The sequence below is a fragment of the Ornithodoros turicata genome, chromosome 2 (genome assembly GCF_037126465.1).
Source record: "Ornithodoros turicata isolate Travis chromosome 2, ASM3712646v1, whole genome shotgun sequence".
In the NCBI taxonomy this organism is placed as follows: domain Eukaryota; kingdom Metazoa; phylum Arthropoda; class Arachnida; order Ixodida; family Argasidae; genus Ornithodoros; species Ornithodoros turicata.
Window position 1 is genome coordinate 77132105 of NC_088202.1, and position 270759 is coordinate 77402863.

General features: G+C 46.4%; 1 protein-coding gene across 1 annotated transcript; it reads right to left on the minus strand.

Moving 5' to 3' along the window:
- Positions 1-101647: 101647 nt before the first annotated feature.
- LOC135385586 (connectin-like) lies at positions 101648-237615 on the minus strand. Its single transcript, XM_064614992.1, has 3 exons — positions 237510-237615; positions 155571-156559; positions 101648-102793 (listed from the first exon to the last, which is right to left on the minus strand). The coding sequence occupies exons 1-3, from the start codon at positions 237539-237541 to the stop codon at positions 102258-102260; spliced, it is 1557 nt and encodes a 518-aa protein (XP_064471062.1). The 5' UTR covers positions 237542-237615; the 3' UTR covers positions 101648-102257.
- Positions 237616-270759: the final 33144 nt, after the last annotated feature.

Below are 270759 nucleotides of genomic sequence, written 5' to 3' on the forward strand. Positions count from 1 at the left end.
AGAGTAGAAAAATAATAACGATGGTCACCTGACAACATAACAGGTTCTTGTTTGAGTGTTGCAAAAAAGTGCAGTTCGGCCTCCTTATTATGTGGGACGGGATAACATATGCTTTCTATTCTTTTTTTAGAAGAACTTCTGAAGCGTAAATTTTTACTCCAGATTTCGTTGTGTTGGATGCTGAGGTCTCAGTTATTTCAATCCAAACTTGAAAACGTGAAATTCGGTCGTGGAAAAGCTGAAGAACTGGACACCATGTGAGCTAAATTTACGCGTATTTTAAGAAAATCACTATTCTTGAAGGGCAACCCAGATGCAATTACAAAATTGGGGTTTCCAGAGATGAATATGAGCGCTAGTTGCCAAATGAAGGAATGATCACGGAGAAGTCGTTTCATATAATCAAAGCTCGGCCGAGATGCCGGATTTTCCTCGTCGGAAAAAAACGTCCCCAGGAAGAACCGTTCCCAGGGAAAGATGTCCCCCGGAGAAATCGTCTCCGCAAGAACGAAAGCCGTTTGATCGAACGCGGAACATTTGGTCGAAAGCCATTTGATTGAACACCGTTTGATCGAAACGGCAGCGGTCGTTTGATCGATTTTTTTATTGCTTCGTTTGGAGCAGATGCATACTCTATACAAGATTGAACTAGAGTTTTATATGTCTGTTAATACAATATCTGTATTTTATACTATAGTGAAATTTCCTTCTTAGCAATCAAACTTCGAGTGCCTTTTGTGCACATATCACTATCCGTATCACTTTCCGAATCCCGAAAATTACAGGAGCGCCGTTGTGAACAGCTGAGGAAACGGATCATAGCTGATCGAATGCTATCACATTATTTGTTTAAATTGGGAGACGGGATTTTTTAAATTAACATGCATGCTAATGCGCAGTAAAACCATTGAACAAGGAACATAAATGCGGTTACACGCACTGCGCCGCTTGCATTGTGGCGATTACATCTGTTCTTTCTGTTCCTCCCTCGCAAAGTTTGCTGCGTGCAGACAACGCGGTAAGATTAGGAAGCGATTCTCCAACAACAAATAAATCTTGACTATGACACGAGGTAATTCATCACTGGTGATTTTCCAAGGTCCTGCTACCTTCTACTTATTTCTGGCAGATATGTTAGCCGCGTTCTTTTATAAAGGGGAGTACTACAGAATACTGAGCGCAGTGACGCATTACCTTCTGTATTCGTATCAATGAAATGAAACGCAAATGCCCACTATCCTGAGGCTCTGACTTCACGCTCGTTGAACGTGGATATCGTCGGACGTAGTTCCCAACTCAACCGGAATACTAGTATTTTCATATATAGTTCTGTTTTGTTGGTGGTGGCGGTCAGACAATGATGTTGTAGTTGTTGTCTAATACTTTCTATGTTGATGAACGGTATTTTTAATGCAATGAAACCGCAATGAAACACCTGAATAAGTGGGTGTAGAGCTTTTAAAACCCATAAACATCGGCCCAGAAAAACATGTAAGGACAACTGTAACGCCTGTGTCTGACCGACAGTAGAGAAATACTAGCATCCAGCGAACGATATCGCTAGCGAACTAATACAGCGAACTACAGGGTGTTCAAACTTAAGCTTTCACGAGCGCTACGCAAACACAGCGATGACAGGAAACCGTGTGATAACTTTGCGCTACTTGTGTCAGAAACAGCTGCTGCTAATTATGTAGCACCTGTTTCTTACTCAAGGAACAGAAAAAATTGCACCAGTTTTCTTTTGTTCGCCTATTTATAAAGTGCCAGTGAAAGCTTAATTTTGAACACCCTGTATATCTATTTTATGTTGCTTGTTGAATGGAATGTAGATTTAACTACTCATTATTAACATATAAAAAAATAAAAAGAACCCTATGTCTCCCAATTTCAAGAAATCCGGAAAGTGAACGATAACACTCGGTCGGCTGTGATGTGCTTCATCGGCTGTCTCAATTTCAGTTCTTACTTGCATCTATATTTCACGGGCTTTTAGTGCACAATTATCCTCACTTTGAAATAAGGTTAAAATTTGGGCGGGTTGGTATGACATCTTTGTCTGTGTTTGTCTCGTCCCATTGTTTTACCTTCGCACTGGGGTATTTTATCCATTTTAAAAGATCCTCACTTTACCCACCACACACTTTCTTTTCGTAGTACACATGTTGTAGATTATTGTTTTTCATCTTCGCTGGCTAGTCTATTTGCGAGCACCAAATGCTATGCATTCCAGTTATTTGATTTGTAATCCAAGAGCCACAAAACTTTTTCATAATCTACACCACCCCATTCAGTGGCCATTCACTGGAGTGCTCACCCTGTGTCTCTTTGGCCTTTCCATTTTCAGCCTTCTGGCAGTTCGGCGTTTTGATTTTTTAGTCTTTTGATAGGCTCAATCAGCCGAAATAAATGCATTGCATTTAGCAACAGCTATTAAAAAAATGGAAAAAGAAAAAGGAGAAGGAGGAACCTCCTAAAACTCCTTGAACTCCATCTTTATGTATAAATGAACAAGATAAAATGAAAGGAACTTGACGCGCACGCGGTCTCGGAGCACGATTTCCGTCTCATAATTGCGCTGATTATTACCCGGAAACTTCAGTACTACATTTTTAGACACTTCACAGGGTACTTCACATTACACCAGACCTTTCGTTCAGCGTAGACACTAGTTCAGCGGGGAATCCCCAGTGACCCGGAGGTTTTCCTTATCTTCCTCAGAAGGCCTTCCTTTGTTCGCCGTCCAAAGACAGACGGGTACAGGTTTTGGGTCATCCAACGTGCAACTAGCAAGGATTGTCGAAAGATGGAAAATCCAGGGAACCGGTATCGAAAAATTGGCCGTATCTCAAAATAACGTGATCGAACTCCCCATAGGCCTGTTGCGCTGGGCCAGGTGGAGCTGCAAACCTTGTGTGTCAGCGCCGCTAGTGGCGACCTTTTCAACACACGGCCGCTCCCTAGCAGACGACACTCAGTCTATGCTGGCTAACTTGGTGTAGCGTTATCATTTATCATCTGTTTTAGGGATAGAAAAAAGTCAAAAAGATCGACAAATTCTTTCAAAAAAAATTGCTGAAACACGTGCACGATGTGCGGCACGATGTACATATGCAGAACGTGTGTATGTCGCGAATGACGCTGTTTGTTAGGGTGTTTAGTGTGCTTCTCTGGTGCACTGGCGGTGCCAAAGTATAAATTTCATTCTGAGAAAAATCAGGCTTAACGAGAACGAGGCAAAGATTAATTCGCAGGGTGCTTATCGAATTCTATGTGGACTTAACGAAACGTTCGTCGTTAGAATTGATGACAGTTGAACAATAATAAACGGACATCTAAAAGAAACGCAAACTGTTTTATGGTTCAACACACAAATAGTTGCTCTTTCGTGGAACCTTTGGTTGTGTTCTCCGCGTGCCGAATGTTCACGGCGCTACCATGAACACAGAATAAACAGCCATTGGGCAACGCAGTACCGGTGATTTCGAAGCATTTTCGGGAACAGCCATGCAGCGTGAGCGAACTTCTCGACTACTTATATTTGGAATCAGCTATCATATGTCCACCTCGTTCAAACAGACGTCTATAACTTTTTCTTAAATATACGTACGGAACCAAAGGTTGTGCACGTATACATGCACGAGGCTTTATTGTATATGTGTATATGGAGTTTCTGGTGACGATGGCCCAGTGAAAGAATTGCTAAAAACAAGTGAGCTGGTGAGTGTAATTCATGACAGTAAGACCCCGAGACGAGGGACGACGAAAACAGACACATACAGATGTCTCCAAACTCTGTCTCTCTGTTTCTGTTTCGTCGTCCCTAGACCCGAGATCTTACTGTCACACAGCGACAATTATCCGAGGCATCGGCTGCACAGTAGACTTTTAGTATAAAAAGCGGGAAAATGCAAAGCAAATACAAGAAAACGAAAAGTATATCTGGTAAAAGTTTTTGTGTTCTATTTCATTAGAACGGATGCCAATATTTGTTTACTGCAATAATTATACTTGGATATTACATAGCCACAATGCAAGTCTATGGCTGAAAACTGTAAACTGCGGCAGTAGTCAGGAATAATTATTTCAGGGCTTCATATTTCAGGAATTAGCTAGCTCAGGAGTACAACAAAAATACCGCCGTCTGCACATCGCCGGCAGCCAGAATAACGCTGCCAGTCGGGGACATTTCTTTCGGGGACACCTTTTCCGGGAGCTTTTCTTGGGCGGGCAAGTCATTGCCGGAGCCATCTTCTTGCTGCTATGCGTACGCAACACTAGTTCGCGATTTTTAGTAGAGTTCGGTTCCATTCGAGCAGAGTTCGATTTCGGAAAAAAGGGCGAACTCTGACGCATCCTACCCGTTGCTATCAGTTACGCATGCCAGGCGGGAGCAGCCACGTGTCGTAGCATTCCGACGGTAGGGGTCAGAGTGGCGCTTCAGTCGCTCTCCTCAAACTTTAGCGCAACAGCCCTATTGAAAAATAAACTACGGTAAATAAATGTTATCTGGCTATTTCTTATAAGTATCACATGCCTATCATTCTTATGAGCAGCGTAGGCCTATCGTGTGTAGTTGTACGAGCACGCACGTAGCCCACGATCCTCGAGGCTGCATAATGGCGAAAATACTGGAGATGTGCATGGTTCCCGTCGGTCTTGTTATGAGCCAGCTACGTTGCTAGGCTCTACACAACATAGTTAAGTGACAAAGGCACTTGTTCAGTTCGTGCGAGTCTGTGGCATTCTGGGTGAACCGTGACCAATTTCGTGTTTATTTTCCTTCTGTGTTTGTTATATTTCCTTTTTCTTCTTTTCGTTTGTTTCTTCCTTCTTATTTCATTGTTCCTTTGCCGGGAATAGCAAGGCGCCGTAGCGCAGGCTAACCTTTGAGAGAAGGGAGTCACTGGAAAGGTTAGTCAGCTCTAGGACCCGAACCCATATTTTCTGGATTATCGGTCCAGGGCTTTGTGTGTTTGTTCCTCATTCGGAGGCTAACATATCCGCTTTTTTCTTTGTTAGCGGACTGAGTTCGCGTAAAATCGAAAGACAATCGAAATTTTGTGCCGTATTGTGCATAGTAACCTGTTCCCAAGTTGGAAGATTAATTTCTAATCCAGAAGTGTGAATCGTAAAAGAAAGTGGGATCGTCAGTGGGGGTGCGGACGGTTGCTCATTGGACAATTCAACCAGTGGGTAAAAATAAGGGGATAAGACGACAATTGTAAAAAACAGTAAAATAATATACAGTAATAAAAGTATAGTTAACAGCAAGCTTTTGCGTATCAGGCATTGGAAAATGCTTATTAATTATGATTTCTCACAAGCGATATATCACATTGCTGCGCTACATACAACTAAGATACTGAGGTTAGATTCCGAACATCTTGCATAATGCACGCGTTTGATGGTTGGCTGGTTGGTTTTAAGGAAAAAATAAAATGGAGATTTTGGCCTCACTAATGTGAGGCCCGCTACTCCACATCACTTGCACCAGTTACTTTGGTGGAAAACCCCTTGAATGATGATGCCAATGAAGGTGAGCAGGAAGATGGCGATGATGATGCTGATGATGATGATTAGTGGTGGGGGTGATTGCGACAGAAAGAAAGTACACACACACTGAGATGTCACAGAACGCGCAAACACGCAACACGCAAACAGTCGAACAGCAAAACCCACAAAACACACATAGGCTCAAAACTTGCTGTCTGCATCAATATCCCGGAAAAATTTCACTATGGCGGAGAACGCCCGGTGTCTGACACTGTGATTCCAGGGCCCAAGTACTTTTGAAACGCTGAGCGGACGGCCGTCCACTGCTGCCAGCTCAGACTGTAGAAGGCGACGAGCTTCAGTGTATCGTACGCAGGACATCAAAATGTGCTCTACATCTTCCACATCACCGCACATGGAGCAGTTTGGGGAGGTTGCTTTCTCGATGATGTGTAGAAAGGTACGGCTGTATGGGACCTTCAGACGAAACCGGTGGATTAGGGTCTCCATGGACCGAGGAAGCGAGGGTGGGACCACGAACGAAAAGTCTGGGTCTATGTTGGTCAGTGGCGGCCTTCCGGAATCACTGTGCCACAGGTCTCTGCTTAGTCTCTTCGTCAAAGCAGACAACATTAAGCGGGTGTCAGAGGGAGTAAAATACACCTTACGAACCGGACCGGACTGATATGCCCGGGAAGCCGCTGCATCCGCCGCGTCATTCCCAGGTATGCAGGAATGGCCAGGGATCCACTGAAGGATGATGTCGTGTCCTTGTACTACACACGCGTTGTAAGTCTTAATGGCGTCGTGTACGATTGAAGGGTAACATCTCATTACGGCCCGAGTCTCATTACGGCCGAAGTCTCATTACGGCCGAAAGTCTCATTACGGCCGAAAATCCTTTAATCCCCAAGTGTCTCGTTACGGCCAAAGTCTCAATACGGCCGAAGGTAGTCTCATTACGGCCGAAGATGTCTCATAACGGCCAAAAAGAAAAAAGAAGCATCCACCATAGTAGCTCTGTATATACTGTGTTTTATGCTTCCCAAAATGTGTCCGAGGCGGTGTGCCCCCACGGCTTGTGTCACACACAATGGTTCATGCACACAATATTGCGACAGTGTCTCATGCATCCCTCGTGAAAAATGTTTTTATTGTCATATGTGTCACACGATATTTGTATGTGTTACGCCATTTTCTCTCAGTAGTCAAGCAACATCCTACTCGTTGGTTCTGTGAGCAAACTGTATGTGTGTGTGTTCTGAAAAGTACTCCACAAGGGAGCCCACTGGGAGCTCCAGGAGTCACATGACCTATGAACATGATCTTCTCCCCCACTAGCTTCCTTCTACAATTTACGTCCACCTGAAATTTACAAAAAAGTACATAAGCCACTGAACAAAATGACATATGCTCTTGTTTGATGATGACTATAAGACATATGCTGTCAAGCAGACTTTTTTTTTTTTCATATATTCAAAACATATTCAAGAATTATGGACAACAATGACAATTACGTCATAATAATGCAGCTGCATAGCCAGGAAACTATTTCAGGAGGTGTTTTATGAGGCTTGACATGGGGTGGAGGAGTCCCCCTCGTCAGTGCTTTATCCAGACCCCCCCTAACTTTTTTGCCTGTGCACCCCCTACAGGGGGTGCCCTTGCGATTTCAGCTTCAGATATGTCTGTAATGATATGTTAAGCTGTAATGACGTAACTATTCCAACAATTTTTTCCAACACCCTTCTCGTGCTTGGGATTCTGGATAAACCACTACCCCTTGTTCATTTTCGTGGGGCACTACATTAGAGCTTATGCCACTGCACTGATGTCACAATGTTAAAAGTGTGTGTCACTCTGGGCATTCGGAATTCCTCTAAGCGACAATATGTAAATTCAGAATATCCGAAGGGTAAACATCAGATGTTACCTGCAGGCTTCATGCTGAAACGCGTGTACGCAAAACACTTCCGCCGTGGTGGGCGACGCCGTTAGTGTAATCATACACGCAAGACAATTGCGGGCACATGGAGTAGTGGCAGCAACCTGAAAACGATACATTTTCTTGTTACATATGAGTAATCAAAAATATACATTCCCACATGTTTCGTTTTGTCGTTTGTAGGAAGCGCTAGTAAGGGAACAGCACTTGGTTGGTCACATGCAAGCCACAATGCGAGAGGTGCCGATATTTCGATTACGCGATCAAGAATTAAAAGTCTAGAACCATGCACACTTCCCCATGCAACTACTTCCCCAGCATCGTGAGACATGACACCCATGACATGACACCATGTATTCACGTATCGTGTAATGATATGCAGGAATGAAAAAGATGCCAACATACCTGTAATCCAGTGTCCCATAAGTTTGATTCGATTTTTTGGCAGCTACCATGAAGAGCAAATGCACGATTCACAAGTTTCGTTTCGCCATTTTCATTGTTGATTTCGCAATTTCGCAAGCGTCGAGCAATCCCACGTGACCTCCTTTGGATCAGTGAAAAGTGAAAATTACTCGCGTCATGAACATATATGTTCATCTCAGCGCAAATCACGTTTTGCATGCTATAGAAGGAGGGGGGATCAATACTCTTCCTTTCGTGTTTTGATATCTTGTTGTTTTGCTACTCTCACTTCGGAGTTTGGATGGTGTCTAGCAACGTTGGGTACCTCGTTTCTTGTGTGTGTGAGCGAGCGGTTGCTGTTTACGACGTGTTCATATATCGATTTGTAGTGCTGTAATGTGCAAATTAGCGGACTTTATAGCGGCTCTCTATTTTCCGTCGTTGTCTTTCGAGCAGCGCCTGTTGTTCCGGTAAAAATCGAGTTGAATGAATCGCCACAGCCCCAACGTATATCGCGCAGTGTTGACCAAGACCAAGTCAAGCAGGAATTCTGGTGAGTAATGCTTTCGTAGATTGCCTGTCTTAGTAGTGTGCTGTCCACACATAGTTGGATTCTCATAAGAGTAATTTAAATTAATCAAAACAGCTGAAGTGCCTGTAATAGATGTAACTCGGTATCCGTTCGTAGGTTTGCGCCGTTTCTAGTTGGTTGCGCGTTTAGGAACAACAAATTTATTCGAAGACGATAAGATACCGATAATGCATCACCGTACAGCAGCATTTACTAGTATCATTGTGAGCCATATTTCATTTGTTAAAATTTGTCATCGTATTTCTTCAAAAATAAAAGCGCAAGTCGGCGTACTTGAATTGATCTCCAAGAACTGCTTACGTCGAACGTCTGCAAATGTTGTACTTATGTGCCTTCGCGCACCATAGTAGGCACAAAGCATATCTGATTAGAATAAATACTTCAAGAGGAAGTCATTCAAATACATTGTTATTTATAGCTGGTTTTCCATTCCAGGCATGGTATGTGGCTGCACGAAGGATTCCGAAAAAGAAAAACAACAACATGGCTAATAGGATGTTGCTGCCCAGGGTGTCCTGGCGAAGAGGTGAGCTGTTAAGATCATCATAAGGTTCTGTTGTGAAGTGAGAAATTTTGTAGTAGTGCACGAATGTTAATTCGTGCACTACTTTTATAAAAAAGAAACCAGAAATGGAAAGTTATGCATGCATCATTTCATGAATTGTAATGTATTACTATTTGATATTCACATGTTTCCATTAAGGGAATGAACTACTGAACCTATATTCATATCATGGTCATGCTCTGTGTTTACCAGGAAGTCACATTTTTAAGGCTTGTCATTCTTTTGTCTAAATGAATATTTATGTTAACCTTGTATGAAATAGCAGACACGTATCAACACGTGTGCAGCTTGTGCACATTAAAACGAGCCATGTAGAGACAAATGCTTGTTGTTGTTGTTTTTAATATTCTTGCCTATTCATGGTTGCTCATCGCTTCTTGCAGGTTTACTCATTCCAGAAGCAAGAATTGTATCATTGTAAGGCGAATGGAAATAAACTGACATCGACTGAGATAGGTGCTCTGTCATGGCCAATGACTGTAGGATGGCTCCAAAAGCGTCACAACAAAGCCAATATTCATCTAGCTCTCTACAAGTAGCTAACTCCACATAGTAGCCTGCTTCACAGCCTACACTACCTTGTGGGAGTACACATTACACAATATGTTGCATTGTGCTGTGGTATGATAACATACCGTTTGTCTTGCAATATGTGTATATAAATATGATAAGGGCACAGTGCATGGCTTATACCCTGCTGAATATATATCCATACCTGGCTGCGACATTGCATATCAATGCAGGTTACAATACACATTTTGACATTTGGCCGTTATGAGACATCTTCGGCCGTAATGAGACTGCCTTCGGCCGTATTGAGACTTTGGCCGTAATGAGACACTTGGGGATTAAAGGATTATCGGCCGTATTGAGACTTTCGGCCGTATTGAGACATCGGCCGTAATGAGACTTCGGCCGTAATGAGATACAATCACGATTGAAGCAAGGCCTGCTGATCCGCCCGGTAATTGTAATGCTCGCAATCCGGTCTGTGAATCACTGTAAACAACCCATGATTTGGGGTCTTCATGTGCTTCTATAAATTGCACCGCCATGATCATCCCATGGAGCTCTGCGGCCGTGGACGAAGTGCGATAAGACAATCGTGCGCAGCCCTCAATGCAGAGCTCAGAGGCGACATAGGCACAGGTGGATCCTGACTCATTTGAAGACGCATCCGTGAAAATGCACACTCTGTCCCTTTGACTGTGCATTACCTGAAGAGTTTGCTGACGCACAACACTTGACGGCACGAGCTTTCTTCCCGTGAGACCCGGTACTTTCGCGAACACCCGAGGCTGTAGCAAAGTCCAGGGAGGGCTGGAGTGCAATGGCAATGGCTTATGCCGGGGGACATAAGTGCGGCACGGCATAATAGCTTGATGGAGCCTCGAAAAACTTCGTGTCGAAATAGCTCTTGGGAGCGGGTGCCGGCAAAATCTCGGTGTTAGTCGAACGTAATGGCGAAGCGATTCAACCATCCGTAGCACAGGAAGTGGGGGCTGTCTCGCCTCGGCTACAACAGCCGCATTGGACTCTGCTCTGGGAACTCCAAGGCAGATCTTGATGCTCTTTGCCAACGCACGTTCTAGAATCATTTCCGACGACGGCGCTAGATCATGAAGAACTGGGAGGTGGAACGTGAGGGGAGACCGTACCAACGCAGTATGTAGGGTAAGCATTGATGTACATGATGATCCCCATCGACACGCGTTTTTGGCACGCGTGATATTCGTGCCGATCGCTAGGTTTCGTGCGGCGTTTACTTCACGGGCCTTTTCCCCAGTGACCTTTTCTTTCCAGAGTAACTGGGTGTGGTTTCTTATTTGTTGTTTATCGTGAGTAAGGAAATGAACTTTGACACAGACACATAAAAAGAGAGAATGTAGTGGTGGAATATATGTGCTTCCAACATTGTTTTCGGCATTGTAATACACGCATGTAAACTAACAGATTGTAGCGTTAGATCTCAAATTCTGATTGCTATCTGCAGTTCTGTTATCTCTGACTTTACGTGAAAAAACTTGTGGCTTTGTGCGTGTGCTCGTAATTATGTGGAAATTGGTGAGTCTGTACGGCCTATAGGAATCTGTTCCATAGGAAATACACTGGGACGGAGAGCTGGTATGCCCTCTTAATACCTGGGAGCATGAAGCAACCCTGTCTGGCGCGCATTCTTCAGTCCTGATAGCAAGAGCTAAGTTTGAAACGTTGACCGTTGGGGCGGCGGTTGGGTGCTCACAGGAGCAGCCTCAGGCAATGGGAGGAAATGATGATGTCAAACAGCGCGATGTCTGGTGGACTAGTGCCTCATTCTCGCAGGGGAAGATAGGGCAGCGGTTGTGGTGTAGGTGCGTACCCGTCTGCATTTTGCTTTAATGCAAGATTTCCATAAACAGTGACATCATAATTGGTCAATGTATTTAATGAATAACAGTTACTCTTTTACAATACAACACTTCTTTGCTCGAGGAAAGTCAGTGAGTAAATGTAATCGAATAAAACTTTCGGCGGACGAAGTGCAATCCTTCTCGGGTCAGCGGAACGTGCAGCAGTGCACGTGCAGCAGCGGCAGCTATCATGCCGGCGAGCAGTCCCAAGCAGAGCAATGTACTAAAAGTCGGGTGCAATGGGGGTGCACGGGTAGGTGGAAGGCTCTGAACAGGCCCGTGAAACAAAAGAACATTAATAAGACACATACCGTCCACCCGCACGGGCCTGTTTCACGACGTTTGGGGCACTCCGAACCGTGTTGTGCTGCCTGGGGTGTGTCTGTAGCTGTGGAACAGCGATGCATAATCAAGTTCCTTGTGAAGGAGAACGTCAACCAGTTTAGTTTGCAAAGATTACAGGCACCAACGAACGATGTCAAGGGGAAGAGCGTACGAATGACGCACCATGATAGCGAAACCGAAGCGAGAGAAGCGGGGGAACCGTTTCCGGCACCGATTCCGGGTACAGAGGGAGTAAGCAGGCGGAGAAGGTAGAGAAAAAAGTGGAAAGAGCACGATGCTGTTCTCCTCTCCCAGGCGCTGTGAGCTTGCTGGATCGCTGGATGCGGCGCTGCAATATGCTGGCCCAGGAGCGCTGTCACGATACCTATCACCATCAGGGCCGGTGAGAACAACTACGGGCCCCGGGGATGGGTCATGACCTGACCCCCTCCTCACGTCTCGATAACATAGTTTAAGTATATTTCATATTTATATTATTACGACGGGCCTTGGGTCGTGCTGCCCCCCCCCCCTCTCGCCGGTCCCGATCACGATGAGTATAAGGTTCCTATTTCCAAGTAATTAAGTTACATATAGTGGATCTAAGTACCTCCAGAAACGAATATCTCTAACAAAATTGCATTCTGTGTGTAACGAGCGAGGAATTTAGCGTAGACGCTGGATAGGAAGTTTTCTTCCTGTCACCACCCCTAGTATTCCCTACGCTGTGATAATAAATCGTGTGTATGAGAGTTGGCAACACCACTATTAATGGGAGGCGTAATAATTTGCCACTTCATACAGATGCCTCAGTAACTCAGGAGTAACTAAATTGCATTGTATATGGAATCGTAAACGTAACAAAGTTGAATTTAACCGTCCCTGTAAAAGCTACATCAGTTCCACAACAACAACTACACGAATGACGATGGGATGAGGTGAATCACCGCACCAATTGCGGTACCATACCTCAGTACATGTGGGTTTGTGGCGGCCCGTGGACGACGATAACGACGTGCCTCTGCTGCCAAGCGCTACGGCGCTGTCACGGCAGTTCTACCGGCACCGTCCTAGTGTGAGGCCACGTCCATCTGCCCGCTGGGACATTCCATCATCGCCGGTCAGGACTCACTCACTCATGTAGAGGAACACCACCTCCTCTACAGGTTCATCAGTTCAAGTAACTTTGGAACGTGGCGTGTCTACTCTGGAGTAGGTCTAGGAACGCACCCTAAACACGTGGATACAGCGTCAAAATCAAAACACGGGATTTTAATGGATTGCGGAACCAGAAAGTGATAAGCATGCTACGCTGTAGTTGCCACGTTGTCGTCCGCGTGAAATATCAAGAGGCTATGACGCGCTCGAGTACACTCTAAAAACCGGTTCTCCGCATGAAATTTTGAGGCAAGCGTACTACGGCAATTTTCTCGCGCTGAGATACGTGCCATGCGGTACCAGCTATACTGTGCGTGAAATTTTACGCTGTGCGTGACGCGCAACGTGTTACGCGATGGAATACGCACCATGTGGGTCGGCCTGGACCCTGTTACCTGAATAGCCGCTTTGCTTAATGTGACGATGTTGCGCATTTGGGTTTCCACCATGTCTCATTGCCAGTTGTCCCGTTCAGAATATACAGGGTGTTTCACGAAAAACGAGCCAAGGTACGAGGGGTGGTCAAGTCAAACCGGGACTTTTCATTTTTCGCAAAAGTAAAATGAACTTACAGTCGAGAAATTAGTTTTATTTTTCAACGTAATCTCCAGCTGCACTAATGCACTTGTCCCAGCGTTTTACGAGGGCTTGGATGCCAGCAGCGTAGAAATCCTTACCGACGCGTAGCAGCCATGATTGGACCGCGTTCTTGACCTCATCGTCGTAGCTGAAGTGGCGGCCCCAAGGAACGCCTTCAGTGCCCCGAAGAGATAGAAATCGCTGGGGGCGAGGTCTGAACTGTAAGGGGGATGTGGCAGCAATTCCCAGCCAAGTTCCTGAAAGGTGCGTGTCGTGAGATGAGCGGTATGTTGCGTGCATTGTCCTATAGGAGGAGGACTGCTTGGTGATGAGGCCCGGCCGCTTATGCTTCAGCGCCTTATGCACATCTCTGAGAATCTGGCAGTAATATGCAGTATTGATGGTGGTACCACTGGGCAGAAAATCAACATGAACAACGCCAGCCTTGTCCCAGAAAACCGTGGCCATGACCTTACCCGCAGACGGGGTGCTTCGGAACTTCTTCGGAGCTGGCGAGCCCAGATGCTTCCACTGTTTTGATGCGCGTTTAGACTCAGGAGTGAAATGGTGCACCCACGTTTCATCGCACGTGATGATCCGATCAAGGAACGGCTGTCCATCAGTGTTGAAACGGTACCCTAGCTCTTGGGAGATTTCCTGTCTTCTCTGTCGGCCAAACACTGAGAGCTGCCTTGGGACCCAACGGGCACTAACTTTCCGAAACTGGAGGTGTTCATAAATGATAGTGTTCAACGTTCCCACAGAAAGGTCATTCTTTAGAGCCAGTTCGAGACATGTTATCCGTCGGTCCTTGAGGATCAGGCGCTCCCAACTTGGATGTTGTCAGGAACTCTGACAGTGGGCTCAGAGCCGCCCCGGCTGGGATCGGCCTGTACTGATGTACGGCCATCTAGGAACCGTTTGCACCACTCAAACGTTTTGCTGCGGCTAAGTTTATCGTGGCCATACTGAGCCTGAAGTCTTGTGTGAATTTCAGATGACTTTACGCCTTCATTCACGAGAAACGTCATGACAACTCGCTGTTCGATGTGCGCGCTCACCTCGTTGTCGGCCCTCTTGTCCAGCACGTGTCTTCTGTTTTGCACAAACTTTGGACCACCACGTGGTGAACGCGGAGGCCTGTCGCGTGTGAAAATGACGAAACAGAAGTAGCGGGAGCCATTTGTACACTCAGAAGACAGAAAGTCCTGATTTGATTTGAACACCCCTCGTAGATGTATAAATTGATAAGTAGTAGAATTAACAGTACAGCAGAACAGTGGTTTATCCAGAATACCGAGCACGGGGGTGTTGCAAAAAAGGGGGGGGCGATCATAATTACAGTTGCGTCATAACAGCTTAACGTATCGCTACCGGCATGTGGCTACGGCTAAAATAACAAGCCCCTCCCGTGTAGGGGAAAAGTTAAGGGGGCGTCTCCAAACATTTGGCGGTGTAGGGAGGTCTAGATAAATCACGACATTACTGAAAGCAAGATATTCGCAAATTGTGATAGAAAATGTGAAGTATACGTTAAATTACTGAAACAGGGACATAGTAGGTGTGTCTCATTTCAGTAGCCTTTGATCCAGTACGGCCCCGTGACTTCCAGTGCTCTCGTCTTTGTGCATATCTTTCTAGTGAGTTCAGTTTTAGTAAGTTATACTGTAATAATGGTATGAAACTCGCCATAATCAGTACCTCTATCGTAACGCGCGTACCGCGCTTTCTCAGATTGAAAAAGATACACCAATATTGCAGAGGTCATTCTCTAGCTTGCTTAGGCAGCGTTCACGCTGGGTACCAGCTCGCGGGGCTCAGTGGTTAGCGTGCTGGCCATGTCACGTCGAGACTGGGAGGTACCCAGGCTCGAATCCCGGTGCCGGCTGTGCTCTCTGGGGTTTTACCTGGCTTTTCCTCAGACGCTTTCAGACATATGTCGGCTCAGTTCCCTTAGAAGTCGGCCCAGGACGCACGTTTCCCCATGGCGTCAGTCGTGACGTTGCCCACCTATGTGAGGCCGACAACGGCGAGCCCTTTCACCAGCACCACCACGATCACCGTTCACACTGGGCAACTTTTCCTAGCAACTATGAACAATTTTCGAGTTGCTGGTAGTCGGCCGACACCGGCAACCTCCACCAACTCGAGTTGCTTGAAATCGCTCTCCGACCATAAGGTGGTGGTGGTGATGATGTTGACCATAAACTTGAGAAGTTGCTCGCGCACCGGCCAATCGGCGAGGGGAGCATTGCCCCGTGACTCTTGATGGGGGGGGGGGGATTTCCCGATGGCGTGGTCTATTTCGTTCGTGGATTCATGGGTGCAAATCCCGCAGGTGCAGCTGAGAAAGAACTTCTTTTTTTTCCGCCGCTATGTCATACCACTTTACCGTGTAGAGTTCCCGGAGACTCCTTCTCCAGCGCAAGCCTAGGTAGAGTGGGGAGCTGAGTTTCGCCACTTCACCACTTCACGCTTCACTCTGTGAAGTAGGTCAGACAGCTCTTCGGTGAGGAATATGGAGAACGAGCTTTTAATGCGAAGCATTCTTTAGCTACTAACACCGAAAACGTGGTGCGTGTTTTGGCCTCTTAACAAAACTAGGAGGTAGGTAAACACGCGCCACGTGTGAACGGGTGGCAGTACGCACTCCTACAATCTCACCCGATTGCCTGCGGCGCAAGGAACTTTACCCACGCCGCGAGCACACGAAGCGGTAGTACGCACTCGTTCACATTCGCACCCAGACCAATGCAAGCCCGATTTCTTAGTGGCGTGCTGCTGTGGCGCTGACGCCAATGACTGCGTCTAAACCGTTTATAATAGACCGTTTATAAAACCCGATCTTGAGGCACTCATTGTGTCAAATGAGATGGGGCCTCGCAAGCGGCCACCACCCACAGAAGAGGAGCTCCACGACCAGAAACGGCGCGGCGACGGGACAACACCAACTCTGTGTGTCGCTTTAATGCACCTTTCTGGCCCATGAGAGAAACTCGTATCCTCAACCCAATACTGAGACACGACGGTAACAAGGCGGGAAATAATGCAAAGACGTTCAAGAGCCTCGCATCGGTGGTGCAGGCGCAATTGCGTCCTTGTATTCATAGTGAGCTGCGTTGCGAGATGCGATGTGGCTATCTGGCATCGTAACAAAATATTGCCTCTTGTACGTGATGTCGTGAGTCTTCATACACGACGCTTCGCATATCGTAGAGAACCAGTGAAGTGGTTTCTGCAACATTTTTCTCATTGTTGCAGGAAATTCATCGATTTCACTTGCTTTCGACATCGATGTACCGCTATGTAAAGCCGCCAGGTTGCAGTGCCAGCACAACTGGCGGCGGCGCCGCCGCAGAAGAGGGTGGCGCGCCAGGCGTGGCGTGGCGCGTAACTCTACCTTGGCCCCAAGACCACGCGAGAAATGCCACTGGAAGAATTGGGTTCTGCTCCTAATCTGCCAACAGAACAGAATTGCTCCAGACAGAGCAACCAGTTTTGCTCCGGAAGCGCTCGTAATCCGCCATCGGGTTCAATATTACTGTTCCGCAAGTGTATGCAACATGGGTTCCCCGACACCGCACATCCATGGCAGTCTTTGAGCAGCTGCTGAACCGGTTTCAGTCCGAGGGGGACGAATTTTTGCAATCAATCATCATACGCGATGAAACCTGGACGCATCATTTCACCCCACAGACAAAAAGAAGAAGTAATGAATAACCACATAAGACTTGCCCGCCGCCAATGAAAAGCAGGATGCAGGCGTCTGCTGTGAAATCCATGAAAACTGTCTTCTGGGAAATGCGCGAGATGTCATCCATGTGGACTTTTTGGAGCAATGGGTCACGATTAATGCCCAGTATTACTCCACGTTGAGAAAGGGTGGCGTGCGTGCGAAACGCAATTCGCAGGGAAAGGCCTGGGATGTTGCCCAGAAGGGTCATTCGTCTTCTTCATGACAATGCCCGACCTCACACGATGAATTTCATGGTAGCAACCTTGGCCGAAATGTGGACGGAAAATGTGGAAATGGCTGGGATGTTTTACCCTATGCCCCGTACAGTCCAGATTCAGCCGCAAGCGATTACCATTTCTTTGGGCCCCTTAAATAGCACATTGGAGGAAAGACGTTCCGCACAGATGAAGCCCTCCAGAAAGATGCCCTGCAAGGGCTACGACAGCAGCTCACTTCTTTCTACGCCAAAGACATGAAAGAGTTGCTACAGCGATGGCCGCGGCTTCTAGATGCGGAGGTTAATAACTTGAAAAATTGACGTAGTTTGGTGCTTTCCGAATTTTCCATTGTAAAGAAATAAATGTCTCGGTCAACCATGAAGGACCCTTGTATAAGATGCACCTACGAAAAGACAAAGCCGCTGTTCAAAAAGCTGGATGTGTGGAATAGGGTGTGAAAGATATGTGCGATCTGGTACGGTGCATTAAGGACGCGAAATTCTCTGCACGTGCGCCGGTCCCCAGGCTACTTCTTAGGCTCCACGTGCAACGCCAAGGACAATGGACTGCTTGATCGTCACACGATACCCAGGACTAATGTATGGGCAATAGCCAAGCGTTTGGGTGGCAGACGCCGTGGCGAGACGTGGTCTCCTCGACCCTTGGTAATGATGTGGTAGGTAACAGAGTGGGTTTCCGCAGAAGGGTTCAGGACCAGTCAAAGCGTCGAGAATGATCAAGTTGTATTGGGCTTATCGCCTAACAAGAGGCCAAGATACCCTGGGCCCGGAGTCTGGCGGCGCCATCAACAAGGCGCTGGCGCTTCGCGTCAACTATCATGTTAATGCACTGCAGTAAATCTGCTCTCCAGATGGCATGCGAAATGTCAGCAATCACGAACACCCACTGAAATGTTCGTCCAAGGTTCAGGAATAGTGAGCGACCCCAGAAGCCCGGGGCGGATGAACAGTGTACCGCTTGGGAGGCTGTAAGTCGTATAAGGGCGCAAACAGTGCGAAGACTCTGGTCGCACAACGCTGACGTCCGCCCCGGTGTCGACTATGAAGCTTGTTTAGCAAATAGTGTCGATGAAGAAGAGACACTATTCTGCTACAACAGCTGATGCCGCCTTCAGCAGCTGGTGCACGGAGTGGGCATGTTGACCACTCGCATCGAGGTCGCACGAACAGAAGGGGCTAGTGTCGGGCAGGAGAAGATGCACGCCTGTGGATGCTAAAGTGCTGTAATAGCGATTAGACGATCTGTTTAGACTAGCAATACCGGCGACCATTCTATTGAAGTTTAGTTAGCTAGCAGTTTTCATGTTCTGTAGATTGGCTGTCATGGCAGCCATAGCTCCTGGAATGCTCGAGAAGTTCTGGTCAAACCTGTAAAGTAATTAATTGCAAATGATTAACCTTATGTAATTAACTGCAGGTAATTAATTCTTTGTAATTAGATGCATGTAATTAAATTTATGTAATTAAATGCAAGTAATTCAATTTCTGTAATTAATGGCATTCTTAGTAATTCAATGCTTCTAGCATTACATTCGGTGATGAAAGAACGAATAACCGAGAGACACGGGACACGCAGACAAACACGAAAATTTCTCTGAGAACTTTTCGTGTTTGTCTGCGTGTCCCGTGTCTCTCGCTGATTCGTTCTTTCATCATCATGCACCAGTTAGTCTGCGCCCTCTCCCTTTTGTCGATTACATTCGGTACGGTGTAATTCTAACTGTGAATGAGATAGTTTTGCAAGTAATTTGTAATGCATTAGAAATTACTTTTGGGGCTACCATTTTACTTCATATGAAATGCTGAATCACTTTCGTAATGTCCGCGATTTTCGCTCGTTCACGAAAGACTCGAAAGACAAAGATATCATGGCCACAACGGGGGTACACAAAGATACGTGCCATTCGGTATATGGCGTGCAACGGTCAAACCCAAGATCCTGGGCGTGTTTACTTACATTTCTTGCCGGTGTATGCCGGCTGACATGGCTCCTGCCGGCTGGCATGGCTACCAACCACAAAGCAAATATTAGCCAGGAATCTCGTACCAAGTTCTAAAGCGCATCCCAGGTTCAAGACAGACAGGATCCAAATGTACCAACTTAAAACGACTTAAACAACGTAACAACTTAAAAATGTGCAGTCGATGATTTTTTAATCCTTTATGAAGGCGGGCTTGATGATATGATGAAGGTTTTCACACCTAGCATGGGGGCATGCAGCTCACTGTAGAACATCCTAACAATGGTGCACTACAGTTCGTCGCTCTGCCTATTTAAGTCACAACGGCACCTTTGTTACACTTATTGCCCCAGAGCAAAGAAGGGACTTTCCCTTTTTCTTCTGCGCATTCAAAACCTGTAAAAAGAAGAGTGACATTTGCTGCGATGCGTTCAGCTATAATGCGTTCAGCTACAACGAGACCATGCCAGCACGCCGTACAGGAGAGTTTTGAGGCCCAATTAAGCAGGCTTTGGGCATCCGGAATCCTGCCTTGTGAGTGTGGCAGAGTCTTTGGTGAGGCAGCTAAAATTATAAAATTTTGAGTGCCAGCGCAGCCCATGAACCGGGAGACCTGTGTGTATACCATATATACACAGGATTTCCCATAACATCAAAAAGGTGGGAGCTAGTTATGGAGAGGTGTTGTTTTTTCAGCTCCCTTCAAACTATAGCTATACCTATACCTACGGTTTGTGGTTTTCACGATTTTCTTTCAAACTAATTCGGGGCTGTTTATTGGCATTTATACGGTTCAGTAAAAATCGGATTCTTTCGGCAGCTATTCTCCGCACCGAAAATAATTCAATCTATTCAATTCCCCACGAATGTCTTGCTGGCTTGACCGTGTTTTAACGTGCCTGATAAACGAAAACAAGGGTGAGTGTAAGTCGTTATTGGAGGGGTGTAGCCAGAAGAGCTCAAAGAGTACAAAGTCGAGCTAGAAGGCTAGGGAGTCAGTGATCGGCTTTTGGAACTGTTTGGGAATTCCGAACATTCCCTCGCGATAACAGACCTGACAACCAGGTCATCCTTCTATAAGTGCTGAAGCACAACGAAACACGGGCACTGTCCGAAGATAATAGTGAGTATTAGTGCATCGTACGCTATCATCTGAGCGCACGTAAGGAATAATGTGATGGTTCTGCGCACTGCGCGAAGCTCCCTTTGTTTTGCGCGTGCGCGGAACTTCCAACGTTATCCCTTACGTACGCAAAGGCGATAGTGTACGATGCACTAAAACTTTCTAATGCCAGGCTCGACCTACGGTCCACAAGTGGGGCATTCCAAAGGAGATTTCCCTTTCCCGTTCAAAGGATCGCCGCTGACATGGTACTGCGTATTCGGATTTTTCGGAATATTCTGAATTTGAAAAAAATCATTCGGGGGTTGTTTTTCGGCATTTTTCGGCAAATACCGAAAACAACAAACTCTACGCTATACCCAAATACGCATATTTCCCATTCGCTCTTTTGAATGTTTAGCCTAAAAATAAAAATAACCATAACGTCGTGTGTATCAATCAATCCCAAGCAGCACGCCAATATTGGTCCAATATTGGACCCATATGGGCTGCCAATATTGGACCAATATGGGGAGTGCAACCAGGCTCCATATTGAACCAATATGGGCTGCCCACATTGGCAAGCCCATCTTGCGTCAATAATGCCAATATTTCTGTGGTAATGCCAACGAGCAGTCCGTGTAATAATAAAGCATAATCCCGTTTAATATCCACCACTGATATTACTTCTCTCTTCTTTTTGCTTTTTCATTTCTGCAGATCTCATTGATCCACGTTGCATACAATTACAAAAACAACACTGCATCGGCCCAAAAACAAAGAACGGGTGGTACGCCCGTCTTGCTGGACGACAGAGGCAGTGCCATGGGACTGCCAACGCCAAACATCCCTCAGAAGCCTTCATGAGGATCGCAACACTGCATGAACCTAAAATTTCCAACCCGCTCCGAGAGTACAAAGGAGCAAAACACCTTCGCGACGGTGACGGACATACGCTAGAGCAACTCACACTGCTTGCAGTAACTTGAAAGCACCTAATTTTACAGAAGAGCCATCCCTTTGTATCAAACATTGTGTTTTTTACTTGACCTGCCGCAATTCCGTTATCGTTAGAGGAACCAGCGACATTTTAGCCCGTATGAAACGTCCGATCCGACTGTCGCGCATGCGCATTCATCGTAGGACGCATGATTTCGCTCAAACGACCACGCTCGCTCTCAGTCCGTTCGACCGAGTGGCATTGGCATCGCGAAGCAAGGTGGCGGCTGCTTCCAGAAAGTGGAAAGTTGAGTTGTCGAGTTCTAGTAAATGTTATAATGGGATTGCCACGTACGTTGACTGTTTCGAACAATGTGTATCATCTGCGGGAAGTTGTTGGATGTAACGACGTATTGAATTGAGCTGTTCACACGCTTCAACGTCCAATATTGCGTGCTGCTTGGGCATTTGTGCAACCCGGGTACGTACCATTTTCTGATTTTCAGTCAATATGGGGTGTACACGGGCAATATGGGGCCGATATTGCCAGGATTTTCCCAATGTTGGCTCAAACTGGGCAATATGGGGCCCATATTGCCCAGTTTCAGCCAATATGCTGGAAATCTTGGTGAAACGGGCCCCATATTGGACCCGTATCGCCAATGACCAGCCAATATATGGGCCCAATATTGTGTGCTGCTTGGGATTAGACGAAACTCAAATGGCTTGAACCGTTATGAACCGGTACTGTTTATGTTTAAAGTTGAATCACGAATGCGGAACGAGAGGCGCTATGGACCGGTATTATTTTAGATTCAAGTTGAACCACAATACGGAAGGAAAGGCGCTACAAGTTCGCCACCCTGATTTCTGGGTCTAGAAAGTGCAGCACAAAGAAAGGCCTCGTCTACATCCGAGTGAAATGGTATTTCGGGGCCAGATTCCCTCAGTTATTGATTCTGGTTAAATATTGCGAGTGGAAGAGCATTCCTTCTAAATGACTTTTCCAGCAGCGTATTTCTGGTCTGCATTCTTGCATTGGGTCCCCTCTCTTACACACACTCGATACCTCGCCTGCTGACAGTACGGTTCTTTATTTGCCGTCGGTGCGTGTGCACAGCGCTTCTACATTGATATGACATCGATTCAATTGTTGATGAGACGACTGATGAAAGACCGATATATTTAGTTTATATTTATTTAGTTAGTAGAAACCGGAAAGCAATATTAAAGAATTTCAACTTCTGGGTATATAGTAAATTGAAGAACGCCAGCAGGAAGCGCGCGAAAAAGTGACAGCTAATGCCATGACACCCCAAGATGCCACTGCGGTACATGCTATAAATGTGGTACACTATCAAATACACGATCACTGGAGGAAATAACAGGGAACAACATAGTGCATTTTTCAGACAACTGTCTCGGGAACGCTTCGACGACTGCTCTTCACCGAGAGTTTCTTTCACTCACGTGTTATCGGTGCTCTGATGTTTCATTGTACTCGGGTATACTCCTTCCTCTCTTGTGTTTTTGAACATCATCATCCTTTTCATGCTTATGCTTGCTGTCGCAGTCACCTCCCCTTGACCTGGGATACTGGAATGTGACCCGATCATGAGCTCTCACATACCAAGCGTTGTGCTTGTGTTTAAAGTTGGCGCGCTCCAAGCGTCACGCGGTCGCACGTGAGAACCGTTTCGGTAGGCCAGGACTCCAAATAAACGTTGCAATTGGCGTAGTATGCAATCGAAGTACGCAACTGGGCGTTGTGAGGCTTGTGTTGTGTTTGTCCATGAGTGTTTCTTGACCTCAACTACTACCACGTTACATGAGAAAGATGCCACGAGTGTGTTCCTCTGCGTGAATGTGGGAGTGACTGGCAACAATGTAAGAGAGAATGTGTTGAGGGTGAGTTTGTGTCCCCGTGTTTTCTAGCGTGGCTTGGTAAGTTGAAGACAGAGTATATAGGCATGGTGTATAATTGGTAGCATATCTGAGCGGCAATCAGAGGATGTGGGTTCGAATCCCGCTGCTGGTATCTATTCTTCAACTGCCACTATTCAACTGTCGTAATTTGCCCTCGCGAGAGCTCGCAGCGAATCACGGGCGAAGTGATGCATTTAACGCGCGTTACGGGATAACCAGCTCCCGTGGCCCCCACCACGCCATAACCCACGACGAGACTGGGAAGTGTCCCGGGTTCGAATCCAGGCGCCGGCTACGCTGTTTGGGTGTTTTCCTGTGTTTTCCTCAGACGGTTTAACGCAAAGGGCTACGGCAAGCAGTTCCATCACCACCACCACCACCGCGTTACGTGCTAACGACATGTTGAAGATCGGAGCCCAGGTTCGAATCGAGGCACCAGCTGTGCTGTCAGGTTTCCCCCCTGGGGTTTAGGCACCATGCGGTATGATCTGCATAACACGTAGCGGAACTTCTGCCCCGTGAGGAGTTCTTTGCTTTCTCTTCCGCTACAGTTTTCTGTGGGGACGTCGTACGTGTGAATACACGCAGAGTCATTGCAATTAGCTCTACGTGTTGCCAACGTGTTCCGCATATTTTTCTCAAGTCCTTAGACCTTTGGATGCTTTAAACTTGTCACAACTTACTTTATGTCATTGTCATGCGATGTGTTCTGGCTTCAGTCTTTAAATGCCTGCAGCGACTAACTTTTGACTTCCTCAATTTTTTTTTTTTTTTTCCATTGCTCGCACTTTCTTCTTTCTTTCAACTCAGTTACATGAACGAAACGAAGACCTCAACAAAGAAATCACATAGTGGCGAGTGTCATTCCGAACAAGAGATCCTCGGTGCATTATGCGGCACAACGCATTCAGCAAATGCCGGAGCTCATCTTGTATTCAGAATGCCTGTAATCTTCCTTGAGAACGCGCATACCCTCAAATGTCAGTCTATGTAGAATCCACCCACGGTTGCACACTTTCTCTTCTCTTCACGTCTACATTTCTTTCGCAACTGTTGAAGTCGTGTTGCCGTCCTTATTCTAAATTACGGTCTCTTAGCCCTAGCACGTAGCTATATGTAAATTGGCATAATGTCGTCCGCCCCAGGATTCCTTCGCGATGGAAACGAATTACAAAAGCCGTCCTCGCAGATCGCAAAGCTACGAAGCCCCCTGTTTGCATACCCATCTTCGCAGTTCAGCGAACAAAGTACACGACTGCGTTCGTTTCCTTGAAAGCGTTCCATATATTGTAACTTGTGCTCTTCCCTTCGTTCGAAGGCAGCGTATTTCTGTTGCACTTTCAGTCTGAATATATTTGAAAAATGGTGTCGACGATGTGCCGGCATAAAGATGCAGTCAGTTTCCGTATATGGCTTTAAAGATCTCTGACCAGAACCTGGTCAATGTCTTTGTTTGTATGGATAACGAACCTACATGGTGCCTCCAAGTTACAACTGAAACGTTTCGTCTCCGCGGAGCCGCGAACTATTTCAAACAAGGAGCCGAAAAGCGGTTTCGATTTCTGCCCTCAACTCGCGCGATCAGCGCAGAGCTCTAGCTATTATGCAGTGGTTTTCCCATGTGTATGACGTCAAACGCCCGCGACGTTTATTGGTGGAAAGTCCACACCGGAAGTTCGGGTGGTTTCCGCAACTTCCGTATTGCTGGGTGCTTTTTCAATAATGACGTGCATGGGAGCACAGCGGAGTCAACAAGTCAGCTTTTCAGCTACGTTTCAGCAGCTAAGAGTCATTTGCTACGTGCAGCAGAGTTTGGAGGCCTTGCTTTTGAAATGTTGAGCCGCGATCCGACTTCAGCATGAAGAGGAAGTTCCAATGGCAGACTGTTAGATGAGCTTTCAGCATCCATCATGATGAAGCACATGAACAGTTTTGTGTAAATTTCGTGTTTGACGGCACCGTGTAAAGGGATCGGAGTGGTTCATGCATAATAATGCCGAAAGAAGTCGAGTGCTTATGTTACAAGGAGCTGCTCTTAAAGTAGCATATTTAGAACTTCGAGGGCAGCACGAACCTAGCGCTCATATTCACAAGAAAGAAGCGTGTCTCATGCACAATCATGCTGGTTTGTTTCAGTACAAAATAGTTATTCTGAATTTTTCGTTATTGTTCGTCACTTATTCAGAAAGAGTGCGCCTGAATTAATACTCGGCGTCCTACTAGCTTTAGCTTTGTTCAAAGCTTGCGTGTCTCATACAGGAAATAGATACACTACATACAAACAGTTCGTGCGATGGGTGTTGCACAAACTTGAAAAAAAAACAAACAAGAGAATCGTTATACCAGTCTGCACGGTGAATGGGACACGCAAAGCATTTCCCATAGTAACTACTACATGCTTTAAATACCCAAGATACTAGGTGGAAGTACCCCCACAGGGGGTACCCTTGCAATTTCAGCTGTAGACACATGTCGCTAATGATATAACTATAATAATGACCCCTCTCCCCCCAACTTTTTTCAACACCTCTCCATGCTTGGGATTCTGGATAAACCACTGTGCTGGTCCCTGGCACAAAGCACCATCTCATCAGCCTGCTCCGCCTAGTAAGAATTACATTGGGCTCTCAATTCCACCAGAGACACAAATCCAATCCTGTTCTGACGCATCCTTTTGTCCACCCATTCAGTCAGGATGTCGTAAGTGTTGCTCGAAGTCTTACTGTCTGATAGCACATAAATAGTATTGTTTACGCACCTCAAGTATTTTAATGATCGTTATGTGGAAGTAAATCAGACTGTTATGCAGGTTACCCTGTGTGTGACCTCCGGTTCCTGCTCTCGGTCCTCCAGAAGTGCTCACTACACAAGTTGACTATCGAAAACCTCAATCTTCCATGCATGATGTAAAACCCCAGCTCGCTTGCTTCCTACCCATTTTTTTCTTTCTCAATCTTCCTTTTGTGTGCAAAGTGCACACCCAGATCGAGTAGGATGTAGACCTTGAGGAACCAAGCTTTGTATCTTGGGATGCTCAAATACTCAAATAGGCATGTTGTAGTCAAAGAAGAGGTAACATGAAATGTGGTTCATATAGTTTATTGTGGCACTCAGATAATATCTTCATAATATGTCTGCAGAGATTGTTCCAAAATAGCTTATGTGATGCAGCGTCATACATTATCGGGCTTCTGGGAAAAATCATGATTCACCTTATAGAGATGGCAGCGTTTGTAACGGTGTCTGACACACTTTTAGCAGCCACTGTTTTAAAATATGCATTAAAAATGCTCCAACTATGAAACTATCACGAAGTTCTTCATTTCATATGTTTACTTAAAAGACCCTTGTGAACGGATTTACATAAAGGGGGAGGTTTCTATCCAAAAAAAAAAAAAAAAACAAATACCAAAATGATGTACACAAAATTCGTTCACTCACCACAAAGAATTCATTCGATCTAAAAATGAGCATAGCACTTGGAAATAATAAATGACGATATATTTTGTTCTGATGCTATGTGAGCAGGAAGGTCATTCCAGTTTGACACCATCAGCTGGTGCGGAGAGTAGAGGAATGTTTTTTTGTTTGTGTAGGTGGAGCAAGTACTTTGTGCGGGTCATCAAGTCTTGGAAGTAACTTGTGAGGGAATTGACAGTAAGTGGGGTGTGGAGGGGAGGGTGACCGTAATATAGCTTACGAAAGAATGCCAGGCCTGATACTTTTCATCTGGTAATCAAAGGAGTAAGAAAGAGTTGGGCTTTAATGGCTGAGACGCTGGAAAAAGGATGATAATCACGAGCAACAACACGTGCGGTTCTGTACAAATTCTACTTTGTCGATTAAGAGATTCCAAGAGATTGTTGGGATGGGTTCCAGATTGCAGAGGCATATTCCAGTTCTTTTGAACATGGCAGTTGATGTTCTGAGACTGGAACACATAGAAAGGACAAATACATACAAAGCATCAAGTGCCTAAGAAATGAATGATGAAAGAAGGCAGTCACTGGAAAGGTTAGCCAGTAGTAGGACTTGAACCCACATCTTCTGTATTACCGATACAGGGCTCCTACCAATTGAGCTAAGCTAACACGCCTCTCCAGTGACTTCCAAGGGTGCGGATGTACCCTAGGAATAGGTTTTTGGGCAGGAGAACATTAGTCACTGTTATTATACAGGCATAGCTCTCTGTCCAGTATCATCACCGCAGAGCACATTTGCAGGAACTCACAGGCACAAAACTTGCATAATAAATATGTAATAGCCTCAAACAGCTATTATATATAATAACTAGGACATGGAACTCCAATAGCAGATGGTCTGGCAGTACAACACAGGTAATCTTGCCATCACAATATATTTCCCAAAATGCTGAAAATAAATCGATAGAATTACTGCAATGAACTGCTCAATTTTTCACCTCAGATATATTTTTAGCACTCTGTCTTTCACGTTTCAAAATATATACATGCATCGAACCTGCAGAAGCTTGTGTGTGTAAGTAGAGTCACACATCTCATGTGCAACAGGCAGGTCTAAGTTTGTATTGAGATATGTGAAGTCCTTACGCGTGCTCACCACCTGTAGATTTCTTTAAAGGGAACAAAAACCTTTTATCAGTAACAACTCCACGCTATATACCACATTTATAAAAGAAATTGGTCCCGTACCTGACGGACAACTGTCATGACCATTGCCAGATGTCTTTCTCTCCTGTTCCTTCCACTTCCATGGAGTCATCACCCTAACATTGTTAAAAAAAAAGCCATATAAATTTATGAGGATCTCATTTCATAGAAAATTAAATGAGGCTACCAGGCACGAAAGGCATCAGCCTGATGAGGTGCCTATCACCAATACAGTGTGCGATAACTGAGATATTACCACTACGAGCATACAGCAAATCACAACCACATAAATAAAATACACAATTGCACCGATCTGTGCACATGTTCACACACACACACACACACACACAAATACATAACAGAGTGGCCTGTCTGTAATAAGACCTCAACAAGTTTGTGTAACTCTGTTTTGAAACTGGACACAGGAAGGCCATTTCCAATCAGCTGAAAAAATTTGTTCGGAAAAGGAACGGTTTCTGCTGATTTCTGTAGTTGGTCCGTTGCAGCGGAACCTTGTAAGGTGGTACAGTGATGGGTTTCATACTGTAATGGCAAGTGTTTGGGATGGCGCTAAAAGATTCTGAATTTGCAAGGCAATTTTGTGTAAATGTCTGATTTCCAAGTGAACACTTCGTCTATTGTATTATATCTTGAAGGAGCTGAGCTTGTAGAGCTGAGCGGCTGGACGGATGAATTGTAGTGGCACCCCTGGTGGGCCTCTTTGCAACGAGGGTCCAACACATTGCACCTGTAGACATGGTTGTCGTACACCAGGCTTTATTTCTTTTTTTGTGCACTGCAATTTTATCGTAGTTGCCCTCTGTGGTGTTTCCCCAGACTAGACAACAATAGTGCAGCTTGGGGTAAACTAAGGATTTCAACTGCGGTGGTTTAGAATCCAGAGCCCTTCTGTACTATGTGCAGTATGCTGCATATTATAAGGAAAACAAATAGAAGAAAACTTGTACTTGATCCCTACTTTGTATTTCCAACATTTGGTTCCACATCTTGTCCCAGGAAATCATGAACTACATTGGTGCACACTGCTGTGACAATTAAAATGCTACACCTAGATGCGGAATACACAGCTTCATTTTATGTTCTGTGGATGTTGCTTACTGCATTGGCATGGCTACAGTCTGAACAACACTTGGAATTGTACAGTATATCTTTTGATTTAGTGCGTAAACTGCAATTTTCTTTAATCCTTATTTTTCTTTGTTGTGTAAATGGTCTCCTAACATCTGCATGCCACAACGTAATTCTCACAAGGATAGTATAATCACTGTATAAATTATACAGAAGAAGAACCTCGTCACGTCCAGAGGCAACAGTCTTGGAAGATAGATTCAAGGAAAGCACTGAGGACTGCTCTAGGCGGAGGTTCTTTGTACTCAAAACTGAGGGGTCCGTCTCATAGTCTGCATTCTTCAAATACGATTGGCAAAATCCGCTGCCAACCATACCTGCCGCTGCGGTTGAACGCGCAGCAAAGCACGGAACTGAATGCCCGCCGAGAAATCTCGCTTTGACGACACAACCGAGGCATGTCAAATGAAGTCTGTGTACCTCGATAAATTGGTCGTTGTTCCAAAAGATATCAATAAAGAAAATTTGGAAATACACACACTACACTAACGCTGTGAAACAGCGCGCTGGATCCCGAAAGTCGTCGTAGCTCGTAGCTAGTTCCTCTTTCCACGGAAGTCTAATTGGATTATCGCAGTTATAAAACGGGTCACAGATTTCGAAGTATATATACATACTGTTTATTTCCAGACATTGTGACAACAGTATATCGGCGTAAAAATGTTGGTTCTTGCTGAAAGTTGTCGTTGTAGTGCTCGGTCAGGTGACGGCATTCTGCGCGCTGATTGCATGGGCGATTGACGTCATCCCAGTGGGATGACCACATGAGTTTTCTATATATGCGTACGTTTTCTTGCTTTAACGCTAGGTGTGCCAGCCTCGGCGTGAACCGCGATGTTCAAAATTCGACTTTACAAAAACTACGAGGTGTTGAGGCATGCGTTTTCGTACGTGAAGTTGCTTTTGTGTATTTTATCGGTAGCCACTGCGGAAAAGTCTCTCCAGCTTCTGGTCAGAGACCGTTTAAGCGCAAGAGAAAATTTTTCGTCCGACGCATGAATACGTGCATGTAGCTTGTCTATGGTGTCTTAATGCGCATGCAAATTGTAGAAACAAAACGGAAATTATTAACACCTAGGACCTGTTTGTTGTTCCCATCCGAGCGCGGTAGCAATGTGGGGGAGGTAAACGTTGCTTCCAGCACCCTCTGTTGGAGATTTCCGGCACACGTCAAAGGAACCGGAAATGATCGAAATCAACCGCAGTCCTACCCTGCGGCACGTGTAGCATGTCGCCCACTATACTGACACCACCTTACGTGTAAATCTACTCCAATTTCCTTCATCATCAAGACAATCGTTCTTGAACCTTGGTGCAAAGACGACGGTTCAAGACAGATTGCGGTAATTCCTCACAAACGATGGAATAAAGTAAAGGTTGCACAACAAATTGCGTGAAGTAAGAAGGCAGAGGTACATCACCTTTTCCATATGTGGTACCAAAGGTGTAAGTATAGCAGCGTAGACCATTTGGTTTCGTTCGGTTTGGCTGGTTGGTCGGATTCTGAGTCGGGCGTGCGGCGTGGGGGGGTCCCGTTGTGAATCATGCTTTTCTGTAGCACGCTTGATTCGCTACAGCTTTTTTTCCCAGTGCTTTGCTAGGGCAAATACTTTTTTTCTATATATGTTAGTCCAAGCACGTCTCCTCCATTCATGCACTTTTTTTTAGGACGCTCTAACCCCTGCGTTCCTTGCTTGGCTGGTTGCGTTGCAGTAGGCCACCATTGATGTGTCAGAAAGCAGGCTTCTCAGGGCCCCTCAGCTACGACGTTCAAGCAAATGTCCCCAGGGGGCAAATAGGTCGTTTTTTGACGACAGCGACACCTAGTTCGAAACTAATCGAGTTCGGTACATGAAATAGTTTCATGACTTCCCCGCAATAACAATGCATTGAATCGATTGCGCTGCAGTCGCTGTTAAAACACGCAGAAAACATATGGCCCATATGGCGGCCATCTTGGTCGACGCAAGACTCTCGCGAGGGTTTCAGCAGCGATTCTTCTGGGTCGGCATGGCGTCTGCCGTGTCTGATTGGTGCGCGAAATGCCTGAAATGCTCTTCCAGGAAACCGCCCCCAGCCAAGCCCCGAGCACCCCTAGTGACGGAAATCAGCACTGCTCCGTAAGGAATTTATGTATTGAATGGAATGAATGTAAGGAATTTAACACCGTTCGGAACCGGCTCTTCCGGAAACACGTCCGGGCTTCTGGTCCCCGGCTCGTCTGTGCGGTGCATTTGTGTCTCGTTTGTGGAGTTTTTCTGTTTGCTGCTTATTCAAGTATTTGCGGAGCGTGGCGTGGAAGGCCATGGGACGTTACCGTGCCGCGAAGTGGTGCAACAACAGCAACAAAAGACCAAGAATTTCACTTTTCCACTTCCCAACCGACGGTGACGAGAGGTACGTGTGTTTCTCACACTGTCAAGCGCATTTGTCTGGCGCTGTTTGTGCACTTTTGAAGTTGGCTGTGATATAAATTCAAGGTGTTTGATGGGGAAACGTACACCAACTTGTTTGAAGCTGGAGAACATCGGCCAAAAGACCGTTGGCTATGCTGCGTACACTTCACCGAAGGCCATTTCGCAGGAGCACCAGAAAAGCGCTTACGCGTAAACGCTGGCCCATCTGTGCGAGTGACGGACCGCTGGCTCCGTTCTTTGGTAGGTATGCTGGTGCCTAAACTCAAATTTAGCCAGTCGCTGATTTTCGGAACATGTACGCATTCAATTGTATTGCTTTCAGCAGAATTCTTCAATTCCTTACAGGCGCTCCGTCCCACCAAGCCTTCTCTGTGTCAGTGATTTCTCCCTCAGAGCTATATAATGAAGGGAAACTATATGGACTTAACAACATACCGAAAGCCGAAGGCAGCCCAAACACAGGCTGGATGCCTCCTCGACTATAGCATAACGAAAATATAACAACACCGACAAACAATGCTATGTGAGAGAGAAAATGGGGATTCGTACACCTGTTTCTGCAAACCACATGCCTGACATCTTATATAGAGCCAAGGTTTGGATCATTTTTGTTATAGATTGTCCGCTTCCCAGTTGTTTATTCATTGCGTGTAGTGGGTACAGTGCTGTAGGTTATGTCACATTACATTTAATATTGCGACCAAATTGTTTCATAGACATACCTAGTGAGGAACACGAGACATCCGTGTCGGCCCCATCTACCTCAGGAATTGTTGCCAAAGTCTTGCCTCTAGGTAACATGTTTTGCATTATATTTCATGCTATGTGCTATAGCCCCCTGTTTTACTCATCATTCAGATACTCAATTGGCCATTCTGGGAAACCCACTTTGGATCAAGCCACGAACAGTTCGGTGAGTTTCAGATAGATAGATACATATAGGGGGGGGGGGGGGGGGGGAAACGTGGAAATGTAGATCTCACTGGTGCGACCAGCTCTTCTTTTTGTTGATGAGCTTCGATTTACTGTATTTTGCAGTTCTTGAGTGTAGTACAAGGAGCTGAATGCTACTGAGTGGCAATCAAAAACACATCTTACAAATATGAATTCCTGGTGATTTGAGGAGTCATTACGCTCATAATAAACATGAAACATGCCTTCCGATTTCCTAGCAGTGTACTATGCAGCCAAGTCCTATGCACCCCAAACTGTGCCACTGACCTGCCATCTGCTTCTGTGGCGGCTGTCCAGGATTGCTTTTTGTTCACCTCTGTCCCACAAATTTTGTGACATGCCACAATGTGCATATAGCTGTCTTTACCACACAAATGTTGTGCATGACATTGCTTTCTTGAGCCAGTGCAAGGAGCAGTAATTGTTATGGTTGCCGTTTAGGTTCCTCATGTGCCGTGTACTGCAATGAAGTGCATTTTTCCTTGTAGGTGGCACACAACCTTCGGGGCCTCAAAAGCTGCTGCATCATCCTGTGTCGTCGGTTGTGAACACTGACCATGAAGAACAGAGTAGGGACATGCTGAGTGACGTGGATTCAGACACTACAGAGTATTTCACCGATGAACACAGTCTCATACAAGACGGTGCTCACTACTACATAGCTGGCCGTCTTGTTCACTTTTTCCTGGAGGAATCATCATGTACACCTGTTCACGAGCACCGATTTCCGAAGACCACAGCCTTGTTTCGCACAACCAGTTTCTTGCCTTGTTTGTTGCTGATGATGTACCTGGGGAACTACACGGGGAACTGGGGGGGGGGGGGGGGTCACGTTACCTTCAGCAAACTGTCTCAAGTGTGTTTCAAGACTGGAGGTACTCTTTCTGCAGTCTGTGAAGGAAGTGCTACACGAAAAGGGTTTTCTCAGGCTGCTTTTTGCACGTTTGTGTGATCAGAGATTCGGCACACCATTTTGCAGTGACGCACGCAAAGGCCAGTTTGTGCTGATGTTCTGCCGTCTTCGTTTACTGTTGCACCTACAGCTTCAAAACCGGTAACTTCTAACGGTGTCCACTTGCAAGCGAACAGTTGCTGCAAGAAAGGCTCAGAAACTTTAGATATACCTCATGCAGGCTCAGAAACTTTAGATATACCTCATGCAGCAGTGACACCAAATGTGTGCTCCTTGAATACTTGTTCTGCTGCTTTAGACCCTTGTTGTGCTTCTCTGTTTTCTACCAGAGTCAACATTATGACGTGCTGCTTCTGTCTTATGATAGGGAGGATGGTAACCAAATGTAAGGGAATAATGCGAAGGTTCAAACTTCATACGAGTCCACAAACTTTGATATGCGACATCACGATACCACAAAACTAATTTGGAAGTGTTACGCATTAATTATAGAGTAACCAGTATTTGCACATACGCATTGTGTTTCGCTTACAAAAGTGTAAACTTGTTGCTCGCGCACTTTATATTTTCTAGTCTTTCCAGTGTTACAGAGAATTGTTGCTGTTTGCCACTTATATATTTTCGATTAATTTCATTGTTCTATTCCCTAGCACACTCTTCTACGATGATAGTTTTTGATTCGCAGTTTATATATGTGATATTCTTTGCTATGTGTTCGTGTACATGCGAAAATAAGCAAATCCTTTCGTGCAAGCAATTGTGATTGTGCTTTTGTTGTTGTATTTCACATGTACGTTGGTGATAAAAAATGTTTCTCACTCTACAAATGCATCTCGCATTTATTACATTTCATCGCGCAGGGAAAGCAAAATCAAGAAATCGCGGCGAGCGCCATGGCAGGAAATGGGAGAGGGGAAGGGAGTAACCGATTGGATCTTGCGTCAAATACTCAACCTTGGGGCGAGCGGTACCTTGCGCCACCTAGCCTGTGATATCGCATGTTTTTAAGCCCCATCTGCTGGGAGCAGCGGGCGAACCAACTGGTACATTTCCCAGAGTTCGAGGTAACTCGTTACTGTAACTAAGTTCATTTTTTTGGTAACTTGTAACTTACATCGGTACTTTTGCGCCGTGGTATCTTTCAGAGTAACTCGTTCACCTTTTTCATGAAAGTTTGCCAAAGTAACGTAAGTGAAGTTCCAAGTGACTTTTAACTCTCTTTTCAATCACGTCCACGTATTTTCTTGCTTTCTCACCGGTTCCTTCATTCCTTCATGGCATTGTTTGCCATAACACGCGATATTCAATCAATGACAGTATTTTATTCAGGAAGTAAGAACCGCTGCCATTGAAATGAAGCTGAACCATTGTGCGCCCACAGGGAGTAAGATGCAAAGCATTCGAATAGACCTCTACCAGAGAAACGTCATCATGACATTGGGAGGCAGACTGAAACCGAAACAAATCGGAAGGAGAGGGCTGGGTTCCATAAACGGGCACTTGTTCGCTGCCTCCCATTAAAAGCAAAGTAGGACCGAGGGTCGCGTCTCTTTAAGGGACCATATCGTAATCCCCACAAGACCGTGGCTTTCGTCCGCGAGTTTGTTCAGCTCTAGCCTCGAGCGTAGTTCAATTCTACCAAATTTTGGCGCTGTCGAACACTATGACGTCATTTGTTTCAAACAGGGAGGGGTCTATTGTTGGACATAAACGAAAACGATCTAAGCGTGTTGCACTCCTCCGCAGGCAACTCAAGGTCTAACTCAACTGCTCACGCGCGCTGCACCTGCGTATGCTATTTTGTGTCCGAAGTAACTCGAAAGTAACTCGTTCTTTTTTTAAGTAACGCAGTAACTGCGAGTTGCATTTCAGGCTGAAGAACTTTGTTATTAGCTTAGTTACATTTTGCACACGGTAACTTAACTTGTAACGAGTTCTTTTTGACGGGTAACTTCTCAACTGTGACATTTTCTTTCCACTTTTACAGTCCTCCTTGCCACGGAGCGCATTACCATTATGCCTATGGGATCTGTGGAGGCCTGGCCTTCCTCCCTTCCGCGTCAAGGCAGTTCGTTTATCTTGTCAGGCGCAATGGGCTACTGTACGGGTCGATCGACATGTTTTCTGGTACTCACACTGGAATCGTTAAATGTGTTGCCTAACGAGCAGTACGTGTGAAAAAAAGATAAAATGACGGAAAGCAAAAGCCCCCTCGCGTTTCCTTTCCGTCATTATATATATATATATATATATATACCTTTTTTTTTAACATTTGCTTCACTGGCGTCGCTTTCAGGAAGTCGTCGTCAGAGGAGAGTTTGTCCATTCTTTGATATTTTGCCGCCACGAAGCAGGAGCTTGTTCTGAACGTCAAACCCGTCATCTTCCGGCCCAAAAGCAGTTCACCATTCGTTTTATGAATCTAGATTTTAGTTGGCGTCTGGAAGAAAACGCGCCCAGGAAGTCGCACGTTGACATGGTATCAGGCTACGCAAGAAACTACAGGGTAGGCCCTGACTTCGGTCGTCACGCAGCCGTTCCCCGACATTCGTTTTTGCCAACTAATATACCCTCATGTAATGCCGACTTGAACCTTTGAGGTAACGTCATAAATAAAATTCCAGACCAGGCTTTCATAAATACAATGGTCGTCTATTGGCAAAGCAGTCCTGCCACCCCGTAGCCATGCGTATCTGCGTTCACCTCATGTTCTTAAGAGGTAAGACAACATTGAGGTACCCGTCCACCCGTGTGCACTGGAATTCTGAACACATTCTCCTATTGAGGCTGCGTGGCGGAGACCTTGTTATCAACTTTCGTGGGACAATCGTGTTCATGAACGTGGGTAATCTTATTCCGTGAGCAATTATCCCTAAGGGAGACCGGAAAAAGCGAGCAGGGACGCTATGTTCGTTAAGTATGGAGATGCTTGATGCGTCGAGAAAAGTAATCGGAAAGCGCCTATTGGACAGCGGGAAGCACGGCTTAATCGCTTTCACGTCTAACGAGCGAACGAGGGGCGGGGCACTCGTGGAGAATGGCACGTGATGAAACACGTGCACGGCACTCCTCGCACGATACGTGAAGGGCACAGCATATGGTCACGCGCAATGTCTCACGTGCCCGTTTTTTTTAATTTCCTGCCACTGGTTAGCTCGTTAGACGTGCACGCGATTAAGCCCTACAAGGGATTAATCGCGTGCACGTCTAAGGCTGCGTTCCAATACCTCGGTTAGTCGACTGCCTAGCGGTCTAACCGGAAGTGCCGCCATGCTAAGTCTCGTTCCAAATCTCGCCAAGTCCGCTATTCAGACGGCTACCGCCTAGTGCGCATCGATGCAGTCTAGTTATACGCCTGACCATCTGACAGCCGGGATGGAGACGCGCGTTGACGGTACCAGCGTGCCCGCTGTTTCTGCTGGCTTTAGATGTAAAGTTGCACATAGTGGTATGAAAACTGCGCAGGGAGTGGCAACACATGTTTAGTTGTGAAAGTGACACTTTATGCACGATGTCCTACAAACTTAGCGGATTAGAGTCCTGCTGCGCTTGCGCCGTACGCATTTCTTGCGTGAGCAACAAGTTGGCTTATAACAAGCCGAGGCGCCACAGGCGCCTCGGCTAGGCAAGCCTGTTCCAATAGTGAGAAGCAAAGGGGTCTACTCAGCTGCCTAGTCAGGCGGCTTCGCGGGCGCGAGGTATTGGAACGCAGCCTAAGTAAAGGTAGTGAAATGAAGCACGGAGTAAAATAGGGACGAATAACAGACGACACGTGTCATCGAACTCCTGTACATGTCTCGTTCTCAATCTCGGAAATGCTTGTGTACACAGAAGAAAAAGCAGGAAGCTACTTGGGCGAATAAGCATGGCACGATAGATTAGGTAAACCACATACAGATATACTCCTTCCACGGCGGCAGCGTCGCATTTCTTAGATGAGCATCTAGCGAGATTGCTTGCTCCACCACCCTGAGCACATCTCTTGCGAAGACGGTATTGATTTCCAGGGGGCCCAGTCGTTCGCCTCGACAAGTTAACAACAACGTACAGTGCACACAATTATTTATTTTTCTGCTGCCGGTGATATGAGCTGTGCAGTGCATTTAAGGAGGATTTAGGATGTGTTTCGCATTGCTTTTTCTTCTTTTTTTTTGTAGTCGTGACGATGACCCATTAATTACAATCATATCACTTAAAAATAAGGTTTTCCAAGCTTCCAAAAATTTGTCCTTCTCCGAATAGCTCTTGTGGAAACGACAGCGATATACTTCATCACCAATGGAGTCCTCCACCTACAGGACAATGCACGCCCGCATACCGCACATCTCACGACACGCACCTTACCGGAACTTGGCTGGGAGTTGCTGCCACATCCCCCTTACAGTCCAGACCTCGCCGCCAGCGATTTCCATCTCTTCGAGCCACTGAAAGCGTTCCCTTGGGGCCGCCACTTCAACTGCGACGACGGGGTCAAGAATGCGGTCGGATCATGGCTGCTACGCGCCGGTAAGGATTTCTACGCTGCTGGCATCTAAGCCCTCGTGAAACGCTGGGACAAGTGCATTAGTGCAGCTGGAGATTACGTTGAAAAATAAAAATAATTTCTCGCCTGTAAGTTTACTTTTGCGAAAAATGAAAAGTCCCGGTTTGACTTGACCACCCCTCGTACTTTGGCTCATTTTTCGTGAAACACCCTGTATATTCTGAACGGGAGAACTGGCAATGAGACACGGTGGAAACCCAAATGCGCAACCTCGTCACATTAAGCAAAGCGGCTATTCAGGTAACAGGGTGCAGGCCGACCCACATGGTGCGTATTCCAACCCGTAACACGTTGCGCGTCAGGCACAACGTAAAATTTCACGCACAGTATAGCTGGTACCGCATGGCACGTATCTCAGCGCGAGAAAAGCGCCGTAGTACGCTTGCCTCAAAATTTGATGCGGAGGGCCGGTTTTTAGCGCGTACTCGAGCGCGTCACAGCCTCTTGGTATTTCACGCGGACGACAACGTGGCAACTACAGCGTGGCATGCTTATCACTTCCCGGTTCCGCAAACCATTAAAATCCCGTGTTTTGAATTTGACGCTGTATCCACGTGTTTAGGGTGCGTTCCTAGACCTACTCTAGAGTAGATACGCCACGTTCCAAAACCTACCCCACTTACTCGATGACGTCATACCCTAGCGCCCAAAAATAACTCAGGTCAACTCGACGAGCTACTTAGACGACCCTCCCCTAGATGCGGGTAATGACGTCACGGGCGCTGTCCGCTGCTAATCTGGTTAAAGGGTCTCTGACCAGAACCTGGTCAATGCCTTTGTTTGTATGGATAACAAACCTACATGGTGCCTCCAAATTACAACTGAAACGGTTCGTCTCTGCGGAGCTGCCAACTGTTCCAAACAAGGATCTGAAAAGCGGTTTCGATTTCTGCCCTCAACTCGTGCGATCAGCGCAAAACTCTAGCTATTATGCAGTGGTTTTCCCATGTGTATGACGTCAAACGCCCGCGACGTTTATTGGTGGAAAGTCCACAGCGGAAGTTCGTGTGGTTTCCGCAACTTCCGTATTGCTGGGTGCTTTTTCAATATGGACGCGGAAGCACAGCGGAGTCGACAAGTCAGCTTTTCAGCTACCTTTCAGCAGCTGAGAGGCATTTGCTACGTGCAGCAGAGTTTGGAGGCCTTGCTTTTGAAATGTTGAGCCGCGAATCGACTTCAGCATGAAGAGGAAGTTCCAACGACAGACTGTTAGATGAGCTTTCAGCATCCATCACGATGAAGCACATGAACAGTTTGTGTAAATTTCATGTTTGACGGCGCCGTGTAAAGGGGCCGGAGTGGTTCATGCATAATAATGCCGAAAGAAGTCGAGTGCTTATGTTGCAAGGAGCTGCTCTTAAAGTAGCATATTTAGAACTTCGAGGGCAGCACGAACCTAGCGCTCATATTCACAAGTAAGAACCGTGTCTCATGCACAATCATGCTGGTTGGTTTCAATACATAATAGTTATTCTGAACTTTTCGTTATTGTTCGTCACTTATTCAGAAAGAGTGCAGCTGAATTAATACTCGGCGTCCTACCAGCTTTAGCTTTATTCAAAGCTTGCGTGTCTCATACAGGAAATAGATACACTACATACCAACAGTTCGTGAGATGGGTGCTGCACAAACTTGGAAAAAACAAGCGAATCGTTATACCAATCTGCGCGATGAACAGGATACGCAAAGCCTTTCCCATACTAACTACTACATGCTTTAAATACCCAAGATACTAGGTGGAAGTACCCCTACAGAGGGTGCCCTTGCAATTTCATCTGTAGACACATGTCGGTAATGATGTAACTATAATAATGCCCCCCCTCCCCCCCCAACTTTTTTCAACACCCCTCTATGCTTGGGATTCTGGATAAACCATTGTGCTGACCCCTGACACAAAGCACCATCTCATCAGCCTGCTCCGCCTGGTAAGAATTACATTGGGCTCTCAATTCCACCACAGACACAAATCCAATCCTGTTCTGACGCATGCTTTTGTCCACCCATTCAGTCAATATGTCATAAGTGTTGTTTGAACTCTTACTGTCTGATAGCACCCAAATAGTATTGTTTAAGCACCTCAAGTATTTTAATGACCGTTATGTGGAAGGTAATCAGACTGTTATGCAGGTTACCCTGTGTGTGACCTCCGGGTCCTGCTCGTAGTCCTCCAGAAGTGCTCACTACACAAGTTGACTATCGAAAACCTCAATCTTCCATGTATGATGTAAAACCCAAGTTCGCTTGCTTCCTAGCCATCTTTTCATTCTCAATGTTCCTTTTGTGTGCAAAGTGCACACCCAGTTCGAGTAGGATGTAGACCTTGAGGAACCAAGCTTTGTATCTTGGGCTGCTCAAATACTCAAATAGGCGTGTTGTAGTCAAAGATGATGTAACATGAAATGTGGTTCATATAGTTTATTGTGGCACTCAGATAATATGTCTGCAGAGATTGCTCCAAAATAGCATATGTGATGCAGCATCATACATTATTGGGCTTCTGGGAAAAATCATGATTCACTTGATACAGATGGCAGCCTTTGCAACGGTGTCTGACACATTTTTAGCAGCGACTGTTTTAAAACATGCAATAAAAATGCTCCAACTATGAAAGTATCACGAAGTTCTTCATTTCATTTGTCTACTTTAAAGACCCTTGTTAAGGGATTTACATAAAGGGGAGCTTTTTATCCAAAAAAGACAAATACCAAAATGATGTACACAAAATTCGTTCACTCACCACAAAGAAATTCATTCGATCTAAAACCGATCATAGCACTTGAAAATAAATGACGATACATTTTGTTCTGATGCTATGTGGGCAGGAAGATCATTCCACTTTGGCACCATCAGCTGGTGCGGAGAGTAGAGGAATGTTTTTTGTTTGTGTAGGTGGAGCAAGTACTTTGTGCGGGTCATCAAGTCTTGGAAGTAACTTGTGAGGGGATTGACAGTAAGTGGGTGGGGAGGAGTGTGACCGTAATATAACTTGAAAAGTGCCAGGCCTGACACCTTTCATCTGGTAATCAGAGGAGCAAGATAGAGTTTGGCTTTAATGGCTGATACGCTGGAAAAAGGATGATAATCACGAGCAACACACCGTGCGGTTCTGTACAGATTCTACTTTGTCGATTAACAGACGTTGGGATGGGTTCCAGATTGCAGAGGCATATTCCAGTTCTTTTGAACATGGCATCAGCCCCATCTCATCATCGTATCTCTATTTGTGTGTGTGTGTGTTTTTTGAACATGGCAGTTGATGTTCTGCGACTGGAACACATAGAAAAGACAAATACATACAAAGCATCAAGTGCCTAAGAAATGAATGATGAAAGAAGGCAGTCACTGGAAAGGTTAGCCAGTAGTAGGACTCCAAACCCACATCTTCTGTATTATCGATCCAGGGCCCTTACCAATTGAGCTAAGCTAACACGCCTCTCCAGTGACTTCCAAGGGTGCGGATGTACCCTAGGAATAGGTTTATGGGCAGGAGAACATTAGTCACTGTTATTATACAGGCATAGCTCTCTGTCCAGTATCATCACCGCAGAGCACATTTGCAGGAACTCACAGGCACAAAACTTGCATAATAAATATGTAATAGCCTCAAACAGCTATTATATATGATAACTGGGACATGGAACTCCAATAGCAGATGGTCTGGCAGTATAACACAGGTAATCTTGCCATCACTATATTTTTCCCAAAATGCTGGAAATAAATCGATAGAATTACTGCAATGAACTGCTGAATTTTTCACCTCAGATATATTTTTAGCACTCTGTCTTTCATTTTTCAAAATATACATGAATCGAACCTGCAGAAGCTTGTGTGTGTAAATAGAGTCACACATCTCATGTGCAACAGGCAGGTCTAAGTTGTATTGAGATATGTCAATTCCTTACGCGTGATCACCACCTGTAGATTCCTTTAAAGGGAACAAAAAAGTTTTTGTTAGTAACAACTTCACGCTATATACCACATTTATAAAAGAAATTGGTCCCGTACCTGACCGACAACTGTCATGACCATTGCCAGATGTCTTCCTCTCCTGTTCCTTCCACTTCCATGAAGTCATCACCCTAACATTGTTAAAAAAAAAGCCATATAAATAACTGAGATATTACCACTACGAGCATACAGGAAATCACAACCACATAAATAAAATACACAATTGCACCGAGCTGTGCACATTTTCACACACACGCACACACACAAAATACATAACAGAGCGGCCTGTCTCTAATAACACTTCAACAAGTTTGTGTAACTCTGTTTTGAAACTGGACACAGGAAGGCCATTTCCAATCAGCTGAAAAAATTTGTTCGGAAGAGGAACGGTTTCTGCTGATTTCTGTAGTTGGTCCGTAGCAGTGGAACCTTGTAAGGTGGTACAGTGATGGATTTCATACCGTAATGGCAAGTGTTCGGGATGGCGCTAAAAGATCCTGAATTTGCAAGGCAATTATGTGTAAATGTCTGATTTCCAAGTGAACACTTTGTCTACTGTATTTTGCATGCCTTGAAGGAGGTGAGGGGCTGGATGGATGGATTGTAGTTGCACCCCTGGTGGGCCTCTTTGCAACGAGGGTCCTGCACATTGCACCTGTAGACATGGTTGTCGTACACCAGGCTTTCTTCCTTTTTCTTTGTGCACTGCAATTTTATCGTAGTTGCCTTCTGTGGTGTTTCCCCAGATTAGACAACAACAGTACAGCTTGGGGTAAACTAACGATTTTAACTGCGTTGGTTTAGAATCCAGAGCCCTTCTTTACTATGTGCAATATGCTGCATATTATTAGGAAAACAAATAGAAGAAAACTTGTACCTGATCCCTGCCTTGTATTTCCAACATTTGGTTCCACATCTTGTCCAAGGAAGTCATGAACTACATTGGTGCACACTGCCGTGACAATTTAATGTTACACCTAGATGCGGAATACACAGCTTCATTTTACGTACTGTGGATGTTGCTTACTGATTGGCATGGCTGCATTCAACAACACTCCGAATTGATTGATTGATCGGAACCTTTTAATTTAGTGCGTAAACTTCAATTTTCTTTAATCCGTATTTTTCTTTGTTGCGTAAATGGTCTCCAAACATCTGCATGCCACAACGTAATTCTCATAAGGAGAGTAATCACTGATAAATTATACAGAAGACACTAACCTCGTCACGTCCAGATGCAACAGTCTTGAAAGATAGATTCAAGGAAAGCACTGCGGACTGCTCTAGGCGGAGGTTCTTTGTACTCAAACTGAGGAGTCCGTCTCATAGTCTGCATTCTTCAAATACGATCGGCAAAGTCCGCTGCCAACCATACCTGCCGCTGCGGTTGAACGCGCAGTATCGTACGGAACTGAATGCCCGCCGAGAAATCTCGCTTTGACGACACAACCGAGGCATGTCAAATGAAGTCTGTGTACCTCGATAAATTGGTCGTTGTTCCAAAAGATATAAATAAAGAAAACTTGGATATACACACACTACACTAACGCTGTGAAACAGCGCGCTGGATCCCGAAAGTCGTCGTAGCTCGTAGCTAGTTCCTCTTTCCACGGAAGTCGCTAATTGGATTATCGCAGTTATAAAACGGGTCGCAGATTTCGAAGTATATATACATACTGTTTATTTCCAGACATTGTGACAACAGTATATCGGCGTAAAAATGTTGGTTCTTGCTGAAAGTTGTCGTTGTAGTGCTCGGTCAGGTGACGGCATTCTGCGCGCTGATTGCATGGGCGATTGACGTCATCCCAGTGGGATGACCAGATGAGTTTTCTATATATGCGTACGTTTTCTTGCTTTAACGCTAGGTGTGCCAGCCTCGGCGTGAACCGCGATGTTCAAAATTCGACTTTACAAAAACTACGAGGTGTTGAGGCATGCGTTTTCGTACGTGAAGTTGCTTTTGTGTATTCTATCGGTAGCCACTGCGGAAAAGTCTCTCCAGCTTCTGGTGAGAGACCCCTTAAGCGCAAGAGAAAATTTTTCGTTGGACGCATGAATACGTGCATGTAGCTTGTCTATGGTGTCTTAATGCGCATGCAAATTGTAGAAACAAAACGGAAATTATTAACACCTAGGCCCTGTTTGTTGTTCCCAAACCATAATGCCTGCTTGAACAGGTTTGAAGCATTCATTTTGAGTTTCCTTTTTGATCTCCACAGCCGACATTAACCTTGCAAATACCTCAAGGAAGCACACAGCATCCTGATGTTTGTTCTCCTTGAAACTTCAGACTGGGCCTGTTGGTAAGGCATGGCGGAATAAAAGCGCTAAAAACACAAGGACGACGGACACACGGACGTCGTCCGACTTCGACACCAACGGACGGTTGGTGTCGAAAAATAAATGTTGTTAGTGCGCTAACTGTGTGTCCGTCGTCCTTGTGTTTTTAGCGCTTTTATTCCGCCGTCTCCTTGAAGTTGCTCAGGCCCGTTGAAACTGACCGTGATGACATAGGAGAAAACTACTTGTCCACCTGCTCCAAATACCAGGCAGTGGTCACGGCTTCCTTTTCGAGTTTCCCAAGCTGTACAGGAACCCTGATGGCAGCAGCTACAGCATGATTCAGAACAGCCACGGCAGATGACATATTCATTTTCTCATAGTGGCTCGGGTCCAGGTATTTTAGCTTGAGGTGGGGTGCAAGTTTAAGGTCGTGTTCAGCGTCAATTTCAGCAACTCTCCTGATGTGGCGCACTGACACCTGTAAATGAGAATCAAGACATAAGAGCAAATACACAGTATTATGTAACCATTACACTGCACATAATAACATCAAGCACAACATTTATTTATTAACTTGCAGAGTGTTATGCGACCTACCTCCTCAGATGGAAGATTCTCTGCTTTGACGACATTCGGTGGGATGTGAATGGATTGGCCCCTTACGAGGTGACCATGAAGGTTTTTCAGGATATGAGGAGGATCCGCGAGGAAGTACAACCTGCGCTCCGTGCTGCACGGGTGGCTGCAGGGAACACTTGCTTCAGACGTCCTCGTAGCCCCAATCCCGCGGAGTTTCCACAGGGCTTTGTTGCTGGGACCCATGTCGGAAATAATTGTATTGACTTGAGCGCCAACAGCCTCGCATTTCTTTATTACTTCAAGGACGAAATCCTTCAGGAAGCATCCGTCGATGGAGTCTCCTGTAAGATGTCAGAATGTCTCGTATTGAGCTTTTGCTTGTGAACTATGTGCTATGAAAAGAAAACATCACAGGTTAGAAACAAACCTGAAAAGTGGTATGCTATCACTTGCTTCCATCTGGACGACAAGCCGGCCAGCATGATGACAAGTCCGTGTGTTGCCAAGCCTGGTTCCTTGTTACTGCGGCACGAGAGTGGTGCTGTTGCTTGTCCTATTGCGACTTTCTGTGTGGGGTCGAAATCCAAGCCAGGTATCAATTGCATTTCATCGACTAGGATTGCGCAGTGCCGCTCTTCTGGTCGCATTTGCTCCAGCTTCACTCTAAGTGCAGCTAGGAGCTCTTCGAGAATACCTAGTGACATGAAAATGTTCACAATGTGTTCATTACTTTGAACTACCATTAAAATGTGTGTTGCTCATATCAACACGACATCTTCACCTGTGCATGTGGATAACATTAATTCTATACCTGGACTGAACTTGACATTTTAAATTTTTATTTGTAAGGTCCTTTCTGATGGTAGTGGCAGAAGTTCATCCTTGACGAAATCATATCCCCCACGGCCACACGCAGGTCTTGTCTTCAAGGCTTTGAGGACGGTTCGGTCATCCCACCTGAGAAGATGAAGGCTCTGTGAAAGTGTGTACACTACAGCAATTATATTGCACTTGCCGCGTCGTATTCTGGAGAAGTGAGAGGGAATAACTCCTACCTATTTGCTCGTGCATCGCTGTTCTCCATGCTTCTCAGCTGGTCGGGTGCCAGGCGCAGTCGTGGGTCTTCTGAAAATAAAGAGCCAGCATTAAGCAATGGCTTCACCATTTCCAAAAAGCACCTCTCACTTTCAAGGGCCTCCAGTTTCTGCTCCAGTTGACGAACTTTTTTTTGTGCAACGTTCAGCCGGCATCTCAGATCAGCAACCAAGAACTCATGCTGACACGGTTTACCACAACAGTACAGGCGGTCCTGATATGATGGTATGTCAACTGCGTTGTTGCAGCTGGGCAGAACATCTACTGAACGAAATGAGCTCTATGAGAGTGTTGCAAATTACCTTGGAAGTGTTTGCAGATACTCGATATCATTTTGTTGTTCATAATCCATTTCACGTCTACAAGAACTCTTACCAGTGTCAGCAATCAGAGAGCTGGACGGCAGTCCACTCACATCCAGGGAACGGTCTGATTCATAGTTTTCAACTGCAAAAATATTTGTCAATCATCAGTCACCAAGAAATAAAAATCATACTTGCTACTGGGAGTGGCACTTACAATGGGTCGCCGAAACTGATGAAGTCTTGGCCTCCCTTTCACCTTCATTGTCGAACAGTATGTGGTCTGTCGAGAAATGTGATATTGTCTCACAAGCCAAGTAACTAAAGTATTCATCGACACGCAGGCATATTTCATTTCACAAACCTCAACAACTACTGTGCGATCTAATACAAATGGCATTTTTATGTCATCTTCTCGGACGTATCATTTTTTAAACCTGTTCCAGCTACACCGAATCGAATCAAGGCACTTATGCAAAAACAAACTACCACATGTTCAACTTTCAGTTTTCTTACCAGGAAGGAGCACCGGTTGATCTGACCGGTTGAAAATGTACTCCTGTGTAGCGTCGAGGGGCCGAGCGAGAGAGCGGTAGCGAGAGCGTCGAAGGGTCGAGCTCAACAGTTTCATCTTCCAGTGGAATTTCTACGTAGAATTGAGAAAAAATAGCAACTAGCTGCTGTTTTTCTTTCCTTTTGTGTGCAATCAACAGCATCAAGATCAATCTGAATTTTCATTTCTTACACTTATTCATAATCGTTAATACATACCACTTGTACAGGCTGTCATATCTTCCATTTCTGCAGTCTCACCGACTGCTATATGACCTGTGAGCTGGGATAGAAAGTGAGATGTAGTACCAGTGTATGAGTGTGACGGGTCAATCACCATCAATTCATGTGCAACAGAGGGCTCAACACCCACACTGGTGAATTGTGGGACTTCTGCACGAAAGAATGACTCAGTTAGTTATGGAAGTGACTTTTCATCTTTGGATAACAGGCACTCGTTCTTGAATGCATGCACCCGCGATGCAGTATGCAGTTTTCTCACCAAGATGTGGTGCTGTGGGATCTGCGACAATGCACTCCTGTGCAGTAGAAGGCACGACAGGAACAATTTTATTCGGCCTTGCGATTTCTGTGTGTATGAATGGAGCGAATTATTCGTGGCCGATAATTTTTCTTTTTCGTCGAACGTCAAAATAACACATAACAGTCAGAATAACAGCCAAACCACATTTACACATCTCTGCCAGATTCGCGGCCTGACCGTTCCCGATTTATTAGCGCGTTAATCCAACCTTTATTACCTGGTTCTTGGATGTCTGTCACGACAGCCATTGGTAGCTTTTTGCCGGGTTTGCTTCCGCTCTTGTTGCTTCCCGGTATCGTGGGCACGGCATTCCATTTTAGAAGCCGTCTCCCGTCAGCCCTGTTTGGCTCAAACTGGCTGGGTTCAAAATGTTCCTGAAAAAGAAACAACTAAATCCTTTCCGCAACTTTCGCAGTCTTGCTTGAGCGATACCACGTACCTGGCACAGTCTTGAATGTTCTGTCATCGTGAACTCCTTGCGTATCACGATCCGCAACCAATCCTGGAGACGAAGCTCATCCTTCTTTCCGAGAGGAAATCTGTAGAGTTTGTGTCCTCCAGCGTTGCTGTTTTTACAACAAAGCGCCGCACAGCACGGCATATCGTAGCTTTCGGCACAAAACGCAACTTCCAAAGAGGCCGCGCACGCCCGAAAAACGAGAGCCCCAAGATGTAAGCGTCCAGTGAACAAGCTCCCGGCCACGTGACCCCCCCCCCCCCCGGAGCGAATGAACGCCCCTGGCGGCTTATTGAATGGGGGAAACGTGTGTCGATACTGTAAGCGTAGCTTATATAGTGACTGTACACATGGCCGAATAGCTGCATCACACACGCAGAACATGCGAAAGAGAACTAAGAAGATGCTTGAATTAAATGCCGTAAATGAAAGGTGACGTAATATTTTACAGCGGCAGCCGTTAACGGGAAGGCTTCGGGAAATCGCCGTGTCTGCGGAGCAAAAACCTCCTCGTCTCTTTGCGCCAGAGGAGGAAAACAGAGAGTGTCAGGTGCGCGCGCAGGTGATGAAAGGGAAAGCGGCCCGAGAGAGCGGCAGCTGCGTGCGGGGCAGGGGAATCAAAAGCAGGCACGCATTAGGGAGTTTTAGCACATCGGAAGCTTTCCAGGGAAACAAACCAAAAACAAAAAAGAAGCCTCCAAGTCCAAGATCAGCAAAGTGATACCAGTTAATTCAAAGGAACCAGGTGCTTGGCGCACCATATTTTGAGAACAGTTATCGTAAAGACCTTCCAATCTGTAAATGTCTTGTACTCCTTCCAATCCTTCTAAACCTCCCTACTGAACGAGTGCCCCGATAAGTAAACAAACGAGGGTGAGCACTGTGACGTCACAGGGATACCGACGCCCCAAAAGCGCATTTTTAGCATTAGCTTAACTCCTTGACGCTTGTACCACTACGATAATTAAAAGTTGAACGTGATAAGCTGCAGAAGTGTCGAAATGAGCGGAAACTACATGCGCGAACCGCAGAACACGATAAAAAATCAGCAGACCGAGGGAATATTACCGAAGGGTCTCGCAATCGCGAGACATAGCGGCAAGCTCTCCGTAGTGAGAACACGAAAAACGTGCTCTTTGCCAATGTCTCTCGAAGTCACCATTCGCGCCATGACTTCGCGTCGGCGTCATCAAGTGGGAACTAGGTATTAGAGAGCTCCTACCCGACGCCGACCTGACAACGTATAGTGTTTGCTCGAAGTGTCTACGTTCACTGCGCGCCGGCAAGTTTCCGGCATTCACAACGTGCCAAGGCTACGTGTATGTCTATCCGCCCATGTCGACCGATTTTCCGGAGCTCGACTTTGTGAGCGAACGACTGATCTCTCCGCGAATGCCGTTTATGCAGATCTGGCTCCTCGATCATGCCCTTGTGTACGGCAGAGGTCAATAGAGCATTAAGGGATCAGCTTCAATAACCTCGAAGGAGAGATACGATGCAGGTTAGCTGGTTGGTATATGATAGAAAGGAACTCCGAGGCAAGGAAAAGACGTACGAAGAGACGTGGTCGTGCTGTACGTCTCTTCCTTCGGAGATAATAACCTTTCTGCCATATCACAAACATTTTGCAAACAAATTTGCAGACTGTCACGGAAAGTGTTGCGACATTTAGCGGTGTGGCGGCCCGTGGACGACGATGAAAACGTGCCTCTGCTGCCGCGCGTCACTGCGCCTGGAAACCAGTTCTACCGGCACCGTCCTTGCGTGATGCCACGCACATCTGCCCGTTGGGACATTCCATCATTGCCGGTCAGGACTCATGTAGAGGAACACCATCTCCTCTACAGCGGCAATGCCAACCGTTTCATCAGCGTCAGCAATAGTCACTAACAGCTGCCGCTGAAAACCGCAACACCTTCCGTGATCGTCTGCACATTTTTTTTTCGTTTCCGTTACCGCCTCTGTTACCGGCCCATATTTGTTTGTTTCAGTTTCTGCTACCATCATTGTTGTTTTCCTTTCCATTTACGTTTCCGTTTAGGTTTTCGGTACCGCCCCACCCCCCCGCTTCTTGTTTTCCTTCTTTCTTTCGTTCTTTTTTTTTTTGTAAGCTTAGAGATCGTAACAAAACCTTTGTGTACATATTCTGAAGTCTATTTTGAGGACTTTAGGGATATATGCACGGAAGAGACAACATTTATTCAAAAATATACATACGTGTTTTCTTGGAACTGCTAATATAAACATGGTTCACGAATGTTACTCACGCTTGCAATCTACAAGTTACCATAAGCGTATAAGAACTATGCTTCTTCTAGTTACTATATACTATTTACTTACATACTCCATAGTTCCCCCGTAAATTTATGTACATCATGCGGTAAAGAATTGTAATGTTTCGGGTCCTGCAGTATCCGAATATTTACCATAAATTATTTTCGTTTCCGTTTCTGTTTCATGTATTCTGAGTGTGCGATATCCGTTTCTGTTTGTTACCGTTACTTGCTACAGTTCTGGTATAATACCGTTTCCGTTTCTCTTACCTTTTCCTGGCGGACACAGCTTCACAGCGGGTTCGTCACATCAACTTATTGGTGCTCATATCCGGAGGGAGCTACACGTCCTTCTGCGTGGATCCTTTCGAGCTCGTCTCTGCAAGTGGAATCAGTTCCACTCTCTGTTGCAATGAGTCACATGTATCTTACTGTTCATGAGGTTTTTCACAATACCGTGCAACACTCAGTCTCTCTTCAATATAGACTCACAACAACTCACTCTCTTCATAATAGAAGCTGAGGAGCACTGTTACGCTCACATCAGCGAATACTACCACCGAAATGGAACACAGAAGACACGCAGGCACTGCAACGTCGTCTCAGACATTTTACCACCTGCGCGATCCCATGTATTCCAGCTATGAAACAAGAAGAACGTGTTGGTTGTAGACATGCATTATTGTATGAACTACACGGAGGCAGCGTACCTGTACCCACATGTGGCAGAGATGTACGGAACCGCCTACGGGGGATTGCCGCACGCATGCATGCCGCCCCAGATATGCCCGCGACTTTCCACATGGAGATCTCGTCAAACGCGAGAGCTTCTGACAGCCCGCCTGACAACATGGCGAACGACAGCGATGTCGAGACAGTATTGACTCGTTCACACATCTGACCTTTCGCGAGATCAAAATCATAGACGCAAGAAACGCAGGCTTTGGTTTCACTCGATGGTGCGATAGCGTATTCTTTTCTTGTGAAGAATGTTTAGCTTCACCTTCCTGACAATTATGATAATCAATATTTACACTTTGCTTAGCTATACCCTCGAATTTTATTCCAATGTAGGACCAAATACAACGCTTTATAATGTAGGCAGTAATGACATTTTATATCCTGCATAAACTCGCCGGTTGCACAACTTGAGCCTCGCTGCGACATACCTTCCAGTCAACGCCGCTACCAAAACTCTCCGTGCGGGAGGCCGGAAGAAAACAAGAACAGGATGTACCTTCCGTTCACCTCTTGGTTGGTCGAGGCTGCAAGGCATGCCGCTAAAAATCGTGCACTGCGCGGTGAACGAAAAGCGGAAAGCGGATGCGGCTATTCCTGCCCCGAGGCAAGAGGTTACCGCGGACATTATCCGCATGTGGTACGCGGCTCAATTAACTTTTATTACATTTCGCACGGCCGAGGGCCTCTCCCGAATTCGCCCCTGAGAAAGTTGACCTCATTCGGAAGAAGGATTAGGACGCAATGGCTCATGTTGTTTTCGGCATGCTTGTGCGAAATGGCTCAATGACTCTTGGCTGAAAGGCTCCTCCCTACCATAGCGGGCGTAGTGTCACGCGATGGTCATTGTCACGTTAAAAAATAGATAGGTCCACAGTTATAGCAAGAGTTAGTGATCTTTGAGAGGCAAGGCAGACTTCTTTTGATTTTAACCTAGCTCGATGCTGTAAAAGGCGGTCGTTGAGCCCTTGTCCGGTATACTGCTTGCCACATGAGAGTGGGATAGAATCAGAGCTGTACGTAACGCTGTTACAAGTGTCGGCGTTACTATTATCCAGGGCTATATTTTTCAGTAACGAAGCCGCAATGTCGCTAGATTATAAATTCGCATAGTGGAATAAGTATTTCCGTTATAAACCTATAGTAACGCAATTATGTAAAGTTACCAATGCCTATACTCTCATAGCAGACCGAACGCCATTTTCACCATCCACATGTCTTACTTTTGAAGAGTGTCGCTAGAGCCGCCGTGCACTAATGGCTGTACGTACGCCCACGTATTCGGTAACTGGGATTATACCTCAACAAATGGTCCATTCCTTTCTTGGACCCCGACGAAAACAAAGAAAAGAAGGAAAACGGCAAAAGCCAGTCAGAAACGCAACCATGATATTCACTTGCTATGTATCTATGATGTATATATGTATTTTGCAGCGCCACCTCTGCTGACAAGAAACAGTAGGGAGATTTAGCAGACTGAAAGTTATCTACGATAACTGTTCTGAAACGTGATAAGCCAAGCACCTGATTCCTTTGAAGTGGCTGGCGTCACGTTGCTGATCTTTGATTTGACAGCTTCCCTTATCGTATATGTTTATAAGTGCTCCAACGTCGCTATGCCAGTACTGGACAGCTGTTTCAGCCTTAACAGCTGAGCAGCCTTAGCAGGCCGAAACAGCTGTCCAGTACTGGCATGGCGACGTTGGAGCACTTACAAACATATGCTATACGTGCAGCCAAAGAGCTCCGGCTTTGTTTTTTTCCTCCCTTATCGTATGGTTCTCGTAGAGTGGTATACCGACGTGCAAAAGCTCCCGAATGTGTGCTTCCTTTTGCTTTCGTGCTAGCGCCGCGAAGCAACTGTGGGGGACGTTTGGAGGTTGGGGAAGAAATGGGGGACAGGGGGTTAGTGTGCGTCCTGGGACGACTTAACGGGGAACTGTGCGGACACTTATCTGGAAAATTCAGGGAAAACTTAAAACAGCACAGCCGGTGTGAGAACTCGAACCAGTGACTTATCCAGGCAAACCTTACACCCCCTAACACCCCCTCAAAATCTGGAGGAGGTTGCATGAGAGCAGATTTTTGTGAGATTGCACAATATTTCGTCAAATGCATGTACTAAATACACCCCCTTGCGGAGCCCCCCTAGGTAAACCACTGATTCGAACCCAGAACCTCCCGGTCTGCAGCACGCCATTGGCTACCCTACTACAAACGAGCGCACGCTTTTACCCACCCGTCCATGCCACTGGTCGCCCAGTGGCCGCGTTAAGTGGCAACCCTCGCACTCCAAAGGCAGTGACTGTTGAATCCCACAAAGAGTCTCTGCTTAAGAGGCCATACCAGTCCGGGAGCAACTCCGATTCACGATTTACCCGACTCTAGATGGCACCACGCTCGCCGTGCCTTATCACGCCGTACCTTAAACATTTTTGACAAATAAATCAGTCAAATAAATAAATGACATCTCTGGACGATGCTCACTGGGTGGTGCTCCTATATCGCATATCGTATGTCCTGTATCGTGTGTTTCTATTGTACGTCAGACACAGACTTTGCAGTTGGTCTCTCATACATTCGATGTCGATTAACCGTATCTTCAGCAGAAGCGGAGTTGTACGGGCCATGACACAATGAATAAATGGGTGTACAGCTTTCATTGTACATAAACATCGGCACAGAAAAGATGCAGGGGACAACTGTAAAACCCGTGTCTGGCCAACTGTAGAAAAATACTTGCATCCAGAGGACGATATCACTAGCGAACTTGTGCAGCGAATTATATCGATTTTATGTTGCATATTGAATGGGGTTTCAAATTAGGAGAGCGAATGGTAACACTTGATCGGCTGTGATGTGCTCCATCGGCTATCTACAACTACGCCCCTGTATTTTTGGCAATGCAGGTGCTTGTGGGACCATTTTTTTTCGTCCACACAACCAGGGACCATTTTCGAATTTCGAGATCGTGGATTTCGCAACCGGGAATATCGTGGTCCTCCCGAAAACTTCCGAAGTTTGGAACTGACTGAGGCGTGCACTCCTAGCGAAAAGAAAAGGAAACGGCGAATTATTATTATGGGAGGCGACGGTAGAATATCTAGCATTTTTTCAGCATTACGAACACTACAGCACAGTCCTGTTGAACGTTACTGTAAAGAATGACTGTAAAGCCCAGATTGCACTAACCGGAAATTCGAGAGATTCTCGTTAGCCTAATGAGATAGTCCAAACAGCTGACTGAGTCCGCACAAACTTGAACCGGTAAAATCGGGCAAATTGACGTTTCACGTCAAGCTAATAAACTCGTCTCACTCTACTATAGCGCACCGTGCGCAGAGAGAGAGAAAGAGAGAAAAGAAGAGGGCTGTTGGTCTTAGTGTGCTTTCTCTTTACATTACACAGGCGACGACTATGCAGGCTCATAGGATAATCCCTTTACGAGCAGCTAAGCAACCTTTTGTGCTGGTCTCCAAAGCCATGCCCTAAGTCAGTGGGCCATGAAAGTAATGAGAAGAGAGAGGGAGAAAGAGGATGCCGGAACCAGCATGTGATCCACACCCCCACGCAACCCGTAAGAACCAGCACTATGCCGCACATGCGCACCGCTTGCTCGGCGGATGGATACGGCCCGCGCGGTTTTTCCTGTTCGTCGCCAGATGGCAACACAGAGTGACATGGTTCACTGGGCTTTCAGTCGGTTTGTACGTGTACTTATATGTCATGCTTTTTATAAAAACGATAAGTGGTAGACATATAAATTTGGTGTCTATCGATTCCTGAAATATTTCGGGAGAAAGTAAATGGTAAGTTTTTTTTTTAAATGTCTATAGAAGTTTAATAAAAACCTGTTCAAAGAGCGACGAGAAAAATTGTGTATTTTTTTCACATTCGTGATGTCGCCGTCAAATATATACGACATGTATCAAAAATCTATACGTGTCATCCAATGCATCTCGTCTTCCTCTTTATAGTGATACCACCCGCGTTAAAATCTGCGTAGTGGTTACCGATAAATAGCATAAAATATGTTCCATAGGAAATACATTGGGACGGAGAGCTGGTATGCGCTCTTAATGCACCAAATCCTCGCCTGCTTGGCGAGGATCCACTCTTCCGCATACACCTATTTCCGCTTCGGCGTTTTGACAGACACTGTAGGCACGTGATTTTTAAAAGCGTACCATTGAATAATATGATTTTGCAAAAGGCTGAGCTGTTGTGTTCTCATACCAGCGCTAACGCAGGTGGTCAGCGATGGCTATTTTCCGACGTGGATCGATCACTCATACTTGTAGCGCAGCCCAAAAGACAGGGATGAAGACAAGGCAGCTACAAGACAACTGCGTACTCTCAAGTGAACAACTTTAATGAGTTCTTTTTTTTTTTTTTGTCAACTATCCCGCCTTTATTCTTTAGTGGATCGATAAACCCATAGATCAATAGACGATTTCAGAAAGTCCCAGTGCTCCTTGCGTACGCGTTACATCCTTGGAGATTGCTGGAATGAATAGACCTCTCCCTGTTTACAAACAAATGACATGAAATGGTACAACAGCGTCGCCAACTACTATAGCAAAAAATCAATGTCACAAGAAGGCCACGTTTAAAGAGACGGTCTCGTACAGACCGAGCGATTCCGAAACTTAGCTGAAATTATATTCAAGAGTGCTACAGAAACACAGTCGCGAAGTTTCAACCAGAACAACGAAGTGGTTTTCGAGAAATTTGAAGGAATATGCCGTGACAGCAGACGACGGAAGTTGCAGCTGGATTCAACGTGCAAGACGTGCATTACGAATGTGGAAGATGGAACAGCCTTATTTTTGCTAATGTTATGGCAGTGTGTTCATGAGCCCATACTGGCTCAGATTTTGATTGTGTCAGGGGTTGCACACTAAGATGTCCAGCACGTTGAATATAAAAGATGTGGAAATGTCTAAAAACTTTCAAACATATCAAAAATACCTAGACGTGCACGACAAATTTGTAAGATGGTACAGCGGTTTGCAACTTGCCGACATGTCGTCAGTCTTATTTTTGCTCATGTTACACCGGTGTGTTCATGAGCCCATACTGGCTCAGATTTTGATTCGATATCAGGGGTTGCACACTAACATGTCCAGCACGTTGAATATGAAAGATGTGGAAATGTATAAAAAATATCAAAAATACCTAGACGTGCACGACAAATTTGTAAGGTGGAACAGCGGTTTGCAACTTGTCGACATGTCTTCAGTCTTATTTTCGCTCATGTTACACCGGTGTGTTCATGAGCCAGACATGTACAAGATACTCAAAAATGTATTTAAGATAAGATAATAAATACTAACGTTAGAATGTAATTAGGATAGAGTATAAATACATGAAAACCAAAGTAATTAAGATAGAGTACAAAATACTTCAAAAAGTATTTGAAATACAATTAAGATACTATTTATCATTGAACGCAAAAAGTCATCGGTCACTGGTCAATGCGGCAAGTCGCCGCTATGTGACATGAATCACATAAACCTCGCGCACTACGCTAGCCGCCGCTGTCTGATAGGAGTCATCTAAACACAAGTCCAAAAAAGATGACAAAGAGGTACCACATAACTCCACTAAGTATATGTGACCCAGAACAAAGTGCCTGACATGCACGACAAATTTGTAAGATGGAACAGCGGTTTGCAACTTGTCGACATGTCGTCAGTCTTATTTTTGCTCATGTTACACCGGTATGTTCATGAGCCCATACTGGCTCAGATTTTGATTCGATATCAGGGGTTGCACACTAACATGTCCAGCACGTTGAATATGAAAGATGTGGAAATGTTTAAAAAATATCAAAAACACCTAGATGTGCATGACAAATGTGCAAGATGGAACAGCGTTTTGCAACATGTTTACATGTCGTCTGGCTTATTGTTGCTCATGTTACACCGGTGTGTTCATGAGCCCATACTGGCTCACACTTTGATTCGATATCAGGGGTTGCACACTAACATGTCCAGCACGTTGAATATAAAGGTTGCGGAAGTTGAGTGTTTATGTAGTCATCTTTTATTGTCCCTTATTGTAATGTACGTCCACAGCACTGACCAATTGTGTTAAAATTGGGTTGTTGGTATCGGGTAGCCATAATGATGTTCAAGCAGCAAGCTCTGAGCAACCTGTCGTTCTGTCCTGTCAACAAGGTTGTCTTGTCTTTTGCTGCTTGAACATCATATAATCACAACACTGATTTCTGGATATAACTTACATATTTATAGTATGCAATACTTTTCTCACGTCAGCAATGTGCAGTAAAAATTTAAATAGAGCTGTGAAGACTGCGAATTTGAGTTGTTATATTTGTGACCCATTAATAGGTGTTGATTCTGGCACAGGAAGGAGTGCCTCTCTCATCAGTTAGTGTCAGCTACTGAAGGGGTACAAGACAACATTATTGAGCATAGTTTGGCGATATACTGCTCCGGTAGGGTAATACCTTAGAGAGGCTATATGCAAAACAAACTGATGTAGCCTGCTGGATCAAGCACTTCCTTCTCGCAATACTACCGAGGTACGCGGGACTGCCGTTTCGTGCGGTGCCGACAATTTCTGTACACATCGCTTTTGGCTATTATCAACAAAGTAATACCTACATTTCAATACTGCGCGTATCCAGTTCTTTGGACACCGTTGCCGCTAACAGTTGACTGCGTGACGGCCGACATCTTTTAGTTTGAGCTGCGTTTGGCGCCGTCCCATGCGTATAGTGCTCGCAGAACATCTCTTACCTTATATTCATCGTGAACGAAACGTGCGGAGTACACGCACGCGTGTGACAATCAGACTTTTTGTTGAAGATGCTTCGAGTATGTGACTCCCAACAGGTGCTTTTCTATATCCACTTTCGCCACATTGTCGTCGACAAAAGAGTTGTTATACGCCCGGGTTACGTCTCCACCACTTCCATACGGAATATTCTTTTCGCAGGTAAGACGAACTAGAAGTGCTCAAAATACCGAACGATACGAGACAAGTTAGTAAATAAGCGTCAACTGCCTTTATTAGGTGGAGTCATCCGCGTAAACTCCCGCTCGAAATGAAGATGCGAGACGTATTGACATTGTTGTTCTGCCACATTTTACACTACGCGTCTTGCGTTTGACCAGACCACATGCAGCAGATTTATTGCCGTCGCTGTGACGGCTGTGATCCTCGAGCACCTTTTGGAAGTCGTCTGCTCTCACCGCTGCAAAAAGGCGCGAGAGCAGACGATTTGTTCATCCAATAAGCGGTCTGCCGTCGTAGCGGATATGGCTGTTGCCAACAGAAATCGCAATGTGCTTGCGCTGTTCTTATCAACTTAATTCGTTTATTTAATAACCGTGACAATTCTGGGCGAGCGAATTCACAGTATATTACGTTTTCAGCAATAAGGAATCGAATGGTACGCTTTGTGGATTGGCCAGGGTGTACGAGACCGTCCCTTTAAATATAGCGTTTCATATTGCAAGGTTTTTATGCAATTCCTTACATATTATTAGTTGTATAGCCTTGTTTTGCTCCATTCTACCGGTAGCCCTATCTTTTCGGCAGCGCTTTCTGAAGATGGCTACCGGGATCTCCCATCTTCAGGAACATGAAGGGCACGAGCTTCTCTCGGATTGCACGTGGTGTCTCTATATAAAGATAGAATGACGTAGATGCAGGCTAGCTGGTGGCTAAACTTCATAGCATGGCTATCATGGGCTCTAGACAAAGTAAGCACGAACTAAGAACGTTTCGTTTTCGCTGACCTTGACTCCTCGTGGACAATCGGCCGAGAGAAGAGGAACCGAAACGATTTGGAGACCTTCTCGTCCTTTGTTACCAGCAAGTTCCCATAGTTCAAAGCGGCGCTAAGCCTCCTGGGATCATCTGAAGTCGTCTATTGATTCTTGATTGATTCTTTTGAGCATCGTTCGTCGTTGCAAATTCGTGCAGGTCGAATGAGGTATTGCCGTGCAGCGCTGGGCAGGCATCCATGCACCAAAATACGCCTGCTAGCTGGCGGAACTACGTCACTTCGCTTTCGTCCCCGTCTGTTTGGCTCCGTGACTCCGCTTTTGAGAAGGTGTCACAAATTTTGACTGGAGTTACGAGTAGCGGAAGTGCCCTTGGCCGTTTAGTGGATGGAGTCATGACTCTTTTGACTCTGCAGAGTGAAAAGAGTGGGCCGCAACTTAACGCGCCCAGCGTCTGCACAGCGCGTCCCACGTGATGTCGTCCACGTCGTCTGGCAACATGAAGTTACAGCGTAGGTGGTGTGCTACTTAGCACTAGCGCAAGTATACATTGTGTTCTCGTGGACACCGCCATATTGAAACAGCAGCTCCGTTTCGCAGGGGGAACCCGTTGAATACAGTTGATCACATAAGCCCGCGAGTAGGAAAGCACACCGGCAATGTCAAATGCCTTAGCCATGGCAGAAGCACGGGAACCACCTGTATCAGCTCTCAGAATGCAAGAAACGTTCCGGCACTACGTGCGGTTGGCAACGCGTCACCATCGCCATCCTCAGCTTCGAACCGTTATGAGTCGTCACCACTCTTCCTTTACCAAAGCTAACCAGACAAAATGTGGTCTCATCGCGAAGCACGAGCCACACGCATTACCAGATATCCCAACATGGGTTCTACAGCCTCCTGACCTACACACAATTTTTTTACACCTATGCTAGTGTAAGAGGGGCGTTATATTTTGCAATATAACCCAGATCACACTCACATTACATCCCTTCGAGGCTGATCCTCTCATAGATGGGTGTGAACTGGGTGCACATCTACATTAAGGGTGTACTAAGGGTATAATGAGGGTGCAATGGTTTAAGGGTGTTTTGCCTCATTGTAAAATGTTTAACATTGTCGTGGAATAGAATGGCGTGCACACTGAGCCTTAATTTTTCCTCATACCAGAACCAGTAAGAAACACAAACGTTATCTTGATGGCGATTCCATACACCAAGCAATTCCTTATTTCAGTGTTTTTGGTGTATATAATGGAATTAAACTTAGACACCTCACCTTTCGTTTTGACTGGAATGCGAGCAGGGCTATCGAATTTGCAGTTGCTCGCAAAACAAGCAATGTATACAGGGTGTCCCAGCTAAATGCGAACATATTCTTTAAAAAATGTGTATATATATATCACTTTTTCCGAGATGAAATCAATTGCAATATAGCATATGCTCAAGGGCACTCCTTAGGAGGGCATTAGCAAAGTCCTAAGACAATGCCTTAATTAACTTTCAATAATTAACTTTTCAATTATAAAAGCTACGAAGTTGTCCCAATGAGAACATCTGGTCCCTTCGGTCACCTAATACCGGAGCCGTTATCAGAACAAAAATCCGTTCGATAGATCGTCCGTAAAAAAATCGTGAAGGAACGCCATTTTTTTTCTTTATTTTGTTCATCGCGCATCTTCGGAGACGCGTCTTTCCTTCACCCCCAATATGAGAGGGTGAAAGAGCACACTGTCGCCTCTTGCGTCCTGGAAAAAGATTAAAAGAAAATAGAAAATGCAACCCAAGATAAGGGCAGTTCCGATAGAGTCACCCGATACATTTGTTTTTGTTTTGTTTCCGCAAGTTAAGCTCATCTTCGACGCATGCGCTTCGACGGCACTGTGCTCCTTCACCCTCTCACATTAGGGGTGAAGGAAAGACGCATCTCCGAAGATGCGCAATGAGCAAAATAAAGAAGAAAATGGTGTTCCTTCATGAATTTTTTTGCGGACGATCTATCGAAAGGATTTTTGTTCTCAAAACGTCTCCGGTATCAGGTGACCGAAGGGACCAGATGTTCTCATTGGGACAACTTCGTAGCTTTTATAATTAAAAAGTTAATCATTGAAAGTTAATTAAGACATTGCCTTAGGAGTTTGCTAAAGCCCTCCTAATGAGTGCCCTTCAACATATACTATATTCCAATTGATTTCATCTCGGAAAAAGTGATATATATATATATTTTTTTAAATATGTTCGCATTTAGCTGGGACACCTTATACTGCATCTGTTTTCTCTTAGAAAGGAAATGCCTTTCTAAGTGAGCTTTTGGTTCGTCACCCCAATTATGTGATGTTTCATATTGATCTCTAAATTTAAGCGCGTATATCCTTATCCGTATGTCAGACCGTATATTGGTCCACTGTGGCACCAGTTCGGAATTGCTATATTGGGAGAACACAATGCATTACATGTTCATGTTATGCGTTTACTTTGGCTGATTTGCATGATACATTCACTATGCGAACAAAGCTGCACACGTTACGCCGTTGCTTAACGGTGTTGATTTACACCGAAAATTGAATCAGTTAGGGTATCACCCAATTACACCCTAAAAGGTGTATAAAATTTAATGTGATAGACCAACAAACCGCACACCCGCTAAGGAGATGTTACACCATTTCAGACGTAATGTGCGTGCACCATAACTGACACCCTCTTAAGTGTAAATGTTTGAAGGTGTTGTGAAATACACCATGAGAGGTAGGTGCTTTTCATTACATCTACAAACTTTTACACACAAAGGGGTGTAAGTTATGGTACACCCACCTTACACTCAAAAGAGTGTAAAAAAGTTTAGTGTGATATAAGAATTAATGTGCCTGGACTTCCGGGAAAGCCAGTTCAGTCTTCAGTTACTAAACAGCACCGCAGGCAGAATACAGATATTCACGGATGCATCTACGACATCATCCGGCTCCTCGTGTGCGTTTGTTATCCCGGAGGCGAATATCGAAAGAGCGGTGCGGATGTCTCACGTCACATCGGCTTCGACCGCTGAACTTCATGGAGTATTCTTGGCACTAAGTTTTATCAACTCGCGATCTTCAGTTGCTCGCTGGATCATCTATAGCTTCTCAAAATGTGCGTACTAGCTACCATGTTTACTACGGGAACTCTGCCATCAGCAGCGCAAGATGTCTTGCACACATACCATGCTGCAGTTTTAGAAGGTCATGACATCCAAATGCAGTGGATCCCTAATCACTGTGGCACTGCAGGCAACGAGGCTATGGACGCTGCTGCACGCTGGTCCCTTCAATTCAAGCGCGTCCAAATGATGCCCATTTATTTCACCAAGGGTGACGCGGGGCGAATACTGAACGGGCTTCCCCCTCCTGGCTAACAGGATCTGCTCGGGATTCGCTTCGGTACAAGGTCGACCCAGAGTTACGCTTTCGAATACCACCTTCCTTCACGCGACGAAAGACGACTGTCCTACATAGGCTACGGCTCAATGTACCGTAGAGCGCACGTCTCCTCTTCAAACTTGGAAAGCGAGACCCTCCCAACTGTAGTGAGTGTGGCGTTGTAAGAGAGACGTAGAACACTTCCTTCTCAGGTGTCGGAAATACGTTGATGCTCGATGGGTTTTAGAGACGAGCCTCTCTCGTGTGGACTAGTGAGCCTTCGACATCGCGAAAGTGTTAGTTCTTCCGTCGTCCGACAAGGCGCTGAGGGCACTTGAAGATTTTCTACATACAACCGGGCTTATGGACATTCGACGACTCGCTGAATGCGTACTGTGTGTGCCCCCAGCGAATCCGACATTTTACACTCACATGGTCTAAACTTTTGAACTGCATGCTGAACTCCATCATAATCTCTGTTCTTCTCTGGTCATCATCTCTTTGTTTTCTCATCATCTCATCATCTGTTTGTACTTTCTGTGTGTAAGCGTCCTGGAGTAGCCAGTTTGACTTCGTCGAAACTCACGTCCCCATTTTTTTTTTTTTTTCTTTATCACATTACATCACATCACAAGCAATGTGCTTTCCCTCCCTGGTTTGCGTGTGCTTTCTCTTGTCTGGCTTGTGCTGGCTGCAAAAGCGCTGGGTGTGAGGCTGCGTGGAAAACGGTTCATAGAGTTCGCAGATGTGCCGCCATTGCTGCGGGAGATGCAGACGCAATGACCAAAAATGAGGAACGTAAGCGGCGTGCGACAAAGCGTACCGCCAGTACACTCGGCCACATGTTCAGAAATGCCCGCCAAAGAGTACAGTGATTTTAACTGGAAGTGAATGCGTTTGTAGGCAAAACCCGTGTTTCTTCACGACGCACGCAAATCACGTATACGGTCTTACTGCACGGGCCGCCCTTTGTTTGCTGCAGTGCTCTCGCATTTCGTACGCGTTTGGCAGTGCGCCAAAGAATACAGTGAATTTTTATACCACTGTGCAACCACCCTGGTGTTGCGGGTGATCATACTCATCCTACGGCGTAATATGCAGAATTTCCATTACTATTATTACGACTATGAAAACTTTAATTTCTGTGATGATATTTTTTAAAAAATGATATACACAGGACAGAACAATGGTTTCCTGTAGCACATCCCAATCGGTACCACTTTCTATACGCTCCATAATAGCGCTTCGTCCAGTCAGAGCGGCGCTTGTCCGGAAACTTACAGCAGGCAAAAGTAGATGAGGAAGGAAAGACGGATGAACATTATTGGAACTACAGTTCCAGTGTGCACTACAGTTCGGTAGTCGACTCTTCTTGTCACCGGACCAAATCGAAGCCTTATCGTATCATTATAGCCAGTCGCTTATGTCTGACAAAAAGCTGCCTTTCTGTCGTTTTGGTCATGTCAAGTTTACTCTTTGCGTACGGCGACGGCTCCTATAAAATATTGGTGGCCAAGGGAAAACCGCCTTCTATGCCTTTTCTTATTTGCCGCTGTTACCGCAATTGCAGATGACAGCGATATTGATCGATCTGGCTTCTTATACCAGAGTCTGCTGAATGCGTTGGACTATTCCTGTTACCGACAACGATCCCAAAGAAAGAACACCCCGCATATCTGAGCACGAAAGCCGAAAGGCCGTTCCTTTTCCTTTTCTTATAATGGAACGGAGGTCTGGCCGCCTGGAAAATGCCATGCTGAATGCGATCTGTGCGAGAAGCATTGAGGGAGGCATGGAGTCTACCAAAAGAGGAAAGAGATGTGATTAAGATGGGGACGTCATACCCGCTCACAAGTTGCAAGAAATGAGAAAACGAAAAGAATACAAAAACATCAAAATGGCTTCGAGCTCTCGCAAAAGTAATTTTACTGTTTTTCAGTACTTGTAACGTTCGAATTCTGTACTTTTCCTTTTTTTTTCCTGGAAGACTCAGAGCAATCTAGTGAACGCGCAGCTGTAACACACAGATGTATGCGCAGAAGGACCACCGATGTAAAGATGAGAAGAAAAATGCTCAAGCGGCCGAACTTTGTCTTAAGCATGATTATGTGTCCCCGCGTGTGAACAAAACCAGGCAGATGAACATGTAATTGGCAGCCGGATACCTGAGCGAAAGATCGCACTGGTACGCCACTCCGCGCAAGAATTACGTAAACCGATACCAATTAATTACTCTAAAAACTCACTAAGTGTCGACGCGAGATTTTTTCTGAAACGTTCTTCGCTGAAGGTTCCGGTCGATAAAACAAAGGTTCCGATAGCGTCCGAAGTAAAATTCAAAAGTTATGAGTTTTAGTTAACTAATGAGCTCAGGGATGATGACTAAAAATAAAGCTTCTCGGTAACCCCACTTGTTCACGACTTATTCAGCCAGGGGACACTCGTGAAGACATTATGCCTGCGAAAGTCAAGCGATGTGGAGCTAGCACAATATGGTTCATACTGTGAAACAGGTGCCTCAAACTCAAAGGAGTCGCGGCCGGCACCCATCCACATCCACATGCAACTCGCAGGCATGACGTCCAGGTGAACGTCAAGTTGTAAATCTTAGCGGTTTCAGTGGAGCAAATTAGAGCTTTGCTCGACCGCTCCGCTATATAGTCTCGCAAACTCGCGCGTCAGCATTTTCGCTGTTTCTTTCACTTTCCTTTTCATACTATTTCTTGTTCGTATTCCATTTTTTTTTCTTTTTTTGTCGTTCATGTCTCTTTTAGTCCCAAACGGTCTCTGAGCAACCAGCTTTATGGTGTAGCCGCATCCACATTTGTTGAACTATCATCCATTATAAAGTACGCCGGAAGGGGGACATTCTGAATGTGTAAGGAGACGCCTCAGATGTGGCTATGGTGACGGTGTACGTGCTTAATGGGACTATCACATCCGGACGCGTGTGTATGAGACCGATACTGTAATGTGCGGCACCTCTTCACAGTCTACTTGGCCAAGTTTCTCTTCCAAGGACAGCTTACATGTTAAACAAAAGAATGGTAAAGATTCACATTCCCTCTGCAGCTAAGAAAGACCCAGAGATAGTAACGTCATGATGACGTAAGCGAGGCACACGAATGGTGGCGCAGCGGAGGCGATTGCCTCCGAGCTCATCGGCTTCGCATTCGCACCACAATGTACAAAGATATTAGTTCTCGGTAAATACACTAGTGTGAGTCCTACCAGTGTGAGTCCTGACGGGAACATATGCCGTGGAACACTGCGTTAGGCTCGTGGCTGTATACGAACACGTCTGACGCTAACCCAGAAGTTACATTCCACAAACCGCTTACAGACTTTCCGCGACGTATAGACGCCGTCAAACCGGTTCCATCCGCTCGCCGGTCTCCAAAGCCGCTTCCTGATTCGACTTGTCCGCGTCAAATGGCGCTCCCTGATTGGCCTTGTCCGAGTAATGTTTTCTCCAATTTCCAGAGCGGGAATTCCGGCATACTCTCAACTTCTCCTGTTGCCATGCATTACATCAAATTGCACAGAAACTATTCCACTTTTTCGGATGGATTTTCGGGTTATTGTCGCTGATGAACGAGGAGTAAAACGGCATTATAGTTTCGGAATCGATCGGGACGGATGCGGCAGTCCCTTTAAAGCTTCTAATCTCACTCAAGACTGTAGCCTGGATGGGATCAAGTTTCAAAGTGCACGAACCTAAATGAGCATTGACCGCGGGGTTGCTAAGAAATCTGACGTTGAACATGAGCAGGGGAAGGCAACGTAAAAAGTCCTGTCACAAGGATAACCACGAGGCCCGCTGTCTGAAGAAGCCATGCTAGGCTATCGTATTTCGTGTATCTACTTGCAAATGAACCTCTAGAATGTATGCAGGATTCGTAGTTTCCAGTGATTATATTGTGTGTTCGGCTGCCTCATGTCCATTTTTCCCTCCACTTCACATACCCTTCCTGGAACGCAGGGGTAGCGGATACCGGAGACCAATTTGTAACGGAAACGATTTCTCCACCTATGGCTAGTTCAATCTCAAATCGAACAAGCCGGAACATTTGATGTCTCGAATGAACGGGAAAAAAATATGTGTTGAAGGTTGAAGCCATCGGTGAGTTAGGATAAATAAACAATTTCGGAATTCTCTGCGCTGCGCGGTTCGGGAAATAGGAGAGGAGGAAAAAAACTGCTTCTCAGAAGACGATGTCGTCGCGCGCAGGTTTGATCGCCCCCTACAAAGTTATTTCTTGGGGGTGGGGGTGGGTGATATGTTAATTAAGAAAAAAAGATAGGAAAGGTCAGCCAGAGAAAGGTCGGCTTGCTATTCCAAAAAAGAAGAAAAGAAAAGGTAAAGAGAAAGAAGAAAAGGAAAGGAAAGAAAAAGGAAGGACAAAAAACACACAATATCAAAGATGACTCAAAGCACCAAAACCCACCATATTCACTGCAACTTTCCGGACGATGTACAAAAAGGATAACGTTGAGCTTGATGCCATTTAATTTGTCGTTCATGGGGATATCGAATGGTATATAATTTGCTGCTCGACTGTATCAGGAACGTAAGCGATACCTCTTTAAGTAGCACCATACCTCCGAAAAATGACGAATTTCGGAAGCCTTTATCTAATAAACCCCACAAAAAACTTCCTTCGAAAATTCGATATGTCGTAGATAGTCCCTTGGACTACACACATAAGAAAAATTAAAGTTCGGACTTGATTGGTAGGCACACTGTGAATTTTTTGCCGGCGCGGAGCCCAATCAAGCGGTGGCACCGTCTCACTCGTGGGGCAAAATCGAATTTTCCAAACAGACATTCAACTTGTGTCTTCACGTGAAAACTAAATGCCATCATTTCAAGCGGTTCTGATTGTTTGCGTCCATGACAGTGTTATAATCGCTGAATGTAGATTGTACAACAACCAAGTGTGCTAGCGTTTTTCACTGGTCGTGAGGCAGGTGTGACGCCACGGATGACACAGTGCGGTGGAGCCCTGCACGGGCCCCGGCCCAACTCGGGCCCGACCCGGCCCGCGGGTCGTGCCCGGCTTCTTATTGGCTGTGTGCTCCGGGCAGTGCCGAGCCCGGGCCGACAAAATCGCCTGCACCGCGGGCCGGGGCGACAAACATGTTTCCGAGAGTCTGGTTCGGCCGGGTCACGCAGCTAATTCCACACAGTGGAGGACTATTAGTTTATATCATCACGTGTTTGCGTCATTCCAGTGCATATATTTGCAAAAACAAGCAAAGGACACTGCATTATGCGTATGGTGGGATCATCTAGAACATTCTCAAAGCAACTTCACATTGCTCCTGACTCCTCACATATTTCACAGTCACGTTCGCAAAGCTTAGTGAAAGGGGTAGATTTTGGGAAGAGGAGTTTGTCGACAACATCCTCTACCTCCACAAAAGCTTGCTAGTGCAACGATAACGCGCTTGCCCGCGTGTGTTCTGGATTTAATTTGCTCTCGTGTTGTTGCGATGTTAAGCTGCCAGCTCTTGTATCTTTGTGGCGTTCTCTTCTCGTCTTATAAATCAACTTATAGACTTGTTTGATAAGCGGCAGAAACGCGTAAGTCACGGCTGGAAATACCAGGCTCTACTCGCTGAGTCAGCCGGCCGGGCCATTTTTCGACGCGCCTGGGCCGGGTCGAGCTCGGAAAAGCCGGCCAGTGCAGGACTCTACAGTGCTGTAATGCAGATGCCTTCACACACTGTGCGCAAAGGGCACTCAGTGCTCTTCTGTAGCCGAGGATGATGCGAAACTTGACGCAAGTAGAGTCATTAAATAAGCTTCGCTTCAGAGTATCGACACTGAGGTCCAAGGGCGAGCAGGAGCGCCATGTTGTTTCCGCAACACGGGTACCATCCCCAGTTGAAGATCAATGACGACAAACATAATGCTCGCTGTGGGATGGAGTAGAGTCACTAATGAAGCTTCGCTTCAGAGTATCGACACTGAGCTCCAAGAGCGAGCATGCGTCATCTTTTTTCCGCTGCTTAGTAGACACTCGGCTCGGTAGACACACGCGCGCGCGCTGCAGAGCGCACTTTAAGGAACGATGCCATATACCGTGCGCGGTAAAATGTTCCTTTCTCTTGAAAGCAGCTCATAAAGGTTCACGGCCTTGAAGTCACCTTGACATCCTCGGGACGCTCTGGTGGACAATACCTGGATTATCATACAGACTTCTCCATCCACACAGCGAGCATTATGTTTGCCGTCTTTGATCTTCAACTGGGGATAGTACCGGTTAGAGTCACTAAATAGGGAGCAGAGTAGCGACACGGAGCCACGCCGACAAGCGAGCCCGCCATCTTGGGTCCGGCTCGTCTGCGTCGCCTAGCAATGGGACGCCAATTTCCCCCTTCTCCGTCGGAGAACAGCCCGCAGTCGTGCAAGCTCGCAACCGAGGATACCGGTTTTGGATAGGGCTGTTGCAGTGAAGTTTGCACAGCGCCATTTCGGGCCCAAACGGCCACAAATCCCAACAGTAGGTCGTTTCATCAGCGTGTTTTGCATAGGTGTTTCAAACGGTATGTTCCCAAGCAGCACGCCAATATTGGACCAATATGGGGAGTGCAGCCAGGGTCCATATTGGCAAGCCCATTTTGCTCCAATATTGCCAATATTTCTGTAATAACAGCAACGGGGAGTCTGTGTAATAATAAAGCATTATTCTGTATATTAGTCACCACTGATAATACTTTTTTCTGATTTTTACTTTTTTATTTTTGCGGCTCTAATTGATCAACGTTTCACTTGATCGCAAAAAAATAAATAAATAAATAAATAAAAAACACGGCTTTGCCCAAAAAGAACAAAGAACTACGCTCGCGTTGCTGAAGGCCACAAGCAGTCCCACGGAACTGCCAATGCCAAAGATCCCTCAGAAGCCTTCATTGGGATCGCAATATTCTGAGAACTAAAAATTTCCAACCCGATCCGAGACTACAAAGGAGCGAACACTTTCGTGACGGTGACGGACATACGCCAGAGCAATTCACACTGCTTGCAGCAACTTGAAATCACCTAACTTTACAGAGTAGCAATCCCTTCCTATGAAACATTGTGTTTTTTACTTGACCTGCCGCAATTTCGTTATCATTACAGCACCCAGCGACATTTTAGCCCTATGAAACGTCCGTTCGGGCTGTCGCGCATGCGCATTAGTTGTAGGACGCGTGATTACGCTCAAACAACTCGCTTGCTCTCAGTCGGCTCGACCGATTGGCATTGGCATCGCGAAGGAAGATGGCTGCGGCTTTCAAGTAGAGGTGTGCGCCGTGGGCATTTTTTTCGGCGGCGGCGTAGAGCACGTTGAAGGCCCGGCGGCGGCGGCGTCAGCGGCGTCACGCCGATGCTGTCATATCGGCGTGCGCCCCGTGGGCTGTCAATATGTTCTCTTCTCCAACGGGGACGCACGAACACCTCAGAGCGGGGGTATTTTCTCCATCATAGACACCGCGACGGTGGCAGTATTTACTGTACCTTGCACCAAACAAGTGCGTCAGCACTGGATAGTATTATGAAAGAAAACCGAACACACAAAGGAACATTAGGAGAAGTAAAGCACTTCAAGAAGGTCGTCGCCCAAGAACTTCGACTGGGCGCGTTAAGTGCGCGTTAAGCGCTGGAGAAAACAACATCGCTAGATAATCAGAACGACGAGCCATCCCTTTAATGGCAACTACACGTAACAGTTATAGCGAGTGCTGAACGTTCACAGGACGGCGACGCGTGAAAGCTCTGTCCACTGATCCAGTGGCTCTTTTTGGGAAACCATATAAATATGCAGAAAGGGAGTTGCCTCAGGGCAGAAGCCGCCGATATTTCGAACAGAGACTGTTCTTCTTCTGGGCACCGTCCTCATCATTGGCATGGTATTTAAAGGGTTAGGCGTGACGTGTTTAAAGGTTCATGCGAATTATGTGTCAACAGCCCGGAGGGACTCCGTGGCCCGGAGGGAAGAAAGGGTCCGTACGGGTTTTTACGGCCGGAGTGAATGGCCGCTTTGTTAGAGTGTGCAGGGGATTATGTGAATGTGTGTGTGATCCCCTGCACACTCTAACAAAGCGGCCATTCACTCCGGCCGTAAAAACCCGTACGGACCCTTTCTTCCCTCCGGGCTGTTGACACACAATTCGCATGAACCTTTAAACACGTCACACCTAACCCTCTAAATACCATGCCAATGATGAGGACGGTGCCCAGAAGAAGAACAGTCTCTGTTCGAAATATCGGCGGCTTCTGTCCTGAGGCAACTCCCTTCCTACATCTCTACCGGTTCGCTGGATTTCTACCCATCTACACATAAATATGCGAACGTTAGCAAACGATATATGACATAAGGCGCACCCACCACGTCATTGAACAGTATTTTTGCAGAGGCTGTAGTTATCATGAATAAATACTGTAAAATCATTTAATTTCGCAGCCCTAAATTTTCGCGAATCGAGTAGGGATATATTCGCAACAACTAAATTTCGCGCGCTCCTCGAGTTCCTCGAATTTTTTCGATTCGCAAAATTCGCGAAAATTAAGGTCTCGAGAAATTAAAGGGTTTTACAGTACAAAACTTGTCCAGAAGGAGTGGGTTGAGTCTGCCATGCTTCGCGCGCATTATAAGCCCCGCAATTCCGCGATTGAAAACACCCTCTCTGACTGTGTGCTTTTCGCCGGCACACACAAAATGCACTATTTGCTACGCACTTTTCTAGCGCAGAAAGAGCGACGGGCAATCCACGTGAGAGGACCAAGTGCTTTGGAGCGATCTAGCTGATTGGTGTAGGCGCTAATCTGTTGGCCAGATAAGGCGAAGGTCGCGTCATTTCTGCGCTCGGAAATTGCGTACTTCTTGTTTCGGCTCATTTGCATAGCGACATTCAGCGTCGGATATTTCAACACACGTGCGTGTTTAAGAATTTCTTAAACAGGGAATGGCTTTCAACGATGAATATCTTCCGTTCTGCTATCCCGTTTTTACGCGAAATCCCTTAATTAAAGAATTAATGAATTTGAGGTAATTAATGATCTTATAATTACATACTTTCTTCGAGATAATATTCGCCTGACCAACTCAAAAGCGACATGTATTTCGTTCCGCTATTTTTTAAACAAAAATTCTGTGACGAACAAAAAACAAAACACCCTGTATATGGATAATGACCAGTGCTATGGTGTTGGTGGATGACCGGCAAACAACCTGCAAGAATTGAATGACAAGTTTTCCTGGAGTTGTGTCTCCAGGGTTGACTATGAAACGAAACTCTAAAGCATAAACAGTGTGAGCGCGGCTAAGAGAGATAGGCCAGGAGCGTAGCGGAATGCAGATGTTTATTGGCCGGTGGCCGCGGATGGAATGAACTCCGGGTGGAGAGCGTGGGCGGGAGCACGCGCTGCTTCATCGTCGGCGGAGGCCGCTACAAGGGCCCCCCCCCCGCTGAACCAGAGGTCGCCGCGGAACAGTGCGGGCCGATTGTGGACCAGACGCCCAGCTGACGCGGCGGGCAGGAGAACGAGGAGGAGGCGCGCTCAGGCAGTGCGAATGCGGCGCCGGAGGGTCGCTCGAGTCGTCAGGAAGGAGGAAAGCGGGCTTGACACGGTCGACTGAAACAACCTCCAGACGGTTGGGCAGGCGGATGGTTAACGTCTTAACCCTGGCGGGAGTGGACGAGGAAGGGGCCGTCGTAAGGGAGCTGCAGCGGCTTACGCGTGGCGTCATGGCGCAAGAAAACATGAGTCGCTGTGGCGAGTTGAGGGTGGACAAAAACTTGTCGAGACGAAGGGCGGGTGGGAGGCGGCCGTAAGTCCGTGCAATAAGCCTGCAAGCGGATGGCGAAGTTGAGAGGATCGGGGGCCGGCTGCTGGAGGCAGGCTGCATCGAAGAATTGCACGGGCAGACGCAGTGGGGCACCGAAGACCAGGTCGGCAGGGGAGAGCGGGAAGTCAGACCGGGTGGCGGACCGTATGCCCAGCATGATGAGGGGCAATCGCTCTACCCATGGTCAGAAGGTTTGGTTCGGAGGGCGCTCTTGAAGGTTCGGTGGAGGCGCTCTACGATCCCATTGGCGCAGGGATGGTAGGCCGTGGTTTGATGGTGGCGAGCTCCCAGAAAACGGCAGACGTCAGCAAAAAGCCGCGAAGTAAACTGTCGGCCTCGGTCCGTTGTAATAACAGCTGGAGCACCAAAACGGGCCACCCAACTGTGCAGAAAGGCGCGGACGACAGTGCTGGCAGTCATGTCCTGGATGGGTATTGCCTCCGGCCAGCGCGTGAAACGATCCACGATTGTGAGTAGGTAGGAGTGGCCGGACGACGTGGGCAGAGGTCCCACTAGGTCCAGGTGGATATGTCGGAAACGGGCGTCGGGTGTTGGAAACGGAAGTGTTGGAGATACTGTGTGCCGCTGCACTTTCGTGCGCTGACAAGCCAGACATGTTCGGGCCCATTGACGGACGTCCCGGTTCATGGAAGGCCAAACGAAGCGGGCGGCGATAAGCCGCTGTGTGGCCTTGATACCGGGGTGATGGAGTCCGAGGAAGGTGTCGAAGAGACGTCGGCGGAAAGCGAGAGGGACGAGGGGCCTCGGCGTTCCCGTCGTCATGTCGCAGAGTAGCCCGCGCGGTGTGTCGAGGTAGGGAATGTGCTGGAGGCTGAGTGACTGCGGCGACTGTTGGAGGGCTTCGAAATCGGTGTCCGAGGCTTGTGCGTGCGCCAAAGCAGTATAGTCGGGCGCGGGAGGGAACGCTTTCGTAAGCGCTACTATCGGTGAGCGAGAGAGGGCGTCGGCGACGACGTTGTCGGGGCCGGTGATGTGGCGTACGTCCGTGGTGAATTCGGTTATGAAGGCCAAGTGACGTAATTCACGCGGAGAGCGAGTCTTGGTCCCAGAGGCTATAGCATATGTCAATGGCTTGTGGTCTGTGTAGACCGTGAAATGGCGTCCCTCAAGGAAGTGGCGGAAATGTCTGATCGATAGGTATACAGCAAGCAATTCTCGTCCGAAGGTGCTGTAACGGGTTTCTGCCGGTTTCAGGGCCTTGGAAAAGAAACCGAGCGGCTGGAACTCTCCATCGGGTGTGACCTGGTGGAGCGCCGCCCCCACAGCCTCGGAGGACGCGTCGACGAGCAGGACAGTTGGTGCGTCCGGAATGGGGTGGGCAAGTACCGCACAGTCGGCGATCGCCTTCTTAATCGCCAAGAAAGCATGCTCTACGGCGGGTGTCCAGTCGAGTGATTTCGACGGTCCGCCGGGGCCGGCAAGCAGAGCACAAAGCGGGTTGAGAAGCTGTGCGCAATGAGGCACAAAACGGCGGTAAAAATTTACCAAGCCCAGGAACCGCGATGGAATGAACTCCGGGTGGAGAGCGTGGGCGGGAGCACGCGCTTCTTCATCGTCGGCGGAGGCCGCTACAACAGCATATCAGGAGATGACATTGTTACTGCTAAAAACACCACAAATGAAGCCTGGAACCTAAGATGAAAGAAAAACAAACAAAATATTAGGTATGTGAGATATTCGTTTATAGAAAGTGGATCAAAATGGGCACATTACACAGCCGCGCCGATTCTTGAACATCGGCGGCGGCGGCGCGCCCACAGTTTTTGTACGGCGGCGACGGCGAGGGCCCGACCTCCGGCGGCGGCGCTTCGGCGCGGCGGCGCACACCTCTACTTTCAAGACGTGGAATGTTGAGGTGTCGAATTCTAGCGAACTTTACGTTGGGAATGCCAAGTACGTTGACTGTTTCGAACAATGTGTATCATCTGCGGGAAGTTGTTGAATGTAACGATGTAGTGAATTGGGTATTTCACACGCTTCAACGTTCAATCTTGCCGTGCTGCTTGGGCATTTGTGCAACACGGCTACGTACCCTGTTCAGTCAATATGGGGTGTACGCGTGCAATATGGGGCCCATATTCCCAAGATTTTCCCAATATTGGCTCAAAGTGGGCAATATGGGGCCCATATTGCCAGGATTTTCCCCATATTGGCTGAAACTGGGCAATATGGGGCCCATATTGCACATTTTCAGCCAATATGGGGAAAATCTTGGCGAAACGGGTCCCATATTGGACCCGTATCGCCAATGACCAGCCAATATGGGTCCAATATTGTGTGTTGCTTGGGTTGCCAAGGAAGTTACAAAACCTGTAGGAAATCTACAGAAAAAGCGGCGCTTCTTGAAAAGTGCAAACAACTCGAGACTGTGTATTTGAAAGTGCCACGTCGTCTGCTAAACGACCGCATGTTGCACAATTTGGGGCGCTGACATTGTTGCTCGCTCGCGCCACCTGGCCCAGAGCAACAGGTCTATGGAGGTGACTCAACATGGACGTCGCATTCTTGCAAGGAGAAACCACGTGACACGATCGGCCCAATCGCGTACACCGAACGGCGGCTCCGGCGCGGAAAAGGAATGCGATACTCTGTACCCCTATTTAGTGACTCTAGTATCGGTGTGGTGCGGAAACAACATGGCGCTCCTGCTCTCCCTTGGACCTCAGTGTCGATACTCTGAAACGAAGCTTATTTAGTGGCTCTAGGCGCAAGCTGTATCCAGGGAGTTAGTGCGATTAGGACCTCCCCATTGTCGCAGCATGTGCAACCGAAGGGCAGCCTTGAGTGTGGGTAAGACACTACACAACGACACTTTCCTGTGTGCGATTTTCGCCGTCTGGGGTCATGGGACCGTAGGAAAGGAAACGTTTTAAAGGGACGGGTAACGTAAACCCTGCCCTTCTCATAAAGTGTGTCATTCCATTGCCCTTTGTTGAAAATGGAATACTGCAAATTTACCCGACAAAGCCACATTAAATAACCGAATTACATTTATAAAGATTGTAGAGCATGCCGCGATCTGTGTTGGCAACAATAAGAACGACTACGTCGCCCTGCGGGAAAGTCCGTGATAGGATACAGAAATCGTCTGCTTTTGCACGCGCTAGCGCACAGGCGTGAGCAGACGATTTTCAGAAGTGACTGGGGTCTGCGGCAACTCTCGTACATTTTCTTTCAGTTCTCGTGCGAAAAACCCACACTCTAAGAAGTGGCCCACATGGTGGTTTAGAACAACTTTGTTAATCCTCAGAGACAAGTTAAAAGTCGCTGGACAACGCCACCCACAATTACAAATCCGAGGTGATTGTGGGTGACTGGGTTCCGACGCTTGACCGGGCTCCGCGTATAGGGCCGGGAAAAAGTTCACAGTGCGCCGATCGATCAAGTCCGAATTTAGATTTGTCTTCTGTGCGTAGCCTAAGGGACTAGCTACGACATATTAAATTTTGGAGGAAAGTTTTTGGTGGTTTTTCTTTAGATAAAGGCTTCCGAAATTCGTCATTTTTCGGAGGTATGGTGCTACTTAAAGAGGTATCGCTTACGTTCCTGATACAGTCGAGCAACAAATTATATACCATTCGATACCCCCATGAACGACAAATTAAATGGCATCAAGCTCAACGTTATCCTCTTTGTACATCGTCCGGAAAGTTGCAGTGAATATGGTGGGTTTTGGCGCTTTGAGTCAACTTTGATATGTTTCATGTTATGTGTTTGATGTTATGTGTGATGTTATATGTTTGATGTGTTGTTTGTCCTTCCTTTTTCTTTCCTTTCCTTTTCTTCTTTCTCTTTACCTTTTCTTTTCTTCTTTTTTGGATAGCAAGCCGACCTTCCTCTGGCTGACCTTTCCTTTCTTTTTTTCTTAATTAACGTATCCCCCCCCCCCCCAAGAAATAACTTTGTAGGGGGCGCTCAAACCTGCGCGCTACGACATCGCCTTCTGAGAGGCAGTTTTTCATCCTCTCCTATTTCCGGAACCGCGCAGCGCAGGGAATTTCGAAAGCGTTTATTTATCCTGTCTCGCCGATGGCTTCAACGTATATTTTTTTCCCTAATTTCGAGACATCAAACGTACCGGCTTGTTCGATTTGAGATGGAACTAGCCCACTGCCAATGTGGAACACAGCGTACCTCGAAACGGGGCAGAATTCGGTAACGGCGCTGCAACTGGCACCGCCATGTACTGCGACACTCAGGAATGCAAAACGACGTTGATGGTCGGTGCGTCATTCGCATTCGTTTTACGCTTGTTTTCGCTCCCAGCTAGTCTTTTGCGAGTTCTGCTTTGCGCCTCTCAATACCTCCCTATGTCTCCACCCGCATTGATTCACTGGTGTGACCACAAAGAAGCAGCATTCGATTTTCTTTTTTATTTATTTTCCGTCTTGGTGCCGCGAAACAACTGTGGCTATGAGCGGCGTACAGATGTGGACAGATGGAGAGAGGACAGCAGGAAGGAGTGGGGAACAGGGGGTTAGCATGCGTCCTGTGTCGACTTCAGGGGATCTGTGCCGACATTCGTCTGGAAACTCTTCGGAAAACCCAGGGAAAACCTCAGACAGCACAGCCGGTGGTAGGATTCGAACCCACCACCTCCCAATCTTTAGCAGGACCATAGCTACCACCAACGAGCGGGACGCCTTAACCCGCTCGGCCATGCCTCTGGTGGCAGCATTCGAGATGAAGGGCATTAAACCCCGAGATGATCACTTAGCCACGTAAACATTGTGAAAACACACACACACACACACACACAATTTATTTCCCTCCTTTTGCGCTAGTAATTCTAAGAGAAAAACTAAGAGAAAAAGCAGGAGCCCTTGATGTTGCCGACGGGCTAAAACGCGTGGCCTACATTAACAACGGCGGACCAGTGTTCTTGCCATCTGTGGTGTAGCAAGATGTCCGCGTGATCTCTGAAATAAAGTCTTGAATAATGAAACGAGGTTGAAAATGAGCGACGCTGAACACCTTTATTGACCATTGTTGATTCTGCTAGCGCAAAGCAACAATGGACAGTGTGCGCCCATTATGCAGTGTTCTTACTGTCCCTCTGCTTGATCCCATTTCGTTCTAGCTGATGCAGTTCTTTCATCCCTTTAAGGTGAAGCACGAAACAAAGCAGACGGAGGGGAAGTATCTAAATAATGCAGCATCTAAGCGAGTGTAGTAGCTAGTCGTGATATCCGTCTATACGGGACTCGCATTATTATAATGACTTTCCTAATGACCTTCCTTCCACAGTGCGCGTGTTCGCTGACGACTGGGTTATCTACCGTGATTTCGTAAAGCTAGTTTCGCCTAACGTGAAAACCAAAAATAAAAATCGTATTCACAATATATTTGTCGGAGCATTATGGGGTCGACGCTATTTATCTCGAGGGAGCTTTTGCCAGGACTTCTGAGCGCCCAGGTTGTCGAATTTAATTCGCAAGAAGACGTCGCGCTCGTTGCTGGCCAAGGTCGTGCTGAAGACTGGGAGGTGGTGGGTTCGAATCCTGCCACGGGCTGTGCTGTCTGAGGTTTTATATGGGTTTTCCTAAGACTTCCCAGACGCATGTCGGCACAGCTCCCCCTGAAGCCGGCACAGGACGCATACTAACCCCACCTGTCCCCCACTCCTTCCTGCTGTCCTCTCTCCATCGGTCCACATCTGTATGCCGCTCACAGCCACAGTTGCTTCAATGCACTAACATGGAATTAAAAAAAAATCGCGAGAAATTGCATTTCCCAATTAATCTCAGACATTTGTCGTGTCAACCTCGCTTTTTTTTTAAACAGAAACAGAAAGTGCACGTGGGATTTACCCCATTGCATTGCAAAATAAATCCCTTGCTTCTTCGATAATAAGTGAAAAATATACGCGAAAACAGTCGTTTCGCGTATTCGAAACGCAAATTATCGGACGAGCTCAGTTCTCCATCAAGATAATCGTGAGGTTTAGTATATCGTACGCTGTCGCCTTTGCGTACGTAAGGCATAGCGTGATGATTCTGCGCAATGCGCAAAGCTCTGTTTATGCATTGCGTGTGCGCAAACCCACCAATCTCTTACGAACGCAAAAGGCTATAGCGTATACGATATACTAAAACTCACTAATGCGAGATGCGCCGGAAGAGAAACGGTCACCCACCTCCTCCCGTTTCCTTCTCGCTCTCATTTCAGATAACTTTATCAGCATAAGCTTGGAAAAGGAAAAGTGAAGGGCCAGGTACATGGCCTCCTCGCATCGCTTCTTTCTGAGATCTGAGCCCGGCAGATGTCTGGAGCGCATTGGAACGACAGTTTACGCAGTTTTTTTCTTGCGATTGCCATTGTATAGTAGCGAATGCATTTTGCAATACAGTGGAGTGAATCAGGAATACGCTTTTTGTTTCCGTAAAAAAACGAAAAAAAGAACGTGAGACTAGGCAAATTTCGGAGTCCAACTGGGAAAATCCGATTTCTCGCGAATTCCTGGCAAAATCTCCCAAAGGAATACGTCGACCTCATAGTGTTCTGACAAGGAATTTTTTTTTTCTTCACGTTAGGTGAAGCACCCTCTATATATGACCAGCGTGCTTTACAACGCAGTTGTCGTCAATTAATTCCTTTCGAAGTACCATAGCGTGCAGCAAAAACTTTTACGAGTTTCACTCAGGAACAGATGCGGACGAATTGTGCTTTTATTTTGTAATGCATTACCATTGTCTCCCCTCCCCCCCCCTCTACACCGTGTCTGAAATACACATCAGTTCTTAGAAAGCGGTTGTCTGTGTAGTTCCGTCAATTCAATACATTTTATTAATCTTTTTTTTTCAGAATTAATGCATTTCATTACCCATTACCTTTACACCGATAGCTATATGAGGGAACTTTTGTCAAGGCTGCTGCGTGGTTCCGTTTTATTCGGCTTGCCATTGGTGGCGCAGTAGCAAATCGGAGCACTTTTACCAGCACCACCACCACCACCGGAGAGCAGATAAAAAAGGAAAAAGAAAAGCGCGGTGCGAGCGCTGTGTTGCCACACCTACAGAGTTATCATGAGATCCACCTACTTTTTGAAAAATCTACAGATCTACAGAGATTTCTGAAAATCTCATGATTTTTCGCTTCAACGAATGAATCACTCGACCCAGTGCTTCGCATCAGTGCACAAAACGGCAACGATGAAAAACTTCAGCAGAACGCGGGATTGAGTGCTTTACCGACTATTTTTTAGAATATATTCCGCAGTAAAGGCGGTGCATCACCCCTCGCGCGCCTATGGGAATCCCCATACATTTTCCAACTCGTCCAGCGCCGTCAATAACTGGTCGACTTGCACCGAGTTTCTTTTGAATGAAAGAGTGAACGAATATCTAGTACTTAATGTTTTTGGATTTTTGATATGTGGCTCAGAAAATTTTTTGCCGGCGTCGAAAGACTCGGAGGCTACCATCTTTGAATTTCTCGATCGCTCAGGAAATAACTAGAGCGAAAATCACAAATCTAAAATCATTAAGTACTAGAAAATATGTAAAGAACGAACACCAGCAAAAAGATTTCATCTATGTTAAGGCTATGGTCTCACTCCCCTCTTAAAAAGAGGCAACTTTGTACCAGACCTGTAGCTCTCATTTTCGTCTGTTGGTGGTGAAACTGGTGCCATTTGGAAGCTATGATTCTTGACTCGGGGGGACCGTCTTCCGATTTTCGGCCAGGCATGCGGTTGCGGCGCCATAAGGCCTGGAACATGTCAATATATCCGATTATGGGTGGTCTTTGTACGAAACTGGCGCAAAAGGGAGAGCAGATAGCGGCGCACAATTTGTTGCGTTGTGTTGATCTGTGATACGTGGAGGGTGGACCGTCTCGCTCTTATTGATATATGACGCCGATAATCCGGAAGCGCCTTCAGGAAAACATGAAAAAATGCCTTTCTTTGGCTTCCTGTTTCGAGGTGTTCTAATGTCACCACACCAGCCTAGAAGTGGCAGTGGATGGGCAATTATGCGCAAAACATTTGCTGAAAATTTCAGCATGATTGGAAGAGGACAGCTCAGGTTATTACGTTCCCAAGCCATTCCTAAACACTCCGACCAAACCGAAACTATACAGGATTTGCGGTGGCCACATCGTGGCGGAGCATATAACTACCGTGTGATCAACTCCAGTATTCTGCGAAAGGTGGCGCTTGCGTCACTTGTGTTCGTTACGTCACGTTGGTTGCGTACTGCTACTGCTTTGGCTGTGCCGCTGTGCTGCGGGACGCATTCATAGGTGCTGACTGTCGTGTTCTGATTTGAACCGTTGATACTGCGGTAGGCTGCACGTTCATAGTATCGTTGCTGCTGCCGCTTCGCACAAACTGGAAACGCGCGGTAATGACACGGCCGTGCAAGACCCTTCGGAAACCGCGGAGTTGCGGTCGGAAATCAGTCCGCAAGCTGCGTCGGCGGCTGGCGAGAGAGAAACGGTAAGTTGTAACCAAGTGATTGTAACTTTGTACTGGTGCAGTGCGCTTGCTCTTATTTATTCGTTATTCCCGGTAGGCAATCCAAACTGTGGCCTTTGCCCCCCTTGTATGGTCTTGGGCATCAGCGGTCTTAGTCTAGTGTCATTGCCTTGACTCTGGGGGCAGGACTCAGAAGCACCTGTATTACGACTCTCCCCCGATGATTTTTTTTATACTCTGAGGTACAGCACAGGAGTAAAAGGGTGAGGATGGACAGCGTTCTCTAGGTTTGGAACTGTCTTCTGCTGTGTATCTCACTTCGATATTTCATTTCTGCCCATGAGAGCATTGCGGAGTTTTTGTGCATTTTGACTTTTTCAGATTACCACAGTGGTGCCAACTTTCACTTCCGGCTATCCAAGAGCGTACGATGTGATGAGGTTCAGGTCGACCCGGATGTTATCATAAACAATATATGCATTTACCAATTTCTAATGGCTGTGTTCCATCTCCTCTTTTTCTATGTTTGCTACAGTTGCCTCACTGCCTCATCCCGTTGTTTTACCACTCACCCGTTGTTGAACTCAGCATGGGCATGTTCATAGCAATATCACAATGCCCGTACCAACATACCTGAAATTTGACCCGTACATTCCTTTAGTCTCACCATATGTTCTCGTCTTCTTCTTTTTTTTTTTTTTTTACCCTCCAACGTCCTGCGGTCTCGTGAAAAGTTATCGTATAGATTCTTCTCCCACCAAAGTCTTCTAACACTTTTGAGTACGTTATGCAAGAGCAGGAAATAGACCAACTTGCGCGAGATTTCCGACCACTGACCTGCTGCAATCGGGTTAGCATGGCACACGGCCAGAGGAGGACAGATGACCGAGACAAATAATGGGAAAGTGCGCCCGTTCACATTTCTTCGGTTGTTGTACCACCTGTCTAATTGTAAAAGAAAATCGTGGGGGAACGCACAAGGCTGTTATTCGAAACGTGTCTCTTGTGTGCTTCCTTGTTTGTCTTTCTCGCATTCTCGCAACGTGTCCTCGGCCTAACATATTGGCCTTGGCTCATAATCGTTGTTGTGAACGAACTAAAAATCGTTGAACCCTATGTTTGCGCCTAGAGAGCAATACGTGCGTGTAGTGTGCCTGTGGACCAAATCTAGCGGTACAATGAACGACTGTATCATTTCGTGCAGCACTATCTTCGGTGCGCAAGCAGCCATGGTCTCAAGGGAATATAAAACTGTAATCGGTATCATCAACATAATTATCGTAATGAACCTAATTATCGCAATACGTTTGAACAGTTGCACACCTCGCCGCGCATGCTGAATCATATTCGGTTACTGCAAGTGTCACTGACATCCTGCGTGTTAGATAAAGCTGTTAGGGGCAACAAGCAGGCCCCTACAAAAGAATTGTCACTGCTAGGCAATGAACGTGAACACAGAAAAGGCTACGAGCTAATTCTCTTCCGTCTCCCAAACACACGCTTCTTCGTGTTGTTCCTTTATTTCTTTTTTATTTTTTGCTTCATTGTTTCTAGTCGAACGGAAGGAACCGGGTTATGCACCAGCTTGCCTGCGTCCTGTCCGTTCGGTCGACAGTTAGGTAGCGGAGTACCGCTATTCGCTACTCCTCTGAAACGCCGCTACTCATTCCGAAACGTAGCGCGGTACCGCTACCGGAAGGAAATATGTACCGGCGCTACTGCCAAGCTGCCTCGCAAGATATTTTTTTATGACGAACATGTAACCATGATGAGTACAGCCCACACAACGCTTAGGCAATAAAATATTGTTTTATGCAGGAACAATAAGCACGAAAAATGTCGATACCAGCTCTGAACATTATTCTAGGCAGAATAAGAGCGTACAGAAATTAGAAAATATCACTTTGGTCATGCCGGATTGTGACACGTATACTGCCTTGTCGAAGTGAAATGTCATGGAATACGAGTTACTTCTCTTGTCTTGCCCACTAAAGTAGCGGTAGCAGCATCGGACACGTTACCAAAATTTGTAGCGGGAATTATTTTTCCGCTATTGGTTAGAAATTTAGCGCGAGCGCTCCTCCGCTACTGCAAAAGTAGCGAAAACAGCTGCTCTGTTAGTAGCGCCGCTACGCACAGCACTGTCTGTCGACAAGGAAACGTGTCCAGCCACACACGCAAACACACAAAAGAAAAAACCGTCCCCGAATCACGCACGTGTGTGCCGTAATGTAACGCGTATGACTGAATTCAGGTACCGTCTGCACCATGATAAACATTCGTTATGTAGGCAAGGGGATTTTGTCGGTCAAATCCTTTTTTTATGGCAAAAAGAAAAACAAAAGAAAGAGAGAGAACAAGAAACAGCAAATCGTGATAAAATTTACCTTTTATTTTGGGGGGGGGGGATTCATAAAATTAGATTAGGCATATGCTGCTGGACTACTTCTGTGCTATGTATTCTTGTCTTTCGCATTGCACGATCTCGAAAACCTTCCGTATAACGTTCCTTCCATCTGCCGACGTCCATGACTCTTGCAAGTGAACATGTACGCGTCCTTACTGATATGTGGCTTCCCAGCTAATAGTTCTTCTTATGAAGCCACAAAAACGTGGTAGTTAGTAGTTAGTCAGTTAAATAACTTAGTAAAATTAAAATAAAAACATGGTATTTCTGTAACCATGTCAACTGTTCTACATGGCATATCGTATCACCAAAAATGCAACAATGCAATTCACCTTCCAGAAGTTGTACAAGTTGATGCATAACTTTCCCATCAAGACAAGAAGAAAAGAAAAAAAAAGGTGCCGCGGAAAATGTGTGATCAACGGCATTTAGACACGACGGAGCTACGGCAGACGAGGACAGTACGGAAAGGACGGAAAGGCACCACACCGCCCTTTTCCGTATTGTCCTCGTCTGCCATAGCTCCGTCGCGTCTGAAATGTCATATCAACCCCACACTGCGTTGTTAGTCAACGACATTTGTTTGTGTGATATACACTAACACAAAAACGTGGGGGCTTGAGTGTCTGCCCCACTGCCCCTCGGAACTTGATCATGCTGGGGCGAGGTCCCCTCCAAACAGTCTATCCAGGTGACACTCAGGACGAACGTTTCGCGGGATATCCTAATGGTCGCGTGCTCAATGTGTAGACAACCTCTCGGTCGTCTAGATGCTCAAAACACACGACTGCCCTGGAGCATCTTTACTTGGCGACTGCTGCTCATCCTTCGAGGATGTACAAGATATTGGATATACATACATATGTTCGGGTGCCTCTTCTGAGTCACGCGGCGAACTGGCTTTTCCTCTTCGGGCTAAAGCGCGCGAGTACAACGTTATGAGTACTTGGGTGTCATAATTAAAAGCTATCTAAAATTGGCTAGCACACCTGTTCTAAAGCTATACTCGATGACCTTGGGTGTGGAAAGAGAATTTTCGATTTTGGGAGTGAACATGAAAAGGAAATAGCAGTAGCGTGTCATATGCGTCGCATGTTTCTCTCAGGGAAGTCAGTGACAGTACGTCAATCAGCTACGTGTCTGTGAGAAACTTCGTTTTATTTCGTTGCATTTCTCCATATCGTGCTCGTAGCATTCGCCATTGCCTTCACGTTATTGTCATAATATCAGTATAGGCTCAGTATATAGTAAAGGGGATAAGCCCATGAACGGAGAACCTGTTTCATGACAGTAACCGATCGCAGTTGTCTCGCGACGTAAAGCCTCGAATTATTATTATTATTATTATGACAGTAGCTATCGGCGTTGCCTTCGAAAACAGCGAAGAATGGTTGTAGGAAACAATATCACCGAAAAAAAAAAGTCCGTACACCGAAATGTCCCGTTCCCGCCCCAAAAATGTCCCCGACTGACCGCGTTATTCAGGCTGCCAGCGGTATTCCTGCGGCTAATTTCAGAGTTAGCTAATTCCTAAAGTGCGAATGTCACGAGGTAGTCCTCGTGTAGTGGCTCAAGTATAATTATTGCGGGACAGGGAAGAAAACATTTCCGCATCCGTTCTAACGAAACAAAATACAAGATTACAACAACACACGCACACGAAGACGTGATGGTGGCGTGGGGCTGATGCCGGCCAGCAGGCTGACAAGATCACAGACGTTTTTACCAGATGTACGTTTTCTTGTATTTGCGTTCACGCTTTTCTGCTTTTCATAACCGATTGTGCACCCCGATGCTTTGAAGAATTCTCTTTGCGTGACAGTAAAATCCCGAGACGAGGGACGACGAAAGGCAAGGGATGATAAATCGGCGTTCGATGAAACGGCGTTGGGTAAAATGTCCCAGTCGAAATGACGAAATGAAAACCCCGTCACATTTCCCTGTGCCGTTTCCCTAATGTATCAATTTCGCGTGTGACGTTGTCCCGGTCTACGTTGGCTGTATTCCAAAGAGAAAAATAAGATAACTACTAAAATGCTACTGTATTCTCGTACTGTAGTGTCGACTGTATTTGCTTGGCTGGTTGGTTATGTGTATCAAGCGTAAAACAACATCACAGAAACAAAGCACAACGAACCATTGCGCATCATTTGCCGCCATGCTTTTCACCGAGTCTGAGTTCCCGATTTTTCTACTAGCGAAAAAAAGACGGGAAATGGGGGAAATCTATTTTTGCCTTTTTTACACGCGCCTTTCTACATTCGCAACTGCAGATTCGCGGAAACCCACCCAGGAACGTTTCCTAAGCGTTTTTAACGAGCGGTCGTTGCTCAAAACAAATGAGAGCAGCATGAAAAGTCTACTCAGCAGCGATAATACCGAAATCAGTTGAACCCTGGGGATATCGTCTGCGCCATGGTCTGCGAACGAAGTGCGGAAGTGACGACAGCGCTCTGCAGGCGATTTCAGCTGAATTCGTGCTTTCTCGGCGACGCATCGTGGTGGACGAACACAAACACGACAGACACGGACGGCGTTCAACTAGCAACCCAGGTTTATTTGACACAAATCCTCCCTACCGCTACCCGGGGGCGGGTTTCTCGACAAAGGTGACGTCTTCTTTTGATGAGTTCCAACCAACATGCTCTTTACCTTCTACGTAGTGCTCCACGGCGCAGCGGATAGATCTGAAATGACCAGTGTGTAACCAGTGTAACAGTCCGTTACGCGAGACCTGGAAATAGACCACCTCACGGGAGATTGGCATCCACTGTGCTGCTGCAACCGGGTCAACGTGACAGATGGCCACAGGACGAACGACCGAGGAAAAACAACGAGAATGCGCACGCGTTGACATTACTTCGGTTGTTGTATCTCTTTCTCATTGTAAGAGGGAATCACAGGAGAACGCAACAAAGCTGTTGTTTAGAGCTTGGCTCTTGAGCGTCTCTTCGCTTGTATTTCTGACATTCTTGCAAGGTTTCCATAGAGTAACATGTAGGCTTTGGATCGAAACAACTGTTGTGGACAGAACTAAAAATCGTAGCATCCTATTTTTGCCCCTAGTAAGCAATGTGTGCGTGTACAATGAACGCTTGCGGCATTTCGTACAACAGTTGTTTCGTTGCAATCTTTTCGCTACGCGACGGACAAGCAGCCCTGCTGTCAAATGGCATATAGAACTGTATTCGTTATTATTATAATACTTATCACAATGAAACTGCGATTATCACAATAGGCTCGAATCATAACAATTGCGCCCTTCGCTGCGCATGACGAATCAACTTCGGTCTCCCAGTGCCACTGACAACTTCTATGACAGCGAAGTCTGTTAGGGGCGGAAAGCAGGCTGTTACAAAACAATTGTCAGTGCTAGGCGTGAATACTATTGCCCAGACAGAAAAGAATATAAGCCAATCCCCTTCTCCACAGCTTGTCTCGTTCCTTTTTCTTTCCAACTAGTTTCTTTGTTTTCTACATGTGGGGGAACTGAACGAAGAACCGGAGCATGGAAGGAGGGGGCACCACGGTAAATGTTTATTATGTAGGCAAGGAGAAGGAGTGTTGTCGCATCCATTTTGCTACGAGGAATTTTTGTCGCACGATAACTATCTTGCAATGCAAATGCAATTTCTTGTGCAAAATGCAAGTCTGTAGACGGATCCTCCGTTTACTCGCAAGTACAACCATCGTCTCACGACAAACTGTGGTCAATCAGCGCCGCGTAATGCGATGGAGACGACTAAAATAAACTAGTGAAATGACCACATTTCGTGGCGAAAGATCACACCTCTCATCATCTCACAAAGCCATAACACGAATCGCAGCCAAATAGAAAAAAAAAAAGTTATCTTCATCTACTAGCAGTGGCGTAGCCACGGGGGGGGGGGGGGGGGGGGGCTAGGAAGTGGGCCTCGAGCCCCCCCTACCCGCCACGGACCGATCCACACAAATCGTGCAAATTCGATAACATAATATATGTGCAGGGGGGGGGGGGACCAGTGTAACGATCGCGAAAGTTCTTGCAGTTCATGGCGTCTATCTAAGAAGCACTCTTGAATGGTTTTCAAAGTATGAGCTTTTCAAAATACTTCCAATCTCGTGACACCACCTCATTGGTCATGACAGCCTATACATGTAATCGTACTGTGAACGTCTAAATAAACTATTTTCGTTCATTTTTTTAATCCTCAGTTTGCAGTGTGCAGAAGTATGTGTGTGTTGTCGACACAGGATCAGCGGGGGGGGGGGGCGAGTTTTCGTATCGAGCCCCCCTAACTTGGAGGTCTGGCTACGCCACTGCCTACTAGTCACAGCCGCTACTATGCCGAATACGGACAGGTTACATAGCGTATAATTGTCGACTTCCCTATTTTACTCCGGTTATGCCATTCCTTTGATTCTTATCATTTTGTGTGCGCACTGTGAGTTGAACTTCTAGTTTCAACAGAACTGGTAATTTCATAATTCATTTCAAGAAATCCTGTTTCTGTAAGCTGTATTGAGATAAAACTGCTACCGATCGGCATGTGAACAGACTCTTCACAGTGGACTGCAATTATTTAGTATTTGCGTCAATTTTTTATGACGGTTGTTTGACCATTTTGCATTTGAGATATATATTTATATATATCTCAAATATATTATATTTGGCACAGTCTTCGTCACACGCTACGCGCGCGACAGCTACCCCCGCGCTACTCAAAACACGAAAGCACGAAAATCAACTCGCCGTCTTGCACGACAGTTTCAGAAGACTTTTACGAGACAATCGTCCCTTCTACACACGTATAAACAGCGGGTGCAATAGCATAGAGAAGAGACTCGAGGTCAAAGGGTCCAGTCAGCAGCTGTCCCACGCGCGTTCTCCCTATAACGGGGTCATCCACGGAAACCGCGACGGTGGCGCCCCGTCGTAGGAAGTCCGTAAGTAAATTCAAGATGGCTACCGTGAGACCGTAGCCTTAAGGCGTTGACCTGGCACATGAGTTTTCGTCGGGTATGGTTAGCCGTGTATTTTACCGTCTCGGAATAGGCAGCGCAGTGTTGCCATCTCCTATGGAGGGTATCATTTGAGCACTGGAAATGCTATACTGCTGCACGTGCAGGCCGACGACGAGGCCGACGTTGACTGTGACGCAGGAGCACGAGCACACGCAGCTTAGCCCTGCCGCAAATGCGTGAAAGAGTAGCAGGCCTGGTGAGCATGGCCAACCTCTCTTCTCCTCATAAACAAACAAACAAACAAACGGACTATACTATACATTAGCTGTTCATTAATCGATGTTTATTTTCTCGGGGGGGGGGGGGGGGGGGAGTCATGAACGTGGCATATCATTCCCCCATATAACGCCCGGACGATCGCGTTTAGCCTCACTTCATTGGAAATTGTGTATTAAAAACAGGAATGCTAGAAAAAAATCAGAGCACCAGTCAGCTATCGTATAAAGGAAACATTTGATGCAAAACCATTGCTGACAGGCATGAAAACTGCAGGCTGTTTGGTGGTGGTGGTGGTGGTGATGGTGATGGTGAAAGGGCTTGCCGTTGTCGGCCTCACGTATGTGGGCAACGTCACGACTGACGCCCTGGGGAAATGTGCGTCCTGGGCCGACTTCTAGGGGAACTGTGCCGACATAGGCTGTGCAGGCTGTTTGAGATACACTAATACCGGTCCTACAAGCAATGCGGTGACCCGGGGCCACGAGCGCTCGTGTCGCAAGCTTCGCCCTAGGTAATGATGAAACGAATAAAAACAAAAACGCATCCAACTTTCTCACGCGTCGTGCTATAACTAACGGCGTGTAAGATCTGAAGTTCGTTTATCGTGCTTCTCGCAACGACCTCGGAAAATGGGTAGCACGAAGGTCTACGGCAAACGGAAAAGGCGCAGGGAGCAATATCAGAACATCAAAAGGCTCCGGTGTGCTGACAAATCTTCTGGGATGCTGCAAGAAGAGCAAGATTGTTCTTCGCCACCGCATCGAAACGGGAGCGGCGATGATGACAGTGTGCTGCCAGGCGCTTCGGCAAACGGCGCCTGTGTTGTTGAAGGACGACGAATAGTGGACCTTGTACACCTCTTCAACAGTTTCACAGCGCTTGCTATTCATCATCCGTTCAATTGCACGCTTGCAGACATGGAAATAATTCATGAGTGCAGAAAAGGGCTGCGCACTGAGATCACACTGGAGTGCTAAATGTGCGCACTGAGAGGTCTGGTGGACACCGATGGGCTATCGGGTACAGCGCAGGACAACATGAACGTCAATACGGCTGCCTTCTTGGGCATTACATCTTGTGGAGCGGGGTATGTAGCCCTCACTGAATTCTGTGCCGCGCTGAACATGCCCTGCATGGCAGGCGGAACATTCGCGAAACACGAGGACAGATTGGCAGACGGCATCGAGAAGGCGGCGTGGACGGCCATGAAGGAGGCTGTTGAGGAAGAGGCAGTGACAGCACGGAGCCAAAGGGATGTCGACGGGGATGGGTGCGCGCTTATCCCCGTTGTCGCCGACGGGGCTTGGGCCAAACGATCATACAAGACCAAATATGACTCTCTCTCTCTGACGTGATAAGTTATTCTGGCATTATGATATAACATTTATGCTACACTGAGTGCTTTCCCGCAGGGTGTGATCGTCAGCTTCCGTACAAAGAAGGTGTTGTATGTCGGCATCAAAAACAAGTTTTGTACGATCTGCGCTCGGGCACGGCAGCTTGATGAACCTCCTGGGAAACACGTATATTACAAGAACCGGTCAGACAGCTCATCTGGCATAGAGAGAGCAGCTATTGTAGACGGTTTCAGGTGCAGCGAGCAAATGTATGGCATGAAATACAGCTGCGTCATAGCTGACGGGTGATTTCAGTATGCACAGAGCTTTGCTCTCCGCGGCGCCGTACCCGGGAATGTACATAGAAAAAATAGAGTGCAGGAACCACATACTGCGGAACTACATCTGCAACCTCAGGAAGCTTGTAGTCAGCAAGCACACGTCATCTGTTCCCACACAAAACGCATGCTGTTGGGTCAAGCGGCTTCGCCTTCGCCGTTGACAAGGATTTGATCCGTGGACATAGCTGGGCGAACTCAATCATGAGGGCCCTCACGAGTGCCCCTCACCCTCACCTCACGCCTTTGAGGTGAGGGTGAGTGAGGACAAGCCCGCGATGAGGCCTTCCGTGAGTGCACTCATGAGGTCCTACCATCATGAGGTCTCCTGTCAGTGCACTCATGAGGTTTTGCCCCTCATGAGGTCTCCTGTGAGTGCACTCATGAGGTCTGAGGGGCGCCAGGTCTGTGTGAGTGAAGTCACTGGTGAGGCCTGAGGTATGTGAGGTCACAATGAGTGCACTCAGAAATCAGGTCAAATGACGCATGCAAGGCTTGTGCAAATTATGAAGGCCCTCCCACGTGAAGCCTTCAGTAACGTGAAGCCTATTGGCGACGCCCTCACCCTCATATGTGGGGTGGACAGGGTATCTATTTATTGATAACGAAAAAACTACGCCGCCGCAGGGACCGCTTTCCGGCGCAGCCATCTGAAAAGTGCACATACAGGGTGTCCCAGAAAACGTGTCATTGAATTATAATAAAAAAACTACGCCACCTAGAATCATGCGGCCAAGAGCATTTGTTCTTATTAGGTTTTTGCCACCTCCTAATGTGAATATCATGTACTCCAAGTTTAATTATGTAAATATTTGCGAACTGAACTCGAAACTTTGTCAAGTAAGTGTCACTTTTTTACCCAACCAATATGAAGAGCGTGCCCAATCCACTCAAATTCATAATAGTTCACATTGATATTCACGAGCTATCCCATCGAAAAAAATAGCCGAATATCATGCTTTTCGGAGCATCGGACCATAGCGCGCGATGACTTTTTGAGCGCAATTGCTCTCAGTGCGACGAAAGGAGGTTCCGAAGCCAGCCCACAGAGTGATAGTAGAAAAAGTAACAGTTCCTAAAATTGGGAGAGGGGAAGCATTATCCCAGCGAAAGTCGGACGCGATAAGCCGTGCCTGTTTTATCTCTTTCTGCGATGTCGGGGAGGGCTGGGTTTCCAACCTCCTTTCGTCGGACTGACAAAGATTGCGCTGAAAAATTCATCGCGCGCTATTCTGTGCGACCTCCGTAGACCATGATGTTTGGCTATTTTTTCCGATGGGATAGCTCCTGAATATCCCTGTCAATTATCATTAATTTGATTAAATTAAGCACGCTCTTCACATTGGTGGGGTAAAAAAGTGACCTTTACTAGGCAAATTTCCGACTTAAGCTCGCAAAAATTTACATAATTAAACTTACGTTACACGACATTCACATGAGGAGGTGGCAAAAACCCAGTAAGAACAAATGCCATTGACCGCATGGCTCTATGTGCCGTAGTGTTTTTATTATAATTCAATGACACGTTTTCTGGGACACCCTGTATAAGCATGGTGCAGTTTAAAGGGGTGGTGTGCACGTTTTTAGCAATTTCGTCTATGTCGCGCTGGGATTACAGCGAAGCGTCCTGAGCTCACTGATTACTTGGTGATATGGTTCCAGCAACACAACTACCGGCAGGGTGCACTTTAAAGGGCTGGTGCGCACAGTTTTAGCAATTTCGTCTATGTCGCGCTGTTAACACAGCGAAGCGTCCTGGGCCGACTGATTACTTGGTGACATGGTTCCAATGACCCAACTACCAGCAGGGTGCACATTGAAGGGCTGGAGTGCACAATTTTAGCAATTTCGTCTATGTCGCGCTGGAAACACAGCGAAGCGTCCTAAGCTGACTGATTACTTGGTGATATGGTTCCAGCAACACAACTACCGGCAGGGTGCACTTTAAAGGGCTGGTGTGCACACTTTTAGCAATTTCGTCTATGTCGCGCTGGGAAGGCAGCGAAGCGTCCTAAGCTGACTGAGTATTTGGTGATATGGTTCCAGCAACACAACTACCGGCAGGGTGCACTTTAAAGGGCTGGTGTGCACACTTTTAGCAATTTCGTCTATGTCGCGCTAAGAACACAGCGAAGCGTCCTAAGCTGACTGATTATTTGGTGATATGGTTCCAGCAACACAACTACCGGCAGGGTGCACTTTAAAGGGCTGATGTGCACACTTTTAGCAATTTCATTGCAAGCGAAGCGAATTTCAAAGCGAAGCAATAAGAAAAAAAAATGGTGGAAAGGTCAGCCAACACCGCTTGGGGATGTTATCTGGTGTGCAAGACAGAGCAAGGTGCAGGAGCATCTGGTGTGCAAGGTAGACAAGGATCTACCTATATAGGTGTAGTTCTCCTACTTGACGACAACACTCACTTGTGCTGTGCGCGTGTTGTGCCAAATTGTAATTACGTCAATAAAACATTTCGAGTAGTACCACTGACCACACACCATTGGTATCGACTAAGAACATGCAAGAGCGTTTTCGTGTTCATTGTAATGCGACAGCAGAACAATTTTTGCAACCCATGTTGTCAGGCATTGCGTACCGAGCAATTCACAGTCTTCAATTGAACATGTTGTGGAACACGCCTTCTGTGCGTTGTCAAACCGCATTTCATCTTTGGGGCCGATTGCAGCCACTGTCTCCACCCGCGGGGCCGACCGGACTAAAATCACAGCAGTAACAACGCCAGTACGCACTTTCTTATGATGCTGCGATGCACCGTGCGAAATGTGTCAATTCAGTACGCTGTCAATTATTTTATTTACAATTGAATTTTCTCGCCGCAAGCGCTTTCCTTTCCGTGACGCAGCAGTCATTAGCTTCCTGTTTGTCTTCTGTTATGCAAAAGCCACCGGTTCGAGGTGAAACTTGCTGATTACGGTTTATCATATTTCGAAAACTGTCCTCAATCACCAGGACCTTGGTCACAGACCCTCGTGACATCGGCAAAAGTAGGGCAGCTCACGCTGACGTCACCGTGAACCGAAACCGGGTGTAAACTTGCCGCTCACTCCTCTTGATTGTTTCAGAAACGACGATACTCTGTATAGGGCAGTGAAACTCTGGCCTCAGTGAAACTCTGCTAACATGCGACCCGTCAAACATGTAAAATATAGCATCGCCCCCCCCCCCCCCATCTTGTCGCGATGCCACAAGCTTTTGGATTTCACACAACCGACGCTGACACATTATTTGACGCCGCAGTCAGAGTGAGTCAGCTTGGCTAGACACCATCACAAAAAGGATTAAAAAAAGAAACGCATGCCCACAGGTACGACTCTTCCTAATGTCTGAAGTGAGCTTATTTGGGGGCGCACAGTTTGTCAAAACGAGGGCGGAGTTTGGACACAGCAACTCTCAGTTCCGGCTCGATGTTGAGCTGCGACCTCCAAGCTGTTGTCGTAGACGCCACCGCGGTAAGCCAAGTTCGCAAAAGTATGTCGTGGCATAGGGGAAGGCTGGACCCTCATGGCTCTAGTACTCAAGTGCGCGTAGTTTCCTGCCAAACCTGTCCAAAATTCGGGAAGTGACTTCAGCGGAATCTGTTGCTGTCCCTCTTCCAAGTTCCCGAGCCGCTTCGCGAACCCCCCTGGGGATCGCGACCCGCAGTTTGGGAAACACTGGAATATGGGATCTCCACGCAACTCACAGTAAATAATCATTTCAAAATCTGTCGACGGCCCCAGGCTGTCCCTTTCAACAGGTTTCCCCCTTAATAAACTGCATGGACTCGGCGATGGTCTGGAACAGCATTGCTTGTTGCAAAGACCACTCTGACGTATCACCCCCCCCCCCCCCCCCCCCCCGTCGACAGCGTACGTCGGTCTCATTTATCCTGTACTTACCTCCCCTCCAGCCCTTCGCCCTTCACGCGTCACCCGTTTCTGGCTATTGTCGTGATGATGCCTACTTGCGTGTGGCCAACATCAGCGAGCCCATGTCGCCCCCCCTCCCGCGCTTGGCGCATAGATGCGCACGAGTGGGCACACACACACGAACAAGAAAAACAAGTAAAAACTGGGTCGCATGGAAGATTATACTATTTATCAGTCGCTTTCTCCAGGGATCGCTTTGCGCCACGCCTATTCTTACGCTTCTCTTATATGATGCTACGGGGACACTTCAACTAATATTTCGATGTAATTTTGGATTGTCATCATCAAGCGTTACACTGAGAAATCTAGACAGACGAACTCGCTTCCATGCCACTCCCCCTTTTTTTTGTGTGTGTGCGTGTCTTCTGGTACACATGCGTGCGAGAAGGCGTACCGTGCCGACACCCAGCCACTCTCGACGGGACTAATACTGCTTCCTTCGTTGCCCTCCAGTATGTGATGCGGCAACTTGTGAGCCAACCTAGACGACAGCAGGTGGGTTCACAGTGCCTTCATTAGACGTAGATAAGGAACTCGAGGGGCTTTGCTCAGGACGCATTTACACCGAGGAAGCTAGATCACTCACCTGTGTCATGACCAGAAGTACTAGCGGGCACCCGAACGTAGGGACCAGATCCAGAAGCCTTTGCACTTAACAGTGATGGGAACCAGTGGTAGCAGCGGATAGTCTTGACCGGCGGCAGGTATCAGGAACGGAACCTAGTACCAGGACCCAGAGAAGAGGGAGGAGCAACCAGGAGCCGCAACCAAGTGCCAAGAGCAAGCACCACGAAACAAAATCAGAAAACAAGCGTCGGGATCAGAAGATGAGAAGATGACACAGAGCACCTACAGGACGTTGAAGCCGTTCTACCAAGGCAGAATGCAATGTTCACGGCACGGGTTATAACAGTCTTGAAACCGTGAAAGTTACCAAGAGAGCTGGCGTGGTTCGGGCTCATCAGTCTCACGAGCTGTCTCTCGAAAATCGTGCAAGGACTAACCCTCAACTGCACTGACTGGTATCTGGAATCTCGAAGCATACTACCTCACGCACCGACGGGCTTTATAAGAGCGCGCTTCACAATGAACTGTGCGTGAAATGTTGTTACCCATGTAGAACAGTAGTAGTAGAGAACAGTAGAACAGAGAACAGTAGAGTAGTAGAACAGAGCAGGCAATCTGCTCACTGTAGCGGCCTTTCTGACGTCATGTAAGCGTATGACACCACAAGCCGCAGCCACGTGCTGCGTGACGTTTTAGCAGGCGCGAGACCTCACAACAGGCGTGAGGTCTCAGGTGGATAGCTGCCTGTTTATGTGATACAGTCGGTATACGTGAAGACCTCAGATGGCGAAACCTACCAACAACGTGCAACAGCAGGTGCCCCACAGGGTGCTGTTCTCAGCCCGCTCGTGTTTAGTATAGTCATGGCCGACACACCAGGCCTACTTCCACAGGCTGCGTGCGTCAGCTTTTTCGCTGACTGCATATGTATATGGTTGTCCACAAAACAATGGTCAGCGTTACAACGCCGCTTCAGAGCGTTCTCGGTGTTGTAGCAACATTTCCGGCAAACACAGGCATGAGTATTTCGTATGACAAGACTGCGTATTTGCCCGTCATTCGTCGCCGTCTGAAGAACTTTGCACTCCACATAAGCGGGCGCTTGAAGCGCCGCCTAATAAATCACAGCTAGGTTTCTTGTATGTGTCCTCGACTGCAGTGTGTCGTGTAGAGGAGAAGGGCACTGCATGGAAGAAAGACCAGAGTTCCGGCTCAAAGTTATACGATAACGTGTGGCGCCTGCTGTGGGCTCACTACAAGGGCACCTTCCGATTTACATAGATCTCTCGTACGCTAGATAGTGACATATCATATTCCTCTTTTTTACAACTTATGTGTCGCTTCCGAACAGATGTTGGAAACCATCCTAGCAAAGGGCATCAAGATGCGTCTTGGAGTCCTTAAATCTGCGTCAACAGCTTTCGTCTTGGCCGAATTAAAAAAAAAACTACCATAGCTGCCATGAGGATGACCTATAATAGGGAGTGACTTTTTCGGGTTAAACCGATTCCGCCCAGTTATTCCCTTCCGAACTGGCCCCCAACCGATTCGGGTTAAACCCGATTTCTCCCCGAATTCCAGTCACTATGAAACCCTCAAGTGACGTCTCCACTGAAAACGAACAAAGGTCGTCACGTGTAATACCCCTGTCAGACGGCATGCTCGAAGAACTTCTGGGAATTGTCATTTGCAAAAAATGACCTCTGACAGCCGTGTCAGACCGCAGCTCAAAGGACCTTTCTAAGAAATGACCATCAACGCGAAAGGAGGCCCCCAACGACATTTGAGGAGCAGAAAGGAGCAATCTTGACAACAGTGTTATGCCATTGTACCCTCGCGCCCAACGGGCCTCATCAGCATTCGGTCCTCAAGTCTCCAGACGTTCAGCGTTAAGTGCCGATATCTCTTGTTGCTTTTGCAAGTGCCTGCTTAAAAGGAGTGCTATAGCAATCCGTTGACTACGGGAACCACCACCGCTTGCCGCCATTTTGGCAAAAAGCAGACGTAAACAAACACTTGCGCGCCGCGCTACCTTCGCAGCTGAGTGTAGGAAAACTTATAAAATGCGGATAATGGAGGGAAACTGTGTAAACGTATTTATATCCTATTTAGAGAAGTGCATATGGCTTCTGCATCTTGATTTGTGGCGCACAGACCAACTTCAAATTTCCACAGCAGACAGGCCGAAAAAGGGAGCCGGTGACGCAGTCAGTTGAGGAGCACTCCTTTTCCGCCTGTCTGGCAGGCGCCCCCGAACAAAGGTCATTTGAGAGGCCGAAGGCCATTTCTCGCAATTGACATTTGAAATGCTGTATGACTATAGGGTATAACACACGTAAGAATGGGTCATTTACGTGCCCAGCAATACACCCATGTGTGTCAACACTGTCTATGCCTTCGGGGATTACCGCTGGAAAATCGCGATCCCGAAAAAAAAAAAGAAGAAGAAGAAAAAGAGAGGTTAGGAAAGGACTCAAAGAGGAGAAACAAAAACACAAGGCACAATAATCGCGCGATTTCTCCCCGAATTACAAATTTTAAAATAGCGCCCTATTTTTACCCCCCGAATCTGAGAAAGGCATTTAACCCGAAAAAGTCACTCCCTATACGGCAGTACATGAACTCACCACTCCTTGCTGGGTGTCCTACGCCAACGACCCGCCTCAGGATACACCCGAGCCCTATTGCCCCATCATAGCTACACCCCAAGCACAAGCGCTTGACGCAACATATGGAACCACCATGGACCCTGCAAGCACCTCCTGTCCATTATCAACGTGCCTTATCTTCCTTGGAAGAAACCCGTCTCAAGGACTTCGCAAACTCAATTTGGATCTCCTTCACTGCACTAAAGGGAGAATAAATATATTCACGGACGCGTCGTCGTAGAGCACTGTACGGGCCAAATTCTTGGGTGCAGGCTCGGCCCGAGTCTAGCCTACTTTTGATTTATCCGCCCGTTCCCGACCCGGCCCAATGTTAGTGGGTTGATCGTGGCTAAATAACAGTGGGGTAACACATGGTCAATCCCGATCTAGCACCGACAATGCATGTTCCCCAGCCAGTCCCGGGCCCTGAGAGTCAAATCCGAGCCAGACACAGGCCCGCAAAAAGAAGGCTTTACCCGTCCGGCCCGTGTGCTGGACCGGGCTCGGGCTTTCGGGTAAGCCAGAGCCCGCGCAGTGCTCTAGCTTCGTGTACACAATCTGGACCTGTCTGCGCATGCGTAGTTCCGTAGCTATTTGAAATTCCGTGTCAGCGCCGCGAAGCAGCTGTGGGGTTCCCTAGCTGCCGTTAGAGAACTGTTGATGCCTATCACACATCACGCCAGCAGCTGTGGCCGAGTAACACGAAATACACATAACTCTTACTTTTATTCCATCGTGCTCATCTGCCTCTCCCTGTTCGATTGACAGCACCACCAAAAGTGCGCTACAAGCATTGAGTCAGATTACAGGGATAGGCCTTGTTATTCCACTGATGCATGACGTATTACTTGTGTACACTTCATCAGTCATTCCCTATTGCTTGGGTCAGGTATGTGGAAACGTTGTATAGGGGCGCCAGAAGCGTTGTCTCTGTCGCTGGCGGCTTGTCGTCCCCTTTGAGGTAACTTGTGGGGTCCGTCAAGGATGTCCTCTCTCTCCCGCTTTGTACGCCATCGCCATCAACCCTCTGCTCGAGAGACTGTGCTCGCTTCCTGTTACATTGGCACTGCGCAATGGATGCCCTCCACCTGTTTTTGGGTTCGCGGACGACATCTCTGTGATCCTTTCTCTCGAGTGTTCCCTAGGACCTGTTTTGAAGGCGTTTGAAGATTACGGAGCTGTTTCAGGGGCAAGACTGAATCGATCGAGAAGTGCAGCACTGTTTTTGATCCTCACGCCTTCCTGCGGGGCTCCTTTCCGCGACGAGCAGTCAAAATTCTTGGTGTGACTCTTGATTGTACTGTCATATCTAGTGTAAATTGGCCACGTGTGCTTAATCGTCGCAGAGCTGTCGTGCGGCGCCTTAAGTTCGTTGATTTACCCATCACTTTTCGCGCTCACCTCCTAGTGGCCTGGTACTACAGTCGCTTGTGGTTCCTAGGAGTCGTTGCCACGCCGCAACCACTATCCGTACTGCCATCACTAGGCACGCGTTCCGTTTCCTCTGGGGCGGTTCGGTGTAGTGGGTCACGAGATCCCACTTGCACCGTACACGTCGACCAGGACGGCTTAGCCTTGCTGGTGGTGCTCGACTGCTCGGTGCTCGCTGCCTTGCACTTCAGTCGCGCGTTTATTTCGAGGCATTGCACACTCCCGAACACCTAGCGTGCACATTAGTGCAGTACTCTCTGGGATGCGCCACCAGGTGGTTCATTGAGAGCCCTAGGTTTCGGCCTAGGTCCGAAGACCTGCCTCGTCATTACAGTGACTGTGTTGATGTTGTAAGACGTTTACGACTCCAGCTTCCTGACGCTGTAATTCAGGTGTGTGCTGACAGCGATTTTTATACAGCTATCAGGGAGTTGCAGTCCGGTCCTGCAATCCCTTCGGTGCCGACGAAGCTGTCTTGGCGTCGAATCACGGCGGGCAGGCTAGATACCCGCCGCGCCAGCCTTCAGTGGAAGCGAGCACACGATGTTCTTCCTCTTCGCGAGCAATGGCGCCGTTTTCATATTTTTCATTCGGACTGTTGCCCGTCTTGCGGGATGTGTGAAACGGCCGAGCACTGTTTTAGACGTTGTCACGTTCCTCTTTTGCTGTGGCGCAGGTTAACGCAAGTATTTCACCTCTCAACTGCCTCCTGGGCCACCGTGAGGTACCTATAGAACCGTTGCCGGTTCCGCGCACTAGGCGTAAACAATTGGCTTTGTTAATTACGAAGATAAACTTTCAAATTTTGATCTATCGTTGCCGGCTGGCTTTCGGTGGCCCAGACTTGGGTGACGCAGCTATATTTCAGGCTGTCAGGGCAGGTCTTCGTAGCCACATCGCCCGTGAAGATGCACTGTACGGCCTTCTGGAGTGCTCTCGCCGCTGGCTGACGTCTACTCGACTTTTCCGTCACGTTCAGGGTGAGTAGCAAGTCATGTTCTAGCCAGCTTGCTAGGACTGTACTGTCCTCCGCAGCGACTCTCCCGTGTTTGGATTGTTCGCATGGTATGGGCAGTACGAAAAGCAAACTCTCCTAGAGAGTGTTATCTAGTTTGTGGGATTGTAACGTGCAGTTAGTGTCAGTGTAAAGGGAACTACCTCCATAGGTAGTTCGGCTGCTTGATGACAATACACACAGTCTCACTGGGACCATGATATCCAGCCACAGTGGGTCCCTGGCTACCGCGGTGCAGCCGGGGACGAGGCGGCAGCAGCAGCCGGGAGGCGAGCTCACACGAGCATCGGGGTCAGGTGACGCAAAAATAACTATCAGCGCCCTTGTGAAAAGCGTATGCAACAACCACTGGCGAAGAAGCCATCCACATACCTCTCTTGCAGAAGTGACCCTCATGTTAAATTTCGAATGTCACCGCGACTGCCTCGGCTAATTGCATCCATCATCTGTACGCTGCGCCCTAGTGTTCCCTGCAGCAGAGCATCCCTTCCCATTTCCTGTTTAAACTCGGAAAGGTTCCCTCGCCAAATTGTAGCGGATGCGTTGTAGAGGACGCTGCGCACGTCATTCAAGACTGCATTAAATAGAGATTTGATAGTCGTACCTCAGAATCGACACTGACCCACCTGCGTAAACCGCCCCTTCAGCACCGAAAAAGTATCTAGGTGTCGTCCTGTGTGTCACCATGCATGTACTTGTGCAATTTTTGAAATCTTATGACCTTCTCGACACCCTTTAAAGTTTCCGTGTTTCCCGCCAACTATCCTAAGAACAGGGAACATTGTGCAGCGCATTGAGCGTCGTTGGCGTATTTGGGCTACGGACTGTTGAAATGTTGCTTGTTAACTGGAAACATTCATTAGCTCGCCGCTGCCTGTTTTTTATGTCTCTTGGACATCTTGAGGTTGAATTTGTTTTCTTTTCATACTGTTGCTCCTATTTACGTGTTCTGGAGTAGCCTGTCCCGACTTCGCCGCGAGTCACATCTCCACATTTTTCCTTTTCAATAAATCAATACAATGGCCCGTGCGCTCCCCTCTGTGGACGTACTCGCCCGTACTCGCCCGTTTTTTCGCCCGTGCACGTTTACCTTGGTACAGCTTGGGACAAAAGTTTACGGAACATCGGGTTGTCGCATTTCTCCATTGGAGCGACACCCTAGCAGCAAGCAGGAGTGGACAGACATATTGAGAGATGGATATAATAGCCGGTCACCCGTTTCTTATTCGATCTCTTCCTGATGGCTAGCAGAGGGCCGTTCCGATAATGAAATACGCAAGTGCCGTGTTCCGTAAACTTTTGTCCCAAGCTGTACTTCGTTCTCTTTTCACTCTGATATGACTACCGCAATGACAGAGAGCTTACCGGAGCAAAGACGACGGGAACGGGAGACTGAATGAAAGTGACGAGGTGAGTACAAGGTAGAGTAACTGGAGACCACTAAGTCGTCTCGTACCCTTGCGTTTTAATCATCAAAATTCCTGTCATATAGCACGCCACGAATATGAACACTGTCCTGTGGAACTGTCAGAGGGCTGAGGAACGCTGCTTAATCTTTTCAACGGTTCATCGATAGCATCGCTCGAGATCATCCTTTCGTTTTTGCTTAGATAATCAGTTTTCTCATCGCCAGTCATAACTTTTTTTCATTTTGTGGATTTCGAATGTCTCGTCTAAGTAGGATTCACCATGAACCCGCAGATGACGTCACCACGCTTCTCGACAAACCACAAACTATAGTTAACTGAGAATACAGACACGTATATTGCAAAATATTTTTTTTTAAATCCCTGTATCCAATTCTAGCAGTGGCATCTTTCAGGAAGCCACTTTGAAGGATGCAATCACGGGAGTATCAAAACCACAAAACCTACAGAATAGAATAGAATAGAAATAGAAAGAAAAGAATGGAAACGTAGGTCGCACTGGTGCGACCAGCTGTTCCATGACGCTTGATGTGTGAAAGCACTGAATGATTTAAGAGATTATTTCAGCACGTATGTCCTTGAGGTAGAATTGTATGCTAGTAGTAGTAAATTTTGCAGTTATACGAAATACACTATATCGGCACAGTCGTATTTCACGAATGTTCAAGAGTTGGTACCCTGCAGATTCATCACTCCGATGGCTGTAACTTCACGTGAGCGGAACAGACTTCGTCACGCTTCTTCAGTTTTTTTTTTTTTTTGTTCCCTCCGTGTTTTTCATGGCGTATCCATCCATCCGTCTACTTTGTCCAGTTGACCCACGACTGCTGGTAGACGAAGCCCTTCAGCTTTCTGTTCACCTGGGCAGATGTGCTCACTACAATCTGCGCAATAGCAATAGTACTTACATTTTCAACCTGGTCCAGCAGATCAATTCAAGCAGCTACATATTATGCGGAAGATACGAAGAACAGTCTCTGTTCGAAATATCAACGGCGCTCGTCCTGAGGTCCTTCCCTTACCGTACGAAATTATGCACACTTAAACATGCCCTGTTTCGAAGCTTTTACGCGTATCGTGCACCAAGATATAGTGTTAAATTCGCATTGAGGATCATATTGAAGGACATATTGTAGAGTTCATATTGGAATTGCAAGCTCAAACTTCTGTAACACACGCATTTTATTTCGCTTTATTCGCTCCAGTTTTATTTCGAAAATATGTCGCACTATAACAACTGGTGGCTTATGTCATTCAGTGCCCAACCTATCTTAGTCCTATGTCACCGGTTCCTTTTTGTCTTACCACTATTGGCAGTTCGCACTAAAACCTCCGCAATCGCTGGAATCTTTCCCAACCTTTAGACATGTGCACTCCTGGCACATGTGCATTCCACCACGACCCATCGCTTGCTCCTTAGGAGTCAAGCGACTGGCTGTGATTTCACATCCTGGGAACCAAGGAAAAAAATGATTGTAAACAGTGCGCTGTCAGGGCCACTGTACAGCAACGGTGTGTAGCAATGGAGACAACGATGATTAATCTACGGACGCTCGTAGACGCAACAGAAATATACAGCGTGTGAACTGTCGGCTCCATGTCCGTGTACTCCGGGATGTCCGGTGGATATCACGTTGGACAATCACAAGTTTTGAACACAGCCAAAAACTGTGTTCTAGCGTTTACAAAAATACCTTCTGTCAAGTCGTCTCGCCCAACACAGTAGACTCAGTAGTTAAGCTGACTCAAAAACTTGCACACATCATTTGCCGTATCACCTGGAACAAGCAAAGCTCACCAAAGCAGATACCACAACTTGCAGTACTGCGCAAGTGGACACAGTGGACGCAGATGCTCCACTGTTCTTCTTTCTGGAGGCAGCTGCCTGAGTATTGGCAGCTTTCTGTTGGTTGTGCACTACTTGTACATCATTCGTAAGCTCAGCGTCGTCCTGATGGCTTTTATCTTCTGTGTGCACGGGGATATCCTCTGTGATACGGTTATCGCCACCATCGGTGTGGTGTTCGTTACCCTGTAAGACTTTGGGTGCCATCATCTTTGGTGTAGAAGGAAGTGGTGGTGGAGGCGGAGCAGATGTCGCACGTGGCGTCGTAGCGAATGTTGGTGGTGTGTAGTCCGTAGAGCAGTTGAGTTGCTGCTTGGTTAGCCTCGCGACCTTGGTACTCGTCCGGCTAGGGCTGTGGAACTCACATTTGATGTGACGTAGCTCCCGTCGGAATTTGTGGTCCTTGGTCGTCTCAGAAAGATGCAGGATCCAGGCAATGCGACAATCGCATGTCAGTTTGTTACCTGCATGACAGAAGGAAGAGAGGTATTATTCTCTGGTTTGTTGCAATCCACAGCGTGTTCAACAGCACCGCAGAAATAGTCGAACCCATAGCTGGGCATTTTGGGCCACGGAACTCACGATCAGAATCATCTGGTAAGGCGGGAGCTCAGCCGCAGGCTACGAACTCACATGAATGTCGACATGGCGTATCACTGAGCTCAATCATGCCGCAGATTAGCGCACTCACTGGATAACATCACACTTTCGACCAGTGCATGTGTTGTTTTCCCGATCTCTGGTCGCAGGTGTGATATTATCTGGTGAGTGCGCTAATGGAGCTGAGCCATACGCCACGTCGACCTTCACGTGAGTTGGTAACATGTGGCTGGACTCATGCCTTGTAAGATTATTGCGATCGTGAGTTTCGCGACCTGAAGCCGAGCTATGGTCGAACCTCGTTAATATGAGCACGACCGTACCCCCGATACTGGTCATAAAGCGGATTGTCAATTAACGAACGACATATGATATGCACCAAAAATAGAAAGATAACGCTGCGCGTAACACAATGCTTTGTTATCATTTACCACAAAAATAGGAGACGTTGTTGAAGATCATCTTACAGATTACTTGCAGGAGACATCCAATTAAAGTTCGTACTTAGTGACATTTTCAACCTGTAGTTTTTCCAAACTATGGCACGATCAATGGCAAACACATTATGCGTGCCTTGCTGTTGCTCAAAATCATTGAGTTGCTCCCGTATACGACTGCAGCAGGTCAATCCATCAGTATATGGCAAGGTGACCATAGACGCCGGTCTTTAACCTTATTTGCCAGTGCCAGAAAAAGCATCTGGAGTTTTCCTGAAAACCGGTGTGCGGCGGGTTAAGCAGCCGTCATGCAACAGAACGGGGCACTTGTAGGTCAGGAGGACCACTTGTCCGGTCGCCGGCGGTCATAATGTTTAGGGTTGAATATACAGATTTGCCCCTTATTTGTTAAAAAAAAGACGTCGTACATCGTTGGATAAACGAATACTCATATTAACGAGGATGTCAGGTTAGCGAGTGTCATATGAAGGAGGTTTGACTGTATGTGATTTACATCACACACTTCTGGCCGCGCTCTGATTATAGTTTCCAAGTTACAATCGTCCAAGAGAGTGAATTTGAAGTGCACGTGCTATTTATTGACGCAATTGAAGGTAACGTTCGCTGCTGGTGTAGCCTGACCACCTAACCCCCACCACCGTCCCCGTCTCTACAACGCCCGCCCGTCCCCTGGAACTATTATCCCCCCTCTCATACTCCTGGCTCATCCCCCTGTGTGGCTAACTGCCATTTCCTTTGTGGCTGAAGAAGAAGAAGGTAACGTTCTTCTGAATGCACGATGTGCGGTTCACAATCCGTAAGGGGGAGTTCACACGGGCCGATTTTCAGCACCAACTCAGACCAACTCGAAGCAACGTCTTTGGACCAACTTCAAGACTGTACCGTCTCCACGTTCACACGTACCAACTCGTTAGCTCCGCCCACAACCAACCTTACGGCAATCGGGGTGTATGGGTTCAAGTCCAACCGCTGGTGACTTTTTTTTAAACTGTCATTAATCAAAACGAAGTCATTTTATTTCGCCAGAAGGTGACCAGTATCTCAAAAAATGCCTGTTGTTATGTTTATATGCCGCTATATTTAAAAAAAAAAAAATTATCTTGTACCCCTGTAGGATTTGAACCCATGCCAAGCAGTACGACAGGAACGAAATCGCTTGACGCCCTCGAGGGTCACGTGGCAATGCTCCTCGCGTTGATTGGTTAGACCACCACCAACTCTCCTAAGTTATAGCTCGGCGACCGATTCCCACCAACTCGAGTTGGTCATGGTCGGTGATGTCGGCCGACTGCGACCAACTCCAAAGTTGGACCGAGTTGGTGCAGAAAGTTGGCCCGTGTGAACGCCCGCTAAGGCAAGTGGATTACCATTTATGGACACAACAGACGATCGTCACAGGCGAGACTAAAGGATGCCACGGCATTTGTTGGCTTTGGGAGACAAGCACGACGGCAGTTACAGGCACGACGCTTTCGCAATTTCATATTTCGCCCAGCAGAGAAGATCGAGTAGCTTAACCGTGGGACCCAGTAGCGATGCACTGTGCCGTTGTCACACCCCAGAAGAAGGCCCTTGGCTCCAAGCAGCGAGCTAGCCAGTAGAGCGTCACAAAGGCGGTGCTCCACACTCTGTGTGATTCGGGCCTCCTGTGCTCACTGTGAGCACTCTTTTTCTTTCTTTCTTTCTTTTTTTTTTTTTAGGGAATAGCAAGCCGGCGTGTCGCGTGTTGCCCCTTTTATCTTTCCTTTTCCTTTTAGCTCTTTTTCTGCCAATAAATCCCCCCTCCCCCCAGAAGAACAGTCCTTGTTCGAAATACCGGCAGCTGTGATCCTGAGGCTCCTCCCTTAGCCTTTCCATTCTTGTCCTCTTCATTGTTTTACACGTTTGACAGAATGAAAGCAGTGCAATACATATTCAAAATGGTTTACTTGACCATACCTTCCCGTATGTGTGAGGATGTTGAGAAATAATGCTCAGAAGGAGCTCTCTCAATTATGTGCACAACTCTGTGGTGCGCAACGGATTGTGCTAGTTGCAACGCGCTGCCATGTGGCAGGAAGGCTGCACCCGTTAGTATAGCGTAGCCAGAAAGCGACTTCGCAAGGGGTTCTACGGAAAATTTACATATCAGGGAGAGGGTTTCACCCTCGCTTAGCCACCCCCAAATATACCGCAAAAGGTACAATTTCAGGTGGGTGGCTGAACCCCGGAACCCTCCATGACTATACGCCATGGCATCCGCACAAAAGCCACCAACAGGCCGACCAACCAAATACTGGCAACGACGGACAACAATGCAAAACGTAGATCTCGCTCGAGGAATTGAGCAGAGACAAGGAACATAGCATGTTATGAAGGATGGAAGAGACCTAGTCCTATTCAGCACTTCCCTTACAGACATCAATTAGACGTAATCTTGAAATCATCGTAGTCACACCGGAGCACTCTGATCTAAAATTCTGATTGTACAAGCCGTCAATTCTGCTCAGGTGAACGTTGTTCACTCTCTGTATGTACTATCTGTGACATAGTGCTTAACAAACTACTCATCATTCATAATATGCTCCACCTTGTTCGCCATCTTTAAGTTCCGTCGTATAAGCTGCACGTTTATGTCTAAGCGTACTTCGACACGTGTACGATACATCGAATGCAGTGACACTGAGCGAAAATCGAGGCGGTTCATTTTTACAAGCCTCACCGTCAAATATTTTCTAGTGAACAGCTTCGCGAGCCACAATACGCATAGAACACCCAAATGCAGGTTACGTCATTTAACCCTTTGTTCCCAGTGATGCCTACAGGCAGCAGCACTGTCTATTGTGTTAACAGGCGGTTTACGGTTTCCCTTTTTTTAGGGTGCGCAGTCAAGACGCGGCCTAGAGTCATTGGCCTCTTTGCTGAGCACAGTGTCTCTGGCCTCAATTGTTCATGATGTGCTGCACCTATATGATTCCGCAGTCTCACAGCGGCATGATATTATATTACAGTGGGCTCCTGGTCACTGCGGCATAGCCGGTAACGAGGCTGCAGATGCACGTCATCATGACCACGTACAAATAAAGACCATTTATTTCACCACAGGAGACGCAAAGGGGATGATACGTGAACTGAGGCAACAAATGTGCAACTCTTCTTGGCTGACAGTACCTGCTGTATCTTCGCTGTGTTATAGAGTCGACTCCGAGCTACGCTTTCATATACCTCCGCCGTTTCCTCGATAAAATTCGTGTCTCCTGTACGGGCTCTGTCCCGTACAGCGGTCGGTTGCTCTACAAATTGGCTACGTCACCATCTCCAAACTGCAGTGAGTGCGATGTTGTCGAGGGCACAGAGCACATCCTCCTAAGGTGCTCCAAGTATGCCGACAGTCCCATGACACTAGAACAAGTCTGTCACCCCTGGACGCCCGCCCATTTGAGTCTGTAAATCTCCTGGGTCCTAAAACATTCAATCATTAGGCGACTGCATTGAAAGCGCTCCTGCGCTTCCTTGAAGAAACGCATCAGATTGAAATATTGTGACACTTCCTGGTCTCTCGTTTGTGACAAGTGTTCCACATAGTTCGGGATGTTTCTCCCCCCCCCCCCCCACTACTGGGTTTTCTCTTTGTTTTTTTGTTTTGTTTTTCAACTAACTGCGGCTAAGGGGTCTGGGGTAGCCAGCCTGACTTTGTTGTGACTTAAATAACCATTTTTCCTTCTTCTATCACATCATAACACAGGGTGTGCAGCAGTGACGCTCACAAGCAACATCGCCTGCGCTGCTTTCTGCAATGTTTTTGTTTTGTAAGGCAGATTTGGTCACTGAAAGGGGACTCATAGTATAGCAAGACCTCTGCATTCGAGAGGTGCACGGTTCGATTCCCTCCACTGTCTGGCTTTTTCGACGGCTGCCTTATTTAAACATTTCATGTTCTTAGACTCCTTGGTGCTTTTGTTGTGTACCAGCCTCAAAATAGGTCCTTTGCGTTATGTTCACCCACTTCGTTCGTCGCAGCATTTCAGTGCGATCGGTAACACGGAAGTGAAGGTCACAAAAAATCTGAAAAGAAGGATTGCGAGTGCAGAGCGTCGTTAGCAATTCGGTCCCATGAGTTGCACACACCAAAACGTAATTTTTCGTTTCGTCTATTGGATCTACTATAGTCCCCGAAAGCGTTACCTCTACGAAACGTAGTGCATCTTCGTTTGAACAGGTTTCGGAAAATGCCGCCGCAAATTTTGAGGAAACACGAGAAAGGACATATGAAACACAAAATTTTGTTATTGCTTTCACGTGTTGCCTGCAGAGAACGAAAAGATCGTGTCCACTTCTTATTCTCTTCCAAATTACGTAAAAGCATTACGGCTGAACATAGGAGAGAGCAGAGAGCACGAAGCTGTCAACACGGCATCCCCTGATTTGCACCATTACTTATCCTCTTCCCGTTTTTTCACTTTCCTTCTTTTCGGCGTAAAGTGATTGCGTTCTCGCAATTCAGGGAAGCTTCCTCCCCTGTCGCAGACTCACACTCGGCCCCGACACACGATTGATAAATGGATGTGACACCATACAAGTCAGAGTCAAGCTTCAAAGGAAAGTTAAAAAGAAAAAGAAGACACGAAGGTAGCGTTATAGAAAGCCATGCAACTTTCAGCCTAGCTTTGACAGTGTGCCAGTGACTGATAGCACTGGACCGCAGGAAAGCTTAACAGAAGACACGAATTTTCTGCTGCTTTTGATCGTTTCACGCATGAAAAAAAACAAAAAATAAAAGAAAAACAGGAGCGATTGGAGAAGAATGTGTGGAAGACGATGTACTGGCTATCGATTTGTGATACGGGGTCGAGGTGTGTACACGTTGCTGGGTGGCAGAACTCCAGATGGCAGAAGCATTGACAATGCATATAATATGAATAAGCTACACAAGAAGTAGACACTCGTGTTACAGACATAGCTCGGCGCTTCGGGCCTTCCAAACTCACGATCACAATCATCTGATAAAGCGTGAGTTCGAGCGCTGCTACGAACTTGAAGGTGAAGGTCGACATGGCGTATCGGTGAGCCCGATCATGCCGGATGTTAGCGCACTCACCAGATAACATCACACCTGCTCTGTTTACAAGTGTGATGTTGTCCGGTGAGTACACTAATATGCGGCATGATCGAGCTCACCGATACGTCATGTCGACCTTCACCTAAGTTTGTAGCAGGGCCCGAACTCGCCCCTTATCAGATGATTGTGGTCATGAGTTTCGAAGACCCGAAACGCCGAGCTATCGTTCCAGACCTCGCCTCTCTATTAATCCCTCAAAAATAGTGGGTGAAATAGAGAAGCGCAGAGCCTTTAACATGTAAGTTGCTTCAAGATACTTCCTATTATGTTGGATTAAGTCCGCGGACCATTAAGAAATTTCGGAAAGCACAGCGGCTTTTGGCGACCCCAGGGTTCTCCGAATTCACTCTGAGGTTTCTTGGACGACAAATAACGGGCGACCAAGCCAGATTACCGTGCGTATTATTGAGGAATAACGTTTCGAAAGTGGGAACAACAAGTGGGAACAACCTGCTGTGCCGACATCTAGGATATTTTTTTAACTGTTTCGCCATACTTAAAGCGGTAAAAGACAAGGACAGAGCAGTAGACAGGACGAGCGCTCATCCTGAGTACTCATCCTGCATACTTCTCTGTCCTTGTCTTTTGGCGCTTTTAAGTATGTTGAACGTTTACCAACTTGCCCAATTTGCATCAGTCTTACAATTTTTAACTCTTTCTTCGATAAACGGTAAAGGGAAGAGCGAGGCATTTTGAGATCGGACGAATTTATTTTTATTTCTCTCTATCTCTAAAACAAAAGTGTAACGTACGTGAATTTCTAAGCAGTTTGCACACATCTCACGCGCTGGTTCGGGGCAACACGGACTGTTTGGTCCTTCAGGTGCATTGCGAACAAATGTCATATACATTGCGTAGTGATACTGGATATTTACTTTCCTTCTTCGTTATTTCTTTCATACTGCCGAAAAGGCTTCTCGAAACAAGCGTTTCATCGAATATAAGCAGTTTGGTATGTTATCCATGCGCTCAAAGATGCACCAGTTTCCCCTTCTGTACCTTCGAAGCGAAAATGAGTCGAACAAAATTTTGTTAGACATCTTCTTTGCTCTATACTCGTTTGAGATCGGTAGACAACAACAGACCTTCCTGATATGCTGCCAAGTAAAGAACAAAAACTAGTGCACATGCACTGGCAGCAAGAACAAAGCCAAGGGTGATCACCACTGCCGCAGTTTGTTCACGCGCGCGAAGTTATTCTACATTTTTTCGTCGCTCCAAGCAGATGCTGTGTTTTCAAATTGTTGTCATGGGAGGGGTATTTATATCCCATCCAGAAGGATCACCGCCACGTTAACTGGATGAAAGCTTGCAGGCATGTGCCCATGATCACAACAGAACGTTTGCGGCGTGCAAGAAAAGTAGAAATAGGGCAGGCCTGGTGCCTATGGTGTTGCGGTAATGTGGAACAGGCTCTGCCGCAGTAAGAGCAAGACTGTGGGAAAGTATTCTTTAAGGGCAAGCACACGTGAGGGCTTCCATGTGGTGAAATAGAAAGAGAGTTTTGGCTCATACACTAAGATATGCATGGACAAATTTTAAGGTTGAGCGCAATGAGCGTCGAGGAAACGCCCCTAGCAGACAAAGCGGGAGCTTTTCAATTTTTCATTTCAAGTTAACTTTATTGCAATGTAAGGGTAAGAGATACATAGGAGGTGGCCAAAAAACAGCATCATGCTGTTTGATGAGGGCGCATCCCCTTCATTCAGTGCAGCAACAGCAAACAATATATAGCAACTGTGATCATCAATCTTAAGCGTGAAAAATACTACAATGAAAACAAGGAAACGAGATATATATACATATATACACCACAGAAATGTCCACACACACACACAAAAAAAACGCAGACATCAATAATCACTAAGCATGGCCTGTAGTGCGACAGCTGACATGGATTCAAGATCAATTCCCCTCTTTAAATAATAATTCAACAGCTTTTCGATGTTATGGGGTAGCGAGTGATCTCCGCATATTGATCGCGTCCTTGAGGTCTTCCAATATAGAGCCTGACGTGTTTCGCTATCTATATGATGTTGTAGATTACATATTGACAAGGTTAACGTATTATTATATTTTACAACCCTAAGGTATGTTTTTAGAAGGAGGAAATCGTAAATGTTCTGTACCTTCGTAATTTTTAGGCGATCAAAAATATTAGCTGTGTGATGATCGAAAGGAATGCCTGCAATCAATCTTACTGCCCGTTTTTGTAATAGATAAAGTTTAGTAATATTAGTCTTAGACGTCGTACTCCATACGAGGTGACAATAGGTAAGGTGAGACCGCATTAAGATATTGTAAAGAGTGACCTCTACGAAGTTCGGGAGTGCGCAACGGTAAGTAGACAGGATGCCAACTGCTTTCACCATTTTGTTTTGAAGATACGTCAAGTGGCAGTCCCAAGTCAGACTATCTGAAAATAGTACCCCTAGGATTTTAATCGATCTTACAATTTCTATGGACTGGTTACCTATCCTGATGTTGAAGGGAATGGATACAGGTTTATTACGTGTCCTGTATAGCACTGCCTTAGTTTTGTTTGTGTTAATAGATACCCTGTTATGCTCTAACCATGCCCCGATCGCAGAATGAGTCATGTTTGCATGGGTTACAGTGTCACTAATCGTGCTTCCTGAAACAAATACACTAATATCATCAGCGTAGATGAAAAATTTAGCTACTAGAGTTGTGTTTACAATGTCGTTTATGTAAATGTTGAAAAGTAATGGACCTAAGATGCTTCCTTGGGGTACACTGGAAATAGTGGCAAGTAATGGACCTAAGATGCTTCCTTGGGGTACACCGGAAATAGTGGGAAGTAGACCTGATCGAAAATTATTGTTCCATACATATTGGTATCTATTACATAGGTAAGATTCCAAGAGCGATAATGGTACTCTACTCTCTGGTACGAATACCCCAGTACTGTAGTTTGCAAAATTGAGCGATCAAGGAGGTCAAAGGCCTTTGTAAAGTCGATATATATTCCTAGTGTGTATAGTTTGTTTTCCAGGTTACCGATGATTAGTTCCTTTTGGGAAAGCAGAGCTGTTTCTGTGGAATGGTTTTTACGAAAACCAAACTGTGAACTTGTTATCACTGTGTGCAGTGAGAAAAAATGTGTTAATCGGGCATGTATAATTTTCTTTCTTTTTTTATGTCAAAGCAATTCAATCCTTGACATGTGTACCTATGACCACAATAGGAGGTCCGCGACGCGGAGCTGGATGCTGTGTCAGGATGCTGCATTAATTGATCAGATGCGACAGAACGTGTTTTTTACAGTTCAGTGATGTTCCCGCTTACGAGAAGTCGGCTCCTCAAGATGCCGTCACTGCGGCGCTCTGGAAGATCTAGAACATATCCTGCTCCGTTGCCCCTACTATGTGGGCAACAGAGAATGATGTGTTCTCTTGATAGGTTGGTATACCAACCTTTCAGTACCACGCTTGCAGTGTCGTTAAATCAGCTAGACTCGCGCCCACTCACTATGACACACACACATAAATGGGATGATGATGTGATGGGTGTGGAAGGGATGAGAAAGTGATGATGCTGGAAAGGTGTCCTATTAGAGTTCGTTCATTAGTCCAGTGCTGGAGAGGAATTCAGCAACAGCTCGTAGGCCTTGCATCAGATGTGAGGGGTCTGACCATGGCCTGAGAATTTTGGCTAAGTCGAACTGGCGTTGATCGACGCGTTGGAGAGCAGTTTCCATGAGGGCGCGCTCGCGATCGTACTGTCCGCAGACCAGGAGAACGGTGATGGAGGTCACCGCGCACACCACACGTGGAACAGAGGCTGAACGCGCCGACACCGAGGAGGTGTTTGAAAGCCGGTGTAAAAGCCACATTAAGTCTCATGCGGTGGAAGACTGTGGTAAAGGAACGCGGCATTTGGCGGGGGAGAGTAAGGGGTAATGTGGGGTCAACATAGTAAAGCAGAGAGTGGGTGGTGATCTCACGTCGCCATTGAGACTGCATCATGGGGCCAATGAGGCTTGAGACAAGGTAACGGTGATCCCCCGAGACAAGATGATGGGGACATGCTGGGTGTACTGGTGCGCGCCTCACTGTGTCACGTGGGTATGTGTCGTCGCGCGTGTCACTATTGCTTGGTGCACGGTCAAACCCGCATTACCAACGCTCCGCCCTAAAAACACTACTAAAATTTTTGGACAATGTAGGACTTCGGTCCCCACTGTGAGGCTCATTATATTTTCACCGAATAACCGCGAGTAATGAGGTGGGGGTGAGGGTAATGACAGAATCGGCTCGCCCTTGTTGGCCACACAGAATTGGGTAGCGTCACGACTGTAGCGAAGAAAAAAGAAACAACGGATGGAGGATGAAGGGTGGAGATGCGTAGAGGGTGCGTGAGTCCGTCGGGAAGTGCAAAGTGCTAGATGGGTTGTTGGGCAAGACCCGCCTCCTGCTGAAAGAAAACAAGCTTTCTTGGTTCAGCGGAACGTTCAGAATAAGCCCCACCGGGGTAGGGGATGTCCGCTTGCGTGCCAGAGCTAGAGTTAGGGAGATGGGCTTCGCGCGCAGAATGGTATGCCCGGCATGCTCACAGGATGTTCTCGGTTGTTTCAGGTTGTTGGCAGTAGCCACAGCCAGTGTCACTCCTAGAGCCTATCTTGAATAGTTGAGAGTTGGTGAACGTAGATCCAGTGTGTAGCCTATGGAGCATGGTCTGTACGCCTCGAGGGAGGTTTTTCATAGGAAGAAGGGAGCGATGATGGTGCATGATGTCCTGTATAAGAGGGTGGCGCAGTCCAACAAGCTGCTGAACGGCCATTTGCCTGTCGGTCTCGTCCGGAGTTGGTAAACAAGGGCTGCAGCCAGTGATGGGCAAAGTACCTCAAAATTATACTTCAAGTAAAGTACCAAGTACCAGGCATCATTAGCACTTCAAGTACAGTACAAAGTACCCAATTCCAAATGTACTTCAAGTAAAGTACAAAGTACTAGGCAAAGTACTTCAAGTACTCAAGTACATTGCCAATTTAATTTGTATCACTTTGCATTTCACTGTTTAGTATCTCTGTCTTGCCTTTTTGTCAAAACTTTAGCGAGTATTCTTGACAGATGCTCTGAACCCATAATGTCCTAGGTTAAGTGCTAACCCGTGAATATGAACTTAATCAGATTACATAATTTGCAGTTACATGTAGAGATGTACTCAGTCAGCTGTGCTGTGATTATGCAAAATGGTATTATGTCCTGACTGATCCAAGATCACCCGCTTAATGTGGTGTTCCGGTACTAATCTTCTGCTATAACAGGCTAGGAAATTTTAAGGAAAAAAAGTACAAGCAAACATAGATTATATAGTTCTGGGTATATCTTGATGCTTTTTGAAATACAACATGTTCAAAAAAAGAATATGAAGAAAGTAAAAAAGGATGAAGCACAATCTAGGCCTTCATTTTTATACGGCTGTGATCTGCAGTAATGTAATGCATGTAACCAATTAAAAAACGTAAAATGTAAAAAATGAAAGCATGTGTGTCTTTCAGAGTGTTCATCATGTAATGTAATCACACATATAATGTGATGTAAAATGATAATTAATTGCCAATGAAGGAAACAATATAAAGCATAGAACCCTCCACTGGGAGAACTGAAATGACAATGGACCAAGTCATTGTGCTCCTGATTACAGTGTCCATTCCATTCGTTTTACATAATCATAGAAGCGTTGATACTTTTTCAACATTTCAAGCCTCTCAACAATAGATTTGCTTCAAGGAATATGCTCTTTAAAAGCACAAAAATCATTTTTGATAAAATGTCAGACTGGGACTCTTGGTACTGCATCCCACTAAAAGCGCTAAAATGACGACAAGACGACGAAAACTCAGAGATAGCGCTATCTGTGTGTTTTGGTTTTCTTGCTGTCATTTTAGCGCTTTTAGTAGGGTGCATTTTTTATACTCTTTTGTGATTTTTTGTCTGCGGTCCAAGTTTGGCTACTTGAGTACATGATGGGAAAGTACTCGGAAAAAAGTACTTGAAGTACAGTACAAAGTACACGATTTAAAATGTACTTAAAGTAAAGTACAAGTACACAGAAATGCACTTAAAGTACTACTTGAGTACTTGGTACTTCAAGTACAGCCCATCACTGGCTGCAGCTCAGGTGTGAACAGTTGTTGTTGCGACGTGGAATCCTTGTATAGTTGCATTCCATGCTGTTCGCATTCGCTATACGTTTCGTTGTTCATTTTATTTATTCATTTCATTATATCAAACATTTAACCCGATGCTGTCACAGGAGGTAGCAAATGAAGGCAGCCGTCATGCACACGACCTTATCATCAAATTGAGCACTCTCGATAAGACAAAATAGTATGATAACGAAGTGAAACACAGTAAAATAAATTTACCCTGGTCCCACACATAGCGAGTAATTATTTTCTCTTAGAGGATTAAGTTACAGAGTTCACGGGGACTTTGCACAGTGGTGAGCTGGATCATGTACAGCGCTGGAATGAATTCTTCCAAATCGTAAATTTTGTTTGCAGGGGAATAAGTCGGTGTCTTGCCTCCACATCCGACACTATCGATGTAGTACTTTACAACGGCACTTAGCAGGGTCTCGTACTTTGTACAGACCCAGAAGGACCTCTGCCAAGCGCATCAAAGAGAACAGCCCAACCTACGTCGACACCCCTGCTTTGGGAGGACAGACTATAGACAGGACCCTGTTTGCAGTCTCTTCTGCGGGCATCTTGCGACGTGCACATTGGAAGTCATACTCAGCGTCCCTCAATGATCACGCATCGGCCTGAAAGATATGAGGAGTCGCTAATGCACCGATGTACCGTACCAGAATCAAATGTTTTCGCACACTGTACTATAGGGCTAAGAAATCCTCAACAGAGGATCTCGCGGAGGATATTTACGGGCGTTTCTTTTTTTTTTTTTTTTCTCATGCAAAAGCCTAAAAGCACCATCGGACTTTCTCTTCGGACCTTCTCTCCCAAAGGCAGAGGACATCAAATAGCAGATTTCGTCCAGAAACATACTGTGACCTATCAAGTTTTGCTAAACTTTGACAGGTGCGGTTTCCAATTCCCTTTGGCACATACTAGTCAGGTTTAGATATTGAACAACGTCTGCAAGATATGGAGGACAATAGCACGGTAATTCCCGTTCTAAAAAGAGTAAATCAGTCAGTTCCGTATAGGATGCTATCCATCAGCCTCCCCCAACCCCCTGCATCCGAAAAGTCATAGTGCCGTTATTGCCTTGCCGACACCTAAGCTACCCTGAGGTCAAAGCAATCCCCCTAGACTGAATGATCGGCTTCTGAGCACACTTAAGTGCAGTGAGCCCGCTACTGGATTGAGTGTACGGCGTCAAGCATGATAGAATGTGCAAAAAAGAGGGTTGCGGAACTGTTCTTCGACATGGAACGTACCTTTGACAGTTACCTTTGACAATTAACACCAGTGATGCAGGCCCGCAGCACATTATTTTTTAAGTAGGCCTATAGGATATGAGACTCAGCTTGCACCCATATTAGGATTTTCCCCTAGCAATACATCGCTGTAGCAATGTGTCCTCAACGTGGTAGGCTCCTCCAGGTCCTTACCGGGAACTATCCCAATTTTTTCTCGTAAAACTTTACGTGGATGCACTGAGGGATTATGTGCTTGAACAAAAACTCTAGACACTTCAGACAAGGGATACAAGCCACTTCTTCCCTGGAGCTAAACTCCGAAGCGAATGGCCCTTAGCTGGCGCTAGGAAGAAGGGTGACCTTTCTGGAGCAATCCTACCGAAAGCCTCAACGCTCAGTGCCTTCACAGCAATCATGATCAGGGAAGGATAACGGACGTATTTTCGTAACCCTTTTCATGTTCTTTACTGCTATATTTTTGTCCCCGTAACCCGTTTCTGATACCAGCCTTTCAATTTCGCTTCTGTTACGTTTCCGTTACTGTTTCCGGTAATGGAAAGGGCTGTTACAGAGCTTCGGGAGCGGAGCCCATCCGTCTCTGTCAGCACTTTCTTTTGCCCAAGTGCTGCTTCGGTGTCACGCGTGCACACTACACAAGTAATTTTACGTCGTTGAAATACGTACATGTTGCAAGATAAAGAAAAAAATATGTATATCTTCAGTCACTATGGGTCAAGCAACTCAACATGGGCATGACCTTCATCCAATGTCGCATACATAGGCGGACGCTCTCAGTAGTAAACAATACTGCCATAGCCAAGGTGAAATGAAAAAAGTCAAAAATAAATAAATAAAAATCGTAGGCTTCCATCCTCGTGCTGTGTAGAGTGCGTGAGTCCATGTTGTTTAAGTCTCATGTGTTGTTCTTGCATGATGCTGTCTGTGCCATTCCCAGTGCTAGTTCATCATGCAAGATCAACACCAACATGCCCGGTTTTTTTACTTTGATGACTCATGTGCTGATGCCATGGAGTTATGGGGATCCCTCGAGATCCAATAATGCGCTTTGTTTCCATGCTCACGTGTAGTATAGAACATTATAGGGAATAGAGTCATCAGAATACAAAAATAAAATGAAAAGTCACTTAAATGTTATCGTACACCAGGAATAGCCATTACCCGAATTCAATACCGGATGATAATTTTCGTTTCCGTTATCGTTACCATCTCCAATTTCGGCAACATACCGTTTCTCTCTCCGTTACCATTACCATTCCCTAATCATAATCAAGCCACGCACATTTACGTTGTGGCCTGTGCAGCCAAAATCACAGGTATGTGAGTAAAGGCGAACTGTATCACTTCGCTCAATCCTAAGAGGGTCAAAGTATAGTCTGAGAGCTAACGTCGACAGCTTGGAAACGGCTGGCAATTCTAAAGCGCTTAAGCAACAGAAGATGCAATCTTCCTAGAGTCCAGAATTATGAATGAGCTTAGTCGCAACAGAGTACGTTGAGCCTGTTCAGGAAAATCCGACATCTGACGTCACACTCCATAAGAACATCTAACCTTTCGAATGACGCTGGAACACAGGAAGTACAGTTTTCACATATGAGTCGTGTACAAGCAGCGTAAAACAGCATATCGTAAAAAAGAGAGTGTAACATTATTCTAATATTGCATCAAGAACCCTTAACGGAACATCGCTGGACATTTAGATGTTAGGAACGTTTACATCTTGACAACAACACCGACTGTCTTTAATTCTGTTGTCATGTCAACAAATTGTTTAGTACCAAGAGAATAGGTAGTAGAAATACAAGCTGCACAAGGATTAGCTTAATACGAAATAACCTGATGAATTCCCGCACGGCGTCGCCTTCAACAGGAGTCAACTGGAGTTCCATTCCTGTTGCAGACGTCATCGCCGTCGAAACGGTGAACCAGAATATTAAATGTCAATGGAACGAAAACTACAACATCGTATTTTAACAAAACGATCGACGTTTCGACAGTGGCACTGTCTCCGTGAGGACTAAAGTTGACATTTTCAGGACACTTTTGTCCTGTCGAGGACAGTGCCACTGTCGAGACGTCGACCGTTTTGTTAAAATACGATGTTGTAGGTTTCGTGTTAAATTCTCCACTAACTAAACCAATTTTTCTTAACTTCTCTGTAATCAGTTGCCCACGTCTTATTATTTTAATTTTATTCGACTTCGCAGCCGTCTGATATTTCAACCTCTTAAACCTGCATACAGGGTGTTTCAGTTAAATCCCCGGGCTAAATAATTCGCGAACTGACGCACCAATGGAATAACTTCCTTTTTTACAAGTATCTGTCCGATACCGCCTACAACCTGTGCACTGGGTGAATGAGTTGGAGCCGCTCATTATTTAAATAAAAATTCAAATGAGTTTCGTGAAAAAGCATAACTTCTAAAGCAGGGCGCCGTCGGGATTAAAATGGGTACTACCCGTTTCGGGACCTTCAGTGCGCACCTTTTAGAGAGAAATCTGCCACCGAAGCGGGTCATTTGTTACAGTAATTAATTAGTTTCGGTTTACATAATTTTGTTGCGGGTGGTCGCGGTGAAGCGCAAAAGGACGTTCTTCCACTCTCATGTCCACCAATGAATTACGTCGCTTTGCACTTCGCATATATATATATATATATATATATATATATATATATGTATCACAGGTTCAAACTGTATGCACTCGTGATTCTGCTGAGACACTCTCAAAATCACTGTGTCCTCAATTTACAGGTGAACTGGTGCCTACACGTTAGCCGCGGAAGAGGCGAAATTGATATAAATGGGTCACTTATCGTAAGAGGCGAGGGGTAGGAAAAAAAGATAAATGTGCGCCTACTGACAACTGCCGCTGTTGGCTTCATCGCATTAGGAGTCGTAGTGCCTTTATAGCCCCGGGCGTCTGATTCTTGCCGGAAACTGTCTCTCGTTATCCTGATAAGATGGCAGTTTCAAGGCAACTTCCAAAACTGCGGATATGTTTTTATCCTAACGAGAGGAACCGTATTACGAGATGCAAACAACGTGCTTACCGTTGCTCGAGGTTATGGCCAGTCAATGACTGCAAGATAAACAGGCCCCGCCCTGATCTTCTCACTTTATTGACTTCTTTGTCTTTCCTTTTCTGTGCTCGCTACCACACCACTAGGTATTGTGCGAGAAAAAGTGCACTTTGTGTTTAGGCAGGGCCATTCGATAACATAACAGGATCTTCGTAGATTCTTTTAGGATCTTCTTCAAACGACAATTGTGCAAAGGCATGTACCGTGGGCTCTTTCAAAAAACGCCAGAGTCAAAAAGATGCGCTCAAGCCGAAACAGTGATGTCTTGCTGCCTTTAAATTCTTGAAAGTGACCTGGCCGTCGAAGGAATTTTCGACAAACAGTACCGATTCGTTTCATGCGTAAAGTGTCGAGCGTCATGAAAAAACAGCTGGACACGTCCTGTTGAAAGCAGAGGCTGCGGCATTTGAAAGCTTGTTCCGAAAGAAACCCGCACTGCAAATTTTATGTGCGACAGAAACTCTAAATATTTTTTAAATCACGACCGAAATTGCGGTGAAAAGACGCGGGGCGACGACTGGTGGGAAGTAATCGCCTATTCGTCGAGCAACAGTGTTACATGTCCCCAAATTCCACAAATATAGCATGGAACGCGTTGTTTGCAGTTTCGTCGACGCGAAAACCAACCTAACTTTTCTGCTCTGTGAATTATGCAGTACATGTTCAGCAGCTGTGTTGTTAGGAAAAGCGACGACATCTGCAGCATCTATCCAAAAGGAGGATACGGATATTACGGAGATTATGAACGGACAATACTATTTGCCCAGCTTCTGGACAAAATTAGGTACCGCATACAATTCGACGTAAGGTTGTGGTAGAAACATCAATGACAAAAGGATTAACCAGGTTCCCATTCTTAACCGCATTAATCCGTAAGAAATCTAGGGTAAATTCAAGAATGCAAACTACGTTGTTCTCTATGACGGTATTTGTGTGTATTTTGTTTCGGGCAATATGCGTAATTTAAACCACCGCATAAAATTGGCCAACGGTATTTTCGCCAACCTGTGTGATGATAGCACTGACCGCCACCGTGTTGATGAAGTTCATTTTCAAAAGGAATAGCGGCATTGACGCGTTGATAAACCCCGCGGTTAACATGTGATTAAATTTCGTTTCTGTGGATGGTGCGCGGAATTTGCTACTTTGTCCTCTGAGGCATTGTGCGTTCCCTGTTGCTGCTGTTCACACGCACATGTCTAATGCAGGGAAGCATATACAGCCTATATAAGTATATAAACCTATACCAATTACCCCGGATTGTCCCTATTGTGCAAGTATATACAGGGCGTCCAGGATAACGTGCACCGGGGTCTAAAAAAACACGGTGCGTCATAGGCGAATGAAAACTGCAGAACATTGTGCGAAGTCGCGTGTTCCAACTGCCTGTATTTTTTCATGGTGGCCGATTGATTGATTAGCTAACTTTTTAATTGTTCGTCTTAGGGCAGAGATGTGAATTAGAAAGTTGTGGAGCGTGTCGATAAATAACCATCGCAATTGTTTCCTACAGAAAACGTCTTGTGAGTTTTTTTTGTGTTTTTTTGTTTTTTCCTGGCCCCGCGAAACCCGAAAATGTACCACGTGACACGAGGAGAGCACCTCTCAGAGCTCTCAAGCGTACAGAAAAAGAACTACATCTGCTATCTGCCGAGAAGTGACCTTCAGGTGAGCCCCGACCTGAAGGTCGTTCCTGAACATTGCTTCGCAACACTGATGCAACGCTTGACCACTGCAAGTCGCTGCTGCATGTTAGAAAACTATGGGGTCAACGCTATTTAGTATCCCGGGGGGAGATTTTGCCATGGCTCCTAAGCACACTCTTAAAACAAAGCTTCACCACATTGCACGCCGAAGGCCAAGCATTGTACAGAGTGATACCTCTATCACTTTTGATTCGTGGAAAGAGCGGGGCGTGCACCTTTTTGTGACAATTAACATTTCTGTAAAAGTTTCACAAAAAGGCGTACGCCTCCCGTTTTCACCAAATCAGGGGAGAGAACGATGTCACACGGGCTGATGGTTGGCTAGGAGCGTGCTATGTGGTGGAGTTCTTCTTTAAGAGTGCACTTTTATCGAATTTAATTCGCGAGAAATTAAATTTACCCAATTGAATTGCGAAATTTGTCAAGGGAACCTGACGTGTTCTCTTTGACTGAGACAGAAAGCGCATGACGGATTTACCCCATTGCATTGCAAAATACATTCACTACTACCATGGTAATAGTCGGGAAAAAATTGTGAGCGCCGTCGTTTCGAGGCGCGCAAACTGCGGGCCGCCCTCAGATCTTCTAAAGAAGCGATATACGTGTCTTTTCACTGTCCCTTTTCCAAGCTGCTGCTGATAATGGCAGCATGGTTGCAGCGCAAAGTGATCTGAAAAGTGAGCAACAAGGAAACAGGAAGGGGAGGACGACTGGTTTACTTACACCGCATCTCGCATTAGTCTGACGGAAAACTAAGCTCGGCCGACAATTTGGGCGCCTCGGAATTACGTTTTTCGCAGTTTTTCTTTTCAGCTATTACCAAAGCAGTAGGCAATGTATTTTGCGATGCAATGGGGTAAATCCGACGTGTGCTTTCTGTTTCCGTAAAATAAAAAATAAAAAGTTAAGTCGACTTGGCAAATTTCCGAGATCACTTGCGAAAATTCAATTTCTCGCGAATCAAAATTGTTAACCGTGCGCAGAAGTCATGACAAAATCTGCCCCGAGATAAATAGCGTTGGCGCATGCTCAGGCAAATAGATTTTTTACATACTTTTCTTTTCTTTTTTTCACATTACGTGAAACACCCTGTACGTGCACTAAATCTCAGTAGCAGTGTGCAGGCTGCACTCATGCACGATTTTAGTTGGTGCTGAAAATGGGCAAAGAGATAGGTTTTGCCTCGTCTTTCTCCGCGTATTTTAACTTTACACATACCCCCATATTGGCCCGCCGCGCGTGTCTTATATTGGACCACGGTACTTGTGCTACCTGCAAGCAGCGCTGCGTGTCAGTTTTACGCTTTTATTGCTGTCGACTAGATGTCATGTAGACTATTTATATTGGGTGCACGTCAGGTCGTGCGAAAGTTAGTGGAGCTCAGAGAAGGTAGCCTAATTTGGACCGCCGCATATGCAGTGAGTGCAAAAATTTAGCTACGACGGCAGACGTTTCCGACTGCACTGCGGCATCTCGTATGCTTTTCTATGTGCATGAGTGATGTACGCTGCCACGAGGGCTTCAATAAGCGGTTTCAAATGTCGGTCCTTCGCGGAACAGTTGGCGAGCCTTTGAATTGTAATGTTAAAGAGAAAAATGTGGTATCTCTGTGTAAGGTTCAATAAAGAACACCCCGGTTCAATTTGAGGAGCGGCGTCTGTTATTGCACCGCTTTTCAACTTTTCATAAACAACAAAATTACCACAACTGCAATGCCAGCACTGTTTCTGATCCCCGTTATCCGACGTATCAGTGACGATCTAGGGCTTAGTCTTTTCGGCTTAAACATCGGTTTCCCTTGGGGCCTCCAATTCAGGCCCATTTACCCCTATACATACAAGAACTAAAGCAGGTTACCAGGTATAATATTCTTTCTTCTAGCCATCCTCACTAGCCATCTAGCCATCTTCTAGCCCTCTAGCAAGGACGGCCCACACGCCAAACTGCATAGGCCATCCTGTTTTCTCAATCTATAAAACTAGCCGAATAAAGTTATTATTATTATTATTTATTTTATTTTTTTATTATTATTTCTCAGTTATGGTATGTATGTAAGCGACTGCGACAAACATCCTGCGTACTTTTATCTCTTAGGTATGTAACTCCTTCGAGAGTTCGTAGGTCAGTGCTAGATTCTCTCGGTTACAGTATATTACGATATGGAATAACATTGTTCGCACATTGCAGTGAAACTTGGAAAATTAAGGTTAACAACATTCTTAGAAGCTGTCTCAAAAGTGTTGCTTAAAGTGTTGATTATAAAAACTGCTGCATGGGGCATTCTGGGGACCTTTTTCGAGATCTGTCTTTTCCATCTTTTGGTAATCTTTTTAAATCCACAATTGTACTAAACTTACTGCTAAACTAAACGTACTACTCTTGGGAATCTTCCTTCAAAATACCTGTCGCGGTGAACCCTTCAATGAGAACAAAATCATTTAATTTTGATGTACCATTCTCTTTCACTAGGTATGGGCTTTTTCGTAGAGTATATTATGTCCCTCGTGTTTGTAATGATCTTCCTTCTCAGTTTTTAACGACCTAGTCAAAGTCAGATTTGAAAAGGTCACTGCGTCAATTATATTATTGTGCCTAATTAATGCACCATGTAGTTGTATTTGGTTTGTCTTTTCTAGCTAAGTTGTGTGTTTAGTTGTCTTGCTGTTAACTGCCTCCAGGCCCAGCGTCACAAGCCCTTCGGCTTAGGCGGGCCTGCTTTGTATCTTGATCAGCATGACAAGGAATAAGAATTTTTTTTTTTTCTGTGGAATCAGTTAAAAGCACCGCTGCTGCCTCTCGCATTTTCGCGCACATGTGCCACTTAAACGAAACTATAAATGTTCACACCATCTCCGACTGTAAAGGGGAACAGGAAATACATCTCGCCGGCAACAGATGCCCTAATGTCATGTATTTGTTACCCGTGCATAGAAGTAGGAATATCACAGAATTGTGTCTTAAGGGGGTTGTGCAACAATTTGCAAGCTTTTGAATAAATGACGTTGCAAATACTAATTTACGTCAGCTAAAGTTGCGCATCAAAACGCTATCTTTCTGCGATCCCACGTAACGAAGCTCTTGCACTCCGAGGTCGCGCGCTGGGTTGGCTGAGGGAGGCCTCCGTCGCTCACAACTTTTCATTTGCTCTTCAGTTATTGGAGTGACGTTCTATCGTGCAGTAAGGAATTGCATACTTTTCCGTTTCCATCACGATGTATAGGCGGTAGCAAAGAGGGAGCCGGCTACCGGAGAACGCCCTTCGTTGTGGTGACCATCGGGTACTTTGGGCAGGCGTGCGCGGATAGAAGGTCACTCCTCATTTGTCTGCCGACGCCTCTCAGCGCTATCCAGCGCCACCGTCGTCGGTGGCTTGAAAAAATCGAGTTTTAAAAGTCCAACAGCGAAGAAACCGTTCAGATAAGGAATGTTGGAGTTTGAGAGTCGAATCCATGGACTACAACGTATGAAACGGAGCCATACATTCATTGGGTCGCATATGGTTTCTCATCCCCTTTAAAACAGAGGTGGTGGTATGTGCTTGTTTGTGACTACTCCGCACCGGACAACACGGGCCTACAGAAGCCAGTCATCATCCCGAATGACATCGTACGTTTGAAAACTGAAGGTGTGCACCATTTTGAGAAGCTTATGCGGTTATGTTAGTTGTCCCAAAAATGTGAAGACACCACGCTTTCCACGAATCACAAGTGACAACGGTATCATTGTGTGCAACGATTGGCATTCTGTGTGGTATGTGGTGAAGTTCTGTGAGGCCGACAACGGCGAGTCCTTTCACCACCTTCTGTTTTCGTCACCCACCACCAGGTTTTAGGTTATATTTTTCAATATTTGCGTACGGTTACTACAGTAGCACCGCTCTATCGGTTTTCTCATGAACATCAATGAATGGTGTGTCGTTCTTCGGTTGGTCGTTTGCCAAACATACACCTCTACGTTGAGCCAGCTACTCCAAACGCTGTTCCAGGCGACCGCTGTTTCGTAAACACACGTACTGCCGTACTTTTCGCGTAAAAAAAATTGCAACCATATTGCAAAGCAATTTTGCACCGCACACTCACACTCGGTGCAGTCTGTACTGCTAAGTCCTACGTCGCTACTACGTCGCTTTTACTTGCAACGGTTTGGATTTTACAGTCTTCATCTTTCATGTCCTCCCCTCAGTAGGGCTCTCTCCTTCTGTAGCTTATAATTTTCCCATTTGTAATACTTTATCGTTTCTCTCTTACATCATTAGCTTCTTTAGTTAATTTGTTTTAAATTGCCCGCTCTACGGAATACAAACTGTAGCGGAGAAGTTACTAAGGACGTCCATCACAAATGAAGAATTCCATCCAAGAGCACGGCCCGCTGCCCAGATCAAAGCATCGAAAGCCGCGCTTGCATCAACGGAGGAAAAGATTAAAGAACGGCTTCTGGAGAGCGAAAGACTGACGACATAAAGAGTATGTCGATAATCTTCTAACACAGAGAAAAGTTAGAGAAAGTTTATCGTCGTTCAGTGCCAGAGAACTTCCTCTTCCAGTTAATCCTCTCACAAAAAGCGCCCTACGACTGTGTCTCCCGTGCACTTTCCCTTGGGTTGCTATCAACGAAGGAGAAGTCAGTATCGATGAAAGCGCATTAGGCCAGTGGAGCAGTGTTCGATAAAGCTGTGGATGTTTTCTTGTGGGTCGCTGCAATTCATCCTCGACAAGCGCCTAAGAGAAGTTCCGCTTCAATGACGTCAATAACTAGGTGGATTAACGAAGTCGGCGTATGCCAAGCCCAACGGACCGCACGTTGTCGCAGCACTAGTGAGTTCTAGTGCATCGTACGCTATCGCTTTTGCGTACGTAAGGGAAAGCGATGGCAGTTCTGCGCACGCGCAAAAGATAAAGAGAGTGCGCAGAACCACTACGCTATCCCTTACGTACGCAGAGGCGATAGCGTATGATGCACTTAAACCCACTACTTACTTGTACTCGTTGCGTTTTGACAATGCTTTCTCAAACATGACTGAATGTTCCTGTTCGTGAAGCACTATTGAAACGGGCGCGTGCAAATTCACCTTCCCCATAGATGCGCATTCTACACGGGTATATTTACAGAGATATACACATACAGAGATATTTTGAATACGGCACCCGCGTGCCCCATTTGTGGCCCCCCAAAACGTAAGGGGTGTTTGATAGTGGTGCTTCGGAAAGGAATCGCCGTTGTCGGCCTGACAGAGATGGGCAACGTCACGACACGTCCCCCACGACGCTCTGGGGGAATATGTACGTTCTGGGCCGACTAATAGAACTGCGACGACGTATGCCTGATAACCCCGTCTCAGGAAAACCCAGGAAAAACCCCAGATAGCACAGCCGGCACCGGGATTCAAACCCGGGCACCGCAAATTTTATTCCGTTTTTTCACTTGCCCGTACAATATACCCGATAGACCCATCCTCAAAATGCACAGGACCTCGAACAATGTTTTGCGCAATGCGCAATAGAAACTCCTTATTCCCTTGGGACCCAAAAATGGTCGCGTACAATATTCTAAATATACTAAGGGTGTTTTTCTTTTATCATATCATCAAAAAACTGAAAGAGCAGTAACGAATTATGTGGAAGGAAATCGGCATGTAACGACTAATTACCTATTTTTCAATTACATGTTTTTTGGGAGAATGCGAGACAGCAAAACTGGACGCAATCATTGCTCGTAATTTCATTACTTTCACTGTTTCTATATATATATAAAGAAGATTATCTTCAAGACCCTGGTGAAACGCTGCGTAAGGACACAGTATGTTTATTATCAGCATCCTATTTTCTTTTGTCGCATTTGATTAATATTCGTACATACCGTTTATCGTACATCACGAAATATGAGTTAGTTTCATCTTTCGCGGTTAACTTATGTGATGGCTCACTGAAAGATGCTTCTACACAGCATTAGTATTTTAATTCCAACGCCCTGCGCTCAAAGCTTGTTTGACCTTTTTACACAATAGGACTTCGATCCTTATTGTGAAGGGGCTCATTATTTCATTCCCCACATCACCACAAGCAATGGGGTAGAGTATCACCCCTAGCGGTGACACTCCTATTCATCATCTTTAGATAAAGTTCTCGTTGTATTTTAATTCAAACATGAAAATCCGTTTTTTTTCTTTCTTTTTTCTGACACAGAGAAAAGTATGTTTCCTATATTGTCATGTCAGTGCTGTGGTGTTTCCGCTAGCATTTCTACCAGTGTTTCATTTGAATACTGAAATTTACTTTAATACCGAACTCAATTTATTGTAGCCATATTTCGTTGGCTCTTATCCCATTTAGAATTGGAAATCTTGTTCACATACAACATTCTTGCCGTTCCACACTGTTCTAATAATAAATGTTTCGACCACTGTCCACATGTTGGCCAAAAGCGCATCGAACGCCCTCTATAGAACTCACGGCCCGAACGAGCAACAAAACTCACGGCTGCTTCTGACAGAGCCGTTGTGCTTGAATTCTACCTTAAACGGCTGATCGGGGTCAGTCTTTTCTTCTTGTTAACTTCGTCTGCGAGAATCGTTTATAAAACGCGATTGGAATCGATCTTTCCTTTTTCTTCAATCGCCATTTCGGATCACGATTTCACGTGCTTCTGAAGGAAAAGCATTCTAACGAATGCCTTATTTTATCTTAATCTACACTTTTATTTATCGACTTTACTAAATAGGTCAGCACCTTCGCATAAAGACACTTTTTGCCACTGTTCACGAACGCTGCTCATAATTAAGAACGTCTAGTATCACCCCTGCCATGCAGTACATCCCGTGTCATCCCATGGGACACACGTCTTGCGGGGCCTAGGGTAGAAACCACACTATGTTATGAGATGCATATTTAATGTATCATCCGTGACGAGGTGACACGCGCGTTCCTTACCACTGCTGCCATTTCCCATCTCCTACGAGCGACAGTAAATACAAGCGCGACTATGGGAACTTCGGATGTTCATCGGAGTCTCCAGTCGCGAACCGCCTTTATGAACACGTGTCACGCTGCCGTCCACAGAGTGTGTGTCAAGCAATGGCACATTATTTTGCAGACTACGGTTGGCTCGCACGATAGGTTATGCCCTACCCCATAGGAAAAGCTAGATTGCTTATGTGTATAATAACCAACTCCACCGTGATGATTGAATGCTGCTCCGTCTTTGTAGCTATACATCTTCCCAAATTCGGTATTTCGAGATGGACCTACGCAACGTAACCCGGTTTGAAAAAAGATGCGTAGTTGAGTTGATCGGTTTAAGTTATGCCCTTACACTTTTCGGTTCTGGCAATTTAACTTCATTAAATTCAATTGCTGCGAACTTTGCAAAGCACCCCCAAAACTCCAAAGTTTCGAATTCTCCAAGAGTACGTGATGTCACTGGAAACTCTAGCGTATTTTTCTAGCGCGCGTCTCCTCTCTCCACTCTATGTTGCAAGACTGGCAGAATCTGTGGTTGGGACTCCATAAAACAATCATAACAGCTAGAAAAAAGTCAGCGAGGAGGGGCATCTCAACAAGTGAGCCGCCATGATAGATACGATAGACGTGTTACGGACGGTTTCTCCTACGAGCTCCGTGCGCCCTTCTCGCATGTCGCAGCATGAGGTTTAAACAGTACAATACTCGTTCCCTACAGAATAAGAAGCACCCCAGGTCCCACGATGACAGCAGACAAAACGAACACATTTCCACACGGCAATGGCACACGGAGCCCAGCGGAAGTAAGCACGACCTGGATTGGATTGGATTGGATACGAGGGTGCCGAAGCGAACTGGCGTTCACACGTGGAAAGGCCGTGGCCGGATCCACTGTTTCGATCATGGCGTCTCCCACACTTCGACGCTGAGAGGAGACATCGCCTCCGTAGAAGTCATCTGCGATCCACCGTCACTCTCTCTCTCTCTCTTCCTGCTTTTCTTCTAGACTTCTTCTTAAGATTCTCGAGACAAAGATTTAGTACGTATTTGAGGAGACTGTCGCATCCGTTGCGGTCGATTCCGAAACTACAGTGCCGTTTTACTCCTCGTTCATCACCGACAATAACGCCGAAAACCGGACGCTAATTCGTGAAGTAGTTTCTGTGCAATTTGATGTGACACATGGCAATAGCAGACAACGGATGATGACAGCATAGCGGAATTCCCTCTATGGAAATCGGAAAAACGTCACTCAGACAAAGTCAATTAGTAAGCGCCCTATGCCGCGGACAACTCCAATCAGGGAGCAGCTGGAGAGCCTTCGGCTACCGACCGGCGTGAGGGAGGGTTGGCGTCTGCATTCTGCACGTCGCGGAGATTCTGCGATGGGCTTGTGGAATGTTGTTTCTGGTTAGCGTCCGACGTGTTCGTACAGCCAGGGGCGTAATACCGTGTTCCACGCGACATGATCACGTCACACTGGAAAGCTAAAGTCTGCATATTTACCGAGGAGTTCTCACTTAGTATATTGCGGTGCGATGACGCCAGGAACGGGTGACGTAATTATAAGCCCACAAATTCCAATGATGTCATGTTCTGGAGAGTGCACTCTTCTCCGAGCCACAACGTCGGCGTCCGAGGAGGGTCACGTGACGGTGATCGAAAGGGGCGAAAATGTGAGAGATATCTTCCCCTCGTGTTTTCTCGAAGGTCGTAGGATATGTCACGTGGGGCTCTGCTTACCGAGTGCAAAAAGTGAGCCCCCCGGAAGACCCCAAGGGCAACAACGTTGCCAGATGACAGCCGGACGCTCCGTCGGAGCCTAACATGACGTCACAGTTCTCAAAAATAAAAATTGCTTTTCTCTAGCTTTCGCGTCACGTAGAGCAAAGATATTTTTCAGGAACGTAAAACGAGACAAGAAGATTTCAATACCATAACTTTAGTGGAATTCTGAAGACACGAGATTTAGCCCGTAGTGGCACTAGGAGCTCTGAAGTCAATCAAAAAGTTTGTCCGTGACTCTCGCCGGACCTCACAGAAATACATCTGCGCGTCGCCATCGGCCGCTTTCAGGCTGTATTGCACATGAGAAATGTATGGAGCTCAGATATCCAACTCGTTTACCAGTGGTTACATGAATGCTACACAAGCGCATCGTATCGAGTTATCGCACCTCCTTTCAACTCTCCCGACCAGTGGATTGGCTGACGTGGCCCCATCGGAGAGGATTTGTTACGATAAGTCGATACGATACGTTTTTGTCGCATTCATGTAAACGCAGCTATGCAAGGTAGTGAGGTAAACATTCAGATTGTCACCACATAAGCCAAAGCAGAAAACGAAGCAATTTGCAACGTTTGGCATCGGAGAGATAAGGCGACGTTGCACGATTAACCATGTGCGAGGTTTCTCCTTGGGCACCCTGTGTAACGTTTATTTTTACATTTTTTGCGATATCGTTGCGACAAATACGTAATGGCTTCGTTACAACTGACGGGAACTTCTTTCGTTGAAAGAACAGTAAACGCACAAAGTTATACCTTCATTTTTGTTGTTTTTATTGTGCTTTTTTTTTCAGTATTGTTGCATTTGTGGATCCATGTGGTAGCGTAGCGGAAGGTAGCCAGGCAGGGGTCAGTCTAACGAAACAACACAGGTTTATTGCATGACGAAGTCTCGAGGAGAACAGACACGGAGGCCGTCCGGGACCTCTGGTTTTATACAAAATTTTGGGGACGTGGCCTTCCAGACATCACGTGCTTCTTCGATTGGTGTCCATTGTCCGGAGAGCTAGGCGAGACGTCCTGGCGCGACAAAGAAGTATTCTTGGCCCAGAGGGGTTCGTCTTGACCGGGGAAACAACAGGAGGCTCAGCGGCTGTGGCCTGGTTTTGTCCCACCACCGAGGGGATTAGACTAATTGTTCGTACTCGGGGTTTTGTGAGACGCCCTTGGACCTCTGATGGCCAAGGTTAGGAACGGGTCGCTTGGCCTTCTTTCGTGCACAGTTGACGCCGAATACAAAGACAAGGCCACGTGTATTAGCCGGTCGCAACAACGCCTCCCCCGCCGGGTTAGTCATCTCGAAGGGGAGCAGTTTCGTCGCTGCTCCGCTGAGGTGATGACGATGATTCAGAAGTTGAGAGACCCGACCAAGGCAGATTTGATGACCTCTGTCTTGAGACTGGACAGATGTCGTCCCTGCGTGGTCGTTTTGGCTTGAATGAAGGCTTCCCAAGATGGACCAAGAGAGAGTGGGTAAACTGCGAGCACAAGCATGGAGAACAGCAGAAGGGTAGACACACCAAACCGCACGCGCGCACAAACAGTGTCCCGCTTATCCAAGCTTGATCGCGCCAGACTGTGAACAATCTTTTAATCAAGTCACCTTCTAATTCGCCCCCAGATGCAGCTATCTAACGATCAGCATAAATACAACACTCCAAAGAGAAAATACGCACTCAACAAAATTCGTTAGTACCCAACTAACACTCCAAGTGGCGTCGCAAAAGCGATATGTACAATATTTTACAGATTTTATCACGACCCTTGAGCTCACCCGCAGAACTAGAATCCTCTGCTGAGGCCGTCAGCGTTGCCGTTGAGGCGCCCTCTTTTGTAGCGTACCTCAAAGTTATACTGCTGGAGCGCGAGGCACCAGCGCAACAATCTCCCGTTCTTTGGAGACATGTTTTGTATAATGTAAAAAACCCCGAGACTAGGGAACACGAAGGGACAGACACAACACGAAGAGACACACAGAACCACGTGAGAGGACAATGATCTGTCTCGATGGTGAACTTCGTACCTGCCAGGTAACAGGCCAGCTTCTCTACTGCCCAAACGAGACATGCGCACTCCTTTTCAGATGCGCTATACGCCTCCTCGCGTACTGTTAGCTTACGGCTAATGAACAAAACCGGCCGCTCTCGGCCAAGATCGTCGAGCTGACACAGAACTGCCCCTATTCCGCGGTCGCGACATAATCTCTTCGGCCGTTAGCTGACGACTACCCCCGACAGATGGAATGTCGTGAGCCACTTCCTCAGGAACGTTTAGAGCCAGGTTTACGATCGCCTCGCGTTCTCGGTAAGGTTTCATTAGATTACAGTGGTACACTTTCACGGCCTTTCGGCGGTTACCTGACTCGACAACGTAGTTTGTTTCAGAAATTTTCTGGACCACCTTCGCTGGGCCTTCCCACTGCACATCTAACCGATTTTGCTTCGCGGGTCTTAGCAACATTACCTTGTCGCCAACGGCAAATACCCGCTTCCGGGCTGACTTGTCATAATACGCTTTAGCCCGTTTTTGTGCTGCCTTCATGTTCTCTTCGACAACTTGTCTAGCGTGACTAAGGCGATCCAATAAACTGAGGACATATTCCACTACCGTAGGGTCTTCACCTTGACCTTCCCACGACTCTCTTAGTAACTGCAACGGGGATCTCAAGTTCCGACCGTAAACCAACTCTGCCGGACTGAAACCCGTGGTTTCGTGGGGCGCGGAACGGAGTGCGAGCATGGTCGCGGGTATACATGCTTCCCAATCACGTTGGTTCTCAAAGCACAAGGCCCTTAGTACGCGCTTTAATACAGAATGGACGCGTTCCACGCTGTTTGATTGCGGATGGTATATACTGCTGTGGATGAGCTTTATCCCACATTTTTCAAAGAATGTGGTTGTTAGGCAACTAGTGAAGACGCTTCCGTTGTCGCATTGTATCTCACTAGGGAAGCCAATACGCGCGAACATGGAAAGTAGGGCATCTACCACTGTTGTGGAATTTAGCTCTGGGAGTGGCACCGCTTCTGGGAACTTTGTCGCGGGACACAGCGCTGTTAAGATGTACCGGCTCCCGGAAGACGACGCAGGTAGTGGCCCCACTATATCTATTACGAGTCGCTTGAAGGGCTCCGTTATGATAGGGACGAGCTGCATTGGAGCTCTTCTTCGGTCGCCTGATTTCCCTATTCGTTGACATGTGTCACATGACCTCACGAACAACTCTACATCTTTCCAACACATCGGCCAGTAATACTCTTGTAAGAGGCGGAGCTTCGTTTTGCGGACGCCCAAGTGCCCGGCCCACGATCCTGAGTGTGCCAGATGAAGCAGATCATTGCGGTACTTTTGAGGTACAACCAACTGCTCAAAAGTCTTGCCCTTTCGATCTACGTAGCGTCTGTAAAGCAGATCAGACCTTACATAAAACGTAATGTTTTTCTTGGCTACACCTGCAGTAATGCTGTTGCTCAGATCGATCAGCGTTGGGTCGGCCTTCTGCTCTTCCGCGAATGTCGCTCTGTCTACCTTTGCGAGGTTTTCGAAATTTCGCGAAACTGGCGTCAAAAAATCACCCTGGACTACGTTTTCGCTCGCGGACTCTTGTGCGCTTTCCACAGGTGTACTATTCTGACCCCCTTCATCGCGTTCTTTTTCAGTGCCTTCGGAACTTAGATTGCCCGAACCTCCTTCGACGCCCTGAGTCGACAAAATCTGGGGGGCGGCCGCCTTTGCGTCATACTCCATTTTAGAAGCGAGCTCGCGTGCTTTGGAACGCGTCAGAGCTAGTACCACCTCTTCTGAGAAACTCTGTCCACGAACCCTCAACATCTGATCTGATTTGTTGGAAAACAAGTATGGGTATGCTAACGGTAGATTGCTAGATACCGCCGCTTCTGTCGCTAGAGTTCCGAACGGACCTTCAATAGTCACTCTCGCCAATGGCAGACACACGCTGTGCTCCTCCACAAATTGCTTGATCCACGCGCATTCGCCTGTGTAGTTGCCTTCGGAAACATATGATGGGTGTACTACATCCATTGTTGCGGCTGAATCGCGCAGTACTTTGCATGCCTTGCCGTTAACCGTCATGTCCCGCAGGTAGGGCTCGAGCAATTTTGCATTTTCTGCGGTGTCGCTCACATACGAAAATACAACTGGGTTAGGGCAATTCGACGAGTAATGACCCGGTTTGTTACACGTGTAACAAACGTCCCGTCTTCTAGATTCAAACACTCTAGTTGTATCTCGGCTTTGCTTGCCATTACCCGATTGCGCTTGACCTTCTGTCTTCCCCGAAGCCTCTAACCGGTTTTCCTTCCCGTTCTCGTTCTCCCGGCCCTTTTCAGAACGTTTCGGATTAAACTTCCTATTATACCCGACTTTCCCGTTGTCTAAGTGTTCCGCTTCGGACTCCTTTGTTGCCTTAGGGGGAAAGATACTGGCACCTTGCGCCTTCCTACGCGTTACGTATTCTTCTGCCATTTCGGCGGCTTTCTGTACGTCTACGTTTGTTATCCTGTCTTGCACCCAAAACATGGCCTGCGCCGGAAGGCATCGGTAAAACTGTTCTAATGCCACGCATTCTACAACCTTGTCGTGGTCACCGTATACCTCCGCACTTTTCAGCCACTCTAGCAGGTTAGCTTTAAGACCGTAGGCGAATTCCGGGTATGACTGATCTCCTTTCTTTTCTGAAGTCCGAAAGCGCTGCCGAAACGCTTCGGTAGAAAGCCTAAATTTCTTCAAGAGTGCGGCTTTTGCTTTGTTATAGTCTCCTGCCTCTTCTTTGCTCAGTCTCGCTATAACATCCCCCGCCTCGCATGGAAGCAAGGTGAGGAGTTTGTGTGGCCAAGTTTCCCTGTCAAAGCCCACCTTTTCACAGGTTCGTTCGAAGTTAACGAGAAACAGACCGATGTCCTCTCCGATCTTATACGGTTGTAGGAGGTCTTTGATCTTTAGTCTGTCACTGTCGCCGCTTCTACTTATGGCACGCGCGGAACTGTCTGATTCTAGCTTAAGCTTTTCCAGTTCTAGCTTCTTTAAAGCCAATTCGTGCTCGCGCTGCTCTTTGGCCTGCCGCTCCTCGTGCTCTCGGTTGCGTTGCCTCTCTTCGCGCTCCCATTTTTCTTTTTCTTGGCGCTCGCGCTCAGCAACTTCCTCGTCCTGTTTTCTTTCCAGGATCAGTTCCCAAGTTTCCTTAATTTCCTCATTATCCGCTCCAATTCCCCGAATGAGCTCAATAATCTGAGGCTTTCTTTTTACCTGCCCCGCAGTGCCACCAAGTTCCGCCAATAGGAGTAACAAGTCTGGTACCCTTAACTTTGCTAGGTCCATGCTTTCCCTTCTGAGTGCCGATTTCCCTTGTCCCTGACTTTTAGAGTGAAGCTGGTTCAACTTAGTGCTTCCTAACAACGCTATCAGGTTTCGCCTACCGCCTCCTCACAGTCTGGCAACAATCTAAGCAAGGAAAACGGAACACTCACCCATGCGACGAGTTACGGCCTAGTGAGATCCATCCCAGCGCTGCCAACCAGTTGTTGCATTTGTGGATCCATGTGGTAGCGTAGCGGAAGGTAGCCAGGCAGGGGTCAGTCTAACGAAACAACACAGGTTTATTGCATGACGAAGTCTCGAGGAGAACAGACAAGGAGGCCGTCCGGGACCTCTGGTTTTATACAAAATTTGGGGGACGTGGCCTTCCAGACATCACGTGCTTCTTCGATTGGTGTCCATTGTCCGGAGAGCTAGGCGAGACGTCCTGGCGCGACAAAGAAGTATTCTTGGCCCAGAGGGGTTCGTCTTGACCGGGGAAACAACAGGAGGCTCAACGGCTGTGGCCTGGTTTTGTCCCACCACCGAGGGGATTAGACTAATTGTTCGTACTCGGGGTTTTGTGAGACGCCCTTGGACCTCTGATGGCCAAGGTTAGGAACGGGTCGCTTGGCCTTCTTTCGTGCACAGTTGACGCCGAATACAAAGACAAGGCCACGTGTATTAGCCGGTCGCAACAGTATTCAGTTACATTCTTTTGTAATCGTGCAGAAGTCGTTCAAACGAAACGGGGGCAGCGCATATATTTTCTCCACGAAGAGCACATGAACACAAGCGCATGAATGAAACGACTCCATGTGTCTTTCAATCCCTGAGCGGCCTGCACATTTTGCTATTGCCCGACAATATTAGTTTTCGGAAGAAGGCTCGGAAAGGGATCGATCTTAGTCTTGAGGCTCCAACGGAACGATCGAAATTAGAAGCGTAGGGAGCTGTGTTGGCGTGGCGTTATGACTTCGCAACAGACAGCGGGGCTTAATATGTAAGACCACACATCCTTCAGTCGTGTCGCAATTCAAATACAGAAAACATCCATGGCACCTGCTTTGTTTTCTAAATATGCATCCAATGCAGTCGTCACAGTAAACTGCTGCATTTGATGAGTTGGATCTGCAAGGTGTTCACGCCTGCAGCATGTACCGAGGACATAGAGGGAACCACCACTGGAATCTCACCTTTTCTCTCTCAGCTGGAGTAACAATTTTGGATTAGGTATTGGAGTAGAATCTTCACTAAGCATTCACTGTCGAGTGACCATAGACGGGTGTGGCATTTGACTGAGAACGAGAGCTTATATGCGTGAGTCGGGCGTAATACACACACTTTCTCTAACAGCGTTCGGTCTGGAAACACGCCCATCAGGCACACTTCCATGGAAATAGCGATACTGCATGAGTAAGCACACACACGATCTTGTAGTTTTTGTTCCGGGTTCCTAATGGCACACTTATCACAGGTGGCAATGGTGGATGTTTTTTCCTCCGTGCTCAGCACTGTGACAATTTGTTTCGGCATCCTACCGCTTGTAATTTTGATGCGTGTTGAAATTGAAATGACCATGAACATTAGTTGAGGTGAAGTACGTCAAGGTGAAGAAAAGCGTGTTGGAGAGTCCTCTTTTGGGACCCTATATGGAAGAGGCGTAGAAGGACGTGCGGGAAGGTAGATGCATATTTCATCTGGAGCATGCGAAACCTCTCTCCACTTCCCTAGACATGCAAGACACGCAAGTCGGCTAGAGATTTAAGCGTTATGCCCAACGATTGGTGCAGATGAGCCCTTGTCACATTTCTTGCAGACTTTATCCGGTCCCTAGTGAAGCGGTTCCTGGAGCATAAGCGGTAAAGGACTGCCTCTCTTTGTCACCGAAACCTCCTACAAAAGTCTTAACAGTTATTATTTTCGGACGCTGATTTCTTTTTGTCCACTATTTTCATTTGATACAAGCAACATGGGCGAATTCGCAGCTTCCTAGCCGAATTATCACTCAACGTCGCCACGTAACAAACCACTTCACTTCTCTAGCCAAAGAGAAAGTGAGAGAAAGAGAAACTCTCTAGTCAAAGAGAGAACTATTTTCATTTGATACAAGCATATTGCGCGAATTCGCAGCTTCTTAGCCGAATTATCACTGAACGTCGCCACGTAACAAACCACTTCACATCTCTAGCCAAAGAGAAAGTGAGAGAAAGAGAAACTCTCTAGCCAAAGGGAGAACTATTTTCATTTGATACAAGCAGCTTGGGTGAATTCGCAGCTTCTTAGCAGAATTATCACTGAACGTCGCCACGTAACAAACCACTTCAATTCTCTAGCCAAAGAGAAAGAGAGAGAAAGAGACACTCTCTAGCCAAAGAGAAGCGTAACAAACCACTTCAACTCCTAGCCAAAGAGAGAACTATTTTCATTTGATATAAGCAGCATGGGCGAATTCGCAGTTTTCTAGCAGAATTATCACTCAGCGTCGCCACGTAGCAAACCACTTCACTTCTCTAGCCAAAGAGAAAGTGAGAGAAAGAGAAACTCTCTAGCCAATGAGAGAACTATTTTCATTTGATATAAGCAGCATGGGCGAATTCGCAGTTTTCTAGCAGAATTATCACTCAACGTCGCCACGTAGCAAACCAGTTCAACTCTCTAGCCAAACAGAAACGGCAATATTAGCGAACGATCGAAAAAAGTTAAGCAGCTCTTACAAATGAGTGCGTTGTCCATTCAAAATATTCGGCATGAAAGATGAATCTATTCCATGGCGCGAACTAGTTCGCACATTTTAGGCCGCCACGTGTATTGATACGTTGATACAATGACGTGCAGTATTCATGTGACTGCAATTACTCTAATCGTCGTAACACATTGTTATTTTCTATTTGTAATACATTTTGTTTAGATAAAAGCTTCCCGGGCTTACGGGAACAGTGTCTTAGGCGCTTTAGGCAGCCTCTCCTTCTGATTTGTACCTTGCAAATTGGCAGAGGTATATATTATTTAATGAAGGTCAAACGCCCTTTTCTTTTGTCTTGAAGCGAGGCGACAGGAGGTGGACATCGACGTCGCAACTGGGAAGTGTTACATAGCTGAGACGGGTAAATGAGCGCTTACGAGAGCATGCCAACAAGGTATTGAATGCAGAGGGCAGCTCATCGCGTTTGGCTGAGCGTGTAATGGGTTGCGGTTGTGAGCCGAATTTGAAGCGACCGAGATAAAGTATAAGTCAAAGGATGTGTATGGCCAGGCAGATTGTGGAAACACAACTCATTGCAGAACAAGGTCAAGATTGTGTTAGTGCCCCCACCGCACTGCTTACAAAGAAGCAGGAAGGAGTGTGTTTTTCTTTTCTTTTTGTTTTTAATGCAGTTGCATCAATGCACGTTTGCGCTTTGGAAAAGCGGGCAAACCTAGCTCTTTTAAAAATGTAAATTTGTTTACCCTATGATGACTGCTGCCATTGTGCCTTCTTTTTTTTTCTTCGTTCTGAAGTTCAGTGGAAGTTGCACGAGAGCAGTAGTATTAATAATAGTGTACAATAATGTACATTCCGCTCGACCTAGCTTCAATATAAAGCTGGTGCACATTATCACGCACTTGAAATGGGCATAACAGACCCTTTCTTCCCCTCGTGCCCGCTGACCCACAAGTCACATGAACCTTTAACGCGTCAAACCTAACCCTTTAAATACCATGCCAATGATGAGGACGGTGCGCAGAAGAACAGTCTCTGTCGAAATATGGGCGGCTCTCGTCCTGACAATTCCATTTATAGACCCATAGTCATGCGTATAAGACACACCACTTTTTCCATTACACGCAAATGCCAATTTCATGCATTTTGTGCTTCTAACCTCAACATCGGCCCCTGCAACCACTGCACACCGCGTTCAGAAACAGGAGAGCCGCGCTCACGAAGCAATAGGGTCGCGGATAACCTTCCAGCGCGCCCGGAACAACGACGCTACAGGACATGGACAGGTTTATGGTGAAACAACGGCAGTTGCTGCACGGAAACACGCCGTAATTGGCCGGGAACCTACGGAGACAATAAAGCACATGTCCCTGTGTTCATCACGATGACAAGTCCACAGATAACACGCAGGTTTGAGTACAAACTGCACCATTATGTGGCGACATAATAACGGCAGTTCCGGCGTGTACACTCGCTAGTTTTCATAGTTGGCCATTAGTGAGCCTCGCCATCGCGAGTTCCTGTCAAGGAAGCGACATCTCGTCACGCTTGTAATTGCCGTCGCGCGGAGGCTCACCATTTAAAATGTTCACCAACATCCGCTCGTGAACGATTGCGTGGGCGTGAGCTCCGTCAGCCATAGTGTGCAATAATGGCGTCCTTTTTCACGTGTGAGCGCTTGAGGCTTTAGAAGTTCATGTGCGCGACAAAGATCTACAGCCAGTGGCGGATCCAGGATTTTTCTTAGAGGGGGTCCAAGCCTTTGCCAGCATGGTAAATACACGATCTAGGTCAATTAAACACTATGTGAAGACAGAAATCGAGGAAGGGGTCAGGACATCCTGACCCCTTCTCTAGATCCATCCCCTGACTACAGCATGTAATGTGACCATATACCTCCGACCCCAAAGCGGGACAAGAGGGAGGGGTGGGGGAGCGAAAAAATAAAATACATTTGACTTCGCGAATTCCCATGTTGTTATGGTTAGTTGCCTCGTAATTTGTATTCTTTTTTTGGTCTACTTATCGTTTGTATAGCAACTTGCGAGGTGTGTTTAGCTAAACACTTACGAGGACGATGTAAAAGGTGTGCGCGAGTGTCGGGCACGAGATGTTTCACAGATTGTATTTAGAGTCACTAAATAAGCTACGCTAAATAAGCTAAGCGTAGCTTATTTAGTGACTCTAATTGTATTATGTCTCTTCTATTTCGTTTGCGACGTGGAGGTTAACAGTTATTACATTTTGCAATCCGCCTTTTCAAAAATAGCTGGCGCAGTAACTGACAAGGTAGTAACTGGTTGTCAATCATGGCGTCAACTAAAACCATGTGCATGCTGTCTCTGTTGGTCATAGAGGGTTGTATTGTTTACTGATTCGATGAGTCACATAATTAAAGGGTTACGGGTTAAATTATGTGTATTGGTTAATTGGATTTAAGAAAAATCTTTCCGGAACAGCACCGCAAGCAGTACTGTCCCGACGACCTTTCTATCGGCCGCGCATTCAAAGACATTAATATATGTATTGGCATCATGGTGGAAGACCAGCCATAATTGGACATTAATTGGACATAACTTGAAGTTCATGGGACGCCCGGGCTGTAACACTGTACCTGGGGTTACTCGTACCTCGTCAGAAGCTGGAATAAGATTATTACCGGTGTTCTGCTCCCGAGCAGAGAGTGAACATTGGACGTCTTCTGCTGTGGGTTCAATCGTTTGCACGGAAACCGAAAAAAGCCAAACTTTGGTTTGCAGCTGTTGAACGAACATGCTGCTACCATCGTTATCAAAAAGTCTTCTGCTCCATAAGTTCACGAAACGTTGCCTCTCACCGCAAAAATATGCAACTCGACACCATATGTGGATATGAATGGCAGACGACGAATCACAACCAAACTGTTTCACCGAAGTCCCCATAGAATACGCCACAGTCTTGCGAATGCTCCGTTAATGTTTTATGAAATGGCCCATTTTCGTACTGCCTAGAGCGCACATCAAATACTTTCACCAGAATGTATTCTGTTTACTGTGTCCTCGTACGGACATCAACAGAAAATCTAGCCCCGAACATCCTGAATCGCTCAACTTGCACTTTCATTTCGTCCATATCGTCAGCGTCGCGATGATTCATCATTATATCAAGACTCTCCCTCCGGGACAGCTTGATGAACAAAGCGTACGCAGGCGTTCTTTGCTTTCCACGAAGTACTGCCAATAGGCAATACATCATAATATTCCATTGGCAAGATCGTCGAAAGATGTGAGCCGGAAGAGGGCAACGTGGGAGTACAAAACCCTTGTTTAGCCACTTTTTCTTTTTTTTTTCTTTTTTCAATTCAGGGATCGTCCCAGTCAAGAGTTGGACAAAGCACCGTCCCCAAAGAGGCTCGTAGGACGGCGGGACCTGCCCCCCCTAAATCGGGACGTCTGGTCACATTACCTATAGCTGAAAGCAGACAATGTACAACGGAGGATGTACGAGTATCAACGCTAACAGGTGTTAACATTGTACGCACAAGATGACAAAAGAAAAAAAAAACAAAGTAATTTAATTATATAGAAAACGACCATCAATAACATGATAAGGGTCATTAAAGGAACACTAAAATGCAAAATCAACTTGCTCTCAAATGAAAGCCCGTGTTTGAGTTCGTACAGTTCAAACAAAATTAGTGCACACAACACTACCGTTTAGAAGAAAAACGCAATGAAGACAGAGCCGTCCTTGGCGGCAACGAATGCTACCCCGAGAAGGCAACGATTGGCGGCATCCAGTGAGACAGCAGGAGAAGCGCGCGCACACCTATCGTGGGCGTGTAGATTTGGAACGGGTCCGATCGCAGTGTTCCCTATATGCGCGACATGATGCGCACTGCTGCATTTTTCAATACCGATTCACTGAATTGTAACCCACAACGGTTCTTGCGAATGTTCCACTGACAACATTTACCTTCACGTCCTTCGGACAGCGACGTCAGTACGCTTCGCAACGCGCATTATGTGTGTCACCCACAGATCTCGATTGTAAAAGGCTGGATCGCGGATGGGGAGCACGAGCGTGAGGAAACCGGCCGCCATCTTACTGTACCCACAACAGTCGCTGCAGCGATCATGGCAACTTCTTCCAACTACAGTCGTACCAACCGTACTGGCCAGGATACAGGGCCTAAATTTCTACAGGTGAGCAATTGTTTATCAAGGAATAAATAGGCGTCCATTCTGTATATTTAGTTGACAATTATGAAGTGTTTTTCTGCCCAAAACGAGCACTGGATGCAGGTTGCTTGATCGCTCTTCCGACGTTCAATCGATCTCATCAGGGCGTCTGCTGGTTGTGGGTGTGACGGAACCAGGAGAATAAACAACCACCCGTCTGGACATACCTCGAAGTCCTGTGGACAGAGGAGTAATGGCGACTCCCTCGCCTGGGGATGCCCAGAATCCCAACATGGGTAGGGTGGTTCGGGTGAGCTCCTCGCCCCGGAAATGTCTCGAAGTCTTTTTAGACAGAGGAAAATAGGCGACTCCCTCGCCAGAGACTTTTTCCCAAAGCTTCTGGACCCTCGCAGTGCGGTGGGCGCCATGGATGCGACAGTTACAGAAGGGAGGCCGGAGAGTATCAGTGGCAGTATATTGCCGTGGCTAAATCCCACATACTTCTCCGTGCCTTGCTTCAAACTTAACAACACACCTATTTTTTCTTAGCACTGTAGTCAAAACAAAAACAGTCACAGCTCCTTTTAAATCAATGACACGTAATATCATTCTTATTTCAAACCAGCATAGAACATGCAAAACACAGCACAGAGATAAATCATGTGTCTTGGCACTATTTGGCCTTAGTCGCTCTTGTGCCATAAAGCACCAAAACACCAAGACGTTCAACCGAGCACACTTGCATTTTACCCGGCGGCAAATACAGTTTGAGTGCATAATATGCTTGAAAGAACATGTTACACTACACAGGTGGTGTTGTCATCAATATATGTGCGAGCACTCGAGCGCTTTTTTGCATGCATTGCTAGCATGGTACACGGTGTTCTCTGCGGAAGCAAGTGCCACATTCATTTCTTTGAATTACCTTCGCGCACAAGTTCGGTATTACGTCATAATTAGACCAAGATTGTCACCTTTTTTCATGTATTGGTATTGTTTTGTGCCTTGGTTTGATTTGTGACACAGAATGCTACGTGACGGTGGTGTGGCGCGACTTGGATAACGCCTTGTGTCTCAGCTGTATCGTCAGCTTGTTACGATAATAATAATAATTTGTAGCGTGCCGTGCTATGTGTAGCAGTTTTTAAGGCAAAGGTGGTCTCTCGTCAATACAGGTTTCGTCATGTGGACTACCCAGTGAATAATCTGTGCAGTGTGATACGACTGGGTGTACAGATAAGTATTAAGTTCCTCATCCACTGGTTTCTACTTTACAAGAAGGAACCACCTCAGTGCACGCACTGTGGTTAGCCTCTCTCAAATTTGCACATTTTCTGACATGTTCACATTAGAAACACACATTAGGCTCCTTCACCCAGCAATATAATAATTATAATTCTCCAGAAGAGTTCCCCACATTCTTTTTAGAATAGTTTTTAATCTTTTCAATTTTTAGGAGATACAGGGATTGTAAGCCATGTTTTAAACTGATGTTTTAACATTTGTCCAATGCATTTATTAAACAACATTCATTTTTAACTGGTTGCACCCAAACCAATGTTCTGATGTATTATTGCCTTTGTTGTCGATGCACCATAAAAATTGGAATAATCATCAATACAGGTTACTTCACAGCTGCCTCGACATACTCAAGAAATGGGTGCAGAACCTGCGTAATGCCCACAAACTTTGACTACCACAGCACCTCCAGAAAGTAAAAGCATATGTGTCGATCACATGGGATTTTTAAAGGCATTCACAGTATATAATACCTTGTATGAACTGTTGTAGATCTAAACAGCCTCTACAGTACGCTCTCAGAAATTAAAACATGTCAGGGAACTGTGATAATTGTTTCAGTTAATAGGCATGCACATATATGCTATAAGAAGAAATGTATTTATTGAGGATGCATTTCTCTGGTACTGATGTTGTTTACATCTACCGTTAATCACATTAAATTTAAAATTCAGCATATATGAGAAAATATCAGGAGGGAAGTTGCTATTCTTTGCTCATTCCAACCTAAAATTGAGTGCTACAAATTTAGAGAGTGTACCTGTCCATTGTCATCCCTAAAATATATGTTGTCAATGTAGGAAGGTCACAAAACAATAAATGTAGTCTTTTGCGACCTCCCTGCACGTTCATTGTATCCTGAAATGCATAAGTGCAAGAAATAAATGTTGAACTTGAAAAATGTATACTCTCTTTACTCATCATCAGTGATCTTCTTTACAAAGGCATATCGTGTTAGACTTTTTTGTTTACGCTTCACAGACACGATACACGAGGTCCAAAATGACAAAAGCACAACTGTTTCAAGCTCCCAATCGTTCTGTTGCAATTTGCAGACCATACGAGTGTAGTGCAAGAGTGCCCTTGCACATCAAAGGGTAAGATGGGAGTCACAGTTAATTAAAGTGGTTCCTATGAGAGACTTCGATGCTGAAGAAAATTGTGCAAATTGCGGAAAGTGCCATAGAAGATCTCCAAAAAGCGTGTCTGGTCTCAAAACGGCGCCCCTTTTAGATGACGATGATACTGATTGGTGTTTCAGATGTGGAGCTGCATTTTTTGTAACGTGCTCCACATAACAGGCATGACAAAGCCAGTGCTGGATGGACATTCAGTTTGGCACAACCGCGCCTGCAAATATGCAGAACAAATGAAGGAAGCAACAAACAAACATAGAAGGGCTGTACTTAAAAAAGAGATAAGTCCTGTGTCTCAAGGAGGTGTTACCACTTTCTAAGTAACTTAGTTGGTTAAGCTTACATCACTACCTGATTAACTGTCCTAACGAGTGTGATCTAATTGCGTGAAGTAATTTTTTGGGATGCTTCGGTGTGTCCATATTTGCGAGGCATGGCACCCATGTCGTTCACTAAAAGACTCTTTCTGCGGCGATGCTTGATATAAATCATACTAAACGCATACATGGCTAAAACAATGGCTGAGCCGGCGTTCACACGGGGCAACTTTTCCCAGCAACTCAAACCGACGTCTTTTGAGCAATTTGAGTCTACAGAACGATATCTTTCTGTCATGCGAGTAAAACTTTTCCCGGACCGTTCGTGACGGAACAATTTTTGTCCAGAACGCAGCACAGGATATTATATACATGGTTGTTGTTAATCTCACATCGTTTCTTATTGAAATATTGGCTGGGAAACGTGCTGTAGTACAATTCCCAGCGCTGCACTGCAGTGACGGTCTAGTTTCGGAATACAAAACATAACGTAATTAAGAATCGAACGGCAGGACACCTGTGAAACGCTGTTAGGATACATAAGTATACTGGCACCTTACAAAATCGCGTGACGACAAACAATGATCAACGCCTGTAGCGCAATAAATACTAACAATCTCTGTTGCCTCCCATTGTTTCCAATGGGCAGACACAGCGTTTTAGGGCCCACCAACATGGCGGCCCGAATGCGTGCCTCTCTCCCACGAGCCCCTCTCCCATACGCGATCCAGCCTTTATACATAGAGATCAGTGGTGTCACCGGGACTGCACCATGCTGTGGCACGCGTGTGCACGCGCAGCATGGACTAAGAACACCGATACACGAGCTGAAACGACGTTGTAGCTTCGTAACGGAATCTAAGTTTTAAGTTTTGATAACAAGTACGAAATTAACATAGCGTGTAACGTAATTTGCAGTAAACTTGTTTTTGCACTTTAGTGCCCCTTTAATGTTTTGTCTGTAACGGGGAATTCACATCCAGACGCAAACCCCAGTGCTGCTTTTATGTGGTTTCTTTCGTGTCAACGTAACAAACATAGTAGAAAGCCACTGTAATCTGGAATTCAGCGTCGCACAGAAATTAAGAACCCCTTTGCAAGCAAACGAAACTGCTTGTATTGTTGTGTCTGTCAACAGACCAGGCATATGGTATCATGAGGTACCAGGAAGGGAGACAGAAAAGGGCCTATCTTGCGTCGTGAACAATAGTTGAAGAATGTAGAAGGTTGGGTCAAGGTCCACATGGTAAAAGTAACAACAAAAATATAAAACACTGAAGCTTTCCTTTAAAGGGACCGAAAAGTGAAAAATAACCCCCATATTTTTGCCCACTGTCGTGCACAACGTCATTGCTTGATAAGACACAGAAAGCATTACTTCTCAATTCGGCATATTTTTTACGTATAAATATTTTGAAGATTGCCGGAACATGGACGGTGCTGCCAACAAACGGCGAAAAAGAGAAACTTGGGTTTCTGTGGTTTCCGGTCCAGGGATTGGTCAATCCTTACCACGTGAGAGCTAATTTTATAGAGAACAAAGTTGACGCATAGGATCTTACAGCTAAACGACATTTTAAAAATGACGCTCACTTCCATAGTTTCTACGTTAATAAAGCATTGAGCTACTTCGCCGCTACGGGCTACGATCCACCGCGCCATCTGCAAGGCCGTCTGTGTTATCGCGTTTATTGTTTACGTCGTGGGTGGTCATGTTGGTCGCGCGAAATAGTAAGTGGAAGTAGATGACATGTTCGTGGCTGCTGTGTCACGTATTCAGGATACCTACATATGCCTGGTGTAGTTTTGGTGTTCGGGGGTGCAAAAATCATGTTCGTTCATCTTCGTTTTCTGCCACAAGAGGAGAGAGCGCGAGAACGAATGGGGTTCGAAACACTCGGCTATTAGATGCAGCAGTCGTGGCGTGTGTGCTGAGCTTATCTTGCTGCCGATGACTACGAAGAAGATGCCGTAGACGACGAATTGCGAGGGCGTCCGAAGCAAACTGCCGTTCAGTAGCCAGTGATTTTGCTTCACCAAGGTGACGAGTTCAACACAACTCTTTAGGTATGTACAGGCGTCACACATGTATAAATTATAATATAACGATGACGTATTCCATTTAACTTATGTTATCCTACTTGTCCCGTACTCAATATTGTCAACATCAACAAATTTAATTTTAGGGGCCTTCCAGTGTTGAAGTGGCGCCAGACTACTACGTGTTGTGTGATCCAGGCACTCAAGTTGACATGACAGATAGAGCTGAAAGCAGGTATGCAAAGTCCAGATATGGAAGCAGTAGATCTGTTAGGTGTTGCAGACTTTGTGACATTTATGGAGTCTTTGGACAGGTGCAGAACATTAGTACGACGTCAACAGTAGGAGAAGAAACCGATGAGAACTGCTAGCTTGTTTGAATGGTAGAAAAATACTTCCTGTGTGAAGAGCTGTGTATGACTAAGGAACGCTAATTACTTTTCTAGAGATGCATCCTCTACACTTGAATGACCATTGAAACAGTGAAAGTTCATTGTCTTTTAAGCCCCACTTCTGGAATTGTTCAGTGTGTGTCACTGTTGCAGTGAGCCATGCAAGGCATTTCACACATGGACACCTGCACGACGAAAAAACAGCGCTTGTTGCGGATGGAAATTTCACAAAGCAGTCCATGTTCACGGCACAGTGAGCTACTGCTGAGGACGAATATGACTTCGATTAATCTCTGGACGAGGAATCTTCTGCTGCGAAGAACACACTTTCCAGCACGCTAACGCACGAACCACAGTTCTGTGTGAGCGACAGTTCTCGGATGCGGAATTACAACGCACTCATGTTCAAGAGGCTCGACATTCCCGACGTAGAAATTGGTCACAAATGCCCATGCCATTTTCGTTTTTGCCTGATTAGCGCCCGGAAGTGCGCGTATTATGCGTCCTCGACAGATGGCGCGGGGTGATGCAATTGTTGACAGACTGCCCGGTTTCCTACTAGGTCCCTGGACATGCAATTATGGAAAATTCGATTACAGAAAAACTACAGCGATTTCAGCGGAGTTCTTTGATATTTGAACTTTTGAAGGTTCAAGCTTTTCGCTGAACATAAAGTTTCGATAGGTTTATATTCACTTTTCGGTCCCTTTAATTGTTACAAGCTTTCATGCAGTGGACTACATTTCATCAGGCACCTGACGAAATGCAGTCCACTGCATGAAAGTTTGTAACCATTAAAGGAAAGCTTCAGTGTTTTATGTTTTTGTTGTCGTGAAAAATATTTAGAAGGCCGACAACTGTGGTAATAGCCAGAGTCTTCCGCAGAGTGGGAACTTATTGTTTCAATTACTCAAAGAATATCGTAGTCAATCTCTAACGAATCGGACTTTGCATATGGACACACTCTAAAAAGACCGCCTATAAAATGGAGCTTTGCTGAAAGGAATGATAAATAACCAATGCCCCCAAGGTACAAATACGGGCTTCAAAGCCCTTGTACCGTCTTCAATATCAGTGTTATAAAAGTGCGCGGAACAAAAAGAAAGGCATGTTTTCTGTGGCAGCCCAGTAAGTACGTCAAGTGCTCCTTACTGTAGTATTGAGCAACTTGCCGGGAAACTTTGCCACGAATAAATATAATCGCAACACAACCAACCCGCGTCACGTCAGACCTACTGTTGTATTTCCCACGCTATTTCATCAGTGCATTTCGTGCTGCCGTGCCAAGCACTAGTGCATTACGAAAATCCTTCTAAGTCAGGCTACGGCATCCGAAACCGATTCCAATTCGCGATAGTCTGCCAAAAGAGTCTCATCTATCAAAAGAGGGTGAATCCAATTCCCAGACTCAGGATAGAGAGGAGCCGGTTTGCCGCTTCCAATGTTCCATGAGGAGTGGATTGGAGAAACGAGGCGCACGAAGTCAGCTGAAAGCGAGAGCTTATTGCTCATTTCGCCCGTCAATCTCAACTTTGTGAGCAAGGAAGCAATGCAGGATTGACTGGACATCGCTTTGCAGTGCACAAAAGCAAAGGAGCATGCAACGTCGTCTCTCGACGGCTCGTGTTCATTGTAAGCCGTTTCCTTGTTTCGAACAACATGAATTCTGCATCATGTCTTGTGTACCAGGCATAAATATGCTGTAAACAGTCACGTAACCAAGCCTTCACTAGAGGCATGAGTTTGTGCAAATAACGGTAATAACACACACAGTTATGTGACTATTGAGATTTGAGAGAAAAGCTTTACTTGTCTCCACTATGTCTGCACCAACGTTTTTGTGCGGTTATGTCACACGAACGGATTGCGTGACTTTCGTGAAAAACGCGCTCCCTAGCGGCAAGCACAAAGCTTGGATGATGATGATGATGACGACGATTTAGTAAACAAAATGTGGGGACAGAGCTTGGACTTAGAGATTATTTGGAGGAGACATCGGAGAGGCGTGCGTGGCCAACCAGAGATGTAGAACCAGGAAAGCTTTAATCACGAGGACTACCCGTTCAGGCCCGTCTTCAGGTCCAAAATTGTCCGTGGTGCGAATGACGAGATCACATTGCTCTCGTCGTCTTCCCCTCCACTATCCTCACCTTGAAGAGTTCTGGAACTAACCTATATCGCTGACACGGTAGTACTTGCGAAACCGCGATCGTGGCCGAAGCTTGTACCCCTGTATTGCGTTTGGAAGTGGTGAGGATCGATAGCAGCCGGTCGTCAAAGCTGGTGGATGATATTGGGTCGTCAGTAATGGTGTGGCACTGATGTTCGCTGGACGCCATGGATGCTGACGAATAATCCGCAACATTAGCATTTTCCGGAGACATCGAAGGAGGCACACACCAGGGAGGAAGGCAACTCAGGAGCAGCCATTTCGGCCGTTTCGCTCAAGTCAAAACAGTTATTACTTCCTGTCCATGCACCAAGTGATACTTGCTTTTACAACGTTTGTTGCTCGCTCGCGCTGCTCTCCGTGTTTTTATGCTTTTCCGAAGTCATTTACTGTTAAAGTGTGAGCACCGTCGCGGAAACAACCTTATGGTAACTTCCTCCTGCCCCGGCTGCGGCTCTCGTTCAACGGAAAGCACCTCTGTCACGGCACGGCAATAACGTTTCATTCAGAAGTACGTACTTGATCGGCTGTTTTGGGCCCCTGCGTGTGTTGGAATCATCTTGAATCGTTCGTTTGCGATCTAGCGCTATGCCGCAGATTCATTTGATTTCCTCCGTTGTTGTAAAAGTTTGATTAATGGTATTCTTTACCACTCGAGCAAGAAACACAAACGGAGTCACCGCTGCCACAAGTGATGTTTCTTGTCCTGGGTACTGGTCCTGCAGACCGTGACTGGTATTGTAATAGAAAAGTAAACCTCCGAACACACAGAAATAAAACGCTACACGCGCGCGTTCATCACAATGCTGATAACTGAACGGTAAGACAATCACAACTGGGCGGTTCCACGCGAAACGATCCAAGGCCCTGCTCGGCTCTCACAAAACCATCACAAATTTTTCCGTTTTTTTTTTCCCCAGTTCCTAATAGTGCGAAACGACATACCACGAAACGTTTCTTCCCATATCTCAGGTGGCGGGTGCTAGAAACGCGGGACGGTCGAAGCGCTGGCGGAAAACCGTGCCTGGCGTGAACGGCAGCTGCGGCTCATACAAAGCACCTAGAAGTGTGCGGTTTGTTTTGCATATAGATGAAACCGTGCTCTACACAGTGTCCAAATCCCAGTTATTACGCTGTAATTCGTGCTGGTGTCCACAGGTCGAAAGTTTGGCAACATTCCTCCTATTTCGCGATTTTTTTTTTTTTTTTGTGGAAAATCGAACGATTAGATTTTATATAATATCTTTTTTTGTTCCAAGGTCTCATGGAATACTTCAACAGGAAAAATCTCAAGACACGTAAGTTTCGTAGTGATTGCGGGAAAAATCGGAAAAATATGCGCATTTTCCAGAATTTGCCACAATCGAGCGTAAAACACGAAATGGAAAGGTCAGAAGCGACGTCTGAAACCAACGTACTTTTATAGAACGAGCTTTCCTGTACAACATATTAAAAAATCTCGAGGGTCCTCTTCCGTTTAAAAAAAAAAATCTCTTTTTCTTCTTTTTTTCTTTTTGTAGTAGGAGGTATTACGGCATCAGTGACCTACGTTGCGTATATTCGGTGGGGTGTTCTATCTTTGTTTCTTGGGCTCCTGTTTCAATTCCTTCCAATTTTTTCTGGTCTGGTTGGGTTTCAATGCGCAAGCAATATCCTGCGGCACAGACTTTTGCGAGGTTACCACAGTCTTTTCTTCTGTAGCATAACGCACGTACGTATTGCAATCCTGGGTAGTTAAGTTTATGGCCTTGTTTCCGGTGTGCACGGTGCCGGCTAAAGCCCTGCGCGGATGAGCTTTTTGACATCCGCATCCGACCCGCACAACACATCCGCATCCGCCCTACAAAATCCGCTTCTGCCACGAGACGCAGAGATGGTTTCTCTGGGCGCGATATATCTAGCCAATTTTCCATCAAATAAACTTGATTTCCCGTCGGCACAAAACAGCACAGACAAAAGAAAAAAAGGATAACAAAAACTGCTGTTACCGAGCTTCGTCCTCACTGGCGACTTCCACTCTCCTGTTCTGCCAGTGAAAATAGCGGAGTGGCATAGCTTTTGTAGCGAGGGCAGGTACTAGCGTCCATGATGCCACCAAAGGATACACGAGAGCAAGCACAGATTTAGCTGCCACGAAAGAATACACGGCACCAAGCACAGCAACACATTTTGCAACAAAGGGTGTAGGTAGGGTTTATTGCGAGTGGAACGCAAGATCTGCGCCGAAAGCGCACATCGACTCGAGACGCCAAAGGTCTCCTTTCCGAGTCGCGCGAGCGGATCCCGTTCACCTTGTAATCGGTGTTCGGTGCCTAGTGCGAAGAAAATTGGTGGTGCCGTCTCGCGGTTTATATGCATCCGATCAGCCGCCGATCTGCTCCATTAACAACCGCATCAGATCCGCTCCTGATCCGACGCCACCGCATCCGATCCGCAGATCAGAAGAAGCGTCCGTGTTTCACCCGAACCCGCACGTTTTCTGCTGATATCCGCGGATATCCGCTTCCATTCGCAGATAGTGCAGGGCTTTAGCCGGCATCGTGCACACTGGAAACAAGCCCATAAACTTAACCACCCAGGATTGCAGGTTAGGCCCCATATCCTCCAAATGCCCATTTCCACCGACGACCCAAATCAACCAAAAGCTCATTTCATCCCAAAAAATGTTCGGTTGTGCTGGGCACGCGGGTGGCCGTGACCCATATCCCCCAAATGCTCTTTTCATCCGAGCGCCCAGAACCACCGAAAGCGGGATACATGAAAGGACACGCTTGCCCCGTTTAACAGGAAGAGGAGGAAGGGTGAGCGGTTCTTGGGCGTGCGAGAATCCAATGTACTTCCCGCAACTGACTCAGAAGTGAAGTTTGCCAACGAAAGGTATTATTGTTGTCGATCGCGTTCAAGAAGTGATCCGATCCTAACAGAGAGATATTTTTCATGTGGGTGACTGGGGTCGAGGCATTGTGTAGGTCATCATAGTGGAAAGCGAATAGTAACGAAGCGCCCACGGCACAGGTCCCGATAGAGGTTACAGAAAGGACCTCCTCCTTTACTTTTCTGCATTCTGTTAATACAGTTCAGAGGTTCAGAAAACACGTTATTAGCCGGCTGAAACAACGCCTAGAAAAAGCTTGCAAGCAGTATGAATGCATGAAACAAAGATATCGTCTGAACTGTCAATCTCCTCAAAAGGCGCTTGAGGTTTGTGTGTTTTCCGCCGTCCCACTATATGTTCCAGTCACAGAACATACCATTCTCTCCATGTTCTCTTACCGTGCCTCATGACGCGGACCTCCATGACCCTCTCTGACCCTCTCTGGTGAGTTGCAGGAAGTACAGCTAGAAGCAGAGTTAGCTGGAACGCCACTTCGACCACCGAACAACACGGCCTAGCGCTTGGATATTCCTAGGTCGGCTCCCGAGCTAGATCACGTGAGCGTTCACGTGGCAGACATGAGTATCCCAGAATGCATTGCGAAGGCTGGTACGCCCGTCCCAATGGGAAACGGTCTGAAGGGCCGCTCCTGTGTTTCCTTGTTCCATGGCACACACCCATCCTCGTTGTCGACGAGTGATTCTAGTGGAGACCCAGAAGGAGCCTGTCGAGTCGGGAGCTTCTAATATTGCAATGTGCGGGTATAGTATAGGACTGTTGGGCACAGCACACACGACGAGAACCTTGTCCTGGTGAGTTTCTACAGTGTGATTGTCTATCGAATTGCGTAAGAAATCCATAAAAATATAAAAGAATATTCAGGTTTATCTAATTGCGTCGTCCGCTACTAATAAGAACTACTTTATCTTGGTGATGATTCGGCTGTTTCACCACCACGGGCAATATTCTATCCCATTACTCGGTGAAAATATAATGATGAGGTTGACAGGGAGGACCGAAGTTCTAAATTGTGCAAAATGTTAGTAGAGAATTTAAGGCGGAAGCGTTGGCTGTCTGGATTTGACCCTGAACCAAGTAATACTGTCAAAGTAAGAGGACACGAGAAAGGCTAATATACACACATTGGAAGTGTGGTCCTGAAAGGTTGGTACTGCGGGCAATGGATAGGATCTTTCCCAGATTTTAGAAGACACCGCAGTGTGTCCCATTTATATATGTGTATGTGGCATCTTGGAGAGTCTACTCCTCGAAATATGTAACGCCACTGAGCAGTGAAAACGACATTGAGTGGCGTCCGATGAATTAGAGCAGCATCCTCACAAGGGGAATTTCTATTCTTGCAAGCATCGATGTGGAAGGAGCGTCAGTTGCCCGAACCAGCGGTGCGATTAAGCGTCAAAGAATGGAACGACAGCAACCTCTCAGCACAGTACAATATTCGTCCGTCTGCTAGAGGGGATACCCGTTTCTGCGGCGCTGTCAGCTTGCTCATTCCCCACGACGACACAGTGACCCGGAACCCACTGAAGAACTGCCCAGTATCCAGCTTCGTACACATGGCGGTCAGCCATGAAGACGTACGTCAGCAGGGGGTGAGGAAGACCTCGTATGTGTGTTTTTAATGGCCCGTAGCGCATGCTTCTAGTTCGTGTACGGTGTCCATACCCAGAGAATAAGATCAACTATGCATTGCAGAAATTGGGGAATAGCATAAAGCCCAGCATCTGTTTGATCAGGTTTCGTTCTTAAGACGTCGTCCTTACACAACGCCTTCAAATGGCTTTATGACTGCCAATGCAGACAGGCGGCTTCTCGAAGTCCCATCAATGCACACCGCTACAGAAGAGGATACTTTATCTTTTACAGTAGAAAAAAAAAAGTCTCAATGGATGTGTATATGTTTCCCCTCACATCCATTCCGGAGTGGAGTGACGCTGACATTGAGCGGCCTGCCTGCCGTAAGGGCGGCAAGTGGATTTGGGAGACTCATCAAAATGTGTGGTACTCGTAGATACCACGGGACCTCGGGCGGTGTTACGCACTTTGTTACGAAGCCAGTGAGACTCCAGTGTGTCGTCTGCGCAAGTCGATAAAAATCACTTGCGAGCGATATTGAATTTCCTTGAAGAGCTGGTGGCGACAATGGTGTGCACGCAGGCGGAGGAAGTGCTGAGCTGTTTCTTTTTGCACGTTAGGCCTCAATAGGGTCTTCTCCAGCTTTTAGCAGAACTGCCTTCACTTGCTCATTCTTTGAACCCGAAGGCAATGATGATGTTCTATGAGTACATGGCAAGTCTTTAGGATTTAAAACTTAAGTTTAAGGATTTCCAGAATGAAGCATTAATTTTCGAGGGACGTCGCATGAGTTCTCGCCTTGACACAGAAGAGTTCGGGCGTAGCAACGAAACTTTATAGAACATACGCACCCTTCAAGATTTGTGCAACATTAAATGATGTATGCACGCTACAATACTTTCGTGTGGCGACCGCAGAGCTAAAATAGAGGACTTTTAGGAGTATCGGTCATGGAATATCTCTCTCGGAAGAGCCTAATTCCAGTAAGCATCCACCAGGATACGGTAGCGACGTTGGCGAAGGATATTCCACTCTATAGATCAGAGACTCTCCGCTGCTGACCACGGCCTGCAGACGCCGTCCCTCCCGCCCCCCTGATTGGACTAGTCCGCGTCAAAGGGCGCTCACTGATTGGGCTTGTCTGAGTGACGTTTTCTCCGATTTCCAGAGAGGAAATTCCAGCATACTCTCAACATCCGCCGTCTGATCTTGCCAAGTATTATATCAAATTACGCAGAAACTATTCCACTAATTCGCGTAGGATTTTCGGAGTAGTTGCCCGTGATGAACGAAGAGAAAAACGGAGCTGTAGTTTCGAAATCGATCGGGGCGGATGCGACAGTTCGTTTAAAGCAATGGCATAAATATACGTTGGTTTGACGAAATCAGTGAACATTCTGAAGGTCTTTTCTTCCTTCGTATGTTTCGGATCATTCCTGTCGGTGAAGGCTGGCATACGCATGGCCCTCCACTCCACTCCACTCCAAGAGGTTAGAGGAAGGCTCCCGGCCAACACATTCCGACCATTTCCAACAGCGATTGCCAACAACAGATAAGGGGACGTTAAGGAAATGGGACCTACAGCTCGGGAGAGATGCGAGGAGGGAAGGGAGAGACGCGAAAGGAGGGCTACGGCACCCGGCACAGTACGGCGCGCCATAAAGTTGTTTCACATCGCCACTGCAGCTTCCCATACTTAAGCTCATTGGTTATTTGCTACTATAACGCCCCGTCTCCCTGTAATGCAAATGTCCTATTAATGTACCCCTATCTGCCAGAGGTAGAGCGCGTTGCCCACCTGAGCTCAAGTGACTAAATTGGCATCCCCTCTCTGGTGATCTAATTAATGGCTACCACGAGACATCAAATCCCTGTTAGCGGAAGTAACAGAGTAGCATGGTCATCAAGGCGAAAAGTACCCTGGGATGTTGCCGCGCAGTCACGGAATTCCTCCTACAGATTTCTTATCACGGAAATGAAGAGATTGGTATGACGAGGGTAATAACTGACAAAGAAAAAAAGAAAAAAGAAAGAAAGAAACGTTGGTTGGTGCCAAGAATCATAAACTGCAGTGAGTATATCTCTCACTGACGCAAGCGATAATCACGAATTGTGTCTTACCCTTAAGCTGCAAGTCGAAGCCTTCCCTATTGATCTGCGTCAAATCCTGAATTGTCCTCCACGTGAGCGTTTGAAGCTGGTTTTCCGAGAAATCGATCAAGATCAGGTTCGGGGCACCTACAAACATGTGTGCCGGAAGGATACGCAGTCTGTTGTTAGCCAGGTAAATAATTCTTAGCTGGGGCAACTTGTGAAACGCCAAGGGATCCACTTCGGATATGTCGTTATTCTTGAGATCCAACTCTTGAAGGTAAGGCATCTCGCTGAACACGTACGCCACCAACTGCTTAACTTTATTTCTGAAAAGATCTATCCTCGTCAAACGGTGAAGACCGCTGAAAGTGTTAGCAGTGAGCTCTTCGATAGCGTTATCCGCCAGCGCTAACTCTGTTAAGTTGTGCAAAGATTTGAACGCGTAGTCTTCGATTCTCTTGATTTGATTTCTGTCCAGGAAAAGGAAGCTCAAGCTTGGCAACTCGTGCAGAACGTCACTTCTGATGGTATCCAGTTTGTTGTCTCCGAGCTCCAGTTTCTTGAGCTTGGGAAGGTTCGAGAACGAATTCTTCTCCGTATCCGTGATATCGTTCGAATCCAGTGACAGCACCACCAACTTGGGCAAGTCGAAAAACGTGTTGGAGCGTATCGTGCCTAAAGTACCTTGAGATATCTTGTAGTGTTCAAGCGTGTCCCTGTTATATCGCAGGGGGGCGTCGGGAACGAAGTTGAGCTGTTGCTGTCTACGAAACGAACTGAACGCTACGTACGTAAGAGATTCCTCTCCAATAAAAGCCTTAAAGACAGAGTCGTCATTATTGGTCTCTCTCGTTATAAAGCAGTTCGCTCTATTTGTGCGGATACCGTCTTCCTGTTCGCAAGTACAGTAGATAGACTGCTCCAGGAGGTTACACAGTTGAAGCCCAGTGCTGTCGTGTGCAGCCGCTTGTAGAATATAGGCCAGGAGGACAACGATGAAGATGTGGGTCTGGACCCTGCAAGGATAATTGCATAATTCATTATGTCTGAGTGAGGGAAACAGTAAGGATGTGCGTGTCGTAATCTTAAGACAGAAACGAACACAAAGCGAATAGTATGCGATTCAAATAGCTCGAATTATGCAGCATATATAGACGCCATATATCTCACTTATAGCCGTTTTTGGGCTTACGAGTGCAGCCTCGGAACTATTCGATTATATTCGTTTTGGAAGAGAGATCGCTTCGATTCAAAATTCGAACATAGAAATCCACATTCCAATCGACATTCCAGTCGAACACACAACATTCGATTCGGTGTTCGAATATAATATTCGCACAGCACTACAAAATATTCCTTGAACTGAGTCGTGGCACTCCTGTTATTGGTACAACATCGTATTGGCACTGGTAACACACCTCGGATCACAGCCACGACGGAAAGAGATAGGCACCTATCACCACACTCAAAATTCTATTATATGATAATGCAGTCAAGCTGAGATTATTTTTATTTATTTGTTTATTTTGCAAATGAGTCATAAAATTACACTTCCATACACACACAAAACAAAAAAAGAAAAGAAACACAGGTGACTAGTGGGCTGAGACGCACCTCCCTACTTCTGGACTTCTTAATCACTCACACTGGACTGTGTACGGTGCACTCTCATTGGTCAGGGGTAACTATAGTTAGAGCTGAGCGCAGGTGCGGGCATACCCGCGGGTATCCCCCGGTTACCCGCACATCGTCACGATTTGCGGTTAGGAATTTGCGATCCTGCGGGTAGCGGGTAAAATGCGGGTGTACCCGCATTGCGTCCGCGGGTCCATCCCCCATTACCCGCAATCCATGCCCAACTAAGTGATCCCTCTCTGTCACACGCGAGCTCAGCAATGCCCTATGTTGTTGGCCTTATAAATCCATGTGCCAGACTGCGGCAGGCAAGTGCTGGCGGGCGAGTTCGATTATTAATGCAGACATACATGGCTCTTTGTTCAATTGTAGTTTTATTGGCATACGACTGAAGCCATCCGAGACACATAGCCAACACTCAGAATTTCCATTCTTTCAAAATAGGAACAGCGGTAAAGTGAACGAGGGGACGAGTGGACGTTCAATAACGAACAGAAGGAACGCATCCACTGATTTGGGGTAAGGCTGGTGTATTGTGCCCATCGTCATCTTCACCACCCAGAGGGTGAACAAGAAAACTGGGGTTCGAGCTGGCGGTCGAGCGCGTGTATACCGCTCACTTCCCCCTGCGGGTCCCAATTCAGGTATACCGATAGCACTGCGGGTGCGGGTCGCGCAGATTAAATTCTTGCGTGTACGGATGCGGGTGCGGGTCACACACGCGCGGGTACTGTGCGGGTGCGGGTCCAAGTTTGCTTACCCGCACTCACCTCTAACTATAGTTACTCCTCACCAATGAGTGAGCGACATTTATTGACAACAGGCGCTCGAAGATCAACACGATCCTACCCACCGATTTGTCAAAGAAAATGCAGCAACGTCTTCAGGAGCGTCGACTGGAAGAGGGGAAAGTGGGGCGGAAGCCGCCCGTGATTACTGGCCGCGGGCTCGCCCCCTTTTCATTGATGGAGATTGGGCAGGGCGTCTGATATTCAGACGTACAAGGTAGTTATTACAGGCTTTACATTATTACAGGTATACTTGCATAAATTGATGAACCTGAGGAAAACCAGGTCTTGACCCTGAATGAATATACCCTATAGGCCCTATAGGCTCCGTGCGCTAGTGTTGCGAGGGGGCAACGACAGCGCCTCAAGTCACCCAAGCGGTGAAGAGGTACGAAACTGTACTGAAGGCGAATCCGCTCTCGCCTTGCTGCCGCATGCAGCTGCTGCTGATTTTTTTCGAGTTTTGCAATGACCAGTACGTTTCGGGTATACCCCAAATTCGCATGGCTCATATTGCTGCGTCTTAGCAGCTCCGAGAACCAAGGGAAGTATGAGGTTTTATCGTTTCCCTGCACGGCTGCAGACAACGCTGGATACAAGTCATTTGGCGCGACAACGAAGTATGATATCTCCTGCAAATACTACTCATTTGATACCTGCGTCCTGTTTCACATGCACTGAAGTATGGTACCGCAATTGTTGCGGTGAATCACCTCATCCTATAATCATTCATGTAGTTGTTGTTGTCCTGTTTCACAGTAAATGTGAACGTCTTCATTTCTGCATTCTACATATCATTTATTTTACTACGTTGCATCAAAAGCATCGAGGTAAAACTTCTGTACACACGTGGTCTGCTGTGCATAATGTTGGCACACCAGTTTCATCTTAGCAGAAAATAACTGGTGTTGAAAAGAATAAGGCTTCTCTTAGTCTTCCCTTCCTTTCGAAATTGCGGTTTATCCTCGCCGCTGTGGCATATCGGTGACGACGCAAATTCGTGCCGATTGAGGAATATCGCCAGTGCAGCACCGTGTTTACATTTGCTGGCCGCTCCCACTTTACACTCGCAGTGTCCCTTCATGGGTTCGTGGTTATCGGCATTTACGAGGGTGGTTCCATAAGTTTCCGGCCCGAGGTAGAAAACGCGCGCGAATTTGAAAATGCGATTAAGGACGCGTGGCGCCATCTGTTGGAGGGCCGGAGCACCACCCTCAACCCTCTCCATGCTTTTGTCGGTTGGAGGGCGGCATTTCAAACAGCCAGGGTGCACTCTTCAGTTAAAATGGAAAAATGGAGTACCGCGCTGTGGTAAAATTCTTGACAAAAGAGTGACTTTCCCCTGAGGAAATTAAAGCGCGACTGGACAATGTGTACAGGGAAGCCTCTCCGTCGTACACAACGGTAAAAGACTGGGCTAAGCAGTTTCGACTGGGGCGAGAGTCCATTGAAGATGATCCACGCGATGGTCGTCCAGTGGAAGTGGTGACAAAAGAAAATTTGTCACTTTGCGAGGAGGAAGTGCTGAGCGACATCCGTCTGAAGGTGAAGGAAATCTCAGAAAGGCTGGGGTTTCCAAAACAACCGTTTTTCGCATCATCAGCGAAAAAGGTCAGTGCGAGATGGGTGCCACGACTTCTCTCGTCAGTTCAAAAGCAACAGTGCGTCGTCTGTGCCAAAGAGTTTTTGGAGCTCTGTCAAGAGAACGAAGAAGAAATTTTGAAGTCAATTGTCACAGAGGATGAGACTATGGTGCTCTACTATGATCCCCTTTCGAAAAAGGAGTCGATGGAATGGCGCAAACCAGGAGAAGCACCCCCAAGAAAAGCCAAGGTCACACAATCCACAAAGAAGATCATGGCAACAATATTGTCGGATTGTCACGGGATCCTCCTCATCGACTTCAAAGAGAGGAACACCACAGTGAATGCGACTTATTATGCTTCACTCCTGCACCGACTGCGAGACGCCATCAAGGAAAAGAGGCGCGGCAGGTTGAGTCGAGGTGTCTGGTTGCTCCAGGACAATGCCCTTGTCCACACGGCTTCTGTTGGCAAGGCTGTACTGAAGGAGTGCGGCTTCGAAGAAATCCACTACCCACCCTACAGTCCAAACTTGGCACCGAGTGACTACTTCCTGTTCTCAAACTTGAAGAGGGATCTCAGGGGACGGAGATTTCAAAACGATAGTGAGGTGCAAGAGGCAGTTGTCCAGCATTTTGCGGACAAAACTTTGGCATATTTTTCAAGGGTATAAGAATGCTGATTGAAAGGTGTCAAAAGTGCATCGAAGTTAAGGGTGACTATGTCGAAAAGTGATACACTTGTTTCGTCTCTATGACTATTAAAAGTTGGTCGGGCCGGAAACTTATGGAACCACCCTCGTACTTTAAAGCCAATTCAGGGTATGTTTATCGACATTTATATGGTTTATTAAAAATCGGATTCTTTCTGCACCTATGTTCCGTCGGGACGGACGGGATGTCCGAATGCGGGCGTCTATTTAATTGCACGCACAATTGCAGCAATGCCTATTTTGTGAGTGACGGAAGCAGCTAACTAGCAAAAGTGAAATACTAAATGAACAATGGCGTTTATTGTCAGCACAAAACAGGCAAACAAGGAAAACCTATCGTTTGTTGTAATAAATGCAAGGGTATATGACCATACTCACATCCGCATAGTGGTCCACTTTTTCGGAATATGCCGAATTTGAAAATGAGTGTTTTTCGAAATTTTTCGGAAAATGTCTTTGTAAGTTGGACTGCCGGCACGCACAGCGAGCCCTACCAGCGGGGTAACTTCGACTTGTCCGAAGTGAAAGTGATATACAAAGACGATGGATTGCATCCAGAGAGGGGCTCAGCACCGTGGAGGAGCCAGAGCCGAGCAAAGGAATCGAAGATCGTGACGTGCTGGGACACGACAGAGCCCGTTCCTGTTTTTCAAGTTGCCTTAGTGGCCCAATAAAGGTAAGCAGTCCTAACTTGAACCTCAACGTTACAACTCAATGGCTCGCTGTGAATCTCGAAAAGTGGCCTATATTTTTACAAATTTATATGAAACCCCTGCTGTTGCGCAGATAATTAAGAGGCGTGATCGGAGAACAGAACGGAACACTTGTCGTCACAGCTCAACTGCAGTCCTACAGATAAAGTTTCTCTGAGCTGCACTAATTCTCGCACAGTTGGCATGCACCCAGTATAAGTGGCATAGAACGCAGTCATAACAGTAAAATGATACGCTATGTAGTGATTGCGTGTAGGAAAAATACCGTAGTTGGTTGGTTGGCGGCGCGTGATTACCGTGTTTGCCGTACCATTGCCAGTGTGTCTGCTTCCCATGTGCCGGTATGTTGCGCTAAGGAGAATCGTGCGTCCTAGGCAGACTTCACAAGGAAATGTGGCTGCATTTGCCGCAAAGCGTCTGAGGACCCTGGGAATCATCCATACAGCACTGCTGGTGCAGGGTTTTGAACTTGGGACACATCCCGCGTACCGTGGTCCAGTATAAGACGCGCGTAGTGGACCAATATGGGCAAAAACGCTGGCTCTGCTACGTTTTATCACCAATAAAAAACGTGCACGAGTGCATCCTGCACACTGCTGCTCGGATAACTCTTAGTGTACGTGCTTCCGAGTGATATCCATATGAATGCAAATACCATCCGTCGCGAAACGTAGAATACTGTGCAGGACAAGGCAGAAAGCTACATGCACAAGCCATAGAAAAAAGTCCACACGGCGCCCAATGCCACCATTCTTTCTGCTCCTGGACTTCTTCTACATGGCGACAGATATGGTGCTGTAATTGCACAGTTCGGTGAAAATGACGTCAATTTGATGCGGCGCTTCAAGCTATAGGCACGTATTCCCTACTAATTTTGCTTACTGCAAGTAACGTCCCTACTTTTTTTACGGAAGGAAAATCTGTAACTTCGCCTAAACGCATATTCACTGGTATACTGACACTACTCCTTAGACACAAAACAGATTACAAAACAACATTAACCTGTGTCTGATATTCGGATAGAGAGAGACTAGCCTTTTCTTAGCCGAATGCCGTGAGTGAAAGCTATCTAACATATTCACAGCATGCAGTATGTGTCGTATTACTACGTTTTTTTATACAAAATGTTTTTAATGCATCAAACCATGAACCATCAGGTGATGATGATGATGCACGCCGAGCTGCTCACAACGGTCGCGGCCACCTGAAGCTCGTTTACTTCACCAAGAGCGACGCGAGCAGTATTATTGACAGGCTCGGACAACAAATGTTCACCACCTCCTAGGCGCCTACATCTGCACGGTCTTAGTTGTTATACCGGATTGACCCTGAGTTCCGATTCTAATAGCCTCCATCCCTACCTCGACCTGCTGAGTCCCTTGTGCGTAGGCTTCGACTGGACGTCCCGTATAGCACTCGCTTGCTGCACAAACTGGTGGTGGCGGTGATGGTGGTGATGATAAAAGGGCTCGCCGTTGTCGGCCTCACAGATTGCACAAACTGGGCAAGTGTGCCTCCCCCAAATGCGGCCAATACAGTGTCATATAAGACTCTGAACGCATTCTCCTCCATTGTTCGAAGTACGCAGACAGTTGTAGGGCCTTAGAAGCGAGCTTAGCTCGTCTGGATGCCCGCCCTTTCGACACTGCGAAAATTTTTGGTCCTTGGCCAGCACACCACCAAGCGGTCGCATTGCAGGCTCTGCTGCGGCTTCTTGAATCAACTCAGTTGATCAGTGTCTTGTAACTTGTGACTTTATACATTCGAACTACGGGTCTATTGCGTTGATTGTGATCGACAACGGTCACACTATGTTGTGAGTGACATACACAGTGTTTGACTCTCGGCTTGACTGTGACTTTGTTTTCTTTCACCATTCCCCTTTTCATTTTTTTTTTCTTTTTGCTCTACGTAGGGGTACTGGAGTAGCCAGTCCGATTTAGTCGTGACTCACTTCCCCATTTTTTCTTCTATCCGTCACCATCACCATCAGCTCGCGCCTCCTGTGACGAGGGACGTCAGACGCCTTGTGATGGACGACGATGTTCAAGCTTTTAATGGCACGACAGCAGATCTAACAAATGTGCGAGCACTAACCCAGCAACTACCTGTGTTGGTTCTGCCGTCGTGCCATCAAATCCCAACGAACTAGCCCACCATGGCTTCGACCTGAGTCGACAGCTTAGTCAAACGAACTTCAAATAACGCGCCAGTCCTAATACTTAATACCCTTCCCTCACAGTGACGTGGACACGCCCAATACGAAAACTGAGTGCATGTTGAACTATAGCTATGGAACAAGTGGACAAAAAGTCTAAAACGCTTTTTATCATGATAACGTGCAGGATGGATAGTAGAAGACCTCTGACGTTGTGCACATGACTGAATTGACTTTGCTTCGCCGGATGATTGGGATAGAACACTATAGGGTGAAAGACAACAGTGATGACTAAACGTGTGCGAACTGAGCTGACCTGTGGCCAGAGCTATAGGGTGGAATCGGTTAGTATGCCTTGCAAAAAGTCACAGATATCACAGATAAAGAAAAGTACCTTGCCTGTGGTCTGACGGGAACAAAATAGGTCTAACAAAAGAAGACTCTGTGAATGTACCCGAAGGAGAAAAAGTATATACGCTATATACAAGTGACATATGACGGCTCCATTGTGCAACCATTTCCAATCGGTATTCTTCTCCTATTTCGCAAATCCGTTGAAAACAGAGCAGCAGGAAGCGCACGAGGCAACATATCATAACATATTCTGCGAACGTTTTGATGCTGCGGTGACAGTTCTCATCCCCACGTGACACATTGTCAGATTTCAACGTCCGTTTGAATTCTCCAGTGATGGAAGCATTTTATGCACGCCGTTCCTTCCTGCCTGTGCTTTTTGTTGTTTTCTTCCTGCTATCAATAGGAGTACGTGCGGTTATGTTGACATGTATCGCGCTTTGCAGTCAGCACGAGCTGGATTTGCGCATCCACTGGGAATATTGATGTTGATGTTGCAAATACTATGGAGAGGTTGAATTCGTCACACGACAAATTCGGCTACTCCCACAAACAGACCCCGCCCCCCTCCCCCATGGAAAATAAATATAAAAGAGAACCCCCTCCCCCCCCCCCCACACACACATTCGTGATAACTATCGGCCAAAAGCCAAAAGCCAAAATCAATTACCGCACAGTGAATTACATGGTCCTAAAAGACTGACTCCAACGCACACGTCCGAAAACATGTCACAAGCGCTGACAAGGCAGCATCCCTCTTGTCAGATGGCCAAGGACCCAGCACTTTTACGAGGTCAAAGGTGCGGTTGTCTAGTCGGTCGAGAGCATATTTCATGGTAGCCCTTTGAGTTGCGCATCTAGAACAGTGTAGAGAATGAGCTGAGTGGTGTCCCCCACGGTTGCACAAAGTGTACAGTTCGCTGAATCTGCCTTCCCACGGGGAATATGAATCGTATAGTTGTATGGCCTCGTGGAAATTGCGAGCGTATATGTGTCACTAGGCGTTCATGTCGCGTTTCACGTTTCTTTTCCTTTTTCTGTTTCTTTCCAATTTGTCACAATTGTGGTTCATTTCTCACGAAATGCCATTCGCTGTTGCGCGCCTGCGCAAGCACGTTTTCGATTGTGACATGAGTGACACGCCAGGAGCGGATTCATAGGGGACGGTAGTGGTGGAACTGCTTGCCGTAGTCTACCCCACACAGGCGGACAACGTTACGACTATCGCAGACGGGGAGGGAGATTGTGCGTCCTTGGCCGACTTCGCAGGGAACTGTGCCGATGTTTGTCTTAAAGCGTTGGAGGAGCCCATGGGAAACACCAAGACAGCACAGCCAGCGCCCGGATTCGAACCGCGACAAATCATCCTTCCATTTACGTCATTGTCTTCAACGTACTGATCTGAAAAGGTTTCATTCACAACGATTATTTTTGTTGATGAAGGAACGAATAACCGAGAGACACGGGACACGAAGACAAGCACAAGAGTCCCGTGTCTCTCGGTTATTCGTTCCTTCATCATCATGCACCGGTTAGTCTGCGCCCTATCTCTTTTATCGATTATTTTTGTTGATGAAGGAACGAATAACCGAGAGACACGGGACACAAAGACAAGCACAAGAGTCCCGTGTCTCTCGGTTATTCGTCCCTTCATCATCATGCACCAGTTAGTCTGCGCCCTATCTCTTTTATCGATTATTTTTGTTGATGAAGGAACGAATAACCGAGAGACACGGGACACGAAGACAAGCACAAGAGTCCCGTGTCTCTCGGTTATTCGTTCCTTCATCATCATGCACCAGTTAGTCTGCGCCCTATCTCTTTTATCGATTATTTTTGTGTCACAGATTAAAACCAATCGCCGCCTATTTACGCGAGGGTGGCATGCCTCTGCCTTCAAAACAACCTTTCGCCTTGAGTGTTTTTTTTCTCTCTCTCTCTCTTTACGATGTACCTTCGCAAGTAAGTTCCCAAGCACTGACGCGATGCCATTCTTGCTAGAAAGTTGTGAACGGTTTCACCCGGGAGTTAGCAACCTCGACTATGTTGACACAGGTCCACGCAGGCAAAAATGCTGTCTCACCCATCATCAGCAACTGTCTTTCGAGATGTGCCTCACCTCACTTCCAACATGGTCGACCAACATCACCACGGAGCACCACTGCCTGGACTGTATGGTGTCGATCCATGACTTGGAAACCCGAGACGAGGTAGGGACGATAACAGACAAACACAAACACGGTATAAAACTCAGCTGACAGGTTTATTGCACAACAACATTTAAATAGACACAAGGTGGGAGAGTGAGGGTAAGGTAACAAGTTCTTCAAAGCGGGAGACAAGGTCAAAGAAGCTTTGCTGACACAGTTCCCATAACTGAGGATACAAAGGGTTTCCCGAAGGAGCCTGTGTCAGCAAAGCTTCTTTGACCTTGTCTTCCGCTTTGAAGAACTTGTTAGCTTACCATCTCTCCCACCTAGTGTGTACTTAAATGTTGTTGTGCAATAAACCTGTCAGCTGAGTTTGAGACCGTGTTTGTGTTTGTCTGTTATCGTCCCTACCTCGTCTCGGGTTTTCAAGTCATGGATCGTCACCACCAGCTCGCTTGCTACCTAACTTTCTTTTCGTTTGTATGGTGTCCCTGCTTCGGGCCTTCCAAAGAGTTTGTTCTGCAATTGCTGTGAACAGAACCCGAAGCTTGCCTTCTGTTGTACTGTACAATTTTGTCTGGAGCCCAGCAGGGAGCAGCAAGCGATATTTTCGAGATAGTATTGACCACACTCTGCGGGCCACAAGGCATTCGTATTGTCAGATGTAGGATGGGACAAGCGCAAGCTTGCCCACAGGGCATTAACGGAAAACATGTACTGCGGACTCTTCTTTTCGTATTGTTGACTCTATGAGATGAGCCACAGAAGATTGTGTACTCATCTTCCTAAACTTCTTTTCGGCATTGCACATGCTCCGCTTCATGAAAAGAAAAAAAAACATGAGAAAGAAATGCTGGCGCCTATTACAACGTGGTCCCAGTGCAGCTATGCTGATGTCGTGGTCATCACCACTAGGCACGTCTACCGTTCTGTCAGATTTCTCCAAGGCTGTTGCCGAGAGCCGTTCGAAGTAGCGCCATCTTTCATCAGGCACATGTCCAGTCCCACCTATTGGAGAGTTTCCATCGCTGTACTCAAGGTAGAGCAGAGGTACCCTTGGAATGGCTACCAGGAGGATCATTCCACGCCAAATGATCCAATGGTCCTGCTGGACCCTCGGCAGTTCGGTTCCCAAAAAATTATCACGGGTACCCTGTGCTATCAGTAGGCATTTTTCCGAAGTCCTACTGAACAATATTACACCGATCTCGATCGACGCCGGGTCCAAGGTTACGACGAAGACGAAAACAGTACTACCAATGAAAGAGCCCAAAGTATTTTTTAAAATCTCAAACATATAAGGAATAGCGGCGCAACATGAGCCACTTCAACGCGTAAAAAAACTGGATGAACAAATTACTTTTGGCACATAGTTCGGGCGTGATTACCTCATCCTAGGCATAGACCTCTGGCCAGCTGGAAACGTCCGCCCCCTGGGCTTTAATAACTTTATTTAAATGATGATGAGTGGGCAGTTTCATCGCCAGGGGCCTTACCTTACCCCATTTGCTGGCGGTAATGCAGTGAAATGGTATATTAGGTCGCCCAACAGTGAGGAACGAAGTCCTACAGTGGCCAAAAACTTCAGAAGTGCTTTAACGACAGAGCGTTGGTGGGCTGGATCTGACCATAGATCAAGCAATGTTGACATAGAGAGAGGGCGAGAGTCCAGCTGATTTAGATACACAAAGTGTGGATCTGGGAGGTTGATAGTGCGGGCAATGAAGAAAGATGCTCTCTAGATCTTCCAGATCACCGCGGTGGCGGCATCTAGGTGATGCCGCAAGCGGTAACGCCACTGAGCTGTAAAAACCATATTGAGTCGCATCCGATGAATTACATCTCCACGAGGGGTGTTTCGTGGTATCCGGAAAGCGATCGTTTTATCAACTCTTTCAGGTATAGGTGGGTAAGAATCTCAGTTGTCAATTGGCCTGAAGCCAGGGGTGCCACTATAGGCGTCGAAGAATGGAACGACAGTTTCCTGTAAGCAGTGAAATACTCGTTCCTCGCCTAGATGAGAGAACTGCTTCTGCGGCACTGTCAGCTTCCTCATTCCCCACGACACCACAATGGCGTGGAACCCACTGGAGGGCTAGCCAATGTCCTGCTTTGTACACATGCTGGTAAGCCATTGGGCTCGCTCCTACGTACTACTGTTTTCGTGTTCTTCGTAAACTTTTACCCCGCGTAGATCAAGAGAGGTTCAATACTTTCCGGTAGGACTTCGGGAAGTGCTTACTGATATCACAGGGTATCCATGATACTGAGGCCTGGAACCGGAGACACGGAAGAAGTTTCTCTGCTCCGCGTCTCCAGTTCCAGCCCTAAATATGCACCTGCTTGTCTGCGCTCTTACACTTCTCTCGATCGTATACATGATAACTTTTCGGAACCGATCTTGCGTGGATTGACCCCGGAAGCTTAATTTGAACGTAGTCTCCCCCGAGGAACTGAGGCCCTGTAGCCTTCTTCCGTTCATAACCATAACCTACGTTTCATAACCCCCGCTGATACTTCTCAAAGCGTTGTCAAGCCTTTCATCTCCTGAACAATATCTCTTTGCTTCAAGACTTGGAGAGCCAAGAATATCCAGCTGTGTTCTTATGGGTCGACCGTGTAAAACTTCTACATGGGACAGTTGTGTGGCCGGATGAAGTGTGTTACGATATACACCTAGGTAGTCTTGCAAATCCTTGTGAAAGTTACCGTGTGACGCCAGCAGGGTTCCTGTCATCTGAAGGGATGTGTCCATACGCGAGAGGTACTGAAGAACATTGAACCTTGCCGGGGGAAATTCAGGAGTGTCAATCTGGGAGAGGTATTCGTGATGGGAAGTTTCACTATGTAGACACGAGTGGCGACGCTGAAATTCCCCTGCTTTGAATAAATTACTTGAACACGTGTGACTGGAATTCAGGTCCGTCGTCTGACACTAACTTCGGGATACCCTTCCCGTGCAAACAAATATTTTGTACATGCCCGTACGCAGTGGATTATCCAGAACTTCGTCCATGGGGTGGGGGAGGGGCCCCGCAAAGGGGTGTATTTAATCCCCCAATTTTATCCCCCCAATAATATACCTCTTCCTATGTCAGGCGATACACGATAAGTACGATATCGTACCACAATCAGAAACAAAACACCGCGTGCTCGCCGAGGGCTCCATATGTTGTCATTGCCCTGCAGAAGGAAGGTAAAGCGGCGGTAATGGTGTGGTGAGTCACCTCTTTTCATTACGTCACCCAGTGCGGTCCGCACCCCTCGCATCCCCTTAGTGATGCCACTGCTCTCTACGACTATCGCTGCGTTGGGTCTTCCAAGGTAGATCTGTGCGCCGCCGCCTTTTCTCCGCGCGCGGGCGCCGCCCCGGCGCGCCGATATCCCGCGCGCGGTCCGTGTTCCGATCGGTTCCGCTGCGGAGCGGGAAGCTCAAAGTGGTTTCGCGCACTTCTGTCGGTCTTGGCCTCGCGAGTATTGAACTGTCATGGCATCAGAGAATGGATCTCCGTTTTTTAAGCGCGTGTCGTTTTTTAAGCGCTGTCTTGCGTTAGCGTTGTGTAGGGTCGTGTGAAGGGTTGTTAGCGTTTGTGATATGGTTCGTTGAAGGGTTGTGTACCGTTGTGAAGGGGAGTTCCCAAAGGGTTTTCAAGTTTTAATGCTAAAGGACTTCCGTCGGATCCAACAATGGATCGACCATGATTTTATGTTACACTTCTGACATACCTTGTTCTTTATTAGGTAACTACATGTGCAGCGAAGAACCACACCGGTAACACTTGCGTGCTCCGACAGATGCGTTCTTTGAATGCCGTATCGCAGATACCACGTGACTGTCAGCGTTTTCATTCGATAATACGGTCTACTTTCGCAATGCTTGTTCGACCCCCGTGGCAATAAAAAGCGCCATATCTAGGAGTTGTCCGGTTCCAATAAACGGTCCCGGACTCCCTCACTTGACGTCGTCTCTACTTCGTGACAAGTTCGTTCATCCGTAAGGGCACCAAAGCTAAATAATAGCCCAAAGTGTCTCACGTAAGTGTCCCTCGAGGTACCTCTCAATATATTACTCAACAAAGTACGACAACAAAAGTTCTACCGTGCTACAGTTTTTGTTGACGGGTACTATGAATAGGTGACTAAGCTTCGCAATGGCTTCGTCGTAAGGGTCCTCTGCCAGAGGGACGCAAGCAGGTGTAACAGATGTGTCCAGAAATTCCTGTGCACTGCTCGTTCTAACCCCAAGATGACGGACGTAAGGGACATCAGGAAGTTGCCGAAATTGCTTTTGTCCCTCCCAAGCAGTTGAGCAGCTATCGAAGGCATTTCCGCCACACGCATGAAGACACATTAAAAAAAATATATGCACTGTTCGTTCCATAGTATAACAGGTTTTCGGCAGTGGGAAAAAAAAATACGGTGGCGGATACAGATTCATAGCTGCGTACTCTTGTATTGTTGACCGATTAGATGAGTCACAGAATTTGTAAGCCCATCTTCCTTAACGGTTTAGCCTACTAATCCCTATGTCCTTAATTTCCTGATTCGCTTTATTGTCCCCAACAAAGTCAACAACTGAGGCCAGTTCCAAAACTCTGCCCGATTGCTTTTGAGCTTGAGTGTAGCACTGCATCGTGTGCTTCAGAAGAGCGCCAACACTCCTGTGCTTTAGAATTAACTCACCCCAAATCTGCAATAAATCCCCTCCCTGTGTTGCGCCTTTAGCATATTCTAAATTCATTTAACTAATCTGGTAGTTTAAATTTAATATCACCCTCCACTACTCTGAACCCTTTACACTGCCACTGTTTTGTAAAGTTTTTGGCTCCTAACCTTAGCCGCTCCCTCTCAAGCCAGGTTCGTACATAGTAGCTCATTATATTTCTCATTCGTTCTTTACCCCAGCAGCCACCACCGTGCACCCCCCTACATCTGTTTACCCAAACTTGACATGTAATTTTGACTGCTACTAACATGTAAAATATCCGTTGTCTTTTGATTAGTTTCCCAACATGTATCCCCACTGTTCCTTCAAACGTACTCTTGTCGGCAGCTCCAAGCTTGTTATTATTATTATTATTATTATTATTATTAGAAAGTGCACGTAACAGCTAAAAGTCTTAAAATGTTACACTTAAAATAAAACACCAATCATCATGGAAGACAATATTCTAAGTAGTCATCAACAGAATTCTTATACAAGGTAACACTACCAAAAAGGTCAACATCGTACGGTAAAGAGTTAAATCTTAATTGTAACCTGGACGACGGGGACACAATGGACGGCATCAACGGATAAAAGAGCGCTAACAGTCGAGAACGCCTAAGCGGAGCGTTGAACGACAAAGAAGATAAAAATTCCTGACAAGACAACATACAATTGATAACTTTAAATAGGAAAATAGCGTCACGCACACACCTCGTACCATACAGCGTGCCCACACCGATCCTAGACAATATTGAGAAATAGTCAAAATAACAACTTCTCCTAAAATATGTATCGTACACGACCCGTACAAGACGCCGCTGCACACATTCAAGTTGACCAGAAGAACTGTTCGACAATCCATTCCATACTACGGAGGCGAACTCAAGTTTCGTGCGTACAATAGTACAGTATAAATACACAAGACAATGAAAGTCACGAAAGTGACTCGTTACACGGCAAAGAATTCCAAAAAGTCTTGTTGAATCCCTAACCAACAAACGCACATGTTCTAGGAAAGATAAAGAACAGTCTACGTAGACACCCAAGTCTCGAACGACAGACACACGTTCGATGACAGTACCATCAATGGCGTAATCCACTTTTACACTGTCTTTGTTCCGTGTCACTGTCATGACTTTGGTCTTGGCGGGATTGATCATAAGTCCATTTTCCCAACACCAATTATTTACGTTTGAAATATCACTCTAAAGAAGACAGCAATCCCCAGTATCCAGTATATTAAGTATACTGGATACTGGGAACTTAGTATCATCGGCGTACAAGAGAAACTTAGAGTGTTGGACGACATTACAATATGATTAACAAAAATTACGAAAAGCAGAGGACTGAGGTTGGAACCCTGCGGCACTCCAGGTAGCGACGAGTACACATCCGAACTACAGTCTTGTATCCGAACAACATTTTTCCTCGATGTCACATAGGGTTGAAACCATTTCCATAACTTTCGACAAATTCCATGCCTTTCAAGTTTGTGCAATAGCAGACAATGATCTACTCTATCAAATGCCTTGGTTAAATCAAAATATGCCCCCGATACGTCACACGAGAGGCACAATAGTTGACATACTCTACTAGGTTTGTTTCAACGGACTTTACAGGAATAAAGCCATGTTGAGCCTCACACATCTTGTGCTTAAAGTAACGCATCAGTCTTGAATGTATAACAAGCTCAAATACCTTAGAGACACTGCACAGAAGAGAAACCGGACGGTAATTGGCAACCGAAGTAACCGATCCCGATTTATGTACTGGGACTACAATTGCACTTTTCCACAAGTATATCTTTTCCACAATTATATCGTGTAATAAACCTGTCCCTTTCCCTTCTTCTCTCTTTCCATCGACATCTATTCCAGAAGGCACGCGACAAGTCACTTCTTCCAATCACTTCATTGTTTTCTTTTTCCACGTCGACACAACGAAATTTTCTAAGAGCAAGCAGTTGCCAACACTATTTCCTCTCCACATAACTCTTCGTAACTCTTCTGTCCGATCGAAGAAAACGGAAGTGATGCAAAATAAACTGTAAACTATTTGTTTCGTAGATTGATATCTCGTAACTTGTAGTCCGTCGTGAAACGAGCTATCTTCTTGCACACATCTTTCGAGACAAGTCGGTGTCGTAGGCACACGTTGTAGTGCAATTATGGTGGGCTACATAGTCTAACGGCATCCCTTCTGCCACAGGTGAGAACACCACCACAGGTTCGCTTGGTGTTCATCCACTTCAGAACACCACGAGGCGGGGCGCTCCACATGGGACCCACGGCATCTCTTGGCGTCCACAGCATCGGCTGTATTCTTCAACGACCCTCGATTCCACATCCTGCCTGGACTCCAGTTTACGGAGGACAGCAGCGCTGCTCCGCTTGAGGAGTCGTTGGTCTTCAAGGAAACACCGACATTCCACGTAGCATTCGATGAGAACGAGAAGGATTTCCTCCGCTCCGGCCGCGTTTCGACTCAAGGTCGATATTTGAACCACGACACCAGTCAGGACGGGCAGCTCGAGAGGAGTGACGAGTCGAGGATCCTTTAAGAATACACACCTCCAACCAAGGCGCAATCGTAAGGTGTACCAGTTGTACGCCGTACGGCTCTTTAGTTCTGCAGTGCGACATAAGTGGTCTGCGCGACATGGACACCAGGTAGATGTCCCCAAGGCGCTGTGGAAGCAGACTCCGCTAACACCTACTGCAAAGATCGGATACTGACACCGTTTATGAGAAACACACTCAGGTGGCTTGGTATGTGAGGACTCCAATGGTAATGAATCTAGGCATGTGTATAGTATCGGCTGACGAGAAACAGCGACGCAAGTGTCATTGTTCCTGCAATGCCTCTTCATGCTGTCATGCTCACTAATCACGTTTCCCGCCACATGGTACATGCTTGACTGACTGCTAAGCTCACTACCCACAACGGAAAGAAGAAAAAGAACAGGAAGCGCCGTGTTCGCTAAAAGCATCTTCGTTATTCCTCTTCATACTTCCGAGTCGGGGTGTCATCCATTAGTCCTGAGTCAGTCTCTCTGCAATAAGCTCTGACGATAGCTTCAAAGAAACAAAGAGGGATATATACTACGAATGAATAACTCGCCAATATGCCCATATTTGCATCCACTTTTTTATTTGCTTCGATATCTATTCTCCTTGGATGTCTTCCGCCGCAAAAAAGGAACAAGAAAAGCAAAACGGTATTGCTGATGAAAACGCTTCGTTTCGATTATGTTGTGTGTGCGCTGTCTCGGTGTTTAAGGAACAACATTTGGGCTCACCACTGGACGATCAGCGTGGCAGCTGATAGCGGCAGCTCATACAGCAATAGAGAATGCTAGTAGAAGTAAGATAAGCAATAGAAACGAGCGCACTGTCCATCCGTCATTTGGGGGGCGATAAAAGAAAATTGAACACTCCAAAGGGAAACCCAATAGTAAGCACCATCGATTAGAGAAAGATGTATCGCACTGCGCCGGCACACCGAAGGTCACAGGAAACCATGAAATCCGCCAATGTTGCACTTCCCAAAGAAGACTAATAACTGTGAGACAGGGTTCGTTTGTTGTTGCGTTACAGGTGGTTCTGTGTTCGTTTAATCACGTCCTGTATTATTATATCGCAACTTGTAAGCGAGTGACACGCAGCAATTCCTCAGCACGCATCCACTTTCGCAATCCACAACATTCGACATCACATCGCACACCCCTTTTGGAGCTCAACTCTACAGTTCCGCCAGACGGCATACCTTTACGACTGCGACGTTTGTTACTCTGATCGTTTGAACTTTCTTAACTTTCGGGTCAACCTATTCGGTCTTTGCCACAACAGCTGATACGATAATTTGATGCGCGATTGTAGTCGTCCCATGTACGCAAGTTAAGGTATATTAGTCAGTCGATCGTTCGTGGTCACATACAGCCAGCGGAAACGTGAAAAGTTAAAAAAGACTCTGTTAATGCTGAAATAGTGACGCACTACCTGAAGACGCCCACTTGGGTTAAAGATAGAGGGGTTAAAAAAAAAGCCGTCAGAAAGTAGAAATTATAGGGTTACAAGCCCTGGGATACATAATCGCACAAAAAGTACAAGTGTAGCGCGCTATCCTGATGCGCAGGAGGACTTTCAATCCCGTTGTTGTAAACTCGCTTACTATCGTAAGCTTTGTAATCTTTGTACTATTGTAAACTTTGTCACTATTTTAAACTACGTTTCACTATTGTAAGCTTTATATTGTAAACTATTGTAAAAGCACAAGTTAGCGCGCAATCCTGGTGCGCAAGCGGGCTTCAAATCACGCTGTTGTTGTTGAGCGCTCACTATCGTAAGCTTTGTAATCCTTGTACTATAGTGAACTTTGTCACTACCGTAAACTATTTGTCACTATTGCAAACTTTGTATTGTAGACTATTGTAAAAGTACAAGTGTAGCGCGCAATCCTGGCTTGCAAGAGGGCTTTCGATCTCATTGCTGCAAACTCGCTCACTATTGTAAACTATTTTTCGTAATATATTTCGAAACATTTTGCATTACTGTTACTGAAGCTAGTACGTTCATATCACGCGGTATGTTCAAAGTGAGTTCCATGGTCCTTTAAATGCAGCAATCTAACAGTAATCTGTGGATCAGCCTGAAGTATAAGCGAAGTACGGCCACGAGCGCAACCTATAGGGCGGGAGCACTCACAGTCACATGGTGAGGCGGTAGTGTGGAATGTGGAAACAGCGGAATGCTTACCTGCTTCAGTGGCCACTGTTGCTCCTAATTATGAGGTATTGCACTGTTTTTTAATAGAAGTTATCAGCAGCTACGTTGGAATCAGATTCCACAACTCATCGAAAGACGAAAAGCTTCCTAGGATATCGATAACCAAGTCCCGAAACGGAAACTAAGCACCTGAAAACTAATTGCACTACAATTAGGCATGTTCATCGCACTTCACTGAAGCGGCCTTCAGAATTAAGTTATAGGTTGCATACTAGTTCATAAATAGTACACTGCAATGATATGCTGCTCTTCATTTCCAGTTCAGATATGAAACGTGCTTTTCTTACAAAAGCCCATCAGAAAGCCGGCCGTCATTGCGCCTGAGGTACATCATTCAGTCAAACTACGTATATTAGCGCCAGTTGTGTCAGGTATGTTTTCGAACGATTTCGTTTCTTTTGCTATTTATCTGCCCAGTGCTTTAGCGTTGCCCCAGGACACGGATTACGACACACACCTAAAGAAGAAAACTAGTTTTCTTACGCGTGTGGTCCTCACGTACGTGCTTGTACCACTATATCGGCTGCATAATGTAATGCTGCACACGCTAACATCCAACGAGCAGTCGTGATTGGTCCGGCATACATTCGACGTTGCTGCTCGTAGTATGAACCATCATGCTGGTGGTCCATATCTGCATATGCATTTAATTTAAAGTCCTAGAGGATCCCTTTGATGTTGCTCTTTTGAAATATTTTGATGATATGTGCTTAGTTCTGCCTGTGTCGCAATCCTGTCTCGACTAATTTTTAATGAATCTGTAGATGAAGAGGTGTAGACCGCAAAATTTTTCATTTTGGTTTGATATATGAGTCGGCAGATGTATTAGCGTTGGTATAGGCTCTCCGAAAAGTTTTAGAACTTGGAGAAGAGCTCCCAGTGAAGCCATGGAGACCATCACAGAGATCCAGAAAGGAAGAACAAGACCACGAGTATACAGGGACACTGTTCGACTAAAGTACGCGGAAACAAATTGCCGCAAACATATCATTCCTTCCTTCGGTTTCCCCAGGACAAAAGAATGGAAGTTTCCTGCCTGATGGATGCCCTGGAACTGTTCCGGACAGTGAATATTGTATGATCTTGGAACTTCTTATAGGGTATGGTACTTCTACAGGGGCGAAGTTGTTAACTGAATGCGTCGCCGACACTCAAATTCCAAAGAAAATCCTCATAAAATATGAATACCATTCAGGTGTAGCAGATCACCTCAGATTTTACAGATATGTGTATACTTTATATCCGAGATTTTAGTCCTTTACAGTGAGTCCTACCGTGGTTAGTGTATCTCTCATTAGACGTGGTACACAAAACAGTCGTCTAATGAAAAGTACACTAACCACGGTAGAACTCACTGTAAAGGACTAAAATCTCGGTCGTCGACTCGGTCGGACGACTAGTGTCGTCGACACTAATACCGTTATTGACAGGGCTTGTATAATGTGCACTTCATGGTAAAAGGCGAGCAGGGTACGGTAATGCATGGTTCGCCTATGTGTCACCCGGTTGCAGATACTGTGTGTTATTTAAATATTCCTGTAATAATTAATAATTCGTGTAATAATGTTATATGTGTAAAGAGCGATGTACCCGCAGCAAAACAAATAAAAAGATCATGTAGTTCTAGAAATAGCGGACACATTCAATTGTTGTGACGGCCGTCGTGTCCGCACTACCTATCCGACCAGTTCGCAGGTATTAATCAACGCTGAACATCATTGGATCTGTCTCAATACAAACATGTATTGACAAAGTATGGCAGCGAGAGCCCGTAAACAACTATCCAGGCTTTCGAAGCTTCACTTAGCGTCTTCTGGGACCCATTTATCTTGGCTTCTCTGACACTTACGCCGTCTCTCCAGAGGAAAAGGTCGCATTGGTGCACTTCCATTACGCACGTCCTGCCTTTTGTATTTAGGGGGGCTTTCGGACATGAAGTAATGCCCGGACAACGGCACGCCGCGCACTAATAAACCTCAACGAAGGGGCAGGATGACGAGCAATGGAACTGAGGAGACGCGCGTTCGGGCAAGAGACGGTATACGGGACGCTCCAAACGAACATCCGATGCGATTGTTCTAGCTGCCACTCAGATTGAGTTAACGGAGGAACGGAGAAACCCGATGAGAAAAACCGAGTAGAAAGCGTGCGTGCACAGGTGTGGCATAACCGGTGCGCGCGGTGTGCGAAGCAGTCTGCTGCAGTCGGCAATTTGCATAGGGCATACTTTAGAACTGACGCCTCAACTGAAGGAACCATCCACCCGCACTGCGTCAGGATGTTCTCGATCAGAAAATACTAAGATCTTCAAAAATCTAATAGTTACACTGCTATTAGATTGTTTAAATTTCGTTTACTACCGCTATTATTATACGGTTGTCAACGAATCCACAGCTTCCTCTGAACATGCGAAGGAGGCCCAAGCAATCGCCGTCGTGCAAGATCGCTCGGACACAGCGGTTTGGTAACGAACGGTTTGATTTTTCCGAGCGACCCGCAATGTTTGGCATGTGTCACACTGTTTACTTCCTTGCGCACTGTTGGTGTGCCTGTAGCAAGCGCTAGCCACAATAACCGGACGTGTTCGTTTGTGACAGCGAGCTTGACGAAGTGACTGCACCGCACAGAATGAGTTCTTTCGGGACATCAAGAAATAAAGTAGGAACTGCGTGAGACAGCACAATTTCTCATTTCTCGGAAGCTCTTAGCCCGTGCTTGAAACAAGCTCTTATACCGATGAGACCACTCGCGTCAACTGGCGCGGAACAATCGCTGTCCTATGTCGATCTACTCCAGGTTGTTCTTTGCAGCGCTGCGTCTCGACGACGACGGTGTCTTTCGTCTGTCGGCAAGGAGGAACACGTGATACTAGATATATGCAAATATACATAGGAGTGACATAGATTTCGCAACCACCTTCAAGCTCTCGCTTGTGGCACGGTCGCATTCTTGTCCTGACCCCGCGTCACAGGAAACGTCTTCCTGAGGTCATGTGACCCTGTCTATGTTCTGTGTCGTCGCTGGCCAATGTTTGTTTGTCAGCATAAAATTATTAAATGAACTGTTTTGCTGGTGTATAGTACACGGTGCTTCTTACTCGAAGCAGTAGTTTGGTCCTGCAAATCCTCAGTCCATCTCACATCGCTGCGAATGGCAGTCAGTACTAGGCCACGTGCCCAAACCGACCAGCTTAACCATAACAATATTGATAAAATGTATTGGTACAGATCGAAAGACGTTACAAAACGACGCACAAGAACTGCAGTCATGTTGCGGTGCGGCCGCCGATCGTGGGCGTTGCCATTTTACAGTCACGTGCATGATGACGCTTGCAACGACGTCAGATCAGGACCAGTCCAGGATGTATTGTATTCCTCTGGCACGATATCGACCATGGAGCGGTAAGTGGCAGGGCACCTCTGCGCAAATATATTCGTCGCCTGATGATCTTGTGCGATACCTCGATCTTGCTCATTTCGGGCTCATTAACGGGTAGTAAAGGCCAACGAAATACCAGCTACACAAACTTGAAATCAACGGAAGTCACGGAAGGGAACGAAAGCAGATGGCGTAGAGCTGTCCACTGTTGCTCCCAAAAGATTTCCTAATATGGAGGCCGCCCCGACCCACAAATTGCTTTCAAAAATTAGAAAATCGTTCTTGTGACTCCTGTGTCGTCTTAGCCCAAGATATATATATATATATATATATATATATATATATATATATATATAATGTAGTGAAGATAACGACACGTCAGATGACGACGATGACTCGCGCCACTCCCGCGCGGCTGTCTGAATAAACCTATTCCTACGGTCACGCCTACCTGCGCTCTTCCGCTCTACATATTTGGTGGAGTGCTACACCTTAGCACTCGTTGACACTGGGGCTACAATGTCATGTATGTCGAGCACATTTTGTCGCCGCCTGCGTAAAGTATGCACTCCGCCGCCCGCTGGACGATTACTTCGCATGGGTGATGTGTCCCTCGTCGGCCCCTTAGCGCAGTGCACCGCGCGCGTTTCTATTGGTGAGTCTACGTACTGCATCCCATTTTTAGTTCTTTCCACGTGTATCAGCGACGTTATCCTCGGCACCGATTTCCTTTACTCTGTCCGCGCTGTTATAGACTGCCGCTCAAGGACCATTTCTTGGGATGTGCTCCCCGACGCATCTGTTTTCGTCGAGAACACCGTTCCTGAAGTACGACTTTGTGTGCACGAAGACGTTGTGTTACCTCCAGCCGCACTTGTCCCCGTCCGTCTCCATGCGCCTCTTCCTTGTCCCGACATGTCAGCCGTCGCGTCCTCCTCTCCGCCGCTGTTTGCTCGGGGCCTGCTGCTCCCGCCAAGTATTGTGACCATCACGTCGGGTGAAGCACTTGTTTGGGTTCTCAACACATCTCCGGAACCCCAACTCGTACCACAATCAATGTGCTTGGCCACCATTTCACCTGTAGCTGACGCCGCTATTACCCCTCTTGCGCACGCTACAGCCGACGACAACCGTCCTTCCGATGAGTCTGCCCCGTGTGGTTGCCCCGAGTCGCCGAACCTGGCCGATACAGGCTTGCCTGTGCCACCGTCTCCCATTACCACTGCCATCCAGAATACTATTGACGGGTCACTACCGCCGCAGGAACGCCAAGAGCTACTGGCCCTACTGCGCACCTTCAGTGACCTCTTCGACATCAGTGCCCCCAGTACTCATTTGCCTGTTACCCACACGGTGGAGCACGTTATTGACACGGGAAACTCCTCGCCGGTGCATTCTCGACCTTACAGAGTTTCATCGTCTGAGCGCTGTGTCATCCAAACGCATGTCTCCGACATGCTCAATCGCGGAGTCGTCCAACCCTCGTCGAGCCCCTGGTCCTCTCCGGTCGTTCTCGTCAAGAAAAAAGATGACAGCTGGCGCTTTTGCGTTGACTTTCGGAAACTGAACAAAATAACGAAGAAAGACGTGTATCCGCTGCCACGCATTGACGACCTTCTAGACTGCCTGCAAGGCTCCGAGTACTTTTCTTCGTTAGATCTCCGAAGCGGATATTGGCAAATTCCCCTGGCGAAAACTGCCCGTGAAAAAAGTGCTTTTGTTACACCGGACGGACTTTACGAATTCACTGTCATGCCCTTTGGCTTATGCAACGCGCCCGCCACATTCGAACGAATGATGGACACCATCTTGCGCGGCCTCAAATGGCAGACGTGTCTTTGCTACCTAGACGACGTCGTCATTTTCTCGTCCACTTTCCCGGAACATCTCGACAGGCTGTCCGAAGTCCTTTCCCGGTTTCGTGCCGCACGTCTGCAGCTCAACTCGAAGAAGTGCGTCTTTGGCAGTCGTCGTATTACGGTTCTAGGCCACGTCGTCGATCGGACTGGCTTTCACCCTGATCCCAAGAAAGTTGATGCGGTGCGGAACTTTCCTCCCCCGTCGTCAATCAAGGAATTACGTGCCTTTTTGGGATTATGCTCCTACTTCCGCCATTTCATACCCCACTTCGCCGACATCGCTGAACCATTGTATGCCCTTCTCAAGCGGGATGCGCCGTATCATTGGAACGATGTTGCGTCCCTTTCGTACAACCATTTGAAGGAGTGTCTCACCAACGAACCTGTCCTCGCCTTTTTCGTCCCAGGAGCACGCACGGAGTTGCATACCGATGCCAGCGCCACTGGCTTGGGAGCTGTCCTAGTGCAAACAATCGATGGTACTGAGCGTGTCGTCGGGTACGCCAGCCGGACGCTCTCCCGTCCGGAACGCAATTACTCAACCACAGAGAAAGAATGCCTCGCCGTTGTGTGGGCAATCTCGAAATTTCGTCCATACCTTTACGGCCGCCCGTTTACCGTCGTAACGGACCACCACTCCCTCTGCTGGCTATCCAACCTTAAAGACCCCTGTGGACGCCTTGGCCGATGGGTGCTCAAGTTACAGCCGTACGACATCACGGTGATCTACAAGTCTGGGCGCAGACACAGTGATGCTGACGCCCTGTCCCGCATGCTCCCGTCTCCTTCTGAATGCGCCACATTGCCGGCTCAACCCCTCTGCCCCTTATCATCTATCGACGTCGCAGCTGAGCAACACCGCGATCGTCTTCTTCAGCCTCTGCTCCAGGTTCTCCAACAACCCGACCACCCTGCTCCTAGACGTCTCCACCGTAAAGCGAAATCCTACGCTTTGCTTGACGGCACTTTATATCGCAAGAATTATCGCCCTGACGGCAACCGCTGGCTCCTCGTTGTTCCATGTACCTTGCAAGGCCACATTATTCGCAGTTGCCACGACGATCCTACTGCCGGGCACCTGGGCTTTCTCAAGACTTACACTCGCGTCGCTGACCGTTTCTTCTGGAAAGGCATGTATCAGTCTGTTTGGAAACACGTCCGAGCTTGTGTCCCCTGCCAACATCGTAAGCGGCCGCCAGGTCTTCCCGCAGGGCTTCTTCAACCGCTTCCTCCACCAGAGAAGCCTTTCGACCGCCTCGGGATTGATTTCCTCGGACCCTTCCCGCCCTCAGCGTCTGGTAACCGCTGGATAATCGTCGCCGTGGATCACATGACCCGCTATGTAGAAACACAAGCCGTTCCCACTAATAGTGCGGACGCGGTGACGACCTTCCTTCTCCACAACATAGTGCTTCGCCATGGTGCTCCTCGTACGTTGCTCAGCGATCGTGGCACTCCTTTCCTTTCTGCTGTCGTCAGCGCACTGCTTCGAGCCTGCAGCACCGTCCACGCCCTCACCACCTCATATCATCCGCAAACCAATGGCCTGACCGAGCGTTTCAACCGCACCCTTGGCGACATGCTTTCGATATACGTCTCCTGTGACCACACCAATTGGGATGTCGTCCTCCCTTTCGTCACCTTCGCCTATAATACTGCTCGTCAGCGTACCACTGCATACAGCCCCTATTACCTTCTGTACTCCCGTGCTCCGACCACAATCTTGGACACTCTTTTTCCTTGCCCCCCGCACTCTGATGACCCAGACGTGGTTCTCGACGCGGCCGCCCATGCCGAGGAGACTCGTCAACTCGCGCGTTTGCGTACCTTGGAAAATCAGGACACAGAGCGCTTTCGGTACGACGAACGCCATCGGCAAGTCCGCTACGAAGTCGGCGACGAAGTCCTTCTATGGACTCCGCTTCGTGTACCCGGCCGCTCATCGAAGCTTATGAAGCGCTATGTTGGCCCATACCGTGTCACTCGAAAGCTTTCACCCCTCAACTATGAAGTGACGCCCCTTACCCCACCACCTGATCGTCGATCCCGTGGCACCGAAGTCGTCCATGTCATGCGGATGAAGCCTTTCGTCACTCCCCCTGCCCACACACCCGAGACCACGGCTTCACAGTCCACCGCTCCCGACATCACCGGGCTTCCGTCTTCCGAGGGGGGGCAATGTAGTGAAGATAACGACACGTCAGATGACGACGATGACTCGCGCCACTCCCGCGCGGCTGTCTGAATAAACCTATTCCTACGGTCACGCCTACCTGCGCTCTTCCGCTCTACAATATATATATATAAGCAGGAAAAATCAGAAGACGACAAAGAGCTTACAGGAAAACAAAAAGGGGAGTTTATTAACACATATAGGGATAGGGGTCGACGTTTCGGCAGTCAGCGCTGCCTTCGACGGGACTGGGGTTTGGTGACAAGAACAAGCTTTATATATGGGAGAGGGTTATGTACAAGGGAAAGAGAGCAGCGCATGCGCTTTTGTCATGACTAACATAGGTTGGTGACTAAGTGAAAGGGGAATGACCGGGTCTGTGCAGCAGGACCTTGAGGAAATACCCGTGAGCCTGAAAAAGAGACAAAAGAGTGTATGTATTGTGCTGGATTAGGAATGCAGGTTGCGAATAGTAGAAAGGATTCCTGGATCTTCGTTTATCTGACACTGGAATTTATGAATGAGATAAGACTCGCGCTGTTCCCTGAGCCGCTGGGAAAGAAAGCCTGACTGCAGGATGAAAATAGATATATTGGTAATTGAGTGTCCTGGTTTACTGAAATGGCGCGACACTGGCAGATTAGGTTTCTTCGCGACGTCAGATTTGTGGTTATTAAATCGCGTTCTAAATGAAGTAGCTGTCTGTCCGATATATTGGGCGTTGCATTCATTACATTGAAGAAGATAGACAACATTGGAAGAATTACAGTTAAAGTCGCCATTAATGTTGACCCGATAATTAGAATTGGTACTATCTGCAGAGTTAGCGGCTTGCATTGATTTACAAATTTGGCATCTAGTTGCATTACAAGGGTGGCAACCAATGTTATTTTCTGGAAGTTTGTTAATTTTGGCATTTACTAGTCTGTCTTGGATGTTCCGCGCCCGGCGATAACTTACGCGCGGTGGCTGTGAGAATATTTCCTTCATCCGATCAGATTGTGAAAGAATTGTGTAGTGGCGGTTGAGTATCCGGCTAATGTTAGGAACGCTGCCATTGAATGTGACAGTGAGATTTACTGCAGAATTTCCATTGGCTCGAGGATATCTTTGGAGGAATTGTTGGCGATCTGTGGATCTTGCTCTGGCTATAGCGTCTTTAACAAGTTTGTCCGGGTATTCACGATCAATGAAGGTTTGTTCTAGTCGTTGGAGATGGTTGTCTAGTTCGGCATCGTTAGTGCATATTCTGCGGTAGCGCAATGCCTGACTATAAGGTATGGCTAACTTAGTATGCCTTGGATGGCAACTGCGGAACGATAAGTATTGCTGAGCATCGGTAGGCTTCCGGTATAAGTTGGTTGAGATGCCGCCGTTTTGTAACTTGACTTCCACATCCAAGAAGGTAACAGTGGAGGCGGAGTAGTGGGAGGTAAATTGAATGTTAGGGTGAATTTGGTTGAACCGGTTGATGAACGTGAGAAGGTCGCTTTCAGAATGAGGCCATATGATAAAAATATCATCTAAAAATCTCTTGTACACAAGTGGTTTCAACACGGAACATTCGAGAAATGTTTCCTCCAGGGATGCCATGAAGATATTTGCATAGTTGGGGGCCATTCTCGTGCCCATAGCTGTCCCGTTAACTTGCAGATAGTGCTTGTTATCAAATTCAAAGTTCGTGGAGGTCAAAATCAGTGTTAGCAGTTCGGTGAGGACAGTAGGATCATACGGCTGGTCAGGTTGATTTTTGTATGCTGAAACGGCCGCTGCTATACCATCTCCGTGGGGAATATTAGTGTAAAGGGACGTGACGTCTAACGTTGCCAAGAGACAGCTTGAGGGGACGGTTACTTGCGATACAGTTTGAATGAAATGGTTGGTATCTTTGACGTAGGAAGGTAATTTAGGGGGGATAGATTTGAGAACGTGATCGACGAAGGACGATATATTTTCTGTAGCGGTACCGTTACTGGACACAATTGGTCTTCCGGGATTGCCTGGTTTATGTATCTTAGGGAGCATGTAAAATCGGCCTGGTTTAGGGTCTTTAGGAAGTAAGTATTCGTAGAGCGCATCGCCAATTTTCTTAGTGGTCTTTAACCGTTTTAGTGTTTTACATATATCTGCGGCAATTTCATTAGTGGGGTCGGATTCGAGAGGTTTGTAAAAGTCTGCACAATTAAGTTGACGGAGTCCTTCCGCCACATAAGCTTGCTTATCCATTACGACTATGGCACCTCCTTTATCAGCCTGTTTGATGATGATACCTTCGTTGCTTTCTAGCGCGGACAAGCTTTGCTGTTCTGCTTTCGTAAGATTGTGCCGGAATTTCCGATTGTTTGAGCTTGCATAAGTACTGAGAATATCTTTCTGAACAGCTTTGATATACAGGGTGTATGCTATAAAAGGTCAGTCACATTTTCGTGCAAAAAGTGATACCTCCTTGATGCTATACCTCTATCACGAAAAGACTTTCTCTGCCTCAAAGTGAATCATTTATGCTAGAGGAACCTACGAAACGATTGTGGTTACCTAGCATTGTGTAACAAAATAAATATGACCATGCAAACTTTCACCTCCATCCATCGGTATTGCGCATACGAAACACATGAAGACGAAAGTTTCCGTGGCCGTGTTTACTTTATTACGCAGTGAATGGTAACCACAATTTTTTCGTAGGTTTCTCTGGCATAAGTGATCCACTGTATGGCAGCACAAGTCCGTCTCTCAAATAGATATAGTGTCACGCGCGAAAATGTCACTGACCTTTTATAGCATACACCCTGTACATATCAAGACTTTTATCTCGGTTCGGGTTGGGAGTAAAATCGGATTTTATACGGAAAGAATCCGATTTTACTCCCAACCCGAACCGAGATAAAAGTCTTGATATGTATATCAAAGCTGTTCAGAAAGATATTCTCAGTACTTATGCAAGCTCAAACAATCGGAAATTCCGGCACATTCTTACGAAAGCAGAACAGCAAAGCTTGTCCGCGCTAGAAAGCAACGAAGGTATCATCATCAAACAGGCTGATAAAGGAGGTGCCATAGTCGTAATGGATAAGCAAGCTTATGTGGCGGAAGGACTCCGTCAACTTAATTGTGCAGACTTTTACAAACCTCTCGAATCCGACCCCACTAATGAAATTGCCGCAGATATATGTAAAACACTAAACCGGTTAAAGACCACCAAGAAAATTGGCGATGCGCTCTACGAATACTTACTTCCTAAAGACCCTAAACCAGGCCGATTTTACATGCTCCCTAAGATACATAAACCAGGCAATCCCGGAAGACCAATTGTGTCCAGTAACGGTACCGCTACAGAAAATATATCGCCCTTCGTCGATCACGTTCTCAAATCTATCCCCCCTAAATTACCTTCCTACGTCAAAGATACCAACCATTTCCTTCAAACTGTATCGCAAGTAACCGTCCCCTCAAGCTGTCTCTTGGCAACGTTAGACGTCACGTCCCTTTACACTAATATTCCCCACGCACATGGTATAGCAGCGGCCGTTTCAGCATACAAAAATCAACCTGACCAGCCGTATGATCCTACTGTCCTCACCGAACTGCTAACACTGATTTTGACCTCCAATAACTTTGAATTTGATAACAAGCACTATCTGCAAGTTAACGGGACAGCTATGGGCACGAGAATGGCCCCCAACAATGCAAATATCTTCATGGCATCCCTGGAGGAAACATTTCTCGAATGTTCCGTGTTGAAACCACTTGTGTACAAGAGATTTTTAGATGATATTTTTATCATATGGCCTCATTCTGAAAGCGACCTTCTCGCGTTCATCAACCGGTTCAACCAAATTCACCCTAACATTCAATTTACCTCCCACTACTCCGCCTCCACTGTTACCTTCTTGGATGTGGAAGTCAAGTTACAAAACGGCGGCATCTCAACCAACTTATACCGGAAGCCTACCGATGCTCAGCAATACTTATCGTTCCGCAGTTGCCATCCAAGGCATACTAAGTTAGCCATACCTTATAGTCAGGCATTGCGCTACCGCAGAATATGCACTAACGATGCCGAACTAGACAACCATCTCCAACGACTAGAACAAACCTTCATTGATCGTGAATACCCGGACAAACTTGTTAAAGACGCTATAGCGAGAGCAAGATCCACAGATCGCCAACAATTCCTCCAAAGATCTCCTCGAGCCAATGGAAATTCTGCAGTAAATCTCACTGTCACATTCAATGGCAGCGTTCCTAACATTAGCCGGATACTCAACCGCCACTACACAATTCTTTCACAATCTGATCGGATGAAGGAAATATTCTCACAGCCACCGCGCGTAAGTTATCGCCGGGCGCGGAACATCCAAGACAGACTAGTAAATGCCAAAATTAACAAACTTCCAGAAAATAACATTGGTTGCCACCCTTGTAATGCAAATAGATGCCAAATTTGTAAATCAATGCAAGCCGCTAACTCTGCAGATAGTACCAATTCTAATTATCGGGTCAACATTAATGGCGACTTTAACTGTAATTCTTCCAATGTTGTCTATCTTCTTCAATGTAATGAATGCAACGCCCAATATATCGGACAGACAGCTACTTCATTTAGAACGCGATCCAATAACCACAAATCTGACGTGGCGAAGAAACCTAATCTGCCAGTGTCGCGCCATTTCAGTAAACCAGGACACTCAATCACAAATATATCTATTTTCATCCTGCAGTCAGGCTTTCTTTCCCAGCGGCTCAGGGAACAGCGCGAGTCTTATCTCATTCATAAATTCCAGTGTCAGATAAACGAAGATCCAGGAATCCTTTCTACTATTCGCAACCTGCATTCCTAATCCAGCACAATACATACACTCTTTTGTCTCTTTTTCAGGCTCACGGGTATTTCCTCAAGGTCCTGCTGCACAGACCCGGTCATTCCCCTTTCACTTAGTCACCAACCTCTGTTAGTCATGACAAAAGCGCATGCGCTGCTCTCTTTCCCTTGTACATAACCCTCTCCCATATATAAAGCTTGTTCTTGTCACCAAACCAAAGTCCCGTCGAAGGCAGCGCTGACTGCCGAAACGTAGACCCCTATCCCTATATGTGTTAATAAACTCCCCTTTGTGTTTTCCTGTAAGCTCTTTGTCGTCTTCTGATTTTTCCTGCTTATTTCATTCTCGTGGTCAACCGCCCTCCTAAGCTTCTAATATATATATATATATATATATATATATACAGGGTGTCCACGCTAAGTGTGAACAGATTTTTTAAAAATATATATAACACTTTTTCCAAGATGAAATCAATTGCAATATAGCATATGCTAAAGAGCACTCCCTAGCAGGGCATTAGCAAAGTCCAAAGGCAATGTCTTAATTAACTTTCATTAATATCCTTTTTAATTATAAAAGCTACAAAGTTATCCCAATGAGAACATCTGTTCCTTTCGGTCACCTGATATCGTAGCCGTTTTCAGAACAAAAATCCGTTCGATAGATCGTCCGCAAAAAAATTCGTGAAGGAACGCCATTTTTTTTCTTTATTTTGTTCATTGCGCTTCTTAGAAGACGCGTCTTCCTTTCGCCCCCAATGTGAGAGGGAGAAAGAGCACACTATCGTCTCTCGCGTCCTGGAAAAAGATTAAAAGGAAACAGAAAATGCAACCCAAGATAAGGCCAGTTCCGATTGAGTCACCCGATACATTTGTTTTTGTTTTGTTTCCGCAAGTTAAAGCTCCTCTTCGACGCATCAGGCGGCACTGTTCTCCTTCCCCCTCTCCCGTTGGGGATGAAGGAAATACGCGTCTTCTAAGAAGCGCAATGAACAAAATAAAGAAAAAAATGGCGTTCCTTCAAGAATTTTTTGCGGGCGATCTATCGAACAGATTTTTGTTCTGAAAACGGCTACGATATCCAGTGACCGAAAGGAACAGATGTTCTCATTGGGTCAACTTTGTAGCTTTTATAATTAAAAAGTTAATTAATGAAAGTTAATTAAGACATTGCCTTTGGACTTTGATAATGCCCTGCTAGGGAGTGCCCTTCAGCATATGCTATATTCCAATTGATTTCATCTTGGAACAAGTGTTATATATATTTTTAAAAAATCTGTTCACACTTAGCGTGGACACCCTGTATAAAACTTAAAACTGTAAAATTTTGAAATGGAAAGTGGGGAGGTTAATCGCCAGAGGCGATACTCTACCCCATTGCTGGTGGGGAGGCGGGGAATAAAATAATGAACCCCTTCACAATAACGATCGAAGTCCAATGGTGTCCAGAAATGTCAAAAGAGCTTTGAGTGCAGATCGTTGCTGGGCTGGATTGGGCCAGGGACCTTGACGAGATATCCAAGAACTATGTTCTTGTTATGTTAAAGGGGCACTAAACAAGCATGGGCGTTACCAGGAATTTTTCCAAGGTGGGCAAAGTGCTCCCAGAGGGGCAAGCGTGGAACTCCACACCCCACCAGCTCTTCTTCAGGAGGCGGATGTTGCAGACCGTGCGGATGTTCAGAGGTTCTTATTATAATATCTGAGAATAATCACTACGACCTATGATTAAGGAGCGCACTATTTTCACAAGTGACCTTGGGGCTCCGGGGGGGGTGGGGCTTTGCCCCCCTCTCGGTATGCCCGTGTAAACAGGTATACAAGGCGCACTTTTCTGCTACGTATCAGGCGGAGAAAGTTTTCAAAAAATTATAGGCACAAAAGAATAAATAAGGGCTCTAAACCGACACACTATTCGGTGCCCTCTTTCGTGCTCATGCGCCGCCCTGCGAAGCCCTGCCGACAGTAGCGGGACGCCATTTAGACGACGCACTCACATGCATTGGATGGTGATGAGGTGCACGATTCACCGCCTCAAATGCAGTGGACTGCCCTACTGCACATTGGGAACGGATGAGGGGATGATGATAAGGGGAGCACTTTCAGAGATCCGAGCGCATGAACTCCCCAAGAAGGCGAGTACCTTGCATCATGATGGGTAGCGTTCGACTACAACACGAGAATCTTCGCGAGGTTGAACGGCCGGTTGTCAATACGTTGCGTAGCAACTTCCATGAGCGCACGCTCTTGGTAATATTGCCCACAGTCCAGGATGGCGAGGCAGACGTCGCCGTGCACTCCACAAGTGGGGCGGAAGGAAGAAGAGAAGGAGCCGGGACCACGGAGTAGCCGGGACGGTGCTTAAAGGCAAATGCGAAGGCAACGTTCAGTCTCATGCGGTGGGAGAGTGCAGTGAAAAGGTGTGGTAGTCGAGGAGGAATTTCAAGAGAAAATGGTGGGTCTCCCAAGAGAGCCCTGTACAGTAAAACCGTGAAACCTATAGTGAGACACGTGCTTCAATGGTATGCCAGCACCGAAAGCTGGAATGGCCGCATGTTCAGCCTCGTAAATGGTAGTAGTATTACTGTCTTTTCTGTCGGGATGCCCAAGCCCACCAGTGACAACTGCTGGATAGCGTGGAGAGCCAGTTGGAAACGTCGCTGGAGGGCAGGACGGGATCTGCCGCTGGTCCAGAGACAAATATCAACATAGATAGAAATAGCCACTTGCCTGCCGACGCAACCCCGAAGACGAGACATTTGAATTTCGATTCCACCTCTCTTTTTTTTTCCTTTACAAACAAACAAACCAGACATAACAACGTTAAATAAGATGGATGTCAGAACGCTCCCCTGCGGCACGCCATGGGTCAATGTGACAAGGTTTGTGTCACCCTGGCTTGTGCGGACGAACAGTTCGGGTCCATGGAGGAAGTCAACCAAGAAAGGAATCTGGAGGGTAGGGCGGCATCAACAAGTTCATGGAGGACAGAAGCGTGGCTTACAGTGACGTATGCCCGCTTAACGCACCACCATTTGACGGCGCGTACCATCAACCAGTCAAAATACGGTACGCTTATACATTGCTTCATTGTAATATTGGAAAGTGGTAAGTAATATAGTTGAATTATAAACATGTTTCCGCTTGAGAGGCACAAGATAGCCAGTCCAACCCGTACCAGAAGTCCGAAAGCTCCGCAATGTTCCATTCCGTGTGGTGCGCATTATATCTTCAGCGCTGTATTGCTCCACGAGGTGACCGCAATGTTCCCACAACCGGTTCTCCCCGAGCTCCTCAGCTTTTCTCAACGGGGCCCGGTCCGAAATCTCCCCGATCTCCAGTGACTGGAATACATAGATTTTCTAAATGTACGAGACGTGTGTGACGTAGATACTCTACCTGAAGGAAAGAGAAACGCGCGCCGATTGTGCTCTTTGAAAGGCATTGTTTCTTAATATGAGTAAATAGGGTCGCTACAAGTAAAGGAACTACATCTTTGAGTATTGTGAGCCACGTTTTTTCATGGAGCATGATAATTCAGGAATGTTCAGCGAGCTGTTCAGTGCCCCCTTAATGGTTGTAGAAATAGCACAGACTTGAAAGCCGATACCCGCACCCGATCGCACCTCCTTCCACATAATACTTTCGGCCCACAACTTCAGCAAAACGCGTGCGCGTGCTGGCTGTGCAGCTTTGACATTCCTGAAGGAGAGCCTAACTTTACGAGCAATGCGTGGACAATATACGACGTCGTAAGCGACATAAACGGCAGGTGTGCAGACTGCAAGACCGAGAAAACCGACACTGGGCTCTGTAATGATGTCCCCAAATATGCATCTAGGGAAGTAAATTAAGAGCTATCATCCTCCAACCAGCAAGATATAGAACGGATAAACAGCGGTAGCGCCTTCTTTTGAGCGTATTAATTTATGTACATTGTTCTTGTACTGTCTTCAACCCTTGTTGAAAATGAGGAATCACCCTACTGTACTCGTAATATTAACGGGTGTCCCAAAAACGTGTCCCATTGCATTAAAATAAAAAAATTACGCCACCTCCTGATGTGAATGTAATCTAAATTAATTTTTATTTTTACGAACTGATCTCGGAAACTTGCCAAGTGAATGTCGCTTTTTTTACTCCACCAATTTGAAACGCGTGCCGAATTTACTCAAGTTCATGATAAGTGACACGGATATTCAGAAGTCATCCCACCAGAAAAAAATGGCCGAATATCATGCGTTCCGGAGCGCAAAAGGCCTAGCACTCGACCACTTTTCGTGCACCCTCGCTCGCAGTCCGCCGAAAGAAGGTTGCTATACCAGGTCCACACAGGGATAGTAGAAAAAGTTGTTGAAACGTGTCGCAAATGAATGTTTTCATTTCCTTGCTTCGATATTAGATGAGACAGGCATGACTTATCGCATCCGGCTTCCATTCGGATCATGCCTTCCGTCTCCCAATTTCAAGAACTCTCACTTTTTCTACTATCGCTCTATGGGCTGGGTTTAGCAACCTCCTTTCGTCTGACTGTGTGCGAGTTTGCACAAAAAGTGGTCCAGCACTAGGTTGTGGGCGCTCCGAAACGCATGATGTTCGACTATGTTTTTCAGATGGGGTAGCTCCTCAATATCCGTGTGCTGAGCTGACGTAAATTCGGCACGTGCTTCGCATTGGTGGGGTAAAAAAGCGAGCTTTACTTCGTAAATTTCCAAGTTCAGTTCGTTAAAACTGACATAATAATACTTAAGTTAGATTACGTTCTCCTCAAGATGTGGCAAGCACTTAGTAAAAACAAATGCCGTTGGCCGCGTAATTCTAGGTGGCGTAGCTTCTCTATCATAATTTACTTACACGTTTTCTGCGAAACCCTGTACACACCATCATACGCTTCCCCTATAGCGTGCTCAGCACATTGCGCGATCTATATTGCATGTTCTTTCGGACCTGAGCTGATTTCTTTCTCATCTTCTCAGAAAGTGCGAGACGCGTCGCAATTTTCCGGTAAGCGAGTTTCTAAGTAATTGCGGCGCACTGCATTGTACGTAAGAAGGTTTCATTAATAAACAGGTAGATGGACTTGCAACAGATAAAGACGAAAAAAAATATATGTAGATAGATAGATAGATAGATTAGGAAGAAAAGTGAAACTTTCTTCAAAAAGGAACGTTAAGCAGCATGATGTGCATGGTTGTCATAAACAGTGCTTCCTGAGGTGAAAATCATTTTCGTCTTATTTTGCATCGACTTGGCCGGTCACTGTTGGAGTATGGAAAATGTATGGAAGAAGCAACAACCGAAACGTCCTCTCGAAATCAGAGATCGGGAGAAGTGTCTTTCTCGTTTTATTTGCGCGTTGCTCGTATTCCACGTCAGCCCTCCTTTCCGGAAACGACAGAGTCGCTGCAGGTAACGTGTTTACGTCGGTGGGTGGAATTTGTGTGGGACTGACGCTGGAAGTTCGGGCCTGGAATATATGATACTACGGTGTCGGCTTCCATGAAGGCAGGCTTCAGCCGACCGATCAATGGCGATGGTCTCGCGGCGGCCGTTTCAATAGGCTTGTCCAAATCGCTCTATTACATTGTATTGCCCAGAGTAGATGGGTGGCAATGCTTTCCGTATCGTGTCAGTGCGAAGGAAAAATATGGATGCACAACGCAAATGTGGAGAAATAATGGGCCCTGCGGATGCGCGAAATGAATAAAGAAATGTGCGGGAAGGCGCAGTATTGTACCGTACCGCACACGAGTTCCGATTACGTTCGTTCATCCCAGGTCTTCCTTCCATGCGTTGCGGATACCGAGGAGAACTAGCAGGAGGAACACGTTGCAGTTCGAAGGATTTTCGTATATATACAATTAGGGCCCCCTTGAGTTGTCGATGGAACCGCTATGCGAGGCCGTTTGCGGACAGATGCAGATATACAGACAGGGTGTCTGAGCGAACCGAAAACCAGAACCGAAAACCGAAAGAAACCGCTATTTTGGTGCAGATCGGAACGGAATCGAAACAGTATACGTTTTTTTTTTTTTTTTCGCTCAGGAGGGAAACCGAAAAATTTATTTAACGGTTTGCTGTCCAAGAAAAAGCTTCGCCGGTTTGGACTACGAATAAGCGAATGAAACTGACGTCGTGCGCTCTGAAGTCATGTCATGGATACTTTACGAAGGTTACGGTTACGGCGGAATGTATGTCGGTATACCATGACCCTTAGGCTGCCTTTCTAACGTTTTATCGTCGTGCACAAAAACTTAGAGGTACATGTGACCGGTTGTTACTCTCTACAATGTGCCGTAGTGTTCCTTTGATTTCATCCGCCCAAACTCTCCTCAACTAAACAGCACCCAAGGGGGCTGCATAACGGCTCCTCTATCGGTAATGTCGCGCAACGCATCCCTTGTTTCAGAGCAGCGAAGTTGAATATATTTATGTATCCGCGAGGGCAAGCGCGTGCGAAGTCGTGCCTCTTTTGTGGAAAGGACACGAAGAAAAGAAAACGGAGCCGTCGAGCGCGTTTGTGAGTGAAGTTGTTCTTCGATTTGCGTCGTACTCGTGCGGTGGTGCCTACTGGCTCGGAAGCAGCAACATACATTCGGATGGGACACGATCGCACCAATCCAGCAAGAAAGTACTTTACATATGACATCACGACAAACAAGTCCGTCTGTATCATGCGCTTCAAGAAAGGAGAAAGCCTATTTGAACAGACCTACAGGAGCCAGGAGCTACCAATTTCACAGCTACCTATTCATATTAAATACCATGTATGAGGAATAAACGATTTCACAGTTTACAACATTGTTTTTTTTTTCTTCTGCGAATGAATATGCCCACCAGAAGCGGAACCGGCTAACACCGGAATGAACCGTTATTTTTTTGTTCCGGCGCAGAACCGGTACCGGACCGTTTATGATAGAACCCGAACGAGAACCGGAACGAAAAACGTTTCGGTTCGACACCCTGTATGCAGATATGCTGTGGTGCGACATCGGTTCGTGCCGAGGAGGCTAGCGAGCGCTGCAACAGACGCGATTCAAACTCCTTCCCTCTGTACGTGATTAGCTGACACCAGAGTCACTAAATAGGCTACGGCACAGTTCCCTTATAAGTCAACCCAGGACGCACATTCCCAAGGGCGTCGGTCGTGACGTTGCCCACCTCTGTGAAGCCCACAACAGCGAGCCCTTTCACCATCACCACCACCTCCACCTACGCTTCAGAATCTCGACACTAAGGCAAAAGGGCCAGTTAGAGCCGCCACGTTATTTCTGGACCTCCAACCCCACCTCTACTTCGTCAGTATAGAAATAGATGAAGATAAAGGTCGGCAGTGGAAGAAGACAACACTTTGATGAGCGCTCCATGGATGGCGCTGGAGGTCAAACGGAAACAACATGGCCGCTCCAACTCTCCCTTTTGCCTCTGTGTCGATGCTCCGAAGTGTAGCTTATTTAGTGGCTCTAGCTGCCACGGAACCCCAAAACGAGAGAAATCCAAATTGAGACAAAGATACGGGGCGCGTTTTCAGGAGTCGAGTCTCGCATAGCAGTTGCCTCAAACCACCTCGTATACCGGTCTGTGCAAGTGAAGAGGTAGTGACTGGTATCCGATGAGGGCAAGAGGCCAACGATATCGATGGATGGAACCGTGGTGGTCCACTTGATGGAACCGTGAGTTTGGTAATGGGTATGGCGACAGCGGGCTCGCAGTGTGTCCGTGAACCTTCGCTCGCTAGCATATGGCGCACAAGATCTTGTTCAGGCACAGAGATCAGTGTCATTAAAGGCCAGACGTAACGCGCTGTTACGAGGCATCGTGTGACTTTGATTCCGGGACGGGATAGACCATCCAGAGACGTGAACATCAGGAGGCGGAAGCCCATAGGGACGAATAGTCGTTCTGCACCTGTAGACGTGTCACAGGAGATAGGCTCTTGCACTACCGGGAACGGTGCTTGTCGCAGAACGAGGCATGAGCGACCTGGCAGGAGATGCTCTAGTAGCTCCAGGTCGCGCACTCGTATTGCACGAGTTCCGCAAGATGAATCGGGATATTTTCAAGCAAAGAGATGCGGCTTAGAGCGACAGCAGGAATGTTGTCCGCGAACTGATATGTTGGAAGTCTGCATGAAACGCTCGAGAGGAGTGGTGGGAAGTTCGTGATTTGCAGGCGTGAACAATGGCTTTATGGTCTGTGAAAATTATGAAGTGCTTACTCGAAGTGTACGGCTATGAAGGAGAGGAGTTCATGACCGCGGGTTCCGACCAGTGGAGATCGATAGCAGAGTGGCAGGAGCTGGGACTTGGATGACACCATATACGGCAATTTGCCTTCCAACATTCTGAAGTTCAAGGTCGCTCCACTGAGTTCCGTTGACTCTGAATGTAGCTTCATTGCTCACAAGCTGGGACTTAGCGACGTACAGCCAAGCTTCACGCCCGCGAGTATAGAAATGGTGCTCCTGTATTTTTGTTGCCGTAACTTCCCATGAACCACGAGTAACTTCCCATCCCTCTTTTGAAAGCTGTCATGTGACGAATCATTTACGTTGCTTCGTAAAGCCCTGATAATAAAAGCACTACCACATAGTTGAACGGCTGATTTGGGTCGTTCATGTGGCATCACAATGGCGGAAACGATTAATGATGATGATGATGATGATGATGACGACGGAGGAGACAAAGAAAGATGGGAACGCTAATCGCTACTGGGACTGGCTTCAGGAGGAGGAAAGGTGAAAGAAAATAAAAAGGCTTCTTTGTCTGCTTTCCGCGTTCCTATAGAACCCAAAACAAGAGAAGATCTGCTGTGGTTTAGGATGCCTATAATTCCATTACAAGTGCCTTAATCGATATTGTTTGCCTCTGATAGGCGCCGAAATTAGCATTTTTCGTGGCCAAACATCCGTGTCTCTACTTATGACCCTTCTCATAGACAGAACTGGTAAGCAACAGTCATACGTTTGCGAGGTTATGCACGAGCACATGATCAATATTCAATACACAACTTAATTATATGACTGGGACTCGTCAATGAAGACTTTTTCCTAGACCTTAGGCTGTCCAATCAAAAGCCAATGCTCTGCACGCTCGCGTACAGCCTATCCACGCAACGCCCAGCCCAGTAGCCAGACACAATACCATTGCTACAGTTAGGCTATACGCCCAGTCTTGCTCTAACAAATGCGTGTGTGTGTGTGCACTGTGCGTGTGATATTATATGGGACTGTCATCTTTCCTTTCAGCGAAGCGATACGTGCCGCCCTTTCGGAGCAATTGCTATAATACACAAAACATCGGTTTTCCCTCGCTTACTTCGTTCCTGTTTTCTCCTCAACGTACACCTGCCACCATAAACAACGATTTAACGGAACGGCTCCTTTCGGTCTGGCAGCTATCCCGCCGCGAAAAACACGTCCTTCCATATCTCAAGCTTGCGGAAGAGACAGCCAGATGTACTGCATCTGCATGTACAACAGGGTGCACATACGTATATGACCAATGCGGAGTGGAATACACAGTGCCCATATCAAACGTTACAAAGAATGTATTCTATAGGGTTATATAACACGTGATAGGGAGAAGTTCAACCGATACAGCACAGTTGACTAAATTACGTACGACACTAAACAAATTACACAGTGCAGAGCACTGACTGTATACCCCCAATGGCATCGCTGAGGATTCCTAAAAGGTGTAGGGAGTTGCATGACCTGCATAAGTCATGAGCAGGATAGAAGCAGAGTGATGCCCATTGCAATGGGCATTACAAGTAAAACTTGCGCACAACTCAAGACCAAAATATTTACTGCGACTACTCGGGTTGGGAGTACAGAACAGCTTCGTGCTATAACAGTCGCTCCAGTGTTCCGCGCCATGTCGCCGTCGGAGGATGAAACAGCGTCTCAACTGTTCTGCACCACAGCGCCACTCTGCACTGCAATGTCCCTACCACATCGAAATTCAGAGGGATTGCGTTGCCTTCAGAGTTTTACATGTACACAGCACAATGTTATTTCTGCATTGAGTAATTTCTGCACACGGCATGCCGCCGGCACCGGTATACCTTTATAGGCCTATACCCTATACATCGTGAAAGTATTCACCGTGGGAGTTTCATCCCTGCGATGAAGCTCCACATTCATCATCTAGAAATAACGTTGTTGTTGTTGTTGTTGTTATTTCATGAAAGTAACTCTCGTCGACGAACAATAATCACAATCCCCTCTTCTAGAAGTACTGCAACAGAGAGACAAACGTTGTTTCTTCCACGTTGTTTCGGCTTTCAAACCATTCCGCATTGTGGAGTTCTGCACCGCGGATGTTCTGTACGGCAGAGCATTTTGCTGGATTTCGCTTTGTTCAACCTCGTTCTTGAACTCATATACGATGTTGGATGGCGTTCTGGAACCCTCTTAGCGACAAAGTACGCAACATCCAAAGCAACGGGTGGAAGTTATTCCGCGTAGCTTTCGAACGTGCGGCTCTATGCCTCTAGAGATAAACTGCCTCAATGTTGTCTGACTCTCTCACGCGCCCTCCTCATGTATCACCTAGGCCTCCTCGTATTACACCAGGCCTGAATACTCGGAAGTAACACCTGTGCCACGCTTATTTCGCTCACCTCCCACGTTTGCGCTGTGTCCGCTGCGAGAAACGGTTACTGTGCACATCTCTCCACCTCGGCAACTGCGTGCCGCAACTTCCTCTGTGTCTGTATGTGTGCGTGTGTGGCAGCGAAGTGCATCGAAGACAAGAACCAGGGGTGACGAAAACTTTCTACACCACGGCAAGAAGACAACGAAGATATTTTTCTTCTTGCTTCGAACGTGTAGAGGAACAACACACACACACACACAAATGGGATGATGATGTGGTGGGTCATTCACCGTCGTTATGGCGGTACACTGCCCCATTGCGCTTGTGGAAAGGATGTGAAAGTGTCAGCGAGAAAGGAACAAGACACTTTACCATTGAAGCACGCTTTTTGGTTATCTCATGTCTTATATTGCATATGGTCGTAGTTGCAATAAACGCAACTGTACGCGTTTCTTTTTCTCTCTCTCTTTATGTCTGCTTACCGCAACGTACCATGATACGACAGCGTGTCAATAATGTTTTTACCAAGAGACATAATTTTAACACCTTGTACTGGCCAAGTGCTTTCACATAATCGTTCTTAAGTAGCTGGTCTCACGCTGAATCGGGACAACACCTCGTTGTTTTTCTCCACCACTGTCATCATATTTTCCTTGGAAGCGTTAAGTAATGCGGATTTCCTGCACAGCCCATCTGTAACCTAAAAAGCTGAAATTGTCCTAATAACACACAAAAATGCATTTCCATCTCCTATGTAGAAACTACATTGACTTAATAGTTAATGCGTGACACATCATGTGCATGGGGTTGAGGCCCTCATGCGTAGCATACTCCACACATTATGAGCCAGTGTTCCATTTCTTATTCTCACAACCTTACTTCCTGTTGAGAAGGCACGTACGAAGAATCTGCACTTTGGGAAGCCTGAACGTGACGCGCAGAACGGAGAGCGTCAAGTTTCCCCCTGTTGGGTATATAGATCTTCACATGATGGGTCCTCATTCTGTTCTCTCTTGTTTCTCCTCTCTCGCTTTTCACCAGTGTCGCCGTGCGGCCAGCATTATTGTCATCACTCCAAATGCCGCAAGCTGAACTGAAGTGCAACGAACTTAAAAGAAAAATCATATGGAGATTGTGGTTCCACGAATGTGGAGCCGGATACTCGAGAACGCCCACACAGCTGTCCGTGGTTTCGTTCGGATTGGAGGGGTAACGATGAGGTGACTGGAAACGAAAACGAACTAGCGTAAAATATAAAAAAGTGGGATGTCTCATGCGTGTGTGGAATTAGTATGCGCGACAGTGAGGTTCCATTTTCCTCATCATTCCGTTATTCGTCAAAACGTGATATCCGGTTCGATGTGCCGGAGATGTTTGGCAACGGCGTGTAACTCTCACGCCTGGCTTGGGGGATTCGTGGCCCGAACACATTGAGGACAATAAAGCACGAGGCGACGGGCTTCACTGTATATGGTTCGCAGGACACTAAGGTGGGCTCCACGTTCCCCATAACAGCATACTGAAATGTCATGCATGGGGAGCATATTAACCTTCCATGCCCTTCTCTGCTGGTATTTTTGTGCTAATTCAGGAGTGCTTATATAGGCGTCCATAACTTCTTCAAATAGGGGCTTTTTCGACATTTCAGTTTGTGCTGAATGCATCCTGTTATTTGGGAATAGTAACAATAGTATGTTGTGCCTCAAACAAACGGGTCATGCGGGTAATTTTCAGCTATTATTTGCGAATATTTGAAGAAACACGAAAACTCAAAGCTCAGAAACTTGGAGCAGTACTTAGATTCTTTTTTCAGCTTAAATTTGTGTTGCTGTTTTTACGTCAGCACTATGTTACGTGCGGCATGACGTTGATGGAAGAAAACCCATCTGGATGGGATCTTCTCGAAATTTAAAGGTGAACCTCTAATGGGGAGTTCCTCTTAGGCTATTTCCCATGTACCTCTTGTGTAATGATGGGTGAGACCAGCCACATTTTTTTAAAATTCCGTGTTAGCGCCGCGAAGCAACTGCGGCTATGAGCGGCGTACAGACGTGAACATATGGAGAGAAGACAGCAGGAAAGAGTGAGGGACAGTAAGGGGAGTTAGTATATGCGCCCTATGCCGACTTTAGGGAGAACTGTGCCGACGTTCGTCTGGAAAGTCCGCCGGAAAACCCAGGGAAAACCTCAGACACCACATCCAGTGCGGAAATTCGAATCCGTGTTACCTCCCAGTCTCGGCATGGACAACGAGCTTCCTAACCACTATGCCACGGCAGCTGGAGTCAATACCGCAGTCATGCTGCGCTCACAGCGATTTTGTTGCATACTCCTGTATCTCTTTCTAAGTACACACAAAACCCTGCAAAATCGCAGCGCAACAAACAGAATGTTGCTCTGGTTCTCCCCTCTGCAACGAACGGATCAAGTTGCCACGGTATGGATAGTCGATAGACGATTGATTTGCATGGGAGCGGAACGAGCAAACCAGCCATTGTGTGACCCTTACTCCGCGCCTGTCTATCACTCTTATATGTCCGCCTTCTCTGTGAATCCTGCCCGCGTTCTGAGTTGTTGGGAAGGCCTTGAGTGACAGGAGAGGAAGTATCGATCCTCGTTATATCGTCCTTGCACATGGCGAAACTCCCACAATATTTTGATGCTGCTGATCTTGTGTGATAGACGTAACGAGAAAACTCCTACAACTAAAAAGCGTATAAATACAGGAATAGAATAGGGGAACTCTAAACACGTTTGTTCGCGTAGTCATTGAAAGGTCGGATTGAGCAACGTCGAGATTGACTCAATCATGCGGGACATGTCAAGGATGTTGTTGAACCAGTTATGCGACGGCTTATTATTCCGGTTTGTAAAGGGCAGACCTTTAGATGGATTTCGTTTTGCTCGCTCCTTCGCTAACTGCTTCCCCATGTTGAAAACAGTGCATTGCATAGGGGTTGCTAGCAGTGGCGTTTAGCCAGTTTTTTTTCTCCTTTTTTTATGGCTTATACCACCCAAAACCGTACCTTGGGTTGCATTTAGGAGAGGGAAACGAGGGCGAAATCTTCCTCCCACATGTAAAGACCCCGTAGAACCCCTCCTGAAATATTTTTCTGGCTGCGCCACCGGTTGTTGGTGGCGTAGTCCAATTTGTGGATGTCTTGTAGAATGCTAGTACTGAGGTGGAGCTTTTATTATTGTGTTAGCACGTTACTCTTACTACATGGTACAGCCGTGGTGAATTTATGTGTATAGTACTTTGTTACATATCCAGGGCGTTTCCTTTTAGCTGCAACTAATTTTCATAAAAAGGAGAGTTGCCTTAGGACGCTTTTACTTTTGTCATTGAATTGCTCGACGGGTCTGCTACCGGGAAACCGTATATTTTCTCAGTTAGGGGGCTAATTAACAGAGATATTTCAACCAACTTTTTAATTATTGCCTTTATGGAGCACATTGCAATTGTGATAGTGAAGCATGATCTCCACATGATCGGCTCGAACTACTGATGAAGCACAAAAGTAATGGCAGCGCGCGCTACAGACCGAACTTTTTCACCTCCGCGCCTTCTGCAAACCGCAAGTGATTGGCAAACGAGCTATATCTCGGCGATATATACGTCGATATCTCCGCCGTCGCTTAACGTCACAGAATTACGTCATACACGATTCATGCAAACCCTTATCACGCTATATTTCACGATCTTTGTTTTTTTTGTTTTTTTGCTTGCAAGGAGCTTTGCCCATCATCACTACATATCAGCGCTTATCGTACTGGTGAAGGGCAACACCAGTGTCCAGCAGCATGAAAGGATGGCGCGAGCGACTGCGAACACAACCCAAGCAGCAAAATGTACTGAAAGTCGAGTGCAATAGGGGTGGACCGGTAGGCGGAAGGCCTTGAACGGACTCCTGAAACTAAAGAACATTGATAATACACGTACCGTCCACCCCCAAGCAGCAAAATGTACTGAAAGTCTGGTGCAATAGGGGTGGACAGGTAGGTGGAAGGCCTTGAACAGACTCGTGAAACTAAGGAACATCGATAAGACACATACCGTCCACCCCTATTGCACTCGACTTTCAGTACATTGTGCTGCTTGGGCCCCTATTGCACTCGACTTTCAGTACATTGTGCTGCTTGGGAAGAAGGAAGAAAAGAAAGCAAGAACACAAACAAAACAAAGATCGATAAGAGTTTGCAAGAATCGCATATGACGTTTTTCTGTGTTGTTATGTCAGGGCGGAAATATCGACGTAACTGTCGCTCTTTTACTGATTACTTGGTGTTTGAAACATACATAGGAGGTGAAATAGTTAGGTCAGCAGCGCGGCGCTGCGATTACTTTTGTGCTTCATCAATGGTTCGAGCGGATCATGTGGGGATCATGCTTTAATATCGCATTTGCAATGTGCCCCCTAAAGTCAATAATTAAAAAGTTGATTAAAATATCTGGTAATTAGCTCCCTAACTGAGAAAAAGTACGGTTCCCTGGTAGCAGCCCCGTCCAGCAATACAATGACAAAAGTAAAAGCGTCCTAAGGCAACTCCCGTTTTTATGAAAATTTGTTGCCGCGAAAAACACCCTGTATACATATATATTTACAGAGGAAATGAAAAACAGACGGCAAAAGTAGAGGAAGCAAAAGACTGGGTTGTTTATAAAGTTAAATTGTTTGAGCAAGAGCTACGTCAACGCTGCGGTGGAGGCTCCACTTTCGTCAAGACAAAAGACAAAACAATATACAAATAATAAAACATACAATGAAACAACAAACAACGTGCCTCAGGGCAGAGCAGTATAGCTATATGAATGAATATATTTATTGGAATGTAGGCTATATGAAGAAATGAATAAACGCTTCGATGGATCTGCAGAACATTAAAGCATCACTAATAAATAGATAAAGGGCGAATTTACATAATTTTTGTGATACTAAGTGGTTAAAAGTGCGGAGGAACATTCTGCGAAATCGGCTCTACGCGAGTTACAATAAGCCAGCCAAAAATTCTTTTTTTTTTATTCACTATTCGTGATAATTATTTTGCACGCAGAATTTACTAGATTAAATCGCGAACATCTATTAAATTACCACTTAAATTTGCGTTTATGTGACTCGTTGTGCTTTCACTTTTCTTCCGTTGAATGGCGCTCCGACACATTCAGATATCACGGCTGACATTTAGACGTATTGCGACTTGTGATACGCGGGGACTTGCACTGACTCAGCGCCCTCAAATTATGTGTACGCAGGAGAGGGTGGAAAGACTGGCCCTGTGTGCTCCTCCTTGCTGAAGCGTGCAAAAATGTTAGAAATGTCGTCCCATGAATGATTAGGCAGGTTGAACCGATGTATTTCGCCCCGAGACCTATCCATCTCCAGAGAACCCCATCTGCCCTGCAAATGTCGCTGGGGTGAGCAGACTGCGGTAATCTCGCGGCCGCTAGTGCATATGATAATGGCTGTCACTGGAGGATGTGGATCATTTAAAAGGGCACCAGCCCTCGAATGTCCGACATTTGAAGCCAGTGAAATGATTGAACAACGTGCGAAAAGAGGGCTGGGGTACATAGATGTCAAGCGTCCACAGGACGGGACATCTGTATCTGCAATGTCGATGCGTCCGTCTAGAATCGTTTCATTCAAATTGCCCCTGGTGCGGTACCTGTCGACTACGCAGGGGATCGTGTCCAAAAGTGTGTTACTGGTCCTCGACTTAAGAAACCCTGCGACGAGACGATTCAAGGTTTCTGGGTCCTCCAGGCTTGACTTCTGGGTCTTCCGCGACCTGGGGCTTCTTGCACCGATGTGCTCCAGTGAACCTTTACTTGTTCTTTTGTCGTAATGTAATCACTCCCGTAGTAGTAGAAGAAATCTGTTAGAAACGTACAGCGATGAGAAGTCAATGTTGCCTTCGCTGAAGGGTATCAAACATACATTATTTGGTCGAACGCGCATGGCACAGGTTCTCCATAGCACAGTGGAAAGAAGTTAGAGCGGTGCCAGCCCAAGGCGTAGTTGTCGGGCATGTGGCATTGTTTAAAACTTGTGAGTCTCGAGGGACAACTAAGAGAATTCCCTTCGATGACCTAGGCATCTTGCAATCTATTTGGCTAAAATTGGAGATAGTGTAAGTTCTTCGAGCGGAGCGACCATTGCGGTGTACGCTAGAGATGGAGAGACACATACACACACACACACACACACACACACACACACACACACACACACACACACACACACACACACACACACACACGTACGCGCGCGCACACCCCCCCACAGTGGGTGTCGCAGAAAACGTGTAACTCAATTACAGTTAAAAACTACGCCAGATAGAATCATCCGGTCAACGGCATTTGTTCTTACTAGGACATTGCTATGATGTGAAGGTCAACGTAACGTAAGTTTTATTATGTAATTTTTTGCGAGCTGTCCCCGAAAATTTGCGAAGTAAAGATCACTTCTTTTTCCCACCAATATGAAAAGCGTGAGAAGGTGAGAAGAACCTAGTAAAAATAAATGCCGTTGACCGCATGATTCGAGCTAGGTGGAGTAGTTTTTCTATATTATAATTCAATTACAAGTTTTCTGGGGCACCCTGTATACCGGGTGTTTCAGTTAAATCCCCGGGCTAAATAATTCGCGACCGGGTGCATCAATTGACGAACTTTCTTTTTTACAAGTATCTGTACGATACCACCTACAAGCTGCGCACCGTGAGTGGGAGGCGCTCATTATCCAAATAAAAATTCAAAAGCGTTTCGTAAAAAACAACTTCTAGAGCAGGGCGCTGTCGGCATTAAAATGTGTGCTACCCCTTTTGGGACCTCCAGTGGACACCTTTCAGGGAAAAATCTGCCACCGAAGCGGGTCATTTGTTGCTGGAATTAATTGGTTTCGGTTTACATATTTTTTGTCGCGGCTGGCCGCACTGAAGCACAAAAGGACACTCTTCCACTCCGTTATACCAATGAATTACGCCCTTACACCAATGAATTACAGCAATGAATTACGTCCTTTTGCGCTTCACCGCGACCAGCCGCGACAAGATATGTAAACCGAAACCAATTAATTATTGCAACAAATGACCCGCCTCGGTGGCAGATTTTTCTCTAAAAGGTGTCCACTGAAGGTACCAAAGGGGTAGTACCCATTTTAATGCCGACAGCGCCCTACTTTAGACGTCATGTTTTTTTACGAAACTCATTCGAATTTTTATTTAAATAATGAGCGCCTCCCACTCATTCACGCGGTGCGAAGCTTGTAGGTGGTATCGGACAGATACTTGTAAAAAAGCAAGTTCGTCGATTGATACACCCATTCGCGAATTATTTAGCCCGGGGATTTAACTGGTACACCCGGCATACCGGGTGTTTCACGAAGGTCGCCCGGCCGAATAATTTGTAAACAGGGGGCGCCATCGAATAACTTCCTTTTTGGTAAAGATCCTTCGGACATCGACCATGAACTGAGTAGTGAGCGGCTCATGTGCATACGCGTACTAATTAAACAAACATCTTAAATTTTACTTCACACGTTTACGTATCCTGTGTTTTAGGTATCGGGACCTTCGGCGAAAGATATATTCCAGGAAAAAGAACGTGTCGACACTTAGTGATCTTTTTCGAGTACTTAATCGGTTTTGGTTTGCATATTCCTTGCGCGAAGCACTGCACCAATGCGCTCTTTGGATCGGCTATCCGGCTCTCAATTTCGTGTTCATCGGCCTGGCTCACGCTCGGGGGTAATGGAAGATTAGGAACAGTCACAAGAGATGCTTTGGTATATTCCTTCTCAACGCGACTGGTAACAAGCGCTGGTGGTCCTGTCGTTCCGTAGGCCAGATAACGTGCTCTTATCATGAATGATGACGAATACACCGCGAGCGATGTGCACTAGTCGGGTAGAGAAGAAGGAACACCAAAGCGTCTCTTGCGGTCTTGCGGCTGTTCCGTATCTTCTGTCACCCCGTGTGCCAACCAGGCGGATGAATACGTAACTGACAACCAGATAGCTGATCCAGAGAGTGCATGGGTGCACTGCTCCTCACAAGAAATATGTCCACAGAAACCGATCAATTACTCGACAAAGGCTAATTAGTGAGTTTTAGTATATCGTACGCAGTCGCCTATGTGTACGTAAGCGATAGCGTGGTGGTTCTGCGCAATACGCAAAGCTCGCTTTATGTCTTGCACGTGCGCAGAACCACCAACGCTATATCTTGCGTACGCAAGGGTGATAGCGTACGATATACCAAAACTCACTATTGATACATGCGTTTGAAAAAGCGGCGCCGCCTCAACGTTCGCGGCCGAGCTGAGCCAGTCACACATGCGTTTGCCGCCAGTGTGTAAACGCCTTCCGTTGTTGTTGCTACATCAAGATTCTACCTGCATTTCTTGCGCCCTCCGTTCAAATTTAGATTGTGAATCATTTCTGCTTCCATCATCAATCGTCGGAACGACAGACATGGCGCAATACAACAGCCACATTTAGTGCGTCAGCAGAACCATGCGATAATGATACGATAAAGAAAACTATCAAATCCGAGCTTAACAATATGATGTCACCCACTTCAAAGAAACAAGTCGATTGACGGCTTATGTTTTAATGCTAATGCATTAGAAGGGTCATGTCAAAGGAAAATCGGCCGTATTCATCTGCGGACAGACGTACAGAGGGAAGTACACCGCGTGAGAGAGGAAGAGTGTAGCGGAAAGTTGAGAGCACGGTGGTTGAGAGCAAGAAAAAGTAGGTCACGGAACGGAAGCCAACGTGCGCGACGCGGCGGCTGACGTCACGGAGAGGAGCCCGCCTGGGGAAGCGGTGTTGGCGGCACGCCAGATACGCGGGCGAGTCTGAACTTATGGGTGTGCAGGGCGCGTATAGGCTGTTCGTTTCTTGCGCGGGTTACGTTTGTTGTGCTCCTGGCCGCTAGCCAAGTGTGGTCGTCTCTACTGCGCATGCGTTTCGGTCTTAACGCTGTGTTCAAATGAGATGGCTCTGCGCCTGTCTCTCAGCAGTTAGATGGCACAGTTTTAATGTGTTCGCATTAGGAGTGTCAAAATGGAGAAAGGTGTATGTATGTGTGTGGTGTGTGTGTGTGCGATGGTGTAGCCTCGCCGAGGCAGAGATATTAGTGGACACACCAAGGGGAACTGTAAAGGGGAGATAAGTAAGTGTAAATGAAGGTAAATGATATGAAATTGAAGTAGTTGAATGTAATTAAGAGTAAGAAGTGAGAATAATTATCGTAAGAAAGTTGAGTTTAAAGGTACTGAATGTAAGATATATGTAATTAAGAGATAGATTAAATGAAATTAACATTACCGAAGGTAACCGCAGGTTTCCGGAGGTAATTAAAGTAGCAGAGAAGTCATTTTTAACACCATGTTTTGTTCCTATAAAACTGTTAATTAGGCCACTAAGATGCACCATTAGAAGTAATTTGCACCACAGAGTCACACCACAGAGTGTTTTCAGCCAGTAGCAGAAGACATTCGAGAGGACGACACATCTCACGCAAATGGTCCATTGGCGTACGAGCCGTACCTTACACCCATGTCACGCGTACGGGCAGTCTTCAATTGTCATTGAAACAAATGACCATTGAACATACACGTAGTGTCACCAAGCGTGTAACGTGTTAACCTGCCAGAGAGCATTAGAACTAATGTTCTTTGAGAAGTAGTTACTCAAGGTTTAGTCCTGAACAGGGCTGCGGAGTTACCACTCCGGGGTTGGAATGATTCCGGAATCATTCCAGATTTATCAGAGCACGGAATGGAATTGGAATGGAATGGCGGAAACTGTCCAGGGAATGGAATAGTGTAGTGGAATAGTCTAATGGAATAGTGAAATGGAATGGTCTGGGTGCCACACGGTTAAGGGCGATGGTTTGGTTTTATTTTAAGAAAAAATAAAATGGAGATTTTCGCTTCACTAGTGTGAGGCCCGCAACCCCACATCACTTGCACCAGTTACTTTAGTGGAAAACTCCTGTAATGATGATGCCAATGAAGAGGAGGAGGAGGGGAGGAGGAGGACGAAATAACGTTGTCTTTGTGTTTTTTCCGTGCTGGGTAATGTCAATCTCCTCTATAACACTGCTGGGCTAGCTATAGTACGGTTACCGATCCCAATTCTTTTATTGGTGGAATTAAATGAATGGAATAGGGGTGCCAAGCCATTCCTGAGGGGGAATTGACCATACCTTTTCATTCCGAGGAATTGAAAGGAATGGAATTATCACAAATCTTCATTCCTCGGAATGGAATTGGAATGGAATGGGTGATCCCATTCCGCAACCCTTGCCCTGAACATGCACTTTTTATCTAGCTAGTCTTCACTGGTATTTGGCGCATTAGGGCCTCAGTAGCTGATGCGCCAATAACACCCGAATCCAGTCAAACCTTTGAGAAGTTGCCACGTTATGCGCCCGATGGCGCTACCCCCACGTGCTATGCTTATTGGTTTCAATGGCCATTGAGATCAATAAGCATTGTACATGCGGGTAGCGCCACCCAGCGTATAACATTTCAACTCTCAGAGAACACTAGATCAGATGTTCTCACGTTATACGCTTGGTGGCGCTACCAGCATATTCAACTACCATTGGTTTCAATGGTCATTGAGACCAATGAGCAGCGCTCATGCGCGTAGCGTCACCTAGCGTGTAACGTTTCAACCTGTCAGAGAGCATTGGATCTAATGTTCTTTTAGAAGTTCAGCCAGCTGGCGCTGCGCGCATGCTCAATGACCATTGGTTTCAATTACCATTGAAGACTGCTCGTGTGACAGGGGTATTATACCACATAGGAACACTGGCGCTCGAGCGACACTCAGACGTAATAAATATATCTATTTCTAACGGCTGCTGCCACCGGAGGGGAGTGTATAGACGTTTTGACTACGTATCAGGTCTTCACGTTCTGTGATTTTCACACTTCAGTAAGAGAACCGCGGTGTACTGATCAGTCACTTACGGTCGAGCGGAAAACTGACGACACGAAATAAATCAATATTACGGAATTTAACGACCATATTTTTCATTCGACGATGCCTGTTCCCACAGAGCACTTTCCCCACGTCTGCATATTAAGGAACTCGAGGGGATTATGTAGGTATTACGTTAGAGGACCGGGTATCCCTTGTAGTGTTTGTCTGCTTGTCTCATGAAGCCGTGTGATGAATACATCTCTGCAAGCATTAAAGGGCGGCCCCCTAAATCACGATTCACCGTTCACGACGTTTAATCCTACTTTGAACCCCATAACTGGGATCCTACGGGCACTCTTGCTCTCTTATAAATAAGTGCGTCGCTGCTTGTGTAATCAAAATAAATGAGGCAACGTACTATATGCGCAGGGCGAGAGCGTGTCAGCGAAGCCGCTCGGAGAGGACACTCAGCGTAGATATACGACTGCATTCTTTCCACCCGTTCAATGAAAGCAGGGAAATACGCTGAATTATATCGAGACTCGCAAAGGGCATTGTGCTCGAAAAACAAGACAACGCGGCTGCTTGAAGCGAACTGCAGCTGTTTTATTTTTTACTTTACTCTAGCTTTATGATTGACTATTAACTATACCAAAACACTCTAAGTCCTGCCATTATTAAAAACTTTCATGGTATTCCGTTGCAACTTATATGTATCTAGTAGGCGATTCCCGTATACAAGATGACGTTATGAAACTCACTTTCTCTCGGTATGCGTGCGCCGACCGATCTGCGTGCCATGGGGCAGCATGCTACTGCGGGGTGGTCGTGGGTCCCGGGTCGACATGACAGGAACCTGAACAATACCTGGGCATGGTATTCGCATAGACCTCGGTCACATTACGTTTTCTACATAATGATATCTGCTAATTATAGCTTGAAAAAGAGGTGCTTGAGAAACATTACAAATGAGCTATAGATGTGCAGGACGGTTGTCTCATCTGCCGGTTCTCCCCTCGAACACAACCGTCGACAATCGCCTGAGGAAAACCGTGATACGTAGACGGACTGTCCCGGCGGTCTGCGTGCCTATAGGCTGGCGAATAGACTGTCCGGGCAGAGGGAAGGCCCGTTAACTTGATGATGATGCTGAGGATGGTAGGAGAAAAAAAATGCAGATATGAGCCCTTGAGGTTCGACGACCTTCAAGAAGCTCAGTAGAGCTCTTTGGGAGAGCTTCAGACGATACAGGTTGTCAGGGGGTGAACTGTCTCCTCGAGTTGGGATTCAGAAGTGACAGTGGAACCGCAGAGCTTGCTGAAGCCTGTGTCTCACATTGGATATGTCTGGGCAGTCCATTATGAAGTGCTCCTCCACTTTTGTTTCATTGGGGGCATGCATCTGTGTATCTCGTCCGCGGACTTTTGAACTCTTGTCTTGTTAGCTGGAATCATTCATTATTTGACGCCTGCTTCTTCGTTTGCTATGCCTCTCCGATATCGTGGGGTTGCATTTGTTTTGTTTTCCTACTTCCTCTTCTACTTGCGTTATCTGGTGTAGCTGTTCGGACTTCGTCGGGACTCACATTTCACATATTTAGTTCTCAGTCAATCAATGAATCATTGAAGCAGTCGTGTCCTCCAAGTGTATCTATATATATATATATACTGTCTGGAGTGGAGTGTCTGGATCTATCTATCTCGATCTATCCCCACTCCAGACAGCACTCCAGAGTACTGTCTGGAGTGAGGATAGATCGAGAAAAACAGCCCAAATGCCATGCATCAGGTATAACTAAAATCCAATAAAAAACGTAGGGAAAATAACTGTTCCTTTTCAGCTTGAATGCAGACTGCGTGTTAACGAGGCGGTGGAAGCCGGGCCGGTGGAAGCAGCGCGCGTCAATGCTTTCCCATAAAAAGACCATGAACCAATAACAATTACCCGATGCTAGATAATGAATACCATTTCTGCATTAAACTACAACACTGTTAGAAAAAAAATATATAAATATGGTATAATAATGGCTATTACACTTCTTCTGCTTCACATTTATAGCGTTGGAGGGTATATAAAAGGGACAAAGTGTCACTTTATACCTCCAACCCTCCACGAAGGTATAAAAAAGGCATAAAGCAAGGCTAACGTAGCACATTTATACCTCATTACCATGAGTCTATAACCGATGTATACCATGTGTACGGTATAGATCACTGAGGCTATAGTTTCTACGGTATAAGTAAGGCTGCTTATACCTTCGGCGTTTTTCTATACCTTTATGCTTTTTCATACCTTTCCTCCCGCAACATGTTCGATTACATCAGTTTCTTTTTGTTTTTGTTAGGCGTCATCTAAGTTAAACAGTAATTTAAGTAAGAAACACAGACATTGGTACAGTAGTATTTGAATCCGCACTGAGAGTTTATGACTGCATAGTATTCGTAGTTGCAATAATTAAATCTAGCAGTCCTCACCCGTACAGTCGCTTCCCAGGCGAAGGCTGCTCCATAATTTGCCAAGTCGACAGCAGTATACCAGTATTTTTTACCTGTAAATGTCTATCTCTCGACACATACTGGCCAATACGCTCTTGCTGACAAACTCGCAGAGCGATCTTGCTCCTTGAAACGTCTCTGTCAAATTCCATATTTCCTATTACATGGGGAATATAATCTGTATAATGTGCACGAGCTTTCCTCTCCAGTTCACACCCATGTTGTGAATATGTTTTTGTTTGTGTTTATATATATGCGCGTCAAGATTTTTTTCTTTGCTTCCCTCCAAATGTGACTTTTTAATTCCCTCTACTAAAAAATTGTTGCAAACTGGACTATAATATACCTTTCTATCGCTATAGAGTTTAAGTACCCAAGAGGTATGATTTCGAGACCTCCACTAGGGTATGAACTATTTATACATTTCAGGAAGGTATAAATTGTACCCAAAAAAGGTCCCAGTTATCGACTCCGTCATTTATACCTCTAGAGGTGTGAATTTTTCTCTCAGTGAAGATTACACTCATTAAGAAAGCTCGGAGATGCTCTGTATATGTGTCTCGCAACGGCTGGCTCATATGACCAAACTACCCTGCGAATTTTAATCTCGCGTTCATTTATCACAATTATATGCCACATCCGTTCAGTCCATATACCTCATAAGAGCTTCTGTACTGCTCCTCGCCATCAGCAAGAACTCCACAAAGTGCCTTAATGACTTTTTTTTAAATGCACAAAGACGCCCAATAAAGCAGATGTGAAACTGTCGCTCATTAAACACGCTCTAGAAGATACGGACGGAAAGGTACGGTTTCCTTTATCACGCGGGACAGTATCGCTTCACGAATTCTGCAAGCACTGCAGCCCTCACTTGACGTGTGCTGCAGTAGCGCAGTATTAGTTGCTTGTACACTGGCACCGTCAAGAATGGTAGTAATACCTTCCCGTTCACGCAAAACAGGTTTCTTCCATGCCGTTCTCAACGCACTGACATTTATGACAGCTGGGAAAGCATCTCTTATGCACAGACCTCCACCTCTGGGAAGTTGATTCGCTTCACAGACTGGCAAAGAAAACGTATTTTCACCCGTCGCCTTTGTCACTTGTGACGCGGCGTGACAAACTGTGAAATGTCTGCTGTGCGTGTGCACCCGTGGGTTGCAGGCGAGGAACTTCATCTGTGAGGACAGAAGGAAAAAGCTTCCATAAATAAATATAAAGGTCGGCGGAAGCGACTTTGTTGCGCTCCCCATATTTCCGACGTCAAGTACTTCTTCGCCGGCACGCATGAGATGGCGGAGAGCACATGCGAAAGCAGCGGACGTTGAAGTGAAGCGGACTTTTACGAGTTATTCGTTTTCTCTCGTGCGCTGGACTACTCGCCGCGCGATGCGCGATAAGATCATGCAAACAGTAGCAGACATGGTGACAAGACTGACACCCACATGTTTCGAATGTACAAGCGACACCGCAAAACGATTGTGTTTGTTGAACTGGACGGCGTGACATTCGTTTTGTGCAGTATTCTTTTTTGTGTGAACTTGTTTGATGCATTTCTTGTACACTTTGGACGTTGATATCTGTGTCGTTAATTAGATTTACAACAAAAATAAAATAAAATAAATAAAGCTTATAACAATGCTAGTCGTCATTCCTGTACAACTGCTGTTATTAGAGGGAGACCCGACTTCTGCCCTTTTCTCCACACAATTGACTGTCAAATTACATGCGGTTTTTAGCCGAGCACTCATCATGACCTAAGTATAGCACCCCACTTATAGTTGTCATGTGTACGTGGAATTGATTGACAAGTCGAAATTACATCCGTGTGGTGCTTAAACGACCTAATCACTGGTGGGTAATACTCCTTCGATTAAGGACCTCACGGGGAAACAGCCCGCTATGAAGACACCATACAAGAAAAGAAAGGAAGTGCCTTTTGTACCCGAACCACAGCGGGGAGCTCTGACGGTCACGGCTGGTTGAGCAAAGTGCTCCAACCAGCTGCATGCGGGCCTTCTGGGACTTCGCCCCTGAGTTGAACTTCATACGGGAATGACGTTTCTCGGAACCTTTGCGCCCTCCACGTGTTATGATACCTTAACATCTTCATAATGAACTGACCTGTAAAGAGAAGGGAAAGCGTTTTGTCCGCTCGGTAGTTGGGCCGGAGGATGGGGAGAATGCGCAACGCTTTATTACTGATGACAGAAAGCTCAAACGTCGCCAAGCCTGATTGATTCACAGTGGCTGTCGTAATATTGATGATCATATTGTTTTGCTCTATAGCGCAGTTTTCTAACCGACACAGGGGAAATATGTGTGGTTGTACAACACCTGGCGGCTGCCATTTTCTCTGCGATGTTATAAACAGATTTTATGGTGTAAAAGGGAGGCACCTTTATGTTGCATTATTGCTCTTTACTGAATTCTACACACGACCACAGACGTGTGCCATCTAGTAGCTGGCAATGATGCGAACTGTCGATCGAACTCAGGCAGAAATATTGCCTATATCCTGTCGTTGCGGGTTGCGTTGGTCATGTTCTTGATCATGTCTTTCTTGTTTTCTTTTTTTTAAGTAATCGATGGGCGACTATGAAGGGAGGGACAGGTTGGTCCCTGTAAACGGACCCGCCCTGTTTCACCTGTGTAGAATCATTCTCACACATTCACGCCCAGACACGTAACATGTAAGAAGGTAAGTAACGAGAAGTGAAATCCTTGACGCAACCTCTGCTGCCTCGATATCGTAAAAGATCTTCGCTGCACCCCTTGTCATGTAGGACTGCTTTGTCAGCTGTCTTCACTTCAGGATAGCATGATGGAAGGATACAGCCATGTTCACAACGTGGCACGCAATATGGAAAGACACGGCCGTGCCGCATATCACGAGGATGTACGAGCTTTTCAAAATGATCATTCCGCTTCCGGTTACTGCGCTTTCTGTGTAAGCTCTGATCCTTTCAACTCAAAAGTCGTACGACAGACATCATCCGGAACAAAAGAAAAGAAACAAGGAGGAGAAAACCAAGAAGGAAGAAGAAGAACAGGCATTTGCACAATCCCCTTTCTTTGGATCACGACGAAACAGGGTCATACAAATTCGAATATCAACACAAAACTAAACGTGGTCTCCGGCCTGTGTTCAACACAGTCACTTTAGATTGCGATCTATGCGTTCAACTTTTAGCATAACAGAAAATACCCCAAGCAGCACAATGTACTGAAAGTCGAGTGCAATAGGGGTGGACGGGTAGGTGGAAGACGTTGAACGAACTGGTGAAACTAAAGAACATTGGTAAGACACATACCGTCCACCCCTATTGCACTCGACTTTCGGTACATTGTGCTGCCTGGGACAGTTCTAGAGATTGCCGCCGTTTCGTAAGAAAAGGAGAGAAAAAAAAAAAAAAAAAAAACTCCGCCCATTTAGTACTCCTGTTCATAGCTCGGCATTTCGGGCCTCGAGCCGCGCGATCACAATCATCTCATAAGGCGTGAGGTCAGCCGCGACTACGAACTAACATGAAGTTCAACATGGCGAATCGGTGAGCTCGATCATGCCGCATATTAGTGCACTCACCGGATAACATCACGGTGAGTGCGCTAATATCCGGTATGATCAAGCCCACCGAAACGCCATGCCGACCTTCACGCGGGTTCGTAGCCCGTGGCTGAACTCACGCCTTATCAGATGATTGTGATCGTGAGCTTCGAGGCCCGAAATGCGGAGCTATGCCCCTGTTATTATGAACAACAATGAGGTGACGATATGAGAGCGCTGAGGTACGTTGCGGTACTCTACCTCATTCAATACATAATACGCAAAGCATACTAACTCATAACACAGCAACGGTGAAGGAAAAAGTGCCAGTGAAAACCAGAGAAGCAAGAAGAAGACAGAAAAGTGGTAATGAAAAGGACACTAATCACAGAAAAACAAAGAACTAAAGGAAACGAGTATGCACCCAATTAACCACTTCGTAAACGCGTGAGTCTTGCCATCAAAGTACAAGCCATAGCCAAGGTGCGTGCAAAGATGGCGCCACTACACTTTGTTCAACTTTGGTGCAACACTCAAGTGGACCTGTCATGTTTTGCGCTCAACACAGACACAATGGCGTTTTCAGCGGCAGTCACCAAACAACTGAGCACGATATTTACGGTTGACAGCAAACACTCTCCCTGAGAGCTACACACACCACAACTTTCATACTTTTCAGGTTATTTTCTGACGGTGCCTTGTAAATGTCAAATCAGTGGATCGTCCAAGGGAACGCAGTACGGCTTACAGTATACGTGCGTGGCGAAATCACGATTCCATCATACCTCCTGGCAAAATGCGTAGGCAAAGACTGCGCTACCGGTCGGCCGTTGTAGAAACGAATTGTGTGGGCAGACCGAATTGACGAAGCTAATTGCGCCCCTGCCCACACTTATACCGTAATAGCAGGCCATATGACGAACAACAACGTTTTATCTGGTTCGTCACAAAAGTACCACGACCCGAGCAATATAGCACGGAAGCGATTATTGCGCCTGTCCTCATTGTCTCGCCGAAACATGGGACGGTGTGCATCTCAACACATGTTTTATTGCTTTTTACGCACTACAGGTGTTCCCCCATTTAACCTTGTTTCACAACTGTGTTGTTGTTGCACAGTGACGATTTATATTAGCCAAGCTGGATTGCTTGTATTTACATTGTATGGTAACTGTGACTTGCAGATGTTCTATTGAAAGCGGCTCATCGGTTACGAAAACATCGCTGCCTTTACGTGCAGACTGGACGCGCTTCAGTTTTTGTGTTGGATGTTCCATGTACACTCTGTGTGCTATAAATTAGTCACCTGCAATGCGTACTGCAATATCACCTGCAATGCGTACTGGTAGTGACCACTGAACACATGCCAAGGTTCTGATGGCGCATATAAGCTTTCCGTGTGGATACAAAGTAACGATAAGGTACAGCGATTTGATAAGACGCTGCACACTGCGAGTGAAGCCAGTGTTTCGCATTGTGTTATAGAAGGGGAAAAAACAATTGTCATTTTATGCGGCAGCTTTCTATAGACGATAAACAATAGCAGGGTTGACACTACAGATTTAAAAGGGTCCGGTTAGCGACTACGACACCGCAGCTCCCAGAAAGTGTCCCTGAACTATCGTATTGAAACATTTTCAAATGCACCAAAGGCGACAATGACGCTGATGTAGCAGGTGTCGGTTGATAGGACCATTTCTTCTTTCTCTTTTATTCTACATTCTAAAAAAATCGAACGTCACCCACATGATACGCTCATGGCCAATGCACAGAATGATAGCGTTATCACTTCTGATTTGCGGTGAAAGAGTAAGACATGGCTTTTTGTGACAATTGCCACAGATGCAAATGTCAAGAAAAGGCGTACGCCTCCCATTTTCAAGTAATCGGAAGAAACGACGAAATCATTTCGTGTGGAATAGTTGGAGCGAACCAAATGTTATTCCAACCCATGCAAAATACTTCAGTAAAAAAAATAAAAATCTAAATCTACGCAATTGTCTTATTACTTTATTTCAACGAACGCCATCACTCGGCCTACTACTACAGACAGACAAGGAGCGGTGATGAAAGAGCTCGCGCAGCAGCTCCGTTGCTATAGCAACAGCGGCGAATGTCGAGACGCGGAGCGCGCCAGCAACGCGCCCTTGGACATATGGCAATCTTCTATGGGAGAGCCGGGTTAAGGGTTCATTACGACACTGGCTGCTAGTAGCGCCACATCACATGAACAGAGAAAACGAAATGTGGTGGTGGTGGTGGTGGTAGGATGTTCAAAGAGGAAAACAAATGTAAGAGAAAATGGAAAGAGGAAATGCACAGTGGCACTAACGTGACCATCGTCGTTCGTCCACTGCTCTGTTGCAGTTGCGGGAAATTACGTGCTTACGAATAGTAGACACTAGCGATAAATCCTTCGCGAACTAATGTCCCAGCGCTGGGAGCTTTGCGTACGTCTAGGTCCCTGTGTGCAGTACTAGGCCGTGGCTAACGCTACCGATGGCCAAACAAACGCAATCACGTTGCGCCAAACCCCTTACGTCTCTCTCTCTCTCTTCCTCCCCACGCAGAAACAATAACGGTGATCGAGCACGAAACACCAGGCTCCTCATCATATTTTTTCCCTCTCTCGCAGCACGAAAGAAAAGCGAGTCACGTCCCACACTCGTCGCCAGTTATTTCCTACACGGCTAAGATTTGTCGTTCCTCGAAGAAAGCCCTAACAAGGCAATTCCCAGAGGTGTCGCACAAACATGACAATCAAACCATTGATCGTTACCCTGCGTCTTTTGGCTTCCTACACTGCTCGTGCCTCCGGGTAGGGCGCGTTACACGAGTGTCAGTAAGCGTCTTATAGGGCAAGCAGAACGAAAGAAGAAAGGACGACGCAGATCGAACAAATGCCTGGTATTACTGGAGCAATCAGAGCAATCCATGCTTCCAGGAGGTTGTGGTCCCAGTGAGGCTAAACCCCTGCCGCTTCTTCTTGCGTGCCTCAAAACCAAGTCGCTCGTAAAGGAACGGTTGGTGTCAAAGTAACGATTAACGTTAACGCAAGAACGACGTAAACAACAACTAGATATAACAACACATTATTTTAATGATGATGATTGTAGCGTTCCGTAATGTCCACATGCCACTACGACTCACCTATGCTGCACTGAAAGTATTTCGGCTAGTTGGTTTTGCATATCGAGTGTGAAGCGCTGAATATAAGAAGGAGATAGCACAGTGCCACAGGCAACATAGGAACCAGTATGCGAAGTGTGCGAACAACGTGGTATATTCCATCCCCCTTTCCTGCGGGAGACGACATGTTTGCCAAACTTATAGATGTTTAAATGAGAGTCTGAGGGAGCACACTAATAACGTGAAAAACGGAAAGGAAGGGTGGCTTGCCCTACAGTGCAACACCTTTGGCAGTAAACCAGCGCTACAAAAGTACAGTGTGATAGAAAGACATAAGAATAATATCGTAAGAGAGATTATAGAGGCGAAAAAGATATCAGTATTAGGAGCAATCTGTTTCAGCACCCCTCTGTCGCATCATCCGATAAGGAACTAGCTTTCCTTCGTTCTTGAATTGTTGTTTTATCATAAGTTTTACTGATATATATATACCAGTGTAACGTTCTTGAAATAAAAACAGTTGAAAATAGCGCTCGTCCCGTCTCAACGTCTGCCTGTCCTCGTCCCCTCAGCGCTTCACATTCGACAGTAGGCTAGTTGGGCAATGCTTCCAGAAAACGACGTTATGCGCTTTGCATATCTGTCGCAACGATATGTATCGAACAAAATATATGATGTCAAATACTTCTGGGATGATGATGATGGTGGTGGTGATGGTGGTGGTGGTGGTGGGAGAAAAAATGGAGATGTGAGTCCGCTGACTGCGGTACAAGCTGCTCCAGATCTAGTTGAGAAAAAAGAAAAATAAAAACGTCTAAAAAGACGAGAGCTCTGCCCCCCTGCTAAGCTCTTAACGAACGTGTTGAGAGCTGTGCATCCTGACGATGAATCGCAGGCCTTTCGCCCAGCAATTTCACGCAGGGACTGAAACCGGCACGGAACCGAAAACCGCTTGGAACCCAAGTTTTTTTCAAGAACCGTAACCGCGGATACGTAACCGCAATTCACCATCGGCAATTAACCGCAACCGTAACTTGAACCGGAAAATGGGATTTCGGTTACCGATTCCTATGAATCGGTTCACGCGTTAACGCGAACAACTTTGGATGCGATATTTGTATCGGTTTACAACACTGCTTAGCGGTGCTGTACGTGATTCAGTTAAAGTAGATCTCTCCATCATGTGTTTTTCATTCAGAAGTTGTGTATACAACATACCATCTTATGCACTTGGAACCATAATCGGATGGCATACGCATCGTATGACATGTATTGCATACGTCGCTTATAAGCTGTGAACTGTATTATTGTGATTATTTAAGATACCAAGCGTTGCACGTTGTTTATTTCCAAATCTATTTGCTTAACCGCTGAACGCACGCAGTTTTTCTTGCCTTGTAGCTTGTTACAGCACGAGCGAAATGAATACGCACGAGATAATAGAGAGTTTTAGTACACCGTTACGTAACGCACGGAATGTTAACGCAGAGTACGCAGTTCTCTACCGCGAAACGGATAGCAAGAGAGTTTTAGCAGATCGTCAGGCAACGCTACGAACGGTACGGTAGGAAAGGTGTTGCCATCCAACGGCGATAACATGAACTACCGTTCCCAAGTTGTCTAGGCGTCTGTTTCTGAATAAATTGCCTAATATAACTACGTTTTTATGCTCTGTTTTTGTTTTCTTTGCGTTCGAAAATTTATTTGTTGTTCCACCAACAAACGAAAGGAGAACGGAGATCCCCTGCCGGTGAGTTCATCGCTATCACTCGCCGTTATGGCGGACGCTGCTGCTCACTCGGACTTGGTTGGCAGCATCCAGGGACCAGAAGTTCGTGTTTTCGAATGGTACAAGGTATATGGCGTCTTGTAAGAAGAAGATGTAGTCCCTCGTACTGAAGCGCAGTCTCGTAGCCTTCACTTCGGATACAGTCGAGGAGCTGTTGCAGGCAGCCATGTTGTTTTGTGCAACGAAAACAACGTAGAGGATGGAACGCAGAAAGATGAGCCGATCGTTACAACGTGAAACGCGCAAGCCAAGTTTCCGTTCCTGCGCACGCGCTCTTGCTCACGTGGACAAGAGAAGACAACGAGACTGCGCTGACTACATCTTATAAGAAGCCGCACACCTTGCACCATTCGAAAACACGAACTTCTGGTCTCTGGATGCTGCCAGCCAAGTGTGAGTGAGCAACAGCGTCCGCCATAACGGCGGGTGATAGCGATGAACTGACCGGCAGGGAGTGTCCGTTGTCCTTTCTTTTGTTGGTGGAACAACACATTAATTTTCAAACACAAAGAAAACAAGAACAGAGCACAAAAACGTAGTTATATTTGGCAATTCGTTCGGAAACAGATGCCTAGACAACTTGGGAACGGTAGTTCATGTTATCGCCGTTGGATGGCAACACAGTTCTTACCGTACCGTTCGTAGCGTTGCCTGACGATCTGCTAAAACTCTGTTGCTATCCGTTTGACGGTAGCGAACTACGTACTCTGCGTTAACGTCCCGTGCGTTACGGAACGGTCTACTAAAACTCTCTATGAGAGACCGCAGCAAATTATTTTACGGGGAATGTCGCAAACGGCCAAAGTGCGTCGAAGAAAGAGTTCTCTTTCTTCGACCTGGCAGATGGCACTGCATAACCCTTTAGGAGCGCAACAGATAAATATGCTCATTTTTACCCATTTGCACTTTGTAGCTTATTTTGCAACATAACCGAACAACCGAGAAAAAAAAACACCTGTTCAGCTGTTTAGTTACCTATAAACGCAAATATTAAAACGGCGAATCTAGTAACCGAAATCGCTTTCAGAGTTCTGACACTGAACCGTAACCGATCCGATATTCGTTTCGGTTTCAGTCCCTCCTTTCACGACGTCAAAGGGTCGGCTATCAAGACGGTCCAGGGATCTCTGACGTTGCAAACAGGCAGTGTGAAACCGCACACATTCGAGAAGAATATGCTCCGAATCTTCACGCACACCACATGTTGACGAAGGTTGAGAGCCTATCTTGAACAGAAATGCGTTGGCCGATGAGACGTTGAGTTGAAGTCAGTGTACAAAGTATCGAGCGGCCGGGAACATCCGCAGAGGGATTCGGTAAGACAGGTTAGGGTGAATTCTGCGCCGCAGCGACGTCGGCTCTGTGGAACTCGACCACTGGCTCCCAACAGAATTACGCTGGATGACGCACAACATACGTCTTGCACCTTCAGAAGTGAAATATATATTTTGCGTGGGAACGCGTTGGTGCGCATCACGTGCTTCTCTGTCAGCAGCATCATTCCCAGCAATGCCGATCTGACCGGGGAATTCAGGGATGAGCATAAATACATTTTTGCTGTATTTAAATATGAATATAAAACACTTTGCTTAAATATGTATTTAAATACTTGACATAAATACTTTGTAAGTGCAGTACTTAGATACGAAATATAAATAGACTATCTATAAATACCCTAAATACTTTCACAAATACATTCAATGGGCAAATAATTAAGATGAATACAGACTGAATAACTTTATATGAGCATTCAAGCAGACCATTATGAAGTAACAGCGTTCCGGCAACATGGTGATTTTAATGATTGAATTAGACGATTTTAATAATAATCAGACGATTCTATCGTCCATACAGATACTGTTTGATCAGATGACGTTGTTTCCTGAAAGAAACGAGCCTCACCAAAGGAGCTGAAGAACAATGTGCATATCCAGAAAGTCCTGTAACATCTAGACATCGGTCCTCGAGTCTTTCTGACGTTTCAGAGACAAAGGCTCATATATGGTACTGGGCGCTGTATTGGGAGAATGACCAACGTTGATGCCATTCGATTGCTGACACAAGTGCAGTACCCACATATATAAATACTCGCATTGAAAAGTATTTGCGAATAGTATTTAAATGCATCTTTCAACAAAGTATTTTGTATTTCTGTTTAAACACTTAAAAAATGCATTTATACCCATCCCTTATTTAAATACTGCGCATCCCTACCGGGGATCCCCTAAAGCTCCATTGTGTGTCCATTTCGACAGCGGCATTGTACGGCAAGATGATGTCGTACACTATGACTAGAGTTTAGTGACTAACTATGACCACAAGACCACTGGAGGCTACAGCTGCACGTAGTGCTTGAAGGCCGTTCTTGGAATCAGAAAGGATTGACCACTCACCAGGCCTTGCTTGCTTGGCAATGTACTGGACCGCAGTGGGAACAGCGTACAGACCTACAGCCGTAGAAGACGTCTGGTGCGATACTTTTGGGAAATTATCTACACCTACGTAGGTTTGTGCTCTCAACTGCATTAATTATTCTGTAGTGGCAGTTTCAACACAGAGTAAGGCATACTGAATAATCACGAAGTCTTACACAAAAAATAGCACATTTGCAAGCGTTTGTCTTGCATAAGTTTTTAGGACGACCTGGGACCAAAATACTCATCTGATCGTATCTAACAGTAAACCAGGGCAAATTCGTCTCCATATTCTCCATATTCGTTTTCCCCCAACCAGCCAACCAGTACTTCAGGAAAACATAAAAAAAACAAAAGAAAGAGCCTTACACGAAACAAAATGCAGCACGTTTCTATTACGAACGAATCGAAATCGGAGCCGAAATCTGTAATATAGCGTAGACATTGACTGCCGTTGTTTTACAACGTCGTTTTACATATTGGCAAAGTGCACGACTATGAAATGTGATGCTTTTCAGCTTGTCTGTTAATTCACTCACTCTGCGACTGTAAAGTCTTTTTTCTTTCTTTACAGTTGAAGCAACAGCGGATTCATAGCACTTTGCTACACAAACAACCTGCAATATGGGGGCAGTGCACTTTCTTTCAGCTGCACACGCATTCATGAGGTCATTGCCTACTAGGGAGACAGCACGAAATTGAATGTCGACTGCCAGACAATGGAACCGAAGGTCTGTCTGTGTGTGTCTGTCTGCGAACGCATAGCGCTTCCAGACTCTACTTTACTGACAGGTGGGAGACGTAGCGTAGTGTGCGCCACGTATGAGTCTTGTACACACGATACATTGGAAACCTTATGGCTGAGAAAAACAATAAAAAACGATGCCAGCGCTCGTTAAACATTTGCAGTATTATTAACAATAGGAGTATACATCACAAGCACGGTACTATGTTAAAAATCTAAAGCGTGATGCCAGACCGGACGGGAAGTAGTATCACACAGGGAAAAAATTCTGACTGGCCCACGGAGGAAAATTCTGAGAGACCTCTTTCCGGTGGCGGATATTCTATGACTAGTATACGGTGGTCTTGCGATGTCCTCCTCTTCTTTTATTGTCCTCGGCGTTCTTTATTATTTGCATCACAGAACAAATGTACTGGTATACTCTAGAATCAGACACATTCTGATTGGCGGTACCACGGACTGAATACGAAGTGAAACAGCGTCCCGATATTGTCATTACATTGCTTTATAAAGATAGGAACGACACAGTGTACAAGAAGCTGTCAGAGCTGCAGTAAACATGCCAACCCCAATATGTTTAATGCAGGGAAGTTGAAAAGAGAAACGGGGCTGCGAAGGCATAGCTCCCCCGCCGCAGCACAATATAAGAATCCGAAGAGACGAACCGCACCGCAAACACAGGCGCTCGAAAAAGGTACGTTTGAATGGCCTCCATTCAAAGGAATTCTGAATTCCTGAAGGAAGAATTTACAGTCGGTAGGTTTCAGTAGACACACACTACGGAAACGATACGATGAAGGAAGCTGTTATATCAGAAGCTATCATACCCTTGTCACAGGAGCAGCGCTAACCGCGGTTAAGGCAGCCGCGGTTACACGCTGTTCGCCACAGTCAAACGGCCAACCAGATGGGGGTCACGCCGCTAACCGCGGCTATGGGAAACAGAGCTTGGCAACCTCGGTTTCGCGGGTAACCTAGGAAATGGACCGTTGCCTTAACCGTGGTTAACGCTGCCCGTGTGACATTTCCCACAAACAATCATGTGCGTACCATGTATTTAATGATTGGTGAGCTTTTTAATAACAATTATGCCATTTTCTTTTCATGGTATACAGCGTAATCAAAATATACATGGCGCTTGTGTCACAATCACGTGGTCCCAGCTAGCATGTCAGAAACTGCCGTGTGACAACAACAAACCGTGGTTCACTATAATCGCGGTTTGGTCGGGTAACGGCGGTTAAGCGTAACTGCGGTTAAGACTGCTCGTGTGACAACTGTACAACATTCGCTAGTAGCGTAAGCAATTGCACTAACCACAAAGACCAGGCGGAACTGCACGCGATTTGTATGGCGCTTATCTTCATTGCGTCCTCTCCATCCCCAGCCCACTGGTCCATCTACACCGACTCCAAAGCCGCCCCACAAGTCATTCTCTACTCTGCAGGACCGGACAGTCTGACTCCACTGGTGCATGACGTCCTCGAAATGTACTCCTCTGCCGTATCACGGGGACACGACATCCATTTGACGTGGGTCCCTGGCCATTGCGGTGTTCCCGGAAATGAGGCTTCGGACGCAGCTGCCAGGCGAGCCCATCTAGCGTGTGGCGCACGTACCCCACCTACTTCACAAGAGGGGATGCAAAGAGCACGACAAATACAGTAGTGAAGCGTCTGAGCAGGGAACACTGGCGTCGATGCGTCCCATCTTCCTCACTACTGCACAAAGTGGATCGGAACCTGCGGTTTCTAATGCCTCCAGCGCTCCCCCGTGCTGTTACCTCCATCATTTACCGGCTCCGTCTCAATGTCCCATATACCGGCCACCTCCTCTTTAAACTTGGGAAGGTTTCCTCACACAATTGTTCTCAGTGCGGGGTATTGGAAGACACAGAACATGTTATCGGAGGCTGCCCTCGACACAGCGCGCCTCGTCGTTCCCTTGCGAAGCCCTTCGACAATGGCCCTTTCTCCGTTGGGAAGGTTCTCAGCTGCTGGCCTGCCCATCACCAGGTGACGGCATTGCGTACTCTTGTCGACTTCCTCACCGCTTTCGAAACTGCTTGGCACTCTGTGACAACTTCTGTGGCACTCTGTGTTCGCGCTGTCTCTGACATTATGAACCAGTGAGTGTTTCTCGGTGCGTAAGCTCTCCCCTTTCCCTTTCCCCCTTTTTCCTTTACGCGCTTTTCTGCTTGACCCACTCTGCCTCTTTCCTGTTTGTTTGGTTCTTCTTTCTCTTTTTTCTGGCTCTATTGTTTCACCCACAAACGCGTTTTGGAGTAGCCAGTCCTGACTGGGTCGGGACTAACCTCTCCATATTTTTGCTTTCATATCCTATCCAATCCAATCCAATCCAGCAGGCAGAACCCGTTTCTTGACACTTGAAGTGCGCTCGCAAGCGGCGTTGCCACTAACGGTTTTGTCGGTCAATTTAGCTACTTATTCTAGCGTGCTTAACAACTTTTTCGTCTCTCTTTTTCTGTTCTTTTTCTTTTTTGCGTAAACCTGGATTAGCGACCGTTACAGCGACTTGCGTCAGCTTGTCGGCAGAGTCCTGGGGACAACGACGAGCAGGACCACTGGGTTACGTCTAGTTTGCACTACTATACCAAAGAAAGACGAAAGACGGAGTGAAATGGTGACATATTTCGTAGATATAAAATTTGCGCGATGATCGCTAGAAATGTTGACAATATTCGTACGCTCTCTAAGTGGCAGCAGTGGCTAAGGCTAACGTTCCACTGATCTTAACAGGTTGCTGACTTTCTCTTGTCCCCCTTCACATAAATCCTGGGTCTTGTAAATTTGTCTCATTATACTGTGTGCTACCACAACGTCGTCTAATGCAGAGATAGAAAAACAAGTCAAACGTATCAGAGTCCTTCGCTTAGCCATTATAATTTGCGGTTATCTACGTGGAGGAACAAAATCTAACGGATCAGTAACACATTAGTGGTGTTGCTGTGTTTGTTTTTGTTTTTAAGTCCGCGTTAGCGCCATGGAGATACTGTGGCTATGAGCGGCGTACAGACGAGGTGTTAGTACGCGTACTGGGCCGACTTCAGGGGGAATTGTGCCGACATTCGTTTGGAACGTCTTTGGAAAACCCAGTGAAAACCTCAGACAGCACAGCCGGTGCCAGGATTCGAACCCGTGGCACCTCCCAGTCTCGGCGTAGAAAGCGATCATCCTAATCACTGTGCCACGGGAGAGTTCTTTATTTTTTCTTTTTTTTTCTTTTGTCTTTGAAATTTTCGATTCCGTAACTGCAGTTCAATGCGAGTTATTTTAACCAGCACCAGAATTACCACGACACTGGTAGCACGCGCTGAAAACCAGAAAGATGGCAAAGCAAAATGCACAACAGATGACCGGTGATTTTGGCCTTTGGCCGATAGTTATCGCGAACGTTGGCGGATTCTCTTTTATATTTTTTTCACCTTTGGGGGGGGGGGGGGGGGGGATCTGTTTATGGAACTAGCTGAATTTGTCGTGTGGCGAATTCAACCTCTCCCTAGTATTTTTTCTTGATCAACATCAACAGATGACCTCATTCTGCAAATGATGCTTGCAGTGAAGAAAGTTACCATCACCGGGCTACGGCGTTCTTCAAACTCATCAATAGATATCACGATCAACAGTTGAAGCTAGGAGACGGTAATGGTGGTACAATTAATTACGCATCTAGTTTAGATTTATAGCTACTTTTTTACTCAAATTTGGCTACCTCAGATCGAGAAAAAGTGGCAACACTGATACGCGCAAGTCACCCCAGACACAACACTGCGCACATTATTTCGCCTGGGATGTCGCAACGTACCACCTAACGCAATCTAACGATCCAGGTGACTTCCAGGTTCCCTGTTAAGGGGTACTTATCCGTGTATTAAGGAGGGTCTGGTGTACAGCCGAACACTTGACAGTCGGATGAGATTATCCAAGCGGTAGTCGACAGATGGCGCTGTCGGAGCTTACCACCCAAGATTAGAGGCGAAGTCTGCACGTGGTAGCGGACGTTAGCGGGCAAAGTGCCTCCAACGAATGCGAGAGAACTACTGAAAGCACTCCTTTCTAATGTTCCGGCGCTACACAGAATGCGACCATTAGTGGACTGCCGTCGCAATACACCTGGCTATAATGCTACGCAGGTGAAGGTGACGGGGAGTATTTTGCTTCTTCGGTGCATAAAACTGCGGATGGTTACTCTTGCGCAGAAGAGGGCCAAAGGAGCTTTGAGTTTGCGTCACAGTATACACAGTGCAACAGGAAGATGGGAGGTGGTTGTTTTCATGCTGATTCAAAACCCATTCATTCCTTTTCAAAGTTTTCACATTGCGTCGAAATCCTTGAACAGCTTCTGGCAGTCATAAATTAGAGCATTCCGCAAGCTCTATTCGATCGCCTTCTGTCACACCTCCAGACACTAGTCCGTGCCGCCGAACAGGCGCATGTAACACATTTGCATAACACATTCTCGTACATTGTGAAGCGTCTGAGGCCAAGTTCGTGCATCCGCATTGCAGAAACACTTTGTTATATATGTTGAATACTTCGTCACTCAAGGGGGTGACGTGGGAATTCGAGCGGTATGCCTGCCTAGATTGGCAGCACGTTGCTCAGGGAAAGAGTGTGGGGGAAGGAGGTAGTCGAACTTCGTCACTCAGCGCAACACGAATACAGAACCAGAAGCGAACAACACTCGCAGCATGTAGACGAGCTTCGCCTCTTCTGGTGCGCACATCCAGAGGACAAACATTTAGCAAAAGTGAATTTCAGTTGTACCCAAGATTCGCTGAGCCTGTCTTTCTTCTCGTTGGTATGTCCAATGAGTTCGTTTGAGGGCCACCATGTCTTTCTATGAACGTTAATATTTTGGCGCTGCACAAACCTGTGGCGTGTCACAGAGCGACAGACGCTTCTAGAAGCAATTAACTTCCCACCAGTAGAGAGCTGAGCCGAATTGCTAACACATCCTGCGACCACATATCCGCACAAGGAAAGACACAGAACAGAGTTTACTTCTTTTTTACTCCGCGTTAGCGCCGCGAAGCAACTGTGGCTATGAGCCGCGCACAGAAGTGGACAGATAAAGAGAGGACATAAGGAAGGAGTAGGGGACAGGGGGGTTGGGGGCGTCCTGGGCCGACTTCAGGGGTAACAGTGCCGACATTAGTCTGGAAAGTCTGCTCGAAAACCCAGGGAAAACCCCAGACAGCACAGCCGGTGTGGTGATTCGAACCCGCGCCACCACCGAGTCTCGGCGTGGAAGGCGATCATCCTAACCACCATGCCATCGGGAGCTGGTACAGAGTTTACTGAAAGACACAGAGCCGAAGCAAGCTCCATATACGAACGACATTTAAAGTAGCCACAGAAGTCATTTTTAACACCCTGTTTTCTTCCTATAAAACTGTTACGTGGGCCAGTAAGATGCACCGTGAGAATTCACACCACAGGGTCATAATTATCGCAGAAATTGAATTTAAAGTACGCCGCAAAAAGCGACTGTGCGCAACAGTGGAGAGCAGTACCAGTCTGTCATCCACCTGCGACCTCACGCTGACGCTACACAATCCGCGCTCGCTGACTGGTTCAGAGAAATGTCTGCTAATTAGCTGTCGTCTGCTACTCAGCTGTTCGGGGCTCTGAAAATAAAGCATTGTTCATGGCTCGGTCATGCTTCGGCCGCTCCTTCTATCCCCAATTCCACAGGAAACTCGCAAAACTGGTTTACGGCGGCAACGGGGCGCTGACCCCCACTGACAAGCGAACCGGAACGAGTGGACCCTGTAACGTCATCGGTGACGTGGCATCACGCTTCTCCTCCTCGTTATACCCCCAGTGGCTAGTTAAGGGTGAACGCGCTGAGCTACGATTATAGGAGTTTTTTTTTTTTTTTCATTTTATTATTTTTTTTTTTCTGGGAAGAAAATCCCACACATCAAAACGTTTCGCGCTGTTCGGTTAAATTGACGCACACAGTTCCATCATACGTCTTAATCTCAAATTTTTTTGATGGCCCTCTGTACTCCTTTAAACAGAACCTCTACACGCCTAACGAACGCTGAAATTCAAGTAGCTCATTGACTCTTTCGTGAATTCCTTGAATTACGTATTTTGCGCCGAGAAAAGAAGAGCAACGGCTCTAAGTTCCGACTTGCAAGAAGGACGAGAAATTTCGGTGTCATTATTCGGTACCCAATTTCATTTCCGCCTACTGTTCACATTGCGACCTGCTCAAGTGCTGCGCCATCTTTCTACAGAAATGCTACAGGACCCGTTTCATGAATTATTTGTCAAGCTGCTCTCAAAGTCTTCTTTTCCCGGGTTAACTGGACTGTTGTTAATTAAGATAAACTAAACTTCAACGAAACATTCATTTAACGGTTGAAACCAGTTGTTTCTATGCATCATGTAAAACGATGCTCTGCTCTTTGTACGTCGGCACGTGCACTGCACTTATACGTTGCTCTCGTGGGGGCCAGAATCCGAAGTGTAACCTCCGTAAAAACAACAATGTCTGCAGCTACTGTGGGATTCCACACCTGTTTTTTCGTCCCAGAGCATACATTTCGTTCGTTTTCCAAAAACACTTTGGGATATTACTATGAAAAGAAAGTGAGTCGTGGTATAAAGGAGGGAGCCGTCCAAAACTTCTACAGCGAGGTTTACGCTGTCTAGCTGAGACAGTAGGTTCCCCCGAGAGCCAGTTAATAGAACATTCAAGTACATCGGAACGGGTTCACGATACCTGTTCCGAAGCCTTATTCTCTTGAGGTGGCGGACATCAGGATCCTGACCTTCGACTTGACACTTTCCTTCATCAAATCGGTTTCGTAGAGAGCTTCCTATGCACCGAAATTCTCTCTAATGCAAGTAATAACTAATTTCGAAGGGGCGTGTGAATAAAAGAAGGGTAAGAAGGATGGGATACAAAAGTACAAAAATAAAACAAAGTGTACATATTCACACAGGCAGCGATGATATCACGACCAAGTTGATAACTGATATGTCGTAGCTTAACATCGCGAGGCGACTATAATCATGAGTGATGTCACAGTGGCCGGTCTGCGCATTGATTTTGCCCACCCGTGGGTTCTTTAACGTACTCCGGAATTTCAACAAACGGCACATTGCATTCACACGTATTTAACGTCGAAGCAACTTGAACCCTGCCACAAAGTTGTCGGCGTCCTCGGCCGGGTTTGAACCCGCTACCATGAGGACAGTAAACGAAGCCCAGGTTATAAGCATTACTAAGAGTGGTACCTCGTTGAAAAAATTTCATGCCTACGCAAAACGTCAATTTACGAGAAGCGTGCACCCTAAACATCGTTTCCGTTATGAATGACACACCCACGAAAATTATTCCACTTTCGCTGTGCCGTAGATTGTCCGCATTTTCGGGCGTCGAGTTGGAGCACCAGTACGCGAGACCGGTGCAAAAATTGAACGTGGTCGTGTTTGCGAGTGCTATTCCATGTTTCTGTTCAATGTTACGTTTTATTTGCACTAGTTTATTCCTGCTTACGTGAAAGTTACTGAACATGTAAGGCAGAGCCAATCATAGAGGGGTGCCGTATGGCAACGAAGCCATACATTGATAAGTTTGGGCACTACACCGAAAGCCGAGATAATTTGTACTGTAGAATACATAATACAAGTCTTCTAGTTTTCTGCGTCGTTTTGATGTGCAAGGAAATTGCAACACAATATTGTCGTGTTATTGTACGACCTTTAGAGTGCTTCTATATTCGTGTTCGACTTAAGAAGGGAAAGAAATCTACTCTGTCAACCACATACGCAGCTGGAGATACAAGGAGACGAAATAGCGCGCCAGGAGAAAAACTGCAGCGCCACCATGCGCCATCAGTAGGGGAGCACACTTTCCGCCGCAGCATAGTGTCATGCGGCCAGTTTTAATAGCCAATACGAAAGCACAGTGGGTATGATGGACTACATTATCTGGCGCAGAAGGATGCGTCACCTCACTCTTGTCGAACCATGGAAGCCATCGTATCTGCGGCGCAGGAATATTTTGAGAGCTAACGGACTAGATTTCTTTCTTTGGTGTTTTGGTGCTTTATGGCACAAGAGCGAAGATTTCTTTCTTTGTTCTTAAGTTGAACACAATGCTTGTGTGTGTGTGTCTGTGTGTGCGTGTCTGTGTGCGTGCGTGCGTGTGTGTGTGCGTGCGTGTGTGCGTGCGTGTGCGTGCGCGTGTGCGTGAGAGAGAGAGGGGGGAGCTTCTCAATCATCCCGCTCCAGGCGGAAGTTGACCACTGCATGGCTCAAAGACATGTCTCTGTACATTATAAAGAGGCACACAACATTGGCAGGTTACCAAGACACGGGTACACTTTACGATGCGAGCGTGTGGGCATATTTGCGTTCCATTTTCAAGGAATTTCCGTTTAGTAAAGCGCGGGTCATCAGCCTCATATTTTCGGTGCGGCCCGTTTTGTCCCTTTTTTTTTCAACCAGTCACGAGCCAGATCCCCATTTTGAAGAGCTGTTGGTCGTTGCACGACAACGGACATTGTGCACACACAAACGTTTCGTGGGAGAAAGATTGCTAAAAGAAATCTTAAACGGCGTGTACAGCAAAGTTCGGTACGAGTGAGAACGTTCCGTGCGATAGTAATAAAGGTTTTAGAATAGGCTAACCAGGCCCCAACGAAATAGGAGGTGGTCCCTGCGCATGTCTAGAACCTAAACCGCGTTTTGCGCAATGCGTAGTGAGGACTCCTTTTTTTCTTTGGGCCCTCGGCGTTCTATTTACGAGCGAAACACCCATGTTAATCGCAAGCTTCCGCGTGTTACACATAGAACGCTTTGAAGAATAACTTCCACTTTCACTCGCATTCCCTGGCGCGAATACCCTGATAAATCCACGTGGAATTCAATAGCGTGAGCTCGAAATCGAAGATGCGTGAAAAGCACCTTGCCTCCAGTGTGTGACGTAGTGTGACGTAGTTGATTTTGTTGTGTTATTTAGCTTACCCCCATGGCGTACGTGTTCTTTTTTCTCTCTCGCTTTCTCTCTTCAATTAATTCACAAAGAGACAGACCAGACGGAACATACGTGACAGCCGTAGGAGAACACAGCTCTTGAAGCCTCCAGCGCGTGAACAGAAGTGAACGGAAGGCGAGTAACAAAAACTAACAATGATTTAAAGAAAACAACAGTAACCACCTATAATGTCAGCGGTTGCGATCAGATCGACGCGGGTCTGGTTACCAGTCGATACCAACGGCATCAGGCAATCATTATACGAAACATCAATCGCACTAGTAAGAACTGTTTCTGTCTGTTCGAAATGTCGGTGACTCACGACTTTAGGCTTTTACTTTAATCTCACTATAGGACAAGGCGGCACACACATGTCCACCTCGTATTATCTTCGCCATATTATCTGGCTCGCACACACATACATGGCTGATTGATACAGATGGCATCCTATGAGGACAAGAAACTAACCTAATGGAACAAGGCAAATACGGCGCTATCCTCCATCTGTGGGACAAACAAGACACTTCAACTGACATCACTCAAAACACTTGAAGCTTGCCAAGCTCACGAAAGGAGTGCGCACAGTGCATCCAGCAAGGTACCGACACGAAAGTATACGTGGTTGATAACACGTTGTAAGTGTGCTCTCGGTTGCGCAAGAAATGAAATTGCTGCTGGGTATGGCCGCCCATAATGTCACCGGCTCTATATCTTACACCCAATGTTCTGTGTTGGAAGTCCACATACCCCTTTGGAACTGTCACGTTCGTCGGCGTGTGGACGCTGCTCATCAACGTCTTGACAGTATTCAGTGTTCTTGAAAAACCCTGCAGCCCTGTCGTCACAGCAGCAGCAATGAAAGCAGGCCATTGCAAATGTTAGCAGGTTCGATGATGCATTCGATGATGCAGGCTCTAAATGGATTTTCTTGTATCTCCGATACGCGTGAAATGCACCGATATTTAAGGTCCGTGATGCAGTCACTGCGTGCATCATCCAGAAATAGTGAAAGTGGTAACAGATTGGACGTGTTCCCATGTGTAGCCGCTGTATCCTCAGTACGTTTTGCGCACTTCCTGCAAACTCATGCCCTCCAGTGTTTGCGAGGGCTTTCTAGCTGATGAAGACCTTCCTGAAAGAAGAAATGTACAAAATCCAGAAGAAGATGCGAAGGGAAGAGCCCCTTAAATATCATATTTCATATTTTATTTATCCATACAACCATTATACAAACAAAAGAAAAAGTGCTAGACCGCTGGGATAAACCCGTGAGGCGGTCTCTAATACATCGCAACATTGTGTATTGTAAGGCACCACACGAACGAACTATCACAGAAGTGGCTCAACTTCTGAACATAAACTTTTTACGTAATTTTCTAAATACATGTACTGCAGATACATCCCTAATTTCGTGCGGCAAGCTATTTCAAACCTTTGCACCAAAGTAGCTTATGCTATTCAATCCATAGTTGGTTCTAACCCTGGGCAACCGTGACTGCAACGAATCAGACCTGGTAAAATGCGGTGTCACCAATCTCGTTATATTAATAGAATCAATGTGTACATACCAGTGGACCACTTTATGAAGAAGTAATACAGTTCGATATTTGATTAATTGAAAAAATTGGCTGTACACGTAGGTGCGTAAATGCAAATGTGACAGATTCTGTCTGAGGCAGATGCAATATAATCCTGAGGTCCCTTTTTTTTGCAACAAGTAGACAGGGGTCAGGGTTGTACCATAAGCTAATCCATACATCTCGACAGTATACGTGAGGTGGGAATGAACAAGCGCATAATAAATGGGCAGTAATGTGTTTAGTGGCAATAAGTTCCTAATTTTAGCGAGCGTAAAAATTCCCAGTGACATCTTTTTCCTTACAGCAAGCACATGTACATCCCACTTCAAGTGCTTGTCAAATACTAGACCAAGGAACTTGGTAGAATTTACCTCACGTAAAGTTACACCACAGAATACCAATTCCTCGTTTGGGATGACACATCTTCGTTGTGCAGAGTGAAACACAATATAAGATGACTTATTTATATTTGGAATAAGCTTGTTACACCTTACCATGTCAGTGATGAGGACGGTGCCTCTTTGTTCAAAATATCGGACGCTCTCGTCCTATATTCTCCACAACACAGGAATAATAAGTCACTTTTTTTTCCTTTTATACAACCGAACGGTCAAGGTGGGTCACTGACCGGTCGATCATTCAACATGTTTTGCCGTTATCTCATCCATAAAGCCTCTGCAAGTGTACTGCAAACAACCCTTATGGCAGTGCCACTAGCGCCCTATCCACTTCGAACTGAACGACACTTGAAAGGAACAGATACGTAATTGCGTGTTGCGTCATTTTTATAGACACGCATGATAAGGGAGAGCCAAGAATGTCGAAAGGATATAGTCCAATACTCGGCCGCGATGCGAAATTGCACTGGAACTTGCACTCCATCTGCGTAGTTCCTTTTTTGCACGTGGAGACAGCATTTGCGGCAAAGTGGGCCAGCAGACGTTATTGACAACGGACCGTGGCAGCAGTGAAGTAGCTCTTCTGCGTGGGAACGCGCGCGACCAAGAAAAGCGATAGGTGTTGTTTCTGTCAGTTATGTCGCTGTCAATAAGCAGCTAGGCAACATTGCACGAAGAATTGGTGTTTACCCGCCACGCCCTATTGTGATAACTGATAACGCTTCCACGGGGCAAGGAAAGACAAGTTATCAGGATTATTTTGTTACATTCTCGGGCCTGAAGAAAGCACACAGACGGATCAGAAATTTTCACCCAATTAGTTAAATATCTACCATCAAAAATTGATCCTACGCTCCCATCAAAGACACGGTAGCATGTTATGCACTCAATTCATGAAGCCATGCGTGGCAACAAAGATTGCTTTGGCGGTGGTGGCAGTGTCGCTATTAGCCCTTTGCCTTCATTCAAGCTGTTGCCATCCTGATGTGACGGCAAACTGATATAGCAATCATCTGAACGACGGCAGTCGACGCGGTGTCAGCAAAGTGCCGGTGGCGGGAATCGAACCCACACCTCACTGATTAGTGGTCAGGTGCGCTATACCATTATACTGCGCCGACATCACACACTCGCCAACACGCAAAGACCTCATTCTGGAAGACACAGGCACACATTCTCTCTGGTCATCCCCTCTTACGTACATTTTCTTCCATGCGCTCTCACATTCACACATGGACGGACAAATCGGAGGCGTGTCTCTCGTGTTCGTCTTTGTCCGTTGTGTTTACTGCAAGTGAAGGATCGACCTGCCCATCTATTAACAAATCGAGGCAGGCGGCATTCTTGATTGAGAGTAACGTAGATTCCGAAGTTCGGATGAATTATCAATTAACACAGACACAACATTTAAGCCTCACGAACGACCAAAATTGGACGTTGGGGATGCTTAAATGTTTTATTTGTCTTAATGGATCACTCAGCCTCTCCAATCTACGTTGATATGGTGCGTCATGAAAATGCTACAGCTGAATAATTAGGAAACGGTTCACGCGATGTAAAAACTTCTTTGATAAACATCCTTGAAACATCGGCAGAGCTGACCAGTGAGTTGTTCATTTGCATACACTTATACTGACAAATACGCAAATAAAAATGCTAGCTTTTAAGATTTACTTCTGAACTGCGCGCGTGTGTGTGTGTGTATTTTGCGTTGCTCCCGTTATGTCACTGCAGAATGGTTCAAAATTGACACACAAAAAGCGAACACGCTAAATTAATTGTTTAAGCGTGCGAAGATTTGAGTTTACGTACACCTGTCCGCACAGTTCTTGCGCAAGTTGCTATTCCATGAGCGATTTATAAATCGATGTTTTTCGCCGCAGTGCTGCATGGATGGGATTGTGCAATAATGTACCAGATGTTAGAAGCCAGACAATATTTATCTCACTTATTGGTTTTTCACACGAATCATCCACAGTTGATACGATAAATATCTGACGATAAATGGCGCGATAAATTGTGAATGCGCAGAGATAGCTTAGTCTCGCTTGATTTGCTCTTTAGTCATACGATCCATGGAGTATCCCAAGCAGCACAATGTACTGAAAGTCGAGTGCAATAGGGGTGGACGGGTAGGTGGAAGACCTTGAATGAACTGGTGAAACTAAAGAACATCGATAAGACACATACCGTCCACCCCCGTTGAGTATAGAGTAACGAGAAGTCAGGTTACCACTCAATGCGTATTCATTCTTACGCGTAGAACTGCACAAGTCCTTTAGATTCAATTGTAATCATCAGAGTATAAACTAACGACCAACCTATTGCCTGTGTTTTTCCATGAAGGGAAAGCTAGGAACCCTTTCAGTAAGACCATCAAAAGGGCGTTCGAGTTTTTCCGTCGAGCGAGCACAGCAGAGGAAGCAGTAGCTCAGTTGCGGTGCGCACAGAAAGTTAGGCCGCCCGGAGAGGCAGATCTGTTCTGAGAAAACTGCCGAAAGCCCATATAGAAAAGAGCCTCTCGCTGCTGAAAAGAGCCTCTCGGTGCACGTAACGCGCAATCGGGTCTTCGAGTGAAGCAAGGATTCTCCACGCCCCCCCCCCCCCCCGACACCCCCTAGTACGAGCCAAATATCCTGCAACCACCATCATCGTAAAAAAAATAATAATAATAATAATAAATAAATAAATAAAAGAATCGGAACGCCTACCAGAACGGGAAAAAGTGTCCAAACAAATATGCTTGCCACCCCTCTGTGGGATACCCATCCCCCCCCCTCCCGCCCCCGAAATGAAAATCCTGGGGGCACCCCTCAGAGCGGAATTCTAACGAATCATAGGCGTTGTTGGGGGAAAGTACGGGTACGGTGCGCATTAGGTCACCGACAGGACAATTCAGTTACGCATCAGGCTGTTTTCATTCGTGTTAGAGGAATAGCAATCTTACTCATGACAATGGTTTCCCTTCGTTATCCCTCACGGTAAACATATCCCCCCCCCCCAAGGTCGCTACGAGAATAAAATAGCAGTGACACGGGCAAACCTAAAAACCTAATCCACACAAGCAACACCCGAAGCGTCACTATGTGTACTCCACACCGACTGGCTGCAACTACTTTCGTAAAAGATATAGTTATATCCATCCTCTGCATAGTAATGCTCCCGACGCTAATCTGAAATGGCGGTGCCGCTACATGCGGTCAAAATTACGTCAAACACAATCATCTCCTACGCCAATGACAACTATATAAAACAAGACATCGATAACAACCAGAAGAGAGTCGGAAACTTGTCGAAGGAAACTCCAAACAACATAAATCTCTGCCGTCCCTCCACTGTCACACACTTTCCCCAACGTTCAGGAGGCCCCGGAACACCTTCTGCAGTAGCTTCCCGTTGATCCCATTCCAAATGACCCCCCAAAAGCGCAACGCGACCGCGCGCCTCTAGGAAGAAACTGGTGAAGCCCAGCGCCTTTTTTTCCCTCACTTACATTTGCCGTGGGTTTCGACGAACACACTCCATGGTTAAGGTATCCGATCCGTGCCACGCCACAAGACCGACTGGCGCTCGCCGCCGCTTCTCACACTCGTTGTTGCGCCGGTCGAGAAGAAAAGAACGACGGGAAATGCGAAAAGGGCGCCAGTTTTGAATCGCGTGCGCAGACGTGATCGCATCCAGCAATGCGCGGGAAAGGCGCAACAGGCGGTGCGTTTTTATTTGATGCCGGAGAACTTCATGTTCGTTGAACAAAGTATTAAAACTAGAGATGGGACGAATCCAAAATATTTCGAATCCGAATCCAAGGAAGGTTCTGCGAATCCACGAATCTTACGAATATCGAATCTTTCGAATCCTTTCTTTAAAAACAGTTTAAAAAGCCAAGGAAAAAACACTTCTAGTGAAAAGTGTTTTGAAGCAGAATATGTTACCTTTGTTTAAAGAAAAACAAATTAAATAATGCTTCAATTTCAGGAGAAAATATACCCATATAGTTCTTCTTAAACGTAATTTATTTAACATGTTGTTCATCGACTGCAAAAAAATTCATCAATTCTTGAGTCTGAATTATTTCTATAAAACTAAGCAACAATCACAACCAAAACCAGGTTAGTTTTAAACTTGTAATGTAACAGTTCCTGCATGAGCTCTTTCAGTCCAGAGCAATGTAAACAAACAACCAAGAAAACACCTGTCGGCCAATAAGGCTTTTGACGGACTCCGGAGGCGCCAATTTGAAAAAGAAACAAACAAACCTGGTTGGTGGATTCGAAAGATTCGATTCGCCGTTTTGGGCACTGGGATTCGGATTCGCGAATCTCGAGTCCCTGCCTAGGACTCGAGGATTCGTGGATTCGGTTGACACATCCCTAATTAAAAGGCAAGCAAGGTGCCCCTGCCTACTTGTGTTTTGTGTTCCTGTCCCTACCACCGCCTCAGGCTCATGATACCATCATTCATGTTCGTATTTCATATGCGAATCGATGTGATGAACGACTTCCCATCGTGGGCTATATTCGATGTCCGTGAAGTGCGTGATATGACTGCAGTGCTGGCCAGCAAGTGAAATGGAGGAGGAGCGCATTTTTCGGGATTTTGGGAGATTATGGCTCCTATTGCCATCAGACAAGCAGAACAGCACGCATTTCCCTAAATACACGTGGAGGAGTACAAATATTCGCCGTTGCGTTGCGGTGAAAGAGCTTCTAAATGTGAACGAAAGGTCAACCCCGACGGCCCAAAAGAATCCTTCCATATAAAGCCGCTTCAACTAAGCACATGGGGTCGGAATCGTATTTCGCATTTCCTACTATCCTCATCATTTCTAACCAATCTCACGTTTCCGTGACCTAGCTTCGACGAGCGCTCGATGGGGGGGGGGGGGGGGAAACGAAGGAAAAAGGAATAGGAAAAAGGCTCTTGTCGGGGTTGGTGGCTGGGCGAGCAGGGGCGCGATCCAGAGTCAGGGATACCAGACCCTTCCTTTGTACGCCCTTGTAAAAGCACGTGCACGAACAGACGCGCAAGAGGAAATACCAACGAAAGATGAACGGGGTGTCACGGAAAATTAGTCCACTTGCGGCATCCTATAGGGAATCACTTTGTGGCACGCCTATTCTGTCGCTTAGGCCAGTTTAACACTCACGCGACGTTTTTCGCGTCCGTGAAATGCGTCCTTGTTGGGACGGCCTTTTTTTTTCTCGGTGATCATCCGTGTGCTCACCGTGTTCGAGACGTGTGCCTGTTTTTTCGTAGGTTCCACTCGGATTCATGTAGGCCATACACACGACCGTATTTTCCTCGCGAGTAGAGCATAAGCGACGATAAATTTCCCCCGTCGCCCCATATTCTGAGCGATTTTCACGGAACAAACTCGCCTTTAACTCCGTGCCTTTTCAGACAGAGTTTCTCCTTCGTGTCATATCGACATTTGTAGAGGGTAAAAACGGACTAGCATTCCTCAAGGCTACTATCACACTGTCCAAGCTAGTGTGCCCGCTTCGTGAAAATTACTGCACGTCCGTTTCTTGCCCGTGTTTCTCGGGCACCACACCCCCTTTGGATGCATCTTTTGTCGCTCCCGCCCTTCAACAATATCAGGACGTTGGAATTCTATTACCTCTCTGTTTCGAGTACATATTCCTGTTGCTCCATTACCGGTCATATCATGGATATTACGACACTAATGATGCTTCTATATTTTTACACATATTTTTACATGTTGATGATGATGATTGGTGTTGGTGATGATTGGTGATGATGGCGCAGGCCATTTTATGGCCATAATGCGCCAAGGCAGATTTTTACATGTGCAAGTTATATGTTTGCCTCAGTGTTAACAAAAGACTGCAATTAAAAACATTCCCTGCTTGCAACATTTCTTGTCGAAGATGTTCGGTGTTTCATCTTTTTTCGTCAACATTTCTTGTCGTAAATCCCTGGTCACAGCCACGGCAGGCAAAAATGAAGCGGTATGAAGGTCTGAGAGTCATACCTTGAATTCACGGAATGGCGAAACTGCAGGCCAGAAAGACGGACCAGTGAGGCTAAGTTCGTTCAGTGTACAGATATCTTGATGGGTCGAAAAATATAATCGGAACGCGTCTACTGAACAGCGGGAAGCACCGTGCGCAGCGCTGTCCAATAGACGCGTTCCGATTACGTACAGATCCCGACAAAAGTTTACGGAACACCAGAGCGACGTATTTCTTGATCTCAGCGACACCCTAGCGGCGAACGGGAGTGGACACACTTACTGGGAGGTGCGTCGAGTTCCCGGTCACCTGTTTGTAAGTCTATCGGCTCCTGTTTGCAACAACCGTGTCGCTCAGATGACTATATACACCACTTCAGTGTTCCGTAAACTTTTGTCGGGACCTGTACCTCGACGCATCAAGTTTTCTCTACACTAAACGAACTTAGCCTCCCAGAAACAGCAAAACTGGTACATCGCCTATCTTGTAAGGCTGTCCTTGAGGCTGGTCTACATCGAAGAACACTCTCCGTCCCTTTCTTCAGTTCTCTTCTATATTTATCAGTATCAGATGCACACGCGCCCAAGCAGCACAATGTACTGAAAGTCGAGTGCAATAGGGGTAGACGGGTAGGTGGAAGACCTTGAACAGACTCATGAAACTAAAGAACATTGATAAGACATATACTGCCCACCCCTATTGCACTCGACTTTCGGTACATTGTGCTGCTAGGGCGGACAAATGGGTTGTGTGAAAGGGCGCACCTACACGGCGAGCCGAATGCATGAAACACGGGACAGAATATGGACATGCCGAGAATTTCTCGGCACGGGCACACGGTCCGTGAACAAACATGCATGTCTGAATAGCACCACATAGCTTTTACTGGGTCACCACTAGCCAATACCAATACTCACCAATAGCACCACTGGGTTTACGGCATACGAGGCTCATCCCTAGTCGCGGATCTGTTAATTGCTTACCACCCTGTGTACGAAGCAGGCCACAGTGTGGTTCTCCAGTGGGTTCCAGCCCATTGTGGTGTCGTGAGGAACGAGCAGGCCGACAGCGCAGCAGAAGCAGCTCTCTCGTATCGGAAGCGGACCAGTTGTGCACTGGACTGCTCAGAGCAGACCGTTGTTCCATTCTGCGACGCCTCGTGACATCCCTGGCTTCCCGCCAATGGACAAGTCTCTCAGACAAGTTGACTCTCCCAGATGCTGTCACTGCGTTTTCTAGAGGATCTGGGGCACACTCTTTTTCGTTGCCCACAGTACCAACCTTCGCGAATCGCACTCTCACGGGTCTCTTAGTCAGCTGGACTCTCCCCCTTCTCCCTATCAAAATTGCTTGGTCCCTGGCCGAGTCCAGTCCACCAACGCTCTGCGCTCAAAGCTCTTTTGACCTTTCTGGACACAACCGGACTTCGATCCTTATTGTGAAGGAGCTCATTATTTCATTCCCCATATCACCACCAGCAATGGGGTAGAGTATTCCCTCTGGCGATGAAACCCCCATTTATCATCTTAAAATAAAGTTGTTGTTGTTGTTTCAAAGCACGGCAGTTGTTCATCTGAGGCTGTTGCATTCATATTTTGTATAACCCCTTGCGCCACAACGACGGATGCCATGCGCAGCGCAGCTTCCAGATAAACAAGGAACGCATTGGCGTCATCAGTTGTCCTAGTAACTTCCCTGTGGATTGCCAGCCACAAGGCATCTGAACTTCCCGATATTAAACGCTTTCGTGAAAGGTTCTTTTTGAAGAGCCCGCACAAATTGTCAGTGGGCTGCGCACAAAATATTGTATTCGCCTATCCCTTCATGCATCTGGCTGAATTCTGAATTTTAATCTCGCCCAACTGGCTGAACTAGCTCCTGTGTGGTTAAACTTCGTGGCAAACTTGAGGGTCAACAAAATCCCCAGCAGTAGCTTTTGTTGTCTTGTTGAGTGTGCACTTTTAATCCCGTGTTAGAGCCGTGAAGCGATGAGTACAGGTGTTGATAGATGGAGAGAGAACAAAAGGAAGGAGTGGTGACATTGGGGAGAAGCGGTTGTGTGTCTGTATATTTTGCTGTGTAACGTTTCCTTATGGTATGCCCCTCCCTGCTGTAGTCAACAATCACACTCCTAGGTTAGAACAAATGTGCAGTAACCAATGACTAGTTAAAACGGATCAACACACACATGCTGACTTAAAACAATTTCTTCACACACGTATGCTTCTTCAAAAACGCAAAACGCGGGGAAAAATATTAGCGGTATCCCTTCTGATGTAACGAGGAATAAAGCGATACTAATCCTTGAAAAGAAAACGCGGGGACAATTTTAAATTATAAAATTATAAATGTATATTATAATTTAAAAATTATCCCCCCGCGTTTTCTTCTTTCTTCTTCTCTCATTGCAGTTCTGCTCCTACATGTAGGCGCAGAACTGCAATTGTTATGATGTAATGCTAGAGAAGATAACGCGCTGTGGGATTTGGCGTGAAGAAATAATATCTACTGACCCAAATTAGACGATAGCTTATTTGTTTGTTTCTTCTTCATTGTGTACACGGGTTTAGCATATGAGTAGTGACGGCTTATTAGTGACGGGCAGTGTACCGCCATTACGGCGGAGAATGACCCACCACATCATCATCCCATTTATGTGCGTGTGTGTGTTATTAGTACTGAAATACGTCATATACATGTAATCCGCGCACATCATCGTGTACATTCCTCTTGCAAACAGAAGCGGTATGTTTGAGCACCTCAAATTCACAATAAAACTCAGTCCATTGTCGCGCAGTTGCCGGTGGCAGGCATCTGGAGTGAACGATGCATAAATCACACTCTTTTTCCTTTTTTTTTTCATGTAGTATTTCGAGAGCCATTGATTTTAACTATCTGAATCGTTCACATGAAACCTGTGGAGATGAAGACAGGCCTATAGATTAACTGCAACGTGTAGACAACGGCCACCCAACATGGGAAGTCCGAGAACGACGATATGTTCATGATGAAAGAAGGAAGTCACTGAAAAGGTTAGCCAGCTGTAGGACTCGAACCCACATCTTCTGGATAACCGGTCCAGGACTCTACCAATTGAGCTAAGCTAACACACCTCTCCAGCCACTTCCAAGGGTGCGTCATCTGAAGGGACAAACCAACCACTCTCTCACTCATCCCCCTTTCACTCTTACAGGTTTTCTCATTCATACACACATTCATACGACGGTATCGACGCAAGCGGATTCTGTTGAACATGATGGCAATTGATGTTCTGAGGCTCGAACACATAGAAAGGACAAATACATACAAAGCCTCAAGTGCCTAAGAAATTAATGATGAAAGAAGGAAGTCACTGAGAAGGTTTGCCAGCTGTAGGACTCGAACCCTTGATGCTTTGTATGTATTTGTCCTTTCTATGTGTTCCAGCCTGGGGACATCAATTGCCATCATGTCGGTAGCCCCATCGCCACGACGAAGCAAAACGTCGCCGACGGTTCTCGTGGCGCCATCTATCGTCCGAGCTGAGTTTTTGACGCAGACTGCAGGAATTTCCCAGGGGATAGCCCAATATAATGCTGTAACATTCAAATTACGCACCGTGTGCCAGTATTCGAACCAGTGTATAGGTCGGTATACTGCTCAGGCATTACAGATGCTATAAAATTATTTACTTAAAATACGATGCTAAATACTGATGCGAGAACGTACTCGAGACAGAGTGCAGCTTGTTGGAAAAGAAAGTAGTTGGAGTAGAGTAGCAAATACTCCAAAAATATTTAAAATTTGCTACACTATTGGTAAATAAATAGTTCCTGAGTGGGCAATCCACCGCTTGGGGTAGTCAGAGTCAGGCGATGTCGGGTCACAGCTGATTTCCGGCGCACATTAGTCATCTTGTTGTTAGTTTGTTACATGCTCTCCTCGAGAGGGTGTCGGCCTTACCGCGCAACTCAACTGCAAAAACGACATCTTTATGCTGCTCTCATAGCTTCTTAATAAAAGATCTGCAAAGATTTAAAAAAGCCCAATATACACACGTACACCTTTCCGAAAAAGTACGAAGTACAATACTGAATTACGAATAAAGGTATTTCAAATATAGTATTTTTAGGCATGTGCGATACTTTCAAAACCGAAGCGAGTACGAAGCGAATAGTTCTAAAACTGAGTCGAATACGAAGCTAATAGTTGTATAATCGGGCCGGACACACGCAAAGCACATGTACGGATATAAACATGGGTACAGCACGTATAAGCGACATATTCATACGGATAGGAATATGGGGTAGTTTTATGCCCTCTCTTCTGCCGTTTTCGGCCTTACGTGTGCATCTTCGGAACTTATTCGGTATGGAAGAAAACAACTATTCTGAAACCGAATATACGTATTCGAAAAATTCGAATATTCGTACAGGCCTAAGTATTTTGAGTGCTGCACTGAATAGACCTCTTCCCGAGAAACGTCACCATGACGTTGGTACAGACTGAAACCGAACCAAATCGGAAGGGGAGGGCTGGGTTCCACGAATGGGCACTTCACTGCGTCCTATTGAAAGAAAAGTAGGACCGAAGGGCGCGTCCCTTTCAGGGACCATCGTAATCCCCTCAAGACCGTGGCTTTCGGGAGCGACCTTGTTCGCCCCTAGCTTCGAGCGTAGTTCAAGTCTACCAAATTGGTGGCGCTGTCGAACACTGTGACGTCATTTGTTTACAAACAGGGAGTGGTCTATGTATCACGAGTCTGGTACTGGTAGACCATAAGCCGATGTATAGTAGGACCAGTTTGTCACCCGCGATTTCCCTGTCTCTTCTGCGTCCAGATACACAAAGGACCGAGAGGTGAAGGATATCGTATGCTCATCGTACTAGAGTTTGTCTCTCATGGAAATGACGTTACCAATGTGACGACACACCGGAGCTGTTTTCCGCTGTGGCATATCAGGGGCGAACAGCTTCTCGGAGTGCGTTTGAGTTGTTAAAAAACTGTGTTCTCAGTGACAACTCTGACAAGCAATGAAAAGAATGCAACTTTCAATCTTCACACACACACGCAGACAGCGCATGCACATATATATTCACGTGCAAATAACTAATAATTCTGAGTACACTTAGAGGTAAGGTCTGTCGGCCTGTATTTATATATGGCAGCATGCTGCACGTGCCGCGGGGTAGAACTGCTTTTAAAAAGGAAGGCGGAAAGAGAAAAATAAAAACGAGAAGGGGCCACGCTGAGCTCATCGCTCACGAGATTCCCCCCATATCCTCTTCCGCGTTGTCTTAAGTGACGTCTAGACTGTCGTAATCATCCCATAAACACGGAGGGGAACCCGTCGTCCCCCGTGAAAACCCCCGGGGAGGACGATGAGTCCCGCCCTTGCTGCGAGAGGGGAGCAAAATAAATTTGTCGTGCACGAAAAAGCAGAGCAAAGAAGCGCAGTGTGCTCCTGCACAGACATCTGGAGCGTGCCTTGCTCGCTTGCAGAAACACGCGCGACGACAACTTCTGCTACGCCTAATGAATTCGCCATGCCGCGGAGACATGTTGTTAAGCTGCATATGCCCTAGTTCATTTTCGCACACTGCAGCAAACGTTACGGTGACGCAGAAAGTACTTGCGTTCTTTGCTAAAGGAAAATTAAAGATAAATTACGGCTATGATACCTGGTTAGGAAGAAAACGTGAATATCTTTGCGAGACGCTGCTTTGTTCACTCCATGAACGCTTCTGGTATATAATCAGCGGGCGAGAATGCCTTTTGGCTCGGGAATGCAACAAACACAAAGCATCTGCCCCCTTCTCGCACCCAGAAAAATTACAGCCAGAAAACGCGGCCTGAGTGGTTCACCCCAGAAACTTTTTGGTCCGGTGTTTATCGGCAGCTGTGCAGCTTGCAACACCGGATTGCTACAGACGATTAGCGCAGAACGTAGCGAGCCATCTGCAGGGAACTTACGAACACTTGCAGCAGGGAAACGGGAAATATATTTCTCTTACCATTCTGTTATGACTTATGAGGGGCAGAGAAACAGTTTATTTTGTTTGTATTTAACCCTTGGTTAGCGTTTTATACGATTTCGTTTCTGTGTACCACGTTGATGATGGTTAGCGCAAGAATGTATTTTCGGTATTTAGATAGGTAGCTCCTGTATTCCCATTAAAGGGACCATGAAATGAGTCTCGCGGATTCCGAGTACTCTGCCGGAACCGGTGCTTACGATCCCTCACTATCATAAACAGATTGACTTTAAACTTATGACTTTAAACCCTATTAGGCGCACCGGGGGCGCAGTTGCCACGGACAAAACGCGGGGCGCTGGATACATCCCTTTATAGCGGGCTTACGTCATCGATATCTAGACCTAGAATAGACCTTTTAACCCTATTAGGTGCACCGGGGGCGCGTGCAGGGTTTTTCTGTGGAGGGGGTCCAGCGATGGACAGCATGCTAGACACGTGATCTAGGGTGAATCAAACACTATGTGAAGACAGAAATTGAGAAGGGGGTCAGGCCATCCAGACCCCCCTCTGGATCCGCCCCTGGGTGCACCGGGGGCGCAGTTAGCACGTTACCACGCAAAAATAGCGGGCGCCGGATCCCTTGAAAGCGGGCTTACGTCCTCAACATCTAGTCCTTTCAGCCAACTGTGGGCGACCGGTAGCCCACCCCCCGCGGGACCACGTGGGTGCATGGTTTCGGTTTGGACCACATTAAAAGGACCATGAAATGATTCTCGCGGATTCCGAGTACACTGCCGGAAACGGTGCACCCGGGGCGCAGTTACCACGCAAAAATAGCGGGGCGCCGGATACATCCCATCAGAGCGGGCGTATGTCTTCAACATCTAGTCCTTTCAGTCATTTGTGGACGACCGGTAGCAGCCCCCCCTCGCGGGACCACGTAGGTGGATGGTTTCGTATGGATGGCGTTGTCGTATATTTGTCCTCGAAATCAGTAAATCATATATGGCGAAATGCAAATTATCTGCGATGGAGGAAGAGATTATGTGTCACACAAAGCCTCTGGGACACGTTCCGCACGCAGCAGCTCCCAAGCCGCCACCGAGAAGAGGCGTTTTCTGACGAAGAAGATCAGGGGGAGACATGCTCCGGTAACCATGCCGACTATCAACGGCTACATTACACTTCTGCTAGGCTTCAGTGTCAACCATTAAATGCGATCTTAGCTCCACGTCAAATTAACACATATTTTGCAAATCACCTGTGCTTGGCGTCACCGGCAGTTGGCCTCTCAACCGGGTCGTATAGCAGCCGCCGTTCACGGCCGTGCTTAATGTCGAATATTTTTGCTATTTGAACGAGTTTCAACTTCATATTTCACAACGTGAATGCGTTACTGCAGAGGAACAAAATAAAATTGTCGTAGGCTTGTCAAATTTCGTTTCATTGTCCCTTTATTATGGTTATTCAAGATTGCGCGACATCGTTGACGAACTCACAGATCCAAAAGTACGAGCCAATTCTCGTGAATGACTCGCCGTGCTGTTTTCGCGTCCTCCCAAGTATTTCGTGTGTCAATTCATTGATATTAAAAGGTTATAATCCGTCGTTCATTGTTCTCCCTGTACAGGGTGTCTCAACTAATATAGAGTTACTCAATAAGCTTCGTTTCAGAGTAGCGACACTGAGTTCCAAGGGCGAGCTGGAGAGACAAGGAGAGGCCATTTTGTTTCCGCGCACTGCCAGCGTCACCTCGACCTAACAACGCTCACGATGCCACCTATCGAGCGTGCCCCGAAATGTTGTTCCTGCAGTGAGCAGCTCACCACGGTAGACACCTTGACAGCCTTGAGCTAACCTTGACCTCTTCTGGACGGTCTCTTGGACAATCCATAAATAATGCCATACGCTTCCCTAACCCACGGCCTTTACGGCGAGCATTACCATGTTAGCTATCTCTCCTCCTCAAATGAGGATGCGCTTGTGCGGAGCAGAAACAAGATGGCTTCCCTGCTCGCCTCTGAAGCTCAGTGTCGCAAAAATGACTCTAAACTAACATACATCAAGAGAAAGAACTGACACAGCGCTGTACGCGAATGTATCGTAGCCGGCAATAATAGCGGTAGCTTTCAGGGGGCTACCAGGTCCACAGCCGTTTACGTCCGTCCATAGCAGAGACGGGGCGCGTGGAGAGATCTCATGGCGGGACAAGAATGCGAAGAAGGGACACGGAAAGGAGGAATAAAGGATGAGCAGAAGACTGACCACTCTTACCCCATACTAAGCAAAGCAAGCAGAAGACTCGAGGCGCGTCAGCTGTGACATAGCATGCGCCGACAGTAGGTGTTTGCGGGGCGGCGTCGGAGAGAAGGGTGTGACGTCAGGTGTTCACACGTAAAATCATATAAAAGCCCGCGAAACAGAAAAATACTACGTGATAACGTGCCCGTGGGCTTTCGCATGCTGTCCTTTTAGGTTCTAGACTCCTTAGGGCTTAGCCCGCGAAAGCCCGCGGGTGCGTTGTGACGTTCTATTTTGTTTTTGTTTTTTTTTTCTTTCCGCAGGCTTTCTTTTTGGGCCCGAAAGAAGAAAAATCCACACGAAGTGTACTTTGTTGGAAACACTCCAGTTAAGTGTGTCTCGCTGCACCTGACAACTTTCCAGTTGACAACCTCGACACTTAAACCAACATTATAGAAGTTAGGTAATTAGTCGTGTCTAATAATTAATCGATCACAATGAAAAAACTCTGGCGATTTGGACACACAATTGCTAATAACGTTCAGTTGGTTTGATTCTCGTGAAATCTTCGTCTATTTTAAATTCTTCGTGCATGCCTGTTGGGACACTCAACCATATAACTACAAACCTGGACGCGCTGGAGAGCCCGACGCTCGACAGGCAAACCGTACTTTAATAGCAAAAAAAAAAAAAAAACTACAAAAACGCCAGTCACATCACTACGGTCAACTTTAAAAGTACCCTAAAGCAGCAGACAGGCGATTTACGTTGCCGGCGTTGTTTACCAGCTTGTTGCTTACAAACCCCGCGCAACAAGTTATACGTGTGATAGAAAACACTTAATATTTTCAGTTTGGTTAGAAAATTTCAGTAAAACGGCTCGGGACGACAGCTGGTGGGAAATAATCCCCAATCGCTCAAGCAACACTGATCTATGTTCCCGATTCACCGTTCCTGATGACTATACGTAGCCGACTCGAATTGTTAACTTACTTCGTTTTAGATACTGGGTTGTCCGCATGCAATGTGGTTTGGCCGCCGTATTTGACGAGCAATATATATGCGCAGTTGGTGAACACTTCGACACAGTGTTTCCCGTATGTGCTAATTTTAATTTAAAAAACAAACTGTCGGTGCAGTTCGGGAGAAAATTGTGACGTTCGAGTACTCAGGGCTCAGGCTATCGAATAGATACATTTTATGACATTGCACATATACTTCTCTAAACTACTACATATGGCTTCAAGCGTATTCGGCCACGGCACCAAGTGCGAATTTCGCCCGGGGCGTAAAGTACAGCATGTGGCAAAACTGTCAGAGTCTCGGCATCTTCCCCTGTTCCCCTGGGCGCTTCCTTCGTTATTTGGAAAACACCTTGTTGAATAGGGCATAGCCGCCACAGGCAATGCCCGCGCGCTATAAATGTTGCGTTTATGGCTGTTCAAACACGTATACGAGCCTCGTTCTAGATAACCGCATTTTAGAAAAGATGTCTCCGTTTAGCATGCTGCGTTTTAGCGAGGAAGGCTCATTTAAACGAATTACGTTCTATAGACCGAATAATGTTTTTGGAGAACGCCGTTCTATAGTGACCTAGGTTTTGGTCTTGGTAGCACGCGCCTCAGTCGAACTACCAGTCCGTTTAGTTCACTATACTTCAATTTCAATGTATTCATTTTTAGGTGCCTGTGAACAGCCGGTAAAGGCCTGGGTAACAGTGTACACTTAATCACTAAAAACAATCAAACCAGAAAAAAAGATGCCAAAGAAAGAAAAAAAAAAGGCGAACAACAATATGCAATATACGCAGCATACACAGTACTTTGAGGCATACACAGAGCTTGAGGCATACAAAAATAAGTAGCAACAAGAGCAAACACTGGTAATCATGAAATAAGATGGCCCTGAGTAACCTCCATAAGTGTGGTCAGAAACATTCGAGTATGAGCAAAGGTATCGATACTATGATGACTACTGAAGTTGTTGAAATGAACCAGAATTCTTATTAAAGGACTAAGTTTGCAATGCATATTGACATAAAAGGTAGGGTAACATCTGAGGGACCTAGGCGGTACATGAAATGAAATGGACGACAGAAGCTCAGGACTATCAATCCGCGAATGGAGAAGTTTGTGCAAAAATATGAAATCATGGCGCAGCCGCCGACAAAAGCGAGTAACCATTCCTAGTTTTTGAAGCAAATAGTTATAGTTATGGTAGGTGGTGATGCCGATGTATGTGTTATAGAAGATTCTGATAAACCTCCTTTGGCACACGTTCAATTTGTTCGTTGCGCGTCAGTGTAGTGGGGTTCCAACAAGAGGATGCAAATTCTAAGTGGGGTAAAACAAGAGAAAAATACAAAAAGAAGAAACATGAGAGTTTGGAAAAATCATGCGTTATCCGCGTGATAAGGCCAAGTTTTCTCATGGCAACAGATGTGATATTATCGAGGTGGGAGGCGAGCGATAGAGAAGTCTCTATAGAACAACACCAAGGTCACGGACAGAGACTACATGCTTAATCGGTGAAGATAATAGAGAATACTGAAAATTAATTGTATTAATTCGTTTGGTGAACGATATAACGAGCGTTTTGCATTCATTCAGGTTGAGAAGAGTATTCGAGCAGCATTCCACAACAGACACAACGTCATCCTGGAGCAATTGACAATCGCTAACACTTCATATATCACGAAACTATTTCAAGTCATCAGTGTATTCAAGTGTGAATGAGCTACTGACATATGAAAGTAAGTCAGTCACAAAAATGTTGAACAATAATGGACCGAGGGTCGATCGCTGAGGCACCCCAGAGGTCATAAGGTATGGGCTAGCATAATGACCACTGATTCTTACGTGATTAAATCTACCGGATAAGTAGGAGTCGAACCAAAAGCAAAAGTGAGTCACAAATACCGTAGTATGAAAGTTTATATAATAATAATCGGTGATTGACTGAATCAAAGGACTTGGAGACATCGAAATAGATGGTATCCACCTGTGAGCGTAGAGAAACGCTTTGACCCACATAATGAAGAAATGGCACCATATATCACATATATATGACATCACTATATAGTTAACCAATCTCATCTATTCAATAAGATCACACAAAATGAAGAAAGAAAAGACTAGTGGCTAGTAAAAATACGCGATTGCTAACATTCAATTGATTTTGTTCGCATATCGCGATCCGCTTTGACTTACATCTTGGTGCTTGTTAGGACAACATTGTACGCCTAAGGTGCACGCCAGTATCGATAATATGTGTATGAATGGGGCCACATAAGTGCATTTCGTTTCCTTGGACTAGTTTTGTTGACTTGGAGTGCTGCTGGTAAGGGGGGGGAGGGAAACGGGGAAGGAAAAGAAAGGGAGTGGAACGGGAGAACAGTTACATTAGTTGCTGCATCAGTTGATGCTGGTAAGGTTCGGCAATAAAGCCGAGCGAACGTTCACACTAGGATTTAGTTTTTCTTATCGCTTTACATTTTTCTATATCGCTTTATTTCACTTCGAATTTTTCTGTACGTCTTTGAAGAGAATATCTATAAAACAAAATAATACATTACCTATGTGTGTCTAAACGCGAACATTTCACACATATAAATTTTACATTTGTGTGTGTCTACTGCCTCATATACGGAGTAACCTAACGTCAGACTTGTACGTATCTTGAGTACGTACTCAAAATACAGTATTTTGGTACTCTACTCAATACTTTTTGCGACAAGTATTTTTAATGTATTTAAAATACTTTTTTCGGTATTTGCTTGCTACTCAGTACTCAAAATACTTTCCTGCCTCGTCAAGCCATATCCAGCACGTTTCCCGCCGTGCCGAGATTTTCAGCTCACTGGAATTTAACCTGCTTTTTATTCTTCTTCTTTTTTCGGAAATTCGCGAATCGGTCATTTATCCTCTTGTACAATAGGCTGGTCCCAAGCCTGGCCTTGCTTGTCAATAACCAACTTCGTCAGAAAACCATTCCTATTCATATTGCCAGGTGAATCACCAGGGGATTAGGTACAAGATAATCCCGGCATTTATTTCCTTGGTCATCAAAGCAATAAACACGTACCAGAAGATGAAAGACCCGAACCGACATACAGGAGGGATTACGAAGTTTTGGCTCAGAATATATCAACAAAGTTTACTTGGGTTCACCAAAGTTCACCAAACATTACTTGACACCAAGACGTTGCAAATGAAAGATATGCATGGCTCATGAAGTTTATTCCTTTCATTTGTAAGGCCACGTTCAGAATACGCGTTTCACTTACTGTTAATACTAAAGTACTTTAAAGAATATCTTAAATACTTCTTAGAGTATTTAGTACTCTACTCAAATTACTTTCAGCTTTGAGTATTTTGTACTCTATTTTAAATACTTTTTTTCCGTAGGGTACTTAGTATCTTATTTTAAATATTTTTGCGCAGTATTTTGTACAAGTCTGCCTAACGTGCAAAAAAAAAGAACGATATAGGGTCAACGCTATTTATTTCGGAGATTTTACCATTACTTCTGAGCGCTCTTATCAAATTTAATTTCCGTGAAACTGGATTTTCCCAAAATATATACGAAATTTGCCAAGTCAACCTGACCTTCTTTTGAGAAAAACAGAAAGCCCACGTCGGATTTACCCCACTGCATTGTAAAATAATATCCCGCCTGCATTGGTAATAGCTGAAAAAAACTGCGAGAAACGTTGTTTTCAAGGCATTTCCATCGTATACGCCATGTGCCGTTCCACTGCTCTGTCACGTCGCTCATGTGCTCACTTTTATAAAGGTTGAAGCCCTTTTCGCTGTTGTTTCTGCGAATAAACTTGTCTTTAAATTTAACGCGCGCAATGTCAGCGGTCGCTATACCGTCAGCATGGCAGTCACACACACATAATCGTCTGCTACGATTCCCGGAAGAAATGCGCGACTCTCCCGCTAGGGGATTCGCTTGTGGCGCCCCTATAGGTGCTGCACGGGGCGTATCGGGCACCAGTGCCGTTAAACGAGCTATGAAATTACATCGGGTTGTTCAAAACCTTCCTTTGTTACTAAGAAGAAAGACCATGCATAATTAGCTGAACGTTTCTTATTGCTATTCCGTATTTTACTTTTCTCAGTCAATCAAATGAACCAATCGATGAACAAAAACGCCGTGAAAAATCGGCCTTGAGCTTGGCGGCGAAACTCATCCGTCCGCTCGTCATTTAGCATTCACATGAGTCCGGCCGTGAGTTTTCCGATCCCTTCTGTTTCCGTTTTCGCGCTTGCGTGTCGTTTGTGTCTGGCGTAGGATGGACAAATGGAAGAGGAAACTGATTGCATTCGCACTCCTTGTGGACGATGCAGAGTGCATCACTTGAAAACGCGAGACAAGATATGGGCCAAAGAATGGATACTGAAGAAGCGCAATTGAACGCACGTTTGGACGTGCCGTGTGGACGACTCACGCCCATCGGAGTATTTTGAGAATGGACATTGACACATTTCATTTTATTTTCCACATATGAAGCGTATCTCGAAGCTGAACACCAATATGCACGATAGCGTGCCGGCCAGTGATCCACTGACGATCACACTGCGATATCGCGCTACAGTAGACAATAATTACTTATATTCAATTAAATCGATTCAATTTTTATGTTCATTTGGGTAGTAAGAGTAGCTTCCAATATATGTTTTTATACATGTATTGGAAAAGTACAAGCGAACGATTATGTGTAGTCAAGGTTTGTCCACCGAAAGAAATATCGACGTTTATAAAGTTCATACTTTGTATTCCGTGTCTGCTGCCCCACGGAGAGGAAATGCGTCCTATGCAATACTGCATTGTAGGCATCCATCTATACATTGCATAATTGAACCCGTGGATGCAATAAGGGGATAAGTCGACTTAACCCCTTTTTAGTATTTTTGTTGCTACGACATCTACGTACCAGTATGTACCTGCAAAAGAAAATTTAAGGCTGTATTGCAATTTATTGACCCGTTACAGGAGGGTAAGAAACGGGAAATGCTTGTGTGTCAATGGGATAGACAGTAAGACCAGGCCTCTTGTCTACACACGCATATAAATCAAGGTATATCTAAACAGGTAGCGCAATTCCCATAGGCTCCTGCGTCTTCAGAATGATGCCATGATAGAGACGGTCAGGGCCATCCATCCGTTGCGCGGACTGCTACGATTGTAAATAAATGACGTCAGAGGTGACGTCAGCAGTATGAATAATAAGTAGGGCATAATTAGGCATGGCATGTAAACGTTCGCGCACTTCGTTTGCGTTGTATTCCTCTTTCCTCACCCAGGCAACAATACCAGACGAGAACACGGAAAAATAAATCATATCAGGTTTAATGAAACATATCAATTCGAAATACATGCAGTTATCACAGATTTTGACAACTCCAAACAGAAGGGCATCGTGATGACCACACAGAAATCACGAAGGTTCACTTAAGGTCCATTTCTTCCCTAGAGCTACACGTACACGTAGTGATTAGACGTTTGCATTTATTCAATGAGTGGCCATTATAGGTCCATTGCAACAAAACATGACATCGTTGGTGCACAGCTGATTCCTGCTTACACTCACGCTATCATGGCCGCTCGTCCCATGATTTTCTTTTTTTCGCGGGGCCAGCAACAGGGTATTGTATTCATTCATTCAATTGTATTATTGTATCACAACATTGTATTCATCTGTTCCCACGTGTTAATCTGGGTCTACCGCTCCGAGATGTGAACCTCGCTTCCTGTTTAACCCAAAAAGTGTACGAACTCCGTATTACAATGCACGAACACACGGCACGGATAGAGTCACTAGATAGGGGGAGAGTAATGACACTGAAGTACAGCGGCAAGCACGTCCGCCATTTTGAGTCAGGAGCGGTAGCGCCGCCAAGCGACGGGACAGGATTTGCCCTCTACTAATCCACAGCACGGCGGCCGACACGACGGTTGTCCCAGCGGCGCGTACACGCTTAGTTCGTATGTTGTTCAGCGGCATTAGTTTGCCAGATTTTTGTAATTGTTTCATGATTTCCCATCGATATGTGCAGTTCGCGCAAGAATAGCTCATATATCAAAATTTTAATATACAACCCCATAATTTATATGTCACTATTACTAATATTTAATATGTATAATTATGTACTATGGAAAATTGAATATGTCTCAAAAAGCAGTTTTTGAGTAGATTTGAAAAGCCATTCAGGCATCAAAAATACAGCAAGAACCCTTGTATCGCAGGCTAGCAAATACAGCAGCATACTGCAGCATAAATAACAATTAGAAACCTATACATAGCACATGCCCAGAATGCTATAAATGCAAGAAACATCTACCACCGCTGCGTCGTTTACGAATGTGAACGGCTCACCGTTGTCAGGCCGCCTGTTTTGTTGGTCCGGCAGCCAAATTGTCGGGACAGCACTCCACTTCAGCAGCAACCGACCGTCTGCTCTCTTAGTTTCAAACTGGTCCCTCTCGAAATGCTTCTGGAATTGTTCAGAGATAGGGAAAGTTGTAGAACACGAAAATTCTCACATGGTATGAATTAGGCCTATTGCTTTCTTGCGTGTTTCTCGCTCAACTTTGCGCCGAAGAGAAAGTAAGGAGTATTATGAAACGCGTACACCGGAAACGTAACTTCAAACATTACTTACCTCACACATACGAGAGTTAGCAGTGGGCTTGAAATCCTTCTTGTGCACAATTTCGACCCATCGACGCAGCCGGTGGCCTGAACTTGCACCCATGGGGAAGCGGAAAAGGCGACTTCCATTCTCTGTATAGCTTGCCCAGTGCGATACAGAACACGCAGGCATAGCGAAGCCTATGCTACGTCTCAAACTGCTAAAACAAGGGAAGGAACACTCAAAATCGCGTGTAGCACAATCGCAAGACGACGAACGACTGGCGCTGACTCAAAATGCCCGGCGTTCTCGGAAGAAAACACCTCGTGACTCGTTTCGTGCAATCACGAGGCGGCGTCGGCTCCCCCCCCCCCCCCCCGGAAAAGGAATACGATACTCTGACCCCTATTTAGTGACTCTAGGCACGGATACAGAGATGCACGGATAAACACGCCCACTGTGACACATGCGCGAAGGAGCAGGATACGGAAATGTACTCGGGTGGTAGAAGATTTCGTATATGTGCACGACTGGGGCAACAGAAAGTTTTTTCTACATTGAAATTATGAATAACCTATTAGTACACACACATGCCATGCCCATGTTGTAAAGTTTTTTTTTTGTTGTTGTTGTTGTTGTTGTTTTTTTGTTTACGATAGTACCTCTACTACCAACACCCAGGATCGCTCGCGCCTCATGATGGTAGCCTGGCCCATGGGTCTGATTTGTTATTTTCGCTTGTTTTCGCTACCAGTTTATATATACCTTGTATAAATGGCTTAAATTTTGCTACGATGCGGAAATGAACTTAGGCTTCCACTAAAAAAACACGTTCTTCCTACCTCACATGACCGTGTCAGCAGTGCTACTGAGCATTGTAATAGAAAAAACGCGTCCACTGTGCTAATAAGTCGTATTATGCTGGCCATCGCATCACATCATTTTCAAGAGCATGCTTGTTTAGCTCCACAATCATCCCTATCATGGTTGCTCCATTACCCCCCCCACACACACACACACACAGAGGTTACTTCATCCTACCTGGCATCGCCATTGTTCAGCCACCAAGGTCTGGCTCGTGAAAAAAAATCTGCACCAAGACCCTGTGCACGTGGTGCTATATTGGAAAAGGGGATAAGTTATGTTCCTGGATTTTGTTCAGTTTCTGCTAAATTAAACACTCCAAAACGATGCTAACAGGACATGCATACAGAGCAGACAAATACATATGTGTCACACATTTTGCATTTGCTTTATTCGAGGAAACCCAGCTGCAATTACTTTACCAAACATTCACTTGAAGTGTTCTCCGTTTATGATTTTTCGACTTATCACCTTACTGTATCCACGGGTTCTATTGTTCCGAAGGTGCTGCGCTGGTTTGCCTTTGCACCAGTTTCAGGGGAAACCCAAACATCGCTGGCGTTCCAATTCAGAATTGGCCGCAGTACAATGAATGCCGTTGTATGGGACACATGCAGAGCAATCCTGATGGAATATAAAGCAAACGCGATCCGTGTCCGCTGCGTCACCTTTTCCTTCTGCAGGCAGCAGACGCCGTCGGTCGTCAGAATCTGTGTTGGGAGGACAAGATATCCGGCTGCCTCCGACTGCAGCTCAGGAGACCAGAAAGTGATGACGTGCCGAAAAGCGCCAGTCACGTTGCACCAGAGAGCAGCGACGTTCCCTGAGCGTCAGCCGGTAAAACTGACTGTGTGAATACACGGAGTCATGGCGGCTGCAGCAGTGGTGCTGATGTTGGAGGAAGCTTGCTGTCAGCGTGCATCTGTGTTGTGTTGCTTTGCGTTTTTAGCGCGTTTAATCAAGATGGCGTCGTTGTGCATGATTCCAGCTTGCTTGTTTCCGAGAGTTTGTCGCCAAGCCGGTAGTCAGGTAGCTGGATAAATAATACCACCACTGCTGCTCTGTTCATCACTTAGAGGAAATGCAACATGTAGCTATAGTCAGTGACAACTTAAGTCCTACAATTGGGACCGCCCACTCATCCGTGGAAGGCCCCTGCGATTGGCTACCAGCCTTTGCGGGACGAGCCCGCTTCGCGAGTAGTGCCGGCTCTCTCTCTCCCATAGTCCTCACTTGACCGCACCGCACTACATTCGCGGAGCGATTCTTGTGTTGGGGCGTGGTCAAGTGTATGATTTATGTTGTCACTGACTATAATGTAAGTGTGAAAGTCAACAAGCCTTTACGACCTATAGGGAGTTTTCACCTACGTCACATTGTGACGTGGCAGTGACGTGTATTGCTCGTAAGCTTCTCCGACTGATGGTCACTTTTCGTGCTAGCGGCATTGAAAGATGACAAACTACGCAATTTTTCAATGCGACAACCATAGTTTTCATAAAAGAAAATGTGAGAACGATAATGACGAAGTGTCTTCGGGATCAAAGAAGGGTAAGGACGCGACCGGATTTCAAAACATCATTCAAGGCTTCGTTTTCGAGCATATGCTAGATAATCTCGGCAGCTGTGCCGAAAAAGTGACCACCACCATGGCGGCCAAACGGGTTCGTTTGACATCATGTGAAAACACCCTATAGGTAGGGAGTGACTTTTTCGGGTTAAATGCCTTTCTCAGATTGGGGGGGGGGGTAGAAATCGGGCGCTATTTTTAAATCTGTAATTCGGGGAGAAATCGGGCGATAAATGTGCCTTCGGGTGTTATCGGGTGTTTTTGTTTCTCATCTTGTCTATTAAGTCCTTACCTAATCTCTCTTTTTTGTTTTTGTTTTTTGCGGGGTCGTCACCTTCTAGCGGTAATCCCCGAAGGCATAGACTGTGTTGACACACATAGTTGTATTGCTGGGAACGTAAGTGACCCATTCTTACATGTGTTACACGTGGCGACCTTTGTTCGTCTTCAGTGGAAACGTCACTTGAGGATTTCATAGTGACTAGAATTCGGGGAGAAATCGGGTTTAACCTGAATTGGTCGGAGCTCAGTTCGGGGGGCAATAACCGGGCGGAATCGGGTTTAACCCGAAAAAGTCACGCCCTACCTATAGGTAAGGGTAAGCGTGTAACATTCCTGTGTGCACCGTACATTCCTTGCCTCCTTCCTTCCTGGCAGCCCGTCACCAACATTTCCATGTAAACTCACTGGTTTTGGTGAGTTCCAGTGAGTAACTGTGGCAAACTGCTGTGTGATCTAAGAGAGAGAGCATGTGCGTAAGAAAGCTAAAGTGACTCCATAAAAACGGCGAATGCTGCGCGATGGAACAATATGCCGGCGTAAAAGATGATTTCCTGAGGAGACACAAGGCCAGAAGATCAGTGCAAAAGGGGAAAAAAGGAAAAGCGGGACAGTCCCATCAAGGCCAGCTGCCGATCCCAGAACCAGGTCCCAAAGTTTGCCACGAAAAACGAAACGCTCTTTAAGAATGAAGCGTGAGCTTGAAATCGATACTGGAATGGGGGCTCGTATACTGCAAAATGCATTCGGGGTTTTCTTCCAAGAAAAGAGGGCGGATAAGAAGAATGTCGAAATGACTTTCGTACAGGCGCACAAAGAACAATTCTCGTAGCCGTTCTCACGGTATTATACAGAGAAAGGAGTCGGGGGAGTAGAACGCGACTATTCCAGGGGGATAAAACCAATCTGTGCAACACAATGTACTGTCTCTGTAGTAGTGTGCGCATGCATGTGGATTGAATTGAACGGGGTCTGGGGAAGGAAAATGGACAGCGTTTTAAAGACGAGGCGTGATTGTTTAGGAATAACTAGAGCATACGATGCAATAAACTCGTTCCGTCTGTAGATGTCTTTTGGGGCTGGTATATGTCAAGCACGTCTCAGAAGGACATAGAAATTCTACTCTTCCTACTCGTTCGGCACATGTGACTCAGTATACCATTTCCTCGAGGAAGACACGAGAACTAGAACATTAAAGGGGTTGTGACACTTTGACAGACGTAGTTCACTACACCATGCGTAGACCTTCCTGGAAACCAGAGTGTGTTAAAGGAAAAATAATTTCCTCTCCATACTCACTGTCGTGTCGACCACCGTCGTCTGCAACCAGTGATTGAACGTATCCGCGTACCAAATGGGAAAACTTCAAAATAAAGAACAAAACGATACCGTATCTTTCTAAAAACTGATTTCGTGGAAAGTGTATTGCACTTTTTGCCTACAGTTAACGCTAATGATATTCTCCCGTGTTAACATTACAATCGCTTGTAAATCGGAGCTATATACTCTCCTGCCTACATAAACATAGGATTTACAAGCATCAGTGGCAATCCACAACGCGTTAGTGTTGTGAAACAGTTGAACGAATCCGACAAACCTCAAGCGACATCCCGCGGCGGAACGGTGAACAATTAAATAAATTATAATTACACAATTACAAAAACAGTGATACATAACAAACATTTGGCATCTATACGGCGTCTGATTCACCTCACCCACCTCTACACCATAGATTCCTTGAGGCAGAGCCGTCGCGAGGCGAGTGTGCGCCCGCGGCAGGGCAAGTCTGAGGCGCCCCCCCCCCCCCCCCCGCACTGCCGTCAGAATCCTTGTAAACAAAGAAAAGAAAACGCCCATTTACACTGCCGAGACCGTAAATTCCTCTTCATTCCAACTCTATACTGTCCAACCAACCTTCCAGGGCGTGCCGTTCGGAGCCCTCTCCGACGAGCGAGCCCAGGGTGGCTGCCCCCCGCTACGGCTCTGCCTTGAGGTCCTGCTAGCACGATCACCGCTCCTCTCGAAGGCTCGAATCAGTTCAGAACGACTGCTACGAAGCGTTGGAATTCCTTTAACACTAGTGAGTTTTAGTACATCGTACGCTGTCGCTCTTCCGTACGTAAGCGATAGCGTGGTGGTTCTGCGCAATGCGCAAAGCTTTGTTTATGGCTTGCGCGTGCGCAGAACCACCAACGCTATTCCTTACGTACACAAAGTCAATAGCGTACGGTATACTAAAACTCATTGTTAGTAACTAGTTAGTAACACCCTGTTTTCTTCCTATAAAACTGTTAAGTAGCCCACTGAGATGCACCATGAAAAGTAATTCACACCACAGAGTCATAACTATAACAGGAATTGAATTTAAAGTACGCCGCAAAAAGCGACCGTGCGCAACGGCGGTGGAGAGCAGTTCCAGCCTGTGATCTGCCTGGGACCTCGCGCTGACGCTACAGGGGACACGCTGGCTGATTTGGTTCAGAGAAATGTTGTCTGCTACTCGACTGTTCGAGGTTCTGAAAAAGCCTTGCTCATGGCTCGGTCATGATTCAGCCGCTCCTTCTATCCCCAATTCACCGGGAGAACTGGCAAAACTGGTTTACGGCGGCAAAGGGACAGGGCGCTGACCCCCACTGACCGGCGAACCGGAACGAGTTCCCCCTGCAACGTCATCGGTGACGTGGCATCATACTGTCACGAAGCGAAATGGGTCGGCGAGTCGTCGAATAAACAGCGAACGGTTTATTAGACTACTTGGTAGCAAAACACAAGAGTGATAGCTCTCTGAACACAACTGAGTCCAAAGAATGAATGCTCCAGCTTGGAGCGCACAAGCATTTAAGCGTCGCGCCGAACAGTCTAGAAACAGCACGTGCGCTTGCCAGAGAGCAGGCGATGTGTCTGGAAGCTTCTTGCTTCTTCTTCAGCATGCGCCGGGATGAGATGTACCGACTAGAGTAGCTTGATGGGCTTGTTGGTACATGACTCAGAGAACAAGGAGCAGTCAAAAACAGGGACAACGACACAAGAAGACACACAAACAGAGGCTCCAGATGAGGCTCCACAAACGGAGCCTCTGTTTGTGTGTCTTCTTGTGTCGTTGTGCCTGTTGTTGACTGCTCCTTGTTCTCTGAGAATGGGATGTACCGTTTCGTGCCTGCCCTGGAAGTCTCGCGATGATGATTCGTGGCATTGCCCCCTCCGTAGACGGGGCATCGTCTCGATGCCGTTTCTTCTCCTTCTTTTTTTTCATGTTGTTTCATTCCAGCCAGTCTTCAGCGCTACCTGCTGTAGTACGGCTTAAGTCGAACGACGTGAACTATTTCAGTCCTCGGGGGTCGTCGAGAGGGAACGCTGCCCTCAGATACCACTTCGTAATCCAGGTCTCCAATGCGTCCAAGTACTTTTTAGGGACCGAAGTACCGCTTCAGTAGCTTCTCGCTCAGGCCTCGCCGTCGAATCGGCGTCCAAACCCATACCAAGTCGCCTGGACTGAAGCGTATGTCTCGTCGGCGCAAATTGTATCTTCTTTCATCGACGCGTTGTTGTTGACCAATTCGTAGTCTGGCCAGCTGGCGAGCTTCTTCTGCTCGCTGTGTGAAGTCCAGAGCGTCGTTTTCCACATCACTGGGTTCGTGGGGCAGCATCGCGTCTAGCATAGTCGATGCGTCATGGCCGTGTGCAAGGCGGAACGGTGTGAATCCCGTTGTTTCCTGGACAGCCGTGTTATAGGCGAACGTGACGTAAGGCAGTATTTCGTCCCATGTCTTGTGCTCGACGTCGACGTACATCGAAATCATGTCGGCAAGGGTTTTGTTTAGGCGTTCGGTGAGCCCGTTCGTCTGCGGATGGTACGCCGTTGTCCTCCGGTGAGCGGTATGGTTGAGTCGAAGGATTTCTTGTGTTAGCCTGCTTGTAAATGCCGTTCCCCTATCGGTGATTAAGGTGGTCGGAGCTCCGTGCCGTAGTACGATGTTCTCGATGAAGAACTTCGCCACTTCTGTTGCTGTGCCCCGTGGAAGTGCCTTAGTCTCAGCATAGCGTGTCAGGTAGTCGGTGGCGACGATTATCCAACGATTTCCGGAAGACGAACGTGGGAAGGGCCCGAGTAGATCCATCCCAATCTGCTCGAACGGCGCCGACGGCGGTGCTATTGGCTGAAGGTACCCAGAATGTCGTACCGGCGGCGTTTTTCGTCGTTGGCATTCCCGGCACGTCCTTACGTAGTGGTGTACGGTCTTGGCCAGTTTTGGCCAGTAGTACTTTTCCCTTATACGGGCCAGTGTCCGGCTGTATCCCAAATGACCTGATGACGGTTCGTCGTGGCAGGATTCAAGAATCTCGGTGCGCATGTCCCCAGGCACAACGAGAAGCCACGTAGCGCCTTGTGGTGCGTGGTTTTCTTTGTAGAGAACACCATTACGTAGAGAAAAACTTGGGAGTGATCTTCTGAAGATGGGAGGAACATTGTCGGCGCGGCCCTGCAGATAGCCGACGAGTGTCTTCAATTCGGGGTCGTTATACTGCTTGGTAGACATGGTAGTCGCGCTCATTAGACCGAGGAAGGCGTCGTCGTCCTCGAGGCTGTTGTCCTGTCGCTGGAGTGGTGCTCGGGACAGGCAGTCGGCGTCGTTGTGTTTTCTTCCTGACTTGTAAGTGACGGTTACGTCATACTCCTGTAATCGGAGGCTCCATCTCGCTAGGCGTCCTGATGGTCCCTTAAACCAGCCAGCCAGCACAGAGAATGGTGGTCTGTTACCACCTTGAACGGCCGTCCGTACAGGTAGGGGCGCAACTTTGTGATGGCCCATATGAGTACAAGGCACTCTTTTTCGGTCGTCGAATAGTTCTTCTCTGCCTTGGTTAGCGTTCTGCTTGCGTAAGCGATGACACGTTCGACGCCGTCGTGAAGTTGAACGAGCACGGCTCCTAGACCATCGTTGCTTGCGTCGGTGTGTATTTCTGTTTCGGCGTTTGGATCGAAGTGGGCAAGCACGGGTGCGGTCTGTAGACGCGTCTTCAATTCATCAAACCCTGTTGCTGGGCTTCACTCCAGATAAACGTGGATCCGTCCTTCGTGAGGGCATTCAGGGGTGACGCAATTCTTGAAAAGTTCGGAATGAACCGTCGGTAGTAGGCGCAAAGGCCAAGAAAGCTTCGAACGTCTTTCACGTTAGAAGGAACACGGTAATTTGCGATGGCCGCCGTCTTCTCGGGGTCGGGGCGTACGCCGTCGCTGCTCACGAGATGGCCGAGAAATCTGAGTTCCTCGTAGCCGAATCGACACTTCTGAGGCTTCAACGTCAGCCCTGCAGTTCTGATAGCCTCGAGGACTTGCTTTAGCCGTTCAACGTGTTCTTCGAATGTTCTTGCGAAGACGACAACCTCGTCGAGGTACACCAGGCAGGTTTGCCACTTCAACCCGGCGGGAACTGTATCCATAACACGCTGGAACGTCGCTGGTGGTGTGCAAAGGCCGAAAGGCATAATCTTGAATTCGTAAAGTCCATCCGGAGTGACGAAAGCAGTCTTCTCACGGTCCCGTTCGTCGACTTCAATTTGCCAGTACCCCATCTTGAGGTCCATGGAAGAGAAAAATTTTGCGTTTTGAAGGCGATCGAGCGTGTCGTCGATGCGCGGCAACGGGTAGACGTCCTTCTTCGTTATCTCATTGAGTTTCCGGTAGTCGACGCAGAACCTAAGTGTTCCGTCCTTCTTCTTCACTAGTACCACCGGCGACGCCCACGGACTGGTCGACGGCTGGATAATGTCATCTCTTAGCATCTCTTCTACTTGCGTTCGGATCGTTTCTCGCTCTTTGCAGGAGACCCGGTACGGCATGCGGTGAATTGGGCGGGCCTTTTCGTCGACGATGATGCGGTGCTTCGCAATGGGCGTTTGTCTTACTTTCGGCGATGCAGCGAAGCAGTCACTGAAATCGTTGAGCATCTGGAGAAGCGTTTGCTTTTGAGTTGTATTGAGTAGAGGGTTTACGTCGAAATGTTCGGCCTCGTGCTCCGTGGTGACCGCGATGCGAGCAGTGTCCATCAGGCAAACATTCGTGGTGGAGTATTGGTCTACGATGACGGCTATCTTCGTGCCGTTCGCCAGGTGTTGTGTCTCCGGGCGAAAATTTGTGACCAGGAGTTCGAATATTCCGTTTCCACCTGCCCCGCACCTCCACCAGAAATGTCACGAAGCGAAATGGGTCGGCGAGCCGTCGAATAAACAGCGAACGGTTTATTAGACTACTTGGTAGCAAAACACAAGAGTGATAGCTCTCTGAACACAACTGAGTCCAAAGAATGAATGCTCCAGCTTGGAGCGCACAAGCATTTAAGCGTCGCGCCGAAAAGTCTAGAAACAGCACGTGCGTTTGCCAGAGAGCAGGCGATGTGTCTGGAAGCTTCTTGCTTCTTCTTCAGCATGCGCCGGGATGAGATGTACCGTTTCGTGCCTGCCCTGGAAGTCTCGCGATGATGATTCGTGGCAATACGTTCTCTTCCTGGTTATACCCGAAGTGGCGAGTTAAGAGTGAACGCGCGGAGCCATGTTTGTGTGCGTTTGTTTTTTTCGTTTTTCTGGGAAACAAATTACACACATCAAAACATTTCGCGCTATTGAGTAAAATAACAGACATACTTTCATCAGACGTCTTAATCTGATTTTTTTTTCTTCTTCTTTTTTTTTTTTTTTTTGGATGGCCCTCTGTACTCCTTTAATACTTCAGTCATTAAGATATATTAAACAGAAATGGCCTCTGTAGCGGTTGGTTGCGGTAGCGGTTGGGTGCGGTTGCGGTAGCGGTACGTTGGTAGCGTCTTCGCCTATTAATCCCAAGGCTGTGGGTTCGAACCCGGCCGAGGACGCCAGCAACTTGGTGGGAGAGCACAAGTTGCTTAGACGCGCCGTTTTCCGCGAGGGACGCTGAATACTGTGCGGTTTGTTGAGATTCCGGTGCAGGTTAAAGAACGCTCAGGCGGACAAAATTAATTCACGGACAGCTAACTGTGGCGTCTCTCATGATCATAGCCGTCCCGCGAAAGTAAAGCAACGAGTAATCAACTATCATATTCAAAGGTTCGATCGTCACGCCGTGATTTACAGCAATCAGTAACAAAGAGGTTGCTCCAACCGGCGAACCTATCCACTTTTAACAACCATAAGGTGTATCGCGTAGTCATTTGTTTTACACTTTTGAATATTGAAAAACAGTCAATTCCGCAACGCTAATTGCTCGCGAAAACGGCGGCACAGAGACCTGTGAGAGGGTAGTGCGGCCTTAAACTACTTGAACGAACCCCCCTGTCTCCCACTCCTCCCTGCTCTCCTCTGTCTATCTGTCCACGTCTTACCGCCCATACCCACAGCTGCTTCGCGGCGCTAACACGAAATTCTTTAGAGGACGACGGAAGCGAAAATAAGCTGCAAAACTGTTGACCTCATATCCCGGTGTGTACCAAGACAATGCAGAATTCCACTGAGATGTACGTATATTCGTTGAAATGCCGCCATAATCGCGATATCCGCCATAATCCGCGGCCGCGGGGCCCTCTGGGCCTCTGGTGAGCGTCGCCGCGACCCCGTAATAGACCACGGAAGTGACGGATATTGTTCCTGCCGCTCATTTTGCGGTTGCTTCGCGATCGGAGGTTGATTTTCGCGGCAACAAAAAAATGGACATGCTAGTGAAGTATTTGCTGGCTACAGCGTATTGCCGAGTTCCTTTTAGCAACGCGAGGACAGAGTGTTTCTTGGAGGAACGACACACGGACAGACAGCACAAACACAGCGTCAAACATCAACTGACGTTTATTACAAAGACAACCCTACCGAGGCTGGCCCCGAAATCCTTCCGAAGGAAGGTGACCCCATTCTCTCTAGGGGTGAGAGTCTTCCTGCTCACATTGTTGGCTGTCTCATCTTGCGTAAGGCCAGACTACAGTCAGTATATAAGCCTCGCTTACAGTAAACTGCAGGTGTCCATGAATGGTAGTGTTCCACGTTCCCACAGAAAGGTCCGTCTTTCGAGCCAGTTGTTCGAGACATGTTATCCGTCGGTCCTTGAGGATCAGGCGCTCCACAAGTTGGATGTTCTCAGGAACTCTGACACTGGGCTCTGAGCCGCCCCGGCCGGGATCGTCCTGCACTGATGTACGGCCGTCTCGGAACCGTTTCCACCACTGAAACGCTTTGCTGCGGCGAAGTGTATCGTGGCCATACTGGGCTTGAAGTCTTCTGTGAATTTCAGATGACTTTACGCCTTCATTCACGAGAAACTTCATGGCAATTCGCTGTTCGATGTGCGCGCTCACCTCGTTGTCGGCCATCTTGTCTAGCACAAACTTTGGACCCCTAGGTGGTGAACGCAGAGGCCTGTCCCGTGTGAAAATGATGAAAAAGAAGTAGCGCGAGCCATTTGTACACTCAGGAGACAGAATGTCCCAGTGTGACTTGAACGCCCCTCGTAGAATGTGCTGCCGCGCGCCTCACCACAGCCAGCCGTTTATTCGTCCGGATTCTTTGCACTTTCTCGCCGCTTTGAGTTTCAGCTTGCTCAACGGCGTTCTGTATAAGCGACGGTGTCTCATCCTTCGTCCTCATGAAGTGAACCTCCTGAATGAGGTTCGGAACTCCTACAAGAAAGCAGCAGCGCTAACAGGACCGCTCCTAGCGTCACCTTTTACGACACCATTCAGAATAGAGAGGCCTGATGGCTACCTTAGAAATGCCTTCCCCCTCAGAGGAGGACTGTGAAGCCACCAGCGAAATGTCTACAGCTTCAAGTGAGGACAACAGTTCGAACAGCGAGGACAACCCTGCACGAAGATCCAGTAGGCCATCACGCCCGCCTCAGCGATTGCAAGTTGACCCAACAAAGAAAAAATATTGCAAGACTGAAAATCTACGAAAGGTGAGAAAGACAGAGTCTGTGGAGCCTTCTACCTACCAGGAAGCATTATCTTCACCCGATAGTCCAAAGTGCAGAGAAGCAATGGACGACGAGCTAAGTTCACTTCATGATGCGGGTACTTGGACATTTGTTGACAGGCTACATGGGATGAAGATTATAAGATCCAAATGGGTCTTTAGGGTCAAAAGGAATGAAAAAGGCCAGGCAAAAGTGGGTGCAGGCCAGGTCCAAGGTATCGACTACTATGAAACTTTTTCCCCAGTGGTGAAGCTGACGAGTCTCCGTATGTTATTAGCTCTGGCAAAAGAAGAGAACATGGTCATGCGAACACTAGATGTGAAGACCAACTACTTATACCGATTCCTCGAAGAAGAGGTGTATATGAAAGAACCACCAGGCAGCAGTAAGATGGGGGAGAAGGTTTGCAAGGTGCAGAAGTCCATCTATGGATTAAAACAATCTGGAAGAACATGGTATCAGACGTTGGACAAAACGCTCTGTGAACTTCGTTACAAACGACTTGAGACCACCAGGTGCGTGTACGTCTTGCAAGACGCAACAGACAAGGTTCTCCTCAGTGTTTATGTCGATGACATGTTGATGGCCGCAAACAACAAGAGCGTACTGAAGAGAGCGATCGGCCAATTACGCAAGAAAATCGACTTTAAAGACCTGGGTAAACCGAAGTACGTCTTGGACATTGAGGTCAATCATGACAAGCTCCAACGGAAAATAATCCAACGGAATCAGCTCAGGGCGGAAGCAGTACACGCAGCGGCACATGTGCGAAACCGGTGCAGTAAGAGGGTACTGCAAGGGGCCGTACCAGAAGAGGTATACACAGGAAGGAAGCAGACAGTGAGTTGTTTCAAAGTCTTTGGATGCCAGGCTTTCGCATGGATCTCGTCGCAGGAGAGAACGAAACTCCAAGCTAAGAGCAGGAAAAGCATTTCCCTGGGTTACTGTAACGAAAGCGTACAGGCTATACGACCCAGAACGGAAGGTTGTCTTCGTCAGCAGTGACGTCAGATTTCTTGAGCATCGAAGAGGTTCGGAACTCCTACAAGAAGGCAGCAGCACTGACAGGACCGCTCCTAGCGTCACCTTTTACGACACTATTCAGAATAGAGAGGCAGATGACTCCGATACCTTAGAAACCTCTCCCCGCTCAGAAGAGGACTCTGAAGCCACCAGCGAAATGTCTACAGCTTCAAGTGAGGACAACAGTTCGAACAGCGAGGACAACCCAGCATGAAGATCCAGTAGGCCGTCACGCCCGCCTCAGCGATTGCAAGTTGACCCTACAAAGAGAAAATATTGCGAGACTGAAAATCTACGAAAGGTGAGAGAGATAGAGTCTGTGCCGCCTTCTACCTACCAGGAACATGGCCAGGCAAGATGGCAACTTCCGAATCCGTTAGGCTTAGCATTGCCGTCTTCCTCCTGTGCTATACGTGCTTCAGATGGTGTTATTGTTCAAGTGCATATCAAAAGATTCTAGACCACAGAAGTTTATTTCACTATAAGACCTTCTTTCAATGCAATATTTACCTTTCAAACGCTTTCACTGATTTTTAAAACCCGATACAGCACGAACACCCATAAATGGCACGCGTCTTGCAGAAGTATCAGGCAATGAATGAACTTTCTTTCACGTCAACCCATCCGGCACGATGCTCAAGGCCACAGCACATACAATATTCTGTTCATCAGCGTTTAGTGTCCTACCACTATATATTTCGTGGAACGCGTAGTATACTTTCTAAAACATATAGTATACCACAACGACTTCCTCGTCGTAGTTTCAAGAGGAACGCCAGTTCCAATCATTTTCAACCTTATCAGCACGCTGCAAGAAAAAGAAACACCCTTGAAAAGGCTAGGAAACGGTTGAAAGGGTTAAATATCGGTTTATTAGAGCATTTCTACTTTCAAGCTGGTAGGGGAAATGGCACGTCCTCCCGTTTGTAGCCCGCTGATTGTAATTATGTAATCTGTAACTACTTGCTGGGACAGTTCTCTTTTTTTTTCTTTCTTCTAGATATCTGTGTATGTTATTATTATAGCTTATTATTATTACTTAAGCCCGTTTTGATAGATACAGTCAGCGGGCCGGTTCAAAACTCTCGATATGTGCGCAACAACTTACCAGTCACCCCCGTTCGCATTATCTTCTGTCTTATTGTAGAAGACAGTACTTCGTATGTCATGCAACTTGACTATTTGAGTTTTATTGCTTTTGATGTAATCTAGAAAATTTTATTCATTCATTGTTCGCGTCATAACGCTAGCTACACTACGGAGTACTAACGTGATCCAGCTGTCAACAGAACGAATGCTTCCAATCGCATCGGTAGCAGCGACCTGCAGAGAGGCAATGAGAGTAAAAAGTATTCCCTACGTATTTTTCTCCCCTCACTTCTGATTGACTGGCTGATAGGGTATCAATAGAAATACATGAATTAATGGCGTCAGTCAATAAAAATGCCTATGTGCTCTTCCTCAAACAAACCTACCGCGTGATAGAAATTTGTACATCGGCATGCGAAAAAAAAAAAAAAAAGTCAGTGTTGCATGTCTTGCGTAAACGTCGCGTAAATGCGAATATGGTGACATGCTCCATCAGTTTCCTTTCCGTTCTCTAGCAATATCGAGTCGTCAAATAAGGTCGGTGTCGATATCAATCATTCCACACAAGCCCTTTCAAAGATCGATCTCTCTGCGAAGGTCTAAGATATATACACAGCTGCTATGCGGTGTGCACAAGCACATACAGATTGCAAAATATCGGAGTATCCGTACTTCATCTTGACAAAAACGAAGAAGGAAAGACAGGGAGACTCAGCGCCACTTAGTGCCCTCGTCTCACCGTGTACGACGCTGTCCTTAGTGAAGATACAACACACCGATGTGCTGTAAAGGGGTTGCAAGAAAGACAGATGCATCTGAAGCTGGGGTTGCGCATGCGTTCTCAGAGATAGTTTTGTGCTAGGCATACTAAAAAAAAAGAAAAAAGAAGCGTCACTGTAACCTAATCAAGTGAAAACGAATGGCTTGCAGTTGCGTTTGCAGAAGGCATGAACTCCAGGCTTTGATGAGCTACTACCTGATTCAGCTAACGAAGGCGCAATGTGCTTGGTGCAGAGGCGTGTGTCCGACTGTTCGCATCATCTTTTGCCATACCAATGTTATGGAGAGACACCGAAAGGAAAGCTGCTGGACAGCGACACGAAGGGGGAAAAGACTTGAGCTTCGTAATGGCCCAGTGTGCAGCTTAGCTTAGTTCACAAGCTTAGCACGCA

Bases quoted from the DNA above. Each gene is read 5' to 3' on its own strand.
- LOC135385586 (XM_064614992.1), bottom strand. From the start codon at position 237,541: ATGGAGTGTGTTCGTCGAAACCCACGGCAAAT. The intron at 156,560-237,509 runs GTAAGTGAGGGA...TTATCCTTGCAG, and splicing joins CGTCGAAACCCACGGCAAAT to GGTCCAGACCCACATCTTCA. The intron at 102,794-155,570 runs GTAAGACACAAT...TCTGTCATGCAG, and splicing joins CTTCGACTTGCAGCTTAAGG to GTAACAAACTGACATGCGAT.